The 288358-nt window shown below is 37.7% G+C and overlaps 10 protein-coding genes and 2 long non-coding RNA genes across 27 annotated transcripts; 7 read left to right on the forward strand and 5 right to left on the reverse strand.

Annotated features, from left to right (window-relative positions):
* Positions 1-22546: 22546 nt before the first annotated feature.
* atf2 (activating transcription factor 2) lies at positions 22547-43473 on the reverse strand. 8 transcript variants are annotated; one of them, XM_044132415.1, is made up of 13 exons: positions 43371-43457; positions 43112-43233; positions 42724-42796; positions 42411-42507; positions 42204-42322; positions 41984-42109; positions 41506-41684; positions 39343-39457; positions 37149-37241; positions 32437-32679; positions 31919-32125; positions 28683-28788; positions 22547-25454 (listed from the first exon to the last, which is right to left on the reverse strand). In XM_044132415.1, the coding sequence occupies exons 3-13, from the start codon at positions 42769-42771 to the stop codon at positions 25222-25224; spliced, it is 1566 nt and encodes a 521-aa protein (XP_043988350.1). In that variant the 5' UTR covers positions 42772-42796; positions 43112-43233; positions 43371-43457; the 3' UTR covers positions 22547-25221. The 8 variants fall into 8 exon arrangements, 7 of the variants coding, with proteins under 7 accessions (XP_043988350.1, XP_043988351.1, XP_043988348.1 ...); XM_044132416.1 differs by having other exon boundaries at positions 43112-43189; positions 43371-43445; XR_006372178.1 differs by adding an exon at positions 25829-25900 and having other exon boundaries at positions 25318-25454; positions 43112-43390.
* Positions 43474-45453: 1980 nt separating this feature from the next.
* atp5mc3a (ATP synthase membrane subunit c locus 3a) lies at positions 45454-49416 on the reverse strand. The gene is made up of 7 exons (XM_044132421.1): positions 49367-49416; positions 49094-49232; positions 47417-47513; positions 47120-47216; positions 46339-46413; positions 45845-46035; positions 45454-45753 (listed from the first exon to the last, which is right to left on the reverse strand). Exons 4-7 carry the CDS (start codon positions 47156-47158, stop codon positions 45639-45641), a joined length of 420 nt encoding a protein of 139 aa, XP_043988356.1. The 5' UTR covers positions 47159-47216; positions 47417-47513; positions 49094-49232; positions 49367-49416; the 3' UTR covers positions 45454-45638.
* Positions 49417-60271: 10855 nt separating this feature from the next.
* LOC122840188 lies at positions 60272-158865 on the reverse strand. Its single transcript, XR_006372179.1, has 4 exons — positions 158781-158865; positions 150919-151010; positions 128881-128954; positions 60272-60589 (listed from the first exon to the last, which is right to left on the reverse strand). It is a non-coding gene; the product is annotated as an uncharacterized LOC122840188 (long non-coding RNA).
* LOC122840189 lies at positions 83039-91296 on the forward strand. Its single transcript, XR_006372180.1, has 3 exons — positions 83039-83157; positions 89759-89874; positions 91140-91296. It is a non-coding gene; the product is annotated as an uncharacterized LOC122840189 (long non-coding RNA).
* Positions 158866-159696: 831 nt separating the features above from the next.
* Positions 159697-169870, reverse strand: lnpa (limb and neural patterns a). Its single transcript, XM_044131872.1, has 13 exons — positions 169615-169870; positions 168958-169049; positions 168099-168140; positions 166212-166399; positions 166067-166125; positions 165939-165979; positions 165302-165385; positions 165151-165202; positions 164830-165051; positions 162162-162267; positions 161759-161829; positions 161299-161454; positions 159697-160577 (listed from the first exon to the last, which is right to left on the reverse strand). The coding sequence occupies exons 2-13, from the start codon at positions 168982-168984 to the stop codon at positions 160405-160407; spliced, it is 1221 nt and encodes a 406-aa protein (XP_043987807.1). The 5' UTR covers positions 168985-169049; positions 169615-169870; the 3' UTR covers positions 159697-160404.
* Positions 169871-178826: 8956 nt separating this feature from the next.
* Positions 178827-187279, reverse strand: evx2 (even-skipped homeobox 2). Of its 2 annotated transcripts, none has more exons than XM_044132183.1 (3): positions 187132-187279; positions 180755-180996; positions 178827-180248 (listed from the first exon to the last, which is right to left on the reverse strand). In XM_044132183.1, exons 1-3 carry the CDS (start codon positions 187139-187141, stop codon positions 179631-179633), a joined length of 870 nt encoding a protein of 289 aa, XP_043988118.1. In that variant the 5' UTR covers positions 187142-187279; the 3' UTR covers positions 178827-179630. The 2 variants fall into 2 exon arrangements, with proteins under 2 accessions (XP_043988118.1, XP_043988119.1); XM_044132184.1 differs by lacking the exon at positions 187132-187279 and adding an exon at positions 181378-181879.
* Positions 187280-194164: 6885 nt separating this feature from the next.
* On the forward strand, positions 194165-196297 carry hoxd12a (homeobox D12a). Of its 2 annotated transcripts, none has more exons than XM_044131528.1 (2): positions 194165-194684; positions 195940-196297. In XM_044131528.1, the coding sequence occupies exons 1-2, from the start codon at positions 194165-194167 to the stop codon at positions 196176-196178; spliced, it is 759 nt and encodes a 252-aa protein (XP_043987463.1). In that variant the 3' UTR covers positions 196179-196297. The 2 variants fall into 2 exon arrangements, 1 of the variants encoding a protein (XP_043987463.1); XR_006372090.1 differs by lacking the exon at positions 194165-194684 and adding an exon at positions 195167-195241 and having other exon boundaries at positions 195940-196030.
* A 4204-nt stretch (positions 196298-200501) lies between these two features.
* hoxd11a (homeobox D11a) lies at positions 200502-203615 on the forward strand. The gene is made up of 2 exons (XM_044131327.1): positions 200502-201262; positions 201977-203615. The coding sequence occupies exons 1-2, from the start codon at positions 200635-200637 to the stop codon at positions 202210-202212; spliced, it is 864 nt and encodes a 287-aa protein (XP_043987262.1). The 5' UTR covers positions 200502-200634; the 3' UTR covers positions 202213-203615.
* Positions 203616-205827: 2212 nt separating this feature from the next.
* hoxd10a (homeobox D10a) lies at positions 205828-208128 on the forward strand. 2 transcript variants are annotated; one of them, XM_044131432.1, is made up of 3 exons: positions 205828-206824; positions 207281-207314; positions 207400-207537. In XM_044131432.1, the coding sequence occupies exons 1-3, from the start codon at positions 206116-206118 to the stop codon at positions 207410-207412; spliced, it is 756 nt and encodes a 251-aa protein (XP_043987367.1). In that variant the 5' UTR covers positions 205828-206115; the 3' UTR covers positions 207413-207537. The 2 variants fall into 2 exon arrangements, with proteins under 2 accessions (XP_043987367.1, XP_043987366.1); XM_044131431.1 differs by lacking the exon at positions 207281-207314 and having other exon boundaries at positions 207400-208128.
* Positions 208129-208993: 865 nt separating this feature from the next.
* On the forward strand, positions 208994-211443 carry hoxd9a (homeobox D9a). Its single transcript, XM_044131425.1, has 2 exons — positions 208994-210282; positions 210717-211443. Exons 1-2 carry the CDS (start codon positions 209703-209705, stop codon positions 210959-210961), a joined length of 825 nt encoding a protein of 274 aa, XP_043987360.1. The 5' UTR covers positions 208994-209702; the 3' UTR covers positions 210962-211443.
* Positions 211444-219381: 7938 nt separating this feature from the next.
* On the forward strand, positions 219382-240758 carry hoxd3a (homeobox D3a). 6 transcript variants are annotated; one of them, XM_044132111.1, is made up of 4 exons: positions 219382-219599; positions 234294-234353; positions 235780-236353; positions 237852-240758. In XM_044132111.1, exons 3-4 carry the CDS (start codon positions 235858-235860, stop codon positions 238601-238603), a joined length of 1248 nt encoding a protein of 415 aa, XP_043988046.1. In that variant the 5' UTR covers positions 219382-219599; positions 234294-234353; positions 235780-235857; the 3' UTR covers positions 238604-240758. The 6 variants fall into 6 exon arrangements, with proteins under 6 accessions (XP_043988046.1, XP_043988047.1, XP_043988043.1 ...); XM_044132112.1 differs by lacking the exon at positions 219382-219599 and adding an exon at positions 222084-222138; XM_044132108.1 differs by lacking the exon at positions 219382-219599 and adding an exon at positions 230319-230605.
* On the forward strand, positions 224977-227173 carry hoxd4a (homeobox D4a). The gene is made up of 2 exons (XM_044132114.1): positions 224977-226289; positions 226702-227173. Exons 1-2 carry the CDS (start codon positions 225890-225892, stop codon positions 226998-227000), a joined length of 699 nt encoding a protein of 232 aa, XP_043988049.1. The 5' UTR covers positions 224977-225889; the 3' UTR covers positions 227001-227173.
* Positions 240759-288358: the final 47600 nt, after the last annotated feature.

Consider the following 288358-nt stretch of genomic DNA (forward strand, 5'->3'; position numbering starts at 1 on the left):
AGCTTTGAGACAATCCTCAGTTAATTGTACAAATCATTTTTCTTTTTTCTACATCTGCAAAAATACATCTGATTTTTGCAGATGTATAAAATCTTGAATGTGAACAAGTCACTCAGTGAAAGGAGTGACAAGTTTTAGAAAGACAGTGATGTAAAAAAGCTTCTGTAATGGGGTACCTATATATATTTTTTACCATGATAATACTTCAGAACTTGCTTGAAAAACAAAAAGGTAAAATTAATACTTTATAGTTACATTGGACAGGTATGTAGTTCAATCTTTTACATTAGTCCAAGTGCATTCTGATTGGTTGATCAGTCCCTTGTGCTGCCTCCTCACCCAGAAGCACAGCACTGAGTTGTGTTTGAAAAAATTGAGGTAAAACATGAGAATGGGTTCTTCCCGGGTCAGAAAGGACCCATCAACCTTTTGAGTCACAGCTGTGATAATTGTTTTATTTGCATCATACTGGATGTTGCATCCATCTATTTTGTGGAAAGTTCTTGCTTTATTTTTTGTTTTGCTTTTCCTCCACAAATTCAGTGTATGCTCAGAGTCCCTTCAGTCACGGTCTTTGAGTGTCCAGTCCAGTTTAGTAGGTGAACCAAAGTGAGGATCCTCCAGACATCCAAAGGCTGTGGCAGAATGGACAGCGAGCCAATTTCAGAATGACCTTTGGCAGACAGAGCAGCTGTTGGCACAGAAGATACTCTAGAGACGACTGCAGGTGAACCGCCTTTGCAAAAATTCGTCCTGTGAAAGTCATACAGCCCACATTTGACTCAGTAAGGTTCTTATTTCCTGTTCCATTTAGAAGTTCTGGTGATAAAAACTCCTAAAATCTGGTTCAGGTTAAAGTGGAAATTGGAAACAAAATAATGATGTAAAACTGCTTTCTTCAGGGGAACTTCATCAGATCCTGATAACTCTTATTATCCAGTTCAATTATTATTTAAAGTGTTCATTCTCTAGTCGTAACATTTTTTAATCCAGTGGTCTCTTACTCCAGTCTTTGAGCACCAATATCCTGCAGCTTTTAGACATGACACTTGTTCTGCACACCTGAATAAAATGGCTGGAATAGCTCTTCAGAATACAATCAGCTTCTGTAGAGACCTGCTAATGAGCTAATTATTTGATTCAAGTGCGCTGAAGCGGAGATAAATGCAAAAGTTGAAGGACCTCGGCTCTTGAGATCAGGAATTTAAAAACCCAGATTTAACCTGCAGTTGGAGAGTAGAAATAGTAATTTTTGTCTTTTTTTTTTTTTTTTTTTTTTTTTTTGCTTAAATAGAACATGGAATAGGTTAATTGTAAATTAAATTACTGATTCAGTTTAATTCTGTAGCTCTTGTTGATTCTTATGGGCTTCAGTTGCTTCACTTTTTATTTATTCTGAATACATTTTTAAATCTGAGATATAGAAATATCCTAAATAATTCTAACTAACAAGATTTTTGGTCAATTTTGATGCCATTTGATTTATAAACATTAATTTAATTTAGGCACCTAAATTAAATCTCTTTTCTATTCAATGACTATCTGCCTGAATGCCAGTTATGTAAACCATAACAATGGAAACCCAGAAGGAGTCAATGTATTTTCAAATCACTGCAAGAGCACACCAAAATGTTTTTATTGCACATAAATATTCAGTTTAAGAATCTCCTTCTAGCGCTTAAATTATGGTAAAATATACAATAAAGAATTAAACGGCATTTGTCTGTGCCAGCCGTGCAATCTGCCTGCTCTGAGCCGTCCTCTTTCTTTGCAGGCTTTGTCTGAATGTTCATTTCCTTGAGGTATATGCTGACGCAAGCCTTTGTGTTCTCCGCATGCAGATGAAGCCTCAAATATAACACTGTGATTGCAATGTGGAAGAAAAGAAACTTCAGCCTGCCTGTGTTGTTCACACTTCAAGTCAAATGTGATTACACTCCCACGTTTGAGGGTTAATTCAGCCTCGGCTGCTGAAGTTCTCACCTTTTTTTTTTTTTTTTTTTTACAGCAGTTGAGGAAGGGACTGCATGCAGACTGGAGAACAAGAGGTCGATGGTTTGAGTTCACGCTGCTCCTGTTTCATTGGAGAGATTTCAGCGTGAGGGTATGAGCAGCAGAGAGGAGGAGAAAAGAGGCTTTGAAGATCAGAGTGATTATGTAGAATGGCATCCCAAACTGGGCTTTCTGACAGGGGCAGGTTTCAAACATGAAAGTTGCGATACAGATTCCTTCCAGAGCAGCTCTCTCAGCTGAAGTCTCCGCTCATGCGGGTGACCTGAGAGCGATGGATAAAACACAGAGAGGGCCTTTTATATGCATCGCTCTGTCCTCCTCACACCTGGAGCAGTTTCTGCAGGTTTTGGGGAGTAATTGTGTTTCCTGCTGTTGACTGCTTCTGTCCCAGTATGTGGCTCACTTTGAGTGCAGCTCTAATTGACACTGATTGATTTTCTTGTTTTCCCAAACATGCCCAGAGATGGGACCCTTGAGGAAAGATGCACAGGATGTGGGATTTTTCCATCTGTGTCCGGCCTGGGCAGTCTCCTCTGCATCCAGGGTTTACACAATAATCCTGTCCTGACAATCTAGTTTAATTCTGACTTAACCCAAAAATTACAACCTGAAAAACTTTATTTCCTTTTTTATGTCTTCCAATCTTTTCTAATCCATTAAGCTGTGGCTGAACATTTCTGCTGGGTTCAGGAACTGTTACATAAGGAAGTGTTGGTGTGATTGCAATGCTGACCCAAAATGCCACAAAGACCCATTTCTTCTCATGGAATCAATGAGTACTATTACCAGTGGAGACATTCATATAACAGTGTTTGTGATTAAAGAGGGACAGCCAAACTAATCCATTCTAATTCACTTCCAGAGCAAATGATGAAGTAAAGCCAACGAAAAGCTTTAAATCAATGTAAATTGGCTGCAGAAAGTGGCTTGAAATTCAGTTACATAATTCTGCAAACTGTAGTTTAATTGTTGTAATGAGAGACAAACCATCCAGCAAAACCTGAATGTTAACAAAGACTGATGCTAATTTTGTCCTTTGCAACTTTTAAATGCATTATATTCAATATTCAATAACGCACATTGTAGTTTGAGCACTCGTTAGCTCATTTGCAAATACGTGTTTTTCAGTCTCAAGAGTGAAAACACTATCGTGGCAGAAACCTGAAGCAGAAAAGCAAACGATTCAGAGAAGGTAACCTTCTACCCACAGAAGCAGCGACTGTCTCTTCTTTGTGTGCTATGGATGTTGTAGTTTATTGGGTTAGATGTCTAGGTGGCTCCACAGTTTTTGATTCCTTTTTTTCTTCCCCAATCTTTCTCTCATGAACTTTGCAACATATTGGAGCTGTAGGCCATGAAGCTACATGACATCCTCTAATCTCCTGTGAAGTCATGTAATCTCGGAAAAAAGTCAAACCTTCAATCATCTTAGATAATGTTGTCAACATTGCACACCTGTTCTCTTTAAAAGTAGACTGCAGAATTAGTGTTAGTTGGTTTGTTGTACCTTGTTTGTTTTGTGTTGCCTTTACTCAATTAAGTCACAGTAAATTAGACCTTCATCTGAGAAATTAGGAGACTAATTATTCCCACACTTGACTGTAGAAACATTAAGTATATCCAGGCTCCCTGGGTAATGTTGCTATGTCTTGTAAAAACCACAACAGTGGCTAGGTGTTTCTTGGGAAAGAGAGCAACATTTTGAAAGAACTAGCTTTGAGATAACCAAGCATGGAAATGCAATCTCTAAGAAGATTTTGAGGACTTTAAAGTGGTGATGCAATGTTTTATTGGAATCCAGCATGAGGATTGATATGCCATAAATATAGTCAAATATGTGTACATTTGGGAAGCAAATATCGTGCAATGTGTATCATAGCTAAGGACTAAAAGTTTATAATATTATTTTACAACAGGATAATGATCCTTCATAGCCCTTGGACTTAACAATAGGAAACTTGCATGCCAAGGGTTTTGCTAATGCTTTCTTAGCCTACATTTATAAATCTGTGAATAGAGTCCAGGAAAAGCAGACACAGACACATATTGTCTTCCCTTTTAGCACAAAGAATGAAAATTAGACATTATGTTGTTGATTTTCTTCCTCAAAATGACAGAAACCTTTACAGTGTGAAACAGAGTCTGCTTTGTTAAAGCGTAACTGCCAGGAAATACCACATATGCATAAGATTCTGCACAAATTCTCCCTTTTTCTGCTGCGCCTGCAAGAAACGCAGAACAAATTACACCATGAAAATTAGACATTATGTTGTTGATTTTCTTCCTCAAAATGACAGAAACCTTTACAGTGTGAAACAGAGTCTGCTTTGTTAAAGCGTAACTGCCAGGAAATACCACATATGCATAAGATTCTGCACAAATTCTCCCTTTTTCTGCTGCGCCTGCAAGAAACGCAGAACAAATTACACCACATTTTACCCGAACAAATAGATTACCTGGGATGGGATCCGTCTGTGCATTGACAGTGATTTATGGTAGGCTGCTATCACACTTCACTATTCACACTCCAAGGTCAATCTAGGCATAGGGCACAGTCAACACAATGCATGTGAATAATATAGAGTGACGCAAGCTTTGGCTGTATTTTAATTGAAACATCCCAAGAGAGAGATCATAAGAGTTTGTTGTATTGCCAAAACAATTGTGATGGGTGCACTCATTTTATAATTTAATCAGAAACAATCCAGTTTGTCTCAAAATTATAGGGTTGAATTAATTTGGCTTTTGTTTTTTCTGGGGTCTAATACCTAGAAGCAACCTCACATTTACAGTCAATAAAGTGCAAATGCTTTAATTAATCCTGTGCTGAGAAACAGTTCATTAAGCACAAGATATTATTAAAGATAATCGCCTACATTTATGAAGAATGACTGTGGATTAGATGGAATGACAAATGACTGTGAAGAATAATTGAAATGCTAAATAATTTATTTATTTTTTTTACTCAGTGTGTGGCTCTGCACAGGACTTGTTCCCTGAATAACAATGCAAATTTCTTTTCAGAGCAAGATAAATGGCTCAATGTCTTGTGTGGCAGAGAGGTGATATGAGGGCCAAAAGAGTTAGTTGGCGCCTTTAAATATTTACTGAGCCTTGAGCAGGAAAAAAGTCAAATCTGTGGAAAATAAAGAGATACTGTTACACTATAAAAGCTGCACAGGACTGGAAAAGCACATTTTGTTTTATTGAATATTACATTGTATTTAAAGATTGTATACCTGTGCAGAATAGACACATATTTTTCAAATTAAAACTGGCAGACTTGTAGCCATAAACTCTGCTTGATCATTTTATAAATTTACAGTTAGTTGCTTGCACTCTTCAGAGAATAATAATTTTAAAAACAATGGGAGTTTGGAGCAGTTTTCCTTCAGTTGCCTCTGAATGGGTTGAATGTCAGCATGAAAATGTATTTTTATGAATGCCCACTGATGAACATCTGAGCGCACAGAGTGTTCTCATAACCACTGATGAAGAGAATGGCTAAATACTTCACTCTTATGTAACCATACTTTACTCCTCCACATATTTGAAGACACAAAGCCTGACAGGCCCAGCAGCTTCCTGCAAGAAGAGGTTTTTTAATCAGCTCAGTCAGTTTTGATCCTATTAGCAACACATTTCATTACAGTAGGATTACACAAACAATTTTAAGAATCAAAATTCCTTCTAAATGTACAAGTGTAAACCTTTATTGCACTAGTTTAAAGACAGTCCTCCAAAGAATGAGATGTAAGTTAACAAGAGATCTAAAATAAGAGTTACCACAATCACCAACCTCAATTCTGTCAAACATACAGACAATACTTTAAGCTGCCAACATATTGTGTGAACATAAAGATAACTGTGAACGAAAAACAGGGCAACACAAGCTCACAGAAAATATGCTAGGTTTGTTTTCTTTAACCAAACGTGTTTCTGCTGTTGGACAGAAATCCCTAGTTTTTAATCAAACGTTGGACAAGAAATTGTGAGCTAGTTTGTTGGGTTAGATAGGAGATCAGAAGGAGTGTCATTGCCGCCGTATTGATCTACAAACCAGATTTTACATTTATCAATGTTATATACGGATCAGTTGGTTAATTTAGTTCATACTAAAGAATGAGTTTTTTATTTATTTATTTATTTACTATTTTACCATTTTTGATAATGTTAGCTTATACCTGCTAAGTAGATAGCTAAGACTAGAGCTAACTATGTTCAATATTCACACTTTACCAAAAGAACAGGTCGTGAAATGTAGTCATTGTACATATTGAAAACCTGCAAAACATCTGAAACGTTGAGTTTCTTTAAATCAAACCAACATGTTTGGAGTTTACTTTGATTAAGAAGAACTGAAACATTGATTAATATGCTTCTTGTACATTTGATAATGGATCAAATGTAAGGTATGTTGCTTGTTTTTAACATATAAAGTATTTTGAACTGCTTTGTTGCTGAAATCTCCTCCAGGAAGAAATCATTTCTCGACAGTCTGTACGAAGCAAATAGTGTAGGACAAGAGCTGGTTTTAACCAGGCTAGTGTAAGAATAACCACAACATTGAAATATAATGGAAAATAAATATCCTTTACTGTCCATTGTAAGAAAAGAAGTAGGATTTCTTTTCTTGCAGTCACACAAAGGTAAATGATAAAAATAGAAAAATGAGAATAAGAAACGGTTTAAGTGAAGACAGAATCATGACAGGAAACAGAAGCTTTTTGTTGTTCTAATTACCCTCATCTTACACTGTTTTTTGCAGAAAGGAGAGTCATGGAGAAAGGGACAGTTGCTGCCTCTCTGAAAACATGAATCGTTACCTGCTTCTCACCGGCTGTTTGTGCTCACATGCCTGACCACTCTGAGGGCAGTTCAAGTTCTTCTTACACTGAATAATAAAGAAAAAAAAAACTCTTGTTTTCTAGTGTTTGGAGCCAGGTGGCCCCGGCTAACATTTTGGCAGCAGGCCTTGACTCGCTGATCAGTGGCCTGCTCCCTGTCTGCTCTGACTGGAGGACACAAACCTGTGGTGAGGGGACCATATTGTGTCTTACCGGATTTCACTTTCTGTGTAGGAACAACATCTGTTTTGAGTGTCATGTTCCCAAGAGAACAATACCTTTCACCCACCACTGGTTTTCTCACCATCTGAATTTCAAAGACCAGCCCCTTGAGCAGACAATGGTAATTGATATTTCATAGGTGCTTGTGTATGAATAACTTGATTAATGCTCTGAACAGGGAAAATGGTTTTCAGTGGGCAACCCATAAAGCAATTGTTTGGATGTTTGCGCACTCCCACTGCTGAATAGCATTTAAAGGTCGTTGGAACAATTTGATGTTAGCTTGATTATGGTACTTCATTTAGGTAAAAGGAAATATATAATAATTTGTAGGAGGTATGGCAAAGAAAAGATAGTAAGGGGAAGATTTCTATGGGGATTTTTATGATGATGAATAGGGCCATGGAAAAAATAGGGCATGTATAATATTTTTGCCAGGGAGTTTTCCTGTAGGTATATGTATTAACATTTACTATTTTTGTTTTATTTTACCTAATTATATGTAAAACTCTTCCTACATTTTTTTAATTGTTTACTTTTATATTGTTTATTATCTTACCAGTGTAAGTTTCTAGTATTAATACCAGTGCATGCATACATATTTATGACGATCATCTGCAGGTATCATGTCTGCCTAATTATGTTGGGTCAACTCTTGGTAAACAACAGTATTCTAATTCCCTAAATGTATCTTTTGTTTCAAAAGTAAGAAATAAGCTCATAATAGAAACAATAGTGCCAAAGCTAAACCAGCAATTTTGGTTCTTGGGCTACATTGTTATGATATTATTGCAGCTAGAAAAGGCAAAGTGATTGACAGTGATTGCTACACAAACAAGCCAGATGATAAAAATGAAAGCATATGAATTTATTTCTGTTGCAAACAACCCATTTGGCTGGAGGCAGTTTCCAAATCAGCAGGCCATGAATAAAAAAAAATCCCTCCAAATTACACAGAACAGAGTGACTGGTGGACATCTGCTCGACTGCTGTCTTTGCTGCGCTGCCTGCTTGTTAGCATATCAAAGACAGGAATGTGTTTTTTTACAGGCAGAAAGAAAAAATAACCCTTTACAAAAGGAAAAAAATTATAATTTTGGGGATGGATTTTGTTTTTTATTTTTTGAATACTTAAAATGTAGTATACAAAACATCCACTTCCTCTTTACATAACATAGTAGAGGACATTACACAAGCAGTGAGGTAATGAGTGTAATCTGCCAAGATTTTCAGACAGAGTTCCTCTTTGTTTTTCTCCATTGAAGTGGCCCCTGCCCCCGAGCTACCAGCACCATGTTATTCAACACTTAGTGAATTCCCTCTACGTTGGCAATACAAAACACAAGTAAGATATTTGCTAGGGAGGTTGCTTATTTGTAAAGCTTGCCCCAAACTATAAAAACTCGGTGTGCGTAATCTCATTCAGTGGTGCCAAGGAGGGACAGTAGTGTTTATTGTTGACACAGTGACTTTGGTATGATGTCTGCTTACGCAGCGCTGCAGTTTCTTTCATGGGAACAACTTTGACCCAGTTCTAAAACCAGTAACTTATCACTGGCTCTTTCAGTTGAAACAGAAGATTCTCTCTTACCATTTTTATACAATAGAGTTATGTCTCAAAAAGGCCATCATTATCGAAAAAAATGATTGCAAATTTAGAGAGTACGTCCCATGGTTTTAGAATCATCAATTTTCTGAATGGCCTAAAGGTCGTAGAAGTAAATGTCTACGATGAAGCTGTGATAATCCTCTGCAGAGATCTGGCATAGAACCATTCCTTTGATTCAGGAGTTTTGGAGAAGAGATGGATCCAAAATTTGTAGGACAGTTGGCCTGGAGGACTGAACTTAGGTATTCCTATTCTAGACATCCACATTTTTCAAATGCAACACAAACTACCCAATTTTCCCTTCTGAGCATTAATTTCAGACCCTTTTTTTTAACCTGTATGTAATATGTTGCATAAATAAATAAATCTTCTGTATTTATTTTCGTTTTGTATCCTGCCATATAAGCGCTCTGGGTTAGTGTGAAAACTCTTCAATGTGTTCACAAAAAGCAGTAATGACAGACTGACAGGGAAGGAGCCTTTTTTTTTTTTTACGCTTTGCCTAATAAAATCAAGTTGACATCACCATAACAGATACTTGGAAAATTGAATTTCCAATTTAAATGTTGCTCAGCAAGACTTGAGTATATTTAAGGCTGTAGCTCTACAGTTTGAATTAGAAATCTTCAGAAACAAATGTCAGGCTATGTGTTAGGTAAAATGTTTCCTGATCATAATACTGATGCCATAATTGACATCACCATATGTGACATTTGTGCAAGATCTCATTTCCAAACTTAACAGTAACTGAAATTAAGCATTTTCATAAATGAGTTTTTATATTTTTTCAATGAGAAAAATGTTTGTGAAACTAATCTATTTCAACGCATAAAAATCTCTAGGGTGTTATTTATATCAGATAAGATACTGGCAGTTCATAACTTCTTAAAAAATCTGATCTAACCCTTGAAGCAAAAAGATACACAATTTAGAAACGTGGTATTAGACAGCTCGTCTTCCACTTCCTGGGCACGATTACAAACGTCTAAAACTGGTCAGACCTGTCTATGAATCAAATTATTTGTATTACAACATGAAATAAAATCTTACATTTGTTTACAAGCTGAAATAAGCAGACAAAATTCAAGGAAAATGATCTTTAAATGACATAAAAGCACGCTATAGCAGGTTTCAGTTTAGTTGCTAAGACAAAACATGTTTCTGCAATCCATTTGAAGTAATAAAATGTTTTAAATATGAATGTTTCTTTTTTCTACATAATAACTTTGTTCTATTTTAAGTTGAAAATTGGTGCACTGAGGGTTTCAGATGCAGCAAGTCCACCTCTTATGGATTCAGAGCATCACAAACCAAATATAAAAGCTTTTTTTGTATTATATGAACTGAAATATAAATGACTATGCTCACTCTGGTGAAGAACACAGAGGCGTTGATGTGGAAAGCATTTTTCATTTTGATGATCAGGCCTATCTCTTTCTGCTCATTCCCAGCCTCTCATCTCGCTCAGTAAAGGCAAACTGATGCCAATCCCACTCAGATTATTTACCAACCTGCTCTGCCAGGATGCTCTGAACTGATTATAGCCGCATCAAATGAAAAATGCAGACATGTCGGAGACGCCAAACAATTGTGTTAGGAAGGCAAAAAAATCTATGCTTTCGTATGAACCCTACGTGACTGTGTAGTCATCTGTGGTAGACGCTTCTGACAGTCTGCTGAAGGGCTGTCTTATTAGGGGGATAAACTGATTTTACCTTAAATCGTCATAATGCCCATTTATTACTTTTCAGACTCGGGGATCGTGAAGGAGAGTAATTTCAGATTTAACCCAGCAGAAGGAGGCACCAGGTTTGTTTGCGGTGGGATATAAATGTAATAAAAGCATGAAAATATCACCGTGTCTGGACTGATCAATGAATGTCAGGCTTCTGTTTACCAGAGCTGCATGTTTGCACTGCTTTGTCAGGATTACAGAGACAGGAGCCTGAAACGCTATTAAAGATTATGGATTCGTGTCAAACATGAACATCTAGAGAAATAATCATAAAAATCACGACACAGTTGCCATGCAGTATAAATATAAAAAAGCTAAAAAATAATTCTGTCCGTTATTATCAAATAGAAAGACTTAAATTTTATCTGATGCATGAAAATCAGTTTTTTTAAAAAGTTAAATGTTACAGTTTGTAGTTTTGTTATTCTAAACAGGATTTATTTGTAAAAATTGGTGAATCCCACTCAGAAAATTTGTACCAAAATCCAAATTTTCAGAACTATATTGAGTTGCTATTTTGCTTTAATCAATATTCTTCAGTAGCTGTAGTAAATCAGTAGCGTTTAATGAGACCAATGTCAAAGTACCAGCTCTTAACCGCATAGACCTCACCAGTCTGATCACAGGCATCATGTTGTATAAGCATTTATACAGTGTCAGGTCTGTATCGGCCGCTTCTTTCTTCCTTCTGTGTGATTTCATGCGCCCTGCAGTGCTCTGTGCTCAGATACCCACAAATATGTGTCTTAGTTTGGAAAAACAAAGCACTAGACAGCATTTTATGACACTTTTTCTCTAACAACGGTCAGTTAAGAAAAACTGCATTTAATTTAGTTATAACCTTAATTATCAAAAAGTCACATTCAAATGTAGTAAACATGCAAATTTTTGTGTAGCATCTCAGCCAACTGAAGACAGCAGCAGCAGCAGCATTAGTAGAAGGAGGATGTGGGTTTATATATTGTAAACCTATGCAACTGTTGGTAATGGGTTTTAAAACATTATATCAACTTTCTTTACTGAGTTAACCAATGTTGGAAAAAGAAAATGGGAATTTCTTGCAAAAACAATGATTTCAACAAAATATTTTGGCTGTCAATCTAAATAAACCATAGATTTTATACTGATTTGATTAACTTTATTTAAGTATAGGATTAGTATTCAGTGTCTTTCAATGCCAAATCTCAAATGAGTCCTGTTGCTAGCAATGATAAAACATTCTCTAATCTACAATGCCAACTGAGGAAATTGTTACATTTCAGTTATAATTATACAGTGGAAGTGGTTTTACTCTAACAGTAAACCAAGCAATGCAGTTTTTATTTCTTAGTGAAATAAATAAGTGATTAAATAGTGCTGATATCCTAGAAAGATGCAGTTCTCCCTCATTAATTAAAAATTTTAAAAAGAGGTAGATTAAAAAACAAAGACAAGAAACTTTACTGTCATAATAATTAAACAGCTTGATTTACTGACATTAAGGTAAGTCCTTAAGATAAACATAAACATGCATGCTTTCCAATTCGTGAATCCAGTAAAGTCAGATGATTTTTGTATGTCATTCTACATAAACAGAAAAATGGATTAATATCAGTGTCTAGTCAGGATGAGAGATACTTTAAAAAAAAATCCAACATGACTTGAAATGAGATTTAAGCCTCCTGAAAGCAAAAGTAATAATTAGACATCACTTTACTTTAATAGGCAAATGTTAAAACACTGATTAGCTTTTCTTTGTTGCCTTGATTAATTCATTTGCTTGCATGAAAGCAAGCAGCTGCACATGTTTTGTAATCAGCAGCAGCAATCAGGAAAAACATTCCAATCTTTGCCACCATCTGGAGTGAGTGAGTGATATTGAGCACACAGAGATCGATCATGATTTTAAGGATGTGAATAAATTCAAAACCCCTTACAGTCCTGGAGATTTTTCTGAGAGTAAAATATTATGCCTTTGTTTTTTGTGTTTGTAATTGTCACTCTTCCCTGTCCGTATCCACTTCAGGCTCCACATAAATAGATTATAACAGTATAGTGCTACAAATAGATATCTCATTACAAACTATGAATGACCGAAAAAACATCTAATCAAAAGATATTGATTGAAAATAATAAAGATGATCAAATATCTCAAACTGTCATGAAACCATTGCATATTGAGAAACCTCACAAAATTAATTCTTTCTCATTTTCCTAATAATTTAATAAAATTGTCATAGAGAATAAAAATATTATTTAAAAGATGGGTTTCTGTTCATGATTATTGTTTACTTTGTTTTCTGTTATACTACAATCAATAGATTAAAGCATATTGTAAAATATTTTGCATGCAATATTAAGATAGTAAGCTGAACATATTCTAAATAGAAACAGAACTCTGCATGAGTCCCTCATTCTCTGGCAGTTACAGGAGCATCCATCAGTCCCTTTACAGAGTGTAAGATAAGCATATAAGACCCCAGCCCTGGGCTGTGAGTCTGTCATATACTTATTTATTTCAGTGTCAGATTACTGTGATATCTGTATAACCCAGACATGCTGGCTGTTATTCCCACAACCTCTTAGTTGATGTCCCACCCTTTAACCAGATCAGAGTCAAAAATTTGAAACTATATCACTTGAACGTGTAAAAGAGCAGATCAGAAATTGACAAAGTCTGAAACTGAAAGCACAAAAAAAAAATACGACATGATAAAATCTAAAACGGAAAAACCAAAAACTGAAATTCAGATAATAAATGTAAAATTAATATGAAAAAGTGTAATAACTGAAGTAAATCTTCATTCAAACTGAAAATTTAATTCAGCTATTTTTAACATCTAAATTGTGTTGAATTTCAGATTACATGAACAAGATTTGACCTTTAGTTTTTCCCACTTTTTCAATAAGATTGTAGTTCTCATTGTGCTTCACATCATATGTTTGTATACTTTTTTCCTCACTGGATTTTATTCTTTTGAAAACCTGATTTCACACAAGTTTTCTTCATCTAACATTAAAATTATTTTTGATCATTTGAAACAATGTAAAAGTGACAAAAAATAAAATTAAACAAAAATCAGAAAGAAGACTAATAGTTTTTCACAGCCATATATATAAATGTGTTATTAATTCATCTGTGGATTGATCTTGATGTTCAGCCTATCTGCTCTCCTACATGTGGTAAGCTTCTGTAAAATGTATTTCTTAAGCTTTTATGCTAGCAGATATCTCTGTAGAATATGGAGACATGTAAATAAAAGCAAACACTCATGCAACATGACCTAGATATGGGTATAAAACATCTTTGATGTGGAAATTGTTTGTAAAGTGAAACCGAGCTTTCTTGAATAAATAAACCTGAACATGTTTCACATTCCTCATCATTATATGTAAATTTTAGGTGACAGGATATCAATGAAACATTTCTTGAACAATCAAATAAACCACTAAATACAAATCGGTGTTAGAAAAATGGCAAATTACTAACACCCAGATCACACAATATTCTTTTGGTAAATCCAATAAAGCACATTATAGCATTAAATATTTCAACGGCTTTTTTAGTTGTAAATCTGTTCAACATAGATTAGAAATAAATTAGAAACACCACAACTTCAGTGTCACCCAACAGTTTTGTATAACTTGAAGAAGTACTGCTTTATGATGTTAATTTGGGGTAAATTGCATGTTTTATGTTTTGCTTTTTAAGATTGCAGAAGTACAGATTTTATTGAACAATCACATGTACCCTTTAAAATTACTTTTTAATAAATGTAGATTGCTCAGTGTAGGTATTAAGTTGCTTTAGGATTCACTTTTTTGCCACCACCTGGAACAGCATCGTATTGTTGCCTTTGTTTTTCTGTGAGACCGACTAAACTGGTGTTTTGCCTCGAGTTGTGTTGATGAGAATGAAAAATTGCAGAGTTTTTAAATACAGACAATGAAAGCAGCAATCCCGCAGTCCCTGAGGTGAAATGCTGAACAAAAATAATCACGCTCCCTCTAGTGTATAATGAGAAGGATCCTCATTAGCTCAGTGCTGCTTTTAAACATTTGACAGTCAGATCCTAGGTTAGCAGCCTCGACTGTAATCCCATTAACTTCATCAAGCTCAGCCCAGACTTAGTCGCTGGAAAAAATGGGGCTGAGACGGTGGAGGAGCTTACTGAAAGAAAGCTAATTCTATCAAATCGTGTGCATCTGGAAAATATCTCCAAAGTCCACATGAGGTTCTTGGGAATTCATGTGAAGGCAAATCTGTTTTTAACACCATTCAGAAGATTTATGGAAATCCCATTAAGGGGTGACTGACTGAGTTGGTGCAGCTGATGCAAGAAGACACAACCGACAAAGATGAACGATTTTTTATGGATTTTGACGACTATAAAGATGATGGAAGAGAGGGAAAAAAACATAGATCGCTGTGGTATACAGATGAGACACCATACATTTATTTGGTTTATTAGTTCTTAAAAATCATTTTGGTGGATCTTACAGTTTAAGCATTTGCATTAGAGCTGCACTCTTCATTAAATGGCAAAATGTCAAGAGTCATCATGACCAAATGCTATAATGCTTTTCAAAGTTTTCTATATTTAAACGTCCTGTCTTTTTGAATAATGCATTCTAAAGTCAACAGAAATTGTTAACATCTCACTGTGTATAAAATCTACTGGTATTATTTTCAGAAGCTGATTGCACAGAGTTATAGTTATTCTTTAGCAATACTTGTTTAGTGAATACACCTTAAAAGTTAATTTAGTTACTTTAAAACCTTCTTTAAAATTATATCAATATGATGATACCCCTTCATGTAAAACAGAAGATAATTAAAAGGTATTGCAAATCTATTATTGTAGCATGTGTACTATTTTTGCCACGAAGAATTTCACATCCTTATTACTGTTATAAAAAGTGCATAGAAAATAATCTAGATTTAAAGTCTATAATATAAAAACTAAAGATTTACATCCATCCATCCATCCATCCATCCATTTTCTTTACACCCTTCTTCCCTAAATGGGGTCGGGAGGGTTGCTGGTGCCTATCTCCAGCTGCGTCCCGGGCGAGAGGCGGGGTCACCCTGGACAGGTCGCCAGTCTGTCGCAGGGCAACACAAAGACATACAAGACAAACAACCATGCACACACACACTCACACCTAGGGAGAATTTAGAGAAACCAATTAACCTGACAGTCATGTTTTTGGACTGTGGGAGGAAGCCGGAGAACCCGGAGAGAACCCACGCATGCACAGGGAGAACATGCAAACTCCATGCAGAAAGATCCCTGGCCGGGAATCGAACCCAGGACCTTCTTGCTGCAAGGCAACAGCTCTACCAACTGCGCCACTGTGCAGCCCCTAAAGATTTACAACATAATGTTAATAATGATGATTATTTCTATAACACTGATTACAAAGCACAATGTACGAGATATAAGCAACTCCAGCACAAACTCAAAATAACAATAAGTTAAACTTGAGTTCACTCCAAAAGATCTTATTAATACTAGGAAAGTGACTCTTAAAGGGCTTCACTGTACCACATCAGCTGATCATCAGGGTGAGAATGTTACTATTAAATCAGTATTGTACCAAGAGTCTGCTGTACATCCTATTCTAACGGTCTTTACGGCTTTTGGAGATTTGCTTTAGCATGTTGCAGTATGTTCTTAAGGCAAACTTGCTTGCACGGCCAGATTAGCACACATTGCTGTTTCAAAATTCCTCCACCTGAAGACTATTGTCCATACAGTGGAATAGCTCAATCACTTGTTATATGAAACCTTATGAGTCAAAATGCTGAGTACCAATGTTCTCATAATGTGCACCTGTTTTCAAATGCCTGGGTTTTGCCATTTTAAGTAATAATAACTGTGGGCACAGCACTAATTTCAGAAATTGTGCATTTTCTTTAAAAATTTTATTTTAAGGAAAATTTAAGTATTTTCTTTAGACATTATTGTTTGATATTATTTAGATTTATCAGTTTTGCCTAAATGACAATAATTATCTCCAAATATGTTAGAAAAACAGACAGGCTGTTGTAGGGCATCTCAATATTTCACATGACTGCATGAGGTGCTTAAAGAAACAGCTAAATGAAAAACAAAAGATTATATTCCTGAAATACAAACTATTTATGAACTTTTACCAGTTGTGATGATGCAATACCAATATAACTAACACATTTACTTTCTTTAGAAACTTTTCTTTTGTTTGTATTTGAGTTGCTCCGATAAAACACATTAAGCTCAATTTGAGCTTCTTTAATGCTTATTATTTTTGATTCAGGATGAGCAAGAACAAATGGTGTGCATACCTGGGTCACAACACAGTCAGTAGCTGAACATTATGTTTGCCTTACAGTCTGGTAGTTCTTTACAGCCTGGAATATGGCATTTGAGGCATTTGGGCTACAGGTTTAACAAAAAGGAAGATTCTACAAAGTATAGCACAATAACCACAGGCAATGAAGCTGAATAAAAGTGGGAGTACAATATGGGCCGCCACAAAATGATCGACGGTGTAATGAAGGAGCTAATGAGGGGGATCAAGATTGCTGCAGGGCCAATAAATCAACACAACGGTGCCTAAAGTGATACAGGAGCAATCAGTAATGCTGGTCAGTGTTCAGGAAGCACAGGAGGGGGAAGGTAACCGGGGACAGAGGAGACGAGGGAGAGGGGTTGATTCTGTAATGAAAGTCAATGTCAGACCAATCCTCCTTTTCTGGTTTTAAAACAGCAATGTCATTGGGAAATCTGAGCTTTTGTGGAAAAAGTTGAATATAATTTAATGACGACAGTATCTGTTAATAGGGACTTCTATTGAAACCACCCTGCAGGTACAATCAATCCTTTCTGAGGGTCGATGAGACTTTGCACTGATCAGCATGTCCCGGGGAGGATTCTCCTGCGTAAGCTTTGTGGAGCCAAAGGTCAAACAACACTCTGGTTCGAACGCATCTTCCAGGTACCAGCCCACATCGGTCGTCATCAGAAAACAGGCTGACCTCTGCTAAAGCTCACAGATTAATTACATGGGCATCCCAAACAGACGACACTTATCAGTGCATGAAAACTCTCTGCTAGATTCACTGATATTCTGACTGGATTCAAAAACAGGCAAACAGACAGCCGATTGAAAATAATCACTGCAGAGATCAATAAGATAATTGTTTTTTATTGGGCGCTTTCTTATGTAGAGTCAATTAAAGCTGTGAAAAACATAAAATTTTCTGCAACCCAAAATATTTCTACATAAATCTACTTTTCATATATCTCCTCTGACAAATTTTTAATACTTTCTTGGCCTATTTGCTATGCAACAAAAAAAAAATTCAAGCCATGACAAGATAATCATTCCATATCCATTTATGTACAGTACAGACCAAAGGTTTGGACACATCTTGTAATTGAATTCAGTTACAAGGTGTGTCCAAACTTTTGGTCTGTACTGTATTTCAATAAATGCCACAAAAACACAACATTTTCTCCAAACACCAACCTCAGAGGGATTACAGGGCAGCTGCAGACATGGATCTGATATGGAGGAGACATTAACAGCTCTGAAATGTCTGCAAGGGTCTGGAGATGTAATGCTCAGGAAGTCATCCATCATTCCTAAATCGAGTTATCCTGCCAAAGGCTGTGGTTAGGATGGTAGAAAGAGGTTAACATGATTTCTGTTGGTAAGTTTGTGATAAACTACGAATCCAAAAGAAGTTCTTGAGGCTCTGATGAATCTGTATTGTGGGAAGACCTTAGAAGTCTCAGTCAGAGTGATAGGAAGAACAGAATCCAAAGAGAAACCGGACAATCAGCATATATGACAAATGCACTGGTGAGGTATTTAATCAAAGTTATTTTTAAAGGGAAATATACTTCTGATAAAGAGTAGCAAATGAAAATGACTACAAGACAGAGATCCCTAAACTGGGTCCACAATGACTGGCACCTCCCTGTCTGAAACACAGAACTAATTTGAGGGAACACCTAAAGCAATGCTTACTTTGTTGCTCTGAATATTTCTTGTGGCAAACAATGAAGTGCTGACTAAACAACTACAACCTCTTAGTTCCAGCAGGCTGTGCAGCCTTGTATCATCATCATTCAGAGTGCACTGGACCGACATTAAATATTGATAACAAAATAAGCTAAATCACATGGGAAACAAGGCTAAGAGGGGGAGTAGGACCTGCCGGTAGTGTAACAGCCCCTTCAGTGGGAAAAGACCTTCAGAGCATACTAATGTCAGCAGAGGCGCCTTACTGTCTCCAAACACACTGTGGAGAGCTGATGCCCAGGGGAAGGATTGGCACAGTCTAAATCACTGCATGCACGTGCGCATAACCACTGAGGATTTGCATCCACTCGGGTACTGAGCGATAGCTGAGCTGATACACCATTGATGCTATTAAATAAATGCACATCCCCGGTGGCAGAGGCAGATGCCCGGCTGCCCTTCATCCAAGAACAAGAGCAAACACACTCAGTTTGCCTGGTAGAGTGTGTGGAGGCTGCAGACCGAGAATAATGACAAGTTATCAGTATTTGTACACGGAACATACTGTATCTCACAAAGAGCTCAATTAAATGTCCTACCCATGTATAAAAGATATATATTTGATGCCCCTAATTTCAATGACAATGGAGGCCATCTCTGCCGGCTTCCTCAGGCAGCTTGCATTGTGTCCCCTGTTTGATTTGGGACACAACCAGAGTATTTACATAATCTGAATTAAATGTAAATCAAGCTGTTTCATCTCGGCTCTCCCCAGATTTGAGGGTGTCAAAGCGAGCGCTCAAGAACAGCACCCCCCCCCCAGCAGGGGGAAAGGGGCTCTTCATTGTCGAGAAATCTGGACTCGTAGGCCTGGAGCGGCTTCATTTCAGCAACCTCTGCGTTTTTCAGATTTACCCCAGATGCTCCCTGAAGGAGACGGAGGAGTCAGTTTGTCTTTAGGATACGATTCACGTAAATGAGGCCGTTTGGCCCCTAATCCTTGCCTAATTAAGTGCCGGTCTGCCTCCATGGAATGCTAAGGGCTGGACTCCACTACCTGTCGATTTATGGGAACAGCTGGAGCAGCCCTGCTGTCAGCAGATCAGCTCCACATAATTATCCAGCTTATTTATCGAGGACCATAACTGCAAAACCACCAAATACAGTTGAAAACGTCTACTCAAAATCCCTTCTGGTGACAGCTCAGACTTCTCTGTCTTTGTAAAAATATACCAACTTTTTTTATTTCCAAAACCAAGTTTCTCTTCAACAAAGACAACAGATCTGTCTCAAAGATGGGTTTCATGGTGCCGCTGCAACAAGAAAATGGGGTTAAGTTTAAACACTTTGCATCCATTAATGAAAACCATCATGAAATTTACATTAAAATCATTATGGAATGAATAATTAACACCAAGGAGCTGTTTGCCAGGGGGATTTCATTAATCAAACAATCAGAATTAATAGTTTGCATGTCACAGGAATGAAGTCAGTAAATCTTTGTCTAGTGTTTTGATTCAGCATCAAAGGTACAGATGTTTTTTAAAACCATGACATCACGTGATGCCAGGCTTTCTAAATATCCATAAAGTAAAACGTGCTGTTATTGGCCAATGCTGTGACCTACATAGCACCATTAATGATTCTCTGCTCTGTGATCAGCAGCTAATCAAGTCTGCCCTAGTTAGGCAACATCACAGAGAGTCAGAGTGCCACCAACTGGAGCTTTGGCAGGGAAAACACACCATGGTGGTTACACAGGAAACACACACAGTTAGCTCAACTTGTACTTAGATACAGCAGCAAGCTTTGTTATTTACTGAAACATATTCAGACTGCAGTTGTAGAAATTAGATTTACATGATTTACATGATAATGATGTGTGTCAATAGAGCATTTGGAACACGGACATAATCCACAAATTCTGTGGATTATAATGGAGGACATTACAGTGAGGAGAGAAAAGTGTTGGTCCATTTGTCAGCTCAGATTCAGTCATGTTCAGTCAGTCACCCTGCCAAATAAAGAACATGGTTTCCTTACTGAAGACTAAACTTCAGACAGAAAGAGCCACAATCAAACAGGAATGCTAAGAAAAGCAGAATGAAACCCTGCATTTCGTTCAAGACTTTAGGTAATGCTTGCAAAGAATTTTTAACATTTATACAACATTGTTAATTCATTTTCAGTCATTTTTATTTGTTCAAATACATCTGTTTATGCATAAGGCTGACAGTAGTTCCTAAAATGCCATATTTATGCTATATTTTGATCAACCTGCTTCAACTGCATTTGAGTTGTTTTATTTTGGTTCCACTGTGGAAGTAGAACAAGAGTTATAAAACAGTGTCACTGTCCAAATACACATGGACTGAACTCCTGCAGTGCTTGGATGAAAACATGTTCTAAAAGGTGGCTGAAGTTCGAGTAAAATTTAAACATTTGTTTCCGTGAGAGAAAAGTGAGAAAGTGCTGCGTTTTACTAGTAACTAGTCACAGCATGCTGTTGCCATGGCAGTCATTCACTTCCGTTGAGTTAGAAAAGGTTGCCACCTGGTGGGCACTCTAGCCTAGTGCATGTGAAATAACAAGAGAAGCTTTAAATTGTGAGTAAAATTATTCTTGTTCCTTGGGGAGATTAACTGAAATTGAGTTTACTAGATTTTGGCAAGAAACACAAGATAAATGTGTAGAAAATTCTCATGATCACTGTGAGGATCGATAATGCTGTGGACTAAGAGACACTATCAACCATCTCGTTGAATATATTTAGATACCAAGCCTACTGTATTGCTTATTGCACTCCTTATAAGCATTTTAAAAACAGCACAACTGACCAAAGAGCTGAAAAATACCGTGTAAAAGCATAAAAAATGACGAGACAGCAAGAAACATAAAAGGTGCTACAACGCAACTTGAGCAAATACAATTAGCCCTCAGCTCATTTTATCTGTAGCAAGAGGTGATAAGCAGAAAATATCGTTTCCTCTTAGATTACGCCTTCATAGTGATGCATTCAAGGACATTCTGTCAACTATAGTTGCAACAAGTACACAAGCGCTAAATCTCAGAGTATTAAACAGACTTCAAATCTTTGAAAGTACTATAAATATTTTAAATTTTAATGCATTAAATATTGCATTAACATTTTAACTGGGTCAACTGTATTTTTAACAAAATCCAGTTGGCCCTGAAGCAAACAAAACCAGGTATAAAATGGACTGAAAGCCACAGGTTCATTACTGAATGCTAAATTTATGCACATCACATATAATAGGTTAGTTTTGCAAACACGGTTGTACACGCATGAATTATATAAACTATTCACACATTTGAGAACAGTCCCTATAGTGCTGCAAACTTTTTTGGCAAAATATGATGTTTATAGTTGCTTCATAGTTGCTTCATAATTGGTTATTATATCATGTCTTTACGATGTACAGCACTTTGAACTGCCCTGTAAATATAGTTAAAAAATTTAATTAAAAATAGATCAAATTGTATTTAACATGGACAGATGTTTTATTTATTTAATGTCTTTAAAAATATATATAAAATCACAGCTTAAGCTTTTTCGAGTTTGTGGTCAAATACTACAGATGCAGCTTTAGTATTTTGATCCAATTAATAATTTCAGCAAATATTTGGTTGTTTCTGCTACACTTTTAAACCCATATCTACAAGTTATACAGCAAAACTCAGAAAATAGGTTCCTATTCCACTCAAGGTTCAAATACTGTTGTGATTAATTAGAACCACATGGCTCCACTTTTTCATTGATCCAATGCCCGGTATTTAACTTGCTGCCGTGTCCACATTCTTTGCCATTAGAACAATAAAACCTGCATTTCTGTATTCCTCAAATCCTTCAAAAGCAAGCCGTGTCAAAATCTAATAAATATAGGTTTGACAGTGCAAACAATAAACCAGAGCTATGATTGTCCACCAGGTGGCAGTCTACACCAAAGTAAATATTCATTAGGATTTTGGTCTGAGCAACAATCAACCTACTGTGGAGGTTATTGTTTCAATACCAACCCCATAATGACTGTTTACGTTCTTTATGACATCAAATAAAGAAATCTGATATTTTCCATGCACAGCATCCAAATGTAAGACAGATAACTATTTAAAGAGTTATTAAAAGGTTTATTACAACAACTTATCAGTTCAAATTTTTTTTTACAGAACTTTCACATTACAATTACACTGTCAACACAGTATCACAACCCGTTTGTAGCCATACAGCTCGGGTGGAAAAAAACAAAACAAAAATCACAGAAGCTTCTACAAGTCAAGTTTTAATAACTTGTTTGATATTGTTTTCTTAATTCAGACATAAATAAACAGTAAAATTCTCGCAGAGAATTGTCATCTCATGCAGATAGCACATAACAATAAAACCTTAAAAATCACATTTTAAGAAAACAATGTGTTAGCTGTTTATAAAACTACACAGTAGTAAGCCAGTACAGACTAAGAAGGAAAAGGCAAACTGACTTTTAAAGTTGAAATTTGTTTCTTACGGTTACTTCAATAGTCATAATTATTCAGGCGCTTTAGCTGTAGTGTAACTAATGTAATTGATGTAATTCCAGTTCACATCTGATTGATGGCATTTTACATGATTACCCTATTGAGTCAATAAGAGGTGCATCCTAAAGAGTCAGTTTAACAGCAAATGGAGCTGAGATCCTAAAGCCCTATCAAATCAAATATTAAGAAGGACCACATATGATACATTGATGTTTGTTTTTTTAGAATGTTTCCTAAAAATGTTCTTGTTCACGGAAAGCTTAATGTTCTGAAGAGTTTTGCATTATATGCTAGAGCCATAAAGAGTCACTTGCAAAGCAAACAGTTTACGAAGCAGGAAAATCTCTGCAGAACGAACATGTTCATGGGACCCTTTAAATCTGTGAAAACAACAATCAACCCAAGCTTAATTGGCATTTAAAAAAATTTACAGAAGGTATTAATGCAAAATACATTAATGGCACTGAATAAGGTCAACATCACCACAGACTGAGAAATAGAAAGAAAAAGGTACTGCAATCCTACAATCACTGCTTCAGGGACAATCAGGCTACAGCTGGAATGTTAATGAGAAAACACACAGATCTAAGCAGCTCACCTCCCTCAGACTATTTTACATGCAGAGGTGAGCTCAAACATTCAGACTTGCACTACAACACTACGGCTGAGCTCAGCCAAATTCAGCTATGTAATGTTTGTGTCAGCATTTAAAAATCTACTTCTAAAAAGCTGCCAGTGCCCAACAAACTCTTGAAAAGTAAAACCCGTCATCTCATAAATATGTGCAAAATGGTCAAAAAATACAAGATAAAAAAAAATCTTTCATCAAAGAGAGTGCTTGTAAATCAATTAAGACAAATGAGCCTCTAAGCACTTTGGTAAACTTAATGATGGAGTAAATGACTGCCTTCAATTGAAATGGAATAAGCTACAGCAGGTAATATAAGTGTTAAACACCTTAACGTTTTTCTCAGTAAGTAGTTTTCAAATGGGAATATTTGCATGAAATTCACACCATAGGTTAGTGAGAACCAAAATAATGCAAATATAGAAAGAAATCAAAACAAATAGATACATAAATTCAGACATGTGTAATAAGGTGCAGTTGGAGCGAATAATCATTAAGCAAAAAAAGTTTTAAAGTCACAGAAAGCCAAGAAAACAGAACAAATCTGCCAGTATTTAGAAAGTTATCCTCCATATCAGTACAAATCAGTATCATTAGGCTTAGTCCAATTAAATGGCATATGAATAAGTATCTCATGAGTGATAAAAGTAAAGAGATTTCTCAAGACCTTTCCAACATTATTGCTGCAAAACATACTGATTTCACTGCAGTTGCATTTTTCCGATTTGAGTTTTAGCACTTCGGCACATCACTGAGTTGATGACAGGGGAGTCAATAGAATAATCAGAAGAGTTGCTCGAGAACAAGGGACCAATCAAAGGAGAAATTCAGATAGATTTAACAAGTTCGCTTTTTCCCTGAACACGAAAATAAGTCACTCAACCTGGGGTGCAAGTGCAAGACTTCTCTGCTGAAGAAAAAAAAACATTCTGATGCTCATTTAAAGTTTACTGTAAAACGCTTCGGCAAGTCAATGAAATAGAGTGAGAATCAGACTAAAATTAAACTCTTAGGATGCCACTGGACACAACATGTTCTGATGAAAAATAGCCTTGGATGTCAACCCAAAAATGCCACACCAGCAGCTAAGTTTGGAGGTAGGTACCTGACAGTGTGGGTTGTTTTTCTTGTATTGAACTTATTACCGAAAAGGTTCCTCTACGTTCCGTCCAATTTTACACAGTTAATAAGCTAAATCCTAGTTTATGAAAAATAATTTTTATGTGCACACAGTTTGGGTTGCAACCAACATCTGGTGTGGATTTCATCTCAATAACCCCGATAGAAGAAGAATAGTTGAGAAAATGTTAATTTGCTAAATACCTTTTTGTTTTTTGCTGCTGTACAAAATAAATAAGTCAAACATATATGAAAACAATTTAAAGCAACATCTTTTTTTTTTTTTTTACAATTTACACCTAAAGTGCTTTTCTTTTGTGAAGAGAAAACATTGCATTTTTAAAAGCATAGACTATCAAGTACAAAAGTTAACAAACATTTACCCAAACAATCAAGAATAAATTAAAGTGTACGGTCCACAACTGAAGCTGAGAGAGAACCCCTTTCCTCTGTTTGTCACAAAGAGGTTTGAGAGCCATTAGCGCTCAACTGTGGGATGCTCTGGAACAGTTTGGGATGATCAGCTCCCTGAAGGCTGGGACCGGGTGCTGGCCCTCCGCGGTTGGCTCTCCTCTGTGCTCTGCTTTGATGTGGCCGAAGCGGCGCTGGGTGGGGCCGAGACCGCCGGGGTCGTTGAGGAGGAGGAGGAGCTGCTGACCCCGTTGGACGTGCTGACGGAGCTGTGCTGGATGGCCTCATTCTGCGGGCTGCTGGGGACGGACATCTCCTCGCAGCTTTCATCTTTGTCGGAGACTGTGAAGGCATCAGGAAGTATTCGGTTACGTTGCCTACCGTGCTCAGACTGCCGCTTGACTGGATCACATTCTAGCACATGAAATCCAAAAGGCCCGGGATAGCTTTGCTGGAGCAGCCTAATTACATGCAAAACAGCTATCTGCATGTGGAGTTTGCAAACCATTTCATTAATCCCCATAATGCTACTTTTGCACCTCTTTCCTTTAATTAACGCTCCAGTGTCAATTTAAACCCACATCATAAGGGTGCATTACATTCTGGGGCATGTGGCACTGTTTCCCATCCCTAACTGCATTCTCATTTGTTTCTTGTTACCTTGCCAACTACTGCAGCGACAGATGATTACAGCACCTGATTTTAATGATGCTCACACTGGAGAGTAGAGAAGACTTGGAGTCGAAATGCCACCAGCTGTTAGGCAGTTGCCTTGAATTAATTGGATCCTGATGGAAAAAAAAGAGACTCCACTCTCATGCTCTGTTTCATACAGGAATAAGGAGCACAATGATAATTAATATGGCTAATGATATGAAGTCACTTGTTATGGCTCTCTGTAATTAATGGCTGGGTCTCTGAGAATGTAAAAGATTCCAAAAAAAGAGATGAGATTTCAGCCGCCTTCCTGCCCTAAAGTGCTTTTTTTTTTTTTTTTTATTCTGTTTCAGGAGGTTAATTTCAGAATAAATTAACTTGGTGAGTTTTGTTTCATGTTCAAGTGAACATCATTACTTTTAACAACACTAAGTGGTGGGCAGTGGATTTATCATAATACTCTAAATTTCTGCTTCCCAGGGCAAAGAGGGCTTATTTCCGCCCTCCTGTTTTTTTGTTGGGCTTTTTATTAAGCGGGCCTTCGCTGTAAACAGATGGACAGCTCGGCTTGCCAAGCGAAACCATGTCCTGGCTTGTTTGCGGGGCAGTCTGGGCTATTCCGTTCCACCTGCCACGGCTACGCCTGGGCAAAACGATGAAGGGTATTACAGGGTCTGGAGGGCGGAGAAGCCTTATGGGATTTGTAACAGGGAAAACATAAAGCTTGATGAGATCTTTAGTGGATTGGTCAGAGTTTAATAAAAAGACTTTACTCATTAGCAAAGTAGATTATTTCAGTGACTCCCAACAAGGGGGTCCTCAGTGCCTTGCAACAGTAATCCTGCCTTTGGAGCTTTTTCACATTTTGTCATTGTTCAGTTGAATTTAATATGGACATTGACTAGGTCATTTTCACACAAGAATATGCTTTGTTCTAAATCATTCCACTGTAGCTCTGGTCTAATATATTTTAAATCCAGGATTGCCCTGTATTTTACTCCCATCAGATCCAATCAGCTACCAGATCCTTGTGGAAGAAAAACCTACCCACAGGATGATGCTGGCACTACCAATGCAACATTTTACATTGGGAATGTTTTGATCATGGTGTTCACATAATATTTTAAATAATTGTCAAGAGTTGTGGAATCCAAACGCTTTTTTGCTGTCCTTTCAACAGATTTTCAGATCTCAGCATCTCCTTCAAAGTTACAATAAACTTCTTGGCTATTTCTTTGTTTAATGCTTTCAATTGTCAGCTGGTGAATTAAGCTGTTTGAACCTTGACCTTTTGCTTCGTGACCTAAATGTCGCCACAGGTTTTCCTCTCTGACCTCTCTCGTGTTCCATGATCTTCATGATGCCGTTTGTCCACTGATGTTCTCCAATAAACCTCTCTGATCGAAAAATCTGACTCAAAACTGAAATTAAATTACACAGACACATATGTTCTATTTATTAATTATGTGACTACTGAATGTAATGGTGGCAGAAGATTTTATTTGGTGGTATCAGAATAAAGGGAGGCTAATCAAAAATTGATACCACACTTCTCAGGATTTCATTTGTAAGAAATATTTATATTTACTTTACAATATTGCACTTTGCTGTTCATTTGTATATTTAAAATACAAAAGATGTGTGTACAAATTTACTTATAGATTATATTATTCATAAAAGCGCATTAGACATTTTTAAAAGCTGGAGTAAAGACAGTTCTGTTGATGCAACGTATATTAAAAAACAGTGAGAAGTTTAAGAAAGGAGATCTATCAATGTTTTAATAGTTTTCAAACACTCTAAAATTTTTTATTTTGATTAATATCAGAGTAAATGTTTGATATTTCATTTACATTTTTTTCCAGCCTCTATATGAACTAGATTTTTTGTTTATGCTCATATTAAATCTCTGTTGCCAACCACATCAACTGATGTATATGGGTGATTCCTCCAAAACAGGATAAAAAGTGCTTCAAGCGTCAACCTTTACAAATATCCAGAGGGAGAGAGGAGAGATCTTAGAGAGGAAAGATGACCATATTCTTTCGTGGATGCCACAAAGAACAATATCTGCACCACACCAAATGAGCCTTCAACTCCAGCCTGGACGCCCCGAGTCCCATCATGCACAGGAAGTGTGTCTGTGGGATGGTAGGCAATAAGAGACGCATAATGAACAGGGCTGCTTGGCGGACGATCCACAATGAAAATTTTCTGCAGTCTTGACAAGCCTGCTGCTTTAATGGACTCATTTTAGTGGCAATCACTGTCAATACAAGTCAGGCGATGTGTTTAGGGCTACAGTGTGGAGGATGGGGTGTGTTGCAATCTTTTTTTGCAGAGTGGCTCATCTGTGAGGGGAGGTAAGTTATGACCACAAAACCAAAATGACAAGAGGCCCCATCTGAGGAAAACGAAGAAAAATCGGTGAAATGATTTTAAATGAGAACATGTTATGATGCTCTGCAGCGTAAGCTGACAACAAGAAATTAAAATTAAGAACCTCAGAATCAGCACAGTCTTTACGTGTTGATAAAGATGATCACTGTAAGCCGAAAACATTAGCGGGGGGGAGAAAAAAAAAAAAAAGTTTAATCACCACATACAGGTGAAGCAATATAACAAGACACCCTGCTTGAAGAGCACAGACATTTAACGTCATCTCACAAATGTTTATCTGGGAGCCAGATGACGAAAAACATTTCACACGCCAGCTGTGGCCTCTGAAAGGATGGGAACAGCAGCACCACCAATAAAGATCTAAAGTCCTGAAAAGTTTTACAGAGAATAAACAAGAAGAATAGAGCCTAGCATGTCAATGGTTCTTTCTGCTAAGACATGTCCTTAGCTGGAGCTCGTTTTAGACACGTTTCACATGCAGCCTCAGGCTGAGAATAATGGAACATTACTCACTGTGATAGCCAGACTTCTTCTGCATGACGGTTACAGGGCAATCTTTATGAGCCAGAAGAAGCTGCTTCAGCTGAGCCACTTCATTTCTCAGCAGGGTGACTTCATTCTTGGGGAAACAAGAGACACACAGCGACAGTCAAAGAAATGGTCTCTCTTCAGAAAGGAGGTTCCCCACAACACCAAGATCAGATGTAGATCGCCGCTTTCCAAGTATATTTTTATAAAGTAGATACATTTTTTAAGCTAGAAATATCTGAAAACAGAAATATAAAAACAGATTTAAAAAATAAAAATACATCAAATGCATTTTTTGCTCTAGAGGAGCTCCAGTACATCAGCTGGTGAGCACAATCTGAATATTTTTAATTTGATCAACCTGACCGGTTGGAAACAATTAGATTTTTTTTTTTTTTTTTCAATCATTTAAATCATACTAATCATTACCAAGTCATACTAAGAGCAACACTCTTTGGTTTGGTAAGCTCAGTATCAATGAGACATTTACAAATTAGGACAGAGGAAGTTTACAGGAAACGGAAGAAGATAGCGAGACTTCAAAATGATGGCAGGAAGGCTGAAAAGACTACAAAGTTGCTCAGCTTTAAGTGTTTGGCTTTTCAAATCATGCCTGACATAAAACACGTTGAATTCAGAAATGAAATCTCATATGTAGGTAAGGACTTACATTCTTTGAAGAATTCACACAGAGACTAAAGATTTATTACCTCTAATCGGCCAAAAAAAAGCTTAAAATGTCAAAATAATCAGCAATTTGTCTTCATTTCAAAGTATTTGTTGAACCATATTTATATCAAATCCTCTGTCACACACGATGACATTCCCTTTACTTCTAATATGATAAGTCACACCAGGAATGGTAAAACATGTATTTAAATTACTGTTATTTAATGTTTTTCTACTGTCTTAAAGGGAAATCACAATAGGCTAAAATCAGTATTAGCAGATCAAAGCTTCCTTTCCAGATTTTGGGAATCAAAATTCAGCATTTCACAGATTTTGTGTATTAAAATATTTAAAGGCGGAAGAAGGAAAATTCTATATCTGTGTGTTAGATGTTGTACTACTATTTTACACTTATAAAATTGCCTGTTAGACAATGTTTACGTATTTATTTTCTGTTGTTCTCTTGTAAGCGGACATCTTGGTCAAATCTACATACAAGCTAATAAATGAGTGTGTTTGAACATCCTCGTACTCTAGCTGGACTGAACCTAAAAAGGCAGATATTTGGATTTGATGTAGTGGCAATCTGCACCTTAAAACACTAGATGTCACCCATGACCATAGTCATTAGAATAGGCAAAAGCTTTTTCTCTCATCCATGCAGTAAACATGAATAATAACACGCACACACAAGTACAGCTTCTATCTGCCTTTGTTTCGTCCCGTAGGAATAGCTGCATTTTTTTAGAGCTAATGACGAAATCATTAAATTACAATATTCAGGACCCCATTTGTACTTTAGTGCTGTGCATTATTCTGGAGAACTTGCATTTCTTCCCCTGAGAAAACAACAAACACAAGAAAGGAGAAACAATATAATAAATTAATAGAGGATAAAGTATAAAACACTGCTTGCTGCACAATAATTATGGGCCTTCACTGGCTACCAACCAGCACATTTGTCAGAGGTGAGCTGTTAGGGTTGTCAGTACAACTTCGTAGAGGCTGCAGAGATTTACACTCCTGTGTCGTTACAGCTCCCAAGAGAGCTGAGGATTTCTGCATGTCGTAAAAGAGAGCCACATTACGCTGAAGGTGACTTTAACTGGATTTAGAGCGGCCAGGGGCCCGCGCAACAACCAGTGGCAGATTTAAGCTCCTTCTCTTCTCCTTTAAAGGACTGCGAGTGGCTTAATCTATTAGTTTAAAAGCAGCCAATTTATCTGATTCCATCTGTTTGGTTTTGCTGGTGTTGGCAGGGCTGAGCTATTGTAAGCCAGATTTAAACACAGCTGGAAGGAGCATATGTATCACAAGTAGCCAGCACCATATTCAGAATGCTTCCAGCATGTCTGCTGCCATTTAAAGCTAATATAAACACAGGTGGGCTCTTTTTTTTTTTTTAAATCTCCTTCCAATTTATTACAGAGATAAAGTTTTGGCTAAAAAAGTGACACAGGGAGCATGACAGCAGATCTGCCGCTTACTTTAAAGGATCATTTACATCAAATTACACCACAGCTACAAGTTAAAGTAACCTAAACAGGACAATGGAGAGTTAAAACTCGTTTCTAACTTAATCGAAAGTGAGCAATTGGGCCTTGGGTAATGCTGGGAGCCCTATGAGCTGTCTGGTCTGACACCTCATTAAAAAGCCAGTTAAGGATGATGTTAAAATAATTGTGCATCATTAGAGGCAGTTTCGCTGATCAGCTGGGCCATGTCAGCATGGGTTTCTTTTCCTTTTTTTTTTTTCCACACAAAAGCTGCTTTGCTGATTAATGCTTTGATATAAAGTGGCCTTATATTCTCTACCACATGTTGTTCCCCTCTTATCTAGCAGGGACACTTTTCTCTGTTTACATACCTGCTCTTACTCACCTATGTCTTGGTTTTGATCCTCTCTTATTCAAATATAATTGTAGACATAACAACCATGAAACGTGGTAATAACTTGATTTTGAATGCTGTTTTATTCTGAAGCATTTTTTATGCTGCTGAGTATTCCCCTCCTCTTTCCTCTGTATCTCACTCTGTTTTTATAAAAAAAAAAAAAACAAGACGGTAAGCAAGTAAACATCACATCTCATTTAATTGTCTGGAACACCGATGTGCCGCACCCCCGACTCACACTTATCAACAGAGACAGCAGACACATGAACTGTTTCGAACTTGTCAGCATCAGATCCTAATTGCTTCCTGCGAAATGAAGGTTCAAAAAGACACCTTTTCCCTGGGAGATTTTTGAGGCCATTCGGTAAACTGCAGAGACAGAAGCGGCGACACGCTTGTGTGCGGCTGACATCTGGAGGATACATCTTTATTGACAGGGACGTATCGACGTAAAGGGCTCACACTCTACTGCTGTCACACGGCAGCTCGGCTTAATCGGCTTTAATGACTTCATCACAGCAGAGGAGGAAAAGAGTGTGTAACATCTCTTCATGAGATGAATACACACACAGATTTATGCATCTGAATGCTAGCACACGCAAAAAAATTAAAATAAATAAATAAACAGGTTGTTGCATGCAAAAGGTGTCTGGGATCACCTGTAGTTGTGTATTCATGGAGCCCAGGTCCTCGGCCTTCTTTTCCAGAGACTGGACCCACACTTTCCTCTTCTGCCGACAGCGAGAAGCTGCGGCCCGGTTGCGCTCCAGGAACTTGCGCCTCTTCTCATCAGGGTCTTCGCTTGTGGTTCTGCGCCGCCGGCCCCCTGTGGTTGGGGGGTTTGGCACAGGAGGAGCAGGGGAAGCCTGGAAGGTGACAATAGGAAGGACGTACATGCATGTAGTTCTAAAAACATGTTCAATGATTGCTCATGGGAAAACATCAGCACTACAGTTAGGGTAGTGTGAATATACTGAATGTCAAAAATAAAGAGATTCAGCACAAAAAAAATCTTATCAAAGCCGTTGTCAAATTTGTTCTTTGATACTCTGTTTTATGCAAACAGAGATTCATTAAAAATACCTCCTGAATTTTAGAGGCACGCATCAATAACATCTTCTGCCACTAAGTGGGGTGTTTTGAGAATACAAGTTGGACTGTTGGCATGAAAACCTACAGGTGTTTCTGTGGTGGAGGTGGCTGGCTGCTGAAGGGAATGTGTGGAGGCTTCCTCAGTTGTAGGCAGTTGGGGAGCCGGAGTAAGGATCGCAGCCGGCACCGGGACTGGAGTCGGGACTGGAGTCGGGGTCGGAGCAGGGGAAGCGGGATTAACAGTGTGGGTTACTGCACTGCTCTGGACCTCGCCTCCATCTCCATTGGTTACCTGAGGAAGCTGCTGGCTTAATGTGGCTTTCAGTTTCTGCGAACAGAAGAGGACAGATGGTCATTGAATAGCTTGAAAAACAATTATTCTAAACAAGAAGCGGTTTAAAAGTATGTATACACAGCTAAACCCTAACTTATTAATACATCTCAGATATTTGGATTTAAAATATTATTTTAATAAACCAGAGAGTTTGTATCTGATAGGAAATCAGAATTAAAAATTCTTAATTATGGAAATTATTTTCATTGTTCTCAATTATTTTTTTTTAGAAACAATGGGATGTTAAAAAGCATTATTACCATTCTCAACATTAAGAAAATGCGTGTTGGCAATATAGTCATCAAACCCTATCAGGCAGCTGAGGTAATGTACTTGGAAGAAAAAGTTGTGAAAATAATTAGCAGGCTCCACTAATAACTTTGAATTATCATAACATCATGACCATGTATTTTTCAACATATTTCCAGTGTAATATTATGATTCTGCAATAAAAACACATTAGTTTTAAAGCTTTTTGTTCATATGCAGTTGCTGTGTTAGAAATTCCAGCATTTGCCATAAATAAGCAAGATTATGAATACTTTTATAGCTACGAGCTTCTAAAGTCATACAATGCTATAGGCTAGTTAAAAATTTAAAAGGGGAACTGCATATTGATAACTATATCAATATAAAAATGCCAGAATATCAGAGAGAGAGTTGTGTTGAAAAAGTTGCAATAAAAATGGTAAAAAAAAAAAAAATGTAGTGAGTAGCTCTTAAAAACCTGCTTCAGAAAAAGCTTAGCACTCGCTGCAGAGTCAGAACAGGAAAAACTCCTCATGCTATTACTGAGAACATTTACTAGATACTATAAAATACCCAATTTTAGAGCATGCCTGACTAAATTTAGTGTAGTAAAAATTAATAGTCAAGTTTTCCTCATAGATTGTTAAGAAAAAATAGGGCTGATTCATGATACTGCTACCAAACCACATATAAGCTAAAAAGAAATTCTGTGTATATGATACTGGATTACTTCACACATACAACTGTATTAAATGTTGGTTAGCTGAAGTGATAGTCACCAAAAGACCTGTTAAAAACCTCATCTTTTCCATTTTTACCATGACTTGTCAGGCTGCGCACAATTACATCGCATGTTTCCTAGTGACTCAAAAAAAGAGTGTTTGGTGAAATCTACTGATGACTTGAGGTAAAAACTGTCTATTTGCAGGATCTCTTCCTCTACAAACTGGTGTGTGAAATTCACAGGTCAATTTTTTTCAACCCCAAACCTTCAGCAAACAAGGTGAAAGTGAATGAGGCTCTCCAAGCAATAACAAAGTGAGAAAAAATACATTTACATGGCAAAACAGAGCACCGCATTATTCTAACAGCTACCTTTGCCAGACCAATCTATCTACCAAATTAGTTTATCGTGTAATACCCTTCCAGAAGCTCTCTGGCAGAAACAAGATATTATTCTCCTGGAATGGCCTGCAGAATGAGGGAAAAGCCAGTCAGATCCATATTTCATCTCTGCCATGGAAACCTCATCAGTGTAATAACCCTCCATCTCATGGGTGTTATTCAACCATCTGCTACTATATTACTTATCTTTATTTTGCAACTAATTAACAGCATAATCTTCTAAATTCAGCAAGTTAATTATCATTATTGTGGTCTTTGCAGCATCATCAGTCCTTGTAAAGTGCCGTCTACGACGGCTCCCCTCGCCGGGTGGGGGTGGCAGGTTGAGCTGGGGGTCTGTTTTCTTGATGCAGGCTCATTAGGTGTTTGCTGATGAGCTGAGTGTGGTGGGAGGCGCCGCTAGTGAGGAGAGCAGAGGGGGGGAGGAGGGGAAGCAGGTCAGGCAGGATTCTGCTGAACAAAAGGTTCCATGCAGGGTGAGGCTGACTTAATGTGCCTTGCTGAGCGTTTGCCAGGATGCCCCCAGCTGGCTTTCGCTCGTTGCCCCCCCTCTTGCCCCTCCTCCTTCCCGTCAGGTTGGCCCTGGTGACGGCGTGCTGTGCAAAACAATGTCTCTGCGTTTGTCATCTCTGCTCCGCATGATCTTGAATAACTCCCTGCCCCGCCCTCTATTATTCCCCACCAGCCAGGATCAGTCCTTCCCACTCAACACGCACACTTCTTTACGGCTTGGCTGATAATTTCCACAGGCAGAGCACGCTGTGAACACTTACACGATGTTCACGGGTTCTGTGATCTATGCTTCATCATATTCCCTCTGATCTCCCGCCCACACACTTCAGAACAGTGGGCTTTAACTATCACTTCTGTTATATAGGACCGCTGTGACCGTCCTCACACCATAGAGGGTTAATATGATGCGTTTCTTTAGCACAAATACGTCTAATTATCTTTCCATGAGACACCATACGAAATCCATTTTTAAAATGTCATTGTTGGAAGTAAAAAAAAAAACTATAAGAAAAAACAAAAAGGTACAAATTACAAAACTTTTTTTTTTCCCTCTATTACCTGCATAACAACAAATGCCTTATTCAATTGAATGTTATTTCGGAGATTATTATTATTATTATTATTATTATTATTATTATTTCGGTGGTTCAAGCTGGGAAGGAAACAAAATGATGCCAAAAAATAATAATTTCTGTACAGTTATCAGAGTTCCTGGAAGAAGTCATACGTTGCACATAACAGCTTTCTTTTTAGAAATTGTTGTAGCAAATCATCAATATTCCCATCGTAAATTTTTTCCTACTGTGTCTTTTCTCAAACGGGAGAGAAATTGTCTCGTGTTGCTTTTATCTGATACTATTTTTTGCTGAATTTTAGACAATATGTCATGTTTTTTGTAAGAAAGGATATTACCTTCTATAGCCGGAGGCTATAGAAGAAAGAAAAATAAAGGGAAATGACCAGTAAAAGGTCAGTCTAAATTAAGATTGAAAGATAATTGGCTATTTATTTTGTTAATCAAATGGTTATTATTAATTACTATATATATACTTTTAACTTAATTTAAATAAATTATACTGAAGGCTTTCCAAATTGGTGTTATTTGTCTCAGGTCTGTTTAGCAGTTCTTGTAAAGGCTTTACCTTCCCATGGAGCTGATTTTGATTCATCTTTAATAAATATATTTGTCAGCATTCAAACTGCTTTTTTTTCTACACATCCTGCAACAAGCAGTCTTTTTAGTTATATTAGAACCCAAAGCAGTGTAACTGTGTGAGTGATAGCACTTGCTGTAAAAATAGGTTTTATGAGCAAAGACAAAATAATTATAGTCTTGACATTTCAGGCGCCTTAAATTTGCTGCTCACATCTACAGTGCTTCTAATTGTGAAGCTCTGTAGCATCTTTCAGATCATACTTCATTTATCTACATATGTTGAATGGGCCTGACATAAAATGATGAGTTAAAGTTAACCCCACAAACTGTAAGGGACAATACTGGATTTGGATTACACAACACAATAATTTTCTGATCCCATATAAAAGATTAGTAGTTGTCTCAAGACTTTTAAGGCACTTTTAATGACCTTCCACAACTCTTGACATCTTAATTTTAATAATCCATTATTTTTATTGAAGCAATGTTTTATGTTTATTTCAGGGTGTTCCTAATAGGTCAGTTAAAATGATATATAAAAAAAGTTTATTGCATCTTAGGAACTTCATTTTGCATAAAATTAAAGTTTGTGGTGTTGCCCGAGTAGTAGTGGTTATCGATCTTTACTGTATGTGTCGCTGCATGATCTGTTGAGGAAACACAGAACCTTCAGCTCATCCTGTTGGTCGACATATTTCTCAGATCAGCGACACAGGAAAAGCTCGCTGTGCCGCTTAGTGAAAAACTTGTGCTGATGCTGTTTTTACTTTGTTTCAAATCACTACTCCACACTCTTTAAACAAATGTTTTCGCTGCTTTAACTTCATAATAATTACAAGTTTGGGAATACCCTCTGAGGTAGATCAGGGAAGTGATTTTGGTTGTCCGACTTCAAATCCCGATTCGGTGTAAAAGACGTGATGATCACAGAATAAGTAATGATCTGAAAGTGGGTTTTAAGTCTTCTTCACAACTTTCACTCTGAAGAGTGTTGGGGGGGGGAAAAAAACCCCAAAAAACAGATTTTTGAGTTTTCAACCAGCGTGTTAGCGTCAAATGCTAGTTCAGCTCAAAATATTCTAATACCAATAACCAGCAAATTTTAAAGCCCACTATTTCTGATAAAGCTCTAAATGATCACTTGTATTATTTGTAGATAACATTTTGCCAAAGATTGTGTGACATGTTGTTTTATAAATGACTAAAACATGTCATGTTTTTTATGACTTATGTGTCATGTTTATGAGTGCATCAACTCCAGAAGGATTATTGATTGAAAAAAGGTGCAATTAAAATTGCCATTGTATTACTCCTTTAATGCTAGATCCTCTTATTACCTTGGCTGTTATCATCTCCCTCAGATGGGAAATAACAGACACAGCATGGAAATGATATCTGATGTAAATGAGTTAATAAATACCAGCTTTGCTTCTGACTGGACGGGCTGAGGCTGTGGCGAGGGAGGTCCAGGGATTCCAGGGACGGCAGGCACTACGGTGACAGGTCTGACAAGCTGACAACAGAGACACAGACACAGATCAGACCAGAGAAAATTAGCCTTCGGCGGGAAAAAGCCTGGTGTTGGCCCCCTCCACCTCACCCTGCAACACAAACACTCACGGCTATGGCAGATTCTCAGAGTTTCCCCCCATATCTCAGCCTCATTAGGTTGGATGGCCTGTTATTTTGCGGAAGCAGCGCCACATGGAGATGCAGCGTGCACGCTAATGAACCTCTGCCTGCCTGAGTGAGAGCATATGGACAGGGAAGCTGAGGAGAGGATGGAGAGACACGAGTCAGAAGGCCAGATTCAGGCCTCTTCTCACAGCCGCTGACAGCGAGACAGTGAGGGAGGTGGGGAACACATGAGAGGGTAGGGAGGAGGAGATGATCGAGGAAGAGGGAGCCCCACTGGTGGCTCGTGTTCTCCATCTATTTTAGCCGTTCTTTACTGGTCAGAGGCTCTCCTTATCCCAGCAGACAGGGGAGATGGAGGCTTCTCCCTGCTCTACCTCTATCACAGTGTTTCTCAACCTTTTTTGGGCCAGCGCCCCCCCCTGTCCATTATCCAGGTCCCTCACCACCCCCCATCAAAATATCTGTAGGCTTCTTTGCACTGAATATTATTTTATTATTAATATTATTATCACAATTGTTGATGTTTTGATTTTTATGATTGTTTCTGTATTTATCATCAAAAATAATTTCTCAGAGAACAAAAACAGCATGTGAATAGAAATTATTTTTACAGACATCTACAACTTGAATGGACATTCAAGTTAAAATCGGTAGACCTATTAACAGCCAATCAGAGTGGAAAAAAGTATTCTTGTTCTGTGCCATTTTCAGATGTTAGTAGTTAAATCTTTCACAAAATGACCAGATAAAAGATGTACAACAATGCCAGTTAAACTTTAAACTATTTGCAAAAAACTGTGCTCTGCAACATTAAAACTTGGGTAGAACTGCAACCATATCAATCATAACTCTTCTTCTCTTCAGTGTTTCCGTCAGTTTCTGATGGTGAGGCTCTGTGCTGCCTTCAGGAGAATGGGACATCAGAGTGTCATCCATAAAATTTGCTGTGACAAGAAGCTAACAGAAACACTGAAGAGAAGAAGAGCCACCATCGATACAGTTGCAGCCATGCATGTGTTAATGTTACACAACACGGTTTTTGCAAGTTGCTCAAAGTCTAAACTGGTATTGTTGTGTATATAAGGTGTAAAGTTTATCTTTGAGGAAACGCCCCCAAAGGAATCCCAGCGCCCTCCTTTTATAAAAATTTCCGCCAGCGCCCCCTGCCGTCCTCTGAACGCCCCCGCCCCAGTTGTGAAACGCTACTCTTTCAGGAGATAATCATCTGATGCTCAGCGTTCCACGCAGACAAACGCGGCAGCAACGCAAAATAAGACAGGCATCCACGTGAGCGAGTTGCAGTATACGGACCACACTTGAGGTTTGTATTACTGAGACAATCAAAAGAACATTTTTGCACAACCTTTCAATTCTGCCAGAGATGAAAACCTGGTTGTTTAATTCTACAAGGACAGAGCTCTGTAAGGCATCCTGGCCTCAAGCAGCTTAGCTAAATCCTGTTTCTTTCCAGCACTGAGACTCTTTGACTTGTAAGTTCATTATTTCCCTCAACCGCTCATTCTCAGAGGTGAATGCCAGATCACAATAGAGAATTTCTCAGAGTTCCTTTGTACAATATGTGTTTTATGTGTTTTTGAGTAATATTTCAGGTGAGATAATTTCACACTTAAGTGCAAAATGTGTATCCAGGTCAATTTTGAAACAAGAATATGCTTCAAGTAATTTAATTTGCATTGAAAAAGAGAAGCTAGCATGTCAGCAAAACTCGCTGTTTGCCAAACATCAGACTCTTCAGTTTGGTGCTGACCAGTAACTAGCCAATTCCTCAAGCTAAAAGCTGGTTGATTCCAGTTACAAGCCGATTGAATCTCTATATAGTACCTTTATTTGTTAAAGCAATTGATTTCTGCGTTTGTACAGGACAAAATACAGAAAGTCCAAAAGATCTGATACAACACAGAATATAATTTCTGGAATACTCAATTTGTGCAAATTATTTTTGGCAGAGCACTCACTGGGATTGTAGTTGGGATATGTACACTTGAGCTTGTAATGGATGCAGGTATTGCAACTGGCATGGTCTGGCCATTAGGCAACTGTAAGAGCACAGGGAAGGTACCAGTCACTGGGCTAAAAGAGAAAAGAAACCACAATTAAGTAAAACACAAAACAACTGTGCAATCAATGCATAAACAGAATGTCTTGCTGGAATAAACTGATTCATTTTATTTCAGGTTTTGCAGAGTTATTGTCAACAGCCAGTGCTTTACCTGCGGTGAACAATGGCCCAAGTCTTACTGAAAGAAAAAGCAAGTAATTTTGTTTTGTGCTAATAACTGGTAATAGCAGGATAACACAGTTATTTGAGTTTCATAAATCAGCTGTTTAAACTCAGGATCCATGCTTGTTGTCAATTAAATTCCTGCTTAGCTAAACAAAGCAGGTTAAGTGACATGACAGAGAAACTGAGTCACCTGATGATTTGGAATGCAAGTTTCAAATTTAACACTTTTTCTTAAAGACCGGAAACTTTAAAGTAGATAACCATCCACAGCACAGGAAACAGCAGTGTAAAGGTTCATAAAAACAGCATTAACATTAGCTTTTTGGGGCTGGAAATGTTTAAAGATATTCATTTTAGAACATGTCCGCTTCAGGCCCAAATCATTTTATCCACTCTTTGGTCAAAATTATTTCTTTAAACTACGGTAATTCTGGTCACAAGCTACTGAATGTAAAATACTGACTGCTGACAACTCCACACAACCTGACTTGGAAAAAAATGTTAAAACTATCAATACAAGACAGAATGATTATCTGTATACAAATATGACATATTTATATGACGGAGATAAGATAAAGGAAACAAAAAAACAAGAAATAAGTTCCTAAACCTCTACTCTAAAATGCAAATATCACAGACCATACAGGAACAACTCAACAAAAAAAAGACTTTACATGAGACCTGATAATAATGATCGGTGTTGCCCAGATGCAGTGTTATTTCCTCAGGACAGATACAGAAAAATCAACTGAGTTTGTCAAAATTTTCTAATATTCATTGCAATCCTAAATACTTGCTCCAGAAAATACATTTCTTCTTCACAACTCACCTGAATTCAAAAGGTTTTCTGCTTCCTATACTCAAGTAGCACTATATTCTTAGAACAAGCTAAAGGAATGCACAGATTAGCAAAAAATGATATACTTAGCTTTGCTTCACACACACAGAAAAACAGTCATAAATTCTAACCAAAATACAGCCCAACTTGTGTTCAGATCCAGTATCAAAAACATACAAATATGCTTCAAATGCATCTTTTTATTTTAAGCTGAACGTCCCCTTGCTAGTTGCCCTTTGAAAACACATTTCTTACCGCCATCAACAAACTTCTGGAATAATTCTGATTGGATATCTCTCCAGTCGTCCTTGCAGAATCAGTGTTTGCTTAAAATTATTTCCTTTCTGTGCAATGTTTAGTAGTCAAGGTAGCACTTTGAAGTGCTACCTTGACTACTAACACGGTAGTCAAGGTAGCAGTGTTGTAGCAGCTGTCAAGCATAGTGGTGGCAGTATCAAGCCGAGTTGCTGTTTGCTTCCTGTGCTAACGGTGATTTGCACAAAGCGGATTCATATACACAGTTTATGATCTTCATGAAAGTATTAAAATTTCTGAATAAAACACTGGGTTTCAGTCCAAACTCAGTTAATTTATTCAACTGTGCCTGAGAACAAATTTTTAATAAAAAAATCTAACGTTTAACTATCATGACTCCTAGTCAGTCAAACAACCAAAGTTTATGGGCACTCGGTTGAAAAATGCTTCCTAATAGTGAGGATTAAATACAAAACTCAATCTCTCACTTCACTTCTCACTCGAAAAAATATACACAGTATCTGAACAACACCAATATATATATATATATATATATATATATATATATATATAAATATATATATATATATATATATATATATATATATATTTTTTTTTTACTTGATGCAACATAATTTCTTTGCAGCTAAACAAAACATTTTCAGAATGCAAATGAAAAAAAAAAGAAAAAAAAAAAAGAACAAGCGCATGCCGCATAAAATGCAAACTCACCACAATATACTGCACAAGTGATTTGGTATAAACTAAGATGTTTTTAAAATGGACGCATTTTTTACTTACACTATAGGCCTATTAGTGGAGGGAACTTGGGTAATAACAGAGCTAGATGTTGGCGATGGGAGAGCTGGCTGTATTACAACACTAGCCTCTGTGGTTGCTAGAAGTACATTGGGAACTTGGAGGGATGCAGGGTGGACTATAGTGGATGTTGGCAGTGAGGCTGGCTGCAAAGATAAGTCCTGAAAACACCATACAAGACCATAGCTGCAGGAATGCGTCATCAACACCAGATCAGTTAATTGTACACCTCTAACACAATGGAGTCACTCATTTACCAGGAGAAGAAGTAAATCTTCATTGGCCCGTTAACTATCTGGCTAATGCACAATGTTGGCCCGACAGTTATCATTACACAAGTACTGTATTTCAAGCAGCTCATAGCAGTAAACCCACAAACTATACAGCAGTTAAATTGATAAGACAATCAGGAGAAAATCACAAGCCACAAGTCAACTAGATGTAGTTCTTTAAGATTTACCTTATCATCACTTGTAGTGGATTCAGGATGAGGCAGCGGGCTGTCTCTATGTGTGTCTACAACTGTGGGTTCCTCAATTTTGTTGCGTATAATTGGTGTAGCAAGAGGTGACAAATCCAGGGGTAGCTGCAAAACAAGGACCAAAAACAGAACAAGGATTATCAGGAAAAAAGTTCAAAATGGACCCAAAAGTAAGATGATCTGGAAGCAAGTTTAACACCTTTTTGATGTCATCTTCAGTCGATTTTTTGAAGTCATGATCGAAAGGACTCGCAAGTTCGTTAAAGAGACCAACTTCCTCGCAATTCTTTAAAAAGCGGGTGGGTGTAGGAGTTTGGTCTGAAATGGACATTATTGTAAGTAAACTGGCTCGGTAATAAAATACTTGTCATTTAAATAGCTCACCTGAAATTAGTAGTGCACTCACCTGCAATGATAAGATTGTCATTTCTTGCTGGGCCAAACTTCAGTGTCATCTCATGTTTGTGTTTGTGGACAGCCAAATGGTCTTCATTAGTGAATCTCTATGTAAGATACAATTAAAAATGAAAAAAAAAATCTTAATAAAGATGTTGTATCTTGTGGCAAAACACCCCAAACATCTTTATATTTGATTACTTTTTATTGTAACACTTTATATATATGAGGATAGATGATAAGGATTATATGCATATGTATATAAACTCTATGTTATTTATTTTTAATGCTATTTCTAATGACTGAAAACTGCAATTATTTACCTGTCCACACCCAGGAGCAGTGCACTGGAAGGGTTTATCATCACTCATATTAAGGAGTTCCTTTTACTTCCACCTATAATTAAACAAAACAAAACAAAAAAAAAAAAACATTTTAAATATGGAAACGACTTTCAATGGTTTATACATGTAGCCGTAAAACAACCTTACTGCTATGTCAAATTTTTGCCAAAGATCAGAGTTAATACTAATATGTAAATAAATGCAGCATTGATTGTAATTGTGAACGCTCTGAGCAAATCTGAACAAAGCCTTATCGATAAGGGGCGGTTGCGGTGGTTGCTTACAAGTCCATGTTCTCATAGAAAACGTAAAGATAATTTTATTCAAACACAACAGTTAGTTTGTCTTATCGAGTGTAAATAGTCACCCTGCGCTCACAGAACAGCTGTAAGGATGCTACAGAGGTTCATCTGGTTCCAGTCGCTTCCATGAAGCAGCCTTAGTTCTGCATTGACACACAGCCGTCGCCATATTAGAAGCTAACTGTCACTGTAAACATATGAGACGTGAGCGTCTAGTTTAGCTCTGGTTTTATTGCACCAAATACGAGTAGCCCACAGTCACTCAGATGCTGTATTTTAACACAGTTGAGAAGACATCCGTTATCAGTTAATGTGGTCACTTACCCCCTCTGCCACAACCCTCGATTTCTAAAATCCCACGGCTTGTCCAAAGTATCGCGAGAGCAAGTCGACGTTTTCCGTAAACCTTACACTCATGCAAGACCAGCTCTCATTGAAGAGACTAGAAGGTACCAGAAAATATTATGAAGGAATGATTAATAAAAAATCTTAAAATGTAAGATAAGCCTGTTCAACTTGTATTAAATTGATTAATTACACACAAAGTGCTACAATTTATAAGTTTTTCTCAGTTTAATTTGAGGATTAATAGATTACATGAAATTAAAACCCCAAAATGGTTGCATAAGAGTATCAATAAATTTTTAATACAGAAGAGCTGCTCTATTATTTTATTATAGAGCAGAGCGGGAGAAGGGCCCGGGGAAAACCCAGGACACGCTGGAGGGTCTATGTCTTGGATGGCCTGGGAACGCCTTGGGATTCCCCCGGAGGAGCTGAAACAAGCAACTAAGGAGAGAGGAGTCTGGGCCTCCCTTCTGAAGCTGCTACCCCCGCGACCCGACCCCGGACAAAGCGGAAGAAAATGGATGGATGGATATAGAGCAGTTCTGCTGGACATTATTTCTTACTTCATTGTCCAGCAGACTGCCACTGGCAGAAGTAACAAAAGGCCTTTGCCAAATAAACTAACAGACTGCTGCAAGCATATCAACGGAAAATCGAGTGAAAGGAAAAAGTGTGGAAGAAGATGCACAAACAAGAGGTACTGTTACAGCTTTGGAGCATTGTAATGAAAATGCCATTGGGAGGAGATTCACAAGGTGGGAGTCATTTCTTAGAGAACCACCACACAGACATACCCAGAACAGCTCACATTTGTTGCATTAAATCCATTCTAAAGTTAAAACAATAGAAGAATCTTACCTGGTCCAAGGAAAAGAGATGAGTTAAAAATCCAAGCAGTATGGACCCCATTTTGATTTTTTAACAATCAGTGACAGTTAAGAGAAGCACATTTTGGTGTTGGTCCACCAGGTTTGGTCAAATCCAATCATTCTCCAGGTTTTTTTTTTTTTTTTTTTGTACTTAGGTACTTAATGCTTCACATTCCTCACAAGTTATAGAGACTTCATTTTAAAGCAGGCCTTGCACTGCAGTCAGTACCAGTACATGATTCAACAACCATATAACAATCCAATTAGCCAGCAAACTGGCTTGGTATAAACCCCAAATTTTAAAAAAAGAATAATGACACCTGACCCAACAATGCAGATGGGTTGAAGGCTGCAAATAGAGGAGCCTGGGTTTGGCATAGTAAGCCCAGGCTACTGGGTTTACTGACTATGCCCAGTAAAGGCATGCATGTGCCTTTCATATGCATATACAAGTGCATATGAAAGGAACCTTGAATACCAACTGACAATGCTAATTAAGCTAAAAAAAAAATAAAATAAAAAAAAAAGAAGAAAGTATTAGTATACCCATACGCTGTAATACACAGTACAGTTCAGGTAAACTCTGTAATATTTTATAATTTTCAGAGAAGCTGGATTTTTTTCCCCACCCATTCAGCTGTATGGCAGAATAATCAAAAACAGAAATGTTTGTGTAGGAATCTGTAGGGGGCTCTAAACTACTTTAACACATTTTGACATTTGGAATGAAGTGCAAACAAACACTGAAACCAAAGCAGTCGTGTGCAATAGAGCTCTTGGAGCCGCCCATGAAGTGTTCCCTAAGCAGTGGATGAAAGCTTCACTGTTTAAAGTATTTTTTTCTAATTAGCCAGTGAAGAGGTAATCAGTCGAGCTCAATGCCTATTTTGTAACTTTTGAAACATTGTGGTGGCGAAGGAAAAGGAAACATTTAACTCAATTAAATCATCTAAGTTTATTCAGTGCCATATACAAAAGCAAGTTGCCACTTGCTGTCTAATTACAGCATTAACTGCAGCTGAATGTCAAAGTCAATAAGGTGGACCCCAAAAGGCTAGGTGAAAACGAGGCTGATTTATGGAAGATCTACGCAAATCCTTCACTGAAAAAGATGACATTCACAAAAGCTAAACGCTTCCCATTTGAACAGTGTGATGTTCCAGACAAAAGTAACTGCCATTACTAAATAGTCAAATCCATGTATTTTAATTGTGTAAGATCTTACATTTGTACAATACATGTTTTGCTTATTTGGACAGTGTCTGAAAGACTTGAAAAATGTACATTTCCATGACACCAACACGGAACAATTTTGGTAGCCACAATAAAATATGTAGTCACATCTGTGGAAAGAAACTGTTGCAGGGGGATGATTTTACATAGCAAACAGGATAAGGAAAGCGACCATCAAACAGAAGAGTCCCATAGCTTCAGACAGGGCAAAACCCAGGATGGCATAGGAGAACAGCTGCTGCTTCAGAGATGGGTTCCTATAAACAACAAGTCACCAATAAATCAAGACAATAAAATCACTAGTGTGCAAACTGTTGTTACATATTTTTGCTAAAATTAAAAACAAACCTGGCATAGCCAATAATGAGACTACCAAACACAGTCCCAATTCCAGCACCAGATCCAGCAACTCCAACTGTGGCAGCTCCTGCTCCAATAAACTTGGCAGCAGTGTCAATGTCCCGGCTGATGGCGCTGGTCTGGAACCCTCTCAGAGAGACCTGGGTGAGGGGATTCTGTGGCATCAGAGCAACCGTGCTCTGTAGTGGGAAAGGACAAAATGTCAGAATCTTTAAGGTACAAGTGCAATAAAAGATTAACAATGACAAAGTCAAATATAAAAAACTACGAAAGAACAAGTTGTGGCCTAAAGTTAGGACACGTGCATCAAAATTTCAATATGAAATTCTACCAGAGTAAAAAAAAAAAAGCATTTTCCAGCAACTTCATTAGGTCACACAATTACTCAACTCAATTTAATTACAATGCAGAGAAAATATTGTCAAGCATTAAAATCCTATTTAAAAACAGTAAACAGCTGATGAAAAGCTTAGAATCCTGACCTCTGTTTTGGCCTCAGGCCTGGACAGTACAGAGGCAGACAGGGGTCTGTAAAGAGCCCGGGAACCAGCACGCACCTGCAAAAACAGAACATGAAAACATTTTTTTTTAAGTTACATTTAATTTATTTTAATGGCAGAAAACCTGTCCTCGTTATCACATACAAGTGCACATGAAAGGTACCTTGAATGCCAACTGTGGCAATCAAGCAGTCTCCCAATGTTGTTTACACTAACAAGTTTATTTAAATAGTACATCAGCAATTAAAATGTCCTCAGTTTCCATTACTGTAGAATTTGTTAGATATTATTGCAGAGTACATAGATTAGCTTATTAAAAGATCTGTATCCGGTAACATGACCTTGTAGATAGGAAAGTGTCTGGGCTACAAACACCTGACAGTATGGTCAATGAGCGATGAACATGTAAACTAATTACTTTGAATGTAAATGCTTTTAATTCTTGCAGCACGGTTAGCTACGTTGGGCTAACAATGAGTTTACATGACCTTACCCAAAAACATTCATTAAAGATTTCCGCTAAGAGTAAGAGCTATTGTAGTAGAACATTTTGACTTAAGAGCCCTAAAACACAGCTCATGCAAACGTTAATGTACTGCTTTCTGTGAGAGAGCCTGGGCTGGTTTTAGCATTAGCTGCTGGCTAACCCTGCAGGCCTAGTCGGTGGATACCCTTGGCATCAAGCTAGTCAAGTTCAATCGGAGGCCTACATCTTAAATCGTAACTATAACTAAGCAGTTCGGATAGGAGATTTTTAACTCACCAGAGACGGCGTGGACACAAACTTTGCACAGGCATACATCTTGTACTTTAGGTAGTTTTAACCGGTTCGGTCAAATCTGGTAGAAGCCCGGGTCTCTCTGAAGAAGGAAGAGCGGAGAGAAGTAAGGTCAAATGGCTGTAAAAATGCCCAACTTACAAAATAAAGACATTTGAATGTCTATTCATATCCATCCTGCATGCTGTTCACACTTGTATAGAGCAAAGAGAAGCTAAGCGAGAGGATGAATATAGATTTATGAAAATTCGCTTCTCATTCAAACTGCCATTACAGACTTACCGACTGCAGAGGTCGAACCACAGTGGAGGAGAGAGAGCGCCTGCGCGTCGTGATGTACAAGAGTCCCGGATGTGAGTGGAAGGTCACGTCACGAAAACTTTATTGAAAATTAACACAAGACAAAGCAGCATAGTCAAAGCAAATGGAAGATGTTTAAAAAACAAAAATGGCCAAAGATGAATGTTCATATATTCACGAACATTCATGGCTATTTTTGTTCATATGAACATTCACCTTTGGCCATTTTTGTTCTTTAAACATCTTCCACTTAGGTTTGGAAGGTTGTAAGGTCGGGTGGAGGGAGGGTTGGAATTAGGGTTTGAAGAAGGTTCGAAATTAGGGTTGGAAGGTCGATTGAAAAAATTGTTGAAGGAGGGTTGGAATTAAGCCGAGAGGTTTGGAAGGACGTTTGGAAGGTGTGTGAACCCTTAGAACTAGTTGGCCAGTGTAGCTTGATGCTACAGTGACCAGAATCACCCATGTTTTTTTTTCTTTTCCAGAAAACTGAGGAGAAAGCGAAAAAAAACTTGAAGAGGGATTTTATGAAACCCGTAATAAACTATCTGAAACAAACAGAATTGAAGGATATGACTACATTTTAAAGTTTCAATGGCATTTCTAGCTGAAAGTATGTGGAAGTAGTTAGCTTTGAAAGAGCGCAAAGGTTTTAGCTGAATTTTTCAGAAATTATAGGACGTTCCATTCATTTCAATGCTTAATATTAGGAGATATCAATAACAATATACACAGCCGTAATTTTCTGAAACAGCAAAAGTTGAATGGCTGAAATAGCACAAAGTATGCAGAAATAGTTTACTGGGAAAATGTGTACGGAAGAAGTGGAGGAATGCCTACAGCATCCACACTAATTACTGTTACAACCTAAAAATAAATTTTGTTTCAACATACATTTATAACAAGATACATTTTGTAAATTGCATCTTCGGTCTTGTTATTCCTGTCAAGTTGCTTTAATTTTAACAGTAAAACAGGAAACTGTCCCTTCAAAATATAAACATCAAACTTCAAACAGGAAGTTAATCATAGTTAAAATAAAAAAAGGCAAAATTTAAAAAAAGAAACGCAAGCAAATAAAGAAATTAACTCAGTGTTATTCACAACTACTTTTCACCTTTGCTTGATTAAAAACAGTTTGACAGTGCTATTCTTAATTTAGCTCGGTTTTTGTGTACTCTACCCAGTGGAAATGCTTTTCTTTATCAGGAACATGAATGCTACAGACCCTGAAAGACATATGACAGGGCAATACTGAAAAAAAAAAAAACACTGTCAGAGGGAGCAATAAATTTCTAAAGAAATTAAATCTTTCATTTTCTGTCTATTTCACAACTGTAAACTAAATGCTGGTTTCTCATCTTAGCAGAATCTGTGGCAGCTCTCGTCAACATCTGAAGTATTAGATATAGACATCTTGCACTAATATGATTGCATCTTTCAGTCATGTGTCAGGTGCTTCTTGTTTCCTAAGACAAGACCTTTTGAGATTCAAGTGCTTTAGATATATTTCTTTTATCTACCATGGCTTACACTGGTCCAATTTAATTATTTTCTAAAGACATTCTGCAAACCATGCAGGTTTCTGCGAGTCTCAAAATAAAAAATTTTTCTTTCAAAAGAAAAAAATAAATAAACCAACAACCTGTTTTCAACTGTCACCTGCTCAATTTAGCATTGTGTCCGGAGCGGCTGATGGCTCAGGGTGATATCTTTGTGACTTGCAGGTTGATGGTGGAGCTGCAGGCTACCAGCAGTAGGCAGATTTATAATCGTGATGAATGACTCCGCAGCAGCTGGTCTGTGATGGAAAGGTAATGAGCAAAGGGAGCCTGCCTCTGCTGCACACTAGGCTTAAAGGGAGGAGAGTCCCAGTGGCTCCTCAGGTATGATCTTTTCAGTTTCACAATGAACATAAAGCCACAGATTCCTTACCTCTTAGGCAGTGAGGAGAATCAGCTGGTGCATCACATGCAGTATGAACCAATCACTGAAGAAGACAGTGACAAATCTTATTCATTAGGATAGCAAACAACAGCTGAATTCTATTCTACTTTGTTTTTGTTTTTCTCTGTTCTGGCTCTCACCATTTTATTCTACTTTGTCATTGGTCTAACATGATTCCAAGCATGTTTATTTTGTAAAGTTTACACACCAGAATGAATCGTAATAATAAGGTACATGGCCTTCAGTGATGAGTTTTTGTAGTCTTCTGTGAGAAAGTAGTTTATTTTACAGGATATGCTGATTTGCAACAGTAAACAAAGCATGAATAACCAAAGATGCTGGTTTAGACGCATTGGGTTAGCAGGTTGCTCCCAAAGAACCTTTAAACACAGGAGCATCTTTAAAAAGTTGGGATATCAGCAAAAAGGTCAAAAGTGTCACTTCAAATAGTGAAGCTATTAGATATAGGCATTAGCTTTATTGCTGTTATTTTAATAACTATAGCTAATAAAAAAAATCTGTTAGATTTTAAAATTCTACACTTTCCACTCTTCCTCTGATCTCTAGGGCCTTGACACAAGATGCAGAACTGGTTTTCATTTGAAGAGAGGACTTTGGACCACTGAGGAACAGTCAATTGCTTTTCTCTTTAGTCCAGCTAAAACACTTCTGAGACAGTCTGTGGTTCAGTCATAGTGACTGCCTTATGCATCTCCCCAAAAATATTGAAATGAGATTTGCTTCACAACCCACTCAATACTGCAGTTATACCTGCTTCATGTGCACTTTTTTCTATGAGATTTGTTTCCACTTAATTTTCCAGTGAATCTACTTAGGTATTTAACTTTTTAACTTAACTTGTTTTTTTTTTCCAGATTACTAAAATAAATTCACCTTTCAAAGCTTTTCTAATTTATTGAGAAACTTTACATTTTCATTGCACTGCTCTTAGATTTGCTCCAAAAATTCCTGAAGTTCAAACGTAAAAGATATATCAATTATTTTACATTTAAAATTGAAACTTTGTACCTGATTTAGAGAACTGAATTTTATACTGTTGTTTTAAATGTGTATGTATATGTATCTTTTTATTAAGATGTGTAAAAAAACAACAACAACAACAACAAAAAAAACAAATAAAGAAACGTTGAAATTAAATAATGAAAAGTTTTATTATTCAACTGCATACCCAAGCCATGCAAGTTGCATACTTATGTGGAGATAAAGAGTGAAAAAAAAAAACAGGTGCAAGTCTTTGTGATTTATAATCTCATCTAGTGAAGGTTAATGCACGTTATGTTTTTTTTTTCATCAGTACAATCTCACATTTTTTTCCGCATTTGTCAATTAATAAACTTTAGCAACAGTTTTAGGGCTAAAAAAAAGTTTTGTTGTTCTACTAAAGATCCAGAAGAGGGCGCAATGGTGTCTGATGTGTTCATTGCCTTTGTTACTGGGGTTATAATAACCCCAGTAACTACAAGGTGAAACATGATTTTATTCCTTTAAAATGTTTCCAGCAGGCGAGAAAACAGAATATTTGTATTATTGATCTCAGTATTAACATAAGGATGTAAAAAAAAATATTCTCTCCTTTGGTTCTATACTAAAATCTATATTGTTTGATAAAAATCTTTTTGTGTGGTGCGAGAGGATTTTCAAAGCAAAATTACCATAAAATATATTCAATGTTCTTAATTTCTAGTAATGCAAGATGTAAAACCAAAGAGTGAACACTGGGCCAGAGTGTAATGCAGCATCTTATAGGTCACATCTAACCAAATGGTAAAACATGAACATCTACACTGCATTAATTGCAAGACAGCACATATCAAAGTGGCCATTAACTACCTGAGGTCAATGTCATACTATCTAATTAACCGGCCAGCGGCTGTGTGGTCCCTACATGGCTGTGGAAGGTGGAGAGTGTAGCCCATCCCACTTCACCACGCCACCCTTTACCCACCTTTTACTTCCCCCACTTTAGCCGGCATGCACGCACTCGCTGTCTGAGTTCTTGCATAGACTGCTGTGAGACATTCCATTTGCATGCCCGCCCCATCAAGCTGGATGCACTCAGACTGGTAATAAAAGGCATTGACCTCCTTAACCTTTATGAATTACAATTTGTGCCTGCAGCACGTCCTGTCAGAGGCCTCAGAAAAGCAGGCACCTCAGTCGGAGAGTGTGCGTGTTGTTTTGCAGTTGTTAAGGAGAGGGGAAAAGGTTTTTACAGCTCCTCGTCGGAGCTTCTGACAAGCAGCTAGGAGGCGGCCTGACAGCACAAGCAGGGTAGGGAGGGACTGCGATGCTGCTGATGGCTCCGTGTTAATCTCCATGGCTGGATGCTGCTCAGAGCTGAGCAGGTTTCTGTCTTTGTCAAGAGCAGGGGCTGCAGTTTAGCTCTGTGTCTTCGCCATCCATAGCCATTCAAGCTTTTCTGTGGGAGCACTTGTTGATTTAGGCTGGAAAATTACTTCTTTGACTTTGATTTATTATCTCTGCTTATTTGACAATTACCGTAATGCTTTTTTTGTGTGAAAAAGCAAACTACCATGAAGCAGACCTGTTCTGCTTGTTAAAGGCATCAAAACTAAGAACTCGCACTACTTTTGACAATTTGCTTCTGCACTGAAGTAGGTGTAAACTCCAAGATAAATACATGTGGTTTGGTGATTTAAGTGGAATGTCCTCTATTCTTTCCCATTTTGAAGAGAACCTTAAAGCAGTGGGCCAGTGAAATCATTAATCACAAATGAAAGCTTACTTGGAGCAACAGTAATTCTGGCACCAGTGATTTAGATAAAAATAATTTCTGAACATTATTCCCAATGAATACATTGATGCAATGATGGCTTTTCTCAATATTCAAAACATATATCCACATTTGAAATCATTCTAAAACTAATAATAGTGAATGACTTGTACTGGGCTGCACAGTGACACAGTTGGTAGCACTGTTGCCTTGCAGAAAGAAGGTCCTGGGTTTGACTCTGGGTTCTTTTTCCTACAGTCCAAAAAACATGGCTGTCAGGTAAATTGGTCTCTCTAAATTCACTCTAGGTGTGAGTGTGTGTGCATGGTTGCGTGTCCTGTCCTGTCGCCCTGAGACAGACTGGTGACCAGTCCAGGGTGTACCCTGCCTCTTGCCCAGAACGTTAGCTGGAGATGGGCAGCAGCACCTCCTGACCCCACTAGGGACAAGGGTGTTAGAAAATGGATGGGTGAATGATTTGTAATTGTATAGCACTTTATTTAGCCTAAGATAACACATTTTTGATTTAGAGACTTATCATCCAGTGATGCATAATAAAGAAGGGTTGGTAAATTATATGAAGTTACAACTAAGTTTTGAAAAGTTCCAGATTTGGAAGGTCAACATCACCAGTCATACAGCTGCTACATTTGAAGTCTATTTAAGGCAGATTTTATTCAGAAATCTGCAGCACGAACCTTATAGTTGCAGGTTTCCGAAGATTGATATTTCAAAGTAACCTTGGCTTCCTACACCTCAGCAGAACCACAAGCTTTCGCCTCCATGCCATGCTGCACTGATGCAGTAATTCAAGCAAAAGGAGAACCAGTCATGTATTGAATACATCCAAATGAGCATACTTCTCCAAAACCTTACTTTTTTGTTGAAAATAGCAACAGAAAATATCTTTTCTAAGAAGTTGAATTATGTGATTTCATCATCTGTAAGCCATAATAATCAAAATTACAGGAATAAAAGGCTTGAAATGTTTCACTTTGTATAATGTATGGATATAATAGTTTCACTTTAATTAGGAGAATGTTGGTAAAAATGTGTGTGCGTGTGTGTGTAGGAGATGGTGGAGTTATATGTCACAGTTTAAAAGGTTATGTTTTATTCCACAAAGTACAACAAAAATACACCAAAAGAGCAACACATACCAACAATGAGGCATGGAAATGGCATGATTATGGTCTATAGTTACTTTTCTTCAGTTGAAAATTATATATTTTTTTCCAATCAGAATTAATTTTAATACAGTTCAAAACATTTTGAACCAAACCTTTCAGTTGATTGCTTGTAAGCTGAAGATTAAATCTTTCAGCATAACAGCAAATTTCACTCAAGCAGTCAACAAACGACTGACTTCAGATAAAGAAAAGTGATGGTTTTGGATAGTTAAAACCCAAATCTGATGGAAATAAGGGCTGTAGCCAAAAATCTTCATTACACTTTTATTTCTATTTATGTTCATATGAGAAGTCACATCATGATACTTTTACACACTTTCCATTATTCTGTGAGAATCCCCCACAGGCTCATGCCTCATGACAACTGTAATAACCTAACCAAGACTCCAACAAGCAAATCATTCTTGGAGAAGCTCGATTGTGTTTTAGATTGTTTTTTAAGCCATCCATAGTTGATCTATTGTCTTGCAAACTGAAACTTAGGAGTGACTGCAGACTGAGATACACCATAATTCTTATCTGCAACATTGTACACACCATACAGTGTCTGTCTATCAAATCCATTCTCCATATGCGGTCCTTAACAACCTTCTGTCTGCTAAAACAAACATGCGTACCGTACGTATGCAGGGCATCTGAAAAAAAAAAACAGACAACAGCACAGTGTAGCCGCGGACCGCAGAGTGAGGTCAAGCAGACTCCTCTGACTGTTTTTCATCTTGCTGTCATGAGTTTTGGGAGGCTTTCGCTAAAGTTTCATAAGCCATTTGATTGTAAATTTTAGTGACCTTAAAGTCACTGGAGAAAGCAGAGATCCGTAAACCAATCATCGCTCGGCTGCCCCTGTCAGCCACGCTCCTGTTCACACGAGGACTGACTGAATTTCCTGATGTTGAACAAAGAGAGGAGACAGGATTAAAGCTCAGTTCATGCTTGTATTTGTGAGAACATCGTACCAGTTTGAAACTTTATTTAAGATCCAGCTCATATTGGAGGAATAATGCCTCTGCTAAGGAATTATTCTATAAAAATCTGTCTTTTCCCTTGAATACTCACAGGGCATCCAGTAAAAAAAAAAAAAAAAGAAAGACAGGATAAAGACAAATCATTCTGCAGGATTCAACATTCTATAACCACTTCCAGCTACTCTGCTCAGCAGCAGCACAAACATAAGTGTTATTATGGATCTGCTTCTAAATTAATTTGAGGAATGTTAATGTTTTTTAAATCTTTCTGACATTAAGAATGTCTGGTGATTTTTTTTAAATTGACTTGTAACTGTATCTATATAGTAGTTGAGTGGCTTCTATGAGCAGCTGGTTGAAGGATGTCTCCTGTGATAAATTTCACAAGTTTGGTTGAACCTCCACCTGATTATACGCCTGTTCTCCAGTTTGCTCAGGAACAGAGGCTGCATGCGTTAACAAGGTTTGTGCTCATCACTGCAGTGATTATTAACTGTGTTACCTGGAAGAAAGGTTTTAGCATAGATGAACATGAAATGAAGTGAAAATGGTCATTTGGTGAAAAATTACTGCTGTTTGCTATACTTAAATGGTTCAGTGATTTTTCTGGTTATTACGTCTCGTTTCAAGCTTATAAGGGTAACATGAGTGAACAAATTTCCACACAGTGACTTGAGATATCTTTAGCCACCAGAAATATTATCAAACAGGCAAATTAATCTTGGGTGGCAGCCATCTTACTGTGCGGGAAGGGGATATGCAAAAACAGTGCCAAAAACACTCGATGCATCCGTTCACTTTGATACACGGTAAAAAATTGTTTGCCTTTGTCCCATCTCATCACACCTGAGCACCAATGCACCTGGATTAAACCGGAGGGGAGACAGTGGCAGGTAGCATTTTTACTTCCTTGTGTGCTGACAAGTTACAATAATACAAATAACATAAAGTGGCTCCAACAGTGACTTATAATTAGCCACATAGCTTCTTTAAAAAAGCTCTTAAACTCAAAATATGTGTACTGGTCATTATCAAAATTACCCAAACAATAGTAGATTTGAGGATTATTACTCATAAGCTGATCTTTACCAGCATGCTCACTCAGCAGTCATATGGAGTACTGTTGATTTTTATGGGGTGCATGTGGCTGTATTTTACTGTGCTTAATTAAAGCTCTTTAAACTAGGATTAACGTTTCGGAGCAATAATCCATTATATAAAGCCTTCCCTGAATTATGCATCCACCATCCAGTTGCTGTATACCGGAGTTGCAATACTAGGGTGTCAGAATCGCTGCTGTCACAACAGCATTTAGTGAAAGAGAGCCCTTCCTGCTTTTAATGACCTGACCTACATCCCAGTTCAGAGAGCTAATAAAGGCAGTCTGGTGTAGGTCCTGGAGCTGCACAGTGTCACTCACAGATGCTCAACTCAGCAAGATCCGGAATGCTCAATTAGTTTCTTTTATAGGTCCCATTAATATGCATTAACTCTCTTTCCAGTGTGCAGGCAGAGTCAAATACAAGGTGCTGGCAACATGTCAGGTAGGCAGGAGAAGTTTTTCCACACCATTAACAAAAAAATATTAAGTTTTGAACCCCTTTCACATTTTGTCACTTTAGAGCTACAAACGTCAGTAGAATTAATTAGAATTTTATGTTTCCAACAGAATTAACATTAAAATGATGACACATAAATCTTGAAATAGAGCTCCCTGAAACAATATTTTGTGCAACCACTTCTGCAGATGGAAACTCTAACTAGCTTCTGTTTGCCTGCTACGGTGCATACCCACAGCATGACGCTGCCATCACTATTTGTCAGTATGGGAGTGGTGACTTTCAAATAAGCTTTTTTGCTGTAGTGTTTTACCTGTAGGTGTTTGCTGTTTCTCCTAAATGACTGTGGAAATCTATACTTTATATAGCTTTTGTTAAACAGTGGCCTTCTTTTTTTTTGTCACTCATCCATAAAGGCCAGGTTTGTAGAGCTGGTAGTTGGTTGTCCTCTCAACAGATTCAACAGATCCATGCCATCTGAGCCAGGGATCTTTGCAGATCCTCCAGATTTGCAATGGACAAAGGTGAACCCCCAGTATTCAGGGAGGTCTGGACTCTGGAAACTAGAATTGCTTACAAATAGCTAAGACCTGTGAATACCTGGGATCCCCTCAAAAACACATAACTGTCTACATGAACAGTTCAGACACCAAATATACCAAATATGCTTTAATACACACAGTGGGAAACCATCTCAGCATTACTGCAAAAGCTAATGTCCTGGGTCTTTCTTATCTCTTCAGAGTATAGAAGTTACAGCCAATCATTGCCAGGGATACAGTAATGCCAATAGCATGAAAAGTACCATTGTGCCAATGTATTTCAGCTGCCTAAGTTACATTTTCTTTCAAGTATGTAACAGCCTGTCAAACATTTACAAGTTAGGCTCCAGGGAAATATCCACAAATTTAAGTGAATTATTGGAATTATGTTCCACAGAAAAATCTGCAAATACTAAACCAAGAAGAGGGAGTCCAATATGCCTTGTTGCATCCCTGATTAATGTTCTCCTTGACCAGAGCAGCCAGGTGACAGCTATGTCTTGACTGGTCTGCTGTAAAGATTTGCAATATAAGAACACCAGGGATATATGATGACAATGATTGTGATCAAGGAACGAACGACATAAAAAAAAAGCTCCCTTTTTGAAGTCTCTCTGTGTTGCAGTTCTTGGTCTTTGAGCAGCTCTTGTACAATCCGGACCATTCCTCCCACACAATAAACTAATCTGGCCCACAGCACACTTGAATCAATCATGGCACTTTATTATCCTGTCACTACTCTGTTTCCTGCATGTGTATTTACCCCGTCCATGGCCCTGCAATTGTGGCTGTTCAGTGTACATTAAGGCGGACATAATTGAGATTGTGGGAGGCCCATAGTAGAGGGCTCAACCTCTTGTCGTTAATCTGTCATATCGTCACGAGTCACGGCGGTGGTGACCTATGAGAGGCTCCATTTTGGAAGTTTAGCTGAAGGCGCTTTCATGACAGAGGGGTATCACCTATTTTAAGTTTTATTAGTTTGCCACCTACAGAGACCCCCAACAAAGTGTGATCTATTGGCCCACCTCTGGCTTTAATTTTCTGATCTTATCTTAGTTTATGCTCAGATGGGACTCTATTAATCCTCATCTCCTCTACATTTAGTAAAGGTTTTGATGATTCAGGTTAATAAAGATCTGACTTATTTCAAAGTGTTGGAATGAATTATAAGTACAAAAAACTCTTAGGAGCAGCAGTCATGCTCCATATAATGAAAACTTAATTCTGCTTTTTGTAACATACCAGATTATACAGGCAATCAATTTGAATTAATTGGAGAATCTTCAGATTTCAGCACTCTCTTTAAATTAGATCACAGACGGCTGTGCAGAAAATTTACCTTCGTTTTGTGCAAATTAAAGCTGTGGGAAAGCATTCGCAGAATAACAAGATATAAATGAATGCAATCGTAATGTTGGAAAAGGTACTTTTTGCAATCACAGCCCATGTTAGAAATAATAGCTAAATCTCGCCTCAGCTGCCTGTTATTAATTACCTGGCAAATAGAACCTGTCTGTTTTCAAACTGAGTTATAGTGGAGGCGAGAGATCACCAAAGAAAATTAAACAGCAATCAAAGTACATTTCTATCATCATAATTCTGATTGTCAGCATCACCTTTCCCGAGATTGCGCACAGCAGCATAACAAACCCAGTTTTTTTTTATTAAGTGCTTCAATTTTCTGCTGTTCATATTTCATATTTATGCCGTATTACAAACTCGTCACGTGTGCATTCCGCCCTGTTTTCTTTGCTTGTATAAAGCAAGATTTATTAGACATGCAGAATGCGGCCATGAAACTGGATCTAATGGATAGTTAGAGAAACCGTAGCTTGTGGCATCTTATCATATGTGGCAGAATATGTTGACATCACTCTGAAGCAGCAGCAGGAGCAATAACATGAGACTATGTGGAGGGTTTTTTATCACATAATGCATTTCAGACTTGATTTTTCACTGCTGAGATTCAAAAACCAATTGGTTAAAGCCTTAAAGAGGATGTTAAGTTTCTGGTTATGGCTCTTTAGACTGTAGCGTCCTTTATACTCTGGGGTTATATCAGCTTGGAGACCCATAAGTTATGAAATGTCAGGATCCTATGCATTCTAATTGACTGTGGAACAGTTAATGGCTCTGGAAATTCAGCCGCTTGACGTCTTATTCCCCCGTGTGCCGTTTCGCAGCCAAGCCCATGAGCCTCAATTAAATGACAAAATAGGCCCATTCTTGAAGATAACAACAATAAAAATACGAGCCTATAAGGCGATGATATCAGGTCTTAGCTTGAATCAACAATGCCGGCAGCTTGAAAATAGCTAAGACACTGAAGGGAGCTTGTTTTTCTGGTGAGAGGTTTTTTATCTATCAGGTATAATTTTTCAATTAGTCCTTAAATGTATGTTCGATAAAATATCAAATACGTGCCCTGCAATTTTCTGAATTGCTGAATAGCTTAAAATGTGTTTTTTTTTCTTTGAGAAGAACAGAATATTGTTAAGTTAGAAAGTGAGTTGTATGCACTCTGTAGATACACAACCCCAGTCAGAAATTAGCATGAATTTATATACAGTTCTCATTTATTTTGGGAACTTAGTGATGCATTTATATTGTTATTCTTCTAAAGTGTGGATGAATACATTTTAATTTATTGTGGTGGAAATTATACTTGCATTTTTAGGGTGAAGTACATTCAACCCCCCCCCCAAAAAAAAAAAAAAAAAAAAAAAAAAAGAATCCATAATACAATAAAACTCCATAAGGAGATTTATGTAGTAATCAGCAAATTTCAAGTTGGTCAGTTTGGAAGGTTTTAGGGATCCAGTGCTTAGAACATGGACAGAGTTGTGTTTTTCAACAGGACAACAATCTCAAACAGATATAACGCTGGTTTTGTAATGGAGTTTCAATGAAGCCTCTGACTTCATTCCTGCTGAAAATGTATGGATTGTGCTTAAAAATATGACCACAAAAACTCGATGAAATGCATAAATTTAAATAAAGGGCTACCACGTCTAATAAGTAGAGTGCTAAAATATCCAGCCAGAATTATACCAGAAACTTGTTTGTCATGGGCTTCAAACAGCACATGTTTTATCTACAACACGTTAAGCGACATTCAAACAAATATTTGGATGCATGTATATTTGCTTCTGAATGTAAAGCAGAAAATCTACCACAGATTCAAAGTTTTTTCTAAATGTATTGTAGTACTTTGAATTTCATTCACCCTGCAGGAAAAAATTAAAAATAAAAAAAATCAATAATTAAAATACCCAAAGTAATATTAATTTCAGTGATGAGTGTATATGAACTCCTATGATTTTTGTAAACAACAGACAAACTCATCAGTTAATGTCCAAACTGGCACAGGGCTGGAAGAAATTGGTCTGTCAAAGGTATCCTGACGTTTAGATTTTTTTCTGTTTTTTTACACGTAAGCCCCTAGTCTCAAAGCTTTCCGCTCCAAAACCTACTTACCTATGTGCAAGCGAACAAAATTTTTAAGATATCGAATCACTGCTGCTTAAACAGTTTCCCATTTTCAGCAGAAGTCTGCAATCTACAAATGCACATGGAGCATATCCTATTAAACCCTGTGACACAGTGAGAGGCTAAATATTGACCCATCTCTGATTGGGGAGAATTTTTTTTTCATACCCTTGCTTATTGTTTTTATCACGCTACGACTTTAACCTCTTTACTGCTTCGCTGATTTCATGCGGCAAACAATAGCTTTTCAATAATTCAATTTATAGCTCACCATAAATGGAATTCAAAGGACAATGCTGTTGCAAATAAACAGCAACGATGCCTTCTGGTTGCAGAAACGGCCCTGCTTGCTGAAGGAAACTGAGAATATTTATTTTATGGTGCCTTGCATCCCCATTAAAAGGAGGAAGCTACATTTCCAAGCCTATGGAGTAAATGTAATATACAGAGTTGAAAGAGACAGATGGTGGAGGAAAATCTCATGTGGCAGCAGTGTGCAATGGTACCACCGCAGCCAGTGCCAATGAAGAAATCCTCCACAAACCATCTGAAGCCCGAAGAGATCCATTAATACGTGTTCATGTGCATGCGTCGTGTTTCTGTTGCACATGGACCGTCCGTGTGGGCAGTCTGATCCACTTTGGTCAAATCTCGTTCATCATTTGTTGCTGATACCAAAGCCGAGAGGAGTTATCTGTGGAAATGGATCTAAGACACAAAGCAGAGAAATGAATTACAAACCTATTTATTTATCCAGGCCCTTTCTGTCAGTCACAGCCATAATCAGAGCTAACTCATTCAGATTTTGAGAAAATGAAGGATGCATTCCCTCCAATTTTCAATTTGGAAGTGGCCACTATGGCCATGATGAATGTCTGAATAGTCCATCTTCCTCCCCTCATTTCTCCTAACCTTTCCTGACAGCTTAGATATTGCCTACCTGGTAATTTGCTCGACAATAATTGTTAGTGTGAGATTTCCCCCCAGCTTTTTAACAAGGATTCTCAACACCCTCTGTAGGTGACGAAATACAATTACAAACACAAGTTGGCCCCCGTGGAGACCGGTCATCAGCAGCTGCCACCCCAACTGGTCCCGATTAACGTAGAGAAAAACAACAAGGCTCTGTGAACATTTGCTGTGAATAAAAGTCTAATTAAAAGATATGACTTTGCTTCATTGATGAACAAAATCAGTGATTGAAGCATACAGCCTCGCCTATTTTTTTGTAATCATTTTTCTATTTTGCTCCCGCTGAGATCATTTATTGTTGCTGGTTATTGATAAGTGTGTTTGATGAATGCAGATGTGGCTGTTAGGAGAGTGGGCTTGCTGATGGAGCGATCATATTGTGCGAAACACCAGGCTCAGACGAAGAACAGCTGTTCTGGCTCCATCCGGTGGGACGCCATGTTTCACCACCACCCCGGGTGCACATGCAGGCGTGGTGCTGTAAAGCTGCTGCGGATGTGTTTGCACCGCTCTAACAACTCTATGAATTTTATGACACATCACCGGAGCTCTCTCATCTCTGTCCAGCACTAAAGCCTTAATTATTGGACTAATTGTTATGGCTATATACATCTCTCTGTAATCCTTCAGTGATTACATTTTGTGTTCAATACAGGGCTTACCCTTTAATTAAAAGGATTATTAACCTTTAAAATGGAGCCATTTGGGATCATACCCTCAAATTCTACTGTCTATTCTTTTTCTACCAAACAAGTTGAAAAATTGCTCCAGTTGCTCTAGGATGCACTGGAAATGGACTTACATAAGCAATAAGCCTTGGTCCATGTCTACTTCCAATTAACGTCTACAAAATGCTGACACATTGTGCCTGGTGGACTAACAATCAGTGCAAATAGATAGATAATGATACGGCTCTGACCATGGAGAACATAAACGTAGTGAGAGCAAGGTGAAAGGGTGAAAAGGTCAATGCTAAAAAGGAGGCGAAAAAAGTCTCATTATAGAAAAGACTAGGAGATCTTCAATCTGAGAAGCTTTCAAGGCCTTTCACCTCCAGAGCAACATGGCTCAAAGTTCAAAGTCAGACTAAGCAGAGCGAGAGGGGAGATCATTGGAAATCTTGGATTAATCAGAACTGAATCCCAACAATGCTGCACGGTGGAACAGTTGGTTACACTGTTGCAGTGTGGCAATAAAATCCTGGCTTCATACCCCGGCCTGGGGCTTATCTGCATGGAGTTTCCATGTTCTCTCCACCAAACTACGATATATAAGTCCTTCAAGTGAAAAAAGGCCTCAGGGAATAAATCCATTTGAACTAACTTATTACTGAAATTTGCTACGCAAATAAATTTGACTTATCATTCAAATTGGCTAAAAATATTTTCTGTCTGAGGAAACACAAAAGACTTCATTGAAACAATTTCGAAAGACTTATTAGTTGAAAACTTGAAGAGTAGCTACATGTTGATGAATTGTGCAGGTTCTGCTTAGGTCTTTGTTGGATTTTTCAGCTTTGACTTCCATCTGCTGTGGGAACTTTGTAAGACCTGATACTGAGCAGCTTCTTTCATCTTCAAATTTTCCCACATTTTTCAAACCCCACATTGTGTTGTCACATTTACATACAGGAACTGGGTTAAGTACAACAACAGAGAAAGTTTTAAATATATCATCAAGTGTCCTGAGGAACTTTGGATCAAGACCATTTTAAAAGATTATGAGAAAACTTATTTCTTGTAAGACATGAATAAATAAATTAGCTGCTGACAGGCATAAAAGATGTTCTGTTGATAAGTTCACAGTCATGGCTGTTGCTTTGGTAGTCCAATATAACAGTAACATAATGTAATTTTGTCTGTTCAATACCTGGTGTCATCAATAACTTAGATCAGCTATTTGGCACCAATGAGCCGAGCAAAGTCACGGGACCATGATGCTGAACCCGCCTTGCCTGTGTCATGCAGTTGGAATCAAGAACTGTTTGCCCATGCAGCATTATCCAGAGCAAGTCTTCATTTGAATGCCCTAATTAGTTAATTAGTTGGTGGTTAAGGATGATATGAGCATCTCATCAATCTCGGTATCTCTAAGAGTAAACACCCTGGGACGACCGCGGAGCGTCATTAGAATACTGATGACTGTGGGAAGTGTGTGTGAGGATGAGAGGTCCGCTTGTGACACTCTGTTTCCATAAACCACCCGAAAGACACAAAGAAGACTGAGGAGCAGTGCGCTGTGTGCACTGTATGGATGGCAAGCCAAGCATGGTGTAATGAGTTTACGGGAACTCTGAGGAGCTCAATTAATGTTTTTTCAAGCGTTTCTTTTTGGAGGATCCATTTGCTTGTTTATCACTGAAGGAAGGAAGTGAGAATAAAGCAAGAGAAAGAAACCTGCTTGTTTTATTCCTTTTTTTTCAGGGGGAGAGATGTGATTAAATTAAATTTAAAAAAGAATCAGTCATGCTTCAGATGTCAAAGGGGCAGGCTTGTGACTTTTGATGTAGATTTCAAATAATCATTCTGTGCAAAGCAGCAGCACAGAGATTTGGTTTGTTCTGTATTTCTGCAGAAAGAAGGATGGTAGAAGAGAAGAAAAGAACAGGTTAAAAATAGTTAGCACATGTCAGTGTATGATTGAGCTTTCAGGGCTCAGAAATCTCCCTCTAATTATTCAACGGTATGGCTCTGTCATCCTTCCCTACATGAATTTCTTTGTGCAGAATTACAAGTGACTCCAAGTAATATACATAATTCTGCCACTTAATTGGCACAGATCGGGTGAAAGTGGGCTAAGAAATCTCCTTAGAGACTAATAGGGGCACATATCATTGGTTCCATCAGAACAGCAGTCCCACAGGTGATAGGAGTCAGCATATATTTCATGAGCAGCGCTATCACAACGTCTCACCTCTGGAGTCTTCTGCACTTTGCTGCGAAGAACACTCCGGAAACGGTTGCACTGTCAAGTGTATTTATAGCAGGCCGGGCCCATGACTGATGCTAATGCCACTGAAATTATGCAGTGCACCGCTGCTGTCATAACAATGAGTTAAACTTAAACAGGAAGGTTAACTAAACTAGTCATTTAAGTTATAAGTGGGCCACTGGTGTATGTCTGAATACACAGATATGAATTAAACTGAGAGCTGCTTTAACCTCAGTCTGCTTTATAAGACATTGTGGTTTAAAATTAGCCTGGTTTTGATTAAACTAAGTTCCTTTATGGAGGAAAGTATGCCCTACAGCCTTGGGATTAAATCCATGATGACAATCAAAATTTAGAAAACACCCATCCATCCATTGCCTACCCTAACAGAAGTCATGAAAAGATAATGAAGATTCAATAAGGGCAAAAACAGCAGAAAAAGAGAAACTCTTCACAAAAATTCCCACATGCCTTGAATAATTTTAGATTCTGTCATATTGTAACCACAATCTGGAATTTATTTTACTGGGATTTTACCCTCACAAAAAGTGGCAAATAAAAAAAGAATATTACTTGTCTACAAAAAGGAACAAAATGTATATATTAGTTTTAAAAGTTTTAAAAGTGTTGTGTATATATATTTGGCCTATTACAATTTGATACATCTAACTAAATCATCAAACTGTGCTCAAAAGTCACCTTTTCAGTAATAGAGTCCACCTGTGTGTTCTTTAATCTCATTTTAAATCCATCTGTTCTGTGAAGGCCCCAGAGACCTTTTGGAGAACATTAGTAAATAATCAGCATCATAAAACCAAGAAATAAAGGTCAGAGGTACAAAACACCAGCATATGTCAAAGCATATTTATGTGCTAGAATGACCCAGTCAAAGTACAGATTTAAACATAATAGAGAACCTACAGAAATATTTGAATATAGATGCTTAGAGATACCCTCTGTCCCGTCTGACTGACTTTGAGTCATTTTGCAAACAATAAGAAGCAAACATTTCAGTGAAGCTGCAAGAGACATACTCCAAAATACTAATTACACCAAAAGCTGTGACCATAAAGTATAGTTTTCATATTTATATTTAGAAGATAAAAAAAAACAAACAATAATTGCCCATTGGTTTCACATTTATCTTTTACTTAGTGTTGGTCTATAACATAAAATCCCAATGAAAAACAACAAAATATCTGGTTGCTGACAAAATGGGAAACATTTCAAGAGATATAATTACATTTGGAATAAAATTATGTGGGATAAATATTCACTTTACTATAATGGAAATGTTAGATAATGGTCTAAAAACCACAACTCACAAGCATAAGTGTTTTTAAATGCATATCATCAGGTTAGGAAGCAAGAGTGAGATACGGAAACCCGTAAATGGCTTGTTGAGTCTGGTGAGGGCAGTCATTCGACTGAGTCGTTAGCACGGATAATCAGCTCAGTAAGATCTCATAATAGGTAGGGAATATGAGGCTATTTTGCAAGACTGGGTGCACCCTAGGGTGTCAGTGCTGTTCACTCAAGATGCTTCTGCATGTAATTACAAAACGAAAATGCCACAACTACATATATTTCAAGAAGGCTTTCAAAACAGCCTGGATGAAGAGCCCAGCAGTTCACTGCACAGTTCAGGTCGTACATGACAACAAACAAGGGCAACTGAGCTTGATATTCACATCCTGTTCCAGCTCAGGCACTTCCATATTCCTCTGTCTTGTTGTTATGCAGTGTTTAGGGCTGTGATGGTTAAGCTGGTGGGAGCATAATAATTCAGTTTTACTGCAGTGAATGAAAGCTTAGCATATTTAGAAATGAATGTTCGGAAGAGGCAGCCTAACGGTTTGCTTTAGGTGGTTTTTTTCTATTTATATTTCACAACTGGTTAATTTTAGCTTTCAAGGCTTGAGTTTTTTCAGACTCTAGCTTTTGTCAGAAAAACTCACATGGAGAATCCCCTTTAAAGATTTTTTTTTTGTTTTCCTGTTTTCTCAGATTTATCCGGTCAGATCACCAAACTAATTCTAATATTAGACAAAGATATTAGAAAGTATCTTTTTCTATTTTCTACTGTTTCAGCAAATGGAAAAAGCAGTTTACAGACGATAACTTAATTTATTAAGGGGAAAAGAAACTGGCTCAATCTGAAAAAGAAATGTTCCCCTGAACGCGCTCACAGGCTGTGCCACCCGTGGCTGCAAGAACTATCAAGTGCAACAGCTGGCAATCAGTCTTTCACATTGCTCTGGACTACTTTTCTCCCTAATTTTCTTTGCAGAATTTTAATTCAACCACATTGGAGAGGGTTAGGGCTAGGGCAAAGCAGCCCCAACATGCTACCACGTTTGTCTGTGAGTATCATTCTTTTATTTCTGAAACCAGACGTAATGGTCAAAGAATATTTTCCCAGCTTTTTTGGCGGATATTTAACATAGAAAATATTTTATTTTTGGTCAGTTTTGGGGTTTTAACTTGAAACTCTTCAAAGGATGTCATATTGTTCTGTCTCTTGTAGTTGAGTCAGGGACAGTGTGCTTATCCAAGGCAAGTGAGGCCTGTAGTGCTCTAGATGTTGTTCTATGTGGGAAACCTCCTGGATGAATTGTTAGTGTACTCTTGGAGGAATTTTGGTCAGTCGGCCACTTTAGGGAGAATTACCCACTGTTCCTTCCTTTCTCCACTTGTAGATATTAGTTTTCACTGGAGTCTAAAGGTTCAGAAACAGCTTTGTAACCCTTTCCAGACTAATGGAGGACAATGGACTTGTTTCTGATCAAATCAAATGTTGCTTTTTGAGCTCTTTTAGTCTTCTTCATGATTTCTTTCTACAAATCTGGCAGTATTTCACTTGTGTGTGAAACTGAAGCACACAAATGAAATATTACATTCATTTTATTAATGATTTAACATGGAGTTGATTTTCCAAAACTATATTTTCACATAAGACCCAGATTGTTTAGAAAGGTTTTTGCATGAGTAGGATTAACTTCAGTGGTAATTCTTTATGCATTTGAGAATCTCACAAATTATATATATATATATATATATATATATATATATATATATATATATATATATATATATATATATATATATATTTAATCAATTGTAATTGATTCACTTGTCATTTCCAATTTTTATTTCATAACTCAAACCTCTATATAACCTCTTGGTTGGACGGGCAGGTGAGTACTGCAGTAGCGTGTAGGAGGCAGTAGGGTGATGTAAAGTCTGACAACTCTGTTGCTGTATGTTTAGAAGCCCTTTTTGCTTTATTGTGAGCTTCACAACAAGTGTTTGTTTGAATAAAACAAATTGATTATTTGGCTGCCATTTTTAACTTCCTTATGAGAGACCCTTATGAGGGTTAAAAGTGATATTTTTCATCACTCCCATGTATCATAGTTTTCACATGAAAAGTATAGACCTCTGCACAAAGTACATAATTCTGCCTGTTAGCTACTGGTTCATAAGGTTCACTGGTCTATTATATTACAGGCTTATTGAGAAGTATTACAGTGTTATGCAATAAACAGCATTTATCTAAAACAAAAGTGGGGGGAAGATATCTGATCTAAAAAGCAAAGCAAACTCACAATAAAAAGGTTTACACTATATCTGAAAAACTGTGGCCACTAGAAGAATTAATTGTCGACATTTCGCCTCTCTCCATAAAGAGTTCACCGGCCTTGGCTCTTAAATTTACAGCTCTGTGCAGCCTCTATCAGAGTGGATGTCAACAGCGCAGTCAGTTGAAAGTTTTAGTGTAACACATTGCTGATCATGACACATACGGATTTAATGGGCCCTTGAGCCACCCTTATGTGTCTCATGTCTCTCACAAAGGATAAATATCGAAACTCTGAGTGTAATAACACCGGAGGAGATTCGAGGAACAGACCACTATTTGTGATCTTAGGTCTATGCTGTTCATGTCACTGAGGGCCAGTTAGATGGATCAATAGCAATTTCGTAAGGAATGATTTCAAATTCAAGATGTTTATTAACAAATTGTGTAGAATCAAAAATAATAAAACATATACAGTTGTTGGAAAAACATTTATCCTGTTGACTTTCATCTTGCTTTTTTATGTTAAAGTCACAAACATCAATGTATCTTATCTGTACTTTATGTGAGAAGCCAACACAGTGTAGTTGAATCTGTATTTTATGTAGAGTATATATATATCATAATTTCCCTCCTCCCCCTGCTGACTGTTGATTGCTCCCACCTGTGCTGCTGCCTATATAAACTCATGCTCTGCCTTCACTCAGTGCAAGATCGCCTGTCGTCATCCATTTCACAGCCTTCGAACATTTCATATCCTTGTTCCTGATCATATATGTGATGTGTTTTCTGCCTCCTGACTGTTGCCTTTGCTTGCTCCTTGTCAACACTGTGAGGTACTAACCCTGACCCTAAGATCTGAGCTGAGGTCCAAGTCTTTGAAGAAAATGTCCCAGGAAACCAGTAGCGTTGAGTAATGCTTTACATGTTGTTTCCACTTAACGTTTTGTTTCCCTTTCCAGTAACTCAAACTCTATTTAGGTTTCCAGAATCTGGCCTGACAGCTGCCAGCAACCATCTTGTACATTCAAATTGTTGTCTTTGAAACTTGCTCCACATTTACTGGGTTGTTGTCTAATTTCTCAGTCTGAACCATACTTAATGCATTACAGTAAATATGGAATAGTGTACAAACTCTATAATTAGATGACTTAAGACAGTTGCATTGGTGACTGTATAGTAGAGGAAACTGAATACACACTTTTCAGTTTTTATAAAATTATTTAAAAATATACATATATTTTAAATAATTCAAGAATATATTAAAAACTTTTTACAAATTTAAAAAAACCCACAAAAACCTTATATATATATATATATATATATATATATATATATATATATATATATATATATATATATATATATATATATATATATATATATATATATATATATATATATATATATATATATATATATATATATATATATATATATATATATATATATATATATATATATATATATATATATATATATATTTAACCTTAGTATGTATATATATCTTGAAATTGAAGTAGTGTATTTTTTTAAATCTTATTTATATAAATAAGTTTAAAAAATATTTTTCACAAACTTATGTGAAAAATTAGTTTAAAATTTTTTTATTTTTTTTATTTTAAAATAAAAAAAATAAATAAATTATTTTTCACAAACATACACTACTTCAATTTCAAATTTCAATTAAGTACAATAAGAAATCTCATGTAGGTACATGAACAAATACCAATAGTTTTCTTCTGAGAATCTGAGAAAAAAGAAATACTCAGGCTTAGGATTCCCCCTAAAAGCAGAAGAGATGAGTTTTTCCATTCCTTCAAGAGGCTGTTCAGCTTGCTCAGGGAGAGGGATCATGAGTACAATATTGACTTTAAATTACAGCAATAGCTGCTGCTCATGCTGTCTCAGTACCATGCTGTGGATCAAACACAAAGATCAGACCAGGATTAGGAAAAAGCCACTGACTAGCACAGAGACACCTCTCTGTTGCGGCACACTCAGCACCGCCCAAATCTCACCCTAAGCTCTCCACCACCCCGCAGCATGTAACGCAAAGACCTTACGCGCCTCTCGTTTAGATTTCAAAGCCAAAATTGATCAGGAAACAAAATAATTTAAACCCAAAGCAAAAGCTTGGCTGCAGAGCTATTCCCTGACAGTTCCTTCACACACCTTCTAAGTATGCTTTTACTTCTCCCTCCTCCTCCCTGCAGTTATACACAGAAAAGGAGAAATAAAAAATAAAAAACACAGTAGGGATGATGTGCCGGGTTTCATTTTCTTTGCTCCGGGAGGAGTGTGGGATGTGACGGGTGTGATAAATGATTATACCCTGCGCTTGGCGTGACAAAGAAACACCAGCACAATCTGCATGTGCTCCATCCTTTCGCCATCATTAGGTGTAATTGGGACTCATGGTGAGGCATGTTCCCTTTCCTCTGTGGAGGCATAGAGAATGAAGCCCTTGCTCCCTAATTGTAAAGGATACAGACAAGGAGACGAGTCCATGCCACTTCTACAGCAATAATACTACCTGTATGTACTAATGTCACACTCCTGGCTAATTCTTGACTTAACATATATGAGCTTGCAGTAAATTCAACCTCAAACCAGGTTTTAATGTCAAGCTCCACTGTTTCGATGTCAAGGGCAGTGCACTGGTTGTTACTGACATCTGTCTGAGAAAGCCGGAGCACGTTCCCCAACTATAAACACAAAGCTGATTACAGTGCTGCTCATTAGCTTTAATGGGGACGCATAAGGAATTTACACTGCTCTGCAACAAGGTTAAAACAGACTCATGAATCGCAGTATTTATGCAGAATGGCCCGCTGCACTATTATTCATCATTAAGAATATCCAAACAGCACAGTACACACAGTAAAGCTGGGAGCAAACTGGAATAGCAATATTTAATGTGGAGTGGTAAAATGTGCGTCCTCGTTGCCCCCGTTTCTCTCTGAAGCGTTCCAAATCCCAATTTGCACTGTTTTAATGCAGCAGCAGAGTAAGTTTTGGTGGCAGCAGAAACACAAAGTCGTCGTTTCTTGACCTCAGCCTGTATCTCCTCTCCTCTTCCTTTGAATCAAAGCTCCACCACCTCCTCCTCCACACACACCATCTTTAGCATTTAGAATTAATTGCACAGTTATCCTCAAATTAATTCCTAACTGTTTTACAACACACACAGAGAAAAGGGCAAACCAATTATTATTCTGTTTTCACCTTACAGAGGGGGATATTATGCAAATGATCCTCTCTACATGAGAGGGAAGAGTGGGCTTTATTTTCCTCAGCAGATGCTGCTGAGACAGCCGTGCGTTCTGTTGAGGGGGGACACAAAAGTAGGGATGCTGTGAAGATCTGATCGCCCCACCTGGCTTCCTACTGACTCCATATCTGAGCAATAATAGAAAACACACTGATTAATTATTTATTTGAAAGATGCTTATAGATTTTCTTTTTTTCTCTCTCTCTCCATATTTCAAGCCGGACAACTAAGGTTAAATGGAATGTTCTAGGCGATGTCTGGAAGTATTTTACAACTTCTGTGATTATACGAGCCGAAGGTGTTTCTTGATGGAAGACAAAAGTCTTTGGCAGGGCTGCCCTGCAAAATGTTTTATTTGCCTTTTTCCCAGGAAATGAATACATACTAAGAATGGCCTATAAGCCAAACCTTGCAAACTATTCATACCCCTTGAAATTTTTCACATTTCAACCAGAGTGTTCTTTTCTGTGGTAGACCAAGTCAAAATATAATATAATGATGTGATTTTGAAAATTTTAGGAAGGGAAATCTCAAAAGTGAGGACTACTGAGCCCTCTTCACTTTGTTACCCCTAAATAAGCAGCAGGCGGGCTTTTAAAGCAGGGTAAAGCAGAAAAAAATCCTCGTCTCCTTTGGCTCTTTCCCTGCTATAGTTTCTCAACAATTTAAACGTAAGCTGAATCAACAGGCCCAAGTCTACAGGTGAAAGTCATGTTGTTTGGTAAAAAGCCCTTGTACCATTAAATTCCCCAGTTATCTGCACTTTTGATTGAACACTTCTAGAACAGGTCACTGAACATCAGTATCTGGGAGTCCAGCTACACAATAGACAGTTTTTTAAAGAACACAGCAACAATTTAAAGTCTAAGATAGAATAAAAACCAGCTTCCTCTACTTTCATTTAATCTGCAAGGAAAACATTGATGCAAATAATGATTGTTCCCATGTTTGACTATACTGATCTCTTTTACAGATCAGTATTTAAAAAGTTTGTTGTAAAAGCTTAATATCTTTTACTAAACTGTTGTCTGGTTACAAACCTGTAGTTGGGTTTGTAACTACCACTGCAGCCTGTATTTTTTTTTTTACCTGGCCATCAATGTATACCTGCTGCAAAATCTAAAATCAATCAATCAATCAAATTTTATTTGTATAGCACACTTCAGCAGCAAGGCATTTCAAAGTGCTTTACATCAAATCAAACACAAAAACACAATGCAACACAATCCACTGTTTTATGTCAATACAGAAAAACTGTCTTGCTTACCCTTTACTTGCAACAACTATTGAACTTTTCTGGATATAACACTGGATCTGCAAACCTGATTTATTTCTAGTTTCTAGTTTTAGAAACTGTTGTTAGGCTTGTTGTCATTTCAGACATCGATAAGGTTGTCACTTAAACTGACTAGCCATTATCTATGATTCATTGTGTATAAACTCACTCTTCTTCTGTGCGTCAACGTTTTGTTAATGTTGTAATTTATTTATTCGATTTTGTGGTACATTATCCAATTTGTGTTGTTTTAAGTGTTATGTTATAGCCCCCTCTCATACTTTTCAAAAGGCCTTTCTATTTGTCAAGTCACAATTGTAAATAATCTGTGGTTTGACCTGGTTGAATAACTATATAATAATAATAAAAATAAATAAATAAATGGCCTTCTTTCCAGCAGGAGAATGACTACAAACGTACAAGTTTAGCTATAATTATATAGTTCAGAAACATATCACTGATTCTAAACCAATGATCTCTGTTCGTGTCTTACAATGATCTTACTTTCCTGAATGTTTCTGGCAAGATTTATCAAAAGATTTTCACATATGATTCTCTTACAATATAAATAACTGAGATTTTTGCAGGGAACACTGGATCAGCAAAATCAATATGTTGATGTGCAATGCTTATAGAGTACTGCATAAGAAGACAGGCGACGGGGAAAGAAATGCAAGCCATCCTATTACAATAATAATAAAAAAAAACCTCAAATAATTTTCTTCCTGCTTCCCAATTACACACTACTTTGTGTTTGTCTGTCACATAAAATGTCAGTTAAATATGGTGATAAGAAAATAAAAAATAAAAAGAGTCTAAAAGTCCAGTGAGTATTGATGCCACTTGGCAGTGGCAAGGCTGCACAAAGGTTGGTTTCAAACAGGGCAGGAGGCATCTCACCTCCCCACGATGCCTTGCATTTCTGACCATGGTGAGTGTTTATTAATCTGAGACTTTGAGACCTCAGAGAAGTTTCTGAAATGGTGACATGGAGCATTCTCAACTTTTTAGCTGAATGGTTTTTAGTGCAAATTACAACAAAAGCTGCCTTTTCTCATAAGGTGCAGCGAACAAAAGCGCTAAATAAGCTGCAATGATGAGCTAAGGTCAAAGCACTTATCATCTTTACAAATCAGGAGAAGATGCATTCATGGAAATAAGCTCCCCTGAGTATCCATCATCACCTCAAAAAACTGCTTGCCGTGGCGTAGCTCCAGGTGCTCGAGCAAATTGGGCTTTTCGATGTGGAATGGATCAAACGTCGGCTCAATATCCATTATTCTCCCTCGCTGTGATCTGCTGGAGTTCTGTAAGTGGGTGTGGGTAATTGTGTACCTCATTGTGTGCGTGTTTTGGACCAAACTTAATCATGATGTCAGGCTGTTAATAAAAGGTTATTAGAGGGAACAAAGATCCAGGTTTTACATATGTTAGGCATAGAGAGGTCCCAGGAACCTCTGTCTCTGAGGTAAACACAGGCCCTCATGACAAATGATGTTCACGCTGAGCTCAGATAGTTAACAAGAGACCCCCTTATTATTAGGTCTGCATAGATAATTGCCATTTGAGCCTCATGTTTCGAATCTGGCTTGAACAGTGTCATTTATCAAGAACTCAAGCATGCTGTCATGGCTGCGTAATAAGCTGCAGTAACTGATGACTCCAGATTAAGGAGCTGGACTTAGAATGAAGGAGGAGAAAATGGGACACGGCCAATGTTGCAAGCACTTGGATGGATGTCCGCAGCAGTAAAGGAGCCACTGTTTGTTATATGAACAGACTTTTCTTGCATCAATCCGTGATGTTGTGACATAAGTCCGTCTTGACTGGATTTTTATGATGAATGGCTTTCATAACTTTGCTTTCACTAAAGTTATAAATCCTCACTGAAAACAATATAAGATATTTTGAGTAATTATGTCAATAGAGATGACTACTTTGTCATTAATTTCAGAAAGTGAATCGTGCATTGTATAGATTGAATAAACAGAGTGAAATATTGAAAATTCCAAGACTCAGTGTGTATTGTGAAAACTACAACATTGGAGACTCATGTTATCACACCCTAATCAGCTAATTAAAACACACTAAGGTTTTCCGAGGCTCTAAAGGGTAAAATAATCACCAGGTAGACTGCTTACTTGAGAGATACCCAGAAGACAGTAATTGAGATCTTCCACAAAGGAAACTAGTAAAGAAGCTGATTGTTCACAGAATGCTGAATCCAAGTAGATATTAATCAAACTATTCTTTCTTAATAAAGAATAAGGAATGTTGGATGTTTAATGTAACAAGTTCATACATGGATGATGGGAACAGGATCTCTGTTGAGATGTGGTGAGGCTGAAGGTCCTCACATTAATTTTTGATTGACAAGTTTGGAGACTTATTAAATACAATTTAAAAAAAACAAACTTTTTCATCTTTATAATAATAGACATCTACTATGCTACATAATCTTTGGTACCCTCCATATTATGTATACCTATTTACAGGCTATGCAGGGTCATGTAACAGCAGCTTATCTCCATGCAGAAAGAGTCCAGGCTGGGATTCTCCTTCAAAATTTCTGAATATAGAATAGGTTGCCCCTCCTCCACCTGTTGCTGTGAATTGTTGGTTAACTGGCTAAAGGAAGGATTTTGCTATGCTTTTCCCATACTTTCAAGAAAGAAAAATTTAGCAGTTTGGAAAAATTTCCAGTCTCCAAAATCCGGCAGTTTCATGTTGTGGAGCACCATTTGTCACCGATATTAACATAACTCGAGTTTATGACCAAGGTTCAAGTGTCATGTCTACTAAAGTAATAGTTTGGATTGAGGTTGTGGCATTTTCATCAGGACTAGATCGTCGCCCAATGATAGACTAATGTAGCACAAGAAGTTTGCAGAAACATCTTGTTTTTCAGATGTATTTTCTCCCTAAAACATCTCAGATTGAACATTTCTAAACAGCCATTCCTTTGCCAGTGACTGTTCTTAAGTCTGAGGTTGTTACCTTAACTTATTTTAGTGGCGGCTGCCGGCTGCATCAGTCCACCTGATCATTGTACTATACAGAACCTCACTTCAAAATCAAAATACCAATTATAGCTTTAAGAATCAGTTTCATCTTATTTTAGTACCAGTTGTAATAACTGAGCTGTTTCAATTGAAAGCAATTAGATCACATCTTTTTCCCTCTTGTTATTGTTATTGTGTGAATTTTTTTATTTTTTTTTACTTCATGTTGTGAAAGTGGAAGGATTCCCTTCAGGTCCAGGCCCCGTACCGTCACTTTAAGCCACTGTTCTTATTTATCTTTGCAATATAAAATGCAGATGCCATGTTACAGTCATTGAAGGAAAATAATACCTTGAAGTCAGGATGTGTATGCATGTGTGTGTGTGTGTAAGTGTGTGTGTAGGTTCACTGGGCCTCCGATTATCTCTCTGGTATATAAGTGCAGTTAATTACAGATGATGGGGCTGGTGATCAGCTGCGCGTATGGGACACACCTCAAGCCTCGCCCAGCTACATGCACCTCCAACCCTCCCCTCGCTCTGTCAGGTGCTTTTGGCAGAGTCTCCTTTTCCTAAAGTCTCCAGATGTCCAGTGGGGTGCGCCAAGTCACAGCAGGAGTGCCTGCAGTCCACTCTGTCTACGGCCCATATCTTTCTAGGAGTGTGTGTGTTTAAAAGGAAGTGGTGGCAGTGAACAGAGGAGAAAGGGGGAGATGAAAGTATGTGTGTGTGTGTGTGTGGTGTTGGTGGTGGTGGTGGTGGGGGGGGTTCCTCTCTGTACTCGCATTACTCACGAGCAGAAGGAGCTTGCTGCCAGGATCCAGCATGTCTGCCCACACGCCCCTGCCCTGCCGCTTAGACCTCTCGGTTGGAGGAGATGATGGAGAGAATCTGGGATCGAGGAGGGGGGCGGATACCAGAGGAATACGAGAGACAGAAAGATAGCAGGGACTCGGGTGCTCACCTCGGACAACTCCACCTCATATGGTAGTCCTCATCTCCTTGTTGAGTTTGTTTTTCAGCTTTGGTGAAACTGACTGTGAAATGACAGCTGGGTTATTTGTAGGTGGTTTGTTATCCTTTTATGCACCTAGCATCTTTTTATATTCTAATGTTGACAGCTGCCAGTTTAAAAGAAGCAGCTAAATACCCCATATTGACTTTTCCGTACAAGTACTTGCGAGAATTATATATGGGGACTGAATAAGAAATATTAGAGTTTGACGGCAAACATTTATGGGAAACAACTTGATGCAACACAAGCCTGTATGCAGCAACAGAAAAAAATTAATAAGTAAGTACATCTTGTATAAAACAATAGAGTATTAAACTGTTTATAACAAATACTTAAATATATATCAATTTGCTAATAAAAATCACATTGTTTAGGAAAAATTTCTGCTCCTAAATCCTCCTTTAAAAAGACTTATTACTGCCAGCTGGCAATACTCCCATGTACCCACAGGGGGCTCTAGTGTACCACACATTTTTACTGCCAAGACTCAGTTAACTGCAGCTCAGAGACCAAAGCCACTGATTGTGTTCAGAATGGACCTTTTGAACTGCTATGTTATACGATTGATACAAACATTAAGCAAGTACAATATGAGCAAGCGGTAATATTCAAATTAAATGCAAAATAAGTGAAAGAAAATGGTTAAAAAAGCAGACAGACATGCAGTGTTTGGTTTCATCAAAGAGGGGACGGAAAGTGGAGAAAAACTGGAGCGAATACATACCTTATCTCTGTACTTATATATATTTATATGTGTGTGTCTTGGTGTGTGTGTGTATGTGTGTGTGTGGGTGTGTGTGCGTGTGCACGGCTGTATGAAATTCTGAGGTGGTGAGCAGTACTTGATGAGCTAGCTCTGGAGACCTCTGAATTTTAATGATGTTGGAGATGATATTGTGTGTCCTTCAGCTTGTTATACTGACACAAGCACTCCATAAATCATCATACCTAGCTATCGTAAAATCAATACCAAACTGCTACCTCAGCGCTAACCTGTAATAAGTTTTTCAGCCGTCTAACAGCTTAAACTTTGCTGTAATGCCGTTCGACCTATAGGTTAAGATCAGAGCATGCTTAATTTGTTTTGTAATAGAGACTTTCTAATCCTTAATGAAGCGCCTATTAGGGAGGCTTTTGTTGGCACACTGGTGATCAGTTGGTGGAACAGCCACTGCAATTAAGTTTGAATCTTTGTCCTGGAGCTAAAAAAAAAAAAAAAAAAGCCCAGAAGGAAAATAAGGGGGAGAAAAAAAAGAAACAGAGGCGGGAAAAAAGCAGCTTGAGCGGTCAATAAATGTTAATCCAGTCAGAAGTCGTCTGCGCCTTTGAACAGGGCTCATGCTGGGTTTTTTTTCACATGCACTTGTTTCATCCTTCCCCCTTAAGAGAGGCCATCCCTGAAGGATACTGCCACTGATCCTGAGACCAGACTAGCTCTCACTAATAAGAGCCCATGTGTAAGCAATATTGTCCACATTAAACACATTATTAGTGAGCTTTGTGTTAAACAAAAGACATAAATACAGCCGGGGAAAATAGGAAACGGGAGACCACACTTCTTCCATGGAGGAGCAGAAATAACAAGAGCCCATTTAGGTTCAGAGAATTATCTCTGCACACTTTGTACAGCAACAAGGATGCAAACACGATGACACGGTTACACTAACACTTTGAAGTCGTTTTCGTTTTCCTTTAAGGGAATGATAGTTATAACCAGGGAAGCATTTTCCAGACACACAACATATGTAAAAGCCCTTTGCACAAGAGAGAAGCCATCGCTACAATTTGTGAAGCGTAAACAGCTTATGAAAGTCAAATTGATATGTGGCATAATCTGACACGGCCAGCCGCTGCTTCAAAAACAACCTTAACAAACCACCAGTCCAGACGGCAGTGACAGTGGAGGTGTGTTTTTTGAACGCTCCACAGGTGATCGAGGTATAATGGGAGGGGAAACGCAAAGTCCAACAAATACATTAGACGGGTTGCTTTACACACTCCACTGCAAATATAATATTGAATAGCATTGCCTTAGATTTAGTATTAACAGGCCAACCAGAGGTCAGCACCCAAAAACGGAAGGTGGGAAAGGTAAAGCAATAAAACGGCCTGGCTCCACAATTCATCCATTATTTGAGGGGGAACCAAGGTACCAGTGAGTTTTTTGGGAAGACTCTGACTTTGGTTGTGGTTCACACACAGTGAGTGGTGAAACTCAAATGTCAGAGGTCTTTCTGGCTGACAATGAAACATCTGTATTTAGGATGTCTTGATGATTAGAGACCAAGATAGAGGTACGAGAAAAAGAAACTGGAGTTTTGGAACAAAAGTAACCAACATGGATGCCTGTGAATGTATTTTAAAATGACTGGTGCCTCATTATTTCATTTTTAAATGGCAATTTAAATTTTGTTCTTTTATGTTGTAAAAATACTTTATAAAATGCAGTGTTCATAAATACATAATGAAGTAAATTAATAAATAATTCTGTCGACCTTATATTAATGGAGATCTAAATCACTGCAAGTTTACTTTTTACACTTCAAACTGAAAACTACATTTAATTAAGTTATATCTTGCAATATCATTTTTAAAATAAATATAACAAAATGTAGTTTCATAAAAGCAGAATGTTAAAATAATAACAATTTTAAAATAAAATGGTTCAAATAATAAATTAAAATTCAAATAAAAAAGACTAGTGTCAAGGGATCTATAAATTGTTAATTACAATTTTGAAAGAATGTGATTTAGAATATCGTCAGTTTTAAAACATCTAACAATACTTGAAAAACAAAGCTTTAAACTAATAAAAACTTAATTGAACATATATGGAGTGATTTTTTTGTTGTTGAAGTTTTAGTGTTTTGACTTTCAAATAGACGCCGCCTCTTATGTTAAGGGACATTCAGAACGTGACTATTTCTCTTGCATAAATTGAATTTTAGCTTATTATTTCACATACAAAAGTTTTTTTTTTCTAAACTTTGTGAAGAAAACACCACATTTAGTGGTTTGTGAAGAATGTGACATTCCTTTTTATGTTAAAAAGAGCAATAAATTAATCAATTAGTTAATTGATTAAAATTTATATGCCTTTTAAATTATTTTGTGAGGTATTGTTAATGTGAACTATAATAATAATAATAATAATAATAATAATATAAATAATAATAGTTTTTATTATAATTATTATTTTTAGAAGTAGGAGTCGTTAAGCTTACATTTGTTCATATTCCTCCCTTTTATTAGGACTCTATGCAACACAATAGGAAAACCAGATGCACAGAAATCTTTTGAACTCTTAAATTAAATCTAACTTAACTTTAATGCTAAAAACTTTGTGAAAGTATTTTTTTTGCATGTGAAAAAGCACCAACAAGCGTTGGTGATGAAAGATGTCTGCAGAGCCGTATTGAAAGGAAGCGTTTCATTTGAATACTAGGCTCAATTGGAGCTCCCTGGTACAGACATGTGTCTGTTAGAGGTCTCCCACGTGGCTCTGATCGGGCTGTTAGGCACTGGTAAGGCCAGAACAGAGCAGAGCACAAGAGGAGAGGGGATGGAGGGAGTTTATATTTGAGGCCAGTGCTGGGGGCTGTTGAGGTGGGGATGTGGGGGATTTGGGTCATCTTTAGTGTGACCTACCAACCTTTGACGGAGACCTGAAAAGTGCAATCTGACCTCCGATCCCGAGCAGTCGTCTCTCACTGTCACCATCCAAAAGGCAAGCTCTTCGCATATTATTAGTTTAGAATACTTGGCTCTATTCAAGTGCAATTAGCAACAAAACCAACTGAAAACCCAGGCATGGAAAACACACCAGTGGCTTTTAATTTGAGCAGCACAGCAGCATCTACTGCCTCAGAAAACACTGATATAGTTTTTCACAACAGCATGGTCTGCCAAAAAGTCCAGAGTCGCCCTTTGTTGAGCATCTACAGCAAGAGGGGAGCACATAATAAAGGTCTTTTTATGATAAGGGTCTTTCGCACAGAGGGACATAGAAAAAATATCTATCAGGAGGTGGGAATTACACTGCTCTATGAAGCAGGCGTCTCCGAGCTCGGAGGCAACATAACCTTCAGAAAGATCCTATTTTTCATTAGACTAGTGTCAGCTAGCTCTGCCTTTAATAACATTCATCCCCACACCAAGGAGAGGATAACTCAAGCTTTAGGCGCATAATGAATGGGCGAATCGGCCCCAGCGCTGTTAGGAACAGGAGGTGTGTGCCGGACAGGCGGAGCTGCGTTTGGTGAGTCTTTCCCACAGGCTGCATTAACATCAATGCAAATGAACATTCAGAGGCTTTCCTGAGGTGTCTCTCTCTCCAACGTTGCCCTGTTAATTACTGTCATTAAAGCCAAGGACCAGGGGAGAGTACTAACAAGCCAGCGTTCACATGATCCCCACATTTGAAAGTCATCTTAGGCATTAAGAACATGTCACAGCCATGCAGAAAGAAAATTGCAAATTGCCAAATTTGCTGACAGAGTGGAAAAAAATTCTGCTGACTCCAAACAGCCCGTCGGTGATGGATGCATTCTTGACACAGTCTTGGTGTTTAGACTAAGGAAATAATGAGTATCAATGTCCCAGCCGAAGAATATGCAAAGACAAAAAGAGCAGTGTGTGGGTTTAATTAAGGGAAGCGGAGGCAAGATCGGTTTTCAAACTGACTGACCCGACATGATCAGGTTCTTATCGCTGTCATTTCGATGCCCAAACATGGCTGCCAAGGTAGTGATGGCGGTTTAACAACTCCAGTGTAATGTCATTGTAACTTGCACACTATTAATGCAGATAAAAACCCGAAGACATCTTTAAGCCAGCACGTTAAAATGCAATGTTTGCATGAAAGGGGCAGGAGGATCTCTGGATTAGGCGAATTGTCTTTAGATGAAAAAACAGAGAAAAGAATTGGTCTTCACTGCATCATTACAACCACGGGGGGTGAGGGCACTCATTGTTCCCACAGTCAAGTAAAGTATTTTGTTTTACAAATGCCCTCTGGCAATTTGTGCTTCCTACATCTGAGCAGGAGGGGGAAAAAATGTTTCTCATACTTCAGAGAGCAAACCAAAATATACCCCATTATGTCTGTGATGCATCAGATCCCTTGTGTGGCAATGAATTTAGTTTTTCCTCTAAAACCGGAGGGTGACACAGTCAATATATTCAACAAGGCCACCACAAGAGCAATATGGAGGACTTTTACTCTGTCTCAGGTTTGACTTCCCTCCCGTCTTGTTTTTCAAACGTCTAAGCTGCTGAGGACAAATCAAAAGCTGAATTTTACTAATGTAACATTGAGCAGACTGCGAGGTGGCTGTGGGGATAATGAGGGACTGCAGGGATGTGAAACAGACAGGCTGAAATGGATAATTAGGACAGAAAGTTTCTGCGATTGCAATGACACTCTTCGGGAAATAGGATCATTAAGTTCCATATGAAATCTCTGTGCAGTGTATCTGTATGATCCTCCTCGTCCAAATTCATTCGTTTCATTACAACTTTTCTTTTCATTACACCCAAGTCTTGCTTAACTTAATGTGCAGCCCTTACCTTTGTTTGAGAAAGATGTCAGAATGTAGATACTTTATCTTTACAACAACCTCTGGACCTATTTTACATAATTACTACCTTTACCTGCCAGAGAAACACTCAGACTTGTGAAAGTTGTCATAACCATTGAACTTTTTCATACTGGGACCACAAACTTGGATGCATTTTGTTGGGATTTTTGTGAGACACCAACATAAAATAGTGCAACACAGTAAAGTGGAAGCAAAATATCACCACAACATGATGCTGCCTCTGCTATGTTTCATGTAAAGGATTTGTGGGTTTTTTTCAGAACTCTTGTTAGCATAAATGGGAAATGTGTAACTAATACTAATCCTGTCAATGGATATTCCTTCCTGAGCTGTAAATCTCTGCAGCTCCTCCAGAGTTGCCAGGTGCCTTGTAGCTGAGACTCTACCCTGCCAGGACTGTCATTTCAGTTGAATGGCCATGTTGGGTTAGCGATGCCGTTGTGCTCTTACTTCTTTTCCCCCTCTTTTTGAATGTATTTGGTTGTTCCTTATTCTTTATGATACAATTTGTTAATTAATGTTTTCTAATTAATATCCAAGTCCTCCACAGAACAACTGCATTTATACAGAGATTATGTTACTCACTGGAGTATCTCTATTAGGTAAGATCCTCATTTTGCAGAACTGGACTTTATTTATGGGTATCAGAGTGAAGGGAATGATGTATAAACACATGTACATGTAATTTAACTTTTTTAGTCTTTCCCATAAAATGCCTAACAAAAATACATTAAAATTTGTGCTTGCAATGTGACAAAAAGCAAAAACCTTTAAGAATACTTTTTACAATGCATTGTAGGTACTTTAACTCTCTTTAGTGGATATATTTTGCATAATTACTACCTTGATCCACCAGAGAAGTACATGACTACGGTCCATATTTAGCTATCCTGTAAACCAAGCTTATTGTTCAGATCAGGGAAGAAAGCCTTGGTGACATGTGAGGGTAAAGGACAGGAATACTTCATGCTGCAGAGGTTTTTATGCAGCCAAACTGGATAATAAGCTGCAATAGCTGTTAAAAAGCGTTTGAGGGAGATATCACGCTATGTTGCTCTATTATGATTAGATTTCTCCTTGACAATATGAAAAGATCAAATCAATATCCACTGAGATTTTTATGATCCACAAGCCGGCCCTATCTTGTTCCTCCCTCCCAAGGCTCTATTAAAAGAATATGATCTGACATCACTGCCCGTTAGATCTGCTTCTGTGGAAACATGTAACTTAAATTAGAGAAACGCTTCACCAAAATAACCCTTGTTTTGGATTTGCTCCAAAATGTTTTGTTTTGGGCTGTTGATGACAGGATCCATTGTGTTCTACTTAAAAGCAATTCAATTAGGAGTCATTAGTCCTCTGAGTGATTACCAGTGGCCTATCGATGGAGAGAAAGGACACTCTAATTAAAGAGCATTTAGATCTTTCTCAATGGAAAAATAATGGGGAGGAACACAGCATTTAAAAAACAGTTTGAAGGAAAACATTCTGGCGCAGCAAATGATCGACATAACATCTTCACTTTGCTCTCTGTAAATTCCCTTTATAGACACATATGCACTAACGGATCCCTTAGGAATAGTAAAACGCTACCATACAAGAAGCCACTAGTACTACTAAGAAGCAGGTAAGCATTCAGATGTCATTTTTATCTGCATAAGGGAAAAAAGAGAAAAGAACAGACAGATTAAATGGCAGAACTGATGCAAAATCATGGCAGGCATTTATTGTACACATGTGGAAGTGAAAATTCCTGGAAGGACGGTGCGGACTATCTTTCATTTTTAATTGACTGTCAGTGCTGTGCATCTTTGAATTCACTATATAAAGATAGATAGGTACATTCACTGACTATCATGAAGTTAATTCCACTCTTGGATGAATCATAGTGATTATATTAAAGTCAGGAGGCTTTCATTTTCTAAAACACTTTCTGTACATTTAATATAATCAGCTGAAAAGAAATTAGATATATTAAGTGTATGCTGACACTGTGAAATACATATTCAACCAAGATCTATTATAAGAGATCATTTTTGATATGGGCAACATAGACAGTTGCCAAGGGTGGCATGAGAAGGAGAGAGCACCAATATGGAGCCTTGGGATTGGGGGTATGTCGACAGCATATTGAAGGAAGACTTAATGGACTTAGCTAGAAGGAGCTGCTTGTCCAGGGTTGCATTCAGGTCGCCACTTTCTATTATTATGATGTCTCATTTATATGTTTATTACAGACACTCATTTACCTAACCTTTCCACACAGTTTTGAAAGAATGGCATTGAGTTAAGACCAGTATGAATGATGCAGTATGAAGTACATCCAATCCCATAAGATTAATGGCGCACTTCAGTCTAGGTATGCCAAGGTTTTTAAAAGTTGTGGTTTAAAATTGCTAACCTTTTTATGATACATTGTTCTTGTTGTATAAAGTCTTTGCGATGAGATGCCAAAGTAAGTAACTTAAGCACTTCTGTTTTCTGTCTCTGGAAGCTTTCAATTGTGCTAAAAGCAGACTAGTTACTCGCTTAGAGGCAATACAAATACATTTTCACGTTCAAAATGTTTTGAGTCCCAAAAAACATAAATAGCATAAACGGACACTAAATGAGCACCCATTACATTTACTAGTGTGACGATGTTTTAGAGCTAACCAAGATACGGTGCAAGTTAACCAGCGGAATGCAGGCTAATAATAATTATAATTACAATCATTAATTATCTTTTAGAAAATGTTTCAATATTTGTTGCTTTTCTGTTTTGATTTAAAGCATTTTTGGCATATTTGTCGATCAGAAACCCGTCATGATTATTTAGACACAGTAAAATCAGCTCTCTCCTTCACTTAAAATTACATTAACAAAAACTAAGAGGATAGGTTAGGTGAGACACTAAAGGAAGCAAAGCCATTTTTATTTCCTTACCTTGAACATGGCTTTATAGTTCTTTCAAAAATCTTACTACACTGTTTCTTATCTAAACAGTCCTTGAAATTATGAGGGTCTAAATGTGGAGAAATAAATTTTATGAAGTCCTATCTCTTCTATATGTTGTGTATTCTGTATAGTCTGTGTACTGGGATAAATAGTATAACACTGGAACCAGTGTGTGGTGTATTGAAAGAATAAGTTACTTTTTGCAGTGGGGTCAACATCTGTGCTTATTTTTAATCTTTCATACATGATAGTGGTCTATCTATCTAATTGTGAAGGTTCAGTGGTTATGCATATCTTTGTGTCCCTCTTTGGTAAAAAAAAAAGTTAAAAAAAATATTTAGCTGTATTAATCAAAAGGTTAGAGTACTGTGCCAGTGGAGTCACTCCAAGCATTTCCAGGCCGTGCAATCTTCATCAGTGTAAACAAAGTGTCAGAGTAGTGTACAGTGTAACACCACAGATGTTACATCCTTCCTGTAACATTTGACTAGCACCCAGAGACGTTTCTCAGGAGTGTGATAAACACGGCGTCTTTAAGTTTTGACAACCACTTACAGGTCCTGAAAATGTGTGACAGTAACTGGAGACCAAATTGTGTGGTTTGGTATTGGAGGCATAGAAAGGCGACTGCTAAAAGGTTACGTGCTTAAAGCCACACATCATCACATTACTAAAACTCAAAACAGATATGTAATAATGTGGCGGGAGTATGAGATACAAAGCAACAGATGGCCAGATGAAAAACCACAATATTTAATTATTTAACCACAATGTGAGGTTGAAGAAAACAGCTGAGCTAAAAATATGATTATTGTTTCTTTTCATAATACTATTGCACTAAATTCTAAATACAATTAAATGACATTTTTAACTATTGCTGTGTAAAATAGCAATGCACTAATCACTTAGTCAATGATCAAAATTAGATTTTTTTGCCTTGATTACCTTTGATAGATAATCAGTAGGTCAAACTCTAAAAAATCAGATGTCCCCTGCTAACTGTATACATTAAAACAGAAAATGTGAGCTTTTATTTACTTCCCTTAATTCTTTGACTAATTGCTGCAATTGACAACACTTAAAAAAAGACATTCATCCTTCAAAGGAGAGACCATTTACATCTTTGAATAATGGGTTAAGGAGGATTCTGATATTTATTTTGTATTATGTATAATAAGTGAATAAACTTCTTTATTACAAACTTACTATGGTATGAAAATAATAATAATAATAATAATAATAATAATAATAATAATAATAATAATAATAATAATAATAATAATAATAATAATAATAATAATAATAATAAAATTAGAAAGCAAACATAATCTCATTGATATGAGTCTTATTTCGGTAGGAACAAGGAGAAAAAAAATTTTTTTTAGCAAAATTTATTATTTTTGGCATCTAATTAGAAAATGTAACTGCATTCTCCAACATACAAAATATTAAAATTATTGTTTTCTTGTATGTGGAGCTAAAAATAATGTTTGATTGAATTTGATCACCAGAACTGAGCACAAATTTACAATGCATTAAATATTCAGTACTTGCTGAATGCTGCTGTGTCCAAACAAATGCTGCGGCAGACAAACTCAAATCTATTGCAGTAATCAGTGTCTACTGTTCTCGTACTATGCCGTTTTCTGACGTCACAATAAAATGTCTACATATTGATAAGATGTAAGGTTTACTTAATATCTAGAGGGTGAAATGTGAAAAAGTAAATGATGGGATTTTGCATGCCAGCTGCATTCCTCTGTTTTCACCATACAGCTGAAATAACTGTGAAAAATGTCCCCTCGGTCCGACTTTTATCCCTCACCTTATTCCCAATGTCATTCATTTGCCACTGAAGGTAACAAGCCTTTTCCACTCGGTGCTCTGTAACGGCAGACCTTTAATAGCCATTTCCCGGTGTGGCGAGAGGAGAGAGCGGGAACATGTTTATTTGTGTGTCTGCACATGCTTCTCCAATGATTCTCTCTGCTCCACTCACCCAGCTGCTGGCTGGAGGAGTGATTCATGGGCCTGACAGATGCCTGGTGCAGCTGGATCTGTCCTTGATCATCCCAAAAGCCTGGACAGCACTGTCATTCACCATTGCCCAAATTATCTCTGTATTGACTGCAGAACCCTCTGTGACAGCGCTGTAATGGCTAATTACCCAGGATGCTTTGGGTACTTTTAAGCCCCAGAGTGTTCCCTAGCTGTCTTTGCCATGCGGCGGCTGCTGCTGGCTGCCGGATTGTGTTGCTGTGAGGGCGACCGCTTCCTCTGCCCCACCTGAGGTCTCTAGCCTGGAGCAAAATGTCAAGAGAAGGAAATCTTCGTTTCACTCTCCATCTCAATGCAAGTCCAGCTTATTTGCATAGTTCAGTTAATAGGCAAGGTAATTCAAAGATACTGGAAAATTAAGAAACAAGAAAAAGGAAAAATAAAGATAAGACATATATTTTAAAAAATCCCAGCAACATCTAAGTATCACATTAAGAGACGTATATGACTATGCCATGATAAAGGTGAACAGATTAAGATATCTTTATACTTCATAGAATCAGATTCAGTATCAAATCTATTGGTCAAGTATTTTTACATACAAGAAATTTGACATGGTGATGTTGTAATGCAGAAATTCAGCATCGGAAAGATGCTGAAACTAGGATCTAGATTCACAATGTTGTCAATCTAGATCCAACTGTTTCTGCACATTCTAGATTTTTGGTAGTTGGCTCCAGAGAAACTGAATGCTACCTCCACTGAGTGACCCGAGAATAAAGCCTTGAGGAACCCCACATGTACTCTTTCTGTAATATGGCAAATATAAATCTGAGAACAACAAAGTAGTTCCATGCTGCAAAGGAGGATCTGAACCAATCTAACATACCAAACTATTTCAAACAGTCTCACCAACACTTCTCTGAAAGACAGAAAAATGTGTCGTTTACAGTTTGTTTGTTTCTCTTTTCAGCTTTCTGTATCAGGGGAATTACCTTCAGAAACATACAGTTAATTATCAAAATCTGTCTAATCTGTATAATTTGCATGAATAATTTGCTAGCTGAAATCATTCTCATTTTCCAAACATGACAGTGTGGGTTATGTTGAAGGCATGCGGTAAAAAAAACAATAAAAAAAAAAAACTATTTGCACAAATATCTGCTAAGGTTTTTTACTAAGTCACCTGTTTCTTATGCTGCAACATTACTTACAAAGTCTGAGGTACATTTTAGGGTGACAGAGGAAGGAAAGAGGAGCAGAGAGAAGAGACAGAAAGAGGTAAGGAGAAGGTGAGGGAATACAGGGTACAAAATCCCATCCTGACTGTTAGAGAAGATGATGAGGTCCCCTGAGAACGGACGGAGTAGAAAGGGAGCAGCTTTTCTCCGCAAAGATTCCAGTAATTTGCCACATCCTGTCCGCACACCCAGTGTGGAAACTACTCTGTCCTTAATTACCAGGATAACAGGCCCAACCCCTCCCTGCTCCTCATTGTCCTGTTCTCCTCACGTTACTTTCTCCCCCCTCTTCCTCCAGTCAGGGACTCCACCTCCTGCTTCTGCTACTCTTCCTCACCATTGGCATAGGGCTAAAAATGAATGGCCTTTGTGGCTGTCTGCAGGCAGTGGAAGAATGGACACCAAATAAAGTGATAAAAGCTGCGAGAGTGACCCTGAATCTGTTCGCAGCTGTGATCCTGATGGACAGGGGCATTATTGCGACACCAAGGCCTTTACCTGGATAAACTAGCAGCTCTGACAGCACTCTTAGTCAGACAGAAAGGAGAACATCTCTAAAACAATGGGTTTCTGTTTAATCCAGCGTAGTAATTTAGATCTATTCTTTCATAAACATTCAACCTAAAAAATAGTGTCAGCAACCTCTATAATCCTGTATAGAAGAGACTGCAACATACTGTGCTTGCAACAACAATCAATGTCAGGAAGCAACCAGGGTGTCAGGGTTGTGGCCTCTTCGTCTGGCTGGCGTCTGTCATCTCCAAGATGGCGTTGCGTCTGCTGCAGCTTTATTTGCATCAGCTTTTGCAAACGTTGCTGCCTTACATATCCTGACTCCACAGAAACCTTTCTTCTTTTTTTTTTGCTTAAAAAAAGGAGGAGATCCACCAGTGACACCACAGTCTTGCCCTGCTGCTATATAGATGCGATGAATGACGAGGCTGAATTAGAGCTGTGTTTGTGTGCCCTTTCACTGAACAGGCAGTGGGAGGGTCTGATATTCCTCAGGGTGAAGGGGTTAGAGAGGGTGTGTGTGTCTGTGTTACCAGTCACCTGCTGCTAAATCCTATTAGCAAGGCCCGGGGGTTAAACCAACCATCACCATTAAAGGCCTGTCAGGGGGAAAGCCCACAAATAATAGGGCTGATCGCTACAACTCACAAATAATTAGGTGCTTTGATAGAGAATAATCAATTAGCGATGATAGGAGGAGGCTTAACTTTTCTGAGAGATCTCAGAGAGAAGGAAAATACAAACAAAAATCAATTTTATTAATAGTCATAACCTTTTATTGTTGATCAAAATCTACATAATTAAGAGAAAATCTCTAATATATGAACCTGATATTTTTATTTACTTTAATTCAGGAAGAAATAAATAATAGATAAATGTACAATTCTTCTGGCAATTTTTGATCAGGGTCTGATTGGTCTTTGGTCTTGCTTTCTCTCGCTCTCTCGCAGCCTAAGTAACCCAGACATGTTTCAAAACAGAAAAAATAGATTCCGTTTAGAAGATTTTCTCTCATCTGTGAACCTCCACTGACTTTATTTTAAACACTTCACTGAAAGATAACAATTGCTTTTCAATTCCTTCAGTAACAACTTCCACATCTCAGATTGCTGGTAGAAGCTTAAGCTGAGCAATGTGTGTTGCACATTGATTGTGCAACACCAAAGTTGTACATCCTGAATATCTACTATGGTAAAAACGAAATCAATCCTAAAATTACTTGATTTGGAAATTTGAGATGAAAGTCGGAGAAAAACCTTGGCCTTTTCTTTAAAAGTTTCTAAAAATAATCTTTTGGTAATATTTTGACATACTGTGCTGTTTTTCTGCCCTGTTTTATTGAACTTAAGCTTTTTGCTGGTGTTTTCACACAATGTCACAAAAGTGAGCAGTCATTAATTTTTATTTGTTTATGGCTTTATTTAGTTCTTCTGAGGCAACGTTGAACACTTTAAGGTGTTGAAGGCCAGATGGAAAAATCCAAACATTAAAGTTGCTCTTTTAAATGTTGCCCTTTTCTCCCACTTTGTACCCATCAAGGCTATACGGGAGATTCTGGCTTATGCAGCGGGACTCTTAAAGAAGACACTACTGTTCTACAGCTGAGAGTGCCCACGTAAACATATCCATATGTTTAGTGGCTCGACGAAAATGAGGTGAGAGGATATTGGCAAAGCAAGTGTTAAATAAGATGAGAAGTGACAGCTTACATCTCCAGCCACAATTAACACGTTGATAGCGTTTTTCGCTGGCCCCCTCACAGTGATAATGCCTGTTGTCAAATCTGTTTAGCACACCAAATCTCCCGGAGCCTTCAACTAGGCAGCAAGCTTTTGACAGATTGAAGGTTCAGAGATAGGCTATCATGACAGATGGAAGCTGGCATCGATGTTCAGCTCTCGCCAATCACAGGGGACCTGCCCCCCTTATTCTGCGGGGCGCAGCTCCGTAACCTTCCCCCCTCTGATGGGAGCAGGGGATGGCATTGTTAAGCAGTGCATCTGTGAGACTCAGTCTCCTCTGATGGAAGCATAAGGCAAAGAGCTCTCAAGCAAAAGACGGCCACTGCTGTAAGCGCATTTCAGATATGATGGGAGGCTAGCTCTGGGGAATTGTGGAAGAGGAAAAGTTTGGAACATTTTGAGGAGCTGAGAAGGACCCAGGAGAGACAAGAGAGACTGCATCAAGCCTCAGCTACTCAGTAATGCCATCATTAAATTTGATTATTACCTAAATGCTGGCAAATGCTCTGTACAGTCACAGCACAGTGGAGTTTGACAGAAAGATTTACTTGATCACTCCTCATGTCTGCTGACTAAAATGACAATTTTTCCTGTGACCAACTGCATCACACCTGTTAAATACCAGATTTGAAGAAGGAAAATCAATTTAGATACCCTTGGTCTGTGCTGAAAGTCCTCCTAGAACTCATACTACAGTATGATTACCCTTAATGAGATCCATCTGAAAACGGTGGCACAGGAGAAACTCATTAAGCCGAGCTTGTTCTAATCAGACAGCCTGTATGGATTTTGCAGACATCAGAAATTGTTCTGAAAAAGTAGAATACACCAGGGCCCCTGAAACAGAAGAAGGGATCCGATAATTAAGTATCTGCCATGCGCTGATGATATCACGAGTGTTAATGATCACTATAATGACAGTTCATGCAGCATTCGGTTGATTTACAATACACCTTCTGTGAGGCACCACTGCAGTAAACACATCCAAATGGAAAGCGTTTAGTATAGATTTAAAAGGCATCATTTAGACCCTGTCGCAACGTTTAGGGAAAAGGAATTAAATGCTTACTTGCACGTAAACATTTTTGCAAGAGGAAACGTTTGACAGGCAGCGATGTTGATTTACTTTTCTGGCAGGCAGCCCTCTAAGTTGTTTGGTCTCTCCCTCCCCTGTTTAGGCGAACACATTGTTGATTCAGACCCATCATGTTGAGGCTTGAGGTCACCCTGTCTCAGGCTTGGCTAGTTAGCAGCAGCCCACCTGATGGCCCAGAGGAAATCACAGCAGCCGCGCTCACAGGAGAGGGCCTGACAGCTAAGGCCCCACACCAGAGAGACGGGTCCAGGCATGGCTGTGGAGAGAGGAGGGTCAGCATGGTGGGTGGGGGCGGGGGTACAGAGGAGGGAGTTTGTGGTTGGAGGGGGGGTCCTTCAAAGAAGGAAGCAGGGAGGAAAAAATATAAACTGTAACTTAAGAGGGTGCTGTGGAGGAGTGTTGTACGTAAAAACATGTACACACACGCCCACGCATATATATTTCTATACATGTATATGCATTTCTTTGTATTACTATACAAAGAAATGTCACATATATGGAGACTTAGGTGATAGGTGAGTCGGTGATGTACCTAAAGCAAATGTTTCTGTTAATACCTGAAGTTCTGTTTCAAAAACTGTTTGGATATTACATTAAATAACAAAAATATAACATTTTAAATACAGATGGCCAGCCTACTGTAAGCAGAAACATGAAATGCCCTAAAATTAGGTTGTGTTGACTGTGGTCTCTCAATCAAGACTCACTTAGAAAACGTTATAACAGAACTTTAGTAATGTGGAATTTTTGCTTGGTTCAGTCTTCAGACACATTTGAAATGAAACCTTGAAATGAAAAATGCATCAAAACACTTGAATTGAATTTGCTTTATAGTCTTCGTAGAGCTAAAATTATCCCTGTTATCAGGCTCCTTTTGAAGCACTTTTTCTTTCCACTTAACTTATCATTTTATGTTTGCATCTTGTGTTTGGAGGTAATCAGCATCCTTTATTATAACCTTTTAGGAAGTTATCAATGACTGTCTCCTGGACAACTGTCAAATCAACAAGCTTCTCCATTGTATGTCATAATAAAACTTAACAGTCCTATATACATTTTTTTATTGGCCCTATATAATATTCACAGTTTCTGAGAAACCAAACTTTTGGGTCTTCAGTAGCTGTAAACCATTATCAGCTAATACATTTCTAAATTATATAGTTCTGTGTATATTGAATTTATATAATAAATTAGTTTTATTTATTTTTTTTAAAGAATTTATAAAATAAATGACCTTTTCAGCATTGTTTTCATTCCAATGCACTTCTGTGGGAAGCAGAGAGTAAATGGTGGAGGAATCCAAACAACAGTATTCAGCTGGAGGAAGAACAGAGATGAGTATCCTCATTATTAAAGAGGAATTGGTCAGATTTTGAGGAAGGCAGAAATGCTTCCTTTCTTGGAAGATGTTCGGGGGGGGAGGTGCTCTACTCTAATCGTGTTGTCTAGTTTTTTTTTCAACACCCAACAGCAGTTTCTGGTCAGGCAGAAGCAAAACTGCTCTGTGTAAATGAAGTGAGGCATCAGTGCAGACTATCCTGGGGCAGTGATGCTGCTCTTGCACAGAAAACGTTGGCTGTAAAATGCTGTGATGAACAGCAGACATTTCCAGTTCACAGGACTCCCAGTCTCTCCTGAGAGTCTGCTTCATCCTTATTATGGCCAATAATAGCCCATTGTAGTCAAATGCTCTTTCTCTTCACTGTGACTGAATGAGGACGCATTATTTACAGAGGAGACAACGCTAATACACGCCTGCAGAAAACTGCTGACAGGAAGAGGGCAGAAATCACAGGGCTTTTCCCTCCTGGAGGACGTTACACTTCTTTGTATTTATAGCTATGTTTAATAAGATCCCACAGTCTGCCAATACACCTCCAGACAACCTCCACAGCCACTCTCCCTGCAGGTTTAGATACAAGCTGTTAGACTGAGATCAATGTTTAATTTCTGTATTCAACAGTAAGCCTGTGCTGACACTAGCAAGGTCATTCAATGATAGACAAAAAGAACATTATCATCATTCATATTAGGGTTAGGCAGCTCAGCAGTATTACCTTGAATACTGATTTTAAAACATTATGTTGATCGTGCAAATTTAAGTTTAAATGTGTTTAATGTTTCTGGTAATTCTTCTTCTTCTGGTTCTCTTTAAGGGCATTATGTTCTCAACAGTGACACCTTGTGTTTTGTCATGTGAGTGAGTCACATTTGCAAACAATTAGGCAACCATGATGATTGTAGCGCACAGAACACAGCGAGGTCAGAATCAAGACTGATGAACCTGTAGAGATTCGGTTGTGTTTTAGCTTACATCGTTTTAAAAATTATTTTATCAATTTTTGTAAAGCTTCACAAGGTTTTTGGTGTTCCACCCAGATGAATGTTCAACATTAGTTTGTAACTTCAAACTATTTAGTAACATTTTGAACGCCCAGAACAAAAGAAAGTAAAAAGACTTATCTCTGCACTTTTAGGTGCCAATTTTATCATCAAAGATTAAATTGGCACCTATTTAATCTTTGGAAAGATTAAATAGGTGCACAGAGGAAGTGCCTAGGCATTTCACTAAATGGGCCAGAACCGATAGTTTACAATCCATTACTCATAGCATTGTGTATTTTCATAGTACTAGCAGTTTCCAGAGTTGAGCTAGAGTTAATATCTTTGTTTTTATGTTTTGTTTATGTATTTTGTTTACTCTAATCAACTCTTCAGTTAAAAGATCTTAGTTTGATCAATTGTAAATAGACTAAGAGTCATTAGCAGTATTCTTATAATCTTTCCATTTAAGAAGAAGATCATAAAGATTAAATTAAAAAATGGTGCCATAGGATAAAGGCATGTTTTTCAACAAAATCCTTACGGACTCTTTATGAATTTCTCTGCATTCCTTTGCTGCAGAAAACAACTTTAAGTTTCCATTATGTGCTTATGTCCAAAGGCATCCTGAGACAAATGCCCAACCCCAAAGTCATACACCATTAATGCAGTCAGCAATGTTGCAGCCTCAGAATCTTATTATCTTAGTTGGTTCAGCCTCATTAGCCGTTCTATGCATATTAATGGGTGGGAAATGGGAAACTATACCCTATTTAAGAACAAAACATGCTCCTGGTGCTCGCTGCATCCTTGGATACAGAACATAACTCACTCGGCAAATTGCCATCATCGAGCTTGTGGCAGAACCCCGCTGTTTTCTTTACCCAAAAGCCCCTAGTTCCCTCACAGACACAGTTTCATTAACCTGCACTATATTCAGTTGCCATTATGGCTCTAATTATGGCACACGCTTTCATGAGGAAGAGCACGGATTCTCAGGGACTTTTATGTCCAGCTGTCCTGTCGCCAAGGCCAGGGTCATCTCCACTGCAGCTGAACGTCCAGACAGAGAAGATGTTGTAATCTTAGATGCATTGAAGCTAGCTTTGAGGACTTATGCAGGCTTATCTCTTATGGTCACGATTGCATTAGACACAAGACCTTGAGTTCGAAGCCACTGAAGCAGAAAGGGAAGCAAATTAAAGTCTTCTCATCTACCTTCTCAGCTGTGTCTAGATTGCATCAGTACAAAAAGAAAAGAAACACTTTGATGATTAAATTGGCACCTAAAAGTGCAGAGGTAAGTCTTTTTACTTTCTTTTGTTCTGGGTGTTCAAAATGTTACTAAATAGTTGTGAAAATTTCCAAACAGTTAGTAGGAAAACAACGATCACAGTTTGCCATTTTGGACTCAGACCATCTGCCAAGAGAGAGATGGAGATCTTAGCTTGGGAAACAAATAAAAACCTCTGTCCAGTGTCTCATTATCCATGAAAGTATCTCCAGACTTTCCTCTGTCCAATCAAAGACAAAAGAAACACAGGAACAAGTCGAAAAATCCCAACATGAGGGAGACTGAAACAGCTCCCTCAGTGGAGAGCATTGCTCACTCACGGCAGATAGTGGAGGTATGAAGATCCTTTTGGCAGGTGCTGTGTGCTGTCAGAGCTTTAGATGAGCTCTGCTGCTGGATAACATCTTGCCAAATGCTCGAAGCTTGTCAGTTAACAGTCTGCCAGGAAAAGGTGGACAGCTACTAACCTCTCAGAGAAGACACAAAGACCAACAGCAAGTTCCATGAAAAGAAAGTTTTGAGTTTTCTGAGTGAAGCTAACAGCATCATTGCAATGATACACCTCAATATTAGTTGTTTATAATTTAGACTTTTTCAGCACAATATCCTTAACAGTTTCTGTAAGACACTTTCCACCAGTACTAATTATGATCTTGTTTTATCCACTTACATGTAATAATTAGGTTATTGTTAAAAAATGGAACTTTGAAAATATTTAAGAATTATTTATCGATGTGCAAACAAAGCTGCTATGTGGTGCAGTCCAAGAATCTAATGAGTTCAGATTGTGTGCTTGAGGCTTCTGCATGTATCTTGCGTGATTTCCTTGTGATGCCTGGATTATCTTCAGGTATTCCAGCTTCTTCCCAAAGTGATAAAACATGACGATTATGTATATCAAAACCCTATTCGCCAAATAATATCTCTAGTGAAAGTTTATTTCTCCCCGAATCGCCACAAAAACGTTTATGTGAGCAGCCCAGAGAAGACAATAAAAGCACTCATCTGATCACTAAAGTCACAAATTTTTCATTCTGTTGAGTTTATGTTTAGTTTTACATTCCAATCCCAATCCAAGGAGGTTACATTCTGCAGCCTAACGGGGTCTGCTGCCAATGTCCCTGTGCCAAACACCACAGGACGCCATGTTCAGGCCCTGATGGGTCAGAGCTGCTTTGACACAGAAAGTAGACTCACAAACTCTTCATTTCACATGATCATTTAAATATGTCATTTAATCCACACTTATAGCACCCTAGATAAAGTCTTAACATAAATTCAGCTTTTGTTTTCTTTAGCATGATATCTTTTAAAAAAATTCCAGTGTGTTTATTCAGTTTGGGGGAAAATGGAAGATTATTGTAACCACATCAAAATTATGTTTGCCCCAAACAATTTCTAAAGATTGATTATAACATTTGATGATTAATAGTTACTATCCAGTAACCTTTAGTTATCAAGACTCCCTGCACTCCTCCTAGCCACTCTTGAAAAACAGAACATGCTTTTTATATAAAGATGTATGATATTAGTTCTAAGTCAACAAAGAGCTACAAAGAAAGCTGACATTCTGAGTCTTATCCACTAGTCCAGACAGCAATAAATCAACATTTTAAATGACTGGGAACATGGCAGGGCGACTTGGCAACGCAGTGGTGTTGCCTTGCAACAGGAAGGTCCCAATTGGGGTCTTTCTGGATGGAGTTTGCATGTTCTCCCCGTAGATGTGAGTTCTCCACTCCAGTGTCCTCCCACAGTCCAAAAATATGACTGCTAGATTAATTGGTCTCTTTAAATTGCTCTTGGTAAAAATGATCCCCACCCACCATATTGGCTGCCAATAGATGTGGAGGATGGTACATTTTCAGTGAGTTTTTCTCTGTGGATCACTTGACTAAAGCGATGAATCTGGTGGTTTAACGTGACACACCTTTAGGTAAAGGTCAGTTGTCTTGAATACGTGGAGTACGAGTGATACTTTAACAGGTATGCAGCAGAAAGATATTTAAATTGCATATTAAAACAATTTGCTCAAAGTGGTGTCTCTCTGTGATCCTTTGTTTTGCTAATAAAATGCGTTTTTGCATGTAAGTTAGGGTGAGCTGATGATTAAAAAACGCATCCAAAGTGTGCACACTTGCACTGTGCACCACTGATTCCAATAAGCTCAATAATTTTGCTTTAATTATACCCACTATAACAATAAGCCAGTCTAAGATAAATAAATAAGTTGGCTGTCCTCCCTGGAATAGTGCTGATGCGGAGGCCTGCCTAGGCATTATAAACCTAATTAGCAGAAGATTACTATGCAGTGTGCAAGGCTGTGGTCCAGAAAGACATCATTAGGTCTTCTGATGGGGATATGCCTTCAGCACATTGATTGTTTTTCGCTCCAAGAACAATGCAGATTGCAGACTTTATAATTGGGCTTCCAGGTCACTTGTGACTTCACTTCAACTCTGTGTGGCTGCTGATCTCCATTCAAACACCAGAAGCTCGTAACAAAAAAAGACATTCCTGCACAGCTGCTACAATGAAAAGGATCTCATGAATGTTGTAAAAACCATGATGTACTACACAACTGATTTAGATGATAAAGTTGTTTTTATAAGATTTAGAAATACAGAGTTGATTTGTTACATATAAATTATTTATGACATTTTCCAAATCCTTTAATCCAATTAATTTGATACAGTCAATGATCAGAGGAATCTCTCTTCTTCGTCCTTAATATTTTGACTTTTTAGTGTACTATGTATGACACTACGTAGTGATTTGATAATGTCTGAGGTTTCCTTCCTCAGCTTGTGTTCAGTATCTTTAAGATTTCATTATTTCTGAGTCTCAAAACCTTTCAGTCTATAAGCACTAAATACATCGGAGCAGTATCAGCTTGTGTGCAATATTTGTGTGAATGCACTCATGGTCTCTTCTGATAAAATTTTTTCTGTAATGTTTCTGTTTCTCTTTCCTTTACATGTAACACATGTGCCTGTATTCTGATACATTGCCATTTTTTTCTAAATATTGTCTACTTTTGATAAAACATTCATAATTCCTTTCGTATGTGTAATTGTAGCATATATGTTGTCAAGCGATTGCAATACTAGATATATTTACATATGTTATCATATCTTATTTTGTCATAGTTTTAATGTGTATTTATTCACCTTGCAGTAGACACGCATTTTTTCTGGTGGATAAATAAAAAAATATTTTAGTTGAAATATTATATATTTTTTTTATTTTATATTTTTTTTTATTTCTTAGCAACTTCACAAGAATAAAACAATTAAAAAGATTACATTTTTGGACATTTAGTTTGGTCACTGACTTCCTGTTTCACTAATAGATTCACAATAACAAAATACAGATGTAGTTTTTTGTGAATTTATAGTTGTATTGTAATACAGAAAATCGTAATGGCAAGCAAGCATGGCATCTCCATCTTGATTCTTCATTATTATGGAATGAGCAGAGCCACCTTATCTCTCTAAGTGACATTTCATATATTTAAAATATTTACGAGAGGATACAAAAGGTTTGGCAAGTTCTCAAACTGGAGATGTCGCCATAATCGCAAAAGTCCTATATAGTTGCAGTCAGGCTCTCCTGCGTCTGGTAACGTGTAAACTATTACTATGATATAGGTAAGTAGTTTATTCTTGACAATCCACTACAGCAATAGACTCTTATTTTGCAGTAGGAATGGAAGCAGTTCATGAATCGTTTCCCCAATTGATGACACAAGCCTTGAATAAGTCACCACCACAATAAAATTGTTTATGAGGTGGCATGAAAACCTATAAACAAGAAATAAAAGATTTGTTGGCACAAGCTACTAATTTCCAACACTTCTGTGTAGTTAAAAAAGCTTGCAAATTAATATGCAGATTAGTCAAACTTGGACTGAATTGCTAGAAAAATTCAGACTTTTTTCCAATAAGTGGAAAACATTAAGGGAAACAAATGTGGTGCACATTACATGATAGAAGTTTTAAACAGAAATAACCATATTATCCTCATTCTGGTGTGCAAGGTTATTTAAAAGTCATTCAGTGAAAATTCATCAAAAGAAGAGGAAACAAAATAGCTGTCTGGGTCTGTTGTTATGCTATAGCACATTACAGATTCCACAGAGATTTAACTCCTTTGCACACTCAACTAATCACAACACTTCTGATCTTTACACAAATGTCAAACCTGAGACCAAACAGCAGGTCACAAAAAAGACACCAGACAATAGAGAGACAGATTGGTATAAAAAAGTAATTTAATTTTTTTTTAAAAGAACAATATTTTTCAATGTATCAGTGTGTCCAAAACAGACTGGAAGGCTTTACTTACTAAAAAAAATTTAATTAAACTTTTAAAACAATGTTTGTTGGTTGATGAGTTCATAGACCAAAAATGATGGGAGTTCTTAGTTTAGATGCAATTAATATATTGGAATAATAAATGGCATGTAGATATTTCAGGATTGTCTGCGTGGGCAGATTTGCTCTACTAAATGGATATTTCAAGACAGAGTCCTACTAGACTTTATTAAATCAAGATTGGACCCAGGATCAAAGTAGGCAGGCCACATCGATGTCATAGCAACCTGTGTTTGTATGACCTTCAACTTTAGGGATTTTATGCGTGTTGTTGTTTCACATTTTTGACTGGCTTATCACCAATCAGAGCTAATCAATGAAGAAATTGCCTATTCCAATAGCCATGCGTTTCTAGCCACTAGATTCCTAATTCTGACCTACTTTATGCTGCTTAGATTAAAAGGCCGTTGTTTTAGTCCAATGGAGAGCCAATATTACTCAAAATGTACCTCTTACCACCAACTACAGAGGTTTTTAAGCCATTAACCAATATTAATAATGAAATACAACAGTGGAAATCCCGCTTAAAAACTGTGATAATAAATATTCTAATGCTATCTTCTGTCTCCTGCTTGGGTTGCGTTTTGTTTGCTTACTTTGTATTCCTCTATGCGTATGTATGTTCATAAGAGTGAGCATGTTTAATCAGCTTCACTCGCTGCCTCCCGATCTGGACTCAGCCATCGCTTGCCTGTCTGCTGCACCATCGTTCTTTCTGGCTGGCGTTTTGTAACCGAGCACTACAGCCCCATTTGAGGTATGATAATCAGCTGATTAGCCAGCGAAGTCCTTTTCCCAGAGGCTCCTTTGTGTGCAAAATCCTCACCGCCAATTGACATGTGGACATCATCAAGCTGATGAAATGCAATTGTAATGAACAAGTGAGGCAGAGCATCTGCAGAGGGACCCTGAACGAAGAGGACCCTTCCCTCCTGACATGCTAATGTTGAAAGCTGCTCTCTGCCTGTACTTCCCGTGGGTCCCTCATGGAAATGTGAGAAGATGCATATTCAAACCAGCGCTTTCTGAAGGGGCTGTATGTATGAGGAAAACGATGAGCTAAAAAAAAAAAAAAGATGGCGTGGACTTTGCCAAATGCTAATTCTGAGACAGATTATATTGCATCACGCGCAGTAATGATCTGACAGTTCATTTGTGAGGAGAGTTCAGGATCTGAGGTTTAATGCTTGGGTGGACGCAGGTGCCGAGCCCCAGCTCTTCAAAGCTGTCAGAGGAAAGCAGGGGGCTGCTGTCAAATTATCCCAGTTAAAAAGGAAGAGGCGCCTCCAAATATGAAAGACATTTAAGAAATTAATGCATTCGTATTCAACACATATTGCAACAGCATTTCATTAGAGGCGCTCTAGTCATATTAAAACTGACATCTGACCTTTCACATTTCTCTGAGGCACTCAAGAACATTCTTATTACATACATGCTTAAGTCAAAGAGAAGGTAATTGTGATAACTAGCAATAATTAAACATACTGACATTTCAGATTCCATGGGTTTTCTCCTTAATTCAGCTTTTATAGTGTTGAAGAAATAGGGGAAAAAACATATGTTTGTTTATTTGGGTTTTGATTAGAGTGAAACTGTCAGTACGGTAGGCTCTGTGACTAGAATAAGAAGATTTATTACAGTACTGTTGCTGCTCTTGCTACTGCATAATATTGCAGACTTGCAGACAGCTGTTTTGGAAATATATTATCTGCTTTCAAATTTGAATCATGTAGCATAAAAAGATACAAGAATTGTTTAATTTTAGCAAAAATCTGATTGGAATGGAATTGGAATTGGTGATGAAGACATCTCCTAAAAGCTAAATGTCATTGAGGTTGAAAAGCCTCCTTACCATCACCCTAATCGTTAGCTCCCTCTACAGAAAATACATCAGACTCAAGTCAGGATTGCTAGTAAAATCAAAATAATATTTTAAATATCAACCTGCTCAGAATAATTTTGGTCTTCACTGTATATTATAGAAAAACTCTATTCTGGTTCAGCAGTTGGTGTCAATGCCATAATAATCATAGTGATCATAAATGTGTCTGAAAATGTGTCATTCTTTCTAATAATAGAGCCTAATCTGCAGATGCTGAACGTCAAAAACAAAAATATTTATCCTCAAACAGACTTCCTCAGTGTACCACTTATAAAATTCTTACTAATGGAATTTGAACTGTCGGTTATTTTAAAAATGCTGTATGTATCCAACATAACTTAAAAGAAATTTGACTTTGTAATTTAACACCTCTGTTTGAAAACTGCTCTTTTCGCCTTCAGGAAGTCATCACAACAACATTCCTCTAGCAATCATTTAACAATGTTTTTTATCAGCGTTGCACTGAGAAGTGGCTCGAATAACGAGCTCAGCAGATGTGCAGTTCCACTAGGTGTAGGCTAATTGCTGCTGGCTAGTCTGAAGGAGCAGAGTGGAAGAGTCATGAGGGAGAGCTGCTCTTTAATGCGGAGACTTGGAAACTGCAACTCTGAGCAGGAGCTTCCCCCTCAAAGGTGGTGCTTGAGAGTTTGAGGCAGGAATGACATTATAATATGATGTAAAGCTAAACAACATATGAAAACCAAGTGGAACCTAACTTTACGTGACTAACCCTGATCATCTCTTCATCATAATACAAGTATATTGAAAGCTAATTAACATTTTTCAAATTCTAAATGCTGGAAAAGTAGACATGTATAAGAATCTGAAGGATCTGCAGATCCTGTGAGATGTTCCCAACCTGCAGTGGTCAATATCTATGAGAAGTGGCTCAAGGAGGGAAGAGAGAGAGGGTCAAGAATAGCACAAGCCCAATGATGCACATAGGGAGGAAAAGCTGGCCTCAGTGGTTTCATCCAACAGATGAGCTATTGCAGCTAAGATGCTGAAGAAGTCGATGTCAGTTCAGATAGGAAGGTGTCAGAATGGGACTGCTGTGGTGGCGTAGGGAATAGCGTGACCCACGTTTGGAGGCATTGAGTCCTCGACAGGTTCGATTCCCGGACCCGGCGATATTTGCCGCATGTCTTCGCCCCTTTCTTTCCCCTTTCCTGTCAGCCTACTTTCATATAAGGGACGCTAGACCCCACAAAGACCCCCTGGAGGGGAGGGGGGGAAAAAAAAACGAAGGTGTCAAAATACATAGTCCATCACAGTTTGTTGTGCACCTCTAAGGATCCCCGCTGAATCTTTTTCAAACTAAACTAGTTGCAGGAATGATTGAGGAGCTCAACACCACGTCATTGTTTAGATGAGTTTCTTCACTAAGAAGATGAGTCAGAAATACTTTTCCAATCCAGTGAGATTCCATCTTAGAGGATTCTCTGCGGATATCTTAGTGCCAGACACAACGACTCACCTACAGGAATCTAGTGCAGCCAATGTGTCAACAAGTTATCGCAGCAAAATGGAATCAAAGCATCATAATGTTACACCTCATAAATGTAAATGTTTTTAGAACTCCCAAACTGTTATATTGAATTATTCTGAGAGATTCTAAGCTATTTGAGGGAAATCCACCCCCTCACCCATCCCCCAGTAATTCAACCATGAGTAAAGAGTTGTGACATTAAAGCTTTGAGCAGTTGGTGGAGGTCAGCTCAAGTAAACAGACCAATGATGAACTCCATATTGTTTTTTAAGGATAGATGTAGGTCATTGCACCTATGGCCTCCAGCTGAGTCATTTTGTGATGACAGGACCTCTTTGCTTGGACCTCAGCCTGAGCAAATGGGCAGTCAGCAGGCCCCCTGCTTTTCTGGGCCTTTTGGGTATCTGAGGTGTCAAAGCAAGAGTGGGTCACAGACCCTGAAATCCAGCCTCCCACTGTTCAGCCCCTTCCATAACCCGGTGCAAGCACAACTAGACCCTAGGCTATGAGGTGTGCTCCCTCCCACCAGGTGTTCATGATGGCACGCATGTCTTTAGGGGTAAGGAGTGCTGTGGGCTGCCTGGGACTACACATGGAGCTGGGGGTCAAACATGGAGCCATGCTGGACCAGCTGTCGCTTTGCTGTGTGCCCCATCTCTAAGCCAGTCCTGCTGGAACAGGCCAGATGCGCCCACGCAGTCACTCCTTTACACCGCAATACAAAGTGGTCCTCACTAATCTGACCTTGTGGCACCTTGGCATTACTTTGCCAGGATTATTGCAGCAAACCGGCAGACAACTTTGGTCATCTGTGTGGATGTAGCTCCTCCCACTCTCCAAGTAATTGACACGGTCATTTTTCTGTATTCTAACTCCGTACTTAAAGGAGGGGCTTCCTTTAATTTGTAAAAGCTAAGCCACCATGTGCACACATGCACGCAGCTTGATCACAGATTCAGTGCTGCTTTGGAAGCCACAGAACTCCATCTTTCCTTCTAACTGTGGCTAAAAGCATGAAAGCAGCAGTGAGATTTCATTTGGTTAACTGACTGAAGGCACTGAGGGAGTAAAGCTCGCTGGAGAGATTTATACACCAAGTCTGATGCCTCCTGCTCTCTATAATAGAACAAAAGCTTGTTGTCTCTTCCAATTACAGATGTCAAAACGCTTATTTTGAGGGTTGTGATCTTTTCCCTTTTAATCTGCAAAGATAAAAGGTCTCAGCTTCATTAGCATGTGCTCGCTCCCCCCAGACCCAGATCTCCAGCAAGCAGCCAGCTCAGCCTTACAGCACTATTACCCACTCTAGGGGCCATTAAGGTCTAACATTAATGATGTGTAATTAGCATATGATGACAAATAATAACAATGCACACCAATTCACTGTAATGGGGGGTAGGATAATAACATGGAATCCCACTGTTTCATCCGTACATAAGGCTCACAAAATCTATGTTTCATGTTCCACGCTATTGTTCTTAGATATAATCAAGTGAGCTGCAGAATGTAGAAATAAATTATCCTAAAAAATATCTTTGTTGAGAAATATTGGGATGAAAATAAATCGAGGAAGTCAAATTTGTTTTCCTGCATAAAATCCAGTTATATCGTCCTGTGGCTGCCAATCTTTTGTAAATCTGTTACTTTAGGGGTCAGGTGTACAAATAAAACCAGGCTCTCTACATATCTCCCTAATCCATATATAAATTATTTAAGATAATGATGCGAGAACTCAAGTTAAAATTGAGGGGTATTAACAGACAAGTGATCAATTATGCTGTAGAGCTGAGGCAAAGCGATCAGAAGTGACAGACCGTCTTCAAACGGCTCTTCTCATCCATTAAACAGGCTGCCTGTTTGTGTCAGCCGCGGGTCTGGAAGAAAACCATACAATTAAAGAGACCCCGCATGTTTTTCGGTTTTTTTTTTGTTTTTTTTCCCCACTCCTTCACGCACACACATTCATATGCAGCTCCAACATGCAACATCTTGTATTGTCTTTGCAGGTTTTTTTTTTTTCTTTTTTTTTTTTAGTTTCCACATCTGTCACAAAACCAACCCATCACCAATTATACCAAAGCAGCAAAACACGTCCATTTTCAAATTTGTTTGGTTACCTCCCGTAAAGAAGATGGCGGGGCATCTTTGAATCGAACTAATCAAAACACCTCAAAAGTAGAAACTGAATGAATTTATTGACTAAACGTGTAAATGTCTGCTGTTGTCGAGATAAACAACTGCGGGACGTGATGAGACATCCTATTGTGCTTGTGTTTTAAATATCTGTGGGTGGACTGGGACATCTCAGAAAAAAACAACACTCATCTTACTCGCCACTAGAAAAATGACAAGCATTTGTAACAGGAATATTTAGCAGCAGAACTTCTCATTGCCAAGGACAAAGTGCAAAATTATAGACGAGCGTTCATGTAAAAACACACATCTCTGCTGTTTTAAGTGGAATTCAGCGACTGGAAACACAATACAGTCCTCTCTTTCAGGCAAGCAAAGCAGGGCTACTCGAAACCCTGTTTACAGCACCCAGATCTCAAATTGACTTGCTAATGTTAACTTTTATCCCGTTGCCATGGGTTACCGTGTCGTGTGATTTGACACCGAGCTACAGGCGCCGCTGATTAGTAGCATCCAGTTCTGTCCATCTCTGTGCATCACTGAACCATCTGGTCATTTATTCACTAATAAGCCCCTAATGGCCCAAATATTCAGCGGCCTGTCATTGTGACATGGCAGAAAATGCCTACATCTTTCAACTTGCCTTGACACGTTGCTTGTTTCGCATCAAAATCTCGTCATTTACAGGAGAGAAACTCAGAGGGGTAAGAAACTTGACCTAATCTGCAGTGTTAACACAGAGGCATGGAGCTTTGTTATCTGCTAGACTGACGGAAAGGATGTTAATGCATTCATCCTCTCTCCGCGCTTCAAGATCTTCTTTTCTGCCACAGGGAGAAGGATATGAGCGCTGTCAATAGGAATTTGATTATGCACACATTGATTCCACGCTCGAGGAGCGGAGATTACACCCAGCCCAAAATTGTGAGGTGCTGTGAGAAGAGACAACGGTGCAGCTCGTGGTTCTGCATGCTGTCATTTGTCATCTAAACATTGACTTTTAGATATAAATATTTCCTGATGAACAAGGCCAGCGGGGATTGTAATTAGTGACAAGCTATCATAAATTTAACCTTCCCCGGGACACTGGTGGCAACCAATTAACTAACCACTGAATAAAAAATACCCTCAATTATCTGTCTCATTATGGCTGAACTGGACTGCAAAAATCTGAAACAAGAAACAAGTTTGTAATGATTATTTTTTCACCCACTAAGTTTTTATCTTTACATGTTTGGGGAAGAAATGATTACTGGTGTTAATGGTTACCCTGGTGAAAATTAGTCTTGCTGTTATGAATTAAAATTTCTCCAAAGACAGTTAACTTTGCCATGTTTGTTTGCATCCAAATGTGACAAAATGAAGAGAATTTTGTAGAAAAGCAAGTACTATAATTTCTAAGGAGAATGTGTGTCACAATGCCTCCATTTCAGAATAGCTAGTGTTACATTATATTAGCAGGGCTTAATTCATGATGTTCTGTGACTGTAACTTCACAGACTTGTTTATTTTATTTTTCATATTAATGGATCAGATAATCATTTGAGAATGGCATTTCAATACTCTGTGAATTTTTTCTAATGATTAGATATTTTTTTTTTTACCAATTAATCAGAAAGTAGGTCAGGTACTATCATTTCAAGCATCCCTTAAGCTGAAGTGAGAGAAGCATTTTGATGCATTTGCATTTAACTGAGTGATGTTATTATAAGCTTGTTGCTAGACACAACACAACTGTTGATTTAAAAGGGCTAATATGTATTGCTATTTACAGCTCAATCAAGTAACTATGTTATCTTCAGTTGTTATAAAGTGCTGCATATATAAAACACAAAATAAAAGAAAGGTGCCCTTGCATCAAAACCACATCTGATGCCTTGAAATTGGTCTCTTTAAGACCATTCTACCCTTTCTCACACTCTCCCTTCATCACAGCAATGCTTGTCTACGTTGCCCTTTGGTGCATTTTACTGTTCTTAGGAGCATTCTAGTATATATGATCAGATCAGCAGATGCACATTTGCCCAAAGTGTTTGCTAATTGCTGCCACCACTAGTCTGAAGAAGTTGAGTGGAGAAAGTGCATGTAAGGTGCACGTCAGGGCATTATTCATGATAGAATCCACAAAACCATGTGTGTGCAGCTATTGCTAGTAATATTACTACTAAAAATAATTTTGTCGCAAGAAAACTGTGAAAGAACCACTGTAAAGACAGCAAGTAAGAATGTTTTCCTCAACACATTTGAAAAAACCCACAAAAATATAGATAACTGCAAGAAATATTTAAATAATAATCATAATACATTTTCAGATCATTACTTCCCTCTTACATACACAAAGTGGGGATTATCAATAAAATATTGACTCAATATATAATTATTACTTCAAAACAATCAAAATTCAGCTAACAACATGGATTTTTATCATTCTCAATACAATCCTAAAATAGCCCTTTCTTTTATCATTGGTCTGATTGAAGTGCAAATGAGCTTCACGTTGACTGCCAAGTAGCAAAACCTCTCTGTCAATTTAACTAGGAGTCGAAGGATGGTGTGAATGTATACTTAACTCCCTGTCACTTAGAAAGGCGTGCACCCTGAGCCTCCATCAAGAAGAGCTAAGTAAGATGGAAGACGAGCAGGCTTTGGTTGGAAAGGAGAAGGGAAATGCCACCTTTGGTGAACTCGCTTGGGACCAAAAAAATCCCTGAGACTTATTTGAATGCTGTGCTAAGGGTGAGACGATATGGGCCGTGTGTGCGTGTTCGTGTCTGTGTTTCACCCATTTAATATGATTTCTATTGCAGAAATCTTAGCAGTTTGGCTGTTTGAAAGATTTACTTCATATTCGGAGCAGTCATAGGAAAATCCCTTATTCTGGCTCATCTTTTCCTCCTCGTTTAAATCTCTCACCATGCATTGGCATTGCAAACTACATCGTAGAAACAGAGGAAATCAAATCATCTACGTCTTAAACCATCAGGCGTCATGCAAAAAATGTCTGTGTGAAAACACAGACATTACACACAGGAAAGTGGGAGGGAAATGTTTTATGTATGAAGCACTGTTTCAATATAAAGCAGAGTACATATATTTAAGCTCTTCTAATTATCTAGAGGATTCAAACACAAGCAGCGACAGTTTTGTGGTCTAATTTACGTAAACTTGTTCCATTATATAGGCTGCTGAGAGCATCATTACGAAACGGCTTGCTTTTGAGACTCTTTCGTCTCATTTGCTCCGTGTGTTGGATGTGTATCCTAATGAACGCCTTACAACAATGTGACCTGCCAGCGCAAATAATTAACCTTAAGTGAAACCAATTACATACTTCTCTGCCATCGCGACAGTCTCCAAAAAGCAATCATGGATGCTTTTCCCCTGCACCGTTTGGCTGGTGAAGAAAACCAAACGGTGGCTGCTCTGTAGCAACAAATGGACGCTGAGAAGTCTCTTTATGCTCAAAGAGACATCTAAAGAGGAAGAAGATAAACAACAATTATACCGCTCTCCCTGTCAGCGCAGCATGCCTCGGGTCAGTCCATTTGAGATCACCGCTCGGTGCGCTCTTATGCTGGAATAAGAAGTGAACCCGTTCGCGGCTGGGCTTTTGACTGGCAGTTGGGACCTGGAGACTGCATGTGTGTGTTGTGAGCTGCCTGCGAATGCAGAAAGGAGGAGGGAGGGTTATCCAGACATAAACTTCCGCTGTCAGCATGGGCAATCATGGCACTTCATTGTCCAGCAGCATCATTACAATATGGTTATCATCTGAGCTTGAGTCTGACACCTTCTCCAGGACCTCTCCAATCACCCCCCCCCACTCCCCACCTCGCACCCGCATAGTAGGCTTCAGTACCAGGCAGTCAGGGCAAATCTCTGCTTTGTGCTTGTCTGCCTTAATAGACTGGATGTCACTTCTGCCTGTGGAATGTGCCCGGTCTTCAGCTGTCAGTCAGAGGCGCGGGTGTCAGGCCGGAGCGTGGCTGGAGCCGTCTGGATTAGAGGGTAGTTACCATAGCTGTCAGATTACTGACAGCCTGACACCCCCTCTCCCAACTTCCTTTTATTGTTTCTTTGTTTCTCTCAAACATCCTCCAGATGGGGAGAATTACCAACCAGAAGACGGAGATAGAAGGGAGAGCAAGATGGGAGGAGGAAACAAAAGCCAAGACGGGTTTTTAAAAGTTCTATGCCACGTTAGTTTTGTGATGAAGGAAGGCGCGTTTGGTAGATTCTTATGAGACTACACCTATTCCCACCTCTCCTTGTTATCTTTGGGATTCATGTCAAGATAGGTGTTGGCGTTGGTCATTAGTGTTCTTATACCCAACAGACCGTCTTAGTTAGTACTTTGAGGAAAGCCTTATTGCTGCTGAATATTCACCTCCAGGACAGCACCTCTCCTGTTCATCTGTAGAGCTGTTCTTTAATTTTGTCTTCCCTTTTAGGACAAATGAACTGGTTTAATGTTGAGATGTAGACAGGCATGATAAAAATCACTTAGACAGTATGAGCTATAATGAATTAGAGGATCATCCATGGTTTCTGGAAGTATTTTAATGATTGAAGAAGCTCTGGGCAGGCTACGGGTCAGCACTCCTCTCTTACTCTTTTTATTTCCATCCTTTTCATTTCGGTGACCCTTTCTGGGCGACACTGTCATTCTGTCTTTGCCAAATGAGGAATGGAATAAAAGTGGTCTTCTGTATTTGAAAAAGGGATGATAAAGTACATTTAAAAGTCTGCTCTGCTTTGCATTTTGGAGGAGGTTTTTCTTAAAACTTATTTTGATCAGTAGATGGGAAACATGAGGAAACAAATAAAGAAAAAAATCTTAACTTGAGAATATTAAACAGTGATGATCACAAAAGCTTTAAACAGTGACGGTCCTTGTGAGACTGGCAACCTGGACGAGTCTGGTGCTTTGCTACCTCATACATAACCTTCCTGAAAAGGCTCTTTTTATTTTGTAAGGTATAATAAATACTGTGAATAAAGACAGACAGACAGAAAAACCACTCCACCACCTTTTTCTGAGGTTTGATGTTTGGAAAGTCATACTTACTTCAATGCGGTGAAGCTGTTTTGAAAGTACCTACTCTAGACTAGCTACCCTAGCACATAGCATGACTTAATTAACCATTTATGTCAGCTTGGTAGACTTTTATTGTCTCCCAAGCTGACAAGCTTGGCAACTAGACCATTAATCAGAGAATTTCTAAAAGGCAACTGTGGAGGAACTGCAGATATCTACAGTCCAAGTGGAGGAATCTGTTGACAATACACTGTTAATCATACAATCTGTTTTTATTTTCTAGAGCCATTATGGAGATAAAGCCATAAGAGGTTCTGGTAAACATTTAACATAATCCATGCTGAGGAAACAGCAAATGTATAAAATAAGGTGCTCTGGTCACTTTTAAAGGTTCTGCGTGGTCGGACCGTACCGCCAAAATTGGTTCTCATTGTTGCAGTTGCATGGCAAAAGTCATGTTATTTTGTTCTGAGACCCTATTTGTCACAACCCCCATGGCAAACTTCTCACCCCCCTCTGCATGTGAAACTGTAATATGATTGAATTTTGTGAATTTTGTTTATGTTAAAAACAGCTCCAGCTCAACTAGTAGGCACTGTTTATTTCAGCCAAACAGCATGATGGATGGTTTTGAGGAGCAATTGTCTGAGATCCTGAGGAAGTATGTTGGTCCAGATCAAACATTATTTCTGATGATGACAACCTTTTTAACTCTTAATAGTGGTTATTTTCTGTCATGGTCAGTAGTGTTGACTATTCTGCTGTAAACCACACATAACACAAAACAACATGACCTACATTTATTCATTTCCAAGCACTAAGTAGCTTAAGTGACTTGTGGACTTGGAAGGGGGTATCCAAAAACAAACATCCCAAAACAACATGACCATGAGTCAACAGTTTAACTTTGACCATGCTGAGCCCTTTAAGTGCACTATCCTCACAATGAAACCTGGTGGTGCAGGAATGCTTTTTTGACCTGGGCGATGGAAGTTTTGATACAAGGGATGCAGTAAATTATAGGGCAATGCTTGCTTAAAGCTGCAAAAAACCTTGGGACTGAGGTTCACCTTCTAGTGACAATAAGCATACTGGTAAAAATCATGTCAATTTGTTCTGAGACCAGGCAGACCTACAATGGCTTTGAAAACATTTTCATACGTCACCCAGTCAGTAAATCCATTTAGGAAATCGTGGCTAGAAAATCATGTTCATTTTGCAAAGAAGACTGCAAAATGAGTGTGTATATCTATATGTAAAGTGTATAGATATACATCAAAAGCCTTGCAGCTGTTTTTCAAAAGGAAAGCTGGTCTTCCAAAATACTGACTCGTGGGATGTGAATAAAAAACACATGAACGCTACACTTTCAGTTATATATTTGGAAAATATTTTTAAAATTACTCAACATTTTCCTACTACACTATTATGCAGCACTTTAAAGGTCTATCATAACCTCAAGTAACTAATCGGAAATACAGTAAAGTTTGAGGCACCAATGTGACAAAATGTGAAAAAGGTTCAAAGGGCAGGGATACTTTTACAAGGGAGAGTAGATACACTGATGTAAAAATGAAAGGAAATGAGGTCTTATGTGCGTAAAATACACAGATACATCACTTCGACCCCTGGCCGTCGGATTTTACCATAAAAATAACGGAAGGCAGATTACAGTTCGCCCTGACCTCCAATCTTCTCTAACAAGCCCTGCTTCTAAAATCAGCTGTGCCGTCATGTACGGGCAAAGATAATGAGGGCCGCTGCCTGAGGAGAAGCTGGATGCAAAACAATTATGGTTAGTTACATGAGCACAGGTTAATATTCTCTCATGTCCCTCCTTTCTCACATTCCCTTTTGTCTCACATCAATCTTAATGAAAGTTATGAGACCTGTCCACAATGATAAGCAGCCACTCAGGCGTACTCTGTGCCGAGGCTCACACATTATGCCTCCCCCTTCAAGCCTATGTTTTGCATTGCCTAAAGCATCTATTAAAATCCCCTTGTAAAATTCATAAAACAAAAATGTGGTGGGTCAAGTCTAGAGGGAGCCAAAGTAAGCTGCTTATTAGCAGGGAGTCGAAAACACAGATCCAATTACACATCCTGAACAAGGAGCACTAAGAATCAGCATTGGGGAATAAGTATTTTCCTTTTCTCTCCCCTTCAATTGGCCTAGGTGCAGAGGAGAGGGAGAGAGGTACCACAGAGCGAGATCCACGAATGGTAATTACACTGTGAGTGTTTAGTGCATGAAGCTGGAGTTGGAGCCATTCAAGTAAAAACTCATGTAAATCTTCACTTTCCTTCAGATAGTAAATTGGTGGGGTTTTAGAGGAATCCCAGTAGAAGAGGAGGAGAGGGGCCGTGCGGAGAGGAGCCATGAGCTCCAGAGATATGTAAAGAATCTCTGTCTGGAATTTAAAGGGCTACAAATTAGACCTGACATTAGCCCTTTTCTTTCACAGAGCAGGCAGAATGTGAATGAAACAGAATAAATAACTGTAAGACGGCTTTTCCCTCCCTTCTTATAAGATGACATTAATCCTTTCATGTGCAATGACAGCTTACAGGGGTTTGACCCTCTCCCCTGACAGCCATATAAAACCAGGAGATTTCTTAAAATCCCACCAAGAACAAGCTTTTCTTAATAAGAGGTCCTGATAGAGGTCTCCACCTCACATTTAATACACCAGTTTATACCACTGCTCAACAGATGGCTCTCATTAAACCCAGCGACAAAACTGTGAATTTTAATTCCTGTTTTTAACTTGAATCATTCTGCGTCTTTAACAAGCAGAGTGCATTTTAAGATTTATTTTTTTTTTCCTTCCTGTGTAGTGGAGGCTGAAGTGTCCTCCAAGCGTACAATAGTGAGAGCATTTGAGCCCTCTGAAAGAATAAAGATCAAAGGCGTAAAGTCCTCATGCCGCTGCCGGGTTTAAGCCGTAACCAGCGCCGGCGCTGCTCTTCACATCTCGGATGGCGCATAGTGGTGGGTGGCGAGCTGACTGATTACCAGGAGTGCACTGTGAGCGTTGCTCCCTTCTTACACAGGACCATAATGTGGGTGCAGGGTGCGGGCAGTCCGCGTGGATCCGTGATCCGGACTACCACCATGCAGCGACAGTGACATATGGCTTAATGAATTTAGTAAAAAGAGAAATACCTCAACATGGTACTTCATCTATGCAAATGGACAATTTGTCACATTTTCAGGCAACAAAATGTGAATTTTTAAGTTTGTACATTTTATAGTTTTTTTTTTTTGGGGGGGGGGTTGGCTGATCACAACTTTCATGACTTCCTGTTTCCATGAAGTAGAAATTTTACATGACAGAATGGACCAAATTGTCACCAAAATGGGAGACGAGAGCTGACTTTCAAAATGTCCAAAAATGAGAGCAAGAAAATTGTTATTCAACTAAATTTGTCCAAAGGTGTTTTTAGCACATCTTCACTAAGGGAGTTGATATGTGTGAAGAGCAGGGTATGTTTAACGTAGTCATAACGGAATTAAAGTAGTAATTGTCTGAATAAAAATATATTTTAATGTCACAACAGTGTATAGGCAGAGGTGTTTTTAAAAGGAAAATCAATCATTTTATCTGTAGTATCAAGAGTAAAGCAGCATAAAAGGCATGACAATAACAGCAGACTCTGTTGTCTCTTGAAGAGGAAAAGCACTACCTACTTCAATAAATAAGAAGTGAACATAATCATTATTTATGACATCATGAGATAATATTTGTATACGTCGTAGTCATATTTTTGAGATTTTAATTGTTCTAAGGTGGTAGAAATTCCCTTCAGGTTTGGTCCCTTTGGACCAAGATATTAGCTACAACCTCTATATAAGCTGAATTTATACTAAATGAAGATGCCAAGCGAGTTGTTGATCGCAAGTAAGGTATTGTCTGCTTTTAATTTCTTTTAGAAAGGCATCACTTGTTCATTCTTTCCTCTTAACCTGTCTATCTGTTCACCTCAGATTGTCGTATGCTGTAAAAATCACAAACTATGTTATCCCATTTTCTACTCTCCATTACATCCATACATGCATTCCTTTGCTTTACAGCCAGGCACACTGCAGTTATGTCAGGGGCTAAGCTAAGTGCAAGGGCCTCACATCTCTTAAATAAATGTTAACACAGCGGCTTGAGTTAACAGAAGTGGCTGCACAATTACCAGCCGGTGATACACCGTTGACATTATCAAACGGAAACCGACGTCGCAAATGGTCCTCCCCTTGAATGCCGCCGCTAAATGGCCACTTTATATTCCATCACCTTAGATTTTCCTTGTCCGCTTAACCCTCCCCCATACAATCAATTTCATCTCCTGCCGATGAACCGATACGAATGCAATTCCTATTTACGCGGCAGACGAAAGGCAAAAACAAAACTGTGAAAGATGTGCAGTCCAAAACAACATCTGCTAGTCAAAGAGCGCGGATTAATTGGAAGTCTTTGTGCTGCGATTTCAGCTGAGTGCAGTTTGACTAACATCTTAACCTACTTAGTGCAATTAGTGCTTCATTAGAGAGGCTAACTAACTATTGCTTCTCTCCATAATGATGTGCAAGAGTGTAGACATAAAAGTACATAATCAATGGTTTCCAATTACTCCACGAGTGCAACCACTATTTCAAATAAACTGGATAATAATATAGAGCCATTACAAAGTCTAAGGTAGCAGAACCATTTAATTGCAGCACAGTTCTTCTCAGCACCAAGATTTTTCCACACTAATGAAGTGTCATACAAAAAAAAGGGCTGTATTGATTTTTTTTTCCACCACACAGCCTCCACCACAAATATGTAATTATCCTTTTTATATCTGGCAGGGGATTAAAGTAATCTATAGTATCTAGCCTTTGCGCTTCCCTGACAGGGATTGTGTGGGGCTTTTACCCTTTTCAAAATATGCAGCTTCTTTTGATGAATGAACTTTAGACAAAATGATGTTCTGTTCTATATTGTTTTGTCTAAAAAGCTCTATTCTGAAGACATCATGCAGCATGTACAGCTGCCTGAGCTTTCAGTACACTATCATGGCATTTCAAGCCCTGTCATCCCCGAGGCAGGCAGTTAGAGCCAACACACACGCAGACAGATAGCTTTCACAATCGAACACGGAAATAGAAACAGCTCCCAGCTTCTTTTTTTTTTTTCAAAAGAAATGCAGCTTCTTCTTTTTCCCCCACATCTGGTTAATAAGGTTAATTTCATCCAATAATGCATCCATGAAAATCACTTTTTCCTCCAGAGAACCACAGAGAAGCACCCTGCTGTTCACTGTCAGGCACATCCACGCTCATCCACAGCCTTCACATAATAACAGCAAACGTCCATTTAAACTTTGGGATAGCTCTTCTCTCTCTCTCTCTCCCTCTGCCTGTCTTTGTATCTTCAGACCTGAGATGGACGAGCAACCTTAAGACTACCCCACGCTGAGCTGCCCTTCACGATAATAAAAAGCCATTACCTTGACCGCTGACACGAGGCCAAGTGTGAGGGTCAGAGTGATATTTATTGATGAAACTCTGAGCTCCCAATCTGCTGCACTCAGTGCGCATCATACAGCTGTCAGCACAGACAGGGATCAGCCAGCATGATGGCCCTCGACATGGCCCATCTATAATTTATGAACTACACAGAAAACAACCAGGAGACAACAGAGAAGCCCCCCGGCTGCCCAGGGATTACCCCGCAGCCCGGCTAAAGAGATCTGAACGAGAACCAGCTAAGGGCCACTGCGGGCCACACTGATATGGGGCGGCAGGTATGAGCACAATAACCGCTGTTCCATATTCAGAGGGGGGCCCTCGGCGGGATCCGTCTCTCTGGAGGACGCTGTTGTGAATAATATAATAGACAGTGTTTACAGTGGGAATGTAAAGTGAGTGCGCTGGTGCATCACACAGCCCAGCACACTTCAGCTGAGCCCTGTAAATGAGCTAACAGACGGGGCAGGAGATGTAAAGTTTTACACTTTATTCTACAAGAAGCTCCAGGAAAGCCCTGAGGCAAAGACAGTCGAGAAGGGCCATCACAACCTGGAGGCGTTAAATAAATGGTTTTTTAGGGGAGTTTCATTTTTATTTATTTAATTTTTTTTACACTGTTAAGAGTGGTATTTGGAACATAATTAGTTGTCTCATAACATCAAATCTCGTTACGTAAATAATTTCAGTAAAATTTTCCCAATTAAAGGTTTCAACCATGAAAAGCATGAACATGATCAAAAAAAATATTGTTAATAATAATACAAATAATGGGTAGTGAGCGACGGAATGAGACACTGAACCCTGTGTCTCATATGACATAGGGCTCAGTTATTCAAGCATTGGTCATCTAGGAGGTACTCAAAGTAGAGCCAGTACCCCTTCACACCGAGAGGAGCCAATTGAAGTGACTCGGACATTTGGTTAGGAATGATGCTTCCTGGACGCCTCCCCGTTTCACTGGGGGAAACCCAGAGGAAGACCCAAGACTATATTTCGCAGGTGGCCCGGGAAAACCTCGGGATTCCCCTGGAGCAGTTGGTCCAAGCGGTTGAGGAGAGGAAAGTCTGGACTTCTCTGCTTAGACTGCTGCCTCCGCGCCCTGACCCCGGATTAATGAGTGGATAGACGGATAAAAGTATCTTGAGACTTGCAGGTTTGTATGGGGCTTTGACTGTCTATAATGATCAATCAGCATGAGGCTGAATACAGCTGGTCATTACAGGGCAACATGGAGACACAAATACAAAGGCATGTTTTGGACTGTGGGAGGGACGCCTGAGTACCAAGACAGTTCCCCACACATACACACAGAGAGAAAACATGCAAACTGCACATAGAAAAATACAGGCTGTGATTGAAACTTAGGATATTCTCAATATGATGTAAAAGTGCTAAATGTAGCTTCAACTAGAAATATGTAAAGTGCTGGTAAACTGTATCTGCTGCCTCAAAAAGTTCTTTTGTTTCTGCTTTTGTCAAATTGTAATGTTTCAGATAATCAGAAATATCAAAATATCAAACAAAGATAATCAGACAAAATTTTAAAAAGCAGGTTCCAAATTATGATTTCATTTAGAGAAAAATTAAATCATAACCAACCTGACCTCATTTAAAAATTTAGTTTCTCATTATGGAGCAGCTGTGACGAACCACATTTTTTGGTTCAGTTTCAGAAGTCATGCCCAATCCTAAAAGTCAAAAGGAAATGAAGAAAAACCCCAAACAGGAGCTGTTTGACAAGATGAAAAAGCGACATCATGTTCTGGTCTGAATGAGTTTAAAACCAGACGATAGATTTGCTGCTAAAATTAGTCACACTCCAAAAATTTAATTTTTTTTACAAAAACTATATTTTAAGTTGATCAGAATGTTGAGAAACGTTCACTTAGCAATAGCGAAGTCAAACATATTTCTGAATTTTAAGTATTCTGTGACAAAAGAAAATTTTAAATCCAATGGGCATCCTTCAAAATGGGAAGGACGAGAGAATATATGCTTCAAATAAGGCTGAAGTGTTTTGAGTTTGATATGTCAAAGACAGTAAGAAAATAAATACCTAAATTTTCCCACACCTAAGTCAATAAAATTAAAAAACTGGAACTTTTCCAATTATTTTATTTCACAGTTTTTTTCCAGGGGTTCTAATATTTTGTAGAAGCTATATTATTATTATTATTATTATTATTATTATTATTATTATTATTATTATTATTATTATTATTATTATTATTATTATTATTATTATTGTTATTATTGTTATTATTATTATTATACCTTGCTTGACATTCTATAATGGTCAGTGTTATGAGACTACAACTAAGTAAATAAATAAATAAAACATTTTGTTAAAAATTTGACGTTACCAATCACAATCAAAACATTGATTTCCGTAGATTTCTCACTGGAATATCTTATTGTTGTTATACCCATTTTTTGTAGTGTATTTTAAATCCCAACTGACTTATTGTTCGGAGGAAACTTGGATGGAAAATACATGCATTGTCTTTCTTTAGACACTTGAATTTTATGCTTCCATTCTAAAATTCCCACCAAGATCAAATGCAATCCTTCATCACCCAATTGCACTGACACCATCCTATTATCCTCTGAATTCAGCTTCCTGCATGCTGCAGGAAGACATACATTGTTTCTGATCAATAAATAACCACATAATTGAATACCGTTGCATCTCAAATAAAGCCCTCATTTACCAAGCTTCAGTAAACAGGCTTGATTCTTTGGCAATCTACCACTGACATTTCAAGACTTCACACACATTCAGGGCAGTGTCAGTGCGAGGGCCTTCTGTATCCCACTTAGGCTCCCCCTTTTTCAATATGGAACCACCTCCACCCAATAAATTATTCTGGGCATCTCCAAAGTCATTACACATTTATTTTGATCTCGCATCATAATTCACAGCTTGGCGCACAATGCATTCTCTCAAAATGCATGGTAATTCCTCCGGTGCAGAGCAAAGTTATGATTCATTTATACCGGAGTGACAGCATAATGCAGAGACGTCAAAATCCATTAAACTGTTCAACGTCTTGGGGTTTATTTTTAGATGCAATTGAGATTTAACTGATGGTGAAAAATATACAGTCAGGTGTGTTTACCTCACCTTTGGAGAGAATGTGTTACGGTTCCAATTAATTTGTTATTCCTGTCACTAAAGGCATTGTCTGTGTCAAAACTGTCACAGCGCTTTGGGCTTTGTTTTCTGGAGAATGGCATTTAATTTCAGCACAGGCTTTTGTAACTGCATTCATTTAAAAGGTGTGCATTTGATTTAGAGATGCTCATAACTTAATACATGTTGATTTGATTGCTCATCACAGCGGCAGATTGCAAAATTGCTAGCTGTTGCCTTAACTATTGAGCTGGTTAAACGACCATGCACGTTCAGTTATTGTGCAGACACCTCCAGAGATGAGCTCTGTAGACTATGGTTCTGTTAAATTAAATGATTGGGGAAATTATGTTACTGTTTGATATTGGTATGTCGACGAATATTTTTCATTGCAGAAGCATTTACGTTATTCGCATAGCCTAGCAAAATATTCATACCCTAAACATTTTTCACATTTGGTCCACTATAAACTTCAATCCACTGCATTTAGTTTTTAAGTGATAGGCCAACACAGTAGTGCATAATTATGAAGTGGAAGGAAAAATTTAGTTTTCTAAATTGTTTTACACAAATAAAAATCTGAAAGCCGTGGCATTCATATTTAGTTTGCCCTTCTTGATCTGATACAAGTAAAGAAAATATAGCTCAGATAAATATTTAAAGTAACGTAATTACTTAGTTATAAAGTCCACATTCATGTAGTTTTCATCTTCCTATAAAGAAGATGAAGCAAGAGCTTCAGAGGTTTATTAGACAAAAAAAAATTGCATCACAAAGACAACGGAACACTCCACAGTAGTTGTGAAGGAGCTTAAATCAGGATTATGTCATGAAAACAACATGATATATCTGTGCACATCTCACCCAGCCCCGTTCAAGTCAATCATCTGGAAAATAAGAGCGTAACACAAGTCCATATTCCATGACAGCATGGCTGTCCACCTAAACTGGCAGGAGCAGAAGCCAAAACACCCATGGTAACTCTAGAGGAGTTGTAATGAACCAAACCACAGGTGGAAGAATCTGTGAGCAGTGTGGGGACAAGGTCCGGTTGGAAACATCTTGCGGGGAACCTAGTCAGGGTTAAAGGAAAGATGGATAGAGGTCAGTCTTGGAAGAAAACATTTTACAAAGATTGTCCAAACTTCCATGGATTTGAAGTTTCACCATCTAGCAAAAATATTGAGCACAAATTTACAGCGAGAGATAGATTGGAATTGTGTGCATTGAAGCATATCTATGTTGCTACGACCCAGTCAAAGCCCAGATCCAAAACTGAATGAAAATCTGAGGGAAAAATGAAATATTGATACTCTCGACCAAATGTCACTGAACTCGAGCTATTTTACAATGAAGAATTGGCACAAAACTCAGCTTATGTGCAAAAAATGATGAAGACATACCTCAAACGATTTGCAGCTGAAATTGTAGTAAAATGTGGACTGAATACAGAAAACTTGCCACACTTTTAAGGTTTTAATTGTGACTATCTGAAAATTATGGATCATTTTGTTTCCACTTCACAATTCTACACCCTTTGTGCGTTTGTGCACAAAGGGTGAAATTCCCAGTACAAAGCATTAAAGTATGTGGTTGTAAAGTGAGAAAATGTGGAAAAAATAATTAAGGCTTTAAAATAATCCAGCTTCAAATGTGCCTTTGCTGCCTTGCTGTGCATATTAGTTTGTGCAGATCACAGGAACCAGTGCTTGTAAACTCCATATTGCAGTTGTTCTTTTCTAGGAAAGCCCACAGGAAGACTGAGCATGGCTAGCTGTTCACTGTCTGCGAGAGGAAGGGCAGCCAGGAGGGATTTTTCCCTCCTTTCTTCTACACAGATTTTTTTGTGTGCAGTTATGGTCCATCATTATTAAATGTCTCTTGTTGGATGAGAGAGGCGCTTTATCAAAAACAGCCATTCATCAGACACTGCGCGAGACAGCTCACATCTGACCTCTGCAGCAATAATGCCGCATCAAGTAGGCCAACTACCTAGTTTAGCGGCAGAGCAGGGAGCAGGGGCCGGCTCCAAGATTAAGTGCGCTGTTTCAGGTTTTCATTCCCAGGGGCTCTGCTGGCTGATGTTGTATTGATTGCAAAAGTTTACCAGTAAGTATCACAAACAACAATAGCCAGGTCAACGATCGGTGATGCCTGAACTGCTATTCCCCGGCGGAGGGCTGCACGTTCAGGGCTAAAGCACTGCCATCATCATGCCTGTGTGCAGGGTTCAGAGGGGGTTCTCCTGAGTTGGGGGGAAGAGAAGTGTGCTGGCTGTTCCTACTGACATTTAGGAAAGCGATATGTCAGTGTGAAATGAGCAAGCGTGAGATAATTATAAGCCTTTGCATTATAAAAGGCTGCATCGACAAACTGTCGGATTGGCCTTCCTCGGAGGCTTCCAGCCCTGTTAGGTACTCTTATATAGGTTACCCCTCATCCCATTTAATGGTTTGGGTATTTATTTTACCATCAATTGTAAAGATGCCTTTCTGCAAACATATGTGGCACAGGAAAACCTATTTCAAAACAACTCACTTCCCATTTTTATGATAGCACGTCTGAGAAAGGAATTGTTAGCACTAAACAATATTTTCTAGAAGCTGCACTCTGACATTGGTGAAAGAGCTGAGCAGTAAAGAAGACAATTCACCCTGAGGCCATCTCCAGCAGGCTGAATGATGGTGCATCCTTGGCCCTGCATGGGGGACAGCACACAGCCCTCTATCACAACGCTACCGGACCATTACCCAGGGACTGAAACGGCCAGCAACACCAACCAGGCCTGCTCTGCTGCCCCATGAAGCTAATCATGTGATTTGATGCAATGACAGAGTAATGACACAGATTGCTGGTGTGTTCAGCTTCCCCCTGCTGGAGGCAACACAAGAAGATGGAGAGCACACAAGGCTGTCTGAGCCAGAACCTGAGACAACCCATTTAAGAGCAAACCGGAGAAGATGCCCAAGTCCTCTCACCAGTGAAATCAAGATTAATGGAGCTGCCGAGGGATTGTTTTATGTCCTTGAGTAACTATGTTTCACTTAATGAGGGACATTAGCCATAATAAAACTACTCAGAAGTACAAGCCGTTAATTAATGCCTCCACATTACCACTGAATGAAAATGAACCGAGTTGTGGGACCCATTGGACCAAATACTGGAGGTGCTCGTAATTTCCACAGCTTTGAGCCACGAAGATATAAATCCCCATGCAAAATCTGTGATCAGTGCAGTACAAATTACGAGGGGGAAGGGGAGTTTTGACCCCCTAAAAAAGGCTTTGAGGTAAAAAAAATAACAAGGGAATATGACACACTAACATATTTAATGTTACCTTCTTTATAGAAAATATAAATAACTGTGCAAGAGATATGTATTACCACCATAGATTTAAACATATTACATTTAATCCTCTTTGATAAAGTTGCTAATTTCTTCAAGTCTGCTTAATTTGTCAACTACAAGAACTAGCAAGAGGCGGAAATGATGTGGAGTCCAAGACAGCTACATCTTCTAAAAAGTAGTTTTCTTGAATACAATGTCTTGTACAAATATTAAAAACAAAATTAGTCTTTAATGGAGACATTCAACAAATAACTTTGCTTTACATTGATCAAAATGTTTTGATCCTAGTGTATACGAGCTAAATAAAGGCTTAAACTAATCCACTTTTAAGCTTTTCTTTCCTTAATTTAGTTACTTAAAGTGTTTAAGGCTGAGTGCTAACTTACCGCTACGAGTTTAAATAATTAGGAAGTCTGAGCTGCAGTTTTTTCTCATAACACTGATGTTTTCTGCAGCTTCAGATGCAGCCGGGAAAACAACTTAAATCAGTTGTAGTAATTGTAAGTTCGTTTTGTTACCAGGTAGTATTAAACCAATGATTAAAGTGTCCACAACCAAAAAAATACAATACACGGTCAAGATGACGTTTTCCTCAATTTAGAGTTCTACCTGATCAATTACCTCTATAAATGTGTCTCACACAATGAATTATCTGTCACTTTCCTAGGGCAATAAGTTGGAGAGAAAATTGAATAAAAGTTTGTAGAATGTTTTTTTTTTTCTTTTTATTGCTATTTAAATATTCTGAAGTAAACACCTGTAATTTTCAGATCCTGTGCAGGTTTCGTCATAAATTCATGTGAAACTAATTACATCAAGGATGCTTTTAAAATAGAGAATAATGTGCAAGACCTCTAAATAAATCTCTCTAGTTCTGCATTAGACATCTAAAAATTACCTCTAAGAACACTTTCATGTTGGCTATAATCCTGACTGTAATGTGGCCTCGTTAGGAAAGCACTTCTGGCCCACACCAGTTGTAACACGGGAAAGGCCTCAGGCACCACTGGAATTAATTACAGACAAAAGCAACTGTGTTTGCAATTGTCATGCCAAATTTATCACTAGCCACTTAATGTGCCTCATCTGAAGTGATCCACACTAGCTGAATTGCCCCTGGGCGTCTAATCTTCGTCTTGCTGGGGCGAGGTGGGAGCGCTTAGAGACCGTGTCTGTGTGGCTGTGTGTGTGCATGGGGCACAGTCTGCATCTGCTGGGGGCCTGCCTAAATCCTGAGCTGGAGGCGGTGAGTGCTAACAATGCCCCCAGCAAATACAACATGTAGAAGGTGTATAACAAATGTCAACACCCCATCCACACCCCCGTCAGCTCTCCACCCGCCCAGCTGGAGTCTCCAGGGTGAGGTTCAAAGCCAATCTTGACATCTTTAATTCTGTCATTTTTGTGATGATAATCCTTGATGTGGTTGGATGGAGTGTCAGTAGCCATTTACTCCACACCAAAGTACATCTCTACAGTATGTGAACAGAAAAATCCTTAAAGATCAAAGGAGTCTTTCAGCAGTTTGCCCGTACGTACTTCACTTTAGTCAAGAGAACTAGAAGAAAAACATTCTGTTTCTCAAAAATGCTAAACATCTCTCGCAATTAGAATTTGCTTGAGGTGATGCACTAAATATCTCAAAGGCTTTCAGGTTATGACAGTGACCACTGAATCCACAAGGGCTTTATCCCCCTATTTTGTTTTAAAAAAATAATGTAAAAGTCTCAATCTCTAGGGTGTAACTGATACACCCTAGTGATTGCAGAAATGTTTCATTTTGTGAAAGTAATTTTTAGCTTTTAGTAGTCTATACGCCAAAGGTAAAGTGTAAAGGTGAGTTATTAAACTTTAAATCCGACTTGGTGAATTTCAGACTCTTATTTTGAAGTACTAAAGAAAGAGGTTCTTGAGTTGGAGAGACAGAGTAAAAACATTTATCTGGGCCAACAGTTCTCAATTACAAAGCATCAAAGAAGCCCTAGCTGCTTTTAAGCCACTTATCTGACAGCATTTGGGTGATCATTAGCAAAAATACAATAACAGACAAGATACAAATAATTTGTAAGTTATTAGCATCTAATTGTTAGCCACTATTGATGCCAAAGTTAGCATGTGCTTCTTAGCTTCCTATAGGTGCTAAAGCTATTTCAGTGTTTTGTTTTGTTTTTTTACTGCATCTGTAGTTTGTCTCTTTACAACCCTACAAATCAGAACTTTTTAAAGATTTTTCCCTTTATTTGACAGTTTTGTAGGCATATAATGGGGGCATTGGGAAAAGGGAAAGATATGCGTCAAATGGGTAATCAAAATGGGAATAAAATTAGAGCAGAAGTGCAAAGATATCTAACCTCCATACATGGGGCTCCTACACTATCTACTGCATCACACAGCATTTCAAAGTACAAAACCAAAAATTTTGCCACCTATTCTCAGTTATGTGAAAGGGGTTGAGTCTTCCTCAATTGTTTTTGTAAGTCTTGTCAGCCAGTCCATCAAGGAGGACTCATGTTGCCCCATAACCAATTAGTACCCTCAAGTGGTTTCACATTAAGTGGTTTCACATTAATTGGTTTCACATTGCCCTTTCATTTCATCTTATTTGTATTTTGTGCCCAGAGCCAAAAATATTACATTTCTTATCGTTCATTAGACAATTTCACATATGTTTCTATGCAGATTTTGCAATGCAGACTGCATTGAGCTGGATATTTATATTATAATATGTCGTCACACTTTTAATAATCACCATGATTCATGACTTTGGTTAAATATTTCCGTGCAGCGACTACGTTTTTTGTATTTGAAGTCGAAAAGTAATTATTTTTGTTTTGTTTTTTTGCTACTACAATGCTTTTCTTTTAAATGTTGTGCAAATCTCAGTTTGCTTCATTTAGTTGCTCCCTTTAATCCCGTCACTTATGTGGTTGTTTATGTCAAAAGAACAAAGGCCGTCCCAAATGTGCACTTACACATAAGCCACCATTATCTTTCTGCTTGTGCAGCTGAAAACCTAATGCCTTAGTTCAATAATAATGCAGAGGGGACAGCTTGTTGGTAGCCCAGTGCACAGCAGAAAAAAAGAAAAGCTCCAAAGGAGACCTCCCTCTTTAAAACAAATAAACAGGTGCTTTAGTTCAGTGTAGGAAAAATGCAGCGAAATATCTTATCCACAAGTGCATAATGTCTCATCAACACCAATCGGTTATCAATTAAAGCAAAAACCATCTCATTATATTAATGAATGGCCTCAGCTAGTAATAGGGCTGTCTTATTGATGTTCGAACGAGGTAAGCACAAAGCCTCTTACACAGCACCAAGATTCACAGCATCAGCAGCTGAGTGCAGATTTGCAAGGATGAAGAAAACAGGACAGAAAAATGAGAAGCAAATAGAAATTGAAGGACACAACAGGCTATTCTCAGAAGAACTGCATTTATTCCAGCAATTGTCATGCAAGCCTTGTTGCGAGTAATAATGTGGCCTTTAATGACGGAATGATGGACCTGCCAAACACTGGCTCTGCCATACAGCGCCTGCATGTCCCCGTCGTCCGCTCCTCGCGTACCCATCTGGGACTCATTAGCATATCCCCGTCAATTCGCCGCCCGTTTTAACATAATCCATATTTGTTGGGTAAAGTCCAGCAGCAAGGCTCCCATACAGCGGTCACAGAAAGCCATGACACACTTCAGGAGCCCCGGCCTGCATGAGGCATGCTTGGGCAGCAAAGCAATTCAAAAATGCAAAACAGCAGGGCATACCAACCCCTACCTTCTACCTGGAGGGACAAATCCCTTTTGGCCAGACATCTCCAGACTGTTACCTTGGTATTCCTCCACAACAGTACTTTTTGATTTTTATTCTAAGTGCTCAGGGAAAAAGGAGGAAAAAGAACAAAAAGCAGCCTGCTGTCATAGCTGACAGTGAGTGTGTAGAATACATTGGCCTGCTGAGGCATGTCAAAGTGTATGCTTCACCTATCAGAGAATAATGCCATATTTTGATACACATTTGCTTGGTAAATATTCGTATTCAGATTCTCAAAGAAGAGCGACAGCTATAGATTGTGAGAAAAAATAAAGCTTTAAATTAAATTGTGACCCTAAAATAAATACTTACATTTATTTTGTCTAAAATAATTTAGATGGACATCAATTCAGTCAGAGGTAGTTCATCACATGCACAACAAATAGTTGTACAGTAAACATATTATTCCACCTGAGCTGTAAATCTCTGTAGCTCCATCAAACTTACCACAGCTGCTATTCTGTTTATTGTTGTTGTTATCGGGCTTGTAAGTTTAGGTGGATGCCCATGAGTTGGTAGTTTTATTTTCAGAAGTTTGTGAAATGTTCAAAACTTAAAATTTTTGAAAAAAACTTTTAACATTGCTTCTCCTCAAATTTATCCCTGATTTGTCTGCTACGTTCCTTGGTAATCATAAAGCTGGTTTACTGGATTCTTTTCTTTCTGTCCGATTAGAGTAACTGGAACTTAATGCAAATCCATGCCACACTTTATTATTTTCACTCTAGTTTATGATTATGCACTACTTTGTGTTGGTCCAGCACATAAAATCCTAATTATATGCATTGAAGTTTGTGGTTGTGTTAGCCTCTGTCACACATGGGTAACATCAGTCCACACTCTCATTTCTTTAGTTATGGTTATTCTGTGTTGTCATTAAAAGCTGTTTTATTCATGAATTTAATTATTTCAAGCACAACAGTGATTGCACACACAACAGCACTGTGTGGTTTTTAAAATAGATTCTGTAATACTAACTTTGTTTCCTTTTTTTTTTTTGTTTCCTGGTTGAGTGTTGAACTGAGGATTTTTAAATCACAATGGAAGCTCAGCAGGATTTCCAAGTGGTTGTGAGCTAGGGGGTGTTTAGTCAGGCCAATTTGTGTTTAGCTAACAGTGATGTCTAGCTGTGTTTCCCTTATTGTTTGTAAATGACTTGACCAAGCTATTACATAAGTGTGTTTTTGTGTTATGTCAATCTCATGGGCTTAGTTGTATGTAAGTAGATAGTTTGGATGTTGTTTTTTTCCTTAAGTCAAACCTTTTATAGGATCACAAATTAGTTTTTATATTTAATTTTTTAAATATTTTGGATAAAATAAAAACCCATTTGTAAGATTTGCTTTCTGTTCTTTATGCTACTCTGACTTTCACTGTGGTTATTACGTGACAAATATGCATAATGTATTATATACTTTGTTAAATCCAGACACAAACAAAACACCTCCAAGATCCTTATATTAATTAGGGATGCTAAATGAACATAGTTTTAATTAATATTACCTGAATCAAAAGTATGACAAACAAATTAAAGCAGCCAAACATGAGCTAAATAACAACAATTCTCCATATTTATTGTGGAGCTCTCTGCCGTAAAGAGATTTTAGCAGTGTTCCCTCAAACTCGTAAAAGCGACGGCTGTCGTGAGCCATCATCGCACAAGCCTTTTGAGATATAATCTCGGAGAACTTTTAACCCAGAAATTTCAGACCTTCCTGTCAAAGAGAAAGCAGAAATCTTGGGATCATGACACTCAGCCGGCAGCAGTCACACTCCTTTATGCCGAGTGTTTCTCAAGTGCTGGACTATCTGGCAGACTCAAGGGCCAGCGACTGCATTTTTTAATATTAGTTTAGCTGTCTTCTCTTTGTGCGTCTTGGCTAACATAAAACCACTGTACTAATTCAAGCATTCTCCCATCGTCCATCAAAATGAGCTTGTAAAATTGCAAACACTGAGAGTGTTAAACATTTTGTGTTGTGTCAGCTGTCAGGTGCACCCAGTGTTTGAACCAGAGCTCGGCTTATGATAATGATATTCACTCACAGCACAATCTATGGAGTATAGAAGATGCCAAATAAATTTTACACTAGGAAAATTTTATATTTGTCCTCCTTCAATTTTCCAGAGCCACATATCTCTCAAATCAAAGAGCATTTTGATTTTCTCGCCAGAGAGGTCAGCCAGTTACCCAGAGGTTCACAGACCCCACCATGCCGCCCCCCCCACCTCTCCATCTGATTCCCCCAAACGAGGCAGTGAGTGGGACGCTTCTCTGAGGGATGTCATGCTGCATGTCATCAGCTTGGTTAAATTGCACTGCCAGTGGGTAAGCAGCAGGGGTCACATGAGGCCCAGTGTGGACTGCAACATGTAACGCATGGCAGCCCACAGTCTGAAGGCTGGCCAGTAATGACTCCAAAACATTCTGATAAAGATTGAGGAGCAGCTGTTTTCATCTAACACAACTCGTCTCAGACACGCGGTGAAGAGACGGCTATGTAAATCTCTGCGGTAAAACCGTACAAACGCTTTGCTTGTTTGCACAATAGTGATCAATATATCAATACGAACTCATCGGAGCCCGTGTGTTACATGGTAATTGTTTAGGCGATGGTCTGCACGTGTTTTATTTTAGGAAGGATTAAAAATCTTACAGTGCTGTTTCGGGAGCAGGTCCAAACATTTGCCCTTGTAAACACAAAGCAGCCGTGTGACTGGAAGAGGCCTCAGTTGGGCAGACAGCAGAGGGAGTTAACAAAGCTAATTAGGAGAGGCTGACATGTTAAAGTGAGCTGCAGCTCGGGAGTCGGCTCTATCACATATGTTTCCTTTGTGGTGGGTGAAGTGGCTCCTTTGTTTGTGAATTGATGGCGTTTCGCTCTGCCGTCCCTTTGGGTAGAGGCACTGACCTGCGGAGGCCCCGACAGTGAGAGGAGGCTCCTTTCCCTTTTTTTTTTTTTCTGTCTCTTCCAACGCCTGCAGCTCCAGCTGTCCCACTCCCTCCCAAACCTACACCTTCCCAGAACCGTGGACGCACAACGAGATGGGCAACACCTGTAAAAGAGTGGACACCCCCTCAGCCCAGGCACCTCAACGCAGCCTGCCCACCTGCTACTGCGCTCTCTGGGCCCTGCAGCTTAAACGCTCATTTTGTGCCTCTCAGCACGGGACTTATTGATATAAATAGCTGTGCACAAAGTGCACACTCTGTTTTCTCTTGGTCTGATGCAGTAGGTGTGTGTGTGATTATATTCAATGGCAGCCTCTTTCAGGTGAGGATGAAATATGAGCAGTTTGGACACCGGGTAAATGACAATCTCTGCAAGATTCACTGAAAATTATTACAGCACGTTTGACATTTATCGAAATGGACAACATGATTGGGGTAGCCGTCTTAAACAAGGATTCAATATCTAATATGTAGACACAATACACAGTATATTAAACATTACAGATGCAGCAATAGATTTAATGATGACCTTACCATTTGTCTTTATATAGCTTGTCCTTCCTCACTTTTGAATTGCACGGTTTGTCCTTGAATAAGACACTTTATGGCTGCAATGAAAGAGACAATTTAAAGTCTAAATACAGTGCCGGTCAGAAGATTACATACACTCATCATGGGCATGAATGTAATATTTATTATGAGTTTCAAATGATGTATTATAACTTGTGTTTGTCTGGAATAAAATTATTATATGATAAAAAGACTTGAAGAATTTTAAGCACGATTTTTTCTAATCAACCCTGGTTTAAAATATGAATATGTTCACATGTCTGCACTGATACTTGATTAAATGTCCAGTGGCATATCTCAAAGATCATAAAATATCACAAAGTAATCCTATCAAAATCAGACATATGTCATTTCAATTTATGGCTTAACTTGTCTGTCAGGTTATGGTTTAACTTGTTTACCTTGATTTTGAAAATCAAATATAACAGCACTCACATGGATCAGACAAATACTTCCTGAAGAAAACTTTTAGAATCAAATGAAGAATAGATAATGGTATTTTGCAACAATGACAAAAAGAATGTTATCAGGACCCAAAACAAGGCTTTCAGACCTAAGAACACTGTAATAACTACCAAGTATAGAGATGGAGGTATGGTGCTCTGGGTCTGTTTTGCACCCAGAGATGCTAGGGGATTTCAAAAAATGAGTGAAATATTAAGGGTAGTTCAGTAAATTCAAGTTACTTCATTGTGTCGGATCTTAACTCTTTCGCAGGGATAATCTGGGGGTTAGCCTGAGTTTAAACACAAACTACACCTACATGTAGCTACATCTGTTTATGTATTTGTGATCTAGCATGTAAGTAAGTAGGTGTATGTATATCTTGTTTTGCAGATTTGTGCGTAGCTAGTAGTTGCTGCTAAATTATAGTGTTTTATATGGTGAGCACATGTTTAAATGTTTAATTCTGAAATGAAGGCAAACATATTAAGCAAGAAAAAAAAGCAGAAACCCAAAGAAAAAGAAATCTATATATAATTGTGTTACTTAATACTGGAGAAGCAATTGCTATATTAGACAAGGTAAAAATATGGCCTCTCTCAACTTTAAATACTTTAGGACAACATAGGTTTTCTTCTTATTTCTTTAATCTGTTCAAAGAAAACATGTAATTCAACCAGGTCCATGCCTGGACATCAACTAATTTTTTGTCATTCAAAGATTCTCTACCAGTTCTACTTCCAGTCAAAGGAAGCATGGTGGTAAAAAGAAAAAGAGAGCGAGAGAGAGAGAGAGATTCTCCTGAATCTGGATGGACTACACTAGCAAATAATTTTGGGTATAACTATAAACAGCCTTTTTTTTCTTGAGGTTCTTCCATCGAACAACACAAATGCTATTTAATCCCTATTGACTTGACATCACAGTCAGGAACAATAAAATAACTTAATTTTTAAGTATTTTTGTTGCTCCTCCACCATATTGCCTAATTTAGAAACCCGCTGCTGGTTGGCCATGAGAAAAAGAACTATTCACAAATGCACCGTTATAAGCCTCACGGGCCTCATCAGTAAAATGAGCATACATAAACTTCTAAGTGGCGATGCATTGCAGACCTAACATTTTGTGTCATTTACTCTATTGGATTTGATGGTTTCAGAACAAATAAAAATCAAACATTAAGCAGATCTCAGTGAATGAGATCTTAAATTCTGGACATCAATGAGTTAACTTTCCCTTTGAGGATTCGAACAAAGTTGGAAAAAAGGTGAGTATTTCTCTCTCTCTTTCTCTCTTTCTTTCCCATTCGGCTAAGCCTGCATGGACACAGATTAATCCTACCCCATTAAGATGACAAGACAATTTGTGGAGTAGTTGAGTGTAAATAAATACGTTGAGAAGCAGATAATACATTAGGCTGCGGACCGGGCTATTCCATTACAGCAGCACATTTGTTTCCATCCACGGAGGAAGCCATTCGGGCCGATGGCATCTTTCCTTCATGAGGTGAAAGTGGATTCTTGCCTCTGAGAGGAAAATAAGGACATCAGAACTCTGCCGGTATTAACTTTCATCACAAAAGTCATCTCAGCTACCAGGAATAGAGGCTGTCTCTTTCAAGCTTGCTCATAAAAAACAAACAGATATAATACAAAACCCTCAGTTTAAGAGGTAACAATAGTTTTGTCTCCATTAGCTCCAAACAAAGAAAAAAAAAACAACGATAGTAACAACAAGTGCATTTGATGCTTTACTATTTCAACTTCTTGGCTGTAAAAAAAACATCCCAATGATATTTCAGCACCACAAAACAATACTACTTTTTATATGCGTCTGTAAATTCACAAGCTTCTTTACAACTCCAGGTGGTAGTTCTGCTACAAGAGATGAAGCAGCAGAAGCCAAGTGGCTGCATTGATTTTGCAGTAATTGATCTGATGGCTCCTTGTGATAATTGACAATTATCCCTGATTACCAGACAGGAGCTTAAAATCAGTCTAAGAAAATGACCGGCATTATGGGATGTTGTACACTGGGTGAACAAAGGAAAATCAATAGACCTCAGAAACTACTTGGAAAACAAGAAATAAGGGTGTCACACAGGAGCATATGCTGCTCAACCTCCAACAATCCCTCACAGACATTTAAACTAAACATTTACTCAGAAGATGAGAGGCCAACACTGACACAATGGTAAATTAAAAACATAAAATAGGCTTCTGAGAAGGTCAGTTTAAGATATTTCTGAGTCCATATACATGTTGCAAGCTGCAAACGTCTGCATCTTTGTGTTTGTGTTGCCTATGTTAAGCATGTATCGGTGTGCATGTGCTGCATGTCCTGCATGTCTATTATTCTCCATTACTAACCGTCTGACCTCAACTGATTGGTCCTTTTGATTGGAGCGGACAGATGCAACTCATTGCAGCTTAATAAATATTGGGACCCTGGGGATTGACGCTAAACAGTTCTATTAAGTTGGAAACATGTCAGCCAATATAAAAGCAGCCTGACCCCGGAAAAAGGTCAACTGTGACACGCATGTATACTCTGGAAAACAACCAGAGGCTGGAAGGTCTTGTTTTATCGCATGTCTTCAAAAGAGGATGAACGGGAGAGCGAGAGAGAGAGAGCGGGGTCGTCTGGCTGCCCAATTGTTGGTTTTATGTGATTTTTGGGTATTTGAACTCCCAGAGGAAGGGTTGAGTTGTCACCGAGCATCCCATTACACAAGGAAAACACAAAAAAAGAGAGAGAGAGAGAGAGAGAGACAGATAGATAGATAGATAGATAGATAGATAGATAGATAGATAGATAGATAGATAGATAGATAGATAGATAGATAGATAGATAGATAGATAGATAGATAGATAGATAGATAGATAGATAGATAGATAGATAGATAGATAGATAGATAGATAGATAGATAGATAGATAGATAGATAGATAGATAGATAGATAGATAGATAGATAGATAGATAGATAGATAGATAGATAGATAGATAGATAGATAGATAGATAGATAGATAGATAGATAGATAGATAGATAGATAGATAGATAGAACAGCCCTGCTTTCTGTTGTCACTAATCTGCCTCTTGCATGTGTAATCGGCATATCAAAACATTGAGGGAGAGGAATTTCCGAGCTCTGTGAGCATATTAGGGATGCAGTCGCAGCGCTTAACTAGCATTGATGAACTGTTTGCTTATGCAGTAATAATTAACTTCCATTACATTACTTTGTGTGATTACTTTCTTAATTGCCTGAATTATGCATCAATTTAATATCTAATAACCAGTCCTAGGCATTAGACGCTGATCAGACACACAGTTTCCCTAGCTTTAATTAAACATACCAGAATAAATGAAACGATGTAGGATGGATGTCTTGCAGTGATTTCCTGGGTGCTTAAATATGCTATTTATTATAAAAGCATGTGAAATCCTCTTTCTCCTCAGGAAAGGAAACCACAAGATGCCAATTATAAAACCCAAGTTGCTTTGCCGCGGCTTTTCGAGGTTCCAGACTAATAAATTTGTTGAGTGAGACTTATTGTATATTATGCAAATACAAGACCATGGCATTTTTTAAGTTTCAAATCTGCAGAGCAAAACATGTCCCCAAAGAGGATTTTAATTACAGTATGTAGCAAAGTGGTCTCCTGTTTTACATTGTTATTGTCATCCAGTAAGAATCCAGTTAGTAAGGACAATATGAGTGAATGGAGATATTGAAATTATTTATATCACTTAACCACTACATATCTCATTTAAACCCACTTTGCGAATTATGTCCATTTGAATACTTGTTAAAGCAACAGATGACCTAATCAGAAATATGAAATCAGTGTGAAGGTATCATGGCCTCAAAGCAATTATATGAATGCTGTTTTGTAAATGTTAGGTTGAGTGTGAAGAAAAACCCAAGTGAAATGACTTTGCTCATCTCTCTCCCTGCATTGCAAGAATAAATATAGTGAGATTAGGTCCATCTTTCTCAATTGCAACCTTCATGAAGTCTGATGTAAATTTCATTTACAGGTTGTAAGGCAGCTTTGTGTCAAATGAACAAAAAATAATTAAAAAGCAAACCCTTGGAGGTCATTCAATGAATTGATATTACCTTTAAGTCCTCTTGCATCATCATTTTGCCCCCACTCAAAAAGTGACATATGCACTTAAAGAGAAAAATGAGTCCTGTGTTCCTCATCAGCAGTCGTTTTAACAAACATACCTGCATGGATAGGCAGGACTAAAACACATCCCTAATGTTATTAAACTAAAATATGCAGTGTGTATGACTTATACACGTTTTCAAATTATTGCAAATCAAGGTAAAGTTGTTACTTAAGGAAATTACTTATGGCTTAAGTACAAATCCTATCTAGGTGACCCAAAGTCATGCAAATCCCTGCGACTGGTTCGGGTCTGGCAGCATCGTTAGTCTGCCTCCTAAATAATTTCCAGAGCCAGTGAGCTGCTGGCAATGCAAGGTTAGACAGAAAATGATGGCAGCACGAGGATGCTTCACAGACCTCATGATAGTTTCCGTCTGTCATTATTTACGTCTGACTAGTCCCGTCATGTCAGCTACCTAGAGAGACACTTTTAATGTGAACGCCCCTCCTCCGATTGCTCCTCGCAAGCAGTGTAGTATACCATTATTTCTTTGCTTCAGTACCTTTAGGTGAAACTCGCTCTCCCATCAGCCAGAATCAAAGACAGATTCCTGACTTGATATTGCACATGTCCATGGTCTTACCAAAACTGGCACTGAAGCTACATACCACAGGGGAGGAAGGCGAAGAGATGGAGTACTTTTAACTCATTTGACTAACAAAATTGGGAAAGGATACTGGCGGATATGCAGTTAGCAGACTTAATATTTCAATCTCAGTAGATTTATTCAGCAACTCAATATTATATATTTAAAATGTTTTATTCTGTCATATTGTTGTAGTAACAAACACCTCTTAATTCTGGCCTTTCATCTACAGAGGGTTTTTTTGCTGTCCTGCGCACTTCAAATGGCCAGCTAGATATTATGATTTAAAAAAAAACAAAAAACGAACCCATACATTAATAGATTTCTAAAAATAAGCTAGTTTTTGAAAAAAAAAAAAACATTTTCCAGATCTTCTAATTTGTTGGTCTACTGTTTTTGTTCACAGTGTGTCAAATAGCATTGTCATGGCTGAGATTTGGTGATATTTCCTCCAGTGTTAACTTGCTGTTAAACAACAAAACAATCCAAGTTTGATTGTTTGGGTGAAGACATAGAACCAAGCTCTCAAAAGAACTAGTGCAACAAAGGAGTTGTGGTTCACCAGGTGAAACCAAGGACAAATTGCACTGCTTGGTATCCAGTTAATTTTAATATTTGCTAGATGGCATGGTATGATATGTTCAAGTTGTCTTTTTGAAAAGAGATCTGTCGTTGATGGGAACAATACTTCTGTAGAAACCAGTCCAATTTCAAAAAGTGAGGTGAAAAACAGCATGGCTCCAACCAAAAGTAGGGTTTCCTCCACTATCCTACCGTCAACAACCTGATTCTGACAGATGACAGATTGTTCTGGTGACTCAGAAACTTTGGGTTATCTTGTTTTTCCTTCTGTCATATAGACTTCCCTCTCAGGACAAAATAGTCAAAAGTTCAAATGACCATCTGACTATGAAACTGATACTTGATCACTTTAAAATCTTTGGTCGTCAATAATTCCACCTAAGTTCTTCCTCAATTCATAATACATTACAAAGAAGTTTGTCTAGCAGATTAGTCATACTATAAGGAATAACGAAGTTCATAACTATGAGTTAGACCTGAGTAATTTGTTGAGATTTATACCAAATACAGCAACCTATGAGTTAGACCTGAGTAATTTGTTGAGATTTATACCAAATACAGCAACCTTGTCCAAAAATTTTCTAGGCTTAGGCTTAAGCATGTCTAAAGCAAATCTTTAATGACTTTTCAATACACATGTAAATAAACATAAAACCAACCAAACATAACTCCTTTCAGTCTAATCATATCAGCATCTACTAATCTAGACAATTTAGTCTAGACTACTATAAAATTATTAAATTAGACTTTTTTTCCACATAAAATGCTCATTGGAATGTTTTGTTTTTTTGTTGTCCATTACATTCACTATTAGTTTGTTCAGTAGTTTAGCAAAGTGTCAGGTTTTTATTGATTCTTTCAGTAGCTATCGACTATGAAGCATAAGAAATGTTCTTTTCTTCCTGGAATTACTTTTAATTACTTTTAATTCTGCGATAGTGGTGGAGAAACAACTTCCAGCATGTCTGGCCATGCTTATTAATCTATGCATTCACTGCAGGTTGTGCTGTGGGGAATCACAAATGTAATTGACAGAGCTAAGACCCGCCTACTTGATCTGATTGGTTGTTTCTGACAGAACAGTGAATTTCTGCATATGGCAGTAGGACCACAGGGAAGAGAGAGAGGAGCATGATTTGTTCACAGATTATCTCATACTGACAAGACATGGGGACAGTTTCAACAAAATGTAATAAACATATATTTTTTATAACAGCTACTGTGGCTTTAATTGCTAACCTATGAGACTGACTTGAGTTTTCATAACCCATTAGAAAATGTTGATTAAAGTAGCTAATATTTGTACAATGTTGAATAAGAAAGCATGCTTTCTTCAATAGAAGATACAAAAGGCCACATGGAGCTTCTGATCAACTAATGAAACACTGAAGTCCCAGATAAAAATATAATCTTATCAGGACTTCCTCACAATATATTATTCCACAACAGTTACCCAGAGGGTAAGATGGCCATTTATCACAGCGCAACCCATGAATCAAGTCATGTAGTAAGATCGATCATTGATTCACCTTAGTCCCTTGTTTTACCAACTGAGCCAAATAATGATCATTAAACTGACCACTGCATGTCCAAAAATGGATTCCTAATACTCTGAACTCTGTCTGAAGCAAAGTAAAAATGGTGTCTAGAGGAAAAGTTGACACAGATGCACAGAGATAAAACATAAAAGAGAGCAGTAATTCCCTGCATCTATTCTTTTGTATTTGCTACCATGGTTCACTTATTGTAGGAAACCACAGGCCCAAGACCTCTTGGCTGGAGTCCATCTCTACGCTTTCTGCACGTGATCCCAGCCAAGATGAGCATACTTTAATGGGACTGCTTAGCCCCATCATGACCCAATGAGTGCCGGCTGTGGAGTGGATGTGCTCATTGTGGTGTGTGTGTGTGTGTGTGTTCCCAGCAGGGAGACTGGTGCCTTATGAAGGTCACAACTACAGCAGTGTGGGGGCTCTCTAAGTGAACCCTGGAGAGGATAACAAGCCACATCTAACACTTTCTTTGTGTTCCTCCAGCCACTAATTCACCTGAGGGAAGAGCAGACTAAAAACACAGTTAGCACAAAGCAAAGCAAACATCTTTATTTGGACGGTTTAAGAGAAACAGCCACATGTGGAAACATTTTCATTTATGATAGAATTATTATCTCAACCCCGTTTAAAAGGGTACCAGACCTCGCTCGAAATGAGAAATGTAGTGTTTTGCAAAGCCATTCTTGTACAGCCTGTATACAAAAATGGAAAGATGACGAATACCATTCGTCTCTAGGGAATTTCAGCTCAGCCCCAATGTGATAGCATTGCCCTGTCTTATGGCCACCTAATGGACAATGTAGCATTAATTCAGCTTCAGATGTTTCAGCTCAGCCCCAATGTGATAGCATTGCCCTGTCTTATGGCCACCTAATGGACAATGTAGCATTAATTCAGCTTCAGATGAACAGGCAGGACCCCAGAATCAAAAATGAGAAGGGGGAACTAGGTGTATGAATTATGCATATTACATTACCATATCACTACAATACGCTGTGTACCAAAACAATGCAGCGAAAATTGGCCTTCGACTGAGATATTGAACAATTTTCTACATGGTTCTTGCCTACCATTGAAGTGAAATTGCATTAAGCTGCCTTTATAGCCGTAGAACCCATGCGAGATTTGTATGTTCACATCAAGCCGGTGAACAAAACACTATGTAAACAAGTCAGGGATAATTGAAAAGAAAGTCTCCTGACCGCTTTACCCGCTACCCATCATTCACATTGATGGGAATTTGGTTAAATGGCAGGTGAGAAATTACTTTTTTCCATTGATTTTCCTTTAGAGATCAAGTGCAAATAAATGAAATGGAGCAGATTATTACTATACATTTTGTGGACTTGAAACAACAAAATAATATGTAATCTTTAGACTTTATTTATACAGAACTCACTGTCTCATTACACTGGCAAAAGATCAATGAACTAGTTATTATAGCTGTTAAATTTCATTATTAAAGCATTATTCTCAGCAACATCAGTACTAAAATCTACTAAAATACCCTCTACAATGACTATCTGTCAAAGAGATTGCCACATGAGGAGTAAAAGAATCACAGAAGGGATTAAAAATTTGTGGTAATGGTAGTTATGTTATTTTTTCCTCACATGTAACAGCCTGGAACTAAGAAAAATATTTTAGGAACTACTATCCAAACAAAACAAGGTTTTTTGGTGCTATTAAAGTTACTGCAAAGATTTTATCTCTTCTAGCAGTTGAACTAAGAGCCGTCCCTTTTCTCATTTTCTGTGGCAGCAAGCTGTGCTGCATTGCTGATCCTAGCTTATAGAAAGGCTGAATATTCGCAATGAAAGGATATCGGTTTCAGTTGTGAATCAACCCCTTACTAAAGCAATATTTTTCAATTTCCATTATGAAAATAATTAATATTCCTTACTCCCGTTTATTTAAGCTAATATTTACATAAACTATTGTGTACTTCAGCTGCAGTGATACACTTCTAGCTCTCTTTTGCTATGTGTTTTAGTAATGTCTATAATAAAGTGAGTAAAAAGGTATTTTTTCCCAAAAGCCCCTCAGTTTAGCTGAAGCTGAAGCTGCTACTTTTATAAACTTCCCTGGTAGTTAGCTGTAAAGTAGTGCTATTGCTAGGATGTAAAATAACACTAACGTCAAGTGAACATTCAGATTTAGCAATATTATCTTATTAAAGTGATAAAGACAATGTATGGCTGAGATTACATGTCTGAATTATGTCTCTGATATCTCAATTTGAAAGAGGCCTAAAGGGGTAAGATCTCAGCCATGATGCCAAAACTTCTACTTTTCTGTCTTCATGTTGCAGCTGTCTGTGTTGCAGTGCTAACTGTAGCTTCTATACAGCTTCACAACACAGCAAAAAAAGCAATAAATAGCAAGAACACAACTTACAAAATAAAAGTTCATGGGAGTTTTAAGAAGTACATTTCTCATTTACTCTAGCAGCTAGCTATGCTGCATGCAGTGCCTGCAGTACTACTAGCTTGTAATAAAAAGAGGGTATTCACTTCCTAAGCAGAACTAATATCACTGACAACATTTCTGTTTTCCGAGTAACTCCATGTAGCAGATGATTGCTAAAGTTACAGTTGAGCTAATTTGCTAGGTCCTTCAGCTGCAGCCCAGGCAGTCCCCCCATTTCCTGCTCTATTATTATTATTATTATGATAAGAACTACATGACTCATCTACATCTCTAGACTATACCTGCAATTCATAAAATAGCCCCATAAAGGCAGCAGCTTTTAGTTATAGCACACACATGGGGTGAGCTGTGTAAAACAGTATGTGGTATTGGTAACTGCTTCTGTTCAAACCTTGTAATCATTACCTGGCATCTTATTGTCTCTGTGGCTTTTAAAGCAGTTGTCTCACCCTCAGAAAACAGGGAGTTATAGCTGATCTTTTATTAAAACTTTAGGAGAGTGTCTCTCTCCGGAGGGGGGCAAAGGAGGAGAGGGACAAATTAGTGTTGACAGTAGACACTTAAAGCAGGAAAATCACAGGCCCACTGGGAGGCAGGAGCCACATGGGGCTCTCCGCCTGTGTAAAGAACACTCCAGATTTCACTTGAGATGCAGTCGCCTTTTAACGGGGCAGGGGGAATGTCAACAGACCCTCTTGAATGAGCCAATAAAGCCACTAAAAGGAGCGGATTAACCAGCTGATATCAGGGACAGCGGTTTGTTTTCAATGCGCCTCCTCCTCCTCTTTGGAGCGCAGCCTGAACACATTGGGCGGAACATTTCCTTTGCCTAACATGCTTTTACGCTTCCATAATTGTGTAGTTAATTGTCCTCATACTTGCTTGTGGTCACACAAGATTTAACCATGTAATTCTACTGATGTTACAAATACATGACACAAAAGATAATGAAAAAAAGTGTTAATTTTTAACAGATAGAGTCAAGCTCTGACGTTAAAGGGATCTACCTCAGCTCTTCTGAATTGTCCTTTGTCTATTGTTGCTTTTACTGCCCATTTATCAGGGAGCGATGCTGCTGGTGAGTGAGACTACACAACATGAAACAGTAATTACAAGACATCAGGGGCTTTCAATCTCACTTTAATTTCCCAGCAGCTGTGATCAAACATCCTTAGGCCAATTAACTATAATATGACCCAACAATATCACGACCTTCTCACAACCCCATAAACGCAGAATAAACACGGTGGTTTAAAACAGATGTCTCCGAGCACTGACAACAACTCTGCAAAGAACAAAACAAATAAGCCAAAAATGTAGTAGCTTTTGCTTAGCCACTTGTGTTTAAATGGGGCGCATTTGATGCAAGTATGAATACATTTTTGGAAAAGTGTATAATTTCAATTTAAGCTATGTGATATTTAAGCAATTATAATCAATAAAGGTTCAGATCCTTATCAAGGTGGCTTTCATTCATAAAGGCCTTTGTGACATGTTTACATGTAACTGCATTTTTCAAAAATTTAACTGTTCAGTTTTATTTAGATGAAAATATATATCAAATTTTGAACTCAACAGAGGTGACAATAAATATATCTTTAATTAAGGAATTGTAAGAAAATGTTAAGAGTTACAGTGTTTTGTGAATAAACAAGAAAATTGGAGATGAAACATGTGTAATAAAAACAGTTAAAGTGTTTTTCTTCTGAAAACTGTAAACAAATGTATTGCTTATATTAATTAGTCCTTTATCTCACGCGATGGTCTTGCAAGTGGCATTATTGTGGTGATGAATGGTCCTTTAAAAGCATTCCATAAAAAATATTTTATGGAATGTTCCATTTTATGGAAGGTTTTACTTTTATAAATTAAATAATATTGTCATAATGAGAAAAAATGATTGTTATTATTACTATTTATTTATTTATTTTTAAAAGACAAAGGTAATGGGCATCGAATCAAAATTTTGGGATAAGGAGCAATAAATTTAAATTCTTGCTGAATTTCAGTTCATATTCACTATGAGCTGAATATTGGTGCAAAGTTTGGTTAAAATTTTGCACCTAAAAACATTATAGTTTGGCTTTATTTCGTTGTGTCTTTTTGTTTGTCTAATTCAGTTAGTTTAAATTAGTTTTTAGTGACTATTATAAGTTAAACATTTTTAATTTTAGCTTAGTGTTCATCAGTTGTTGTAGTCATTTTGGTAAATTTCAGTTTCAGAAAAAAATTCCATATACCGTAATAATATGTAATATTAATAGGATTGTGGAAAAAGAGCTGGAAAACAATTAGTGCTTTTGAGCAGATATCTCAAACTTTCTTTTCTATTTCAGGCACGGCGGTGTAAAATGAGTTTCACTATTTGCAGTGCACAGCCTATTTATTATGGAGAAGGCGAGACTAAAACATAGAGGGATTTCCCTTTAATCAGATCTCTTAGGAGGCCGTGTAGTGGACCAATACCCCAATGAATTCCCCCTTCAAAAAAAACAAGCAATATTAGATTGGCTGCATGCTGCTTTAGTTGGACCTTCAATCAGAAGGAATTTGAGAAGATTTTGCTAAATCTAAAAGCCTTTTACGTTTCTGAAAAGCTCATTTCTTTTAATATATTAACACTGAGCAAGCGGCCATGATCATTTATGCGTTTGTCCATTTAGAAATATTTAAGCTTGTAAGCTCTGGATCTAAGCACAATTTTTTTGAGCTTACGGATGACCAATCACAGAGGTGTGTGAGCCCCAGAGCTCTATAGCAAATGAATCCTTCACAGCATTGTAAATCAGGACCTCGAAGAGTGTTATTTAGCCTCAAGCTAAGAGCGCTTGTTTATCAGATGGTGTCTGAGTCTGGGATAAAAACTTCCTCATAAATTTGGGTACATTTTTATGTGCTCGTGGAGGCGGGCTGGCTCATTTCGGGCGCAGCGTTCTCAAGAATGCAAAGATAAGCAGATGTGTTTATGTCAAAGAGCTTGTTGATGAGATTCCAAACATCTTCTAACTGATTGTAATGTGTTTTCAATGATTTCATTCTTTCGCAGCCAAAACATTGACAAAATTCAGTCACAAATTAAAATGCAATGCAGATTTTTTTTCACATTCTCAGGTGCTCCAACGTGTCCAACAGATGTATTGTTTTATTTATTTATTTTTTGCTTTTTACATTTTATTCAGTTGTCTGATGTATTATCACTCAGATACGACATCGCTAACCCCCAGATGATAAATCAGACGAGCGGTGGCTGCTTCTGATAACTCAATAAGCACCTGGACTCCTCCAAACATGTCACACCTGCACTCCTGCGTAATACCACTCTCATTCTCCAGGCCTCACTGGGGGGCTCAATACACCTGCCTCCTGCATCTCAGCAGCTGGGAGAGAAACATCATGCATGCTTAATTAGGAGGCTCAGAAACCACAGGACGATCTTGGTACTTTTTAATGCACAGGTTTGATGTAAATGCTTCCCTATAAGAAAAAAAAAAACCTCACTCACATGCTGTGGCATCAGCAAGTGGTTTATTTGTGTAGCTATTTAGTAAACAAAGAAGATGCAGTGGCTGAAAGACAAAAAAAATTCAATGATTTCTCTGTACTCAAATATGCATATATGTGGTGGAAGTTATTTACATTTTTAGCTATTACAATTGGCATTTTCTGCTTCATTTACAAGGTAGAGAATTATAAGACAACTTAATGAGCATGTCTGAACATATTTACCCACATAACACCGAAGGGAGCCTTTTCTGATCAATAATAATGCATTCTTTCTGTTTCGTCAATTTAGTGTCAGCTTAGGTGTCATTACCAAGTATAATGAATCAGCGTTTGTTTAAGAATTAATAACAAACTGGAGGCATTAATTCATTTAAACAGGGGCAGGTTCTGAGTCATGTATGGGCAACACACAAAAACACACTGAAGGAATAGATTGTGTTCCATTACACATTGACTAAAAATACTTACAATTTTAGCTTCTTGTTTAGCTTGCAGCCATAATTTTGCTGCCACTAGCTCAGCAACAGCGTTTTGGCTCTTGCAAAAAAGGTGCAAGAAAATGAAATTCAATTTTAGAAAAAAAATACATTGGAAATGTAAAGCTAAATATTTCCTTGAGCTGGAATTTGATATCATATACAAAGCAACTTTAGTTGTGTTACATACACTTCCACGGAGGTAGTGTAATGTATAGGAAGCCATGTCAGACAGGAAGGTAAATTTGCAATGCATTTTTGTTGTGCTTTACAAGGACAATCTTGCAGTGTGAGAGGATTGCTTATAGGAAGAGATTGTTTTCAACTCTGCAAAAGCTATGTGGTTATCACAGACTGAGGGTTGTGTATCCAGATCTGATGTTAGGTCCAGAGGCTATAACATCTATAAGGAAGCAGGAGGAGGAGAAGCAGCATGATAACTCAGAACGTCCTGCTGTAATTATGGTATTCATGAAAAGATGAAACTGAGTGCAGACTAAATCTGTAGCTTCGGGCAAAATCAGCAGCTCGGCATTACCGCGTGACCCTGCCTCTCTTGATGGTGCTGCAAACATGTCAAAACTTTGCTGCTATCTGCGCCAGGCAGGAGTGAGGGAATGAAGTGCATCGATTGCTTGTGATTATTAACTAGACTGAGATAAGCCCTCTCCTTATTATGCAGATTACTGAGGCTCCCTGCTCCAGCATATTGTACAGATGCAAGGGAGCAGCTGCTCTTACAGATGGTGGGTACACGGATCTATCATTATGCCTCCATTGTCTCCACTTCAATTGTTTGGGGGACAACAAAACTGCATCAAAGAGGAATCCGACTGCAATGAATTAAGAAAGAGAAACAAAACCCATCAGCTAAATTTATACACGGGAGGCCGCGGGATGGAGAGGAGCGTAAAGCTGGAGCTCTCTCATATATGAAACCGTGGAGTCACCCAGTCATGTATACTGTACCCAAATCTGTTGGATGCAGCACTGTGCACGAAGCATATGTTGTTGTTTTATTAACAAACTCATATTAATTCAGGATCCACGTATTAATTTGAAAAACAAAACTCTTTTCGCAAACAAGCTCAGGCCACACCCGCAGTTGTAATTCTAAAAAAATATTAAAACAAGAAGGAATCCTTCAAAACATGTTACATTGTCCCACAAGGGCAACTACAGCAGGGGGAAGAATCTGCGGACGACACCAGTTTTTGCCCTTAAGGGGAACCTCTGGTTGTCCATTTGACTCGCTACAGCTCCTGCTGTGCACTGCTCAGATCAGGACACTAGTAGCTCCTCTGATCAAACATGACATTACACTGGAGGGAACTGCTTGCTCACATTATAACAGAGAAGGTCACACTGTGTTGTAAGTCATGACAGGAGTCTCTTACTGTAATGTAGATCGCGAGGGGTAACATTACCTTAAACTCTTAATGCGGTGACATTGAACTGAGCACCGTACACGATCCAAACTGAATTTAAACTTTGATGGGAATGCCCCTGGAAATGCAAGATATATTTATTCCTTGATTTCTAGACTTTTCTTCATAGTAGTGGCGGTTTTATAAGGAAGAGAGTAAATGAAGTAAAAAGCTGCATAAAAAATATAGAAAAACACACAAAAAAATAGTAGTAGAGGCAATAAATATAAAAATAATGTCCAATATTACACTTATCTAAAAATGTATATTGCACAACTAAAAAAATTATGGACAACAAACAGAAAATTATTTTATTTTCCCACTAAGTTCCTATATTCTTGCTTTGTGGAATATTATGGAGACAGAATAAAGGAGCATAATAATAAAATAAGATAAATAGTAATAAAAAAAAAGTAGGAGATGAAGTTCATAGGTATGTCTCTTGTGCTTAAATTCAATAAGGAATAAATAAATGAGTAAATGGTTACTTGTGTCACTTAGATGAATGATGACCATATAGAATTGAAAATATTAGCAAAAAATATTTTTTTTTCCAGGGAAATGTTCTCTATGAATTGATTTTCTGATGTGTGTATCTAAGATGAGCTAAATACTTAAAAAACATTTGAAAGTGATTTTTATTTGTTTGTTTTCACAAACAGAATAAGGGTTCATGAACTTAAACCGTGTTTTAAAGAGTCTCTGCTAAGTGTAATACAGAAAACACATATTTTGATCCCAAGAGGAATTAAATAAGTTAGTAATGTTAATATAGATATTGTAATAGACATTTAAATAAAGATAATCAAATGCAATCCAGATCTAAAATATTGTAAAATATCCTTTTTAATAAAGCATCATAGATATCACTCAGATGGAGGGCATGCCAGTATTTTCTCTGTGCTTCACTGCAGCAGAGTGAACTGACTCCCAATCATCTGGAGATTAAAACAAGTATTATAAAAGTACTTTGGGGTCCTACGTACAGGTAGGTTTTCCCCTTTCTGACTGCTATGTCCTCCTGCTAGTAGGACGACACAGTACGTGGAGAGCTGAATTATCCATATCAATAAATACCAGTGCACATTAAGCTGTAAAATGATATCTATTTTTTATTATTATTATCATTAGGTTTAAACCTAATTTTTAGTAACAACATTGCTAGAGTTTTGTCTTCCACTCAATTGTCACTTTTTTGCCTGAAAAGTCTCAAATTAAAAATGACCAGTCACACTGTTTTTGTATTTTTCTGCTGGAATTTGAGTTTTAATTTAGAGGAAAAATAAACAGCACACAGGAAGAAAACAAAGAAATTGTGATAGTTGGTGATAGGACACCAAACTATATTATATTGTATAATAAATAAAATTATAAAAACAATAATCAAGAATCTTGATTTAAATATTAGTTTTATCCTAAAGAGAAAAAATAAAATGGTCACATTAATCATAATAAGCAGCATTGCAAAAAAAAAAAAAATAGGAAAATAACTGATCAGTTTTTGTATAAAAGCAACAGTCTTGGTCATTTAATGTAAGACTAAAACAAGAAGTGTGAAACAAACATGAAAATAAGTTTATACTGAGCTTCAAAAAATTAGCATCTTATGAAGACGATTTAAAAACAAGAGGCACTTCGAAAACTAAAGTCACTGCATAAAACCTGATTTTACTCGACAACTTGTCATGGTCATTTAATTTGAGAAGATTCGCTTGTTTAAAAATAAAAAAATAAAAAACTAAACAAACCATGCAGGGATACGTTTTTCATCACTCATCTTCATTAAATAGGACGAAGAAGAAATTTTGAGTTACACATTGCACGTTTTCAAATTCCTCACAACTTTAACAGTGCGGCTGAAACATCTTGTTAAGCAGGGAAGCTGAAAGGAAGACCCATAAAAATGTCCAGCCTTCGTTATCCAATCATTTTCCTTAATACCGGTGTCAGTGTAGAAAATTAAGCCCAACCCAGCAGATCGACGAGAGAACTCAATAACCTCTATAGCTGGATTCCATTTTATTTCCAGTCGCTGTATAACCGATATAAAGAATGAATGCTGGATCTTTTTTTGTCTTTTGGTGCATTTATTCTGCATAACAGCAGCCATTGATTACAAAGAAAGCATTTCAACCAGAATGCCCACTAGCATCTATACAGTGTTTGCTGTTATTCCCATAAGGTGGAGAGAACAAACATTATTTTCTCCAAATAGAAAATCAATTCCAAGCAGAATATATTCTGTTCTCAATATCCAAAAGAAGCTGTCTGCAGATGGTCTCGCTATGAATTAATAAACTTCTGCATGCCAACTTCTTCTTGCAAGCTATGTATTTATTCAGTGTTAAAGTAGAAGTCATTGCATAAGTTGTGCTTGCTAACATTTCAAATTCCAATTACGATTTGCATGTATAAAAAGAAAACACATAGGTCACAAAGAAAGTGTTGTAGCAGTTATATTGTAACTTGTATCGGCTTTATTCAAATAAACAACATGCCTTTCTTAACACATGTGTCATGGCTGGATAGATTGAGCTCCTGTCAGAACACAAAGCTCCCCTGGCAAGGCCACATCGCCGCGTCTGTTGTTAGGACCTGGTCCACATGGGGCCAAATTTGATTGGAAAGCCCAAAGGGAGGAGCTCCACCAGTCACAGGGGCATTGTTAGCGCCTCCAAAATGGTCAGAGAAGAATGACTGATTATACAACCACAGCTAGGGTTACTAATAGGAATTCTATTTGAATTTCTAACATAACAGATGTTTGCTGGGCACCTCTATGGAGTGCGCATACACAGTTATGCTAATTTACCAGTGTTTCCCTTCAAGTTAGCTTTGAGTCATTAGAGCACACGGCTAGCTTGGATCCCTCTGTCAAAGTAATAATTTGCCATTATTGATATTAATTAACATTTTTGCTCTCAATGTCCTTTTTGACCCACTATCTGTTAGTAAACCCAGTTACTGAGTCCTATTAGGCCAATAAAATCCACAGGAATCTATTGTAGCTGTGAGTCATTTATCAGGAGGAAAACATAAAGCCAATTAGGAACGGGTGCAGACAGTTGACTTCATTCTGCACTGACTACTTCTTGATCTCCATTATAAATTGCTAATAGAGCAGATTCTGGTGTAGGGAAGAGGTGGGGGAGTAGAGAGCTGGAGCTGTTCACTCTCATCCATAAAACCAGGTGGATAGTTCTCCTCCATGATGAAGGTGCACAACATAAAGCAACGGTTTCATCTGTCAGTCTTTTTGATGAGAGTTGTCATGGTAAATCTCCCTCTCTATTGCCATGCTAATTGGCATAAATTAGGAATATAACCAAAAGATCCTCACAAGTTGATTATTATTCCTCAAGCATCCTTGTTTTCTCTTATTTTGCTTTGTGATGATAAAAAGCATAAAACACATATAGCATTAATGGCTTAGATAAATATGTCCTAATCGGTTTATGTGGAATGGTTTATTTTCCAGAAATCTCCACAGGGACTGAGTGAGAAAATATATCAAAAAAGGCTGGTTGGATCTTCCATATAAAATCAATAGCAAACCTTAGCTGGATTTAGTTTTCACACTGCTCTCACATCATTTAGAAGGCTACATGGTGCCTGGAAGAACTCACCAACAGTATTTGTCTGAAAGGGACACAAATCAGCAACACCAAAATCTGTCATACTATCCATTTCCATTTCTCTGAGATTTTTTTATATAAGAACACAATGACAGAATTTAAATCTCTGATCAAAACTGTATCTGCTTGTGTTTGTTTGTGTTCCTGCTTTCTGTATCCAATTTTTCCACATCCTAGCTTTACGACAATGTACACTGGGTGCTACGTAAATGAGTGGTATTTAATAGCCTGGATTGAAGTGTAAAGGCTTTCTCCCTTGAGTATTACTCCAAGAACCTAATTACAAGTTTCATCATTAATCATCAACATTATTTATTCAGTGAGATGAATTTCTAATTAATAACTGATGAGCATTATGGCCTCAAACACTGTAAGGCAATTAATTACATCTGGCAACAGGGGATATCCCTGTAAAGTACTATCTGGTGCACAGTCACAGCAATAGGTGCCAACAGGCTAATGACCCCACCAAGAATGGACATTGGATAGTTGTCATTATTTACCGGGGGATGTCTTTAATACATATTATTATAGTGACAAATAAGTTCAGAGAAACTGTATACAACTCTTATAAACTATTAATTTTGATTTACGGTAGTTTAATATAAAAATTTACACAAGGTAACCTCACAAATAATCCAAAAATCAAAAGAATTACACAATAAGCACTGCTGACAGCAGCACTGATTTATTCAAAGAACACACATACATATGATTGACAGGCTGTTTATACTTGAAAATCTGGCTGATGTTTGATAAAGTTTTTCAAAAGAGGGAAAGCTGAATGAAACTAGCAAATGTCAACTGGCTGCTCATTTAGATAAAAAAGAAAAAATCTTAAAGATAATCTCACTTTCAGAAGCTAAATATTTGACAATAAACTCAGAGTTAGTTTTGTATGAACTGCCCAAAGATTTGTTTTTAACATAATAGTGTTGTCATCAACACTACAAATATGCTACGAATATTACCATTTTGATCAATTCATAGTGTCAATGTCTTTTATTAATTCCCTTTCTTACTACTGTGTCTCTGCTGTAGGTTTTATTAGTGTAAGAATCACATTACAAAGTATTTGACACTGTAGCATACACAATCAACAGGTTAGATAGGTTGCTACACATATTTTGACATGTTTAACCTCATGGGAGGTTCACAGCTTGAGACACCACCGCATACCACTACGGAAGTAATGTACATGTTTCTCAAACATTACTTCCATAACCTTAAGTCCTTACTTAATCTCATGTTACACTATGCAAACACTCCGTTTGCACTGATGAAGATCAATTCACCTCAGCATGCTGAATGGTCAAATCAGCTCACTCTAATGTACTCTGACCTACTTTATTGATTCATCTAATGATTACTGCATAAATAACTGATGTATAAATACCCTTTACGGGCAGTTATAGGCTACATGAATATCCAGATGTGTAAGTGTGCAAAAAAAAAAAATTAAAAATACAGATAACAACAGTCTAACTTTTGCTTATTTAAAAATATCATAAAAAAGGTCAAGTTTGTCATTTTATTCTATTTGGAAATAAAATAACTAATTGTGAGTAATAATTTTGTGTTCACTCACAATCTAAGCAGAGATTCAAAGTTTAAGTACTTTACATCTGTAATATTAATTGCATACTATAGATACAGAACACAGATGGATTTAACCATCTTCTGTACCCATTTAATCCACACTGGGTCTCACGGAGGTTGGTGCAGTTCTCCAGTGGACAATGAGAGAGAGGTGTGGGGTGCACCATTACAGGTCACCATCCATCACAGTAGAAAACACAGACAGATACAAAAACAGCACAGCACAGTTTAGAGTGGCCAATTAAACTAACATCTACTTATTCATCTAAGTTAAAGTACCCAGGATTTAGAATTAAATGTAGTATTTCTCTCTATAATTTTAAGTATGCTGAGACTATTTAAAACTTAAAAAATCCATAGCTGATCAATAAAGTTACTTTTATCAGAAGAGATTTTTTACATTTTTATTTTGGCTGGTTTGATTTGTTGAGTTATGGATGCGGTGATCATTTTAAGACGTACATTATATGAAAAAGCAGACAGATGCTTTCTTGACCATTTTAGTGTCAGCTCTCCTGCCTAAGGTCACAAAAAGGTAGAAGCTTACAGCAAGAAGACACACAATCATTGAGGTAAAATACATTTTCTTTTCATTTTAGATTATGTAGCTGATGGGATGAGAAGATTATAAAGGGTGGGGAAACTTAAATAAGTCAACGTGTGGCTACCTTTAATTAGAATTATTTAATATCCATTCAAAGTAAACAGTGTCTTGTCATGTTCATGTTATATATGACTCTCTTTCTTATGCTGTTAATGATTATTTGTAGATTTCTGGAATTATGCTATAAATCTTCATATACAAACCAACTGACATTTATGCCACCGCCGCATTTTGGTCTAATTTATACAAAGTGTTACATCTTCATACCACTATAATTGTGCTGTCTCTAGTTCTTTTCAAGCCTCATTTCAATCGTAGCATCTTTGCAGTAATCATTGGTCAAATCAAGATTGGTTAAAATTAAAGTAGATTATATTTTCATGTGCCTCCAGACACTAAAATGAAACAATCACAATATGAAAGAAACATGAATAAAGTCCAAAATGATGATAAAGAACCACGAGAAGCAGTAATTCTTTCATTTAGAAAATGAAAATCAGTGAACCAACAATTTAATTTATCTATTGTTTCCATTTCAGCACAATTTTTGCCCATTTGTGGCATATTTTTAAATACACATGTATTCATCTCACACCCAGCTCTATCTGCATGGAGCAGAGATGGATTGAGTCATGCATGGCTGTGTGAGCCTTTCTGAGTAAATGTAATAAATGTACATGACTTTAATGCTGAATCGCAGTAGTGTCTTAATATGTAGCACTGCTTCTTTATACAACAGAATTCTATTCTGCATATTCCATAAATGAGTTTTGTGGCGACTTCTTGTGGGTACATAACTTAAAGTTCAGGCCAAATATTTACATATACCAGTATTAAAAACACTGTCTTTAAATCAGACTCAACTTTACCTTTTGTATGGCAGTGATAACAATTATTTGTAATTGCTAAATTTCAAATGCAAGATAAGTTAGTAGAGAATTTTTTATACTTACTGACAAAAAGTAAGTATAACTTTACTTACTTTTTAGTGGAATTGCCTGCAAGACATGGGTCAAACGTTTTCTGCATTCTTTCACAGGTTTCTCAACAGCTTGCTGGACTTCTTGCTCATTCCTATGGACAGAACTGTACTTTAGTCTCAGAAAGTGAAAAAAACAACAGTCAAAAGCCTTTGCTATAGATATAAAATGGTGCAACAAAAGCTCTGAAACTTTCCTTTTACATTCCTCACAGAATAATATTTAAACATATAAAGGCCTTAAGAATCCATGTGTCTAAAAATGTGAATGCTGAACTATCTGATGAGTTCAAACTGAGGTTGTGTGACTGAAAACTATTTTTCCTTCAGGTTAAACAGTGTGCATAATTTCATTATTTGAAAACTCTTTGTGAAAACATGCAAGAAATAAATAGGGACCCCAAGCTTTCCCAAAATGTAGGTTAAACGTCTGTGCTTTTTTTTCTTTTTTTTATCATTCATATTTTATGTCCATTAGATTAGATTAAATACACTTGTAGAACATTTTCTGAACCGTTGTAACATAACTTTGCCTTCCCTACTTCAACCTGCCCTGCATATCTCCTTTTACCAAATATTTAAAGCAGGTGTTATGAGTATTCTTAATTTATATTGTCAAAATTAAAACCTGCCTCTGTCAATCAATGCTGTTTTCTTTTGAAGCCTCATTCTTCTACTTTGTCTACCTTTACAACATATAACTTTAAATACTGTGCAATATTATAGAGTATTTAAGTGGGACATTCTATAAGCGTAAAACCTGGCCACCAGCTAAAACATTTATTTAGAAAAATTAATGCATTTAGTTTTAATTCATATTTTTAACGGTAATGAATATAAATATTTATTTTGCTATATAAAATTTGACTTAGAGATGAATAAATCCCCTACCCTACATTAGCCATAATTACATTATACTTTTATTTTATACCTAAGGTATTTTAAATAACTAGCTGTAAAACTCGACAAAGAGCTCCAACTCACTCTTGTCTTGTACTTCTGGATGAGTGAGACATATAAGAGACAAGACTGGGCTCATCCTATAAGTGTCCCTCTCTGTAGGTCTACAAAACACACATGCTCACACTTCCAAACACACACACTCCAATCTCTTGTCTTTCCATCTGGTAAAGTGGGCTGTTGTGATTGATTTGTGGATTTGCTCCCTCTTTTTTTCTCTCCATTTAAGTGAAATAATGTATGGAAGCAATCTGGCGACAGACATTTTGGAAAATCTATTTGAAATCATTTCACTTGAAGCCACGGCAGTTTGTCTTCTTAGGGGAGAGGACCAAAGTATAATTGTCTGCAGTCTAGTAAAACACAGTATAACTGCCATCACACTTGACTGAGCTTATAGCCAGCTAGTCCCGTGGCCTCTAGAAGATAGAGCAGTTAATGTTCCCTTTTATTTTAGAGGATATGTCACTTGTATCACAGATTTATACCATGATACAGCAATTTTGTCCAAACAGATGGATAATGGTGTCACCAGCAAAAAAAAAGCCCTGCTTTATTGGGTTTAGAGCATATTGTTTAGATAGGGGGATGTGCAGAACAGATCCTACAGCATTTTCTCTCTTTATCTCTCTAATCTTGCCCGTATTAGATTTGATCATTTTACTTTGAAGGAGGAAAATGTGGCTGTAATGGCTTCCTAATAGCAAACACAAGGGATACAAATCCAGGGACCTTGTTCTCTAGTGCTTCCATAAGCACCACTGATTTATAGAGGTCTTTATGACAGAAAAGAAAATGATCTGCTGCAGGTATAAATCAGGTGAGGAGTAGGAAATTGAACTTAGATATCATCTTGTCAGATGCTTAATGCTCTTCCTCCTGTCACATTCGATAGGACCAATTTGGAAAATCCTGCAGAGGTAAAAAGAAGACAATTAACAATGACAGTGTGGTAATAGATGAAGCTATAAAATGAACCCTGCTGCCTGCAGGATGCTTTGTATGATTTCCACATGAGGTGGTGGAAGCAGTTTGCTGTTTTAGCCTTCCGCTTCTTCCCCTCTCGTTGCAGTTTTTAGTATCCTTTTGAGTGTCATTTCTCAAATACAGGCAACATGAAGCAAGTGGAGATAAATTTATAGTTTATCGTGCTTTATAATTGAGTTATTATTCATCATATAATAGAGCTTGGGAATTTAGATGTACTTTTGTGTTATTGAATGCTAGTGCATATTACCCCCTGAAGGTTTATTGATACGTTTGTCAGTGGGGTGAGTGTAAAGTAATTATTTCACCAACAACCAAAATAAAACCCACTTATTGTGTTGAATTTTGACGTAAATATACCAATTTAAGTAACATCTACTAGAGGATAAGCTTTGGAAGGTGTTAAATATTTGCAAATATTTAACAATATAAATGTAGATATTTCAGTCAACCCATTAGTTGCAAATCGTAACATTAAATAATGACTTCAATTTGGCATTAGGAACTGTGTTGGATTCAAACTTAAATAAACTAATTTAAATAAGATACACAACAAAAAGCTAATTTTCAAGTGTGTTAAATATTAAATTTTAAACTTAAGTTTCAAACGGTCATTATTTTTGTATGCATTTTCAATATAGACATTTTTAAATATTAAAGCTTTTTGGAGACAAATCCTAAACAATTGTACTTAAGACTGTAGGTTTCCTTTATTGCATTGAAACAAGAGTTTGTTTCCAGATTTAATAACAGTGAAAATACTGTCAACTGAGATTCTTAACCCTGAGTTACTTATTGCTAACAACGAGTAGAACTCAGATCTGATTGTCATGGAAAAGGTTTAAATTTCATATTGTTGAAAATGGAGTTGAAAGATTAAGTCTAGCAACAGTGCTAATGTTAAAGTCAAACCAGCTAGCATGTGCTGAGGCATGTGCTTGCTAATAATCAACACATCTCAGCTGTGATTGTCAAGTAAAAGCGTCACGTTACTTTGTCAACCTGGGTTCACACTGTGCAATCATTGGTCGTCTTAGTCAAAATCTTTCATTGTAAGATCTCATCATACAAGATATTGTGATATAAAAACATCTCGATATTTCTCAATGAAGTGACTTCTGTCTTGCAAGCAATAACCAGATGTAGTCAGAATGACTGTCTTATTAAGTCGTAATAGAAAATGCCACAGCTACTCGTAAAGCATCTGTTTGGCAACATTTTGGATTTCCAGTAGGAACGATAAATGGCAACAGAGTGAAAGACAAGACACACGCAATATGTCAGCACAGAAAGTTGTTCAGACACTGAAGGATAAAAGACGCATGCTGTTAAAAACAATGGTTGAATGTCTAGAGGTACATTGAGTTTGTAGCAAAATTATTAAAAAGGCTTTTTAGCATAGTAAATTTGATCTTTAAAATTTTCTTGAAAGTCATATTAAAATCCCATCCCATCTCATTCTGATGAAGCCAATAACTAGTCTTGTCTTGTGAGTTTTAGGTATTGTTACATCCCTACTGACCCGACCAAAGACTAAAATTAGGCAGTGTTACAAATGATCAGGAAAAATATTTGCAGTGAGACAGCTACTAAGCCAGATATTTGATTTATTTTTCTTCTTTTGCCTAGACAAGAGTGTTTCTGCCACTGTCTTTTTTTACTTCCTTCTCTCCCTTTCACCAATCTCTGACAATAAGATATTAACATCTGTAATTTTTGTAACAAATTACTTATGCACAGCATCTACTGAGTTTTAGAATATTTTTTAAAAGACAAGCAGCTTTAGCTAGCTTTGCGACCTCAGGGTTAAAGACATCCTTGCTAGTAAGCTGAGCTGCTTCTCCCTACAGAGCCGTTGTCAGTGAAAGTATCTGCTTTTACTCAGATGTTCATAAACAGTTTTTTGAGCAAATGTGTTTGTTTTTTTTACTTCAATTTAATGAACATTTTCTGACTAATATTATCTGCTTTATTTAATACTGGCGGTAAGCCTAGGTGATTTAGGTTATTTGATTACATTCAGCCTTTGGAGAAGCATAGTTTTAAAAAATCAATAAGAAATTAACCAATTATGTTGAGTTAATACACTTTAGAAAGTGTGGATTTTTACTTATTAGAATTAGTTTAGCTTTTAAACTTGCATAATTTGTCTTTGAATATTTTGAGTCAAATATGACATCTTACTGGTTGAATTACAGCTCTTTCAAGGTTGCAGTTTTAGTAGCAACTCTGTTTATTTGTTTCCTTCACGTTTTCTAAGTGTTTTAGCATTTTGTTTAGTTTACAGATGTATCTGCTGAGGCGTTACGGTTCTCAAACATGTCATAACTCAGTGGTATAATGAGTACAGGGCAGGACAGAGAATGACAATGCTCTCTGATCCCTGAATGTCACTTTGGTCTAAATGCAACACACAGTTTTATAGATAGGATCATGCATTTGGCCGCATGCAGTGACATTTGACAGATACAACTGAGGGGGGAAAAAAATGAAAACCCATCTATCTGGGAGTTTAGGTTTCCACTGACTTAAATTTTTTTTTAAATTTGATTTCTTGGTAAGTGATGACCTTTAGTGAAAAGCTCTGTCAAGTGGCAATTCATGCCCAGGCACCCAAAGAGCTTTAGAGTAATAACCAGAGAACCATAGCTTGGGAACCATCAGCCCTCGCAGCTCATCAAGCCAGGCGCTTGTATAATCTAATTTGATTTTAATGCTTCTCCGAAGGAGATTGTGCTCTTATTACTGTGTAATGATGCTGTTGTCAAGATCCAGTGGTGATGTCTAATATCACACCCGTGTTAACTACTTCTGTGACACTCATCTCAGCATTGTCTCACTCCAAGATGGCTTCTGCTGTACACTTATGACTTTGTTTTTCTTTCTGTTGCATTTGGCTTCATGACTGACAGAAACAAAAGCTTTTTTGCACAGCTCCCCTTCCTTATTACCTCTGCCTGATGTGGTACTTTTTTCGTATTCAGTACAGTAGATAGAGCATAACGATGAAGGTCTTATCTGAGATGAGGAGAATTTCAAGTTGCTCTCACTCGGGGGCAGCAAATGGAAAAGTGACAAGCCTGGTGCACTTGTCTATTTTACTTATTCTGGCGCCTCTGTTTCATATTCCGCCTCGCACCGCAGGGTTATTTTCCTCCGGGGTTCAGGAGGCCACGCTCCTTCATTTCTTCAGAAAATTGTTTCTCGGGATTTCAATCTTTGGTGGCTAGATATGACAAAACACAGTATCAAGAACACTTATGTATCTTATCTGCCATTTTTTCTAGGTATAAATAAAAGATCAGTATAAATATAAGTCAAGTGGCCTCCAATACACATGTGAGAGATGAGCATATGAAGAACTATGAACCTTGGGACAGCCTCACTGTACATTTTTATTGCCTGCTCAAAATTACCTTGGAACAGATTTTTTTCCCCCATCATTTGTCATCCTTGGAAAAAAATGAGTCTTTACATGAGAACACTAAATATCATCTTTAAACGTAAATAAAAAGCTACAATGTAAGTAACTATTGATTAACTAATGGAATTTCAATGTTAGAAAATCATTTGCCCAATCAGAGGTGCATCTCAAAAAATGAGTAAAGCAGAGAAGCAATTCAGGTATTTATTTGTGTTCATTTTGATAATTATGGCTTCCTGCTATACAGCTGGAGGCCATAATTTTATAGCTCAGACAAAATGAACATAGCACAGGACCAACATCTTTAAATCTTTAATGTTTAAAGATCCATCTTTAAATACATTTGGTTCTTTGTTTTTCTTCCACTCAATTTTTCAGAAATTTGCTTGGATACAGCACTCTTCTTCAGCAGTAACTTTTGGTGGCTTACCAACAATAACACCAATCACTCAGTGTGCAATTAATGTCTATACTCTGAATTTTACTAAAGAAATTGAATTACTGAAATAAAAAAATAAAAAAACATTTTATTGATATTCTAATTGATTGAGACAGACCTTAAGGGACTTTGCCCCAGATAGATCACTGCAGACAATTTACCGCCAAAGTACCAGAAATATTCTTGTATATTCTTGTTCTGTGATTATTTACCTCTCTTTATAAATTCTGAAAAAAACAGAAATCAGCAACAAATACTTGAACAAAAAGACATGCATGGTGATAAAACTTCAAGGAAAGACTAAAATAATTTTTTTTTTTACTTTAAACATAAGTATACAGTACAGCAATCTTTTGTAATATACCATACACCACATGATGATGCACATACAAGCATACTATATATACTGAACAGCATCCCAGCAGTGTGACAAAATCTAAACATTGTCCTATTGATGTCCCATTTTTTCCCCCTTTCTGTTCGGCTCTTGTCAGAGGTCAACCTCAAACAGCATGCGGTGGAATCAGGCGTTACTGTTGGGTGTCACATTGATGCATTACAAGGCCCAGTAGGTCACGTCTCAGTAAACATACATTATCAAAACCCATAGAAGATGTGGGATGTTGACCCCCACAAACACTTTACACGGCGTAGTCAGGAGGAGAGAAGAAGAGGTCACATGACAGCAGAGAGCAACTTTGTTTGGAGCAATGACTTTTCTCGTCACAAATCAAGAGGGTCAAGCAATCAAGACTGGTCAGGCTCTGTGTCAAGCAACATTATCTCACACTGTCTGAAATGATCAATGAGCAAAAATAAAATAATCACAAGTTAAAATTGCCCTGGTAATGAAAACAGGCTGTTTAAATATGGGGCTAAAAGAGCAGCTGGATAAATAGAAGACTGGATGGCACATTGAAAAAATACTTTAATCTAGTTTGTCATTTGGATTGTTAAGAGTGCACAATGAATTATTCTTTCAATCCAAATTCTAGCATTATGTTGCTGAAGCAGAAAGTTTAAAGTTTTAACACAAAAATTTGTGAAATGTTGTGATTCAGCTTGGTAAATAAGAGGCTAAAGGAGCCACGTGTTATTGACAAGCAGTCATTTTCAACTATATAATGACCTGTGCAGACTTTGTAGAACCTCTTCAACAGGGTGGAATCTGAAATGTTAAAATGGCACATTTATGTTGTACAATAATGAAAATGAGTTGTGTTGATGACTTTACTTCACACCAGTGAACAGGCTTGTTCACATTCAGTGACATTACCCCTGTGAGTAGCTAGCACATGCTAGTTCTAGCTACATTCAGCATTCCCTATTGAGTCAACAAAGTCAACAAATATTTCTACAGTGTTGCCATACAAGAATATGACTATGAACTTAGTCAGAAAAGGGGAACTTAGTTCATAGTCTTTTATGAACAAAGTTCATATAAGTTCTTATATGAACAAAGTTCTTTGTTCTTATATGAACTTTTACTCATTCAACCGCGAATACAAGTTTTTAGAAAAACCCGAACCCCCCGGGATTTCTGCCCATGAGGACAGCGAAATCGTGCTACAAAAATACATTTGGTCCTTTGACTTAAAAAAAAAGACCTTTGTGTTCACATTCAGTGTGCACAAACACCTGCAATCTGGTTGCAGGTCATTATTAAATCTGCTTTTTAAAAGACAACAACTATTTGTCAAAAACACCGGGCCACCTGTAAATTTTGTCCACTGACCAAATTAACGAAATGAGCCGGACGACATTTTAATTACAGCGGACACAACGACAACCAAGAAGCAACGCTAAATGCATGAAACCCAGTTTCAACATTAAGCAGATAAATAATAATACGTAAATGATAAACATATAGCCATAAAAACACACAGCAAGGCTAGTGCAACACTGCTTTAGCCATGGCTAACAGCTTGTGCCTTTATTTCTGCTTTTTGTGGTGTATCGGATTCTCCGCTCTAAGTGGAAACTCACTAAACCAGCAGCCGACAGAGGAAAAATTAGGCTAATTTCACTAAACCAAAAACATAAATCCAGTCTGACCTTCGTTGTTTGTGTTAGAGAATATCAATTTGGCTCCAGTAATCTGTTGTCCTTGTGTCATCGCCGTGGCCAACACTATTCCAATTAGCGCCTTGTTTCAGTAATTTTAGCATTTGCTATACTTACAGTATAGAACAGCGCAAAAAAATTGACGTCATTGTTCATAACTTCTCCTTCTGTTCGTTGATTGGCCCAGACAAAAATAAATAACCCTGAGATAATCTGAGTCAAGTGGAGAAAACCCAGGTTGTGTTTGAAGCCCGAATTTTCTTGAACAGAGTTGCACAGGACGGAAATGTCCAGGTTAGGATTCTATTGGCTATGAGGAAATTTGCGTGTTTACATGGACTAAAGACGTTTAAATGCTGAATAATTTAGTGATATGACCAAGATACGTGTTTTAAGACACATATCTTTGATATCAGAGTATCAGATGCTTTTTAACAGGATACTGATACTCTACTTGCCTTTAATCAGAAGATCGTATATTTTATTTAAAAGACAAATCTATTTATATTTTGTTTTCTAAATTTGGTATGCAACTAGTGTGTAGGATGCAGTTTTGTTCTTTGGCCATATCAAAACTGGTTTGTTTCACCAAACTGCGGTGGAAACGAGTCACTTGAACAACTGGATGTTGCCACTGAGCAAACCACGAAGATGATGACAGGACCTGGTAAGAGGATGATGTCACCACGTGTTTTTTAATGACTTGTCTGTGAAGAAACTTAAGTGTCATTTTAATTCAGTTTCTTGTTTAATGGAAACACCAAGAGCAAGACCTTTGAGGTGGACACCAACAATACTTTCAGTGTTTTTCGATATGCATTAACCCAACAGTTGCAAGTTTGAAATTGTCAATTTATCAAAGCACCACCCGAACCAGGTGTTGGAATCAGGAACCAGTTCACACAGGTTTTTCTCAAAAGTTTATTGCGTGTAATTTTTTACAGCATGTGAATTTATACATTGATAGTCCAATAAAAACAGGTAGGTAACATTGTCTATTAAAATGTTTCATTTTATTGACAAAAAAACAAAGACATATAAAATAGGCACTTAGGAGAAGAATACAGTTGTAACAAGCCTACTTTCTTTGCTTTTAGTGATAAATACATAATGTTCTGTATGTGCATTGGGTCAACAGTACTATATCTGTGTAAAAACATATTTCCACCTACAGGCTGCCAAATACCCCAGTAAGCACTGTAAACAAGTGCAGCTATAAAAGAAATTTGGCTATAAATATGTCATAAATAACACTTTTCTCACAAAATACTTCATGCTTTGTACTATTTCCTGCTTACTGAAACAAAACACCAAAAGTTCAGTTTATCACAAATAAAATAAGACCAAATGACAATGACCAAAAAACAAGAAATTAAACTTTGAAAATAACAGATCTGGCATAATCCTTTGCTCTATTATTTTATATAGACAACTTGTTACTTCTGCTACAATTTTAAAAGCTTTTTTTAGCATTAAGGAGTTCAGCAGGTTTTAAGAGCTTGATTATTATTGTATCTTTATAACCCGAAAGATATTTACTTGTAAACTGACTTATTTAATTCCCTCAAACAAACCCTGTACCAGTGTACCATGCTGAAATCACCACCCTGCTATTTCATTCCACTTCCATAGCTGAAATATCTTGCTCATCATCAGATTTCTCAGAAGGCGAGTCATGTGGCTCTGAGCTGTTTTGGCTGTCTGCTGCAGAACCAGACTCGGTAGTTGTTATTGTGCCTGGCTCCTGGGCATCAGTTGCAAGGAGGACATCAGCAAGCTTGGGTTTTCCTGAGAATTAGATAAATGCTTCATTTTACTTGTGAATGTGTCCCAAACAAGTATATAAAACAGGAAAAAGAGCAAAACAGATACAACAGATTAATATTACTAATACTCCTATCACATTATCTGTCTTAAGGTCTCCAAATACTTGGGTGTACTTCCCTCAGCAGACATACAAGTACAGGTACATTTTTACAATGGTGTAATCCAAGTTGCACAGTAAACTGCCTAGTAAACTGTATTCATATCATATTGTTTTGTAAGCACCACCGAGCCGATGAGGTTGAGAATCGGCGTAACCAGTCAGCCAGATTGCTACTTTGTACTGCAACAGATGTGTGGAGACCGCCCTGGTGGAAAAGAATTGGGGTTAAAGGTCCAGCTAGCTCTGCGACTAGCTGGACCTAATCCCAATATCCAAATGAATATTGGGAAATGAAGGAATTTGTCACGAGAAATGTAGGCAATCAGTACGCTCAATTATGAAATTTTAACTGTCCGCAAAATGTGTGGAGTGTGTGGGACCTTTATGGCTTCAAAAGCGTGCAAAACCACAGCTCTATGAAAATAATGTTCCAGCATTGCCTGTCTATACACCTGAAAACAGCAGATTTCATTTACAATTTGTAGGTCAGCTTTGAGCTTTTTTTTAGAGAAGGGTCAGAGTTTTAGTTAGGACTAACCAAAAAATAAAAAATAAAAAATCTGATTTTTTTTTTCTAATCACCTGAAAGAGGCTGATCACCTTCACCAGTAGCAGATAATGGCGAGGCTGCATCGCCTGCTGCCATCTTTAGTTCAGCAGAGAGCTCAGGGAGTCTGGGAGCCTGAGGTCTGGTCTTTCTCGCAGGGTTCAAGAAGTAACAATATGCACATCGGAAGGCTGAAACGACACAAATAAAAGTGCCATACATCTAGTTAATACATACACTCTAACACACTGCCAAAGAGACAGATTAATCTAAATAAATTTTAACCTACGACAAAATTTGACTCGGATGCATAAACATTCAGACTGATGCGACTTTGTGCATTCAATCGTGTTCTGTTTTCGCTTACAGGAGCTTGTAGCAGAGGAGGCATTTAAGAGCCGTGTGATATACTGTGCTGCCAAACGCTAGAGGGCAAATGAAGGCCCGGCCTTTGATTGAGACTGATAAACAGTACTGTGATTCTCCAAGTCTTACCGATGTATTCAAATTCTTCTTTTAATGCCATGCCGTTATGGGAGAGACACTGCTGGCAGATGAGAGCATACCTACAAGAGAGCAAAGGCAATTCTGTGAAAATGGCAATGTTGTACAAGATTGGGAGAACGTGAAGGGAATTGCTAATGAATACAATGATTGCATTAAATGTTGCTCCTTTAAGGTCTGTCCTGTCAACATTTGAGAAAACAAAAAAAACCTTAATAATATATAAAAACTACAATCCCTGAGTTTTCAAAACTGCATAACCATGTCAGCTTCACCATCTTTCCATCAACTCGGATCAAGAAACGTGAGGAAGTTTTGTAAATTCTTTTACAAAACATGTTTTGTTCAAAAGAAAACAAGCAATTTTTAGTATGTTTAAGTACATATTGCGCACCTGTTCTGAGGCCCGTCTCCAACAAGATACTCAATAACTCTGTCCATCGCACCCCTTTCCTTTGGGAGTACAGGTCTGACCAGTGGTGGACCTGGGGGGTGCATCCCTGATTTAAAAAAATAAAAACAAAAAAGTTTGTTAAATATAGTCTTATCTTAACTACTAACTGCAGAATGACCTCTCAGAGAAACTGTGTTGCACAAGCCTTTGACTGATTTCCCGAAAATCAGCATCTTTTCCCTTAATGACGCCACACCTGATCTCACTAGGAAAACATGTTGTGAACCCCTGCTATGTTGGTTGGTAGTAATTAATATAATTCAGCATCAAGAGCAATCATAGGAAGATGACTGGTCATTTCTGTGAGACTTGGCAGAGTCTCAGTGTCCTGCTGCTTATTAATTTACCAACATATGGAAACTCTGCGGTGACTCTTTGTATCAAATTGCTTTTCACTTTCAATTTTCAACAGACGCAGGTGATAACATGAAGTCATGTAAGCCATTTGTGAGGTGTTCCCGATGCCAAAAGCAATTTCACCAGGAATTATAAGGCACTTAGTGAGAACCCCACCACCACTGCCCACAGAAGAAATGCAGAGCTGGTTAATTAATCATACTTAATGTTACCCAGTATTGTGCATACCTCAGTTGGAATTCCACTTGGCAATTACAAAATGCAACATCCTTTACTTCAAAAACATCTCTTTAACCATTTATACTTTTTTTAATGCAGAGTAGTGACTTCATAGATTTCTATTAAATATATAAATCTAAACTAAGAAGCTCTGCAGAATACTGGTAAGACATTTTTCTTTGTAAGTTGCCAACAGTAATTTTTATCTTGTGATAAACATTATATTATTGCCTTGCAGAAGTGTTAGTACCCCTCGATTTTTACAACCTCAAAATTTAAATCTCAATAATATACATTAAGCGGCAAAGAAACAAAACAGAGGATACCTGAAGTTGAACAAAAAAAGACATGATTTAAAGTTTTCGCAAATAATCTAAAAAGTGTGGCGTGCCTTTGTGTCGAGTCCAACGAGTAAACTTGTGACACCACCTAGCAATGCAGTTGTAGCAGCAAGTCCTACACCTTTACACATATAGAATTTAAATTTAGCTTTTGTTTGCAAAATAGGAAAACACTGATTTGGATAAAGAGCAACTTTGAATACCAAATCTTGTAACAGGTTTTTAAATTGGGTTCAGGTCTGGATTTGAATGATAAAATTCTAAAATATGAGTATACTTTGATCTCAACTAGAAGTGCACAGATGAATTGGTGCAGATTTTCTTTATTTTCAGTGATCTGTCTATACTTTCATGTGAAAGTTTTTAACCGCTCATCTTATCTACCTCTGCAAAAGTCTGAAAATCAGCCACTTTCCCCTTCTGCTTTGCTGTGACAGGACTGACTGACAGACCTGCAGGTTACATCTGAACATACATGGTTAACAATAATGTTCCAAACCTGGGCAAAAAAGGGATGCAATACGAAATAGTAATAATAAAAAAACAGCCTATAATTATTCAAAATGAGTCCTTAAAATTTATTATTCGACTTGTTAACATACACACCAGCATAAAACAGCCAACCCAGACACATATTTACTCATTTTCACTTTAAGTCTCATTTGGTTCACTGTGGATCTCGTTTATTATTATTCTTTTTTTTTAAATGGGTGGCACACCAGGGACATAAAGATGGAGAGAAGGATTGCATGTGTAGACAACCCATGAAAATTTCTAATAAAAATATATGGTTTCAATCTAGTTCTGAAATATTTACAAGAAAACAAAGAATTACAATCTTTGCACAATTTGATAGTAGCTCTGGCTGCAGGTCGAGGTCCCTCCCCAGTAATAAATATTTTCCCGCCTCTAACATGTTCTCTCCCAGGATTGCACTGGACCTGCTGGACAATAACATTGCCACAGCATGATGCTGCCACCACTACAAAACACAGTGCAGCACAAGTTTTCTGAAAAAAGGTAACCAATCAGCAGATGAAGGCATGGGGCTGAAAAACTTAGCAGTAATGTTTGGAGTGAAGCGCACATATAGGAGCATTACTGGTAATGTTATTAATAAATGCTGTGAAGATCAGATGTCTGGGTATCTCACCATCCATAGGGTTTTCTGCCACACAGAACTTTGCATAAGCCATAAAGTCAAATATTACCCCTTCTGATTAGAGCAAATGTTTGCTCTGTTCTCTACATATTTGCTGCATCTCCTGTAAGACTCGTGACAAACTGCACACAAGACTTCTTCTCAAGGCTCTCTTTCTGTGTTGGTCTAACACAAACCCTCCCTTCCACCCCCCGCCCACCCAAGAAAAAACATTGCAGTTTGTGTTTGCCACATCCCTAAATGTAAAATGTATTTGCAAGGCACTACATGCAATTTTAGGGACTGATCATATGCCTTTTCTTATTTCATAATAACACCCTATTTTAAGAAAGGTTGAATCGTTTTAAAAGACATTTGAATACAACATTTATGCAATTATCTTTTACAGCTACTGCATTACATACCACAACCTTGGCGAAAACACAAACCACAGAGCTTTGAGCAACTGGGGACACAAAGCCGGGGATGAGTAAATCATACCTTAATCGACCACATTATGATCTGGTCCCCTTGTGTGCAGGTAACTCACCGACTCCTGGAACAGGTGTTCCCGGGGTCATGGGCCTCCTCATCAAACTCTGCTGAGCAGCGACTGCTGACAGGCCCCTCTCTGGGGGTCCACCTGGAGCAGAAAGGGAAGATCGGCCAGGATAGCTGGGCCCAGAGGCGAGAGGAGGGCGGGCAGCAGAACCGTTTGCAGGATTCAGCGCCATCAGTGGCATCTTTGGAGTGACAATTCGCTGACGGAGCTCTAACAAAGAAAGATTGCAAACAATATAATTGTAGGTAATTCTGGATTTAAAATAGCATCTGAAGTGGCATCTTCCTGCCCATAAAGACTAACTCATACCTTGTCCTGGTTTGGGAGTCAGCTGGGGTCCAACTGGAGTGGATTCAAGTTCCTTTACGCAAACGGCAAGATAATAGAAGAACATTATTTAACAGACGGTAATTAGTTTAATGGCCAAGTTATTTGAGGAAAAAAAATCCTGACAACTCACATTTTTTTTCTTGGACTCAGGATCAAACCTTTCCAAAATCATTTTGGCATTTTTATACGTCTCATTTTCCATAACTTCCTCAAGCTTGGAAAGAAAAAAACAACATCAACAAATATTAAAAACACATGAAAACACAAGCAGACTGCACTAAATAATTCCTCGAGTATTAATCCGACAGTACACCAGTGTTTTAGTAATCGTTTGATCAATACAACGCAAGCAGATTGAATTCATTGTAACAGTTACTCCCTTCAAAACTGTATTCTAAATAAAATATTGAACTTTTGTGCATGTTTGCATTTAATATGAAGAATAATTGGATTCACTACTTCGATAATGGGGAGTGTGAAAATTCATCAGCCCTAATTATTGAAAGTTATTAGAACTTGACAGAGGATGACAAGCAATTTATCAGATTTATCTCCTTTCTCTACTAAATGCCATTAATTAAAGTGACATTAGTGGATTGGCTCGTTGGATTAACAAACTCTCAAACTGTCTGCATAAATTCTACATGAGCTAAATTTGCGAAATGCCCTGACCTACATTAAGAGCCAGGATAAAAACACCAATAATTCAGTCAAACGGTTAAGAGTGACTATTTGAGCTGAAACCTAAAGAAAATAAGATCACTTACTATTTTCCTTTTTTGTTCTTTAAGATCTTCCAGTTTTTCATCTGGAAAAACAAAAATATTGAAATTCCAATCTTTGTAACAAAATACTTCAAAGAATAGTTATGCGTAAAAATCAGGAAGGATCTTACTATTTCTTTCAGTTCTTCGTGAAAAAACAACGACAAGTGCCTTGCGAAGTAGCCACACTCTGAAATGCGGATTTCAAAAAGAGTTACTCAGCTTTGTCATGTTTAGGTTTTAGTGAACTTTCCATCAGTTCTGTTGCATACTTACAAAGCTGGAAATGCTAAAAAGAGTAGAATCAATACGAGTCGTCCCATTAACTGTTCAGGCATGTACCACAAATACACGACAACGAGTGTGACCAAATACAGCAAACATGAGTACAGTAGCATTCGTCCGACCCATTTCTTTAACTGCTTTTGATACTTTTCGCTGTAATCTTCAAGAATCTGGATTTCCTGCAATGAAACAAAAAAATTTTAAATTCTATTTAACATTATTCTATTATTCTTTTCATTAACAATTTCATTATTCTATTCATTAACAATTCTATTTAACATAAGATAGGTAAAGTCATATTGACTTTACCTATCTTAATCTTGATGCATCTTAATTCAAAAACATGCTTAACAATGTAAATGTGTCAATCTTAAACAGTATTTGAAATAAAATTCGAGGTACACAATCGTGGGGAACCCCGAAACTTGGCAAGAGCAGACATTCATCCACACCTTCCACAAGCTACACATTCGTTTTCTAAAGAAGATTGTTGTTCAAGTTGGTATATCAAATAATTCTAATGGAAAATTGAGTGAAAGAAGAAAAAAAACATTGTGGAAAATGGTGAACAACCAAAACGAACAACAATCTTGCCTTTTCAAGAGTTTGGGGAAGATTCACAGGCTGATTATGTAAAATATGTCATGTTCCAATTTTCTAAAAAATAAAAATAAAAAAATTGTTAAGGTTTTCATTAGCTGTAAGCAATAAATATCAAAATTAACAGAAAAAAAATGCTTGAAATAAAACACTGTTCATGACCTATACAATACAAACTGTACTGAAATAAAATCATCTTTCAAATGTATTCAAATTTAATGAGCTGCACCTCCGTCCCTACCTCACAGAAGGCATTCCTCTATATTAATTTTACCTTACTACACTGAAATAAATTTTAAAACAGCACAATCCAGAAATTACAGATTGATGCTGCTTTAAGACTAGAAACTGTTTAGCTATCACATTCAAACCACATCTCTTAATATTGTATTGCGTTTGTGCTTAAATGCAAATGAAGGCAAATTCATGTAAGGTTTGAAGGTCTACTTCTGAGAAAGAACCCAATTGTCTGGCATAGGAGTCAAGATTCAAAGGTCACTGTATTACACAGAAGCAGTAATGCAAATACCACATAACAAGGGAACGTCCAATCGGAAAATAATTAGGACAAATAAAAAATTACCAACCAATTACATTTTAAAGTTAAACTAGTAATTAATATTCTGATTCTCTAAATGGAAAATGTAAGCCCTGCCTCAAAGTGCTGACCAGGCTAACTAAAAATAGCCAGTGGATAGAATAGGTCCCCCTCCTCATCCCTGGCATGCCACTGGAACATGTGTGTCTGTCACTCTAAGCAACAAATGAGCAGATCTCATGTTCAGTTTTACCATACAGTAGATCCTCCAAGATTATCCGTCCTTGTGCTGTAAAGCAGCATATAGAAAACTACAATCTGACAGAATTACAAGGGAAGACACAAATAGGACTAATTCCCATCGCTTCACAACCTAAATACCACTCGACATGTTTCCGACGTGCAGACCTCTTGTGAATACTACTCCAAGGACACGAACTGAAAATAGCCCAACGGTGGCTTGGTTTCAATACAGCAATGAAGCTCAATTACTCAGCAAATCAATCAAAAATGTTGCCTGCGTTTTCAGTTCTTTGGTATTACAAACTGACTGAATGCAGCAGCTTTACTGAAAATGCTATACAAGAGTTTTATAACCTGGACAAAAAACCTACATGAATTAATTTCACTAAATAGTAAATAAATGTAAAGATTATGATAAAATTCCAAATATACTCAGATATTAATAAATTATTTTCCCCATTATATTCAGAAATAACTTCCCTTTCAGTTAACTTTACCTTTTCAAGTCTTTCCAAAGTTTCCACAGTGGAAGGTTTAGCCTGAAAGACAAAGAAATTCAACAAAGCAACTTATTTTCTGAAACAAAAGTCAATTTCCTTGCAAATTTGTCATTTTCTTTGACACCTTTGCTTGCTCAATGCTGTAAAAAGTCTCAGTACATTAGATAATTCAGGTTTAATGCAAAAGGGAAACAAGAAAACTTTGTCATATGCCCCAGTTACATGATAAATGAACATACCGGTAAAGACAATCAAATGCAACATTAGATGGTTGCAATCAGGTTGAGTGTTAATCAACCAATACTCAGCACTCTGGAGGACACATAGAGCAGTGATATGCAGACTTTGCTGTGCCTAAAAATGTATAATTTAAAAAACAAAGTTTCAAAGTTTAGGTAAAATGTGGGAATGATGAGTGGAAACGCTTTTACTTTAGTTCTGATCAGAAACTAGGAGAATAAACTGGAGAATTCTCAAAACAAGAATAGCACGGGAAGATTTGTAGACTTATTCCTAAATTTTGTGCTGCCAGATTTAATATAACTAATAAGCCCAAATTACTCTGCTGGTAATAACAGCCATGCTTCTTTGTGGGAAGGCCACTAACACACTTTTTACCTAAATGACCAAATAAACTGATGTTGTGCTTCACTGACAACACTTTGCCACACGGATGTGCGAATTGTTTGGTAACAAACCACTCATAAACTGGGCTACATTTGTTAGCTGGAATTGGGGGTCCATTGATTCATTACAACTTAAAGATTCATGTTTTGCTCTCCAAGAAGAACCAAAGCGTACAATCTGTGTTGATTTTGCAACCATCTAATCTAGAAACATAACTAGGAATACAAACCCTCCATCGTGAAATTGCAGACCCCATGTTGATGGAAGGGGTGTTGCTTCTCCTCTTAGAATCCTTCCCTGACCCTGGTTTTATATCTCCACCTGTAGACAGCAGTGGTTATCACTGAATCACAAAACTAATTTTAAGTCAGCTTATTCCCCCCCCCTTTTTGAGGAACTGAAACATTTGCCATTGCTTCATCTTCGTGTGTTTTATAGAAATGGGGAACAAACTACACGAAACACTCCGTGTGAGGCAGTTTACCAACTCTGACCAAATTAAACACGTTAATACTTTTTGGCATGGCTTCAGCAGGATACGTGCTGCCCCTTGCTAATCCCTACTAGCAAATCTTTACCAACGTAGCTCTGTTTTCGATGGCATTAGCAACAAAAGACAGATATTTAACACTTTATGTATGTTTGAACGTGGATGTTACAGCAATGTGTTACTAAAACAACGTCACAAGCGCCAACAGACACGCTCAATTATTACCCGCAAACGCTGTTGTTACTCTGGCTAACTTTGGATAGCCGCTAGCTAGCAGTAATGCCCCTGTCTACAGCGGTAATCAGAACAACTATCAAGCTTAAGTTTCTACAGAGTTTGACGTTAAATCGGTTACAAAAGCAGCTTTTTCTATACGGGTACACACGGCGAAGTTACCTTAGCAGTCGAGAAGCCCAGTTTCAATAGCCTACAACGAAACAACAGCCCGTCTTGTCTTTACTCCGAGTTAACATGGGGGAGTGTCCTCCAGACAGCAGAGCAGAAGAACAGGACAAACAAGGTTCACTTCACTACCCTGGGCGACTCTTTATGCTTTAGTCATTTAAGTAGAACCACAAGGCTCAAATTCACGATTGATAACTAAATTATGGATAGTTATTCTGGTTATGTACTTAATTAATTCCCTAACCTTCCTGTTTGTCAACAGGGCCGTGCAAACGTTTTAAGGATATGTGGGTGCCCAAAGTTTGAGAAGGAACCACACACACAGTAAAACAAAAAATGCCAAAAACAGAGGTGGGTTTACTGAGTTATATTTGCTAGAGTAAGTTGGGAAAGGGGGAGATACTTTTCGGAGTTGGTTTAGAGCACTGAATGTTTGTTTTTTTTTTTTTTTTACTTGGGTAATGCTATTATAAAGTATCGCCCCCCTTGGAAAAAATATAGTCTCATTATAATCAGACTTTTTTTAGAAAATGAATTTATAATACTGATTTTTTTTACTTATTTTGTGCAATGATGTATGCGATATTTTAACTCTTTAACTCCAAAACACAGAAAATGAATGACTTTATTAGTGAAGCCCAGTAGTTGGCAAGAAATTTGGGAATACCAAAATAACAATTCTCTTTTCTAACACACAACATCCTTAATTCTAACAGGTCCAATTGGTTATTTCAGAAACCAATTGGATCTGTTACACACACACACACACACACACACACACACACATACATACACACAAAAAAGCCTTTTTAATCTGAGTATGTAATGCTTTGCATAATCTCTTTTTGCCAACAGGACAGCCTCTTAGTCTTTAACTATAACATTGAGGTTTGAGAATGAAGAGGAAGATATTTGAGAAATCCTCTTTGCAAAATCCTTCTCAATATTTTAGTCCACTTTATTTAGTTTACCATTTAAGCCTGTGGGTCAAAATGCTCACACACAAAACTTATTTTGTATATGGTGAACCATTTCTTTGGTTTGGATCATTATGGCAAAACCTATGACACGGCCGAAAGACCCAAAGACATTTCTTTTTTCAATCTCCTCGTTTTTCAAAGAATTAATTGATGCTACTCTAATAACGCCCTTTGGGGAAAAAAATAGTCCACAAAATAATAGATCTTCTACCTTGCTTAACAGCCAACATGGGGTACTTTTCTATTTCATTCTTTGTTTAAAGTCAAACCCACCTGAGTGCTCCGGTGAAGCTCAATCTTAGTCTGATTTTACTAAGCCCTTATCCACGTATACTGATGAGTAACGATTGAGTGGAAAAAGCCCCTTCTTCAACACTTACTTTGCTGGGGTTCTAAGCATGCTAAGTGGGGCTGAAAATGTCAGAAGACTGCCATTCACTTATTAGCTTGATGTGGAGTTGGTTGTCTCACAAAAGCAACTTGGGTACAAGAATTGTTTCTTTCATTTGTAAAAACTCACAACAGTGACAATCTAAAGCTTTAAGGAATTGACAATACTGAAAACAAAACTGTGGTCCAACGACAAGGTGCACATGTTTTATGCTTGGTGCATTGTATTGCATATGTCATGTTACTTTTCAGACTCACTGGCTGCCCAGCTGTGACTAAAACATCACATAGAGTTCCAGGTGTTGAGATAAATAAATAATTAAATAAATGGGTTTTCCACCCCACTGGCAAATCGTGCCTAAACTAAAAGATTGATTTTTCCATAGGAGATCTTTTGTGAGATTATGCAACTGCAATAAAGGATGACTTTATTCAGATTTTTACACATATTTACTGGGATTCGCTAAGAGTGAGAAAACTAATATATATGAAATGATGGTGCAATATTTGATTGTATTTTAATGGTAACTTTAACTACTAATTTAGACAGTGTTACCTGGTTCAGTTTATTTTAGATAATTCTTCTTTCAGCTAGTTTACAGTCTGGAGCATCAAGATTATTTCAGCATCTGTGTCAGATTTAATGACATTCTGTTCAGAATTGGTGTGACACTTTACTCAGTTAGCCTTATGATGCAAGAATAACATTTGGGGAAACACCAAACTTATTAACATTTATTGTAGACTGACCCTTGGTAGCTATAAGAAAAAGGGATGCAGCTATTATCCAGCAGATGTGGAGATAAATCGGCCTTTTGGTGAAGTAATAGATCAACAACCTAACATTATCATTTTTAAAGCCATCTTATGCCTTTTTAGCTGTGCAGCTAAAAAGCACCAGATGGTGCATTGAAGTTTTTCATTGATTTAATTTTCACAAGTGTTAGAGGCACATTGTTTGTAGAGAAAACTGTAAATAAACACATCCCCATTAGTGAGGCAGTCCAAGAACGTGTTTAGTTAAAAAGATAGTAAGGCATCCTATTCATCCAGGCATCCTTGTAAGGACTGAGAAGGCTCATAGTAAAAAACACTCTGCAGTGGTCAGTGAGTGGGACCAATAACTAATAAGATGCATATGAACAACTACCAGGATTTTTGTGAACACAATTCAAGCCGGCCTTTTAGATGGTTTTTATGTAATGTTGTCATAGGACAGACAAGTGCTAAATTCTCTTCAGTGATGTGATTAAATGGTATTAACAAAATGTAACTATGCTGTTTTGTATGTTTGTCCAGTTAGTGTACCATAGTTACTCACCAAAATCTGATATTAATCAAGGTATTTCAAAGATCTGATCAAGGAAGGAATACAAGAACTGATTTAATTCATGCCCTCTTCACCTTTTCCCAGTTACAACTAATATAAAACCAACCAAGCTTCTTAGAAGAATGTTGTTGTTTTTTAGCCAAATGTACCGATGAAGCAGATATCCTGTGCCATAAGGGTTTCTCATTCTAACTTATCAGTGTGCTGTGTCAACAAGACACTGTGGATTTTTAAACCTTATCATGTATATGTATGAAAATGTCATGTTTTGTAATGTGAAAAGCCGGAAAAAAATTAACAAATCTGTTACAGAATAAATGGAAAAAAAAGGTTTAAATCATTTGTAAATTTGTATAATTTAAGTCTTTCTTGCAACATAATTGAGGACAGTGGTAAACAATCTAGCAGGAAAAGCCTAAAAGACAAAACCCATGTTTATGGTATAAGCAGGCATTACAAGATAAGGCTGCAAGGTTTGCTAATTAAATCTATGTGATTTAGTACCATTGGAAACTGTGGCCCCATCTAAGAAAAGACATTTTAGGAAGTGTCATGATTTCATTGTCTTGAAGAAATAATATCAGCAATGACCTTCGAGGATATTGTAAACGTGCCCATTGATTTGAGCAAGTGTTTTGAGTTCTTTTTTCCAAACAATTGACAATTGTTCTAGTGTGAAAAAGGATTAAGTTTATATCTTTCAAGACAACCAGTTGTTACAAGATTGACAGTTCACTGTGCAATGCTTGACAAATAGTAAAAAAGCAGCAAGTTAGAGACCAGGGGCTTCAGTTAGCATGCTGAAGGTTGGTTTGTTTGGAGAAATTTCCAGGATAATAGATGTAGAGGATTGATGGATTAAACTGTGACTTTTGTGATTTTCTTTTGCCCTTCAATTCTTAGCAGAACAGCAAAGTCTTGAAAACACACAGATCAGATCTAAAACCTAAAAAAAAAAAACAGTTTGAAAAGTCTTAATTAAATATGCAGAAAAGATTAGATCTGATGAGCCTATATGCAAATGTATAAAAAGAAGATGGTGTCGGGGTTTATTGTAGATTTGCAAAGTTGTATCCAAGAACATTCACACTATGGGAGCAATGCTCTTTGGACATTGCTCCAACCAATGTCCAAACCAAGGAGCACAAAACCATTGTGCTCAGTTGGTTTATTTGAATTGGCATTTAAATAAGAAATTTCTTAAATAGGAAAATAAATAAAATTTGCATTGAGCTCCTGAATTATTTAGATAACTATTTGGTTATTTGCCTTTTTAAAAAAATTGTTTATTGTTAAAAATGTGGAGTCGTAAAATATTTTTGATACACTGAAAGTATAGCTCCAATTTATATCACCACCTTAAATAAATCCTGGCTGAATGAGCCATTGAAGTAAAAACTCATAAACCAATAAACAGCAATTTCCAAAATAATTGAGAACATGTTTCAATACATATGCATGAAAAAGGCATTTTCCATACCACCGGCTCATATGCACAGCGTAATTGATTGAGGGAATGACCTGCTGTATTAAATGTTATTTCAAAACCATCAAAACGCTACAAAATTGCAAATTGCCCAGCTTGTATCTGAATTAATACCTCATTCATCATCATTATGGGCTGATAAGTTAATTTAACCATTTCATTCTATCTTAATGAGCTATAGTTGAATTAATGTCATGTAATATATGAAAGTAACATTTGAACAGAGGCAATGATTTGAGACAAACAGAGCAGAGACTGCTGTAGATGCATAATAGTGACATGGATCTCTGCAGGCTGTACATAGTCCATAGTGCACAACACAAAAGCAGAGCGTTTTACAACATAAATTATGTTTTTATGTATAAATTGTAGTGGAATAATCATGTAATTGCAAAGCTGCACAAATGAATTTGCACCAGTTAAGCCATCACAATTTTAATCATTTAATCACTGAAACTATTTTTTTCAATAGATCAAAACAAACTAGTGCATAATTATGAAATGGAAGGAAAATTCTAAGATTTTCAAAAGCGAATAATAAGTGTGACATGCATTTGTATTTACCGCCTTTTACTTTGACACCTCTAAATAAAATCCAGTTTGACAAGCCTTGAGACGTCACGACGTCGTCCAGTAAATAAAATCCAAATTTGTGTAGCTAAATCGCTACATAAATGCCTCTAGGCAGATAACTGCATGGTGAACTAACAGCATCTTAAAAATTTAGGAACACACTAAACAGTTCAGGGATATTAGTTGTGAAGATGTTTGAAGCAGAATGTCTTGATCACATCTGAAAATGAAAAGAGTGTGGTACAAGTGTAAACTTAAAAGGTCTGAGGTTAAGAGGCGTTTGGCTCTGGAGGAGCTGTAGATATCCAAAGCTTAGGTGGAAGTATCTGTCGACAGAACAACTCTGACATGAACTCCACAAATCTGGAGTAACAAAAAGGCCATTTCCTAGGAAATCCTTAAGAAGGGATTTTGCCAAGTTTATCTTAGGCCTTAGGTCAAACATGGGGAAGAGATTTTCTGGTCACATAAGAAGAAATGGAAACTTTTTGGCATTTGTACAAGATGCTGCGTGGCTGGAAGACTAACTCTGCCCAGCTGCTGAAAACACAATGACCACTCTGAAACATGGTGGTGGCTGCATCATGATGTGGGACTCATGTCTTTAACAGGAGCATGAAAACTCATAGGAAGATTGTTGAAGCTAAATACAGTCCAAGAAAAAAAAAATCCAGTGAAGTCTTCGGAAGACTTTAGGCTGTGGCAGAGGTTCTCCTTCAGGAACACTAAACATACAATTATAGCTACAATGAAATGGTTCAGATTGCTGCATATTCATGTGGCAGAATGGACCAGTCAGTGTCCCAACATAAATTCAATTTAGAGTTGGTGACAAGGCTTAAAATTAGATTTTCACAGTTTGACTGATCTTAAACTATTTTGAAAAAAATTATATATATATACATGGCAAAAGAAATTTGGTTTTCCTCTTACTTATCAATGATCTGCTACTGTGTGTTGGTCCACATAAAGTCTCCTTAAAATACTTTGACATATTTTGGTGTAACTGCACAAGAGGTAAAAAAAAAAACATTAACACTGTGACTGTTGAAATACTTTGCGAGAACACTATACATTTTGTTATAGGAAAGTATTTTTACTCCGAAATATCCAGGATACTGCATAATAAATAATAATGTACTTTTCCCATCCCCAGTAAGCAGCCAGTCCCTCCTCTGTTGAGCAATTTGACCGTGCATGTGTGCTCCGCGCTGTCTTCCAGTTCCACCTTAAACGCGTTTTGGCCCCGCTTGCTCCCTGTAGTTCAGCTTTTTTTTTTTCTTTTCTTTTTTTTTGTCCTCCCTGCAGCAGCTGTCACCCTGCATTACTCGCAGTCAGCTAAATGAAACATTATTCTAAACATATGCATCGTAATCAGTCCGGTCACACTTACAAGAACACGCGTTAATAAGGCAATCAATCACCCTGGAACAAGCGAGTTGTTCTGTAACAGCTCATAAACAGTGTGTAATGAAGAATTGGAGGTTGGCATGACACGGCGCTGATCAGATAATCAATGTCAAAGATGCGATGAATGTCAGTAAATGCAGTTTTCATGTCGTTTCTATAAAATCCACCAATTTACCACAAGCGGTTCAATTACCCTGAAAATACAGTCAATTAAACGTTGGGGGGGAGGAGGGAGTGGTGATTGGACAGTAAGGGGCAGGATCATCGATCTTTGCATTTCTATCTCGCTGCTGGACGTTTAATTTGGTTTTTCTATTAGCACCAAAATAAAGAAAATATAAAATATATTAAACAAGCCAAAGATTTATTTTCTTGTCAAAAACCATTCAGTAAGGGTGACAGACAGTCTTCTCCATTATCATGAGGTGTTTTTTTTTCTCTCCCTCTCTCTTACTGTCGCGCACATTGGATACAAAACTCATCATGTTATAGTGGGCAGTGTTTTTCTGGCCTCTGTCTTTTCCCCTTTGCACCCCCCCCTCCCTATCTATCTCGTTCCAACCCTCTGTTTAGTAAAGAGCAAGCAAACCTGGTGATATATCACAGCCCCTAATCCTATTCCTTTTAATGGGGACGTTCAAAAAAGCAACTTATCTTAAAGTCCCCCGGGGACAACTCATGGTGTTGGCTATATTTTTAAACCAAGTGCAATTAACGACAGTATCAGCTTGTATCATTTAGAGGTAATGTAAAAATAATGGTAAATTATAGGGCCGGAATGACCCGTGATGGCAGGCCTCATATTCCCAGCAGCTTTCTGCGTATTTTTAATTAATGTTCGAGGATTTCTTTGTGATTTACCACACTCTCCAAATAAGCCTAGATATCTTCAAATAAGTTAAATATATAGGTTAAATATGTTTTTTCTTAAATGTGGCAAGTAAATTGATAATTTGGATTTGAAATTAATCAATTAATCAAATTTATGTAAAGATTTTTTTTATTTATTTTTCAAGAACAAACACGATCAATAAATAACAGGATTTACATTTCATATTGCACATTTTTTTTAAGTTAAAATATTTTAATTCATACAGTCATTGATATTTTAAATACAGAGTTTAACATAGACCCAAAATGAAAAAGACTAATAAAATAAAATAAAATAAAATAATTAAAATAAATTAGAGGGCCGTGAAGAAATGTTCTCCATCTCAATATTAATTCTCAATTTCGCTCAGGAATTTGGACTATTGTTGAATTTACAAACCAATAGGCAGCTCCTTCCAGTGTTTAAACATTAAAAAAAACATTCATCAGGTCACACAAAATAAATTATATATATATATATATATATGAAAGGAAAAGTGTTTGGAAAATTGCCTACCATTTACATTGAATTTTTTTAGATCAATGATCCAGTTCTCAGCTATCAGTAGGAATATTTGCTTTTTTTGTTTGTTTTACTTCTTTTTTTTTTTTTTTTAAACGATTCACATGTTTTAGAATTAACATATTGTTGATGTCCCAACAGGAACAACTAAAATGCACATTTTAAAAAATTCTTACTGCTTTTTTTTCTTTTTTTCTTTACAGGTGCAGACACATTGTGAAGCATTGTGGGGCCATCTGATCGGAGTCCAATCCCATCACTGTGTGCGCAGAACAGGTCCTATAGGAATTATATATATACTGGACTGATGTAATGAGGTTCGGTAATGTAAATAAAGCAGGTCCTGCTGTGTAAATCCAGTTTCCCCCCTCTTGTTTGGAGCAGAAGATTATTCAAGGAGCTCTTGGAAAGCTGCTTCATCTGAAACATTTTAAAGCCTCCATGTATCAGCCGGTCTCCTCGTACAGGGTGCCAGGAGTGTCGCTTTGTTCCAGCTCTTTTGTATGTCTAATGACTTCCCTCCGCGGGTTGTTAGCACTTGACAGCGGGTCTCAAAACGACGAACTTTTCTTGCGGCCGTGTATTCAAAGGAGCTCCATCTAGGTACGATGATTGGCAATTTTTGTCATGATCCTCTCGTTATTAACATAAAAACTGACACAGAAGACGCGATGTGAAATTATATGCACCTTCTAGCTGATTAGGGACGTCCCCACAGAGCAGAGACTGGGTGTTGGAGAAGCTATATTGCTGCCACAATATCAGTCTGTTAGAGGCCTTAGTGAAGAAAGATGGACCAAGCTAAACATAATAATAAAAACACCTTCTGCTTTTTAAAGTTTGACAGAATGTACTTTAAAGCTGAGGTAAATAGTCAGGTAAAAGTTTGATTTTCAAACCTTAGAAATGTAGGACTCCCTTATAGAGTACATTAGTATGAAATGGCACCCTGGTTGAAAAAGCCGATGTAAACTAATTAAAGTGGAGGGGGGGGGTGGGGGGGGGTCAGACAATTCGTCACGTTGCAGTTTCTACGTCCAGTTCGTACCCGGAGAGGTCAATCGGGTTCCCTTCTATTTGCATATCAGTTCATTTCTGTGGATAGGGTTTTATTGAACTTTGTGTCAGTACATCAGTTTCGTACACACTTATTACCATTTCATTTATTTATTTACTTCCATTTTTTTTTTTAATAAAATTGTTAAACGAGTTGCTGCATTTTCGCTAATTATGGATGTTTTAATTCTTGTGTAATTCATAGAAATATGTAAGATTTTTACCTCCCCTCATTGACTGACTCCAATGCATATGTGTTCCAGTCCGAGTAATGGTAATGTCGACATTAAATACTTTTCTCATTTTCTTCGTTTTGTATGCAACTTTTTTTGGGTACGAAACAGTGTGGTCTCAAGGGACTATCCTTTAGCGAGCATATCAATTTGTAAGCCAGCAGATGGAAGTTTTCTGTCGCTTTACCAACTCATTTTTTAAAGCTATTTTCTTTTTTTCTATTTTAATGAAATGGGGTCAATATGTCTTCAAGTCAGTGCAGAACGTTGCATCGAATTGTTTGGATTTCATCAGATATTCTTTCTGATTTATTTATTTATTTTTTTAAATTAGCTTTAAAAGGGTATACGAACGAATCTAAATGGGTACTGGGTTCCAACAGGGTGTTAATAGGACGTCTTTAACTAATAATATAACACTGAATTAAAGTAAACGGAAAATTTGAGCATTGTTATGATTTTTATCTCCCCTAATAACAAAAATATTTAACTACGAACAAAACTAAATTCATATGCAGTCGTTTAAGTGAAATAAGCAAAATGGAGGTAATGGACGAAATATGGGAATAATTGACAATGAAAATGCTCCTTCAGAATTTTTCAATGCTATTATATTTTAAAAATTATTTCTTAGAACCCTTTAATATCACTGACTTTGATTTTGATCTGTATCTCAACCAATAATGCAGATTTTGACTCGGATCAAACCGAAATATCTCTGAACGACTTCGTGCCTGCAGATATATTTTAAACTTAATCATAACACATTCCCTTACAAATTACAGGAGCAGACTGAAGAAAACCCCATTTAATCATCTCTTCTCAAAGCAGGAAGGAATGGACTCGGAGCCACGAAACATCCGGTGGAAGATAAAAATGTTGGGCACGAAACAACCAAAACAGCAAAAGTTTAAAATAAATAAATAAATAAAATAAAAAATGGAAGGGCGAAATAACCAGCCAAGAAAAACATGGTCTACTCGCATAACGGGGGCACGTCTTTTGAAAACTATTGGCTATATGAATTGCTATATTTGCTGTCCACTCTTGCTGCTGCTGTTGTTGTTTTTAGAAATAATATTTAGAAATGAAACACTGTGTCTGTTTACAACGCTTGACGCACACGTGTCTTTAAAAACAGAGGCAGGGTGACCAGTTATCTGTTAAGTGAGCTCTCCTCCCGCTGATCAGGTGATGGGACTGAGGTCTTACTGAGAACAGCGGCGGAATACGGTAGAAAGCTGCTCTCTGATCTCTGTGTGGAAGCCGTGCAGGTAAAGTCAGCACCGGCGCTCCTGGAGCCCAGCGCGCTAGCTGCCTGGCTGCTGCTGTGGCAGCTCAAACACGAACAGGGCCCGGAGGCGGACGGAGCGCTAACCGCCGCCGCCGCAGCAGCAGCCGCCGCCGCCGCGGAGGCCGCAGCCGAGCTGTTTAGGCCCGCGGGCGACTGGTACAGTCCCGGGTGTCTGAAGCTGCACAGGAGCTCTGGCCGCGAATATGGATGGGAGAGGGCGCGGAAGGTATCAAGAGGCCGGATGGAGGTGGCGAAGGGTGAAGAGGCGGCTCCGGTGGCCGCGGCGGCCGCTGCTGCCGCCGTGACGCCGACGTGCGGATAGTAGTGCAGAGGCATGTGCGAGTGGAAGGGGTATGGTAGACTTCCTGTGGCGGCCGCATGCGTCATCATGTAAGTGTAGAAGCTGGGGTCTGCAGGATGGGGCCAGGACATGGCCAAGCGCTGCCTCTTATCCTTCATCCGCCTGTTCTGGAACCACACCTGCGCACAGAGTCAGAACAAGGCCCATATTGAAGCTGCCGTGTTGCTTTCAAGCACCACATTTAGAAAGGGGAAGTGTGTGCTTGAGCGTGTGCAGCAGGGAGGGACACACACATCCCTGCTTTGACGATAGATATTTATTAGAAACGCTCCCGTTTTTATGAAATAGCAATAAAAGTGGGATTTAGATAAGATGCAGCACTAAATATGAACAAATTCGTTTTTTTTGTGCAGTTCATTTCTAAAAAAAATATCCTAAATGCAAATAAAAACTAGATAAATAATAATAATAATAATAATAATAATAATAATAATAATAATAATAATAATAATAATAATAATAATAACAATTTTGTGTGCATGTTGGATAAAAAAAAAAAAAATCCCCCAAAGACTTACAATAATTCTTAAAAGATTTGCATAAAATTGTTAACTCTGTTTCAGCTATTTACACAGCGACCACAGTTATTTTCATGCCCGTCGAGCATCATGATTTGCAGCCTCACCTTAATTGTTGTTTCGGGCAGATTCAGCGCTGCGGCTAATTCGCACCTCCTCGGTCTGGAAACGTAGTTTTCCCGATAAAACTCCTTTTCCAGTCTCCCGATCTGTTCCCGGGTGAAAGCAGTCCGATACCTCCTGACCTGGTCGGTGTTGGAATTGTTGGATCCTCCCGCCGAGTTTCCGTTCATGTTCGGGAGGGAGTTCGAGCTTGTGTTGGAGGACGCTGAATTACTGTCAGAAAAAACTGAAAAATAAGAAGAATTATAGTCCTTATTAATAATATTATTAATTATTATTATTATTAAGAGCTCACTAAGCTACAATAAAAAAATTGACTCTTGTGCGCCTGTGTGGTCCCACAACTGCATATTTATTGATCATTTTATTTGTCTTATTGTACCAGTTTATGGTGCACACGCAAAAAGCATGCTCAAACAACGAGAAAAAGAAAGAAAAAAAAATCAGAAAATTTATTGTACTATTTTTGCTGGAATTGGGAGAAATTTAAGTGTAAAATTATGGAAACAAAACATATTTTCAATTGTGTGATTTTAATTTTTGTAAATAACTCCGAAAAAAAGAGGAAACGATTAAAGAGCGGTATGCAGGCAACACAAAATCTCACCCTTGTTGTTTTCCTTGTGCTGGCTAGGCGACCGATGCGCTGGGCATCCCACCTCCACATCACTATTTATGTCTGATTCTTGCGAAACTTCGGAGTAAAGACTCATTTTCTTTCTGCTCTCCGACGATGAAATCTCCGCAGAAGAGGCGTTCTCGCTGCCGTGGTGCGTCCCGAAAAGACTTTCTATTTCAAATTTGCCTTTCGTCGGGATGTCCCCGAGATTCCCATGAAGGGAAGCTGAGGTTATTCTCGGACTGAGTCGTCCACCGTGTTGGGAGTTTTCCAGGGCCTCCAGAACTGAATTTCCCGGCGCGTCCCCGAGCCTCTTCCCCGCAACAGGACTGTGCAGACCCCTCTCCATCAGTATCATCTCTTTTCTTATCCTCTCCATCATTAAGCCGTGCCAAAGAAAAAAAAAGAAAAAAAAGGAAAGAAAAAGAAAGGGGAGGAAAAGGCACTAAGACACAACACTTCTCCAGGGATGGGCTGGCGCACAAATGAGTTGTGTCAGAGCTAAATCCGCATGCAACTCTGCTTTACCGTGTCTGAATCAACCGTTTTATAAGCAAGACGCAAAAAAATGTAAGAATCTGAATGCAACCGAGCTGCAGGCGCGCATCCTTCCTCACATGCAGCAGCGGGAGGGGAGGAAAAAAAAAAAGTCATTCATCAAAAAAGTGCTCGATGTCCGTTGTTAAAATGCTGCGCTGACGCTGCTCCAATGATCATTTATTGTAACAGGTTTATAAGCAAATAAATAGGAGAGGGCTGTCACTTGATGATGGAGGCGGCCTTCGGTCAGACGAATAATATCCAAGTGGAGAGGGAAGAGAGGAGTGAGGAGCGAGGTGCGCGTCCCTGGCTTGATCTCTGAGTCTGTTTCAGATCGCTCTTGGGTTTGGCCTCTTGGGGGGGAATTGACAGTCTGATTAATAAAATGAGCGGAGCAGCATTTCCCTCTTCATTTAGGAATATTATTATGCTTTGATTCTCTATTGTTTGCCTCCTCTCTTTTCGCCCTCCCCCTCTCTAATCCTTGTTCTTTTATTTATCCCGCTTATTGCTTTTTTGTATTATTATTTTTGAAACTCCCTTTGACATAATGTGCCTTTTAGTTCCAAGATTAAAGGAAAAACAACGATGTTTTTTCACCTATGGCTAAAACTATTTCTTCTGTTTTGTCTTTAGTTGAAATGTCAATTTTTCCACCTATAAAGCTCACCACTATAAGTTATTATGCTTTACAGACGCAGCTTCAAGAAGACAAAATGCACGTTTTTATGGATCCCCTGACAATAGCACAAAATACATTTTGACCTTAGATAAAAACGTAAATGATATTTAAAAAGTCTGAACGTGTCAGTCAATCATTTAATGACACACTGTTAAATAAAAATTAAAAGTTCGTTTCGTTGACGGATTGCTGTTTTATTTGGTCTTTTATTTCTGCATTTAAATCGAATTCAACAACTTAATTGTTATCGGGGTTTTTTTTGGCCTTCATTTTTGAATGAATTAATTATGATTTCTTCTAATCCTGAACAAGTTTCTAAGCTTTCAGTAGTTGGTTATTATAATTTTAGTTTCGTCTGTTTAACATGCTTTCTTCATGTAATAAAAAATATCAATACTCATGCATCGACGCATTGTTTCACGATTTGAAAGGAATATGAAGACTCCTTCAGTTTCCTCTGCGCGTCCTCTGGCGCCTCCTACAGGTTTTTAGTATCAACTACTGGCTTTGATGTCAGAAGCAGTTCATTATATGTCCTGACTTGTCTCTTTCTTGACCTTTATTCGGAATATTCGCAGGAATTGTTTTGCATGCGAATGTCTGTAGTTATTTTGATGAAGCAGTTGCAAAAGGAAAACAGTCTTTAACTCAGACTGAATTTTGAATGCTAAACGTGCCTCGTCATCAACATATCTAAATTATGTAAGTTAAGTTAAAATTGTTCAAATAATAATCATGCTTTGACGGAAATATTTATTCAGTTTTTAAAATCTTTTTTTTTTATTATTATCTCAAAACATAGATGAAATAACACACAAATGTGTTTCTGCAGGGCCGGTTGAGGCATACGTAAATATTGCAACTGCTGAGGACCCCCTGCATATCTGGGACGCCCAGCAGGAATTGTTCACAAAGAACAAATTGACAAAGGCATCAGCTGTATGCCAATTAAAATCACCACAGTTTGAAAGTTATGACGACAAAGACAAAATAATTCATTCATTTCTGCTCTTTGTGTCTGACCTTAGAAAATATTTTGTTTGCACTTGTGAATTGATTAGCGAGTAATAGATTATTTTTTCTGCGATTGTGAGCAGAACATCAAACTTACCCTCTTCTCTGGTATGTTATACAAGTAAAATAAATCATGAACAGCATAAATGGAAAGTTGGTGATTTGTGTATTTTTCTGGAGGTACAGCATGAGCACAATCTTATACTGGAAATGATAGGAAAAAAAAATCATATCCACCAATATGTCATTTATATTTTATGTGAAAGCAAATGCACCTCAGTTATTGCCACCACAGCTGTTAATTCTTTGTATGCCCCCTATTTACCAGTATAATAGTACTGGTCTCTTGTAACTTTTCACAAGTTTGCAGTCTTGGATCCTCTCTTATTCCATATTCTTCTAGTTTCAGGACATGTCTCTACAGTACTAAGATGACCATGGTGAAAGGAATTGTCTGGTGAAAAGCTTCTTGTGTTTGGATGTGATCCATATGTTTTGGATTAACTCCCAAAAGACTAGTGGTGAGGCATTTTTCATTTTCTACACAGTTTCATTTAATATGTTGGCATTTTTAAGAATCAATAGCACCACAAACAAGGTTTTAATAAGGTATTCAGTGAGTTTGGAATAAAAACAGGTCCACTGCATTGTAGATCCTCCACCATCTTTAGCAGGTCTGAGGCTCTTTGTTTCACACCAAACTCACATGAAGTGTTTAATTATTTGACAAATAGGAAGCAAAGTTTAAATTCTGCTAAAGGGCTCAAATTCTTTATTCTGTTAAGAGTTCTGGTGATTTACATCTAGCATAATTAGATTATTTGCTCAATGAATCGGATGTCACAAACATACAAATGTTTGCACTAAAAGCAAACCAAATGAAGTAAGACACAAAAAGTGTCAGAGTTTCAAACTTTTTGACAAGTAGGTCAAATGTTATTTTATATATATATATATTAATCATTATCAAACTCTTGGCAGTATATAAACAGCATAGTTACCAGAGAAATTGAAGAACAATTTTATAGTTCAGAAAAATTCTCTTTATTAGGTCTAAGGCAATAGATTCAAGCTTTTATAGTGAGTGTGTTTACAATGATTGCAATTAGCGGATCATAATTTTCTTTAAAGAGTAAAATTCTGTTCTTGTGGTACAGCTTAGTTCTTCTTTCTCTTATAATAAAGATTATGGGAACAATTGAACATAGATAAATGCATTTCTTTGTCATGACAGAAGAGCCTTTTAAAAAGGTTCTGTTTAGACCATCTCTTGATTGATGCGAAAAGAAAGCAAAAACAGAACTCTGGATGTCAAATAGCTCTAAATTTTATTTATGGTGCGCCATTATGAACTGTAGGAAGTTCATATAGGGAAAAAGTTAGATTTTCAAATGGATTATTGTAACAATAAACTTATACAGGGATGACATCAGCCTCATCCTTAGTAACCTGTATCATTGGACTACAAAGAGGTTATACATTTGAATACTACATTTAGAATGAATTTGTACTGAAGATAGAGATAAAAAAAATAAAATAAAATAAATAGACCATGGCCCAAATCCATGTCGTTTCTCTGAAAATAAACAAAAGCTTTTATATCTTTTGTTATTACAAAAGGAAGAAAGGCTCAGCAAACTAATTAACATATTCTGTCTGATTTAAAAAAGAATTAGTCAACTTTTCACATATATTTACTTTCTCTGTGTGAGTAAAATAAGGAATCTCATTGGTTTATTACTAGCATATTTCATGGTCTGCTGATGATTCATTCAGAAACTTGCCAGAAAAAGATTTTAGAAATGACTGATGAAAAATGACCTTAGTCTGGTCAGTTTTGTGGGACTCAGTCTCTCTCCAGTGGTCAATGGAGGAACTGCAACATTTCCCTCTAAGAGGCTATTTGTTCCAAAGGTCCCGAATCCTGGTTTCCAGATCTTACTGTTCATGTTTTGGACATTTTAGAAGTGCATAGTTATGCTTCTGCAGAATTTGTTGACATATTGAGGAGCAAATACAATTTCCACAGCCTGCGTAAAGGTTCTTTAATTGATCCCCCCCTTTATTGCACCAAGAACTGGCAACATGTAGATTATTACTTTTGTTATTTTTGACAGGTGTTAAACTAATGAAGTTTGAATCCTGTTATTTGAAAAACTTTGCAAGGGCAAAAAATGGTAACCATTATTTTGCTTTTTAGTAGTATTGCATGTAAGATAATGTATTTTATAATCCTTTGTGTGACCTACATACATATGTAACTTATAGACCAATGATTCTGAACATCATATGCACCTTATCATATATGCAGAGATTTATGATCATATATAAAAACCTTTATGAATTCACCCCAAAACAAAACTAATTTAATGCACTTTTTTGATAAAATAATTTTATTAGAACAAAAACGCAAATTTAAATAGAGTTAAATACTACAGATTCCATTAATTACATTGAAATATAAATCATCCTTAGCTGTTATGCAAAATCAGATATTACTTTCCCTTTGCACAACAAAAGGAAGCACCACAAAATACTTTGATGTGGTTGTGCTGCCCTAGGCAGAAAGCCATATTAACCAGTTTCAGGATCTTCAGTGGAATTCCAGTTCCAATAGTGAGGTTTAGAAATGTGTGTGTGTTTTTTTTTTAAACCTTCCTTTCCTACCTTTTGTGTGGTGAAAAGATAAATATGGGCAATGTTTGTCCAATTCCCAACTTTAATTGTTGGTTTATTGATATGGGCTGCTGTCTGGAAGTAGTCTCAAAACTGTGGAAAGGTATATGCCCCTTTACAAATTCTTTTGTTTTTGCTGTTCTTGCCTGACCCAAAAGTTCCAGATTATCAAGTAAATTTGAATATCTGATAAAGGTAACCCAGATAAAAACAAAAAGCACTTTTCAAGTTATAATATAATTTATTGATAAACAAATCCATTATAACTAACCTGGGCCTGTGTATAAAAAGTGCTTTGTTGAATTTAAAAAAAAAAGAAAAAAAAGTGAATAACCATTTATTTGGAAATCCAAGTTCAAGTTCACCAGCAAGTCCAGGTGTGATGAATAACAAACTTAAATAGAACCAGTCCGACTAAATGAAGTAGGCTACAATATATTAAATATGCAGTAATATGAGACATATAAAACACAAATGAGAAAGTCACTCATGTCTATTAGTCTGGAAAGGTATGTGCAGTTATTCAAAAGACTTTGACTCCAGTGAATTACAGGAAGCGCCATCGTCCACAAATGGGAAAAACATGGAATATCTCTGACTGGTTGGCCTACCAAACTTGGCTGTAAGTGCAATGCATACACATGCAGGAGGACAGAAAAAAATCCCAGAGCAGTATCTAAATACTCATAGGTCTCACTTGCCTCAATCAGATTAAATGTTCATTATTCAACATGCAAGAAAGAAATGGGACAAAAGTGGCTTCCATGGGAGAGTTACAAGACCAAAACCCCTGCTGAAACAAAGAACACAAAGACTCTTCCCACACTTACCAAGATGCATCTTAATGACCTTTTACCATGTAGCTCCAGCTCTGGAGTCAGTGTCCGGACAGGTTTAGATGTGTTTGTGCTCCAACACAGCTGATTCAGATGATCCAGCGATGTCTTACATATGTCAAACTTCTGCAGAGGCCTGCTAATGAACCTCATTTGAATCTGGTGTGTTGGCCCAGGGAAAGGGCTAAAACATACCGGCCCTTGAGGACTGACTTTGAAAAATATCTTGTGGACTATTTTGACAAAAGTTTAACTTTTTGGAAGGTGTGTATCCCATTACATCTGGAGTTAAATGAACAACACTTCGGAAAAATAGAACATAATGCTGACCAATATGATAGTGCTACAGTCATTGTCTGGGCTTGTTTTGTTGATTCAGGATTACTCAACATAGTTTATGAAACTCTTCTGTTCTCTTGTAGACGACCTGGTCACTAATTCACAACCATCAACTCAAGCACATTGGGTTGAAGAGTAGACTTTAAAAAAACAACAACAAAAAGAAAAAAATTGAAGACTTTGGAGTGGCCAATGTAATCTTTGACTTGCATCCAATTAGGTTGTTGTGGTTTTATCTAAACAGGTTCTAAAACATCCCACAGTGCCATAAAATTAAAATAATTCTGCAGAGAAAATACCGCTGGCAAAAAGGTAATTACATTTAGGATACAGTTATGTTTTTCTTAAATGATCAGGTTGGGCTAGATTACAATTTTTACTCTACAAGCTAAATCATAATTTAAAACACTGCCCTTTTCATTTGGAAGAAATTTGTCTGATATTTAAATTTGTTTGATTATATAAAACATGTTAAGGAGACAAAAAACAAAAGTTTGAGAAAGGACAAATTGCAATGTCAAATGTGAGCATTGTTGTGTTTGGTTTGCTTTTGGAAAAGAGAATCTGTTCAAAGCAGATGGGAAGAAGGACAAAATGCATAGAAATCTTGGAAAAAAATTTGGAAAGTTTGGAAAGATTTGAGAGTGGAGTGGTTCACTTTCCAGCATGGGAATGACATTAAATGTACAACTGTGGAATAGTTTAGATACATGATTCTCAAAATAGTAGTCCTTTTGCAGCCCACTATACTAAAAGGTCATTAACTGAACTACAATCTAAAAAGCAGTGGTCACCAAGTGGATAAGTTCCTAATGGAAATATTATAATATCATGATATGATATTGCCTGGAAATACAATTACTGAAAATGCAAACTCCTGTAGAAACTTTGGTTGACATGAAATAAAATGCTATTAGCATCTATTAAGGGCAGAGTTAAGAAACAGCTGGAAACTAAAGATGCACGGTGGTGAGAATATTTATTACAAGTAATTTCATATTTGTGTGCAAGTGAAATACAACATAGCAGCAAACGTCTCTAGCCACAATTTTCCAGAGAGGTGAGAGATTATTGTTGAAAAAGACTTACAAACAGCTTAAATATGTTGTGCAATACTAAATACCATACTGATTTTTACATCCAGCTTGGTGACATTTGAGTAGTTTGGTTGTCTACTGGAGACAAAAGCAAAGCTTGTGCTACAATCTTCTAGTGTCTTTCACTGTGGTGGTAATAGCTCAGTATTTTGTTCGGTGGCATGTGGGAATAGTTTGGATCAATGCAAATTGATGTGAATTTGGCCTATCCAAACTCCAAAGAAATCCAGTTGAGAATCTGGGGCAAGACTTGAAAACTGACATTCACAGACTGTCTCCTTCCAATCTCACTGAATTTGATTTATGTAAAAATGAAGAATTTTTTTTACAAATATACAAAAGGAAGTACTGATTTAGTGACGCTGACTAGAATTACTTCAGACTTTTATTTGCTTAAAAACATATTTAAACCAGACATCCTTTCCCTAATTCATAAATATGCTCTTATATGGGCTGGTCTATTGCATGAAGTCCCATAGAAGCATGGAACCCTAATCAGAAAACAACTCATATGCCAGATGTTTAAATCAATAGGAGTTACTCTAGTAAAAAAAGGCTACATTAATCCATTAAATCGTTTTTTGTTCTTATACACGTTAGATCTTTAAATAAGCTTCAATCATAATTAAAATGTCTGTTTAATTTTTGAAAAATCTTATAACCTTTTAATGCCATAATAACATGATCATAATTACAACCTTTACTTGTTATTTTTAAAACCAGACAATACATTGTGCAAAAACTTAAGCAGAATGTTTGTCGCATTTGTGTTGAAGTCAAATGTTTCTTTTGTAGGAAATATGCAAAAAGAAAAAAGAAAAAAAAACATAGTGGGGGGTTCAACGTAGACACTTTGACCAGCAGTGTAGTTGGCATTTGAGTTTGACTTGATCCAAATCATTAATCTGCAGAAAAACTGACTCCAATAGCATCAAAAAAGGAACAAATAGCCTATTGAATATTAAAAATTAAAAAGTGGTACAAAGGACACGGAGGGATAAGTATTGGGTGGAAACATGGTAAAATGTGTAAACCTTAAAACATAAAATCGTCTTAACCAACAAGAAGATTATGTTTACTTATCAAACTGTCTAATTGTCAGTGTTGGTGCAGTTTAGTACATTTGTCTCCCACAAAAGAGTTTAGCCATTAACTACTCTAATTGCTATCCACCTAGGTTTCTATAAACTAAAAGTTTCAGTAGCGTAGCACTAACTCCCTCCGACCCCCCCTGTTGTCACAGGAGCCGCATAATCAATTTTCTTTCCTTAAGTGAGAGGGCCATCTAGAGGCAGCTTCTTGCAAGTGCATAAAACACAACCAGCAAAATGGTTGTTCAGGCCAACCTCTTATTTATTTATTTATTTATTTATTTATTTATTTATTTTATTTATTTTTTTTTTTTTTGAGAAATTATAAGTTTTTCTATGTAGATTCAAATATTTTACTGTTTACCGTAGAAATTGATTACAGGAGATTTACTTTTTATTTTTCCCGAACCTTGGAGGGTTTGCTCATATAGTCTCACATTCTCAAAAGCATAGATATTGCTGTCACGGATTATTTCTTAAAAGTGCATTTGGTGTTTGCATGTGTCAATTTTTGCTTTAGTTTGTTTAAATGGCGCGAATACACATTTGTTTAATATCGTGGCGGGGTTTTTTTTGTTCTATTTGACGCCTTGTTGCTTAGTTTGATTTCACGACGCTTTGCAACTGAAATAGCAAATTATGTTGCTTTCGACCAGCTCCAAATTTCAGTTAATATCAAATGAATGGATTTTAACATCCCATAAAATCATTAAAAATATTTCTATTATATATAATTAAATTATATATGCAAATTAATTTATTTATAAAATGTGTTTTATATATAAAAACACACATAAAAATGTGTTTGTTTTCTAATAACAATAAGTGGTTCTAAAGACACGAAATAAAACTGTTTGCATATTAGCATAAACTGCTTATTTCGCCTGCTGGCTGGCAAAAATGCAGGCTGCTGTTAGGAATTTATTACAACCTATCGAGAAGTGTATTCAGAAGCAGCACCTCTTTCTACTCCATAGCAGCAGCTTTAACCAAGACTCTTCCGTTTATTTAATTCTCCACTTTTCCTCGTGGTTTACTATTTCCTAATTTAAAACCAGTGATTGTATTGTTCTCAGTGAACTCCATATTAAAGTGGGAGCTGCATCACAGCGGATTATCACCGGCGATAATAAACAAGCCGCGTTTTTACATCAAACGAGCTGTTTAATTTTCCACTCAGTAAAATTAAATTGCTTATTTGAGAAATCACTCTCAGCAGTGAGTCCCAGCCCGCTTCCGTCTCCTCTCTGTAATAACAGACAAATCGAAAAGAAATATTTAGCTGGAAATTATCTTTTTTTTTTTTTTTTTTTTAATTAGTGCCTAATGGCTCTTCTTTTGAGATTTAATTTGTTTGAGCATGATTAACTCACGGCCTCATAATTAACTTTGCAAATATGATAAAAAATAATTCAGTTTGCTCCTGATAATGAACACCCGAGTCTAGTTTTGTTTTAATGCGCTATAAAGCTTAGGATTGTTAGTATTTAGCGAAATCAGGGTGATTTTCCACATCCAAAGCGCGTTGCTTATTAACATGTGTCTTAATATTAGGCGAAATGAAAAGACTATTTTTTTTCTTTCTGTTTGTTGTGCTTATATCTCACATCCTCTGTCTAGCTGCACGCTGCTGAGAGTCTGGACGCTTCGACACGTTTCTCTGTGCAAAGAACTTGAACGAGGGGAGCAGCAAGTTTATTACCAAGGACAATGGACAAGGAAGCGCTTCAGTCAAAGGCCATGGAAATCAGCCAGACTTGAGCTCCTCACTTTGGCTCCTGGCACCGTAAACACGGGGATCGAGGAGCTGTAAACGACACTAAAACGTTGTCTTATTTTGCTATTTAGGCGTTTATGAGGAGTGACCGTAGCTGTGGAGCCAAAATTAACTCAGAAAAAGTTAATTGGCTAAACAGGCAAATGCCAACATTCGCATTTGTTGCGTTTGATTCAAGGAAAGATCAAAACAATGACATGTTGCATGCGGCGTAGCGCTGAATTAATGTCCTTTTGGCTGAAAAAAAAAATTGTATATATATATATATATATATATATATATATATATATATATATATATTGTATATATATATATATATATATATATATATATATATATATATATATATATATATATAAAGAGGCCAAGACAGTTGTCCAAGGATATATTATAACTCGAATTCGTTTTCTAAATGTCTGAGTAGAGCACATTTTGAGACACGTACAAAAAATATGACTGTTGTCCAACCATTGTGTTCAAGCGAGGCAACAGACGGTGTGGAAGCAATCATAACATTTCTGATAATTTAGATGAACCGCAAGGCAATGATGAGATAGCTGAAACTCCGCCATTAATGAAGAACTAACTCCAAGGTTACTATCTAAAAACGCTTCTGTTTAACTGAGAAAAGGGAGGAAGAAGTCAATGATCGTTTTAGAAGAAGTTCTAAAACAGATCGTTGCAATTTGATCAATAAGACTGAGTTTAACACCTAAAAGACAATTTAGTAAATTAGTTGAATTTGATTTATCGCTATTTCTAAATACATTTCTAACCAATAAGTAAGATGTTTTTGCTTAACTCATCGGGCCTTGAATGCTGACAAAACTAAGAATTGTTTTCCGATTTCGGCATGAAACGCTGCTGAAACATTAACAAAGCTTTTTAAGATTAAATAAAACCAATTGGACATGTTTTATTGTAACATTTACATTAACAAGCTGAAAAGGGAAATATGAGAAGTGTGTCAGGCAGGGGGAGGGAATGTTACATTAGAAGGGTTTAGAAACTGTTCTTTATATGAATTGCTGTGTGAACTGTCGCAGACACAATAAATAATAATAATAATAATAATAATAAAATAAAACAAATCTATTCCACCGGGATGCATATAGGCCGTTTCCCTGACAACCAAAAGCTAGAATGTCTTACTTATTGGGAGCGACTGTCTCAAGGTTAAAAAGCCCCACTTATTAGTTTAGCCACGTTGCTATGCTAAAGTCAAGCCAAAGTGGTTAAAGAAGAACTTAAACTTTTATTATCACATCTACAGAAACTTTCTCAACCAGAAAACGTAAGAAAACTCTTCACCTTAATTTATTCATTCAGTGTTGCTTATTACATATCAACCTCACTGTTATGGATTGACCTTTGGACACAAGGACAGAGAATAAAGATGACTGAATCTACATGTTCAATGGAATTAAACTTAGTTTGGATTTGTTATAAAAAAATTATCAGCTACTAAGTACACAAGGTGTTTCTGTTTTCACTAATTATTGCTGGAAAATTATTTTCCTCCTGAAATGAAGTGTCTAATTTAGTTTAATCGAATCCAGTCTAGTCTGATGTAGGTAATATTTTATTCTTTTATTCAGGAAAGCAAACTATTATGTCTGATTGAAACGTAAATAATTTCATTGCCGAATATTACCTTCCAAAATTCATTTCTACAGTGTGGCGTTGAAATAGTGTCGAATTCTCCGAAATACCTTGAAAGCATGTTAAACAATGTACGGACACACCCTTTATGCGTATGAAAGCCTTAGTTGTGAACAATGTAAATGCACACGTACAATTGGGTTTACAGCACAATACAATATTATTATTCTTTGGCAGGATGCATGGGAAAATAGGAAACATACCGAGCAAGAGCTCACAATCTATAATCGAGTGCGTTTTCTCTCCAACTGTGTTGTGTGATGTAAACATTTGCCTGAATTATCAAGCATAATTCCTATCAGAGATGAAAATGTGAGTTCCTCGCAGAATCATTTACAGAGAAATGATACGGTTGTTGTGTTCTTCGTACTGTTGAACGTTACTTGTGAGAGAACTGCCGTTTTTAATTAAACTGTGAATATTTGCTCCACAGCGGATATAGATGGAACATTTTGAAACTGAGTCAACAAATGTTTATGAACAAAACATGAAAGGAAGAAGAAGAAGAAAAAGTTGTTGGCCAAACCAAATCCAACGGAGCTTTTCGTGCTTATGTGTGTAATTATAACTGTGCCTTTCCCCGCAGCTTTTAGGGCCTTTATTCGAATAAAAGGTGGCTTGGACAGCCTGTAAAATGGAAACCACAAAGAAAGAAGCAACAGCAGCAGCTCTGAATCTTTCATGTGCGGCTCCCATAATATGCTTATGTTGCGCTTTATATGAAAGAAGAATCGATCCTTGTGTTCTCTTCTTGACTCTCAGTCACCTTGGTCTTGTTATAGGTTCTCTGATCAAACTTATATTCTTCAGAGCGGAACAGAAAAAATAAGTTTCATAGGATGTTGTAATTTAGAGGTTCCAGTGTGAGAAAAGCTGCCTGTTTTTATACCAACATATTACCCCATGGATTAATTTTGCTTTGTAAGACTGAGACAAGGGTGGGTCGGACAACATATTTTGCATATCACGTGATTCCGCATTAACAAATCAACAATTACCTTCCCTTTATTCTTCTGGAGTTGCAAAAGGACCTTGCAAGAAAGCGGTTTGTGCAAAGCTCCATGGAAATGTGTGAACGGAATCCCTTAAATCCCGGCTATGTTGGTTCTCTGCTGAATTTCGCTGCCCCAGAATCGCTCTACTTCTCCAATCTTTGCGGCAATGGGGCCCATATACCAGGGCTGCACCAGCTCCCTGCATATAGCAGAAGAGAGGTTTGCGCGCACCCGTGGTCTCCATCAGGTTCGTGTGCGGCGGCTCCTCCGACTCAGAGCCGCCCCTTCGGAGGGTTCTGTCCGCCGTTTACCAGCTCCACCGGCGGCCTTGTCAAGGCGCACCCGGAGGAGCGTGACCACGCTCGGTGCTTCGAAAAGACCGAGGAGGCTGGCAGGCTACAGGAAGCGGTGTATGCTGCGTCGGAACACGGGATCCGTGGAATCTCAGAGTTAGAAACAGAGTCACACTGCTCTGAGACTCAGCTTGATCCGGATTCATCAGCGCCTCTGAGCGGCACCAAGCAGGAGCACAAACCCACTGAGGCACCATCAAATAACCCGTGTTCCAGGACCACATTTGGCCAAGGTGAAGGACAAAACAAAGACTATTTTATTTGCATATTTCAAATATGGATAACTTGCCACTTTTTAACTCTTTAAATCAGATGTTACTAACTAAAACCTTTGGTTTGGACATAGGATTTTAAGAAACGGCTCCCTAACCCCCTCTTATACAGAGCTTTTTGGAAAGATCCAAAATCCAAGAGTTTGCTTTTCACACTCTGTGCTTTGCAATTATGACATACAGAGATATATTCTTTTCTGAAACAATCATTGTTTTATATGTCAAAAGTATATAACATCAAACTAAAACAAAACCCATTAAAACACGAGAAATATAACAGTTAGTAGACGGCGAATACTAAATATAAAATTGAATATAGTTATAGAAATTGGAAATTGGCCCCGAATTATCCATAGCAATACAAATCTCCTACGAATAAAAACATTAAAAAGCAACAGAAGATGAAAGTGAAAACTCCCAAAGTAACGTTTCAAATATGACATCGGAACACGACCAGTGTCGTTATGGCAACCCTGGTGATATGTGCATATAAAGTACAAGCTGGAATCGACATTACAGTAAGACGCAAGTGCTTTTTAATAATTCAAAAACCTCTAGAAAAGCATCGCTCAGGCTCTTGCTCGATAATACAACTTTCCAGTTTTCTTTGAGAGCTTCTTTTCTCTTAATTTTTCTCGCTTCAAATGTAGCACTTTACAACTCAAGTGTAAAAGATGGAATTACAAGATACCAAGTGAATCATCATGCTTTTGCTTTGTGCTTTAACAGGCTGTCAGAAATAGGGGTTCTTACTTCTGTTGTGTTAGATGAAAGAGGTGTGAAAAAAAATCTGCTTCTCAGTGTTTGATCATCAGAACTGATCCAGAGAAACTCGACTGATTCAGGCCTCTGGCCCATTGATCGGTGCAACTCTTGTAATTTGCCACCGCTTTTCTTTTTTGCACTTAATGCATCTATCCATAATTCAGTTCATTTAAGTTTGAAAAACCTGACCCACTTCCTTTGTGACATAATGAAAACCATCCAATTCCGTCCGATTACATGAACAGATTCAGAAGTTGTTCACAGTCCAGTTTGACCGTAATTCTAATAAAATACAGTCCAACTTTGTTGAGCAACATTTGCCAATGGGGAAATGTTGTCTATCCTTTTAATCATGTTTTTTCTTTCAAATCATATGTTTTTTGTTTTTCTTTTTTGGTGGGTGTTTTTGTTTGTAAAAGCGTGAAACCTGTCGCCTCTCTTTCCTCTTCAGGCGCCCCCTGGTGCTCCTCACACGTGAAAGCCCGAAAGAAGAGGAAGCCTTACACGAAGCCCCAGCTCGCTGAACTTGAGAATGAATTTCTGCTGAACGAGTTCATCAATCGCCAGAAGAGAAAGGAACTGTCAGACAGACTCGCACTAAGCGACCAGCAGGTGAAAATCTGGTTCCAGAACCGCAGGATGAAGAAGAAGCGCCTCATGATGCGCGAACACGCTTTCGTCTCGTACTGATGTGACCTTTGGACTTGATCCTGAACTGGGGAATAATTCCAGACTTGCTGTTTCCTCCCTTCTCTGTTTTCTGTATGTCTTCGCTGGTATTAAATTGTACATCTCAGTTTTTTTTTTTTTTAATTTGGAGTCGTGGGAAGGTTTTTGGAGCGGATTGTTGAGCACAAAGCGCACGACTGCCGCTCTACCGACCGGTTGTCTGATCCTATATTTGCTCCTGACTGATTTCTGTGTAAGACAACAAAAGCACTTTGGCTATTTTTAGGAAAGGATAGCAGGAAAGGATTGCTTTAGCTTAAACCAGGAGTATTTTCGCTACACAAACGGGCACACTGTTTCACGCAAACACATTTTGTTTCATGGGAAAGTAAAAAGCTAAAAATATTAAGATATAATGCTGATATTTCTTATCTTAGAGCGCAACGTTCGTATTAGCACAAGCTAAATTATAACATTTTTCTTTTATCAGGATCCTTTTTTTTTAGTACGAAGTTGTATTTCGCGCGAAGGTTGTCTTATGATGACTCAAGTCGTTCCCTAGTATGTAACACTATTATTGTCAAGACTGAATGATTAAAATTGGTAAAAATATTAACAAAAAATTTAGTAAATTATATCGTGGTGTCATGTCCTTTCTATCACACGTTTCGGCTAAGCAAAATTTGTGCCCGCCTATTTAATTCCTTTCAGAATCTACTTTATAGTCTTTTAAATTTAATTTTCGTTTATTTATTTCTGGCTGAGCGAGTCGTTTGTTTGGGTAACAATTTAAACGAGCAATATGAGTTAATGTGGAAGATTTTGAGGGTGCTCCATTAAACAATATATATATTTTGTATTTTTTCCTATATGGTTGCAAAGTGATTTTTGGTTCTTTTATTCGGTTTAATGCATGTCGGAATGGCATTTGAGTGCCTCCTTGAATGTTTTTAACACCAGAAATGATGCATCTGTGGAATTCCAAAGAAAACCATGAAAGGTCTCCTTCACGGACAGTAGGAAAAATGGGTCGGTAGTCAGGACGCAACACCATAAGACACGCATCTGTAAATAAACGTAATTTTAAAATATTTGTTGCTGAATATTATTGTGTAATATGTATATATGGCGATGTTTGTTCGTGTGTCAATCAGGCATTCAGACATTTGCTCAGTAGAATCTGTGCAGCTTTTGCTACTAGTTCTCTCTGCAGTTCTGCAGAAGTGAAACAGTAGTGGAGGGGTCAGAATTTACAAGCGCTCCACTGCTTCAAATGAGTGCAACAAAGGGGTAATCTTTTTTTTTTTAGCCACATAGATTCCATAATATCATTCTTTCCTGGATATTAGGCTATGCACCATGTTTGTCGAATTTGCAATCATTTAAACCCACTGAGCTCATTTTTAAAATAATTTTTCTAATTCCACTCAACAGTCTTGCAAGGGTGAAAAAGTAGTGGAGAAAACAACAGACGTAGGCTCTCTCACTACCACTACTGTTTGACATGCGCACACGCAGCGATGAGTAAATGTTATTTTTAGCCCACAAGATCTCCATAAAATATTATCTCCTGATGGAATATGCAGCACTCAGTTTGATACCAAATACCCCAGCAGTTAATATCACCTTGTTTATTTATCTGCGTAAATCTTCCTCGACGTGCGTTACACAGCAGCCGCAACCATCACCCACAGTGGGCAATTCCTGTGGCTGTGACCTATCGTGTCGGATGTAATTCAATAGTCAAACACCTCCTCAGTATCTGTATTACGCTTGGTGCACATTAAAAGACCCCAAAGCAGACGTTCAAGTGAAAGTGTTTTTATTATACTATGATTTTTTTCTTACAGAAAAGCTGGCTTCTCATCGTGATCGAGAAGTGACACGGTGGTCTCAAATTGTCATTCCAAGTGACACAGATAAGAGACTGAATATCCTGTTTTGGGAGTGGGTGGGTGGGTATGACGAAACAGCAAAGGAGCAGCGTGGGAGACATATAACAATGGAGAGCGTCCATCTGTGGCTATTCTACACATAATTAAGTTCTCAACACCGCATCGATGGAGCTCAGTTATTTCTCTTACTCTTTATTCACTCTTTAATATGCAAAAAGAGACGAAATGTTAGATTTGTCACTACTGTCAGACTCAAAAAATAATAATAATGCACTTTTGCCATATTTTCCACACTCAATAATTTTGTATGTATTTGGCATTTTCTTTGTTGTAACACCTCAATACACGCATTTTAAGTGCTGTAAATGCTCCTTTAAAGCATTATTTAAGTGTAGTATTATATTGCTGCTTCACTTTGCTCTTGCTCCTAAACATAAAAAGGGGTGCAGAAAGAAAGTTAAGGTCAAGTTAGCATGAGTGCGGCTTCAAACAGTCCGAACAAAAGGACACGTGTTTTTGTGAATGCAAAAAGGATTTTTACTTGAAGAATCCACATCAGTCTTCAGTATCCAATTTCGGATTTTACGCAGTAAGTAAATTAGAGGCTTTGCAAGACTATCATAGAGGGATTTAGAAACAATAAAGCATATGTTTTGCATATTTTCTGTCGGAAACGACCTGGAGCCAACATTGCATATAGTTCACGTCTACATTTGTGAAATTGATTTGAGAAAGTATTTTGGTGCAACTGCGTTGCAATGTTAAAAGGAATAATAAAATAACCCTTTTGCCACAAACAGATAATTCATACAATTAACCATCTTATACTTAAGACCGCGGTTCTATAAAAGTCACCAGAATTTGGGTTTGTTAAATTGTCAAAAAATAACATGCAACGAATAAGGACTCCTGTGTGTTTTCCCTAGACAACTTCGACTTTCAGTAATCCACAGTTTTGCAGTACTGTACGTGTTTCTACAAAAACAAAACAAGAACAACAGCAACAAAAAAACGTGATTTCAGGACAATAGTACTAATTCTAATTTAATTTAGTATATTTATACTTGATGGGCAACAAGTTCCGCCTAGTGTGGGTCCAGTCAAAAATTATCATAAAAGAGGGAGACCAGAGAGTAACGTACAGGCAGAAATCCACACTGTTGAATTTTGATTATTTCAGTTTTGATTATGCAAAAGCAACCAACCAACAAATGCAAACTTTGTTTTTTGTCTCATCTTTACTTGTCACTGTTGCTCTGCGTAAAGTGGCGCACTGAACCACAGGAGTTTGAATATATTTTACCATTTAAAGCCCTTAGATGCGTGAGTATGAAATTGCTGAAAGCTTTCTGTTTTGTGAGAAAAAATTTTATAATAATAATAATAATAATAATAATAATAATAATAATAATAATAATAATAATAATAATAAAGCTAAAAGAAAAAACAATACTCACAATTCCAAACAAAATATTGTTCGAGGCTGGAGTGATGAGCTATCTTCCCCCCGTGTTTTTAACTTGAGTTTTCCCACCGAGGAAGGAGGCGAGCTTTACACGCATGGTTGCCTGCGGGGCAATAAAACGATATGGTTGCAGAGGAGACTTGTTGGACATCACCTAGACATGGCAGACGGTCAAAGCCAGTTGTTTTGGACTTGGCAGTGCAGAATGTGTGCAGATATTCACATTTTAATCTACAAGATTTTTCTTTCGACTTTTTGTTCTTTGTCTGGATAGTTTTTTACCTATTTATTTATTTATTTATTTATTTATTTATTTATTTATTTATTTATTTATTTATTTATTTATTTATTTATTTATTTATTTATTTATTTTTAATGAATCAGTTTGCAAGCTTTCATACAGATTGAGACATGTCATTGTTTCCATTGTTGCACCAGTTCCTCCTGTTTTCCATTACGCTGCTGCTATTTATTTTCTAATTAACATAAACACTTACTTTCTTCTGATCCTTTTGGTGGCTTTACTTTTTTTTTTTTTTTTTTTTTTTTTTGCGTCAACGCACATTGCCTCTGACTTAGTAGATTTACCATTTTTCTGCAAGAAAACGTGATTCTTCAGTCCTGGTGACCTTGCATTAAGCGTGCAGATCTTTTTTCAACTGTTGCTTACAGACAATGCATTCTCTAAATTTACTGACGCATTGAGTGGGTGTGGTTGCAGAGATCAATCTCCAGCGAGAATGATCTTGCTGTACAGCATTAAAGTCAATATTCCAGCAATGGTTAAAAAAAAAAGTCTTTTTTTTTCTATGAGCTTTGGGGCAAAAAAAGGGCTGGAGAGGAGTTTCCGTTGCAGCCAGGCAGCCAATAGAGTCTCTTGTAAGCGCTCACATGAGTTGCTTTTTTTTCCATGCTGTTTTTAATGACTGATATTGATGTATGGTAATTTCTTAGCTGGATCACATGACACAATTACCTCAGGAATCGATCAAGATGTATTGCAGGTCTGCCTGCGTTTCCGATTTTTCCTCTCTGTCGGGGTCTCTTCGCACACCCGCGGTGCTACAGATGGACAAAGTTTAACGCGGCCGCGCCGCCAACTCCGTCCCTCTGTTGCATGGAGGAAAAAGGAAGAAGGAAAATGACGGAATTCGACGATCGCAGCTGCGCGTCAAATATGTTTTTGCCCAGCTGCACTTATTATGTTTCGACGCCTGATTTCACATCAGTCTCCTCCTTTCTACCGCAGACTACTTCGTGTCAGATAAATTTCCCCTATTCGCCAAATATAGCCCAAGTCCAACCTGTTCGAGAAGTCGCGTTCAGGGATTATGGACTGGACCATCCCAAATGGCACTACAGGGGCAATTACGCGTCTTACTACTCAACGGACGAGATAATGCACCGGGAACTGATTCAGTCGTCGAGCGGCAGGGCAGATGTGATATTTAAAAACGAGCCCCTGTACGGTCACCACGGGGGAACCAGCGCGCAGTGCAATTTCTTCGCGGGAGTGGGCCGAAACGGTGTTCTCCCCCAGGGCTTCGACCAGTTCTTTGACTCTCCTAACACGGAGCACCCCAAACAAAAGGCTGGAGAGACTGCTGCCCACGACCATCATGACGATGCTGATGCCACGAGCATCAGCCAGGCTGTAACCAAACTGGAGCAACAAAACGCAGAACCTCCCGGGAGCGTCGACGAGGACTCATCTTCCAACTGCGGCGACAAGAGCAGCCGTCAGAGTGAGTCCAGTTTGTATTTTCCCTCATCATGCGATGAACAAAAGGTGCTTGGAGCGTCTGGGATGCACAGTGTCCACCTCCGTGACGATCCGTGGGTTATATGCAGCTTTATAAGCATGCAAAAGCTTTTATATCCCAATAAGATTTACTTTACGGTTGTAAAGGAATTTACAATGGGAAACAGTTAAAGCAACCGTGCTTTAAGGTTTCCTGTGTGCAAGAACAATGCAACGTGGATTGATTTAACTTAGATTGATGGAGCATTAAAAAGTGATAATTTTGGCGGAGGGATCAATATTTCAATATTTTTAAGGCAGATTTAAGATGAAAAAACGGGTGCGCATTGTGCCAAAATACGCATGACAATCGGGTCTTTCTAATGCAGACAACCTCTGAAATGTGTGTGTTCGAGTGTGTGTGTGTGTGTGTGTGTGTGTGTAGGGGGGGGGGGGGCGTAGGGGTGTGTGTGTGTGCGCGCGCGAGGGTTCGAGCTGTCTGTTTAGGTTTGTGTGTGCGCACGAGTGTGTATACATAAGGGCCTTCCTACCAATAAAGGCCTGACTAAATTATTGCATTTTTTTTTTTTTTACACAGTTTACTTCACTACTAGTGAAGTAAAGACTGGTCAGTGTCCAGTGATCCTGGACACTGACCGTGTCTTTCTTCTCTGGCAGGGGGTTGGTTTTTGTTCACGATTGTTTTTCTGTTTTGCAGGTTCATCAACCAAGTCCAGGAAGAAGAGGTGTCCGTACTCCAAATACCAAATCCGAGAACTTGAACGAGAGTTTTTCTTCAACGTTTACATTAACAAGGAGAAACGCCTCCAGCTGTCCAGAATGTTAAATCTGACAGATCGCCAGGTGAAGATTTGGTTTCAGAACAGAAGAATGAAGGAGAAAAAACTCAACCGCGACCGCCTACAGTATTTTACTGGAAACCCTTTATTCTGATATCTGAGGCTTGCTTTAGCATCCAAAGACACACAGACTGAAGACAACAAGCTTCTTGGTACTATATAAGAACTGCAAGCTAATTTGCCACATATTTCAGATAATTGGTACGTTTATTTTAATCTGTTCGTCCATTTATTGGCTTCACTGGCAATTAAATCAATCGCAATATTTTCATTGTTATTTTGAAATTATATTAAATATATTCCTCCTTCTTTTCTTTTGTAGATACATTTGTAACGTGCATGTATTAGATGTTGTGTATTGTTAAATAAAAAGCAGAGCAAACTATTCTCTTTTACAAAAATACTCGCGTGCGGCTCAAACAAAAGAAGAAGAAGAAGGAGAGCGATTTTGTGTTATATTTTGAGGGGGTTGGGGTGTTCCTCACGAAACATGAAGGAGCGCTGTTTCAGTTTGGTGCTAGAAGTCTTGTATGATCCCGTTGTTTCCTCTGCTTTGAAAAACTGAATTGTTTGCTAAACCTTGAACCGTCTAGACAGCATAATAAAAAGTAGCTGTAAAGATCTAAATAAGGGGCTATTGGACGGTGGTGTTTCAGCCCCCAGACCACATGAGGAACAGATCTTCCTTCCGGTCTTAAAGAGCTTTTACTCCACATCCAAGCGCATTTCTATAGGGTTTCCACCAGATTCAGATTTTGTTGCATTTGTTTTGTTTCCTTGGATGTTTTTTTTGTTTGTTATTGTTGTTGTTCTTGATCTTGTTGTTGTTTTGGTATGTCACGGACTTCTGGCATCACCTGCAAAGGACTGGGAAACTGCGGGAGAAAGAGATTTGTCAAGTTTTACCTTATTTTCGAGTTTGTTGGAATGTGCTGAAAACTTGTTGAGCAGCTTCGCTTTACAACGCTGCTTTGCAAAAAAAAGAAAAAAAAAAGAAAAGAAAAAGTCTCGACTGCAACAAGTCTGTTTACAGAAACCTGTTCATAACACTTTCAATGCAGAAGAATAATTAATATAGTCTCACTGTATGTTTGAGCTGCATTTAAGTCACGAATGAACAGGAAATAATGTCGAAGTTATTTCTGATTCCCTTTTTCATGCGCTTTAATTTCCCTGGGTCGTGATTTTATTCTGGCATGAAAATGGATCACCAACTGCGTGGTGTGTTTTTTTATATTCACATTGTATCCACATGAGGGCAGACTTTCATATTTAGTTGAAAGGAAATGCAGACTCGGGCAAATTTAATATGTATCCAACATGGAAACCAGTCCGAGGTGGAACAAACTGTTCTGCCCAGGGATTACTGAGATTTTATTTTAAACAGTTCCATCAGCTAAATCATCTATTAGGCTTTTCACAATCTTTTTCCTTTTAGCTTTCCAGGCACATCCATAAAGACACTTGTAAAATTACCAATAAAAAAAAAAATAAAAATTCTTTTTTGCATCAATTATTATTTTTTATATTAATTGTTTTAAATGACTGATATTATTGCTTTCTATATGTATATATATATATATATATATATATATATATATATATATATATATATATATATATATATATATATATATATATATATATATATATATATATATATATATATATATATATATATATATATATATATATATATATATATATATATATATATATATATATATATATATATATATATATATATCTTTGTTTTTAGTATCCCAGTGTGTTGAAGAAATGTCCTTTACCAAGCAGTCGGATATTGTGGTGGTTTCATATCTGAACTAACTGGTGAACAAATTAGCAAAGCAAACCAGTGACAGAGCTAAAGGCTAAAAGGTAATATCACATTGTTGATCTTGAAAACTTCGATCTGTTATTTCATGAACAATCTGCCTATGTCTGTATTCTTTAAAGCATTTGATATAAATCATTGCCAAATTGAAAAAGAAAAAAGAAAAAAAGAAACCAAATAATATGTTGCGGTTCGTATCTGTCAACCTTCATTAAAAGAGTTGAATGAGAGTTTAATGTGGAGAAACTTTTTCTGATTATATTATATTATATTATATTATATTATATTATATTATATTATATTATATTATATTATATTATATTATATTATATTATATTATATTATATTATATTATATTATATTATATTATAATTATTCTTAACAACAACAACAACCATAATAATAATAATAATAATAATAATAATAATAATAATAATAATAATAATAATAATAATAATAATAATAATAGTAGTAGTAGTATTAAAACTTTGACATGTTCATTCATTTAAATTTTTTCAATGAAAAAAATTGGATATAACAGTTGTATCCAGTTATATCCAATCAATCTTATGTATGTTTTAAAGGTATTGTTGGCCTTTCCTTGGAAAATTCATCCCCACATAACATGTTTGTTTACACATTATCTTGAAATGATAACATGATCAATATGGAACAAGTTCTTATTAAAAGCGAAACATATTTGGCCTAATTTTATATGCGATGTTGCAGTAAATTGAGCCACACAATATTATTCGCAAACTATTAATACTGCCCGTAGATAGACTTCAATATATCTATAATACCTCTGCCGTTATTTCAGACTTTACCACTCTGTCTTAAATTGCGTGATTCTGCTTCCTATTGTTATCATTGCCCATAACACTGGGACAAGTCACATCTATTGTGGCCTATATTCTAGTATTTGCTCAGATATCACTAAGCGCTGATTTTAGTGGAAACACTCCATCGTGCTCACATTCGCCCTCCTTAAAGGCAGAACAATGAAGCTCTTGATACTGCGCACCCCGCTGCTCCCATCAGGTTATTTTTTAACGCAACGAGTGAAATTAGGTTTAGATAGAAATAAGAACGATCTAATTTATGACATGAATAACATAAAGCCATTCTCTGTGGATAATACCTTCAGGCTTTGAAAGCCCAAAGCGCCAGTCGCATAAAGCTCTGCGGTTCGTTTGTGCCTTTTTGTTTGTGGTAACGTGTGCGCATATTTTAGCCTCTATGGCTTGTCAAATACATTTCCAAACACGATGTCTCATAAATGAGATAAATTAAACAAATAAGCAAAAACAGTGTATCTGCATTTTACATTTTAATTTTATTTTTCTAAATTTATTGAATATTTAGGTAATATTTCTATATCTTCAAATGCATATGATGTGAGCTCTTTTTCGTTTTTGACTTTGGAAAACATGACGAAATAATAAATGTCTCTAATTTGCTAATACGTTTAACTGATTATAATCTTACGATGTGTTGTCACCAATGCACCATTCTGCAGAACACACACCACGCACAAGCACGCGCCCGCGACACACACACACACACACACACACACACACACACACACACACACACACACACACACACACACACACACACACACACACACACACACACACACACACACACACACACACACACACACACACACCCACACACACACACACACACACACACACACATCATCCACATTGGTAGCACTCTACTACTCACAAAGGGAAATATACATACTTTTAGTCTTTGTGCGTAAAAACAACCTTTTCACACTGTTCTTGTAAAACAAAGAGACATCGATGAGAAATAAGAATTGCTTGTGAAATTCCACGTTTTGTTTTTATTTCACATGTTCCTTTCAATGTAATCATACAGCCTCCTTCAAGTCCTGCAAAACCAATTTCAAGTCCGCGTCATAGGTGTCGCTGTTGACCACGTCTGCCTCCGCAGAGAGAGCGCGTCCAGCCAGAGGAGGCTGCGTCTCAAGGCCATTTTCAAATCTCATTGGTGGGTTTGTCATGTGGTCCGCAGGCATCCTGACTTACAGATTGTTTTTCCTAGACATGTCAGCTTACAAAAAGACATCTCTCTTCTCTTAAGAACTGAAACCCAAACAAAAAATAAAATAAAATAAAACAAATAGAGATGTCTTTCCCCAGCAGTTCACCTGCGACCAACCCGTTCTTAGTGGACTCTTTGATCGGCGCCTGCAGGACAGACAGCTTCTACTCCAACAGCAGCATGTACATGCCGTCCGGCTCGGACATGCACGGGACCTACGGAATGCAAACCTGTGGACTCCTGCCGTCTTTCGGCAAAAGGGGGGAGGTTGGACCCCAAAACACGGCCATGAGCGTCCACTCGTACATACCTCAGATGGACACCTGGACTGATCCGAGCAGAACCTGCAGAACAGAGCAGATGTCAAACTGCACGTTTCCACAGAGCATCAAGGAAGAGAGCAACTGCTGCATGTACTCGGACAAGAGAGTCCAAAAAGAGGGATATTCGAACGTCATTGGAGAACCCTGCGCTGTGGAGGGTCCGGAGATCCCGGTCCCGGGCTACTTCAGATTGAGTCAAACTTACGCTAACGGGAAGCACCCGGAAAACTACTGCCCGGAGCCGCCGAGCCCGAACCCGACACTCGCACAGCTCAGCCGGGTCACAGCAAAACCGCAGCACGCCACCTCCTCCTCCTCTTCCTCTGGCTTTGCAGAAGCGGAAAAGAACGTCCGGGATCCAGAAACGATAACCAGTACGCCGAACCCAGGGGCGAGTCCGGACCCAGCAAAGTCCGGCTCTGAAGAGAAAACCGAAGCGTCCAGCCCCGAACTGCAGAAGGAAGGGAAAGGTGGGTTGGCTGCAGTGAAATGAAAAGCTTTTATCCGCAGCTCTGAGGAGGCTCCAGTAGCATCATAAAAGCAAGTATAAAACACAAACAGCCCTAAAGTCGTAATGTTTAATGATAGTCTTTCTCAGGTTGCAATAATGGGCAGCTGAATGCTTTTACCATGCTACATGAACCCCTCTGTCTCCTGTCTATTATTGTTTAGAAATATATATCATAGCACATTTTTAAGGTTATTTTCACAAATTGAACTTGTAATTAATTTCACAAATTTATTGATTGACTATTTACGCTACATTTAATTAGTGTTAGACAGCAGTTGGAATGTTTAATTTGAACTTTTCAGAAATAGATTTTATCAACAACAACAGCAAAAAAGAGAGTAAATGTAATATGTAACACCATGGGTTTATTTTTAGTCCTTGCAATCACCTCCTCTAATTTATTTTTCTTATTCAGGGAAAACATTTACATTGCGTCTTATTTCCCAGAGGTGAGATCCAGAAGCAGCAGGTGAGATGTTTGTGCTCAGCAGTGTGCAATCTGCCTCGTTTTTTTTTTCTTTCTTTAACCTGCAGACTGCAAGAGTGACGCGCTGACGAACAACTGGCTCACGGCGAAGAGCGGCAGGAAGAAGAGGTGCCCCTATACTAAGCACCAGACCTTGGAGTTGGAGAAGGAATTCCTATTCAACATGTACCTGACCCGGGAGCGCCGCCTAGAGATCAGCAGGAGCGTCAACCTGACCGACAGGCAGGTCAAGATCTGGTTCCAGAACCGCAGAATGAAATTGAAGAAAATGAACCGAGAAAACCGCATCCGGGAACTGACCTCGAATCTCACCTTTTCCTGAGCCTCCACGCGCCTGTGGTTATAGCTCTTTTTATTTTAATTTTTTTAATTTTTTTTTTGTGCTTTTCGTGGCATTTGGACGTTTATCTTTACTTTCAACAAAGCTGTGACTGTCTCCTGTGTTGCGTGGCGTCGTGTGTTTCTGTTATTTCATCACAGGGTAGAGCACTTTTTGGTCTTAAAGCATTACGTGGCGAGCCAGCACTCCTTCCTTTTTACCAAAAGACTTCCTGATATAAAGTGGGAATGAAGAGGCTGTGGAGTCACGGAAGCACATTTTGTCGTGTTTTTGTGAAACCTTTATTTTGCTCTTTTCGTGCAAGCCTCCCTTCTTTTGCTTGATGCAAACACGTTTCCTTGATGGAAAACAGTGATAAACTGTGGATTTATTGCATGTTTTGGTGCATGTGTATCTTGCAATAAATATGTGGTCAAAGAAGCTGATTTTATTTGCATTCGTGTGGTCAGAGGTTATTTGATGTTGTTTAAAGTGGAGGAATATGTGCGCGAAAATAAAGAAAATGAGAGGAAATGTTAGGTTTTTGCACTCCGAATCAAAGAGCGTCGCCAGAATTGTTTAGTTAGAGAAATATAAATATATAAAATTTATTTATTTATTTATTTATTTTTTATTTTTATTTTTTAGAGTAAAAATCTACCAACTTTCATTTGCGAGATATACATATGTTAGCACATCATTTTATAGTATTTTTGCTAAGATAAAATTAGTAGAATATTATTTAAACTATAATCCATCTCGCAAAGGAAAGCTTTTTATGAATTTCTACGTGAGACAGGAACGCAATAATGTCTTGTTAATTTGCTAATGGAAATAAATAACACTGCCCAATAATTAAAATTATATTAATTAAAATCGCCCGGAAGAGTAAAAAGCTGAGAACAAAAAACAAAGTTCTTCTGATGCGATTTGTCGCAGAGAAAACACATCGGTCTGCTTCTGCATTGGAATAAAGAAGCTAAGGGAATGCAAAGAGGCGGGGATTTTGTAATTAAAAAAACACGCTAATGCTTTGATGGTTAATCCTGTTTATAACCTAACTAATACACCATAAACACATTCGTTTGGAATAAGAAAGTTCTGCGTCTCCTCCGAGATATTCATCCTTTTTGTCATTTATTCAAAAATAAATTCACACGTGGCCATAAAGTATATAAAAAAATATTTATATTTTTATAATTACAAAAATCCCCAAATTATTTTTGCAAGATTCATAAACACGACTCAAATGTAGCAATCCAATAACTTTTAATAAAATAACATAATTTTGTGGAATTGGGCTAAACATAGTTTGCGTCATATCAGTGTAAGAATTAAAATTACATTTAGAAGAAGAAAAAACAAAACAAGAAAAAGCTAATTAACATCTAAACACAGACTCAGCCCTTTTGGAAAAATGACCACACGCACCTCATAAAACATTTATCGATATATTATTGCTCTACCTTAAATGAATACAATAATTTCAGCCACTGCTATTTCCTCCCCTAGCATGGAAAAACGAAACCAACCCGTAATATAATAGAGTTCAACATAATGTACGTTTCCTTGCCAAATATTAACAATGCATACACCGCATTGTGAACGGAAACGGCGTCTGCTACTTTACAGCGTGTTATTACATCTCTTTTACGAGGACTTTGTAAGTCTATAAAGAGCTTTACAGGCATTCAGGGTACGTCGGGGCGACATTATAAGAGTATTCTTAGACATACACGGGACAATTCGTATTTATCTTAAATTTAGATTCTTTAATGTCTAATTTCTTAGAATACATATGTTGATTTCCATTGCATTTTTATATAATTTCCTACAATGAAAATCTAAATTAAACCTGATGAAAAAAGGGGGAGGATTTATTCACTGGCTGTATTGGTAAATATGACCACGTGATCCATGCAACCAATCCCTGTAAGATGCAGGCCAGCAAAAATACTATGATTGTTCATAGAGGGACGCTTCCCGTTAACAGCGCAACCCTTTTTATATGAGTAAGGAAGGGATGGAAAAATGTCTTCCAGCGGCGCTCTCAGTAACTGCTTTGTGGACGCTATGATGGGGCAGGAGCCGGAGGAGATGTACGGAGCTCGCTTCATCCAGCCGCCGCACACCATGACCCCGAGGCCGCCGCCAGGTGCCGGGGACAGCGCAGACTTCTCCTCCTGCAGCTTTTCACCAAAGTCCGCCGTTTTCACCCCGTCCTGGTCCTCGATGCACCCTCAGGGACTTTATCACCCCTATGTCCACCATCACCACCACCAGTCCCATCTGCCCGCATCGGACAGCAGATACGTCGGCGTGCGCTCCTGGATGGACCCAATCTCCAGCCACGTTTCCTTCGCCGGGTTCCACTCCTCCGGCAGCAGACCGTATGGGACTAAGCCGGAGCTCCTCCTGCCCGGGAAGCCTACAGGCGGGGACCCGCTGGAGGAAACTGAAGCTGGGACCGGAGCTGAGGCTCGACCCGTCACCGCGGAGTTCTCCTGTGGAGCTGCAGAGTGTCCGGAAAAGGCGAGCAGGGAGCGGAGTGGGAGCGAGGCTTCGAGTCATAGCGATCCCAAAGACGAAAAGCCACAACAACTTGACCCAAGTAAGTTAAAAAAAAAAAAAAAAAAAAAAAAAAAAAATAGAAATAGCTGGCGCTGATTTACAACTAGGAGAACTGGATGAGCTGGGTGTGTAAAACTGGAGGTTTTACTAACCTATAAAAGTGTCTGGGACTATACTGAGGCTGCGTATGGGGTGGGGGGAAGCCGCCCTGAAAAGGTTATTGCAGGGAACTCTGGTCTTTTTCATGCAATAAAGTCACCTAAATATGATGCGTTAATTCAGCAACAATCTTCTCAGGAAGATGAAATTAAATTAATGCAATCACAACTAATCATTGTGCACAATATCTACCTGTATTCCGCTTTTTTCCCCCTTTTTTTTAAAAAAAATTTCCACATTCAGGCCATCACAAATCCGCTATTTAAGAACTCAAGCCACATTCGAGATGACCTCATGTTCTATCTCCTTTTCTAGATAACCCTGCTGCCAACTGGATCCACGCCCGCTCGACGAGAAAGAAGCGCTGCCCCTACACTAAATATCAGACTTTAGAGCTGGAGAAGGAGTTTCTCTACAACATGTATCTGACAAGGGACCGGCGCTACGAGGTGGCTCGCATACTCAGTTTAACGGAGAGACAAGTGAAGATCTGGTTCCAGAACCGGAGGATGAAGATGAAGAAGATGAACAGAGAGAGAAGCGGCAAGGAGGTCATTTAAGCTCTGCTATTTTCTGTGGCAAAAAGAAAACCCATCTGAACTATCACACAGTTATTTTGTGCAGCCATTTTTCAAATGGGCCTTTGATTGTAAGTGACAGCATCATCGGATACACATGCATCACATATGAGGAATTTGTCCTGGTGAAATCCAGCACCGGATAACTTCAAGCCATACAAACTGGTTTTCATTTTTTCTTTAGCCTCATCAGCTGCACACTGGGGAGTCGATGTGATATGAAACGTGCCAGTGTGTGTGTGGGTGTGTGTGTGCGAGTGTATTTTTCGCCTTTTTTAAGATATGGAGTAAAATATTTCCCCTTGCAGCAAGATATTTTGACTGCTCTGGTTCCGAGCACACACATACACAAATGTGATCTGTGCGACAAGGGTTATAAACAATGTTTACAGAAAAAGGATGTGTGTGCGCGCGTGTGTGTGTGTGTGTACAGCTTCTTTAACAAAGAGGGTGCGATATATTCCCCAAAGGCTTATTCCATATTTATAATTTTCATCAATAAAGAAAAATTACACGATTCTTATGTTAGTGATTCGATTTTTTCCCCCTTCAAAAATATCCTTCATTGCATTTCTGACAAATTATACCACGAGATAAGAATACAATTTTTCTAAAATTAAACATTTTTAAAAGTAACTTTTATATGAGTAATAAAGTGTTTATGAGCGGGCGAGGGTGTTTTCGACGGATTTCTAATTTATTGTCCAACTTGCACCAGGAATTGCTTTAAAGCAGGAAGAAGCGCGGTCCAATAAAGCTATAGAAATGGCCAGACGTCTGGCCTAAATTAGTTTATGGGGCCTGCTCAGTAATTGCACTCGGTTTTTGAAAACCCCCATCAGCTCCTCTTTTGGCTTTTTGCGCGTCTTGCTGACAAACAGAAAGTATAGACACTCTTTTTTTTCCCACCAGGGGTGTCTGGACTATGAATTGTTCTAGAGGAAATCACCCCCAACACCCTCCCCTGGCTTAATGGTCAGGTTTATTCATCAACTGCACTTCCCACCGATGGGAAAAACTTCACTTTGACTGCATGGAGCGCGCTGCGACCCCTCAATCTGATGGCTCTATTTTGATCTGAGATGTTGAGCCACGCCTGGTGGCACTCCATCGTCATCATGCGTAGTTTATTTGCCATCGTGAATTTTGGTTCTTAAACTGACTGGCATGCTTAGAGGTTAACTACAGTTAAAACTGAGCGCTGAAATATTTAGTTTCAAATGTAATCTTTCATCTCCTTCTGAGACACTTTTAAGAAAAACAAGACCGCTAGAGGGCGATGTTGGTCTGTAGGTGCAATTGAATTCTGAGGAACCGCTAATGAAATATCCAGTGTCCTCATACATGCGTCCAGTGATTTACATGGCAAAGATGTCCATTCAGATGCAGGTTTGCGCAGGTTTTTTAAAAATATCTTCTTTTTAGACGTTTATTGTGTTATTTTTATTTTTTATTTTTAACGGGAGCAGCTGATTTGAAAATTTTTTAACAGAATCCAGACCTCCCCACTTCCAGGTTGCTGGAGAATGTCACACAGTTCCACAAAGGAGCGGGCAGTTTTAATGGTCGGGAAAGAACAGTTTACTTAAGTCAGCAGGGGTAGCAGGAAGTTCTTATTAATTCCGCAGAATTATATTTCAACAAAGAATAATAATAATACAAAAAAAGAGTCTCAATTACACGTTTTCCTGCACAAACCAAAAAGTGGTTTATTGTTTTGTGGTTAGACCAGAAAAAAAATGCTTAGAGCTCAGAATGATCTTCAACCAAATGTGAAACAATACTTTTAACAACACACTATATATATATATATATATATATATATATATATATATATATATATATATATATATATATATATATATATATATATATATATATATATATATACACACACAAACAAACAAACAAACAAAAACACCAGAAACAGAGCTAGTGGATGAGCAGTCACTCACTAGCTCATGTACTTTAATTTTCAATTCAACGTTAGAAAAACGTTTACTGTTGAACAGCAGTAATTCAGAGACATTGATGCATGAAAAATAGTATACTAACTGCTATTCTTTATCATCATGGTTGCTGTTATATTTCTCTTAATACTGAAAATTGTGCTTTGCTTAGGTATTAATGAAAGAATGATAATTAATCTAAAACATTCCAGCAGGGACCGGTAGTACATTTTATTTCAAGATGAAGTAAAATTGTTTATTTCTACAATGTTAATATTACTGTAATTTAAATGATAGTAGCTTATGTGTCCTGGATGCTTACTAGATCTACAGCACCTCGGTGTCAACAAATCATGCCAACCTGGAGAAACAATAAAATCTACAGTAAATAACTATAAACTGCTTAGACAACAATAACAAAAACAAAAATCCCCTCTTTTGTAAGCAGGGATGACCCAAACCCGGGTTACTTGGGAACCAAATAACCACATGAGGCTCGAAACCTACAAAAGAGAACTAAAATTGTCTCACAGATCAAGTTTACAGATGAAATATTTTCTGAATGAATTATGCATTACTACCCTTGATATTCAGTTTTGATCTTATCTAGATCGTGTAACATGTTTTCTGTCATTTTTTTTTTGTTTCTCTAATCAGATTTATGGTGTAGAAGTATATTAACTTCTATAAATGCTCCCCCATTTACAATGACCGAATCTTCAAAAGTGGTGACAATAAGTACAAGCTTCATGTAGATATGGAGGTTATTAGATGTGATAACGACCCAAACTTGTGCAGTCTTGGGTCAGATTTGGTTATAAGTAAAGCAATTCTACTGTTAAAGCAACCAAAGTTGTTCACAATGACTGAATAAAAGTTTCCCTGAAAGGATTAAACAAAATTAAACTCTTAATATAAAATGGATTGATTAACACTAGCTTAAAAGAAACACAGCTGCATTTATTTAAAAAAAAAGACTTCTGAAAGCTTTGAAAGGGCAAACTACATGTTGGTCGCCAATAGTTTTGGGGTTGGACATGTAAACCAAAACCTAAGTCAGATGTTTTATTCTGATATGATCCTGTGGCATAACTTGAAAGATAGGTCCAATAAAAATGAGTAGGAAAAAAAATATATGTACAAAAGCCCCTTATGTGGATGCAAAACCCCCTTATTCCCTCATTACCCTTCTTAACATACTTCAAGTCGATTTTTTGTGGATATCCTACAAAAATTAGCTGAATGTCCATGTTAAAACCTGCTAAATTTAGGAATCCTTGATTTTAAAATTATTTAATTCACCAAGCTGTTTAACCAAGGTGTGACGTGACTGACTGACTAACTGACTAACTAATGGATGTTCAACCTTTAACCTCACAAGTTTTAAAATAAAATAACATAAGGCGACATTGTATCATAACTACTACCGAATAGGAATGAAGAGCCTGACCCTGCATGGTGTGTGAAAGTTTAAAGGGGTGGTCATTAAATTGCCCATAATCCACCCCATGTCTCTCTCCTTGGTAGAGCTACTAAAAACAACACACACACACACACACACACACACACACACACACACACACACACACACACACACACACACACACACACACACACACACACACACACACACGAACACACACACACACACACGCACACAAACAGAACTTCGAGGATTACATTGCATCAACTTCAGCTCAGTTCAGTTCATTTTTTCCTAATTGCTAGCTATTGGTTGGATTTGTTTGGAAAAGAAATCACCAGGCAACCATCCTCTCAGACAATAAAAACATCCTCCGAGCAATAATTACCGTAAGACAACTCTCTTGCTAAAATAACATAAATATACCAAATGCCTAAAAACACTACGACGTATAAATGGAAGTAAATTTATAATATTTACATGGACAAAAGCTCTGCACAAATACTACAGAGCTTTGATTCATTTTGAGACTAATAGTCATGAGAGTCTCCGATGTTCCACGTGTCCAAACACACGCAGCAGACGGCGCCGTTAAAGCATAAGACTAAGACAAATATTAGAACAGAGGACATGCTGAATTGATTCTTTTGCTCTTAGTCTGCAGCTTTGATGTTTTCTAGGTGTCTGTGTGATGAGCGCACCGCCTCTAATGGAGATTTTAAGGTGACTGTCATGGCTGGGGGAAAAAATCCTTTGAAATATTGACCACATGATTATAATTAAACCCTTTAAGCCCACAACAAAACATCACTTCCATATTCCAACATGTGCTGGAGAGATATCTCTAGTCTCGGTTGGTTGCAGGCTGTAAAGCAAACAATCGAAGCTGTGGGAGGAAACGCCGTTCTGGTTTGCTTTGTTGTGTGACCCGCTGGCTGGGCTGAGACAGGCCAGAAGGAATATAACGCAGGCATTCAAATCGGAGTGCATTATGTAGTGTTGCAGGAATTTTTCTCAGTGTCCTAGTTTCCGAGTCAACACACACACACACACACGGACTTGGTGTCATGTGCCTGCGCCAATCATGATAGCAGGGTCAGCTATTTCAGTCTGCAGTCCTGCTGCAGCCGTGGATTCAAAATATTCACACACGTTTTATGACCAGACTGGAATGAGGCCAAGAGGCTAAGCATTAGCCACTGGAAATGCACGTGTGGAAAACGCTGTTTATTGAAGCTATTAATTGACTGGAAGCAAGCCAACATTTGTGCTTTAAAATAATAATAATAAAAAAATGCTTAAAACCCACAACTGTAAAATGCACTGTTAGTATGTTTATGAATGTTTTAATAAGTGCACAGTGTATGTTTTTGGCTTTAAATTCATTTCAGTTAATGTAGTCACCACAAAACAGTAATAGGCTACTCGACATTTCGAGACACTTTACGATCGACCAACTCATCTCAAGTTAAATCGATTGAATTCATTGTAATTCGATCGTAATTAGAATAGGCCTACACGAGACACAGTTGATTATGTGGAAGTTGACATACTGGCATTTTCTTTATAAAGCACAAGCTAGTTCCGACGCTATTTTTTCTCTAAGAGGATTACAAACACCTAACAACTGAAATATATATTTTTCTATAAGAAGAAAACTTGATGTTTGTATTTCAGTTCGGTTCTTTGGTCAAATCGGCATAACTGCGCTTAGTTAAACTGTCTCTGCTCATCTATAGTCTCGTTTCCAGCCTATTTGAATAAATTACATTCGGTTCGTTATATTTCATTTCGATTGAATAGTCGTCGACTCAGAAAAAGAACAAAGCCTGGAGCAGCTATCTGAGGCTGAAACGCACTGCGAAATGATACACACCCACTTAGTGTAAAATGCGAGGACAAATAAAATCCTGCATCTAAAGAGTTCTCAGCATCTCAGAGGAGACACTAGAAAATATGTAGGTCGGAATTCAATAAATGAAGCGCTAGTTTTCATTTCCCTAAGTTTGTCGTTCTTGGCTTCATGTTTATAATGTTCTCATGACATTAGTTTGTGATCCATATCGATCTTGATCTTCTCACGTCTTTTTCAGTCCTGGGAGGACTGTGAGTGGCAAGCATAAAATAATAAAAAAAAAATATAAATAAATAAATAAATAAATAAATAAATAAATAAATAAATAAATAAATAAATAAATAAATAAAATAAAATAAAATAAAATAAAATAAAATAAAATAAAATAAAATAAAATAAAATAAAATAAAATAAAATAAAATAAAATACTTAGGTATCCAAAGCTTGTAGGGCATGGGGCCCAGAAAAAAAAAGTTTATTTAGGCTTTGCTACCCTCAGACACCGCAGGTCAACTGATGCTTCCTTCTTACTGGTGTTTATGGATTATACATCTAAAAGAATCAGTAAGAATTTTACTCAAATTTTCTAAAGCTACATTGACATCAAAAGTTGCAAAAAAATAAAATAAATAAAATATATATATAGATTACTTTTAGAAATGAATAAAATCAATAAAAGTAGTTGTTCAATTTAAATTCAGATCATTTTGCATTTACTTTTGTTTTTTTATGTTATTACACTTATTAGGAAAGTTCAATATAAGCAACAACTGTTTGACAACAAGATACTTTGTTCTAGTCCATTCAATTCAGGTTTAATTATTCAAAGAAAACACGGTAAACTATATTACATGTTAAAAACAAATCAGCTATTGTTTTATACGTACGTTTTATAGCCACAGGCTAATTTGCAAGCCTAGTCCTTGGTTGGACCAACAGTTTCCATCTGCTTACATGTCAGCTTCATTTTTCATAATTACATCAGTTCTGTCCAGCCAACTGACCAGAAGCTCAGTTCGCTTATGTCTTGTCCCAACCCTGTAGTTATAATATTGACAAAAAATACACAATACTAATAATAAGTAACTGCTAAGAAAAAAAAAAGTGAAATGTTTCAATGTTATTTACATAACGTATAAAAAATTGACGTTTTCCCACATAGTCAATATTTTCTACTGGACTATTTTAAAAATTATGCCAGAAATTAAAAAATGTAATGTGACAGACTGTCACCAGACTGCTGGTGACTATCTCCAGTTAGGATTGGAGATATTCACCAGCAGCCCTCCCGACCTCACTAAGGACAAGGGTGTACAGAAAATGGATGGATTGATGGATGGATTAAAAAATGTCAATATTTGATCATTGTTAGATAATGTCGCTGTACACTGCAGCTTTCTGCGCGTCTCCAGTCTGTTAAAATCGAGTCGACAAAGATGAACCAAAGTAATTCGAGTATGACGCAAATTCACAGAAAGAAGTTCTTGCAGAAAGTTCGTGAGGATGTTGATTTTTGTACATTCTCCAACTCAACTGAAATAGAAAGTAGGGAAAGAACAGAAGGGGGGAGCAGGAGGGGGGCGATCAGGTTGTAACATTTTTATTAGCCTTAGGTGTCCAGTAGTGTTGGAGCTGTGCAATTAAATCCATCCACCAAACACCCACCCCCACTTAAGCTGAATGGACGGGGGAGGAAGCCCATTTCTTTAAAATAATGAAATGAAAAGCATCCTCGCATTCAGCCGACAAAGCTCCACAGCATCATAGCTCTGAGGATAATATGCAGTTGTGGAAAAATGTGAAAAATGCGTTTTCTTCGTTAATTTCACCTGTGAAAAAATTTATCGATTCTCTTAAACGCAGACAAACGCACAGAAAACAGAAACTAAGAGGATTCTCTGTGCGTTATTTCCATTGAGCTCTGTTCTGTTTTTAGATAAATCTGAACCCAGTTCCTGTAATACATCAGCCGTCGTGTCCATTTGGTTTTGCTGCATAATAAGATCTGCTGGAGATCAATGGAATCCGCTGCAACATGGCGGCTCTCCGACGTCAGACGACTTCAGCATAGGAACAAGAAGTGACAAATATTGGACGTTAATCCATTGTTTTCCATTCATGAAACATGGAACAAAAATTTAAAGTCACACAAGTCTCCACGTCACGTCCACAAGAAAGCACTGCTGAAAATACATGCAGGAAACCAGGGCTACAGTCTGATAATAAATCCCACAGAGCTGACTCCAGCTGCCACCAAGCTGAACGGGAATGAAATGAAGGAAATTCCTCTTTTTTTAGCAGCTGGCTAGGAATGCTCACAAGCATGAAACAGTGGTTGCCTTACTATTTAGCCAGCAAATCTCAAGGGTCAGCGGTGTGAGAATATTCACACGGAATCAGATGTTGACTCTTACTTTTTGGAAAAGCTGCAAAGAGGGTTATGCGCAAAATGCGCACAGGCCGATTTTCCCCCTCGTCAAAAAGGCCAAAAGAAATGTGCCTAAACATCATAAATGAGAGTGGTCGTTTGTGTGTGTTTTTTTTTCTTCTGTTTTTTTCTTTAGAAACAGGGACAAATTAAAATAATATATTTCGTAGGACTGCTCGTTTTGGGGGGGGATTTCAGCTTAAAATATGTTTTTTTATTCTACACTTGACGCAAAATGTTTTCTAAATTTATGGCTTAAACGATAGTTTAAGATAGAAATTGCAATATTTAATAAACAAGTAAACAATCTTCCGAAGAATTTAATAATGCCTTGTTATTATTTTACTAACATTATATATTTTTTGCATTTGCTGTTAAAAAAAATTAAAAGAAAAAGAATTAGGCCCCGCATCTCGCTGGATAGTATAACATGCAATGTCTGCGTGGAAAGCTTTGTGCACGGAGGACATTGAAGGGCTTCTTCATTATGCGCAGAGCTGGGGAGAATTGCTGCAGTCCAAATTCCTTTTTTGTGAGAGGACAATTTACAACTCGGCAATAGAGCTTTTTATGCGCCTCCATCGCCTGTCATTGGATGCCACTGGTCATGTGTGAGAGGCAAACGTCTTCATGGCCCTTTTCCTGATTTCCCAGGCGACTTTTACCCCCTCACTGCATTCTGCGTCCATACGGCGTTAAAACCAAAACGAGTCAGACGGCTTTTTTGCCCCCCCCCCCGCCCCCGTTTAAAATCTCTGACCGTTCGTTTTATAAAAGCGTCTGATCTGATGGGCGCATTTTTTTGCGCACACTTCGAGCTCCCGAGATGAGCGATACGGAAACAGTTCCTGCTTTATCCCTTCGTCCATTTGCAGAGAAGCAGCAACAGCTCATCGGGGCTTTGCTCAAAATGCGCTGCTTTGGCAAAGATGAAAGAATAAAAGCGGATTTTCTGCAGAATGCAGGTAAGATTTTCACGTGTGTGGCGCGCCTGTGCATGTGCACTGCCTGACAGCTTCCTGTTTCATTAGTCATGTAAATTAGCGGTGAGGTAATGCCACTTAGGTAATTTCATGTGATGCGATGTGTGCTAAATGTATTGGGATTGTTTAGCTGCAGAAATGTTCAAAGCTAACGGACTGAAATCATTTACTGTTTTATGCTCCCTGAAAGGAGAAAAAAAGTTTGATAAATAAGCGACTGAAATGTTTATCATGGAGCTTGTTTACAATGTGCTGAAATATTGCTCGGATTTCCGACTGATCTAGATTGTATTCTTTGACTGAACATTTCCCCAGTTGCCTTTTACTATACATGCTGCTCATTGCATTCCCATATGTGTCAAATCTGAATTCATTTTTTATGCTTGGGAGTCAGTAAAAACTGCAAACTAGTCCGCTGTAACCTTCACGCTACCACAATTCTCGAATCCTGTGCTATGTTCGACACATAAGAGGAGCCCTTTGTTAATATATTCCACATTTGCACAGTCCAGCATAAGAAGTCCAGTTCTCAGGGCTGTTTTCAGCTGCTTGGAGACGAGGCCAATTGAACAAAGACAGTATTTCACTGCAGCCTGACAGGCAGCTGCGAAAGTATTTACAGCCTTACTGCAATGCGGCAAAATGGACTCTGCAACGAGGGACAGGCACAAATAGAAGCTAGAGAAAATTAAGCAGCGCTTAACTTTGACAATTCGTTTATGGGTTTTAAGGATAATAACGATATTACTTTATACTCCAGAACAGAATTAAACAGGTGGACCGTCTCGTATTTCAAAGTGATATACTTTTTCATACTGTGTTGGATTATTTATATTAGTGTGATATTTGGAGAGAGGCCGTTTTAAGCAAATTGTTTTTTTTTAATGTCATTAGTCTTATATTAATGGATTTTCACTTCAGTTTACATCGGAATAATATGTTTAGGTATTTTACTTGTTTCATTTCATTAAAAAGAAAATGCTTTAATTTTGAGATTTATTTGGTACACAATTTTCCTTTACAATTACAGCAAAAATCAGTCTTTTAATGATTCTGTCACCTTTATGCTCTTATCTCAAGCACTTGGAGTTTGAAAATATGACAGCATTGCATTTGCTTGACGTCACATCATATCATTTTGAATGATATGATGTGAACACACAGCAAACCAATTGCACTCTTTCGTTGGGCCATTTGATATTTGAAATGACAGATGTCTTTGTTCTCGGCTTGTCATTGTTGAAAAATTATTTTTCTCTACTGAGTCACCTCTGCATCATTGAACATCCTGCATTACCGTAGTTGTTTGGCCCTGCTGTGCAGATACATCTGCAGTGGGAAGGGCTGGTAAATTCCAGCAGAAGGCGCTGTTGCCCAACACTCAAACGCTCACCTTCTTCATACGCTGCTGTTTGTGAACAGCGAGTGGCCGAGACAGGAGTCACGTGATCAAGCTCGGCTCTGAGTGGGTTTAAAAAAGAAAAAAAAGAAAAGTTTTTGTTATTTTTACAGTTTCCGATGATATTTAGCTGCTTTGAGTGATGCAAGATCTACAAAAACCACGTGGGCGCATTTGTGACCTCATGCGGTCACTTCTTTGTGCAGACAGAAAGTGGCTGTATTTTCTATTTTTTTTTATTTTTTGCTATAAAATGATAACTTCTTAACTAGAAATTATTTTCACAGAGAGGCACCCATATTTGCGAAAGGAAGTTTTTATGACGCATTTTACATGAACTTAAAAAGATAAACAGCGTGTTTAGAAGAATAATTAGAATCTACAGGTAAGGGAGCGAATCAGTAATTAAAACAGCAGTGCATGCATGTAAGCACAATTCGGCAGGACTGGAGTCCTTCTAGTTGGTCAGAAGATGATAGGAGGAGCAAATGTGCGCTGCAGCCAGAGATTGGAGGGAGAATGAATGACATCAGCCTTGCGACAGGCTCGCTTGTGAAATAAACGCACTTGAGAGACTGTTTAGAAGGAAATTAAAGGGCAGGAGCTTCACCATAGACCCAAGCTTGAATGAAGAATAAAGCAAACCTCCATTATTAAATCAAATAACTTAGCACCCATCATTTTGCATTATTATTAATATCAATGATTAGGTGTTAGGATTGTAAAATTAAATGGCCTGTACTTGAAATTAAGTAAGTTGGATCCTTTCCCCCCCCACCTCTCCACTCTGGTTCTTAATTTCTGCTCCTTTCCCCCTCCTGCGGCTCATATTAATGCAATCTGCATTATTGAGTAAGTGCAACTTTGAGGATTATTTATGGGCCCGCGCGGCGTTGTGAATGGCTGTGAGGAAGCACGTGACGCCATTAAAGTTTGTTTTATGGCCTGGGACTTGACAAGCCAAAATATAATTCTCATTGTGTATTAGTGAGCGCGTCCAGATGGGCTGGAATAGTGTTCCCAATGACAGACAGAGAGGGAAGCTCCATCGGGCTCAATTTTATTCTCCTTCTCAGTGGATGCGCTTTGGCGCAGGGTGCGCCATGTGTTGCGGACTCCGTGGTAAGCTCTGTTTTATCATTGTGCTATATGGGCGTGTGATGTCACATGCGTAATGCTCAGACAGAGCCGTTTCCTGTCTGTAAAAGCTGGAGCTGCGCAGGGCTGGAAGCAAACGCAGCTAGCTGCTGTGAGGATGACGGGCTTGATGTTACTTTGGATCGAATCACCCTGTTAGAAAGCAGCTTAGGAAGCTAAGCTAAGCTGTGTGTTTCGGATTTTTTGATGAAAATGTTTATTGTGTTGAAAAGTCGAAATTCACTCTTGATATGAACTTACATTTTTGCGAGATAAGGACATGAAGAAATTTGGGATTGGGACAAACAGATGTTGTTTTGTGTCACTTTTTCCCCCAACGTATTTTCGTTTTTTTTATTTATATTTTGCCTGTGATGCTTATATATATATATAATAAATAAAACATGCTTTGTTTGCAGCCCACTAATTAATATGCCAACGTTTTTTTACTTTAAGGGAATTCTGGCCTATAAATGAATAATAAAAAAGAATTTGAAATTTTATTTGTATTTATTCATCAATGATCAAATAGTAAGAAATATTGCAAAGTTCACCGACAATTTGAGATTTCTTTTGCTTTTTATTTTTCAGCCAGTTCTGTTTCTTCGCTGTCCAACATTCTGTGTGACCACTTTCTGAGCGAACGAGCTTTGAGAATAATTGAAAAGCTGTCCAGACACTCTGACTGGCCTTTGCTTTAGCTCAAGCTGCAGGAAACGCTGACTTTATCGTTCCCTTTGTTGTCAGTCTCTCGGCTTTGACCCGTCTAAAGGACTGGCAGGGGAAGGTGAAAGGCAGGTCAGGGCGTCTTAAAAATGTTGAAACACGAAGTGGGAAATGTGAGGTTTTTACCCAGGTTAACTATTGCATGTTGTATTTTCAGGATTTACATATCTTGTTGTTTATATTGATAACTTTGGCACAGAAAAATACCCTTGTTGGTAGTTTTTGTTTTTTTTGCAGCTAAATTAATTCCTAAAACATAGAGCTTATTCACAAAAACTGGCTTTCAATTCCTTGTGCTTCATTTTGATTTTATTATGACCTTTAATTCTCTTAAAAACGACGACAAGACATTTACGTCATTTTCAAATTCATCGCTAAGCAGTAAAAGTTAAATGTGCCAACTACGTTATTTATTCATTTACTTATTTATTTATAATCGTGGTAGAGTTTTTTTTTAAAGCATAAATTAAAATTAGGTTTTCGAAGTGAATAAACAAACCACCATGAAAACATTTAATATTAATTGTTATTCTGATGTTGATTGGTTCCACTTTGATAAATACGTACGTCTGCTGGGTTTAAAGAATGAATGAAACCAAATTTCTTAGTTTTATTTAATTTGTAGAACAATTTCTCAGCGCAGGCCTCTCTCCGTGGCGCGCCTCCCTGCTTTGGGTAACGGCTGGCGAGGGCTTGGTAAACTTTTGCACCCCTTTCAGCTGTCAGTAGCAGCAAAAATAATTAAAGTTTTTGATAGTTTTGTAAATGATTCTGTTTGACCCTGCTGGCCTTTAGCCTCATCTTTCGGCCCGTCGGTGATAAGAGCCTCAATATGATCCAGCAGCCAAACGGGCTTATCTCCTCAGTGGTCCAGAGCTTTCTGACAACAGGCTCAACGTTAAATCCCAACGACAAGTTTGGAAAAGTATAACCTTTTCTCAGATATGTAAAACTCTCCCCCAACCCCCTATTTTTGCTTCTCTCTTTTTTTCGTATGAGGATGGAATTTCTGTATAGGGATGAACTTGACATGAATGAAAGGGGAACCGAAGATTACTGAAGGTTTTTTTTTTTTATTACTATTTTATTTTTTAAATTTTTGGGTAGAAGTAGACGTTATTTATTTATTTATTTATTTATTTATTTATTTATTTATTTATTTATTTATTTATTTATTTATTTATTTATTTATCAACAACCAAAAGTTTTGTATTTTTAACAAATCGGCAATACAACATTTATGGTTTTAAAAACTGGGCAAATGTGCAATAACTGAACTTTCTTTCCTTTTTTTTTTTTTCTTTTTTTATATTGTCTCAGTCTTTTGATATATAGGGGTACTTTTTCACCACAGTGTTAGAGTAGCCCTTGCATTAAACATTCAGCTTTTAGACCAAATTGAATAGTGTCTTCCAAATTACTAAACTCAATTCCATGATAAATTAAACAACTTTAGTTGATGAAAACAGGAATAAATTCAGTAAATTTGACTCGTAGTAGGACTGAGCCCACAGCCTTTCCTATTTTTGACTAAATTATCAAATAAAAATGAATTTTTCTATTACATGCATTCAGTTCCCTTATTTGAAACCTGGTGTTTTCACAGTTTTGAGTCTACTGAGTGGTTTCCACTGTGATAATTTATTGGGTAATTGTGATTTGCACATTGAATATACAAAGACATTGTAATTGTCCCAGTCACTTTGCAGATATGTATAGTTTTGAACTTTTGTGTAATATATACATCATTGTATATTTTATACATACTTTATTTTCCTTCATTAATATTTTGGCATGTTGGCCTAGCTGAAGCTTTTGAACACACTATTATCTTATCTTATCTTATCTTATCTTATCTTATCTTATCTTATCTTATCTTATCTTATCTTATCTTATCTTATCTTATCTTATCTTATCTTATCTTATCTTATCTTATCTCTTTAGTGTGCTTTTTCCTGGATATATGAAACAAAAAAGATGTCTAAAATTGAAGAGTCTTGCTTCCCGTCGTCTATATATACCCTGTAGAACCGAATTTGTGTGATGGAATCACAGTCACAGATTCGTTTCTAGGGGAGTATATGGTCGATGAAAAAACTTCGATTCCTTGACTTATGGACGTCTGAGGCTGTTGAGGTGCCCAAAGTGTTGCTACAGTGATAGCGCTGGTAAATCTAAACAGCCCATTACTCACAGAAACTCTATATGATTACGATGAGAGCGAATAATCTGATCAGGAAAGTGTCTGTTTTGGAGTTTACCGTTTCTTTCTTTGGAGTGAGGCTCCAAATGCATTTAGTAAAAGAAGCTGCAGCCCGCTCCAGCTGTGGCTTTTGGCTCCTGTGTCTCCACATTATTGATTTGCAAAGAGGAGTGCTGTTGCTGCCGCTGCCCAATAGGAGCCTGAGACAGTTTTAAAAAGAGAGAGAGAGACAGGGGCAGATGAAGGGATGAGATTGGTGTAACTTTTGGATGACCCCTTCATGACAAAGACACTGTCCATCAATTGTCCTCAGTCATTATTTCACTGCTTTTATGCCAAGGGGCTTTTTGTACCTTTTGTTGCTTCCTCTGTTGAACACCATGCCTTCAAGAAACTGATCTATCTGTATGTGTATGTATATATAGATAGATGGATACTTGGATAAAACATCCACATGGAAGATTTTTTTTTTTATAATTATTCCTCTACTTTTCTCATAACAATACATGGATTTGAATTTGCGTTTTTGCGTGCACGTGTAACATTTAGTGTTTATTTCTCTGTCGCTGTGCAGCAGATTGATATGTTTGTTTATTCTCATGAGTCTTATCTAGGTGTGTCTTCATTTAGGCAAAAGCGCGTTCAGTTGTATGTTTACTCGTGTTTGGACCTGCATCACCTCCATTGGCCGCTCTGGTCACATGGTTCGCTAACTTTATTCAGTTGACACCAAGTAGGAGGGCTCTATGGAGGAGAGGAAAAAAAGACAACTCGAGAAAAATTAGTATTTTCTACCTTCAGAAATTAATGGCCATGAGTTCGTATATGGTGAACTCTAAGTATGTGGATCCCAAATTTCCTCCCTGCGAGGAATACTCGCAGAATAACTACATACCTGAGCAGGGCTCGGACTTTTACAGCCCGGCGCAGGACGCGGACTTCCAACACCCAGGGATCCTCTACCCGCGGTCAAACTACACAGAGCAGCCGTTTAGCTGCAGCACTGTGCCGGACTCTGCGGTGCAGCCACGGGGTCACGCCGGCCACACTGCACACTTTGACGCACAGACTGAGCAGGGCCCCCCGGTCCAAACGGCCGGACCTCGGACTTGTGGCCAGCAACAAAACGCAAAGAGTCAAAATGGGCTCCAAGCCAAGCAACCTGCAGTAGTTTACCCCTGGATGAAGAAAGTTCACGTAACTACCGGTAAGATTTACCTCCTTTTTGCCTCCTGGTAGTTATAGGAAGTCATTTAATGTAATATTTATGGGCGTCTTTGAAAGGCCCAGACAATTACACAAGTCATAAATTTTTATAGCTCAGGAAATAGGCCACAGAAAGCTTCTGAGAGAACATACTAGCCGCCAGTGATTTTATTTAATCTGAGGGAAATCTGTTTAAAATCATATTTTAAAGGAAAATAAAAACCAGGGAGCTAATTCTTTGGGGTTGCTTTCCTTAAAGTTTTTTTTTGTTTGTTTGTTTTTTTTTTCCCCGCACTGCTCACACCTACTTTCTGTTGTAGCATGTTGTTTTTGTCTTCATGCTCCACTTGGCAACATTTGGTAACTCTATTTCTGCTCTCCTTCTTCCACTTCTTGTTGTTTTTCCAAACCAGTGAACCCGGACTACACGGGATCAGAGCCCAAGCGCTCCAGAACCGCATATACCCGGCAGCAGGTCCTGGAGCTGGAGAAGGAGTTCCACTTCAACCGGTACCTGACCAGGCGGCGGCGGATCGAGATCGCCCACACACTCTGTCTGTCCGAGAGGCAGATCAAAATCTGGTTCCAGAACAGGAGGATGAAGTGGAAGAAGGACCACAAGCTGCCCAACACCAAAGGCAGATCGGCGCCGGCCTCCGGCCATCTGCAGAACATTCAAAAGGATAACCAGACTGATATAACAGCGCTATAAAGGACAGAGGAGGAGGATTCAGGACGAATATTTGTACATAAACGAAGACAAAGGGTGCATTTTGACTTCTGCATGGACTGGTGTCTTTTGAGCATTATTTTTTAATTTAACAAAAAATATCCCAGCAATTTTGACTTAAGACTGTGTCAGAAAATCAATCATTTCGTATTACTGAGAGGTTTCAACTTTTTTTTTTTTTTTTTTTTTTTTTTGGCATTTTTTTATTTTATTTTATTATTTTGTTTTATTTATTTCCTCGCAGTCAGAAAAACTTTTTTTTTCTTTATCTGGCCAATTTTGTTTATATATAAAACCCGTTCAAATTCACGAATTTAAACTTTTTTTCCCCTCTCACGTCAATTTTACGTTGCCATATGTATATTTTTTTATTTTATTATAGTGCAGAAATGAGACAAATAGACACAAAATTCCACATATTTTGTTTCACTTTTTCATCCACGAAAACGCACAACTTAGGTACTTGAAGAAAACGGTATTTGCATAAACACTCATTGACCCTTCTTTGCAAAAAAAGCAACTTTCTTTTCGTAACTTGTTTGTTTTAACTTATTTTGTAAAAATGTTCGTAGCTCGTATATTATTCTCAGACCTAAGACATTCCTGCGCGTGAAGGATTCCGAGTGCCCTTATAAATCTCTCCTGACACCTTTGTAAACATTTTCAGAAAACTCTCACATGAAAGATCATTTGTTCTTGCATGGCACCAAATCTGTATTTCTTTCGGAGCATATTCCCAAATCCTGAATATTTAGGAATATATATCTATGTTTTCATTGATAATTCGTTATTTATTTGTTGAAAAAAAATTACACTTTCGCATAGCACATACTTTCATTAAAACACTTTCGATCAAAGTTTTTTATTTTTTTATATATATAATAGGTTTGATTCTTGTGCATTTTTAGCATGGCTTTCCACAAACTTTGAGAATTTAGTTACAGATGGGAATCTTTTAAAAACCAAACCAAATCGAGGGCGAAGAGGGACTTCTTTTAGGTTACGTTTCCAGGCAGATCATTCTTGTTTTTGACCGTCATTGTCCTCGGACAACAAGAAAAAAAAAAGACCCAGAAGTTTTCCCAGTATGAAGGTCTCTTTTCTGAAGTCTTCCTCAACAGAGAGCTGAAAAGGTATTAGAACCGAAGAGCGACAAAAGCAGCAGAGGCAGGTTCATCCAGGGGACACATTTCAGCCGCAAGGACTGACCCCAGCACCCCCTGACCCGCCGGACAGGCAGCTTTTTTCTCTCCCAGGCGCTATTTTTGTTTGGATGGGGGGGGGAAGCCAGTTGGACTGTTTAAAACAAAGCTAAACCTGATTCACAGTAAAGGGCCAGTCAGCTCCACAGTCCTACTCGTATTTTAACAGTATTTATATTACCACCCCTCCGTCCCCCTGTCGAGAAGGCTCTGATTTGTATTTTGTCGTGTTGCATTAGTCAATATGCAATTTTTTCATCAATTTTTATTTTTGTAAATGCTTTTTACCTTGTACGGTGCTTTGAAATGTGAGAAGTATATAAAAATAAAGATTTCTACTGATTATTCATTTGAGTATTTGGCAAAAAGGTTCTTTCTCCTGGATGCTTATTTTCTTCAAGCGGGAAAGACAAACAAAAGGCAGATTTCGAGGAAACAACGCTTCCTCAACCGACGGGGTATATATACGATCTTTGTGTCTTTAAAACAATCTGCAGCTGTTGGAATGGAATTGCATCAAATATTGGGCTTATATATATATATATATATATATATATATATATATATATATATATATATATATATATATATATATATATATATATATATATATATATATATACATATAGAGCTTGAGGCTAAGCACGTGGAGCATTTACAATAGAATGCTACAATAGAAAAAACTCACCAATGGGGCAAATGCGCGCTGCGTGGGCATATAAGGCCTTCCCTTGGAAATCATGACTTTTACTAACAAAGAATATTTCACTTGCTCGATAGCGGAAAGCTCTGTTTTGACACAAAAGGGAGTTCCCTCTTCTGTGTTTCTTGTTTTCAGTTGTGATTTTTGTATTTGTGAATAAACTCTTTTGTACGAGCGTTTCACCACACCAAAAGCAGGCGCAGGTTAAGAAAAAACAAATTACAACAAACTACATACTTAAGGACTTTTATTAAATATAGGTTAGACAAAGAATCTGTAGATTTGCATCGAAGTCTTCAAGGAAAGGGTTTGGAAAAGGTTGAAAAGACCTAAAAACATTCAAGGAGATCATATTAAACATTTGTACACTTTTATTTGTTTATTTTTATTTCCCAGATGAAAAAAAAAAATCAAGAGATGTGGGCACTCAAGCAGTATAAGACAGTGATTAAACTACATAATAATATCTAAATATCTCCCCCCCCTCCCCCCCCCCTCCCAGTAATCACAACAAATGTTCAGTATAATCAAGTGAAAAGCCCGGTTTGCTCTTATCAATTGAGCGCATGCTGTGCGTAAAAACTTCTTCGTTAACTGTGCACAGTTAATGCTCTTGTTTCCGTTTTTATTCCAAAGGAAACGTTACTTAAGTTGTACAAATAAAATTAATAAGCATTTTCACGTTATTCTTCCCCTAAAACCCAGATAAAAAACAAAAATAAACAAGCAAAAAACTAACACACATGTCTCCCCAATACCATATTAAGTCAGATGTGGCTCTTTTCCACGTTTACCATACAAAGACACAGAGCAGAATGCATACTTTATTTGAGCTGTTTTATTGGGGATGACTCTCTGCAGCGGTGACCTCCGACCCCCCACACTACAGAATCAGCTCTGATCCAAACAAAGCGGCCATGAACTGACATGTGGAAAGACAATCCGCAGCCACACGCTTTCCCCCATCTCTATATCATCTAGATTGGGTCATGCTCACAAACTACAATGTGCAATACAAACATGTCATAAACATGCAGAGGTAAAGGGATGCCTGCACAAGTGATCTCGGGGACTCAGCATGCCTTATTAGTCTATTAGCATAACTGTGATGTGAGTGGGTTTCAATTTATGGAGGAAGCCCTCTATACAATCTGCAGCTGCTGGAATCGCAACAAGAATTGAAAATAAAACGCCCCTCAGTTATCAGGTCAGAGCAGCCTACTATACTATACAGCGTGCAGCCACACTGACCTACATGTCTGAACAGCAATAAATGGGAGCCAAAGGCAGTGCCATTTTCAATGACACTGCACCCAGTGCACAGGAACAGCGCCGCTGCTCTCCATCCGGCCATATTTGATTTCCAGCTGTTGGTTTCGCAGAAGCTTCTCTGAGCCAGACAGGCAACCGACCAACCAACCTCCCCCCCCTTAAGATATATTAAAGTGCGCCGTCTGCATTCAGAGATATAATCCAGAGACTATACCACTCCGCTTCTCTGTTCTCCAACCACGTGATTGTCTAAATAATTAATGCAGCACGTCCCCCTAGAAACACGGCGTCGTCATTAATCGCAAGGACTCTATCAGAGTTGAAAACTGAAGAGATCCCCCCTCCAAAGAAAATAATATCCGATACTCGGCGCGACTGTTAGCTGCGGCTCTGAACCGATGGATGCTCGGGTAGGTAAATATTTCAGCATTTTTCATGTTGCCTCAGCTTGGCAAATGACGATATCAAATGTCTGTGATATTTGATGAATTGCACCTCCTTTCTCTGATGTGTGCGCTCCTGCATAGGCGCAGTTGTTTAGACTGTGGTCTATGGTCGCTATAAGCGCCTTCATTCCCCGTTTTAAATAATATTAAATGTCTTTCCAGCTCCAGAGATGACTGGTTGCTGTTTCCGCATGGACATTTGACTAAATGTCAGAGAGTAATCGCAGAAGCCTAAAATCATTTCTGTAGAGAAGATGGAGTTTTAGCTAATTTATTTCTCATTTCACGTCAGAGTTTTGTTATATCTTAAGCAAACGCGCAAAACGTGGACTGGATATTTTTCATACGAGAGCTTTTAAAATGGAGCCAGGATGTGATTTTTAAGGTTGTTCTGTTATATAGTTTACTACAGCAGAAGACGAATAACTACTCGTGTACCTTTTGTATTTTCGGCCTTTTTTTTCCCGTATTATTTTTATTCTTAAAGTGGCATGATTTGCTTTCGGTTCCTCAGAAGTGCTGGAAGTTTGGACAGCCTGACAGCTCTGCCTCCCTGTAAATCACTCCCAGTAATTCCTGAAAGGGTGCGAGCGATCCTGTCTGGGGGGCCGGCCGAAAACTGTAAATCTTTCACTTTTATTACCCCTCTGAACATTTGCCGGCGACGCTGTACCAGCCCTGCAACCCCTTTTTTTTCTTCCCTTGTTCTGCAGCGACGACAACCCGCCCGCTAAACCAAGCAGCCAGCCTGCGGCTTTGAAATCCTCCTCTGCTAATCCAGTTTGGTTTTTCCAATGCATTTGATGTTTTTGACTTGGCATCGAACATTCCTTGTATTTGGTGATTAATGCAGAAAACAACACAGGAGAAGGCAAGCATGCTCTTGTGACTCTTTGTGCTGCAACCATGGTGTTAAGGCATATATATATATATATATATATATATATATATATATATATATATATATATATATATATATATATATATATATATATATATATATATATATATATATATATATATACACACACACACACACACGCAGTCACACGCACCCCCACACACGCTCACACGCACGCACACACACACAAATAACAAACGCGGGATGATAATTTGCTTTATTTGAATACAATCCACGACCAGCTGCAAGAGAAGCTCACATGTCATTTATTTCATAAATCATAAAAAAAAAAAAAAAAAAAAAAAAAAACATGTTCTGCAGAAACGCCACTCTCCATTATTTGGTGATTCATAAAATGCGTCCTTCCTTCGTTTTATTAATAAATCCCTCCAAATATGTAGTGGTCCTGGATTTCTTTCAAAACGTTAGCACTATTGCAACATGAAATTGGGTTGACAATTTACACGAATGCATTGCAAAAATGCTGAAACAGCAACAACAAAATAAAACAATACTGATGGACTAAAATGGACACAGAGCGACAGAAAACATTCCAGAGTTCTAAAACTGAGGCGTGCTGCTGTTCCTCATATTCAAAGAAGAAGTAGGACCATTTTCCCAATCACACACCTCAGACGAGCACATAAACGCCACCCTTTATCAAAATGGACCGGTGAGGTAAGGGCTCCCTGCTTGAAGACGAGAACAAATCACGTGAACATATTATGCTCGTATCTAAAAGGCAGTGCCATTTTATTTGTCATCATAAAAGCTTCAGAAACAAGCCCCCCAAAAAATCCCCAATCTACACAGGCCTATCCTCGATATCTCACTGGTTGATTGATTGCCAGTGGATTTTTTTTTCTCCTTTCCCCCTCTTCCTTGGAATAAGGATACCTTGTTCGCTTTTTTTATTGGTAGCTGAACGCGAGTCCTTCCATTCTTTCGGGAATACCGTCTCCAACCGGTGTATGGAAATGTCTGAAAAACAGCAAGATCAGGTTTAGGACAGCATCGTCTGCAGACAGGGAGGAAAAAAAAGAGGAGTGAAGGATTTATTCTAGAAGCTGCACGGAGAGGAAGTCAGAGCTGAGAGGCAGCCGCTTTATGATGAATTGATTCGCAGGTAAGCAATTGCATGGCGAGAAAGCAACCTTTAACCGCGGGTTAATACAATGCAAAGGATTATTCATATTATGATGCATTCCGTCCAAGGAGGTGAGGCTTGTTAAATATGCGGATATGGAGCACCCATCTCTTCCTATAACCGTTTCTATACAATGTTTTTTTCCATTCAAATTGTATCGACAGATTGAGTTCTGCGCTTTTCAGCCCATTATGAAAGCCTGCTTAAAGGAGGAGGAAGAAGAAGAAGAAGAAGGAGTAGGAGAGGAACTTTTCTTTTTTGACTCTTGGATCGTAAATCACATTAATTTGTTGTCTTATCGTCACACTGGCGTTTGGTGTGATTTATGTGGTTTCAGCTGTATGTGGCTTTGTCAGACTACAGCGTTGTATGTTTTGCGCGGATTCATACTGGGTGCGTTTTAAGGATTTCGACCAACAACAATAGATTAAAGATATATTTTTTAAAGTTAATAGCTCAACAACTGAATGTGTATTCCCTCGTTTATCCAGATTTTGTCTGATGTTAAACAACTCGACAGGCGTCGAGACTAGACTTCAACTCATTCGTGTTCTTTAATTTAATGCCAGAACGCAGGATTTCGCTGCCGTACTATCAGACAAATTTCTAAATTATGACCATTCTGTAGTAAACAATAAATGTTTCATGTATCTCTTGCAAATACTACAAAATGATTTTGGAACAAAGGCTGATTATCTTCGGTTTCCTCCTTTATTTATATATATTTTTTGATTTAATCTAAATTGCACAGGACGGTTAAACTGAAATATTGAGGGAATTTCGGAAGGTCTGATCGACTGCGTGAGATAATAACACTCCACTCCGAGTCCCGACGCATTGTGTGGAGCAAACTTACCGTGACAATGCGTAGGCGAAAAACACAGTTCGTGTGAAAAGGGAGGCTTGTCTGCTACTAGTAACTTAGGGTGCTCAACAGCAACTGGAGGGCGCATATTATCGACCGAGTCTCCTGAAGTATTCCACAAAATAAAATAAAATGAAAAATAATGAGCAGAATTTTTTTTAAAAAAAGGGAAGAAAGAAATATTTAAATCCCATTATGTTTTACGCATGGATCCTCATGGCGATTGAAGGGAAATAAATGAAAAATCTTGAGATTTATTTTCCATCGGTTGGTGTCCTCCTGGCTCCCTCAGCGCCCAGAAGCTGATCTGAATTTGGTGGAGACTTTTAGCTACTTGAAGGCAAAAATCCTCGTTGTTCATTAAACTTTGGCTTAATACAGAATGACCCAAAGGTCACCTAAAACGCTTATGGCTGCTGGATACATGGCCTGTCGCTTTGTGCGAAAGTGCACATGTAAGACTTTTCATTCTTCAAACAAGAATGAAAAAAAAAAGTTGAATGGTTATTTTATGGGTTTTAGATTATTCTGTTACTCTATTTTAAAGCTTTAAATTAAGTAAATATTTGTATTTGAGCTCATATTAATTAAAAAAAACATAAATATTTAATGTCTAAATTAACATAAAAGCCATATGATATTTTTATGAAAAATAAAATAAAATAAAATAAAAGAAAGAAGAAAACAAAGAAGCAAGTCACCCAATGAGATATTTTTTTAACCCTTATTTATGTTCCAGGTCGCGATGGAGGCGGTGATGAATGTGTGAGCGACATAAAAGAGATCCGCGCAGATTTCGGTGAGTAACATTTCTTCAATTAATATAGGAGATGCATAACTCAGACAAGTGCTAACAAGGTGATTCGTTACTACGCTGCACATTTACGCTCCCAGCACAGGAAGCTGGAATTAAAGGCAGACATGAAGGATGGCCTCGGCTTTGCATCTGCTCGTAATTCTTTACGCAGAGTCCCAGTTTCTGCACGTTTCAATTTGTTCGCAAACAAAAAACAAGAATTAAATCCAGTTGGTGGGGAAATTTTTCCAGTCCATGTTTTTTTTTTTTTTAAAACAAACTTTACTTGTAAAATAAAAAATAAAATGCGTAAATTGGGCAGGAAAAATAGTAGAATTTTGGAATCGCAATTTTATCCAAAAGACGCTCCTGTAAATCGCACTCTAAGGCTAAAAACAGGCTCCGTTTTCCAACCAGGGCTGCTGGCTCGCACTGCAGAGACGGACTGGAAACAGCATCGTTTATAAACGGTGGAAACCTTGCCAGCTATGAAATGCTTTCCCTCAGACTTCCTCCTACGCTTAGTTTCGCACTTCTGAGGGGCTTCGGACTCACTGGGAGTGTTTTGCTTTTTCATTCCTCTCTAAGGCCATTTTACAACCAGGACATTTGCGGCCATAAATTTCGATGCGGTCCACACTGACAGGTGCAATTGTAAAGCGCGGCGAAAACTGTAGACCCCCCGAAGACATCAATGTACAGTAAAAAGGAGTCTTTCTGATGTTTCTACTTTGGTTTTCATTCATTTATTTAGTTTGATATACGGAAATAGATAGAAAATTGGGAAAAATAATTTGTGAAAGCAAAGTAAAATAGAAAAGTAGAAAATACATAATAAAATAAATAAATAAATAAACTGTGAATAACATTGGGAACATAAAAACGTGACATGCACAAGCCATAATGAAAAATTTATGTGCCACCAACGCACCCTAACTCCATCACTCGCTCCCTCCCTTTCTCTCGCTCATGTGCACGCACGTTCACCTCATGCACGCTCACGTACAGCCCACTGCCCCCCTTCATAATTCTTTTAATATCAGCCTCTCGCCTGCGTAAAAATGGACCCTTGAATGCGTGTGCACGGAACAACAATTAGTGCGCGGCGGGCTTTGTGAGGCCTGTGATTAGTGAAAAGGGCATTGTGTGTATGTGTGTGACAAATGCTGATTCAGCCTATTTGTGAGCGACTACTAAAGCCTCCCAGAGGGTCCTTTTTAGTAAAAAGTTAAACTTTAACTGCTTTGTGAAAAGAAAAAAAAAATAGCCCAACGGCCGGACTTTGAAGCTGGTAAACTGTTGGAGTTTTGACTTGAAGGTTTTGAGGAGCAGCGACAGGCATTCTCTTAGTGCAATCCTGATTTTTGATTATTTGTATTTCACATTAAAGATGGTGCAGCTGTAAAGAGTGATGTGTTTCTGCCTACAGCTCACAGACTGGAGCAACTGTGGGAAACACCAATCACGTGAATAATCAACACCCATTTTGTGGCTTTGAATCCACAAAATGCAGAAGGCAACCTACTATGACAACTCTGGACTGTTTGGAGGCTACACCTACCCCAAACCAGACTCCTACAGCTATGGCCCTGCTCACCAGTCCTACCCTGCTCCTAACATTGACACTGATTACCAAGGCTCTGTGTGTCCTATTCAAACCTCTGCGGTCAGGCCACCTCCAGCCCTTAAAGACAGTGACCTGAATGGGGACTGCATGCGGCAAAGCAGCAGTCAGAGCAACAACAACAACAACAACAGCAGCAGCAGCAGTGGCAGCAGCCAAGCGAACAGTATTTCTGAGCAGCAGGTACCCCCACTGTCTGCAGCCTCCCCGAATTCCAACAGCTCCACATCCCAGAAGAAGAAGTCTCCAAACAACAGCGCATCGGGCCCGGCCACCCCGGCCCTCACCAAGCAGATCTTCCCCTGGATGAAGGAAACCAGGCAGAACTCGAAGCAGAAGAGCAACAACAACTGCGCTGCTGCAGGTAGAGATCCTGATGGTGCGTATGCGTGTATGAGTGTGTGGATAGCACGCAGGGTCGGCCTAAGGTATGGGCAAACTTTACTCTTATTGGTCCCAGGAGAGCATGCTGATGACACATTTCCAGGAAAAGTTTCCAAAGCTGAAAGACGTGCTAGCAGAGTCATTGTGGAAATGACTCTCCACCCCCAAGCATTTTCCACTTTGGTCTAATATTTATAGTATAAACTAAACTCAGCTGAGTAAAAACCTGAAAGAAATGTCTTCTAGCAAACCAAATATTAAATTAATTAGGAACATGGTGAACAATAAATCCCATGTCTGATGATATTTTTTTTTCTTATGTTCTGAACTCAAGCAAGCTTCATTGACTCATTATCGAATATAAAACATTGGAATGAATAAAATGTTAGGCATTTTATTTGATGTGCTGTTAATTTACTAAATAATTTAAAGTAGCTGATTATTTGTAAGCATAGCGTTCTGCTTTATGGTCGGTTTAGTCAATTTCTGGTTAACCATAAGACAAGTTCTATTGAATCCAAAAAATACTAACTTAAGCAGGTTGAGGCCAAATGTGCTATTTTGGCTGGAGGGTTTAACTGGAAAGTTGCTCCCAAATGAAATCCTGCTTTGACCCTCATTCACCTGGCAACTGCAATCCCACCGTCTGGTTTATAGATGAGCTGGAAAAGATTTTATTTTCACCACAAATTTTGTTTATCAAATTGCATCAAAGATTTGTAACTTTTACACAACTAAGTGCCAAAAAGTTCATTTACAAACCATTAGAAAGTCCAATTACACTGAAGAAAAATATTAAGGAATAAGGAAAAACCAATGAATTATGTACAGTACCGCTTGTGCAAACAAGTCTGAATTGTGAGGACAGCTTTGTTTGCATTTTTACTTAAAATGTTAGGAGCATTTAAAAAATTCTGCAGATATTTCTCCAAATTTGGAAGCCACAAGTCGTGATGTCTATTTCACATCTAAAAGGGAGTTTGTTTATTCAATAATAATACAAACAAACAAACAAATAATGTTGGTTTAGGTCATAAATTCGGTAGAAAAATTGGCTAAAATTCATGAGTGTTGTTCCCTTCAATGTATCTGAAAGCCAGGTTAGCTAAGCTAACTTTATTTATGTCACGTTAAAGAACAGCAATAATTGAGTAAAGCTTATAATAGAGTAAAATTAATTTAGAATATTGCTTAAAAATAATAATACTTAGAAAAACATGCAGTAAATATTATTAAATAGCATTAATGACACTTAAGATAGCATTAATAATCTAGCAAATATTTTCATTCTAGTCTGCTGATTTGGAAACATGAGTCTGGAGTTAATATTTAGATTTTGCGCCCCTCTATGCCTCCATGTGTGGCAACGCCCCTGGCCTTGTTCAACCTTGAGCCGGCGCTGTTTGTGTCTGGGCCTTAACACTTTTACACTTCAGATGAACTGCTTTTCGTGTTGCACGACAACGCTAAGATGCTGCGATTTGTCTCCTCAGGTGGGGAGGTGAGTGATGAGAAAAGCCCGCCCGGACCAGCCTCCAAGCGGGTCAGAACTGCTTACACCAGCGCGCAGCTTGTGGAGCTGGAGAAGGAGTTTCACTTTAACCGCTACCTTTGTCGCCCACGGAGGGTGGAGATGGCCAATCTGTTGAACCTCACCGAGCGTCAGATAAAGATTTGGTTTCAGAACAGGAGGATGAAATATAAAAAGGACCAGAAGTCAAAGGGGCTGGCGCACTCCCCCATGGGACACTCCCCGGACAGAAGCCCGCCGCTGAGCGGGCCCAATCACACCGGATACGCGGGCCAGCTCCAAAACGTGAACAGCCTGAGCTACGACGCGCCCTCGCCGCCGCCCTTCGCCAAGCCCCAGCAGAACATGTACGGCCTGGCCGCGTACACTGCGCCGCTGGGCGGCTGCATCCCTCAGCAGAAGCGCTACCCGGGCTCCGAGTACGAACACCACAGCATGCAGAGCAACGGAGGCTTCGCCAACGCCAATTTGCAAGGCAGCCCCGTGTACGTGGGTGGGAACTTTGTTGATTCCATGCCAGCCTCGGGCCCCATGTTCAACCTCGGCCATCTCCCCCACCCATCATCCACCAGCGTGGACTACAGCTGTGCCGCTCAAATCCCAGGAAACCACCACCACGGACCGTGTGACCCCCACCCCACGTACACAGACCTCACCTCTCACCAAGTTTCTCAGGGAAGGATTCAGGAAGCGCCTAAGCTGACGCATTTGTAATATTATGACGTTTCTTGTGCGTGCGTGTGTATGTGTGCGTGTGTGTGCGTGCGTGCCAAATTACGTTGCGCTCTTTTTTATTACCTCACTAGACTATTAACTATGCTCCGAGTGAGCCGTGTGTACTATGACAGTATTATTGATATTATTATTAATGCTATTGTGTAATTATTTTCTAAATAATACAGCTTTGTCCATTTCTCTTAAAAATTGGAGAAGCTCTAGCCTGATTGTTAATAGTTATTTTGTTGTTTTCGTTCCCTTTTTGTTTATTCTCAAGTGCAATGCGCAATGTTTGACTGAATATTTCATGCCGTTACTTGAAGGTAAGTCTTGTAGATCACAAAAAGTAGAAGCTCATCCTTAGATGGAAAGATTTTTAGGGGGAAAAAAAGAAAAAATTGTCTGCTTGTTAAAGGATCTCATTTTTCCTCACCCTATTTATTTATTGCGTCATTAATTTTGCATAATCCCCGGCACTATAGCATACAGCCTATTTAATTATTTAATTGCTTTTGTATTGCACATTATTTATCGTTTATTATGCGAGTATTTATAAGTGTGGATTTCCGTTGCCAGGTCGGACAGAGCGGTGCACTTGTTGGGCAAAACAGGGTTTGTGTAGGTTATTTTTTCAGAAATGCTACCAAGTATTGATGGCGGAAGGAGCATTTCTAATTGTATAAATCTGAGACAAATGGGGGCATTTTATAGCGAGTAAACATGTCCACGGTTAATCTCGTGTCAAAACCTTAAGCGAAACGTAGACTATCGAAAAATCAAATATTACGCACACCAGCATGTCATTTTGTGTAGTCCTTTGCGTTTCATTTTTGTTGTTGTTATAATTATTTGTCTTCCATTGTTATTCCATTCAGTTGGACACCCATAAATTTATGAAACCCCGATGATATTGAAATGTTATATTTTATTGTGTTTAACATTTTGTAAATAAAGTGCTTAAACTTGTATTTGCTCGTTGAGGTTTGTTTGTCTCTGTACAAAACGCCGCAGTGTCTCCTTGCTGCCACTGTAGCAGCGCGAAGGTTTATTGACCCACAGCCTTCACTGTACAGTCCAAACAGACAGAGACGATCAATAACTAGACACCAGGATATCTAAAACTCATCAGACGACTCTATGCTCCCAATGTAAAGTGCATTTTAGCGGAATAAAAGGCTCTCGCGAATATTGATGTTTTATTGGTATGAAGGGAAGTGAGTCTATGAGCTTATTGCATCCTCCACATGTCACTTATCATATTTTAAGACTCGGCCACATAATTAGCCTTCCTCCCTCGTGCAATAGAAAGGACCAAATAAGCTCTTCCAGTAAAGAGCGGAGAGTAACCGCTTGTGGTTTAATTGATTTCAAAATACTAATAAAGCAGATAGGTGCCAATAAAATAAAAAAAGGGAGAAAGAGAGAGAGAAAAATAAAATACATGGTGGTGCTTTGACATTGGGAGAGACGCGGCGATGTGTGTGTGTGTGTGTGTGTGTGTGCCTGAGAAAGAGAGAGAGGGGGTAGAAAGAGCAGTTCATCCTTTATTGCTCCTGGAGAGCCATTTCAAAGCTCATTAATCAAAAACTCGTCGCTTTCAGGCTCCTCGCTGATTCCCCCCTCCATGTGAACAAAGCATTTGCATTCCAAATCCAAGAAACAGATTTCTAACCGAGCCAATCTTGAATGGTGGGGGGAGAGAATTTAAAAAGAGAGAAAAAGAGAGAGAGAGAGAGCGAGAGAGAGAGAGAGAGAGTGAGCAAGTAAGATGTTCTGGTTTTCTATAACATGATAGATCCTGCGATTTAAGAGCGCATGAAGGCAAATGAAACTCTTGTCACAGAAATGATCAGCGGCTTTAAATCTGCGCAGGTTCACAGTCACTTTCATTCCCTTAAACTTTCCCTCATGCCAGACAGCCGTCTGGGCGCGCAGTTAAAACAAATCCCTTCAAACAAAAGCTATTAAATTGATCTGATCTTTCAAAACAAAGAGTCATACTGAATCATTTGAGCTACTGGGGGGAGGCTGGGCTGCAAATCAGCCCAGTGTTCAGGGGACGGCGGCCATTTTACCCCCGCTGTGCTCTGATACTCCACATTTTGTGCAGAGCAAGTCATTTAATTGAAATATGTCGCAAAAATAGAATTGGTCACGAGGACAAAGAGTGACAGACCTGTATATTGAAAAGGCAGCGAAAAAAACCCTAACATTTTAATTAAAATATAAAAAATCAGAAGAATAAACAATTTGACATTAAACATATATTTTAGAAGCTATAACATGAAGACTGAATAAGTCGTTTACATATGTATGAATTGATTAATTAGAAAATAATCCAAATAGAGCAAATTGATGATGTTTACATCTCACACTGATAAAATAATGATCTAAAATGGAGTCAGTAAAACAAGTGTAACAATTTTAGTATTTTCTTCACTGAACTGTGATCAGTATTGCAGAGTATTTAATAGCTAAAATACTTGAATAAATTGAAATTCAAGGAATTTACCAAACTAATTTTGCTCATCTGCTTTTTCCTCCATATTAAAATAAATGAAAATTAAGAATTGGTTTTGATCAAGTCACAAAACGATGCTCAGCTAGACATTTTAATTCTATTCTAACAAGCTGGCATGACAACCGTTTCCCTGACAACCACAGCTAAGATGTGCCACACAGAAAACAATTGTCTCAGGGTTAAGAAACCTGACTTGCTTAGAAGTTTGACTTTAGCATTAGCAGAGGGAGTAAACCAATTACAGTTGATCACAAACATAAATTCGTGCCTCAAACATAGAAATTGAACTAGTTGCAAATGTATAGGCGATCTTTACTGAATTGATATAATTGAACCCAAGAGTTTACATACACTGTGTAGAAGTTACATCAAATCTTCTTACTGTCCAAATCAAACTAAACTTGTTCTATTTTAAATCAGTTATTTTTACCCTAAATGTCATCAAAATTAAATGTTTTTATTATTATTTTACTCTTTTAAACTGTGATTTGGCTCTGATATTTTTGATATCATTTAGCTTCTCACATTAGCTTGCTGTAATATTGGCCCATTCATTCTGACAGAACTGGTATATTTGAGTCAGTTTCATGGGTCCCATTGGTCTCACACACACCATCTAATCTCTTCCCATAAATTTTCTATGGGATTGAGATAAGAACTTTGTAGAGGCCACTCCAAAACACTGACTTTAGTGTCCTTAAGCCACTTTCTACCTTCCTGGTATCTGTGGATTTTTGTACATTATAAAAACCCCCAAAACATTTATGCCCAATATTTAGCCTTTTGTGCTATGTCTATTATTATCTTTATTGTTTTCACATAATGCTATTTTAGCATAGCATCTGTTTTGTGAAGTGCACTAGTCTCTCCTCCAGCAAAACAGCCACACAAAAGGGTGCTATTGCTCCTCTGCACCACAGCAATGGTGTTCTCAGGCTTGTATGTCTTCCAAATTTAAAGACTTTGTTGCTGTAATCTTACTTGTAATCTTACTTTTTTTGTTGAAGTTGCTTCTGGAGTAAGGGTTTCTTACTTCAGGTCATTTTGGTACAGGATTCATTTAACTGAAAATATCTATATTCTTTTGCAGTTTGGGGATTGATACTGACATTTTGCACCAAAACATGTTCATCTCTCTGTTACAGAACCCACCTCCTCCCTGAATGGTAAAGATGGCTGGGCATTCCCATGGTGTTTATACTTCTACTTTAGGAAACTTTTCTTTCATTATTCTGACATTCAGCAAATAAAAATATCGTTGGTTATCCAAACTGATCTTTGTGTGATTTAACCTCAGACAGTAAAGAAAAACAAAACATGTCCTTTTATACCATGTAAACATGGTGTGTAGTCACACAATCTGTATGAACAGATATGCCAATGCTACTGCATACAATAAAGGAGAATAACAGCTGACTAACCAACATCTTTAATTTTTATCTGATAAAAATGTTTAGTTAGATTCTGTCACCTTATTGTTAAACTGGATAAGGACTGTTAAGGACTGTTATCCAGTCCTTATCCAGATAGTCCTTATCCAACTCTACATTTCCAAACAAATGTATTTTTATGAAATTTTAATAGCATTGGCTAAAATTTAATGTCCGAGATTATTCTTTTAGTGTGACTGAGTACAGCTTAGATCAAATGTAGCAATCTGTCATGGTGAAAGAATTCTTCACCTCATTTAGGAACCACAGCAGCACAGTTCCTTTGCTTGGAGCTGTTTCTTAAAAGAAAAAAACGTAATGGCAGGGCATGGATCTCTCTCTCTCTCACTCACTCTCTCTCTCTCCCTCTGCCTCTCTCTCTCTCTAAACTTGAGTTGGAAGAATGCATGCAAATAGAACACAATTTATTGTTGCAATCACGAGGGACGATGCATGTTTAATTGTCTCGGTCCAATTATATGTTTTTATTTTATTATCCATTTTGTTTTTTGTTTTTTCTGCAGCTGAAATTTAAAAAAACTAATTCAATCCAGAAGAACTCCAGCACATGGAGCTCATTTTGTGTCTATGATTGGACACAAGCCGATCAGACCACGCCCTCCCCGTGGAGGCTTGATATTTACATCCGTGGAAGTGGACCAACTATTAACGACAACAAGACATTCTGGTGGCCTTTAAACTCATACACGCACAAGATGAGGTGGAAACATCATGCATCTAATTTGTTTCGATTTAACTTTTGTGATGTTTGTCACCAAGACCGACGGACAGAAGATTTTAAACAAGGGTAGGAGTGGAGAAAAGCGGCTTCTCTTGTAAAATGTTCGGCTTATTGGCTGTACAACCGGAAGAATCGTCCATTCAGAATGCAGCATCACCCTTCAATCATGCCTCCAGGAAAGCTGCGCTGACCATCAGCGTTGCAGGAACATATCGCGATGACTTCCTCCGTGCAAGTGAGCATCATCCAATCCTATATTGAATTACATATAGAAGTTTCTATTATTGTTAAAAGCGCTGTTCGAAGATGTTGTGAGAAACAAAAGAAACTCTCCAAGAAATCTGGTGACGAATTCCGTTTCTGTTTTGTTCTCCAGCCGCTTTGTTCCTTTGTTAAGCGCCTCCTGCTCTGCTTTGTTGTCATCGCATCTCATTGTGGATTATGACGCTTCTGGAAAAGATTGGCTTTTCAGCTGAACTGATAAATGATGGGTCTTTGATAGAAAAACAATTAGTTTAAGAGAAAAAATATATTTTTATATCGAGTTTGATTTTGGCAAAGGGAATAAATTATGTCATTTTACTAATGCATGCTGTTATTGTTATTGTTGCAACTACTAATAATGTGGAAAAAAAGTTAGAAATGTGCTTGATTATTTTAAAATTTTATTTTTGTATACAAATGTGAAAAAAACGAGATCACACAACCTAATTCAAAGAAATTTACACATCAAATAATTTACACCATGTTTTAAGGAGGTTTCAATGTAATAAAGTTCTTTGTTTATGTTTTTTTTTTTTTTTGCAATATGATTAATAAAGTTTCTGGTTTTCCTTACATTATAAAACCTATACTTTTGAGTTTGAACACAATAATTATACAATAATATTTACTGCAAACCTTGTCTTTATTTGCATTTAAAATGCCTTGATATTCCTGAAAAATATCAAATTATGTGCCTGATGTTTTGTGGAGTTTCTGTGATATTAATGTTTTACAATGAGTCAAAATCAACATGACCCCTTTGGATGTTTGTGTTCTGTGATGGGAGATTCTGATAATCACAAAAAAAAAAAAAAAAAAGAAATAAAGCTCTTCAAACCAGTGTGTCTTTTTGTGTAATATTTTCCCAATATTGTTTTTAAGAAAACATTGTCCTAAAGAGATCAGGATATTTCTTTCTATTATCTCCCTGCATTTCTTGATTGTAGGTTTCCTCTGAGTAAAACTGTTCTGGGTTGAGTCTGGCTGAATGTGGATCACACACCCTGACCATCTGCTGGAAAAGAGGACGCAAATGTCAGAGGACACCACCGTCACCAGTCCTTCACTCTGTGGCCTCTGTTGTCATTAAACATTCACTCCACTGTGTGTGTGGCTGAATGGGCAGAGGCGACAGACGCTTTGTCACTGCACGGGGAGGGCATCTGGGTTTGTTTGATAACTCACAGAGTCCACAGTGAGCTGCTGCCTTTCACTGCCTGGACACATCACATCATGTTTATATCTCAACATTTGGTGGCAGACAAAACTGAAGGACGCATCTGTCCTTCAGTTTAAAATCAGGCATATGGGCAGATCTGGATGAGGCCCCAACTTGATTTAACGAAGATGGAAAGATTCACAGTGAGAAATACGTGCAGCACAAACTATTGATGATTGGTAAGACTTTTTAACGCCTCTATATTTGTGATTGTTTTGCTTTGTAATCATTTAAATAATTTTATCCTTAAACATCTCTAAAGTTTTTGTGTCATCTGACATCGTTTACAACTTTCTCCAGATGTATTTATTGATATGTCCTTAACAACTAAACAACACATTTACTGCAATAAAATAATCTATCAGTGGTAAATAAAAAAGAATAATAATTTTAGCACATTTTTCAGACAATAATAAAATCCCACATGAAGGAAATTCTGTTTTTAACAAAACTGCTGGAGCCGCCAATAATGGAGCCCTTTTAAATTCTTAAATAAAACCCCAAACAAACAAACAAACAAACAAACAAACAAACAAACAACAACAACAACAAAAAAAAAAAACAGAAAGCTTTTTTATATTTATACCATTAATGGTTTCAAAATATTTTATTCCCTTTGTTAAATGTGAAGTGACACAGGCCAGCTTCTATTAGTTAGCATTCTTTTGGGTATGTGGTAATCTTCAAGTCAGGAAATGTCACCAAACAAATATCAACTCACCTTCAGTTGCCCATATCTACAGTCGGAGAAGCAAACATGTTTATTGTGCCCTCAAATAGAACAACGTTGATGAGAGAGGTTAGAAAACTTCAAACCGAAAGCCCCTGCATATCTTGACAAGCAAACATTTTAAGACTTATACACAGATTTTTTTTCAGTATCAATGGCACTGTTAGCGTTCTAGCAAAACTTTGAAGTTGGTCATTGTTTATGGTAAATACAAGTGGTGATTCTGATTGTATTGTAATTGTAGTCATTCTATGAACTATAGCAATATTGTGTATTATTCCAGTGATGTTTTTTTTTAACACTATCTCAGAATAATTGGCTTGCTTGCAAATCTTTTATTTTGTTTTTATTAATATTTCTGGGTATTTTGTAACTAACCTTAGGTCATACAATCATCAGATTGATTCAGTATGCCATATTTTTCTTTGAGAAATGTCAAAGAAAATAATCAAAGCTAGATTTTCTTGACAACTGTCAAAAAATACTTTCTTCAGTTGATTTTATAGCAATAATATAAATAGAAATGTAAAAAAATGAAGAGAAGAATTAAAATTAGCTTGTATATCTCAGTAACAGTCATAACCACAGCCTGTTTATAAAGACATTATTTACATTCAAAAGTGTATATCATTGCTGCAGCTTCAAATAACTAGAATTATTGAGAGGAGGATGAAATTAGCAACGTTTGTTTTCAGATATCAGAACCACAGACTCATAGCAAGCAAATACATGAAAATGTTTTTTCCACTTTCTTACTTTTGCCATGCAAGGCTGCGGAAACAAAACATTAATTTATGTTAAATCTTATTTTTTTTCCCCAATTTTTATTGTATTTATTAAATGCAAAAACTAATATATATCAGAAAAATAATACTGCCCATATCCATTGTTACATGGCAGTAGCTTCTTCAGGCTGTGGAAATATTTTTGTTGTGTAGAGATGCTGCTCTGTGGAGACTAAGGGCGTTACATATATGGTAGACCTGAAGAAAAATATTCTAGGGCTGCAGTGGGATGGTAGTGCAGGTTCCAGTACAAGAATAACCCTTAACATACATCTAGATGCACAATGGAACAGTTGAAATAAAAGTATATTCATATACTAGAATGGTCTAGTCAAAGTTTGGACATAAACGCATTGAAAATCTGTGGCAAGACTTAAACATTTGTTTTCACAGACAAATGACTTTCATCCAATGAGACTGAGAAATTGTACAATAACAAATGTGCAACTATTTTAATCTGTAGACGTGCAGCACTAATGGAGATTTAATCCTAAAGATTGCAGACAGTATTTACAATATTTCAAGTAAAATAAGAATACAGATGGACATCACACATTTGAGATTTTGTATAATTTTCAATCCACTTTACAATTATATATTGCTTTGTTCTGGCCTATAATACCAACATCCAATAAAACACATTGACGTTTCTGGTTGCAATGTGACAAATTATGAAAACGTTCAAGGGGCATGAGCATGTCTCTGCGACTGACTGCCAACACAAGAGAAATGACAAGTAGTCATGGAAATGTGTGAAAGAGAAACTTTAGATTACACTTCTGAGTTTCTCTTTGCAAGATGTGTCTTCTTGATTCATAAAACATGTTAGTGGCAGGAAGCATACAGCAGCCAGCCTGTTCAGAACAACAGTAGCTGAGGAATCTCCCTACATGGATCGCACATGTTGTCACAGAAACTAGTGCGAAAGAATTTATCGCAGCTCTTACGTGTTAGTGATATTGATATAATTGTAACTATAATGAATGACTCCCTCCTCGGGGGGATGATTTAGAGGGCCTGGCCAAAAGCCTCTTCTCCTCCTTCCTTGTTTGAAAGATAACTCGGTGATGTGAGGAAACCTGAGGTAATTCATACATTACCCCAAGCCTTGACTGAAACGCCCCGGTAGTCTATATCAAAAAGTATTAGTGCTTCAGCTCTTTTTTTGAGGTTCATATGGATTTGCTTCATGGCATTTTCTGTGTGAAATTATGAGTGAATAAATTGCATCTTCATTTATCTAGAAAAAAAAAAAAAACCCTTCTGTGCTGACTGCGATACTCAGCTCTCAGCGCTTTACATAATTATATTAGTCTTCTGCTACGCCATGAAATTGATTGCCCAAGAAAATGAACTTGGCTTTGCTATAAATTACACCTATGGATCATAAGAAATGTGTTATTTTGTTTAAAATAGTACCTAATGTAATTAGAGCTCTAATTCATGGCGAGCTACAAGTGTGCCTATTACAGTAACAGGGTTTGGAATTTAATCTGTCTGCTGGATAAAGAATGATCCTGTGTGGTTTTCATTTGTAATCCCAGACACATTATTTCAGTAAAATAGTCTGTGACTTTTAGATATAAGAGATGGATTGTTTGAAAGAATAACTATATTCATAAGCTTCTGGATTGAAGTTAACACTTCATGCAAGAAAGTTTGCCACTCATCCCGTATTTGAACTTTGGGAACTGCTCTGCAGAAAGTTTTAGTTTTTCGGAGCAGAGAGAAAGTTGCTCATTAGTGTTCATGTCAGGACACAAATATGACAGAATAAAACAATCTTCACATTTGGGTAATAAAATCTAAAATGTTATGACCGAGATGTAGCTGATACATAAATAAAACCAGAGCAGGAAAACAGTTGAAATAATATTAACACTTTTCCCTTTCAACTCGGATCAGCTACTTTATTCCTGCTACAGAAAAGCATCCCCCCAGCATCATGCTGCTGCCACCATGCTTCATTGTCCGGATGTTTAGGTCAGGGCGAAGGGCCGTCTTAGTTTGCCACCAAACATAACTTTTTGTGTTCAGACCGGAAAGTTCATTATGGTCTCAAAATGAACTTCCTGACCATCTAAGGGTGGAAGTTCTTAAAACAGCTTGTATCCGTCTTTCCTAACTATAGATGATGGTCCGATAATAAATGAACTGGTCAAGGGAGAGCTTTGCTTTTTCACTCAGGTGATTCTTCATCATGATAAACCAAAACAGACTGCATCACTTCAAGAAGTTAGTTAAACTGATACTCTACAGTTTATGTTGGAACAAAAAGAGCGGGCCTCCTTTGAATTGTTTATGGACCAGACATCTCTATATTCTGACTTAAACAAGTTGAGGTATAGAGTTGACCAGATTTCTTTTTATGAGTCATTGTCAGTGGACTTAGGCACATTTATACTGGCAATAAATATCAGTATAACATGAAAAAATTTACCTTTTTCACAAATGGTTAATTTCTTTTGTGAAAAGCAATGTTCTTTGTGAAAAGAAGGTACACTTTTTAAAAAATGCCACTGTATGTAAGAGTAGTTTAACATAAACTGAAATGGATTTTAAGAAAAGACAAAAAACAAGCCGAATCTGATTCTTGTGTTGTGGCAAATTTATCACTCTGCCAGTTGAAGACAGCATAAAGAACAGTTTTTTCTTCCTGTGCCTTTAATTCAGCCTACGTTTCACAGGGCAGCATCTTCAGCACCATCCAAACATGACAATGATGAGAAGCGAAAAACTTAATCATTTATACATTATTAACACATAGGCTTATTTTAAACATATATAATAATATAACATATTCAAAGAAAGATTCAAAAACTGAAACTTTTACCACAAGCCCTTCCTATGTTAAATCCTTCTTCCAGGTTTAATCTGAGGTCAGATTTTAATATCTAGATTATTGAAATGTAAGAGTGGAAATTTACAACTTAGTAGCACCAAATGGGGTTTCACAGGGAACTGTTCTGGGCCCCGTCCAGCAAAAATCACATTAACAATATAATTATTATGTATGATGAGGTGAATAAAGTATCCTCAAAATGTGATTTTGAGAAGCCATGACATTTTCATTATGATCAAAAGGGAAATCACACAATTAACTTCAAAGCCCAGGTCCCTCTTGAAAATGAGATCCAGATGTCAATGGGGTTTACCTGGTTAAATAAAGGAAATAAAAAAATAAAATACATATTAATTCATTTAAATTAAGCTTGCTTATGTATAGCATTAAATAACAAAAATACTTCTGAATACATTTCACAAGACAAACACAGTTTGTATCCAGAAATGTTCAAACCAATCAGTTTATAAAATCTAATCATGAATAGATTTAGATTCTTAACTTGGTCTTATTATATAATATAATGAGGTAAAATTGAGTTTACAATGCACATTTTAAGCACTCTCTGTGTATGTAACAGACCATTGAGTCAAATCATTTTAAAAATCAGTTTTAGTAGATTGATGGAAAAGCCTGGATCTAAACCAGACACAAATCCACTGTGAATAAAATACCACATCAAAATGACCTAGTTAAATGAAGTGCAATACAGTAGTTGGGGAAACATTTTTTTCCTGGTTGAAACATTCAGAGTAAACAATACAGTACAATGTGAAAGATTTTAACTGGAGAAGTTTTACCTGCAGATCAGAATATATACTCATCTTATCAAAAGCTCTAGTATTTTTTCCAACATACTGTCTGCCAGTGAGGGCTAATTGATTAAACGACAGATTTATAACTCTCTGCCAGACATGGGAAATATATGACAATCAGTGATCACTGTGATGTGGCCCAGTGATTATTAGCAAGATGATTTTCTCATGATATGAATCTCTTCAAGTTAAACAATTCAGTAATTTAAATAATTCCCTAAAGTTATCATGCCACTATGTTTTTGGTTTCTAATTATATTAGTTACCGAGAGCATATTGCAATCATATCTTTGAAATTTGGATCAGACTTTCATGAAACTCTTTACAAAAATTTTTTGAGAAATGGTCCTCCTTGTTTAGGATTGTCTTTGTTTAGTCTTTTAAATAAGGATTTACTTAATGAACTGGGTGAAAATAAGTTTGACAAACTTTAAAAGATGGACATCTGCAACTTGATGTCACTTGATTTTTGATTTAAATCACATACAAGAATCTGAAGCATTTATGTTTCAATGAAAACGGTCTTTATTGAATTAAATAATCTACATAAAACAGCACATTCTGTCCAAATGGTCTGATTATCCACCTTTCTTAGAAGTACATTGGCTTTTTATCTTTTAAAAAGATACTTTCCTTTCTCTATTGTTCTCATTTCCTGCAGGAATTCTGCATTACACTCCAGAATGTAAAAGCACCACGGCAGCCTGCAGGGTTAAGTAATTCTGCACCATCCAGAAAGACATTTGATTTCATTTGTAGTGTGTCTTCCAGCGGGCGGAGGTGAGCCCACCTTTGGCTGCGGGAGGAGTGAAGCGGCACACATATCTACTGTGGGAGACACAAAATTGACAATGCATTTATCTTTGAATAATGTAAATGTCCTGAGAATACGGTGGCAGTGGTCCCGGTGTGTCCACCGAGGGCGCAGGGCTGTCAGACGGAGAGCTTCCTGGCCCTGCTGCAGCATAATGTGGCCTCCGGCTCCTTTGGAGCATCCCGCTGCTCTGCTCTGCTCCGTCTCAGGCCCACATACCCGTTTCGGCACAATGCACTGGTTCCCCACTTAATTTACACTCTGGTAGGAGAGGGAGTTAATGCAGAAAAGCCTGCCAAGAAGAATCTCATCTGCTCTCCCTGTTTAAAGGTGAAGCAGTTTAAAAGTAGAGGTGTGGAAGGTGATGGTACTTTTCCATCACAGCCCATCTGCTTCTTTAATGTCTATTGCTATCTGATCATCTTTACTCATCAACTGTAAAATAAAATTTGACACATCTGTGATGAGACTAAACACATAAAACATTTGCAGTGGTTGAAAAACAACTTTTATTTAAACCACTTGGCACAATTTGAATGCTTCTTTGAATAGCATGAGTTATTGTGTTGAAGAAATGTGCCGCTTAGCGACTAAAGCGTGTATTGTTTAAAATGGATGGTTCCTGGCAGGCTGACAGTGCTGTTCAGTGAGGCAAAGTGCCAGTAAATTGTTTGTCTTCTGCAGTGCAGCCCTATAATTCTTCTGGGAATGAATGGCATTGTGTTTGCCAAAGAGAATAATGATAGATGGAATAAAATCAAACTGGAGCATTTTTGGGATGCACTCTGACCACCAGGAATAATCTGAATACATGTGTTCCCTGGAAGGATGCAACTGTAATCTAGTCTGTGTCTAATATTCCTAAATTATGATTCATGTGATGTTTCATTTACAATCAGTCTAATTGGAACTTGACTATTTGCTGTTCAGGCTTAAATGTAAACACATAGCAATGCACAGATAGGGGGTGTCTTTAATTTTCCTAGATAGGCTGTGCTAAATAACCCATATACATATACTGGCACTTTAAAGAGAAAACAAATTGGGCTCTTTTGAAAACCCAATTCGGTGTCAAATATGGACAGAACCAACCCCAGAGTTGATTACAGCAACAGAGTTGGGTTATGAATGTTTATAGGTTTCCAAGCCAAATGCTTCCTCAGAATAATGTGCACATAATAAACCCTAGACTTACTTAATATTTTTCAATGGACTACTGAAAATTGTCAATGGACAAGAGGCTGGGTGCACAGGTTATCAGTCCAACACAGAGCAAAAAAGACATGCACAATCACAGTAACGCTTAAAGGCAATTTAGACTAAGCAGCTTCTTGGATTCATGGACAAAACTAGTGAAAACTTCCATGTGTGCAGGAAGGACAACATGTAAAAGTCATACAGGAGGGAGCACTGTTAGTTACTGTGCCACAGTGCAATGACATATAAGAAAACCCAGAATGTCTTTTAGTTTTAGTTTTTGTCTAATGTCCATCTAATATATGATTAACACAAATGACTGAAATTAAAATTATGGTACATGATAATTCCACATTCTCATCGTTTTCCGCAGCAGAGGCTTTCCAGCCATCTGTGTTGAGAGTTCAGCTAAATTCAATGTGAATAATATCTGAATATGCTGTCCTTGGATTTTAAGGGTTTGGTGGCCACTGCTCCTGTTCCACAGGAAGGGAAGCAGTGAAAGCCAGGCTGTCAGTAGAAGGTGATTTGTTGCGAGCTCGGCCTTGCCAACTGTGAGGCACTGAGCTGTGACCACTGAGATGCCTAACATCTTCAGCTGCCTCAGGGCCAGCAAGTCAATTACAATATACTGCATACCTAGAGCAAAGACATGTGCTCAATAATAGACCAAAAGCAAAAAAGGAGAAAAAAAAATCTCAGAGCAATTCGCAGTGATGGACACCATATCAATAGATTTTCATGATGAAATGTTATAATCTTGGGACAGTGTTGAGGGCTGTTAAAAAGCTAAAATTTTCCCTATGGTTTTGATCCAAAGTCAAGCTGCTGTATGTGCAGCTAACTGTATCCCAGAAATGGCATTTTGGTTGCTTGTAAACCTCATCTCTTTATGAGGACCATGTGTGGGGAAACTCTAAGTGGGTTCCTGTTCAAAGAAAGCCTGCAAATCCTTTTGTGTAAGACTTTATCATGTGGATGCAGATGTGCTTTTTGTTGGAGCCTTGCACCTCATCCATTACAGCAGGGCTGCCAAGGAGATAGCTGAGAGTGAATCCATTCAAAAGGACCATGACAGAGCCTGCTGCTCAACTGAACTTTCTGTGAACTAGGCTCACCGGCAGGGCCCATGCATCAAAAAAAATAAGTAATTTCTCTTCTCCGCTCTGGCCTGTGTTTCATACAGATTGCTGCTATCAACACAAACGGCATCCTCATGTATCAATCTGTCAATCTGATATTCGTTTGAGCACTGTTTCTGTCTCTGAAGATTCAATCAAGAAGAGAACTGGAGTGAGCTGGGAATTTTGTGAGTACTGCGTCTTGTTGAATCTAGATTTCACAAGGCAGCCTGCACTAGATATATTCACAATGACAGAGCGCAAACAGTGTACAGTGGTTCCAGTATGGTGAAACTGAAGCAGCTGTGAATAAGAAAAAAAGTTTGTGAATACTTCAACCTATAGATGCATTAGTGGGTCAAAAATGACCTGGTGAGGCTGTTTTTTTTTCCCAATATTGTTTTAGCAAATAGTTATCAGTCCATATTCTAGCTATTCATTAGAAAAGTGTTAATGATATCTTGCCTTTTAAATTTTGATTTTACCTCTAGTACTTTTTAAAATGAATATTTTGCAGTAGTATTGGCACTACTACAGCCGTTGCCTACATGACATAGGCTTGCATTGTGTTGTCGACTTTATAGTCGAGCATGCATGTAATGATAGTGGAGAGGAAAATGTATTATTGTGTGTGGATGTGAGGGTGAGTCTGCATTGGTATGTGTGATTCATTTCTAATGTGACTTGACATAAGATGGAACTGTGTTCCTTTCTATTTTTTTCCCCCACATTCTGTATTTATTTAATATTTTTTATTCGCTGCCTCTTTTTTTCTGTTAAATTGATTTGTTTTCTCCTCTATTATTTCCTCTTTGTATTTTCTCCCCCTCTTCTCTCCTCCTTTTTCTGTTTATTTGCAGAGTTTCTTTTTCCTTCTAACTCTTTATGAAATTGGAAATTGGAAAAATGGAAAGTGGAGGAAGAGCGTGGGGGATTCAGAGTCAGCTTCTCTCCTATTGGTCAACCATGCTGCACGTGTTGAGCTCAAGAAATTCAGGTTTTGTTTCCTGCTTGTGGTCAAAGAAACTTGAAAGGCTGGCTTGAAGTTTGGAATGCAGGCATCAACACAGTTCAGCTATCTGTCAAAGCTGTTGAGAGAGGCAACCAATACATCAAAAGTTAGAGGAAAGTGAGTTTTGAAAATGTTGTCCGAAGGTGTCAGAGTTAGCACGAAGAGCTCCCTCCAGGATTGGATCTTACTAGAAAATTCATTCAGGTTAAAAAGGAACATACATATTTTAGCTAAATTAAAATGAAGAAAGTTGAAAGTCATCAATTTGATAATTCCTGCTAACCACTAGTTTAAAGAGGGATTTACAAAGTTAGCCTTCAGGGACATGTAGATCAGTGTGTTATCAGCATAGAAATGATGCCACACTGATTAGCAGTTAGATCTTTTTTATCATGGCTCTAATCTAAACTAATCTAGGATTAGTTTAATCCTAATTTTTTGGATTTGATTACAAACTAGAATTTCTGAAAGATATGTTCAGATGTATTTCAGAGACTTTTAGACAATAAATAACTATCCCTTTCTCTATAATGACAAAGACTGGGTTTTCATATAAAAAGTCTGTGCACACAATTTAATTTCTGTCAGGAGTCAGGCTCCATGGCCACAGTGTTTTCCTCTTATGCCTTAGCCTGTGATTTTCGCTGAGTATCCTTGTGAGCGGGAAACACAGTTAGTGATAAAGCCCTTCCTCTCCTCTATCCCCTGCTTCTGCCCTTAAGGTGCATTTCATCCACGTAGAAAATGAAGTTATAGCTGAACTTCGACCAATAATCTTGCTTGCCCAGGGGAAAGCTCGCCTTAGTATAACCAGACAGCACAGTCTGCACAGTTCCTCACAAGTCCATCAATCTTCCTCTGCTCTTCACATACATACATTACATAACCATCTTCCCCATTTGGAAATTATCTGAAGATGAAAATAGGCTCCTTCTTTTAAAGACGCTGAAATTATGTTATAGTTTATGGATTTTAGAGTTATGTTATACCATAATGTGTATAGTTTGCTGTATCTATTACTCCAAGATCTTTATTGTTTCAGTTGCAGCAGCTTATACAGAGACTTTGTATCCCACATACACATGCTGTGTCCTTTGACTGCTTGTCGTGGAGCTACATATGGAGGCCTTGGATTGTGTCCAAAAAGGCTGCAAGAACATCCTTCTCAAGAAAAATGTGTTGCTGACAACCTGCATACAGTGCCTCTCGAAAATGGGCTGTTGTCGTTCCTAATGGCATGTAGCAGAGCAGAGTGTGTTCATGGCTCTTTTGCTATATGTTGACTGACAGCACTCCAGTCAGGTCTGACTGACAGGAAAATAAATTACATAATTTTCCTCCCGGGAAGTGCTGACATTAGCCGTTTTTAGTCAAGAGTTCGATGAATGTGACTTTCTACTAATGTGGTTCACGCTCACACTGTTTTCCCAGAGTTAGTATTGTATGTGCACACAGCAGGAACACATAATATTATGTCTCATTGAGCATGACTCTATTACGCTCCATGTATTCAAAACCTGACCTCCCTAAGTCTCCGGGAAAGGTTATTAAATAAGTTGTATTTGACTCTCACATGAAATGCTCCAGAAACAGCTACTTTTTCTGCAACTTATTTCTGCTACTTTCATCCATGTGTCAATTAATTTATCCTTGCAGGGGGCTGGCACCCATCTACAGCAGCCATTGAGCAACATGGGGCCACACAGGCCAAAACAACCACGCACATACAAAGTCATACCCACAGACAAGATCAATTATGATAAAAGTCATGTTTGTGGACTCTTGGAGGAAGCCAGGGTCTCCGGAGAGAACCCATACATGAGTGGGGACAACATGCAAACTCCATGAACATGAACAGGATTCAAAACCCAGACCCTCTTACTAACTGTGCGGCCATTTGTTGAAATTTCTACATTATAGTTGAAATTAAAAGTTTACATATGTTGCACAAAAGGATACAGAGCCCTTTCTTACCACTTCCCATTAAATTTGACTCAACATTTCCTTTTAGGGATGACAGAGTGACAAAAATAATTTTTATTTGCTGAATGCCAGATTTTCAACATTAAAAGTATGATTTGAAAGGCCACTTAGTGAGGAAGACGTTATGGCTCTGCAGCAAAACAAACAAAAGAACAAGATTATGTATGCAATTGTAATCTGAAGGTGAGTGAAAAAGTAGTTTGTCAATCAGTTACTGATGAATTAAAACCAAATAAAGTTATGTGACATATCATTCAGATTTAGATTAAAAGGTATTTTCATTAAACCAAGAATTTTGTTTAAGATGCAAAATGAAACAAAGTTTTGCGGTTCTCATTCTGCAGAGCCTATCCGCAAGCAGGAAATGCTAAATGGATAGAAAATAAGGATTGCACCCATGTAAATTCTGCTGATAATGCAATATATATGAACAACACTGATTGGAACAGTAAACTGGGCTGCTTCATGGAAATGCCTCAGTAGTTGTGGCACAAACACAGGAAAGTAACTGTTCATTTCAAACTCATTTCTTTTGCAGAAATGCTGAGGTGTCAGTTACATGCAATGATATTTGATAAGTTAGAATATTATTGAAAAGTTAATTTACTTCAGTTACAAAATGTACTAAGCAAAACACATTATGCTGATTAATTCCACACAGACTGATGTCTTAAAGCTTTTATTTCTGTTAATTACCTACAGCCATCGAAGACATAACATTTAATTTTTTAGAAGATTTGAAAACAACGTGAGACCAGTTAAAAACTGTTTTAACACAAAAAAGTATGCTTAGTACCTGCTAAAAGGTTGTTAATTTTAAAAATGCTTTTGATAGATATGTTTCATAGGAACACATATTTATGGATAAAGGCTGTATAATCAGATTGATATGCAGTTATTTTCCTGACTTTATTGCTGTCATGTACTATAGTGTGCAAATCTTTACTTTAAAAAATTTCAGTACTGAATTTGGGCTAGGTATCTACAACTCTTATAAAAGATCAGCATTTGTGCCAAATCATCTTGATTCTTCATATTATGCTAATATTTTTTTTTTTATCACAGTAATCTGAATAATTTTTCAACAACCTACAGGAAGAACACGACTAAACTGCCAACGTATCTTTTTGTAGTTTTATTTCGACTACTCCATGTAACTCAGTCAGACCTGTTGTTCATTATCTTCCCATTCGTCGTTTCCTCCTCCTCTCCTCAGCAGTTTCAGCCAGCTGCTTGTCACATGATGAGAGCCACCTTTGAGACGGTGCGCTCTCACAGATCATTTGTCTTAATTAAAGTTTAATGAAATGCGGCTCTCTTTACCATTGTGTCTCGCTCATAAATGAAACATTGTACTTCGCATCATTGCTCTTACCTTCTTCCTTCATGCATTGTTCATGCAAGACTACTGCAGAAAATAGTATGAAGGCATAAAGCTTAAACTCTAGCTTTAGTAGCACTGCAGTCAACTCATAGCTAAACTCCAGGGAAAAATACATAATCGTTTTGGTTACTGCATTCGTCTTTTTGCATGCATAGAAGTTCAATATTATTCAATATTGTTAACTCAAATGTCAGAAATTTTTCATGATGTGAAGATCAAAATAATTCTAATGGTGTTGTCACCCATTTTAGAAAATGATACATATATTATAACCCTTTTTACACACTAAGTGAAACATTTCAAGCCTTTATTTGTACTGTTGATGGTTATGGCTTACAGATAATAAAAACCCTGTTTCAGAAAGTCACTCTGTAGTTGTGTAACAACGTAATGACATGCTACATTTAATGTCAATGATGTTAGTAGGATACATTTTCTATTCCTTGCTGTAAAACTGCGTTCACCTGAAGTGTTGGTGAGGTCTATGCATGAGGCCTTTTAAGGTGGAATTACATCAGACAGTAATTCACAGATAATTTGAATCCTTTTGCTGAAGCAGTTTTCCATGACCAGTTAGAAATGTTAATGTGCCAGCACAATATCACTCAAACTCTTACTGGGTTTGGACATTCAAGTGAGCTGATAGGGTGAATCGTAAGACAGAAGAACTTTTATGAAGCACAGATTGAAGGTGAGAGCCATTAAATATGAATAATGAATTTAATTCCCATCTTTGTCTAATATGTCACTATTACCTTCCTCCCAACTAGCTTTTTAATGCTCCTGTCATAAAGCCTGTAACACGAATTTGCTAATCTCACCCTGACCTCAATGTCTGTGTGCTCTGGCTTTAATTTGCAGCAAATAGACCTGCAGTCAAAAGCTGTACCCCAGCTGTTAGGGTGGACATTGGAGTGTACCAAGCCTGTATTTATGAGATGTTTCTTATAGCTGCTTTCATAGAAAACTATGAGTATATGCATCTTCTTTAAGGGTGATACTTTTTACTCAGAAATTGTGAAGTTTTCTTGGTGTCCTTGGGCAATGTTCTAGTAGCTGCCTGTAAAGTCAATGACTGCTGGAATATTTGATCTATAAATCCTACTTTAATCTACCACTTAATGTAAAGTTTCAGATCAATAAAAGTAACATACATGACATTCTTATCGCGTATGTAGATTATACAGAAAATAAAATTATGTTTATGTTAGAAAAAGCACTTATCATGACAATATAATATTAAAAACAAAAAACAAAATCAATCAATTAATTAGCCAAAATATAAAGATAAACAGTCTCTTTTCAATAAAAAGAGTTCATCCATCACATAAAGTAAAAACATGAAAAATGATTGAGTAGACACATGAACTCACAAAATCATGTCTCAGTTTGATAAAAGAAAGTTTATGACAAAAAGAGTTTGACAAATGCAGTCTGCTGTCAATCGAATTGCTTGCGGGCAATACGGCTTGTACCATCCATGAAGTGAGTGTGAAAATCAGGGAGGAACTGTGCAGGATACGCAAACAGAGAGGAATCTGTCTGGGGCTGACCGTGAAAGAACCAGTTAAAGCCATGTCCATAGAAAATAGGCTTGAGTCACTTGCTCTTATGATGAGACAGAGCATTGTTTTCTCTCTAATTACACAATGACTTATTTTAGTGGAGAACATAACATCTTAGAGCCAGAACTTGTGAATTCTGAATACAGTAAGTTCACAAAAACCACATCCTTCCACATAGTGCTGATCACTTCACACAAAAGACTCCACTGTTGTTCACTGTTCTTGTTTTCTTGAGTTTACTGTTAGTGTTGTCTGGAGACATGCCCCACTCCATGTTAATGGTCACTTAGAGGACTAAAAACATCATATTTGTCCATGCTTTGGAGGTGCAGGTGTTTTCAAAACTGACAACCAGTTTTAGGGTAAAATATTACCATGAAGACAAAACCTCAGTCATCTCAAATTATACTCTGGACCTTCCAGGTCCATCCATCCTTCCATCCATCCATCCATCCATCCAACGTTACAGGCGAGAGACCTTTCAGGTCATAGTCCCTAATTTATGCAACCAGCTGCTCTGCATACTAGACAAGTTCAGTAGCTTGTTGTTAAAGCTCATCTTAACTCTATTTCTAACTGGCTTTTAAAGCACAGAACAAGTGTCAAACATTTTAAATTAATAAAAGAAATGCGCTGCAGTGATTTCTTTTAATATAAGTGTTTTGTCATGCTGCTTGAGTTTCTATTTTCTCATGCTACATGTACCACTTGGTTTAATGTGTGCCCTAAATGAGCTTGAGCTCCCAGCCTTAAGAGTGTTGCTTATTTTCCCCTACGCTAACAATTGTCCTTTCTGGAAACAATTAATACTGAACAAAAATATTTTTAATCAAAGCTGGTTTGTGGAAAACATTTTTAGACCTTAATTGACATATTAGTGTTGAGGATATAATAGAAAAGCTGTAATGAAAGTTACAGTTTTCAACTTGATGGGCTTGAGTGTTAACTGGGCTGTCAATTCAGCCATCGCACCTTTCTAACATTTGCAGTGTGTGCGACTGTTGTGCTTCTGCACATTACCCAGAGGAGGTGGAGCTGAACAGCAGTGTTCATGTCTTCTTCCTGAGTTTCATGGCACAGGATGAACTGGGAGGAGACTTTGGCTCTCCAGTTCACCACTTGTGTCTGAGTGCTGTGCTTTGCACTGTGGCTGGAGGGAGGAACACAGGAGCGGACCCCTGGTTCTTTCATTTCATTTACTTTCAGGAAGGGTGAAGGGTAAAGGCAGTGGATTGATGAAACACGGTTAGCGAGCTCTCATTGTGTTTTTTTAAGGGACGCCTGCATGCCTTCACGTTTCTCTTTAACTCCAAGCACAGGGGGAAATTATAATTAATCTGTTAATGACAGTCGGGCCTGTCATAAGCTTGGGGAGTGTATAATAAATTGCTGTAATAAAAATTAAGATTGCATGCATCATTGAGGCCTTCAGAGGGTTTGTTTAATGTAGTTACAAAAATGGTAGCAGCTGATGTGGCGTCCACTGCTCTACCAGGAGAACGCTAATTTCTGAGTGACACTTAACCTGCTGCAGCTCAACCACAGCCGAGGGAGGTAAGGGGAAACCTAATGAGTTTTTCTGCGTCCCATTTTCAGAACCACTGAGCTGGTTGGTCTGGTTTGTGTCCAAAAGACAAAAATTATAAAATGTAATCTCCTAATTGACACTTCTTGAATGTCAACAATATTTCAAAGCGTGACTTTAAACATTTCTGAGAAGCAAAGGGTTGACAAATTACCACCAGTTCTAAAGAATAATTCATAAGGGGGCAAAGGTTAGGTTGTTCACTCTAACTGGAACATGAAACATGTTCCAACAGATGCTGTACTTTGAGTACAAGAGCATTGTAACAGCAGCAGAGAACTTCCTTCACTTTGATGAGAGACAAAACTTTGTCTGTGGTGAGGTTCCCATTAGTAAAGAGGCTTTGACCTCTGCTCCAAAGCAAAAAGGTCAAATGTATGGTAAAGAAGTGCCAAACTGGAGATTTGTATGTTCAGATTTTTGATGAAATTACTTAAAGTTTTGCAAGTGACTGATGCTCTGTGCATCAAAGTACATGCATGCACTCCACAAAAATCTGCTGACTCACTGAACCAGAAGTTGGATTTCCAGTTTCCTGTCTTTTCACTATGGCTGTTTCTCCTTCTCTGCCCTTTTTACCCAGAGATATTTGTCAAGGAAGACACTTGGAACCTTATCTTTGGCTGCCTTGTTTGGGACACAAGGGACAGCATTTGGGGTTTAGCCTACAGGCAAGCTGCTATATTGCACTTGTAGCCTGACACCAGTTGACATAGCATAGTTGCCCAGGTCACGCTACAAAAACATTGCTCTCTTTTTGGACGAAGCCCCCAAACAAAGGCTGTATTTTTTGACAGGCAGCCCATGGAGCTCTGACTGAGGCTAAGCTCACTTGGCTAGAATCTGTGGTGAACTTTGCTTCCTGTGCTGATGAACCCAGTACACACCTTATCTGTTCAAATGAGGAAACGCATGGATTTTTAAAATTGTATAACACAACAAATAAAACAATTTTAATTTATTTAAGATTTTGCAACAATACCAACAGTTATTGACACCCTTTAAAATGTGTAAAAAGCCTTAACTTACATTTCTTTTATATCATTTCACACTTTTTCTGATCTTAAACAGTGCTAGTTTTTTTTTTTTTCTTTACGAGGATGCTACTAAAAAGATAAACTTGGATTCATGTACAGCTCTGTTACCCATAGGTTTTTAGTGTTGTAATCATTGCTTTGTCCATTGGTATCAAAATGTTTTCTTGCAGCCTTTTCTTGATGCACATCTGTCTCTCCTTAATGGCATGTTCTCTTATCTTTCCCATTTGGAAGAGTGGCTAAGCGAAATGTTTCTAGTGGATGTGTCAAAATTAAATTAGTCTCTTTCCTCAAAATTCAACTCAGAAATATCCCATTATGACAATGTGCAAAAAAGTATTGAGAGTCAGTTTTGAAAACTGATTAAAAACAGAAAATCAAGAAATTAACTTGATGGAAAAGATTACAATAAGCTCACATCTGCTAGTCATGTCATATGAAATGTTTGTGAACTCTAACCAAAAGAACTATTTGAGTTACATGTACGAGGTTGGAAGTTTGTTTTCCACAGATGCATCAGAAACAGAACGTCTCGCCCTTTGTTTTTCATTCCTTATCCTTGTATAAAACTTACGTGTTGTCGCTGCCTGGGGGAGCTTTGCAAGCTTTGCATCCAGACTTGCTTCATCATTGATTGTTCGACGAGCTCTCTGTGTTGTGCACAATGCATGAATAAATCTGATTGAGTGATTTTACCTGAACAGTGCTTGGAAATAGTTTTTTTCCACGACATTACATTCACATAAATCACATTTACATAAGTATTCACAGCATTTGCTTAATATGTTGTTGATCCACCTTTGGCAGCAATTACAACATCAAGTATGTTTGAATATGATGATACCAGCTTAGCACTCCTATCTTTAGAAGTTTAGCCTGTAGCTGATATATTGCACTGGTACCATGAAACCAGTTAACATAGCATAGTCAAACTGATGGAGCCTCTCAAGTTCCATAAAGTTGGATGGGAGTCTCTGCAGCCATTTTCAGGTCTCTCTAGAGGTGTATAATCAGGTTCACTCTGTCTTAGCCACCCCGGGACATTCACAGAGTGGCTGTGAAGCCACTCCTTAGAGGTCTTGCCCATGTGTTTTGGGTCGTTATTCTGCTGTAAAATGAACCGTCGCCTCAGTTTGAGGTCAAGATTGTCGCCTTTCTGAAGGGATCCTCTCTCCACAAACCCTGGAGCTCTGACAGTGTGACCATCGAGTTTTTGGTCTCCTTCTTGACTAAGAAAAACTCTTATACAGTGTGATGCAAATGACAATAATGTACAACCCAAAAAGTAAAAAAATGCAAACAAAATAAATTCAAAACACAATCTCCTGTGGATTGTGGCAGATGTTTATCCAAGGTTTTTTATATTTCTTTACCAGAGGTGCCATTTTATGTGGCACCTAGTTGCTATAGTTGTGACCATCAACATATCTTTGATTGAGTTTAACTACAAGTAACTTGTCAAAATCTTAGTGTTATATAAAGAACAGTACATTTTTGCAGTGACAAAGCCTTTACTTCAAATGGGAATTACATTTTTTACTGATTCAATGACAGATTTAACTATCTTTCATGTAATGTAATGTGAATGACTGAATGTGATCAGTCATTCAGTTTTAAAAACGTCACAATGTTTTTAAAGTTTAAAATATTAAAGTGAAACTGTGTTGAAGGCTTATCAAAAATAATGGTCGTAGTTTCAGTATGAACTCTTCATTTACAAATAAAACTCTCAAATGAAATTAATCAGATCATGATTATTGTCATATGATGAACATTAAATAATAATAATAATAATAATAATAATAATAATAATAATAATAATAATAATAATAATAATAATAATAATAATAATAATAATAATAATAATAATAATAATCCATATCTTCAGTTAAGCACTGATAGTGATTCTTCTGTTGTGATGTTTATTTTAGACAACATTGTTTTTGTCATTTTCTGCAGTGAAAATATATTGTTTCAAGGCACGGTGGTGCAATTATATTGTTACTTACAGTCACCATAATATTAAAAAATGAAAATCAATATTCTGTTGATGGTTTAAATAAAATTATATCAGATGTGTTATTTTCTTTTTAAATCATATTTTATTGACTGTAAATATTGGTTCTGATACATTTAGCTGTCTTTTCAAAACAGTCTGAGTTGTTTTTGTAAACTTTAGTTGCTTCCTAGTTACAGACGTCAACCATCTTACCTCATATTCTGACTGCTTCATTTTTCTAAAATCAATTCATACAGATTTTGACAACCTGATAATAAGCATGGCACAAACGTCTCGTACCGTAATTAAATATAGGGGTGGCTGATAGGGAAAAATTATATCTTAATTTTTTTTATTTTTGTTTTCACTGGATTTTATTATGGCACTATGTAAAAGCAAATTGAAAAGGATTTAAGGGAGAATGTAGACAGAGATTTTTAATTCAACCAGTTTGACTTCTACTATCTCAAATATAGGAAAAAATAATACTTGAAGTACATTGTGTACCAAACTGCTTTGCCAAACTCAAAAATGAATTTGAAAAATACCAATAATCTGGTAGAGGGTATTCTTGCTGCCTGAGAAGTTATGTAAGAGTATAAAAGTTTAGCATTTTGGTTATTGTGTAAAAATTAATCAAAGTTAATTGTTTAAACTGTCATAAAATTTTTCCCAACATTAACATCCTTACTGCTACTTTTCAACATTTTATCATTTTCTCACAAACACACAGAATATTTTCTGTATTCCAATTATCTGTCTGCCTAATCCCACAACAAACCAGGCACCCAGACTGTTGTGTTTTCACATACTGAATGGAGACGTTATTACAATTAATTGTAAAATGTCTTTTTTGAGGATCACAGAGGGATATATACAGGATTTTCTTTAAGGGGATGTCTGAAGGAAGTTGTCTCCTTTCATTTACTATCTTAAAGCTCTTTCTGCTTCAGGTTATGGTTATTTTTGCTGTCCCGTCCAAAAGTTAAATTATTTTGCATAAGCTGCCATGTAGCTGCTTGAGGACTACAAATTGAGTTGTTTCCTCTTGTATTTCTTGAGAACAACAACAAATTCAAACAGCTTTTTTGTCCAAAATTACAAATTTTAGACAGAAAACATTTGCTGCTCTTTCATGGTTGATATATCCCCAAATTTATTTCACTCTTTCCTACTTCAATCAGTTTTTTCCACATCTGCCAGGAAAAACAAAAATAGTTATTAATATCACTGTAAAGGAAAACCAATTTTATGTTAATATTATTTGCAGAGGCTGTAAATTATCATCTGATCTTTAAATCAAGTATTGGAATCAGATTAAACCCAGAGAACCTGGATTGAAGCATCTGATCTTTAGACTATTTGCGCGCTTAAAAGTTGGATGTCTTGCAATATTTCATGCAGAAGTAGAGCTACAGCAAAAAACAGGAGCACTGAATAAAAGAAGCTCCACATGGCTCCAACAGGAAAGCAAAAGATCAAAATAAATAAGACTGATTCTTACACCAGATGTAGCAGAATCTCTTTATGTTCAGTTTCTTTTATAATATCTCTCTAATAAGGTGCAGAAGATATACTTATTGATAAATTAAGGGAATTTAAGATTTAATGTTTACATTGAGTTAAACCCTGGGTTGATTTTAATGCCACAGAGTTATTGCTACGTATAGTTATTCTACTTATCAGAAATAAAAATATTTCGCAGGGCCTTGATGCCAGTCATAACAAAAGTAGACTTTACTCAAAACATATTTAAAGATATTTTTAAATAAGTTCCTTAAAACCTTGACAATGTGTATTTGGCTAAATCATAAAGATTTGTACCTGAATCTAATAAGACCCAGGAAAATGTAACCTGCAGCAGAAGTGATTCAGCACTATCTTTCTGCGTTGTTGCCATTCACTCTAGGAGACTATTGCTCCCAGGGCTCCCATAACAATTATAAACCCCTATTCTTTCAGTCAGGCTTATGACTCCACGCTCTTGTCTTTGCTTCTTACTTATCTTTTCTGTTGTGCTGTTTTAGCCGTACATAAACCTGTTATGCATCACCCACCAGCCATGAAAGATAATTACAGACCAAAAGGAGCAATGGGCTTAATTTTCCAAATTAAGTGAAACTTAATAATGCTCGCTGAAATTTTGGCAGAGATTAATGACTTGAAGACAACTAAGCAAAAATGTTATGTACATACAGGTCAAATGCTTTGTATGGCAGATAAATAGTCTACTTCTTTTTGTAACATTTGTTTTTAACAGAACAGTAAATATCTGGATAAAACCATAACTAGGAAATGAAATGATCCATGTACATTATTGCATTTACTCTCGTGCTATTTTAGCATAAACTTTCCATCAAAGCATGCATAAGACGCAAATAGGCTGTGCCTGCTACATATAAGGCTGAATCTGAAAACACCACACCAATGCAGCATCCACTTTTTCACACATTTAGGGGAAATATAATCATTCTTTTTAATTACAGCACCTAGGCACTCTATTAAAATTCTAATTCACCTCATCCACCTCGATTGATCTATTCACAGTGGGTGGCTGTGGTGAAATGCACTGTATAATATTCATGCTGGTACGCCTTGGTTGTGCTGCGTGTCAGAAGCCATCTTGCAGAGAATCCCTCACCCACCTTGGAGCGCAGCCTGTGGAACTGATGAGGTGAAGAGCATTGCTCTGCAGCTCCATGCTAGTAATCACGGGACTGAAGAAACACATACATCATCCGCCACACAGGTTGGCATGGCGAGTGAAAAGCCTTCACATCACGTAAGATGTTGGACAAATGATGGCCATACGTGTGTTTGTCTCCTCACAGATGGCTGTGCATCTTCAGTCAGGAAAAAGCTGATTCTGGCACTTATTCCCCTCCCCCAATCCACTCCTTTTGCTCCTTCTTCCTCCTTGCCTCCATCAGTCTTTTGCAGCACACCCACACCCCCTCCATTCTTTTTCTCTGCAGGAGGTTTGATATTGGCAACACAGTTAGTGCCCTCTATGGAAATAACGGTGGAAAAAATGACATAAATTATTTGGCAATTGTTTGACACATGCAGGGCATTGTCCTTGCTATAATCATCAGCACTCTGTCACCTGGAGGTATGAACGGTGCCACTGCTGTTTTGTGTCTCCCTGCTAAGCGTCCTGAGCTGTTCAGGGTTCTCGCTCTTGTCAGTAGAGAATACACAATGCTCACAGTGTCCAGAATGGGAGAAGGGAGGAATGAATAAAGCCATCATTTATTTTTAATGCAAAAATCATAGGCCAGTCGTGTCTCTAAACAATCGATTAATTTGTCCAATGAGACGTTGTGCATGTTGGTAAACAAACACTCTTTCCATATGTCAGTTGGAGATGTATGTGCAGAATGCCGCCACTTGATTCTTGCAGGAAATATTTAATTTTATGCACTGGGAAGAAGAGCAGGGATCTATAGTTACCAAACCCAAATAATCCAGTTTTAAAAGAGACGCTATAATAGCTCTTTAACTAACATTTTGAATACATCAGGATCATGCTTTTATACTGTGACATGTATATATACACACATATATATCTAGGGTGCTCTTGCAGTGTTCCAGAGCATCCTATGTGCCTGGAAAAATACATAATACTGCCCCTTTTATAAAACTTACTTAAAGAAAATATGGCAGCACATACAATCCTTGGAATATAAAATATAACAGAACTCTGATTGTTGCATCTTCTATTGATAATTGTGATTTAATTACTGTGTAAAAGCATCATAGGTCTTGCTTACAGTTTGCATATGAAGGAACTAATTTCATGGAATTGCCGATTCAAACAAATCCTAATAGTGTTAATAATGTTCTAAACAGATAACACAAATAACACAAATAACATGTGTGTTATTTCCACATGTTGGAAATAACATCAAAGACCATCAGAAAGTAACAGATGTGGTTGGATCTGCATGAGATTCTCAGCTGCATGCAATCAGAAATGAATGACAACTTGTTGTATTTCTCCAGGCAGTGAAATTAGAAATCAGTTTTCATACCTGCATTAAACGCTGCACACTTTGGAGCTTTTAATGCTTAGTTTCTGTGTTAAATTTATAAAGAAATTAACGATGTCAGCCAGAAGCAACATTTCAGTTGGCCCATGTAAAGACTATTGCGAATAAAATGTGTATGATCTATGCAGCTCACATGTAGCATCCTGCAGTAAACAAGAACATCTCAGAGAGTCTTGGGCACATTGCATGCACCATAACACGATGCATTATGGTGCATGGATATGAGATACAGAGCTGGATCAATACATGATTTAGCTAGATGAAGAATGATGCGCAGCCGAGAACAAGAAAATACAACAGGAGACAAAAAGGGGTCCCTCCTCATGAAAAATGCTCATTATCAATGGGGGAGGTGTTTTGTCGAGATGTAATGAGATACTGTCATGCTGTGGTACAGTGCAGAACAAGCAGAGCCACCCCTATGCAGCCTGTACTATTCTATAATGTCCTTGCCCTTGATCAGTTCCCGCTGCCTTCAATTGCACTGAAACCCATTATGAATTAATCACCTCATCCTGCAATTTGCATAAAACACACACAGCACCATTTTCACTCACCTCCGTCTATGAACCGGATTAGCAGAAAGTGCATTAAATGGCGCATTAAAAAAAGCTGATAGCAAAAAGCAATAATTCAATGGCTGTAATGGCAACGGTAGCTGTATAATTAATGAGAACCTTGCAACTATATCTTAGAACAACACATTTCGTTTTGGTAACTTCTTCTAATTTCTTCATTTAGCTCTGACTCTGCTGTCACAATTTTCTTTTTTATGTTTTGACAGATATATGTACACAAAATTATGATACACATGAATTTATTTCCTATCCTATCTCCCCTTGTTTACGTTGGCTTCACAAAAGCACTGCTATGTGCACCTGCTTACCGAGATTTGCCCTGGAGTGATGAGGTAATCAGCTATCCGAAAATGCCTGGAGATAAAGCAGACAACGAGGAGCCAGTCATGACAATAAACTTCGCTGACAGACAGAAGATTGATCGCAGACTTCTTATTTAGATAAACACAACTTTGAGACAAAAAAGGCAATTCATCTGATCTGTCTTAAAGTGTTTTCCAGTGAATCAGCAAAAATAGTATGTTCCTTCCTGATTTAGATTAGCAAAAAAAAGTAGCATAAATCATGTAATTACATTGTAAAAGCAACATCTGATATTTCCACACATTTCTTTTACTTTCTAAAAAGTGCCTCAATCTTCATAGTCAATTTAGATGTTCCCAAATTAGTCTGCTTTTCATTCTCACCGGTAAGGATTATGTACAGATTAAACATATAACTCCCCATATCCTAATGTTTTATTTGTTAGTTTTAACATGCAGTGCCTCAAAACAATATTAATAAATCTTCAGGTTTTTCACATTATACAATGTAATACCTACAAATGTTTTATTTTCTCAAACTGGGAGTATATTAAGTGGTAGAAAAATTCAAAACTATGTGGAAAATGTTAAGTAGAAGGTTTTATTTTCCAAATAAAATAAAAAAAAAATGTGGAGTGCATATGTATTTAGTCCCATTTACATCTTTACCCCTTAAATAAAATTATGTGGAACCAGTTTCAAAAGTCACCTAAGTATAGGTTTTCTACCTGTGCATAATTTAATCCCTGTTTAAATACATCAGTTCTGTAAAGTCCTCAGGGGTCTGTTAGAGATCATTAGTGGGCAAACAGCTTAATAAAAGTCAAGGAAAACTCAATCTGAGCAGCATTCCTATATTGCTGATTATTCATCACCTGAAAGCAGGAAAAGTACAGCACCCTGGAAACCTGCTATGACATGGCCACCCACAAATCTGACAGGACAAGTAAAGGAAAGCATTACTGAAGGAAGCAGCAAAGAGGTCAATGCTAACTCTGGAGGAGCTGCAGAAATCCACAGCTTAAATTACAGACATGAGAAGTCCCATTTCAGTTTGTGACAAGCCATAAAGGGGACACAATATAAATATCAAAGAAAGTGCTCTGGTCACATCAAACCAAAATGTTGCATTTTTTCAGACATGCAAATTGCTTTATTAACCTATAATTCAAATGCAATTTTTAGAGAAACAGATTCAGCTGCAGCTATTTTCAGCTATCTCATGGTTTACCTTTTGTGTTCTTTTATGGCTGTTTTTTTATGGCCCATTCTTCTTTAAAAAAGAAGAATGGGCATTTTACTTCTACTAAATAATAGACCAAACCAAAGAGGTGCTTATCACAAAAACATCTCCATAAATACGCCAACAAGAATTTTGTAGCCTACATACATTTGCAATGAACAGTACTCAAACAACATCTCTTCAAACAGACGTTTTCTCTCTTATAAACCTTGAAACATCTATGGACATGCAATGAAGAAATACCAGTGCACATTCAGTATAATTAAGGAATGATCTGGCTGCTTAATGGGCTTCGTGCCTGGGAAGCTGCCTGCCGACCAGTTGAGCTTGGCAGGGAGGAGTCTGCATTAACAGCACAACAGTAGTTATTCTCCCAGTGCTTCCCTAAATGTCACAGTTTGCATTTGTCAGATTGCAATGTATCACTTAGAGGGGGGTGATGGGAAACCCTCCAAGAGTAACCTTGAATGGCAGCCAATCGGCACGAGACCAATGGCCTCCCAATTCCTCTGCTTCACTGGGCCGGTGGTGCACTCTACAGTATATTTAAACACATGCCAACACCCAAGAGGAGGAGAAATAGCACCTGACCCTTTGAAACTGATACCCTCGAAAGCAAGGGAGAGGGGAAATTGTTTAATGAAGATGGATCACAGTGATGGCTTTACATTTCATTTCTTAACGGCGAGCATACGGCTTTATTACAGCCAGTTCTCACCTTTGTCCTCTCTTTCCCTCACAAGGTACTCAGGAGGCTCTGTGCACTCATTTTGAGTTTTGGTGCCCTTTTTGCGAAACTGTGTTTGTGTGTGTGGGCGTGGGTATGTGTGGTGTCTGTGGCTTCCTGAATGTAAAATCTATCTGCTTTGTGGATCTTGCCTAGCTGGGTAGTCAACAGGGAAATGTTGACAATTCAGCCCAGTTCCATCTGGCCACGTTCTTCCTGGTCTAGCTGCTCTGTGAGGTCTCCAGTGAAATGATGTCCTCTGTCAGCACTGAATGTCACAAACCCTGCACCATTACTGCTGAGCACAGAGACCGACAGGCTGCAAGCAGTGACAGAGATTTGAAATCTGCCTTGTACTCGATCGGCAGTTTCCTCTGCCATGTTATGAAAGAAAAATTCAAGAGGCGTACTGCACTCAGATTCCTTATTTTAGTTCCACGAGTTTCAAGACACAAATAACGGTTTTCTGTTTTGACATTCATATTCATTGTAAGTTGTTACAGCATTTTTGTGGTTGTTAAAAATTCAATCTCCCAGTGCGCTAGACCCTGAAAACTCTGCGTCGTAAATTTGTACACTGAAAAATATAATTCTTTCTTGACGTCTGATGCAGCCCAAATTTTTCTGACTGAGAGAAATGGTGCCAATCACACAGCAGATAAAGAAAAACAAACATCATGCTTGTTTTTTAAGAAATACATTGATTCCAGATCTGCTAGTTGACTCATTTCTCTTAAGAACCACAGGAAATGGCTGTGTGTATCAGAGGGGAATGCTGTCCTTACACTGTGCCAAAAATGGGATGAGTACAAGCTTTTATGAACGTAAAAGTATGGTGATGTTCAAATAATAGCAGTGTGTTTAAAACAGTGAGGAAAGCTCCATAAACCTTATAAAGCTTTCATCTCAGTGCATGCAAATGCATTGGGAATTGTGCCATGAAGAAAATTTGATAAAATTGTCATTGCAGAAAATGTGAAAATGCGAATACCAGGTTAATCAAAGCAACATGTAACATTGTAAGCATTTTCTTCTTCATAAGCCAATATATTTACTGTATCAACAGAAGAATGCTTGAAAAATTTGCCATAATGCTGTCTATCAGTCCAAATGCGACTCATTTGTCCAAATGATTCGCAGCTCATTTGGACAAAAAAGTATGAATTTCCTAAAAGGTAGCAACGATTGGAATCACTTTTCAAATGATAGTATCATTATATCTGTCATAAAAAATGTCTGATATAAGTGTCAATCAAGAAATACTTTGCATCATCTTTAAACATGTTAAATTCTTATGTCAATCTTACTTTGTTATTTCTTCCAGGGATTGTTGGATTTAATGAGTCACAGATTGTTGGATTTTGGGTTTCTTAAAAAATATTATTAAAATGAGCCAGTGTGGTTAAAAGGGACAGATTCACAATATTCCTGCACCCTTCAAAGTACCATGAATTTCATCTCTAATATATAAAAAAAACCCATCAACTGGTATTCTGCACATGACATTTGATTGTTATATATGTTGTCCTGATTTTACAAACTGGCTGAAGATAAGAAACGTCATCTTTTTAGCTGAGCTTGTCAAGAAAAAGAAATCTGAGGTCACTGAGTTCAAGATGTATGTTTATCAAGATGCATGCTTTGTTCTTGGCTTGAAACAAACAATTTTTTGTACTAATGCCGATGTCAAGAAATGTAAGAGACAGGTTAAGACTCATTCCAAGCACATGTTGGCTCTACTCTAATGTAGCAAAATGACAGCAGTTCTTTAAAAACATAATTGTATAATTACTTGTGTACCTAGGAAAAATGCATGACCTTCAAAAAAATATAGCATTTAGAGGTGCAATTAGTTTCTTTGTCGACAGTAGCAATGCTCTGGTTGTCTTGGATGTTGCTGAGTGTGCACTTTTTAGATCTCAACCAAAGGCCAATGGTTCAAATGGACAAGACAGCCCTCAGGCAGAGACTCTGAACCCTTGCCACCTTGATGAGACGAGAACACAAAGCCTCAGCATGCACAGCGTCTCTCAGAAACCTCTTACAGTACTCTGTATTGAATATTTTTACATCACAGGGAGATTTTAATCTACTTATGGCACCAAGCATTCTGAGGATTTGAGGCTGTGCTGCAACAAATTTAATTTAGCACCGTAGGTAATTCATTTTTGTCTGCTACATCGAGATATAGATAGATACGGAGGTATGGTAGTTCCTCATACCATGGCGATTGAATTTTAAATGAAAGTTAATAGAAGTTTCAGTCATCAAAAAACTCTGAACCTGCGCCGTTTGTGCACCAAGGGAAACGTTTGTCTGGTATAACAAAGATATATGAGTCCAGCAGCTTGCTGGTCTTAATTAGGTAGCTGCCATCAAAGGGGAATTATATCATCACATTGGTAAGTGTGCCACAACATACTCACCCCCTAACCTTAAACATCCATGAATTACAATATTAACAGGCCAATAGAATGCTTAGAGGAATAATTAATGCAGAGCTAAATTGAGTTTGAAAAGCCTGTGGTTTGCCATATCATTGGAACAAACTGTCAGCCAGAAACAGCAGCAGAGTGATTGGGAGGGTCAGTGTGTAATGTCCATGCGATGAGTACTGCTGCTTTATGACTTCCATTTGCTCCGGTGTGGGCAGCCTTCCCACTGGTCCTCACTAATGATGCCTCTCTAATGCTGCATAGAAGAGCAAAGGAGGGGAATGTAAGTGGAGATAGGGGAGCCACTTGGGTAAAAATTAAAACATGATAATTGATAATATTTCAGTGTAGCTTATCAAAATTGTTCCTTGTTGTGTTCAAGAAGATTATCATTGCATGAATAACATACACATTTTTTCTGAATTGTTACTGAGCAGATGGGAGCATATTTTTTTCTCAGAATGTGGGATCATTGGCAAATGCATTCAGTGTAACTATTGTGGACCTTGGAGGTAAGAATAAAAAATAAGATGTGAATAACAAGCATGCAATACACTCAGAATCTTGTCTGTAGTTTAATAATATTTAGATTTTAAGCAGTGTTTTGTTTTTTTTTCTTTTGCACTGAATGATTTTAGTGATAATATATGATGTTAGCTGAGTGTTATGGATACAAACAGGGCTGGAGATATTTTCATAATAACCCAGTACAGTGAAGCAGTAACATAAGTTGCCCTAAAAGTTGATTTAAGACTAATTTAATGTCAAGCCAGAGAAAGCACAAAGTTTTCCTTGGTCATAAAGTGTGTAGAGTAACACTCCCATACTGCCATCAGTTACTATGAGCTGTCAGTCATCTTAACCTTTTTACTTGGTAAAAAATAACATGAAGGCAGGTGTGTGGGTATTTTTCACTCACATAGAGTCACTTAAATACCCTGAAGGGCATGTCTGTCGGTAATATGAACACCTTTGCTGATAACCCCTGATTAACAAACAAAACCACCCAGAGCTACTTCACAGCAGTGACGTGCGGTCAGGGGAGGCAGGTGAGGCAGTGCCTCACCAGCCATCATGGAAAGAAAGAAAATATATAATCATAAAGTAATTTAAATTGTTATATTCATCCGGTTGTTTGTACTAAAAAATATTTATTTTTCATGTAGCTTCACCAATTTCGATTTTTATTTGTTCAAAATCGCTGAATTTTCTTATTTTCCCATTCAAATGCTTGGAAGCGATGCGGTGAGGCAGCAGCAGCTCTGCCTCACCTTGGATTGGGCTCTGCGCTGCTGCTAAGCAGCATGTTGCTGTCTAAATGGTTTAAACAAATTTAATATGTGAACTTATTTCCAATAATTTAGCTTATGTATATAATGTACAGTGCTTTTGTCACCAACTGTTTGTGTAACGGTTTCGTGTAATGAGCGATTATAAACGGCAGAGAACAGGTTCGAGGTGAGGCAGGCAGTTCTCTTGCCTCATGGCAGGGGGCGCTCAAGATCCCAGACGTTCGTCTTGTTCACTCCTCAACTGCCGAGTAAGTGACAGCGAGCTAGGCTAAACGATTCGGGAAGCAAGTCAAGTGCAGCGATAGATTACAATAGAGATAGTGATTTTTTTCCTCTCGCTTATCCCGACTTTCGACATGGATGACTACATTACAACACTAAAAAAGTTTTCTCAAGTGGACTTTCAATCGAAGCAGGAGATAATATGTGTGTTTTGTGAGCTACAGTTTGTATGTGTAAGGATGCAGAAGTGAAACATAACCTGTAAACTGCTGTCAATCTATGCATCTATTTGCAAATCTGATTCTGATGACGTCAGTGCCTCACCAGCTATGAACCTCACCGCACGTCACTGCTTCACAGAGAGAGCATCTCTCATATTCATTGCCTACTGTCTTATGAATATCATAAGACAGTAGGCAATAAATATGAGATATTGTTTTTAACTTGCAGAACATTTACCTAGTATGCTCTATCTGCATTTGGTTGATATTTCAAATTGATTTAGCATTTCTACTTCTATCTTCAAAAGCGCTACATGTAACGATTATACTATAATTCTTTGAGCATAAGGTATTTTTACATCAGGATATAGTTCTCCCAGAATTCAATACCTTAATAGGTATGAGCCTAAAATTTAAATTGCTTCATTGAACTACTTCTTTTTTATTTTGTTTATTTCTTATGGAGCTGAAGTCAGAAATGTAAGGTTTTTCCGGTGACAACAAATAGAAAATCTTTTGGACTGTAATTGTACAAACTAGTTCTCCACATCAGGGTAGGTTTATGTCAATGTGTTGTATTTCATAGTTGTTACTGTTAGAAAAATGGCTAAATTTGACTTTAAAATGTTCTGAAAATGTCTTATATTCTCAGTATAGACCCAGTTTAAACAAATGCACTTTTTGTTGTCTTCCTCGTCAAGAGTTCACAATCATCCAGCCGCAGTGAGGATGAACCAAAGGAGCCATTAGAGTAAACCACTCAGTGTCACGGTGCTTTGACTGTGGCAGTGTTGTGCTTCGGAAGTAAAATAATTGCAGGAAGTGAGGGACCCGACTAAATCATGCCAGTCTGTGGGAGCGAGGGCAACAGACAGGAGCTGAACTGTTCGGCCATGATGTCTATAAGTGCATTTCCTCCGCCATGCTCCTCCTGATCCAGCTGTCCCTTATATCTTGGATGCTCTGTTTATGTTTGGGAATCAATTGTTATTGTGCATGATGGATGAGCTGCTGGCAGACCTGCCCTCGCTCTGGAGTGGAGTCAGAGGTGGGCCGATTTTAAAGGATGGCTTGTCTGCTTTTAGGACCAATGAGGAACTACAGCAAGTTAGAAACATATAACATATTAAAGATGCTTTTAAAATATGTTGAAAAGAGTAGACATTTTTGTTATGTGCGTACCACTCATAAAAAGCATAAATCATTCAGGTTTTCAGATATTAAACTAATACTAATGCTGTATAGAGAAGCTCTTATGATGCAATATAGACTTTATTAAGGGTATAATTACCCTACCTTAATAATCAAGATCTACAGCCTTCAGAGAGACCTGTAAATATGTAACACACAGGTGACCTAGATTAGATAAAACTATTTATGGGTGTTTGTGTCTTCCTCGCCTTATACAAATAGGGAGAGCCCAGTAATAGTCGTTGTCTGAACGTGCACTTTCATCCTGGTGCTTTTTCTTGCCTCCAGCGATGGGAGTGGACGACCTTTTACTGTCAACTTCCAACATGACAAATTACACAGGCTGGATGACCGTGTTTTTTAGGAATGCAAGAGTTCACTGCTTGGTCAGGCCGCGAGCAGGGCACCAGGCCCCTACAATGGAGACAGATGTATTAATTGATAGATAAAAGTCACAGATACATTCACTGGGGGCGCTGTATTTTTGGGCAAGAAATGTGATCGCCAACCAAGGCTTCAAAGGGTCTCACTATTCCATCCCCATAGGGGTTGCTAAAGGAGAACAGACCACAAAAACTGGATCATGTACCCAACATCGGAACAAGCAGCTACTGGGATGAACCTCCGCTGAGCCTCAACAGGGTTTGTTTGAGTGCAAAGACAAAATTATGTCCAGCAGTTACTTCTGAAATAAGCTTGTGTGTGGATTTCCTTTTCTTTTTTTGGCTCCTGAGCTTGTGGTGAAAGCTACGAGGGTGTGTGTGTGACGAGTCTTGGCAAGACATGCAGAGGTTGCACACGTGGTCTGCTTTGCTGTTTGATGTCTCTGCCCTGTTTAATTGGAGATCAGGAGGGCCAAACGCAGCTAGAGCTTCTCTTTCTGACCTCATCGGGTTGATCCGTGCCATCCACTCAGCCCACTCTCCTGCAACCACATCCGTCACCGCCCTGTCAGCTGGCTCCAACCACCCGTCAGTATATATTGTGTTGATTAGTCGATACATTTACTCACCAAGTGACTTGCCAAGTTTCTTGAGATGTACACCCGAAGCTTCATTTACAACCCTTGACCTCCAAAACTTCACTGATGCAGTGATTTTTAAAAATTATTCACACCCATTGAACTTCTTCATATTTATCATGTTACAACCAAAAACCTCTGAGCATTTTATAGTTTTATTATGTTATACACCAACACAAGATAAGGGTGGTATACATTTGTATTCAGCTCTATTTTATCCCTACCGTAAATAAAATCAGTGCAACCATAGAGTGCACTTGTGTGCGAACTGAAAACTTAACACTCCATCTCATTGTAAAGCACAGTCATATAAGCATCATGCTATGGTTTGCTTTTCTTCAAATTATAGACACAAATGTAATGCGTTTTGAGTCATTAGGAATTTGGATATAGATAAATACAGAACTATTCTGGATGAAAATCTTTCAGAAGCTGGAAGAGACTTGAGCTGAGGTTCATCGCTGAGCAGGATAACACTAAACTTGCAGTTAGAGCTCCAATGGAACAGTTTAGATCAATTCATATTTGTGTGTTAGAATGGCCTAGTCAAAGTTTAGAGCTAAAGCCAATTTAAAAGGCTTTTAAATTGGCTTTAAATTTTGGAAAATTGATGTTTTCAGGTGTTATACTTTAAATATGCAGTCTGACAGATCTTAGAAGAAGAGTGAAGACTGGCAAAGAAGAATAGGCAGCAACTTCAGTATACAGATGTGCAAAGCTGATAGACAGATACCCCGGAAAACTTGCGCTTTGATTCGGGATTGGTAGATGTAAATACATGCCACATTTGTCAGAATGTTATTTGTGGGGAAAATGGCAAGGACCATTTTCTTTTCTCCCTACAGCTATACTACTTTGTGTTAGTCTGTAATATAAATGCAAGAAAACACACTGAAGTCCGAGAATGTAATTTGGGAAAATGAGAAAACGTTCGAGTAGTATTAGGGTACTGTTCTTGCCAAAGGACATGCCAAGTTTCTTGTGAACTACATCTGACGCTCAATTCAAGCAATTTTAATCCAAAAGCTACACTGAGGTCACGGATATTTTCAGTGCTGTCCAGAGTTGCCCATAAGCCACGGAGAGGTCTTTTGTTCATCTCGTCAGTTGTTCAGCCATGTGGAAATCATTACATATTTACTTGTAGTGTTCATTTTGTCCCGCACAGATTGGATCATTACATGCTCCTCATTTGTTCAATGACACCACTGTATTATGCAAATGCCTGTTGTAATGGATTTAGTCCCATATAGTCCAAGTATTATTGGTGTAGTTATCACATCTCGCGGTGTAGCCAACAGTTAGTGAGCTGAGAAAATGAAACAGAAATTGCCCATTCACATTTATGGCACTAAGCATTGTAGGAAAAATTATTTTCTTATCCACAGGGTTTTAAAAGACTCATAAACAATCATAAGGTTTTTCATGCGAACCAAATTCATGTTGGTCGTCATATTAACTCAGGTTTTATGAGTTTCAGCGGAATTATTCTGTAGACTCTTAAATCTGACGAGTTATAAGGATTTTCTTCTAACCTAATCCTTCTGCCAAATATGAAACAATTGGTTACTGGGTTGATGTAACACACTAGGGTTCGTTTATGGCTTTGACGCAGCATACAGGTTAACCCCCAAAAATGGGTTAAGTAACCAATGTAACATTCAAGACACTGAAAAGAAAAAAATCCACATTCTTAAGTGGGATACATAATAATCTCTTATACTTCATCAGTTGAAGCTACATATTGAGACAGCTGTATAATGCTTTGCAAAAGTGGCCTGCCTATGAGGACTAATACTGAGGCAACTTTATATTGCAGGAACTTGTATGTGATTTCATCACACCCCTATTATGCATTAATTTTGTTGTGAAAGACAGTTGTGAATACATGTATTCTAGTCATGGTTATTTTGTCTCTTTTTACAGAACATCGCCTTAAACTGTACAACAACTTGCAGATCAGTGTTCTTTTTTCACAGGATTAAAAAAAGAATGATAAGGTACTAGATACATTAGTCTACAAATAAAGTACTTCAAGTCAGATTGGAGTCTTCACCTTACTGGATCTGTGACCATTTCTGTGCACCTTGAGAGTCTAAGTTGTGACAGAACTGTTATGTAACTGGATTAATAACTTCAGTTCATATTTGTTTATTCAACATTAATTTAAGATTTAGTTTATTTTGGGGGGTTTAACCAAAGGGAAACAATTTGGAAACAGGGGAACAAAAAATATAATTAATTTTATACAGAGATATTTGGGGGACGAATTTCAACTCAAATACAATTGTTGATACAAATTTTACTTAATGTCTTTTTTTTAATCTTACCATTTTATTTCAGAATAAACTAAAAATAATTATTCTAATTATTCTAAGCTATTTTATTTCCTGTTTAATGTACAAAGTGTTTTTCTTTGAAATGCTTTTGAGTCTTCGTTTGAGGTTTTATTTTGAAGTTGGAACCCCTTCCTACTTTGCTCTGATTTCAGTTTGAGAGTCTATCCACCTTGCCGACCTGACTTTAACAGCCCTAAAAAAAAAAAAATAAGAAAAAAAAAAATTAAGATGTTGAACTCAATTCGCCTGACTAACCTTTCATTTAAGATACTTTGACTGGTCAAGCCAGAATTTGGTCATTCTACACAAAACAACGATTTCTTAAAGTACTATTACTTGTTAAGGAAACCTTTATTCTGTTTGTGAAAATAAAAGGAAAAAAGGAAACATTTTTATTGCTTTCCTGGTATAGTGACTAACTTATTAAATGCATGAACCAGTCAAACCTGGAACAAATTACTGTATAATGATTATAGACAAGTTACACTGTTGTGATTTTTGTCATTTTAAAAGGAAACAAAAATAGAGTCTTAATACTGTTAAAATCTTGTTTAGTCTGAAGACCTTTACATATTTTGCAAAAACAGAATTTTGTTCTCTCCCATGGCTGCAAAAACAAAATAAGACCATTCTTATCTTGCAATTTTTTATGTTCTTGCAGCTGGTTCTTTATAGTTCATCTGTACAGAACCTTTTCTTCTGTCCTGTCAGAAAAAAATTACATATAAATGCAGCAGGTAGAGGGACCTGTAAAGACTCTCGAGGATTTTTATTCTTGTGTTTATGTGAAGTAAAAAATGTCCTGGCCATGAAGAACATTGTTCTTGTTCTTCCCATCTCAAGTAAAAGAATAAGTATCTCTGCTCAGTTGTTAGAAAACCTGTATTAGAGGTATCTTAGGTTGTTGACTTAAAATTAAAATGTCCATACTATATATCCTACCTATCCCTTCAATCACATTCACACCATATTACATCATGCTTTTGTTAATCATCCTTAGAAGTTGACCGAGGTGTTTAGTTCAAAATGGCAACCCGGGAAGGACCATGTGGCTTCATTTTTCTAACTCACAAGTTTTGATCTATTGTTTGGTTAAAATATACAACATCTGTCCCAGCAATATTATCCCTCCATCTGGGTTAAAGAAATAACCCATTAGTTTCTAGTGTGTACAAATGAATAACATTCCTCCATCTTTCCCACAGCCACATTCCACAATGCTTCTGATTATGAAAGCAAAACTTTGCATTTTAGGGAACATCTCATTTGAAAGTAGAGTTGGTGATATGCAGTGGAGGCTGAAGATCACACATCTGTTTGCTATCTTCACCAGCGAGCTGGAAAGGCACAGTCCTGGGTCCTTTTAGCACAGAGAAACAAATGTTTGGCTAATAAAACCTCTCATGCAGGCTGAGGGACTCAGCCACTATCTGGCAATATCACTGAAGGCTACCTAGATTCATGGTTAGTCGTCCAATAAAATAAACAGCCAATAAAACATTGTTCTGTAGCTCCCCTGACAGCACTCTAACATCATTACACTTTCAACAAGCTTCCATTGAAAACTTGAATACATATTAGACTGCTCCTTATTACTTGTAGTCACCCACATGGGTCAGGACAACGTTTTATGGCTTCCTACTTAATATCGCATATCTCACTGCTCTTTGTGAGAGTACCGCTCGCTCAGTGACGGCAAGCATCTTGTGGGAGATCTGGGGCTGATTTGCACTCACCGTTGCTTACATGAACTCCACTTCCACCTAATCACTCTGCCTTGACATCAGTAGCCAGAGAGCATGTGGTGGATATGTGTTTTCCAGCCACTGAGGAATTGTCTGGAACTTTATGCATGCAGATGTAATTGCAATATGGAAAGCAACAAAGTGATTATTCAGCAAATTTTTAAATATGTTTAAAAGCAAAAACAAAAAGACTATATTAATAAACCGGATCACAGCTGTCAAATCATGTGGTTTTTATGAGAACTTGTCAGTTTCTTCTTATTTTACTGAGTTTATCCATTCAATATTTTATTCTACTAGAAAAAGATCACTTCTCTAAGGTCAATCCTTTTGACCCCTGTTTTTACTATAGTGCTTAACCTACTGTGTATACAAAAAGTTTCAAGAGGATTAGGAAAGTTCTTGATAGGGGATTATCTTAATCCTTCTGTTGTCCTCTCTAAGATCTGTTACATGAGGGATCAGACAGGAGTGGCTGAAGGCAGTTTGGTTAGGAGGGTGGTGCTTAAGGCTTGTAGTTCCACATGTTCTAATTAATCAAGGATCACTGTTAAACTTCAAATATAAGAGCTGCATGTCAGTTTCAGCTCAAATCAGTGAACACCAGGAGGGTGTGAAATACATCACACCAGCAGCAACGGAAGAACATTTGCTTTTTACTCCTTTAAAAGTGCCATTTTTTTTTTTGTTAAAATCCATAATTACAAACTGATGACAGGAATAAGGAATATATATTGTGTCAGTATGTGGTCCAACGTCTATGTGTGTGTATATGAGTGTGTGTGTGTTTCCTGACACGCAGCAGTGATGTCAGACTCCCTCTATAGGATTCCAAAGGTAGTTCAGCTCTTCAGTGGGGTATCACTATCAACCTGCAGAGCTTGTTTTCATTTGTAAATCAGTGATTCCTCATTTGTAAGCAACTGTTATGTCATAGTAGCTTTATAATACTTAGGCCCCTACTGTTTGTAGAAAATTGCTAATCTAAATATTTGTCTTTTTGTGCATCACACCTTGTGCAATGTAAGTCCATCTAACATAATGTTGTCTAGCAATTCATCAGCTTATGACATTTTATCAGTAAATAACAATCCTTCAGGTTGACCTATCTGAATGTGTTGATGAATACACATACAAAAGAAATAATTGTAAGCTTTAATAAAGTCAAAACATTTTACACAATAATAAACTAACACAATATCAACACCAAAACTGACCAATATTTTAGACTTTGAATGAGAGATGATTAAATACCACAAAGACTCATTATTAAACTCTGAGATATGTTTTCAGAGTTTAGGAATGAGTATAAGTATATTCTAACAACTGGCAGTAGATACTATCTGTAATAGATACAATCTAAATTCAAGATATTTCTGTGCACGCTCTGTGTTCAGCCACAAAAGGATCCTTTTGACAAAAAAGATTGACAGTGCTATGTGTGCCGATGGTGTGCAATGATCCAAACTCTTTGGAATGCTAATAAACAGTTTAATTCATAACATGTCAAATCTGAGTAAAACTACAGCACACTGTACTTACTTAACCAAAAATCAGCTGGGTAAAAGTTTATGAGAAAGACATAATATTGATGAGATCTTGTCTCACAGACTGACAACCTCTCCACAATCTACCCCCACCCCCCTCACCAATTACCACTGCTGGTAGTTTTAATTCCTATTTGGATGAAGTAACTCGTGAAATATGACTGGTCACCATCCTTTAAAAAGGCAAAATACCTTCTTGGTAGTAGATATTAGGTTTTGGTGTCATATAACCACATTTCCCCTAATGCATACTGGGGGAAATATGACTATAATTCATTGTTTATCTGGCGGATTGTTGATATAAATTATCCCACGTCAATCAGCTGCATTTTTTTAATTAAAAGTGTAGCATGAAACAAAAGGTTAACAGTACTTAATAACTTGCAAAAATTATCCACATGGATAATTGTATGTCAGTGTGTCACAATCAAAATTACATGCAAGTCATTTCAACCCTTTTGCTGCAGACTTTCTCTCAAAGAATCTACAAGAAGCCACCTTAACTGGCCAGCATGAAACAAGACATGCGGCTTGTGCTCATCACAACACATCCTGCAGATCAAGACAAGCATGGGCACAATGGCTCCAGAAAGCTATTGTTCTTATGTTCAACACTCACAATTAACCATTTTCCTGTCAGTACTGATCTGCCACCAAGAACAAACGTCATCACACCACCAGTTTTCACGTGTCCCAGTCACTCTCAAAGCGACACAGAGTGGCCACTTCAGGCAACACTCTATCTTAAGCTTTATTTGTTTTAGCATTTGACTCCTTTGTGCATGCGCAAGGCTGCCACCAAAGGCCTTCAATGTTCTCTCTCCAGGTTGAGCTCCTCTGTGTTTACTCCTCAAGAAACACAAACAACCCAATTTGTTTGGGTCTTAATTTTGAAGCCATCCCGTTTGTCAACTGATATAGGTGGAATTTCAGCACGGGCCTCGCTGTGAGCCAGAGCAGAAACGCAGGGGAGGCTGACAGCGCTAATGGCTGTAGAGATAAGTGGAAGAATGTTGACGCTCCAGAAAGCCACAGGCAAAGGAAGAGGATGAAAGAGAGAGTTCACCACTTAGACCGCTCCCTCACTATGGGGGATGCAACCAATATTTATCAGCTCTCTCTCACTTCAAATTACTCCCTTCAAATGCTGCTTACAACAGTGAATAAATAAAGCTGATTCATAGAATTTTGCCAGCCAAAAGAGGTGTTAGATTATATCCTATTAAGGCTGTGATTGTTTTCAACCGTTCGCCTGCTGCTTCAATATAGATCAGCAGCAAAAGAGAGACAGAAATACAGTGGATTGTGAAAATATTCATACTCAGCTTCTAACATTTTGTTATGTTACAATCACAACATTCAGTGAATTTTATTTTGTTGCATCATGTAACAGTTGGTAGCACCAACAGAAAGAAGATGCTGGATTTGACGACCAGCCTGGGGTCTTTCTGCATGGAGTTTTCTGTTTTTTTTGGTTTTTTCCCATGTGAATGTGTGATTTCCCTCTGGTTACTCCAACTTCCTTCCACGGTCCAAAAAGATGACTTTTAGGTTAATTGATTTCCATAAATTGTCTTTAGGTGTGAATGTGAATAATTGTCTAAACTTTGTGTAACCCTGTGATGACCTGTCCAGGTTGTGTCCCACCTCTCGCTCAATGACTACTGGAGATAGGCACTTAACCCACAGTACAGACGATGGATGGGTATTCTAGATTACACAATGTAGAGAAATATAAAGCACAAAAATGCACAGTTTAAGTATTTTTTTAGAAATCAATTATTTTGATGTCCCTACATAAAATCCTTTGCAACAATCTGTATGACAAAATAACTGAATGGTACAAAAATATACCTCTGAGGTATTTAATCTCAGAATAATCATCTATTTATAAGACTACTGCATTATTTTAAGCATACTAAGACATGTGAAGGTGCCTTTTGTGTGAAGCAGCGAAACGGTTCACAGCACATCAAGAGAAGTTGCAAAGATCCACGGCTTGGGTGAAAGAATCTGTTGACAATTATTAGTCACACACTGTGGAAACCTTAAAACATCTCTTTTAAGGTTTACCAATAGCTATATAAGGGAGTACCTCTAAGATGTGGAAAAAGCTGATTTGATGCAGGGAAGCCTCCAACTAGCTACCACCATTATAGTGGTAGCAACATGCTGTCAAAATGCTTTTTCCCAATAGAGAACAGGAAGCTGGTCAGAGTAGATTGTTCCATTTTTAGATGGAGCTAAAAATGGAACAATTTTGGAACAGAACCTGTCAGTGCAAACCGAAGACCTAAAACACAATTTATTAGTAAATCTTTAAACACAGTGTATAATTTTCCTCTCAGTTCACATTTGTGCAAATCGGGTAGGTTGTTTATACAACTACTTAAAAACATTCAATGTGAAATGAATGTGAAAATTTCAAGTTGCATCAATACTTTTGCTATGCAATTTTGTCACACCTCAGGTCTCACCACTTCTTCCTTCTGTGTTGTTCTCTCTGAGGTACAGCCAATGTAAGCAGCACACTCAGTCTTCTCTATCACAGAATCTCTCAGAGGAAGAGGGGTGTACTGCCATGGCATGGCACATTGGGCTGGACAAGGGGTCTGAGGAGGAAGTAGACCACTGCCTCAGAAATGTTGTCATTCCACCTCCAGCAGGGAATCCACATCTATCAGAGCATGCACTCACCAACTCGAGTGCTCATGCTTGTCATAAATATTTGCATGACATCGGCTGACATGTAAGATCCTATCATAAGTCAGACAAACTCATCATAGCCCATTACATGCAGCTTTCACAGCGACCAACAAGACAGACAGTGGCTAAGTAGAGAATAATGGGTGACTCCTGGCCCGGCAACAGCTACAGTTACAGAGACATGGGATCATTCTGTCATCACGTTTTTAAACAAAATGTCATCCCAGCTATTACATTGTCATTTTTAGCTGCTCTGTCACAACCCTGCAAGTTCCAGTGACAGATAGTTCTCCTGCTGCATGCCTCTCAGCTGTTATGCGCCTGTGCTTTTTCCCACGTACTTCACTGTTTGCCTGACTGCGACACACATCACTCTCAATTGTGCCTTTGTACAGCAGCCTGAGGAAGAGACTCTCTGTTATTTCTGGTACATCAATGGGTCCATGAGGTGCTGTGAGTCTGAGATAAACCTGTTAATTTTAGTCTTATCCATCAATGCTTTCTGTATTTGAAAGGAAGAGCAAGTTTTCAAGGGGATGTACATTTGAGTATTTCCTCATGCCTAAGCAAACAAATAGGGCAGCACCTGTGGTTTACGCTAATGCTCAAAATATTCTGAGTAAATGCCATGGAGAGCTTTGACTCTTTGACCAGCAGAGTTTGTTATTGAGTAACTTAAGTAATTTTGCTATACTCATAAACATATATCTGCTGCTGAAAGGTAACTCCTATAAATGGTCCTCACAGATTTGTAAAAGCTGCCTAAATCTGATGGCTGGTGTTCCAGCTGCATTCAGAACTGGGAAAATCCTACTTTATAGTCAGAAAAATCAACTGGAACACCCTATAAAATCAAACTCCCTAGTGGATACTGGTATCTGGCATCTCTGACTAATCCCAGTTACGACTTGTCAGTCTGACTTTCTGTTTTAATATGGCCACATAAACAGTGGTGAAAATATGCTTATTTTACAAGCATCATTTTTACATGTGGTGCATGCAACTATAAACTGAACAAATTAAAAATGATGTTTGCTTACAGAAAGTAAAGCTAAAAATGATGTCTGTGAGATCTACTGCCAACGACATTTATGTGTTTCTTCATGCTGAAATTCCTACTTCACCTCAGGTCGGATGTCAAACCCAGCTTGGAGTTCTGACTTCCGAGATAAAAGGAACGCAGTGTGGCATTACATTTTACACAAGTGGACTCTATTTACTGATTTGAATACTTCAAAAAGCAACAAGCTTGATTTTATTCCTGTGCCTTAGAATAAAGTAGACTGAAAACAAATGCACACCACACTTTTCAGATGTTTATTTGTAAAAGATTATTAAAGTCATTTCCTTCCTCTTCCCAATATTGCATCAGCTGTTGCTGGTCTGTGTCTTCAAATCCAGGCAAAATCTATTGACGTTTGTGGATTGCATGACAACATATGGATAACAGTTACATCATATTCTTATGGTATGAATACTTTTGCACAGCAGTGTAAATCTCTTCTATTTTTACAAGTAGAAAAGTTTTCTTTCATTGTCCATATTGACATCTAATCTTGAGGTTTGGCTACATACCTACAATTTATTAGATTTTATGGGATAGATGGATCAGTTCAGATGTCTGTGATCAACATAAGAACGACTTGCATGCATTTATCCCTAAATCTGATGTGGAGAATGATCACGGCCATCTTGCAACAATAGAGCTGATGTATGAAATATGACAATACTGAGACATTCACTGTTATTGATTGGCATTGTTAGGAGATTTAAAAGAGCCATATGTCTTCATCTTCAGCAATGACACATAAATAAGTTTGGTGCAGTGCGTGAGCCAAAAAAACCAGAGACAACATTGTTGCATTCTGATGCGCATCATATGGTTACTTCATCACATGTTGTGTCATCATGGTGGGATTCTTGCATGAATATGCAAAATAAATGAATATAAACCATCCTCATGACAAGCACATTTATAATAGTATGCAAGAAGGATGTGTTATTGAAATAGAGATGAGTTTCATATTATACAGGTGTGCACTTAGTGAATGATACTAAATATAGCATAATAATAGACTTATAACATATGCATCTTTGTTGGCATCACAGTGAATCATAACCCCTGTTGGATTATGTGTTTAAGAAAATTATCTTTGTTTTCTTTTATCGTGGACAGGAGGATGTTGCCTCCTCTCAAGGTTAGCAGAGTTGCTCAGATGAACGGCTACTCGGGACCGAGCTCGTATGTCAATGTTTACCCCATTAGTGACAGCTCTGAGGCAGTGGGCCACTTAATATTGTCTGCGCTGGCCCCCGACTGTCCCCACATGCCAGTTCAAAAGTTCAGTCACTTCCTCAAGGGTCTCATCACATTCTCACCACATCTTGATTTTCAAAGCTTCACAAAGAGACTCAAGCTGTCAGGAGAGATACCACAGAAAAATGATGATGAAACGCAGGTTTGGAGCCAGGGCCGGTCCAGGCCGACACAGCCACCACGCCTGGCTCTCACGTGAGGGGGGCCTGGAGGACGGAGCTCATTTTGAAGGGCTGTGCAGTGGTTCAGGGCACACAGTTGTACGTATCCAGCCAGAGGAGGAATTGATTGTTCTGGAAACTGATGAAGCTCGAGCACAATTAGATTGCAAGGCAGCACGGTGAGGTGAGAGAGCAGCCTCCCTGCCTCGCCGCTGATTGATGGTAAAATAATAACCGCTGCGTATTAACTGCAGAGTTCACAACCAGGTTAAGGTGGGCCAAAAACTGCTGCTCTTATTAGATTCTGATATGAGTCGTGATGTAAAAAGATCTTTTTCTTTGTGGGAGTGCGCTGTCCATTTCACAGCCCTTCTCTAAGGAGTTGAGTACAGTGCCCTGCAAGAACATTCATAAGCATTAATGTTTTTTAACATTTTGTTGCACTGCAACCTCAAAGGTGTATTTTATAAGGATTTTTTCGACAAAACAAATATAGAAATAATTAATGAGCAATTGCTTTGCACTAACAACATTGTGGAGAAATGTAAAGCAGGCTTGGGTTTTATATCAAAAGCCCAACCTTTCAATCCATCATTCAAATATGGAAA

Source organism: Gambusia affinis, linkage group LG11 (genome assembly GCF_019740435.1).
Source record: "Gambusia affinis linkage group LG11, SWU_Gaff_1.0, whole genome shotgun sequence".
In the NCBI taxonomy this organism is placed as follows: Eukaryota; Metazoa; Chordata; class Actinopteri; order Cyprinodontiformes; family Poeciliidae; genus Gambusia; species Gambusia affinis.

Bases quoted from the DNA above. Each gene is read 5' to 3' on its own strand.
- hoxd10a (XM_044131431.1), top strand. From the start codon at position 206,116: ATGTCTTTCCCCAGCAGTTCACCTGCGACCAACCCGTTCTTAGTGGAC. The intron at 206,825-207,399 runs GTGGGTTGGCTG...TTTAACCTGCAG, and splicing joins ACTGCAGAAGGAAGGGAAAG to ACTGCAAGAGTGACGCGCTG.
- hoxd9a (XM_044131425.1), top strand. From the start codon at position 209,703: ATGTCTTCCAGCGGCGCTCTCAGTAACTGCTTTGTGGACGCTATGATG. The intron at 210,283-210,716 runs GTAAGTTAAAAA...CTCCTTTTCTAG, and splicing joins GCCACAACAACTTGACCCAA to ATAACCCTGCTGCCAACTGG.
- atf2 (XM_044132413.1), bottom strand. From the start codon at position 42,771: ATGAGTGATGATAAACCCTTCCAGTGCACTGCTCCTGGGTGTGGACAG. The intron at 39,458-41,505 runs GTAAGTAAAAAA...TTTCTCTTTTAG, and splicing joins TCCACTAATAGGCCTATAGT to CCCAGTGACTGGTACCTTCC. The intron at 32,680-37,148 runs GTATTTATTAAC...TTCTGTTCGCAG, and splicing joins TCCAGTCAGAAGCAAAGCTG to AAACTGAAAGCCACATTAAG.
- hoxd12a (XM_044131528.1), top strand. From the start codon at position 194,165: ATGGAAATGTGTGAACGGAATCCCTTAAATCCCGGCTATGTTGGTTCT. The intron at 194,685-195,939 runs GTGAAGGACAAA...TTTCCTCTTCAG, and splicing joins CAGGACCACATTTGGCCAAG to GCGCCCCCTGGTGCTCCTCA.
- hoxd4a (XM_044132114.1), top strand. From the start codon at position 225,890: ATGGCCATGAGTTCGTATATGGTGAACTCTAAGTATGTGGATCCCAAA. The intron at 226,290-226,701 runs GTAAGATTTACC...TTTCCAAACCAG, and splicing joins GAAAGTTCACGTAACTACCG to TGAACCCGGACTACACGGGA.
- evx2 (XM_044132184.1), bottom strand. From the start codon at position 181,771: ATGATGGAGAGGATAAGAAAAGAGATGATACTGATGGAGAGGGGTCTG. The intron at 180,997-181,377 runs GTGAGATTTTGT...CTTATTTTTCAG, and splicing joins GCACAAGGAAAACAACAAGG to TTTTTTCTGACAGTAATTCA. The intron at 180,249-180,754 runs GTGAGGCTGCAA...CTCTGTGCGCAG, and splicing joins TGCCCGAAACAACAATTAAG to GTGTGGTTCCAGAACAGGCG.
- lnpa (XM_044131872.1), bottom strand. From the start codon at position 168,984: ATGGGGTCTGCAATTTCACGATGGAGG. The intron at 165,980-166,066 runs GTAAGATCCTTC...TTGTTTTTCCAG, and splicing joins ACGAAGAACTGAAAGAAATA to ATGAAAAACTGGAAGATCTT. The intron at 165,203-165,301 runs GTGAGTTGTCAG...GTTTGCGTAAAG, and splicing joins CTGAGTCCAAGAAAAAAAAT to GAACTTGAATCCACTCCAGT.
- hoxd11a (XM_044131327.1), top strand. From the start codon at position 200,635: ATGGAGGAAAAAGGAAGAAGGAAAATGACGGAATTCGACGATCGCAGC. The intron at 201,263-201,976 runs GTGAGTCCAGTT...TCTGTTTTGCAG, and splicing joins CGACAAGAGCAGCCGTCAGA to GTTCATCAACCAAGTCCAGG.
- atp5mc3a (XM_044132421.1), bottom strand. From the start codon at position 47,158: ATGTATGCCTGTGCAAAGTTTGTGTCCACGCCGTCTCTG. The intron at 46,414-47,119 runs GTGAGTTAAAAA...CTGTTTTTGCAG, and splicing joins TTGTGTCCACGCCGTCTCTG to GTGCGTGCTGGTTCCCGGGC. The intron at 45,754-45,844 runs GTTTGTTTTTAA...TGTTGTTTATAG, and splicing joins CTCATTATTGGCTATGCCAG to GAACCCATCTCTGAAGCAGC.
- hoxd3a (XM_044132111.1), top strand. From the start codon at position 235,858: ATGCAGAAGGCAACCTACTATGACAACTCTGGACTGTTTGGAGGCTAC. The intron at 236,354-237,851 runs GTGCGTATGCGT...TTGTCTCCTCAG, and splicing joins TGCAGGTAGAGATCCTGATG to GTGGGGAGGTGAGTGATGAG.